Source organism: Mytilus californianus, unplaced genomic scaffold (assembly GCF_021869535.1).
Source record: "Mytilus californianus isolate M0D057914Y unplaced genomic scaffold, xbMytCali1.0.p SCAF_19, whole genome shotgun sequence".
NCBI classification, from domain to species: Eukaryota; Metazoa; Mollusca; class Bivalvia; order Mytilida; family Mytilidae; genus Mytilus; species Mytilus californianus.
The window spans coordinates 8562737-8851094 of NW_026262667.1; the positions used below are offsets into that span (position 1 = coordinate 8562737).

General features: G+C 32.7%; 10 protein-coding genes and 1 long non-coding RNA gene across 11 annotated transcripts in view; 5 read left to right on the top strand and 6 right to left on the bottom strand.

Annotated features, from left to right (window-relative positions):
- The first annotated feature begins 21164 nt into the window (after positions 1 to 21164).
- LOC127727210 (uncharacterized) lies at positions 21165 to 29257 on the top strand. Its single transcript, XM_052234683.1, has 3 exons — positions 21165 to 21264; positions 23887 to 23931; positions 27290 to 29257. The coding sequence occupies exons 2-3, from the start codon at positions 23920 to 23922 to the stop codon at positions 29192 to 29194; spliced, it is 1917 nt and encodes a 638-aa protein (XP_052090643.1). The 5' UTR covers positions 21165 to 21264; positions 23887 to 23919; the 3' UTR covers positions 29195 to 29257.
- A 22302-nt stretch (positions 29258 to 51559) lies between these two features.
- On the bottom strand, positions 51560 to 60787 carry LOC127727220 (G-protein coupled receptor moody-like). The gene is made up of 4 exons (XM_052234694.1): positions 60683 to 60787; positions 55862 to 56016; positions 53552 to 53755; positions 51560 to 52446 (listed from the first exon to the last, which is right to left on the bottom strand). Exons 2-4 carry the CDS (start codon positions 55998 to 56000, stop codon positions 51785 to 51787), a joined length of 1005 nt encoding a protein of 334 aa, XP_052090654.1. The 5' UTR covers positions 56001 to 56016; positions 60683 to 60787; the 3' UTR covers positions 51560 to 51784.
- Positions 60788 to 66709: 5922 nt separating this feature from the next.
- LOC127727209 (uncharacterized) lies at positions 66710 to 83327 on the bottom strand. The gene is made up of 7 exons (XM_052234682.1): positions 83249 to 83327; positions 80899 to 80955; positions 79159 to 79311; positions 77691 to 78727; positions 75479 to 75631; positions 73063 to 73186; positions 66710 to 71841 (listed from the first exon to the last, which is right to left on the bottom strand). Exons 2-7 carry the CDS (start codon positions 80924 to 80926, stop codon positions 69812 to 69814), a joined length of 3525 nt encoding a protein of 1174 aa, XP_052090642.1. The 5' UTR covers positions 80927 to 80955; positions 83249 to 83327; the 3' UTR covers positions 66710 to 69811.
- Positions 83328 to 83425: 98 nt separating this feature from the next.
- Positions 83426 to 97069, top strand: LOC127727223 (coiled-coil-helix-coiled-coil-helix domain-containing protein 7-like). Its single transcript, XM_052234698.1, has 3 exons — positions 83426 to 83637; positions 89002 to 89100; positions 96279 to 97069. The coding sequence occupies exons 1-3, from the start codon at positions 83455 to 83457 to the stop codon at positions 96390 to 96392; spliced, it is 396 nt and encodes a 131-aa protein (XP_052090658.1). The 5' UTR covers positions 83426 to 83454; the 3' UTR covers positions 96393 to 97069.
- Positions 97070 to 97688: 619 nt separating this feature from the next.
- LOC127727215 (multiple epidermal growth factor-like domains protein 10) lies at positions 97689 to 107524 on the bottom strand. The gene is made up of 7 exons (XM_052234689.1): positions 107330 to 107524; positions 106648 to 106887; positions 101671 to 101808; positions 101273 to 101404; positions 100730 to 100994; positions 100236 to 100270; positions 97689 to 99281 (listed from the first exon to the last, which is right to left on the bottom strand). The coding sequence occupies exons 1-7, from the start codon at positions 107508 to 107510 to the stop codon at positions 99019 to 99021; spliced, it is 1254 nt and encodes a 417-aa protein (XP_052090649.1). The 5' UTR covers positions 107511 to 107524; the 3' UTR covers positions 97689 to 99018.
- A 5914-nt stretch (positions 107525 to 113438) lies between these two features.
- Positions 113439 to 124180, top strand: LOC127727222 (S-methyl-5'-thioadenosine phosphorylase-like). Its single transcript, XM_052234697.1, has 9 exons — positions 113439 to 113555; positions 115661 to 115747; positions 118588 to 118646; positions 119338 to 119505; positions 119868 to 119970; positions 120809 to 120961; positions 121452 to 121538; positions 122490 to 122612; positions 123360 to 124180. Exons 1-9 carry the CDS (start codon positions 113538 to 113540, stop codon positions 123399 to 123401), a joined length of 840 nt encoding a protein of 279 aa, XP_052090657.1. The 5' UTR covers positions 113439 to 113537; the 3' UTR covers positions 123402 to 124180.
- A 4060-nt stretch (positions 124181 to 128240) lies between these two features.
- On the bottom strand, positions 128241 to 159326 carry LOC127727208 (nischarin-like). Its single transcript, XM_052234681.1, has 17 exons — positions 159169 to 159326; positions 155966 to 156049; positions 152298 to 152480; positions 151639 to 151687; positions 150831 to 150926; positions 147516 to 147583; positions 146736 to 146831; positions 144127 to 144222; positions 142853 to 142978; positions 141628 to 141823; positions 140571 to 140629; positions 138850 to 138978; positions 138115 to 138225; positions 137493 to 137541; positions 136148 to 136278; positions 133943 to 133977; positions 128241 to 132579 (listed from the first exon to the last, which is right to left on the bottom strand). Exons 1-17 carry the CDS (start codon positions 159241 to 159243, stop codon positions 130110 to 130112), a joined length of 4053 nt encoding a protein of 1350 aa, XP_052090641.1. The 5' UTR covers positions 159244 to 159326; the 3' UTR covers positions 128241 to 130109.
- LOC127727224 (uncharacterized) lies at positions 144315 to 154987 on the top strand. The gene is made up of 2 exons (XR_007993825.1): positions 144315 to 144454; positions 154743 to 154987. It is a non-coding gene; the product is annotated as an uncharacterized LOC127727224 (long non-coding RNA).
- Positions 159327 to 171687: 12361 nt separating the features above from the next.
- On the bottom strand, positions 171688 to 196201 carry LOC127727225 (uncharacterized protein in proB 3'region-like). The gene is made up of 10 exons (XM_052234699.1): positions 195786 to 196201; positions 190284 to 190412; positions 189538 to 189575; positions 187067 to 187203; positions 185971 to 186047; positions 185577 to 185667; positions 175938 to 176058; positions 174053 to 174120; positions 172569 to 172698; positions 171688 to 171980 (listed from the first exon to the last, which is right to left on the bottom strand). The coding sequence occupies exons 1-10, from the start codon at positions 195904 to 195906 to the stop codon at positions 171894 to 171896; spliced, it is 999 nt and encodes a 332-aa protein (XP_052090659.1). The 5' UTR covers positions 195907 to 196201; the 3' UTR covers positions 171688 to 171893.
- Positions 196202 to 214378: 18177 nt separating this feature from the next.
- Positions 214379 to 228656, bottom strand: LOC127727226 (rab GDP dissociation inhibitor beta-like). Its single transcript, XM_052234700.1, has 11 exons — positions 228546 to 228656; positions 226832 to 226939; positions 224928 to 225024; positions 223554 to 223688; positions 222035 to 222233; positions 221627 to 221758; positions 220495 to 220663; positions 218664 to 218766; positions 218224 to 218368; positions 217675 to 217729; positions 214379 to 216750 (listed from the first exon to the last, which is right to left on the bottom strand). Exons 1-11 carry the CDS (start codon positions 228588 to 228590, stop codon positions 216616 to 216618), a joined length of 1323 nt encoding a protein of 440 aa, XP_052090660.1. The 5' UTR covers positions 228591 to 228656; the 3' UTR covers positions 214379 to 216615.
- A 200-nt stretch (positions 228657 to 228856) lies between these two features.
- Positions 228857 to 288358, top strand: part of LOC127727227 (E3 ubiquitin-protein ligase RNF123-like) — a 65489-nt gene continuing 5987 nt past the window's right edge. The window contains exons 1-31 of the mRNA XM_052234701.1: positions 228857 to 228991; positions 229979 to 230054; positions 231578 to 231656; positions 232260 to 232342; positions 233171 to 233277; positions 235610 to 235664; positions 235918 to 236003; positions 237904 to 237990; positions 238680 to 238747; positions 239681 to 239806; positions 240531 to 240648; positions 241059 to 241175; positions 242382 to 242501; positions 246844 to 246936; positions 248905 to 248978; positions 250008 to 250101; positions 252704 to 252797; positions 254999 to 255060; positions 255794 to 255865; positions 256945 to 257071; positions 257414 to 257602; positions 258884 to 258987; positions 262567 to 262653; positions 276238 to 276345; positions 276929 to 277106; positions 277799 to 277873; positions 279346 to 279433; positions 283339 to 283426; positions 284728 to 284818; positions 286623 to 286762; positions 287365 to 287553. Coding sequence (XP_052090661.1) covers positions 229985 to 230054; positions 231578 to 231656; positions 232260 to 232342; positions 233171 to 233277; positions 235610 to 235664; positions 235918 to 236003; positions 237904 to 237990; positions 238680 to 238747; positions 239681 to 239806; positions 240531 to 240648; positions 241059 to 241175; positions 242382 to 242501; positions 246844 to 246936; positions 248905 to 248978; positions 250008 to 250101; positions 252704 to 252797; positions 254999 to 255060; positions 255794 to 255865; positions 256945 to 257071; positions 257414 to 257602; positions 258884 to 258987; positions 262567 to 262653; positions 276238 to 276345; positions 276929 to 277106; positions 277799 to 277873; positions 279346 to 279433; positions 283339 to 283426; positions 284728 to 284818; positions 286623 to 286762; positions 287365 to 287553 — 3069 coding nt within the window. The 5' untranslated portion in view covers positions 228857 to 228991; positions 229979 to 229984. The remainder of the gene's footprint in view (positions 228992 to 229978; positions 230055 to 231577; positions 231657 to 232259; positions 232343 to 233170; positions 233278 to 235609; positions 235665 to 235917; positions 236004 to 237903; positions 237991 to 238679; positions 238748 to 239680; positions 239807 to 240530; positions 240649 to 241058; positions 241176 to 242381; positions 242502 to 246843; positions 246937 to 248904; positions 248979 to 250007; positions 250102 to 252703; positions 252798 to 254998; positions 255061 to 255793; positions 255866 to 256944; positions 257072 to 257413; positions 257603 to 258883; positions 258988 to 262566; positions 262654 to 276237; positions 276346 to 276928; positions 277107 to 277798; positions 277874 to 279345; positions 279434 to 283338; positions 283427 to 284727; positions 284819 to 286622; positions 286763 to 287364; positions 287554 to 288358) is intronic.

Genomic DNA, 288358 nt, shown 5'->3' on the forward strand with positions numbered 1-288358 from the left:
CAACATTCGTTTTCAACATTAAACATTCGATTTCAACATCCAACATTCAAAATTTTTTTTGTCAACATTTTTATTTAATTTTTTTTTTCAACATTCGATTTCATCATTCAACATTCGCTTTCAACATTCGTATTTCAACATTCAACATTCGATTTCAACATTCAACATTCAACATTCGTTATCAACATTCAACATTCGTTTTCAACATTCGTATTTCGATATTCAACATTCGATTTCAACATTCAACATTCGTTTTTCAACATTCACCATTCGTTTTTCAACATTCACTATTCGTTTTTCAGCATTCATCATTCGTTTTTCAACATTCGTATTTCAATTGATGAATTGATTCCATATTACTTATAACAACACCTCGCTTTACATTGTTTTTATTAATTTGAATTGATTACGCTTAGTGACCATGCTCCGTTATGTGATTGAACGTTTTCACAAACACCACTATCAAATAATTTCTAATCCAGCAAAACACTGGATTAGAATTTAAATTTTTTAATTTCTATTTTACTTTCTTACAAGATCGTATGATAATTACTCATTATTTGTCTTTTTTTCTTAAAATGTCCTCTACCCAGTCAGGAAAATGGCCATTGTTATATTATAGTTCGTTTCTGTGTGTGTTGCATTTTAGTGTTGTGTTTCTGTTGTGTCGTTGGTCTCCTCTTATATTTGATGTGTTTCCCTCAGTTTTAGTTTGTTTTTTTCTCAATCGATTTATGAATTTCGAATAGCGGTATACTACTGCTGCCTTTATTTATTTATTTTCAAACCTGTAGTTTATTTTACAAAGGCTCCTTCCAAAGGTTCCTTTTCTTTGTTTAGTCTATTACAAGCCCATACCCTAGTTGTTTCCCCTTCTCTATTTTCAAAGAAAGTATTTTACTTTTTCCAAAATTACCATTTACTGCTATCACCTGTAAAATTTTATAAATCACTACGGTGGGGAGTTCTCTCCATTTTAAAGTTTCTTGATTTTGCTCCTGTTCCTTTTCGTCAAAAGCGTCGTCATTTCTTAAATCATCTTGTAAGAAAGCCATATTATTATTATTATTATTGTCAGTTGTCATTATTTTATTTATTTTAATTCCGGATTCCATATTACTTTTATCAACACCTCCTTTTAAAGTGTTTCTTACATTCTTTAAAAAAGCCATATTATTATTATTATCAATTGACATTCTTTTATTTCAATTTTTGAAATGATTAATTTTTGTTAAAAAAAATACCATTATATTGTATATTTTCTCAGTAACTGGTCATTTACCATTCATGTTAACTTAATTTTGGAGGTGAGGTGCTGAATTTATACTATAAAATTGGAAGTGCGGTAGAATCCCCAATTTAACAGTACTACCAAATGTTGAAAATTAAAAAAAAAAATGAAGAAAAAAAATGAAAAAAAAAATGTTGAACGTTAAATGTTGAAATCGAATGTCGATTGTTGGAAACGAATGTTGAATGTTGAAATCGAATGTTGAACGTTGAAATACGAATGTTGAAAACGAAAGTTGAAAACGAATATTGAAAACGAATGTTGAAAAAACGAATGTTGAATGTTGAAATCGAAAAAAAAAAATAATGGAAAAAAAATTTTGAATGTTGAATGTTGAAAACGAATGTTGAATATTGAAATACGAATGTTAAAAACGAATGTTGAATGTTGAAAAATGAGTGTTGAATGTTGAAATACGAATGTTGAAAACGAATGTTGAAAACGAATGCTGAAAACGAAAGTTGAAAACGAATGTTGAAAAACGAATGTTAAATGTTGAAAACTAATGTTGAATATTGAAATCGAATGTTGAAAACGAATGCCAAAAAGCGAATGTTGAATGTTGAAATCGAATGTTGACAACGAATGTTGAAAAACGAATGTTAAATGTTGAAAACGAATGTTGAATGTTCAAATAGAATGTGAAATATTGAAATACGAATGTTGAAAACGAATGTTGAATGTTGAAATACGAATGTTGAATGTTGAAAAACAAATGTTGAATGTTGAAATGGAATGTTGAATATTGGAATACGAATGCTGAAATCGAATGTTGAATGTTGAAAACGAATGTTGAGAAAAAAGAATTTTGAAAAAAAAAAATGTTTAACAAAAAAACAATTTGAATGTTGAATGTTTAAATCGAATGTTGAATGTTGAAAAAGAATGTTGGGAAAAAAAAAACAAAATTGAATGTTGAATGTTAAAATCGAATGTTGAATGTTAAAATCGAATGTTAAATGTTGAAAAAAAAACAAAAAAAAAGGTTTGACAAAAACAAATTTGAATGTTGAATGTTGAACCAACTTGACATCCGTATCATACTATTCATCAATCCGTTCGTCATGCAGTCAATTCAGGTATATACTGCGATCACTTAAATATTGTTTCATGAAGTTTTACCATTTTTTATACAAGTTTAGGTTCTTCGAAAACAGGCTATTTGTCTATTTAAATGAATTTGCTTTTTTTTTTATGGAATCGTTTATCATGCACTTGTTGGTGCATATATGCAAACACCATGGGCTATAATGTTCTCTGTATCGACAATTTGATATTTATGGAATATATGTGTTACAACTGACCACGAATTTGTCCAACTTGTCGAATCTTCATTCCGTCCTTAACTGTGACATACATAAACGAATGCGACACCTATACCATGGTTCAATTTTTGAAATGATTCATTTTTGTTAAAAAAAAATACCATTATATTGTATATTTTCTCAGTAACTGGTCATTTACCATTCATGTTAAATTAATTTTGGAGGTGAGATGCTGAATATATACTATAAAATTGGAAGTGCGGTAGAATCCACAATTTAACACTACTACCAAATGTTGAAAATTAACAACAAAAAATTAGGAAAAAAAATGAAAAAAAAAATGTTGAACGTTAAATGTTGAAATCGAATGTTGCATGTTGAAAACGAATGTTGAATGATGAAATCGAATGTTGAAAACCAAAATTGAATGTTGAATGTTGAAATTGAATGTTGATTGTTGAAAACAAATGTTGAATGTTGAAATCGAATGTTGAATGTTGAAATACGAATGTTGAAAACGAAAGTTGAAAACGAATATTGAAAACGAATGTTGAAAAACGAATGTTAAATGTTGAAATCGAAAAAAACAAATAATGAAAAAAAAAATTGAATGTTGAATGTTGAAAACGAATGTTGAGTATTGAAATACGAATGTTAAAAACGAATGTTGAATGTTGAAATACGAGTGTTGAATGTTGAAATACGAATGTTGAGAACGAATGTTGAAAACGAATGCTGAAAACGAATGTTGAAAACGGATGTTGGAAAAAAATGTTAAATGTTGAAAACGAATGTTGAATGTTGAAATCGAATGTTGAAAACGAATGTTGAATGTTGAAATCGAATGTTGAAAACGAATGTTGAATGTTGAAATCGAATGTTAAATATTGAAATACGAATGTTGAAAACGAATGTTGAATGCTGAAAACGAATGTTGAATGTAGAAATACGAATGTTGAATGCTGAAAACGAATGTTGAATGTTGAAAACAAATGTTGAATTTTGAAAACGAATGTTGAGAAAAAGGAATTTTGAAAAAAAAATGTTTAACAAAAAAACATTTCGAATGTTGTATGTTGAAATCGAATGTTGAATGTTGAAAAAGAATGTTGAAAAAAAAATTGAATGTTGAAAGTTAAAATCGAATGTTGAATGTTGAAATCGAAAGTTGAATGTTGAAAAAGAATGTTGAAAAAAAAATTGAATGTTGAATGTTGAAATCGAATGTTGAATGTTGAAAAAAAAAATTGAATGTTGAATGTTAAAATCGAATGTTGAATGTTGAACAAAAAAACAAAAAAAGTAATAAAACAAAAAAAAAAGATTTGACAAAAACAAATTTGAATGTTGAATGTTGAACCAACTTGACTACCGTATCATACTATTCATCAATCCGTTCGTCATGCAGTCAATTCTGGTATATACTGCGATCACTTAAATATGGTTTCATGAAGTTTTACCACTTTTTATACAAGTTTAGGTTCTTCGAATACAGGCTATTTGTTTATTTAAATGAATTTGTTTTTTTTATGGAATCGTTTATCATGCACTTGTTGGTGCATATATGCAAACACCATGGGCTATAATGTTCTCTGTATCGACAATTTGATATTTATGGAATATATGTGTTACAACTGACCACGAATTTGTCCAACTTGTCGTATCTTCAATTCCGTCCTTAATTGTGACATACATAAACGAATGCGACACCTATACCATGGTTTGGAAATCATCAAGACTTGCAAATACTCCTCGACAGCAACTAACTGTCAATAACATTACCTTATCTAAAAGTAACTACCTGTGTTGTTTGATCTGTAAGTTTAAAGTGCAAGTTTTCCTCTACCCCTTAGCGGATATCAAATGTTTGTAAAAGTAGCATTTTACCACTGTTATAACCATTATGCATGTTTTCCTTTTTTATTTGATTTTTTTTGATGAATTGCATAGCCACACAAACAATTTTTGCCTTATTTCAAATATGAGTCATTCTCTCTATTCATTGTTGTATCATTTCCATTAAAAAGCATAAATGACAAAAACAAAATAATCAGAAGTGGTGTTATGCTGGAAAACAATTTGTCGGAAGAAATTGATTTAAAATTGTTATACATATTTTTTCAATGACATATGATCAGGGATTATCAGGAACAAGAGACACTTTAGATCAGTGGAAATTTTGAACATATTCTATACGAGTACACACTACTTGACTTTGGGTTTGAACTGTAATATTTTTCTTCTGAAATAATCCCAGAGTACTAAATTTGAATTGATGCTTCATATGCGTGTTTCGAAAATTTATTTCTCCTTAGCGGTGTTAGACATCATAATGAATGAGACGTCTTGTAAAATAGAACTCAATTTACATACTTCAAATTTAAGTTGTTGTATAGAAATGTATCACGGATTGATAATATATAGAATATTAGCACTAAAATGAAGAGGTGTGTCACGCGTGGGTTCAACAAAACGAAATACAAAATAAAGGTGTGTGAATGATATATTTGTATCCAAGCTATCACAAAGTGTTAAGTTATATTCGAAATCGTTAAAACAAGACATTATCATTACAAAATCATGGTATTTTCGGAAAATTTTAAAATCAAAGTTCCTCTTACTAAATGGAAAATAAATTATGGTAAAATTACAATATTTAACGTTTTATCAAATCTGGAATCCATATTAAATAACACCCACAGCATATTCATTTGTGATTTCTGTTATTTAATCGACTGCAATTGAAATGGGCTATTATCAATCAACGTGTTGTTTGCACATGATGTTTACAAATTGCTCTTTATTATGTTCCATCTCCAATAAACTGGTTGCACTCATTATTGATAACGAATGAAAATAACACTTTATAAAGTTGGTGCGAGCTTACATATAAGTAATAATAAATTAGGAATCCACTGATGATTTCTCTGCATAATCATCGTATTTGACAGAGTAAAACAATAGATATATGTGTTCTCTTGATAAAGAATTGAATCTGAGATCATTTTGAAACATAAATTCTGTATGTTCTTTGTATATGTCAAAAGGAGTAGTAACTACTTGTGGAGAACAAAATCTGTTTAGATAGTCTTTTGATAAAAGGCAGTAGTCTTTATTGCAGTTGTTAATAAATATTCCGCATCAACTTCGCAAATAATACATGCTGGTCTCGAAGTATAGATTCTAAGTACTGACGTTGTTTATCATCTTAATTACGTGTTAAAGTGTTCTCTTATTTGTCTACACCTTTACTGCTTAGTTCATTTTTGGTAATATCCTTTTGACGTGGCTCGGTACTTATACATCCCGCCATTATCATGATTGTGTTATTGTGCTATGGTCATTTTTGCTGATGTGCTTTGTCTATATGCGATTTTGACAGTTGTTTTCCATTCGTTTGATGTGTTTTTGCTTTTGAAATTGCTATTTGATAAGGGACTTTCCGTCTTGAATTTTCCTTGGAGTTCGGTATTTTTGTTATTTTACTTTTTGTTACAATTTCTAGTTTAGTTATAAATGCTAAATGGAGATACTTAGATTTAATTAAACTTATTTTATTTCAGCTATAACAAATTTTACCGTCAATAATTGGAGTTCACTTAACTTTATATATAAAGTATATGATAATTATTGTAGTATGATTCCACCTTTAGGAACTTAGAAATTGAAAAGTGGTATTTTACACCCAGCTCTAAACGTTTATATTGGGTTTACAGTGACTCAATTCGGGAATTATCTTTTTAAAGCTTTTTTTTTGCCTAACAGAACTGTTAATATAATGTTGTTGTTCAATCTCTCCGTCTTGTATTTTAATTGATCAATATTAATTCGCTTTACGTTGGATCGCCACAATAAAACATTTGTGTGCTAAGGTGGCGTAAAGAAACCGCTATTCAACTAATTAGTCTATCTAAAAGTAGCTGGAAACAAACATATTGGATCTTTTATCTTTTTGTCTTGATAAATTCTGTACGAATGTAATTTTGTCTTTTGGAGATTTCTATGTTTTCTTTTGTCAGTCTTATTACTATCATTATCATTATTATTCTCGTTTCGTGTTTTTCTTGTAGATGAAGTTGTACTAGGCAGTTTTTGGAAAACGAAAGTCAGATGTATTTAATTTTTGGTATTTTTTTTGTTTTTATCCGGTACTTATAAAAATTAGAAGATGTGGTATGATTGCCAGTGAGACAACTCTCCACAAGAGACCAAATGACACAGATATTAACAACTATAGGTCACCATACGGCCTTCCCTACTTGTTTCCCCTCCTTTATTTTCAAAGAAAGTAATTTACTTTTTCCAAACTTACCATCTACTTTTATCACCTGTAAGATTTTATAAATCACTACGGTGGGGAGTTCTTTCCATTTTAAAGTTTCTTGATTTTGCTCCTGTTCCTTTTCGTCAAAAGCGTTGTCATTTGTTAAATCATCTTGTAAGAAAGCCATATTATTATTGTTGTCAGTTGTCATTATTTTATTTATTTCGATTTTGGATTCCATATTACTTTTATCAACACCTCCTTTTAAAGTGTTTCTAACATTCTTTAAAAAAGCTATATTATTATTATTATCAGTTGTCATTCTTTTATTTCAATTTTTAATATGATTCATTTTTGTTTAAAAAAAATACCATTATATTGTATATTTTCTCAGTAACTGGTCGTTTACCATTCATGTTAAATTTTGGAGGTGAGATAATTTATACTATAAAATTGAAAGTGCGGTAAAATCCCAATTGAACACTGCTAACAAAGGTTAAAAATTAAAAAAAACAAAAAAACAAAAATGAGAAAAAAAATTTTGAATGTTAAATGTTAAAATCGAATGTTGCATGTTGAAAACGAATGTTGAATGATGAAATCGAATGGTGAAAAAAAAATTGAATGTTGAATGTTGAAAACGAATGTTGAATGTTGAAAACGAATGTTGAATGTTGAAAACAAATGTTGAATGTTGAAATCGAATGTAATGTGGAATGTTAAAATACGAATGTTGAAAACGAAAGTTGAAAACGTATTGAAAACAAATGTTGAAAAACGAATATTGAATGTTGAAAACGAATGTTGAATGTTGAAATCGAAAAAAAAATAATGAAAAAAAAATTTTGAATGTTGAATGTTGAATGTTGAAATCGAATGTTGAATGTTGAAAAACGAATTTTGAATGTTGGAATCGAATGTTGAATGTTGAAATACGAATGTTGAAAATAAACTTATTATAGATACCAGGATTAAAATTTTATATTTGCGCCAGACGCGCGTTTCGTCTACGAAAGACTCATCAGTGACTCTCGAATCAAAAAATGTTAAAAAGGCCAAATAAAGTACGAAGTTTAAGAGCATTGAGGACCAAAAATTCCTAAAAGTTTTGCCAAATACAGCTAATGTAATCTATTCCTGATGTAGAAAAGCCTCAGTTTTTCAAAAATTCTAAGTTTTGTAAACAGTTAATTTATAATTATGAACATATCAATGATAACTCAAGTCAACACAGAAGTGCTGACTACTGGGCTGGTGATACCCTCGGGGAATTAAAAAAAGAAAACGAATGTTGAAAACAAATGTTGAAAAACGAATGTTAAATGTTGAAAACGAATGTTGAATGTTGAAAAAACGAATGTTGAAATCGAATGTTGAATATTGAAATACGAATGTTGAAAACGAATGTTGAATGTTGAAAACGAATGTTGAATGTTGAAAAACGAATGTTGAATGTTGAAAAACGAATGTTGAATATTGAAAAACGAATGTTGAATGTTGAAATGGAGTGTTGAATATTGGAATACGAATGCTGAAAACGAATGTTGAAAATGAATGTTTAAAAAAAAAAAAAAGGTTTGACATAAAAATATTTGAATGTTGAATGTTGAAAGTTGAATATTAAACCAACTTGACATCCGTATCATACTATTCATCAATCCATTCGTCATGCAGTCAATTCAAGTATATAAGGCGATCACTTAAATATGGTTTCAGGAAGTTTTACCATTTTTTATACAATTTTAGGTTCTTCGAAAACAGGCTATTTGTCTATTTAAATGAATTTGGTTTTTTTTATGGAATCGTTTATCATGCACTTGTTGGTGCATATATGCATACACCATGGGCTATAATGTTCTCTGTATCGACAATTTGATATTTATGGAATATATGTGTTACAACTGACCACGAATTTGTCCAACTTGTCGTATCTTTTATTCCGTCCTTAATTGTGACATACATAAACGAATGCGACACCTATACCATGGTTTAGAAATCATCAAGACTTGCAAATACTCCTCAACAGGAACTAACTGTCAATAACATTACTTTGTCTAAAAGTAACTATCTGTGTTGTTTTGATCTGTAAATTTAAAGTTCAAGTTCTCCTTTACCCCTTAGCAGATATCAAATGTTTGTAAAAGTTGCATTCCACCACTGTAATAACCATTATGCATGTTTTCTTTTTTTATTTGATTTTTTTATTAATTGCATAGCCACATAAACATTTTTTGCTTAATTTCAAATATGTTACATTTCTCTCTATTCATTGTTGTATCATTTCCATTAAAAAGCATAAATGGCAAAAACAAAATAATCAGAAGTGATGTTATGCTGGAAAACAATTTGTCGGAAGAAATTTGTTTAAAATTGTTGTACATATTTTTTCAATGACATATGATCAGGGTTTATCAGGAATAAGAGACACTTTAGATCAGTGGAAATTTTGTACATATTCTACACGAGTACACACTACTTGACTTTGGGTTTGAATTGTAATATTTTTCTTCTGAAATAATCCCAGAGTACTAAATTTGAATTGATGCTTCATATGCGTGTTTCGAAAATTTATTTCTCCTTAGCGGTGGTAGAAATCATAATGAATGAGCAGTCTTGTAAAATAGAACTCAATTTACATACTTCAAATTTAAGTTGTTGTATAGAATTGTATCACGGATTGATAATAAACAGAATATTAGCACTAAAATGAAGAGGTGTGTCACGCGTGGGTTAAACAAAGCGAAATACAAAATAAAGGTTTGTATCCAAGATATCACAAAGTGTTAAGTTATGTTGCAAAATCGTTAAAACAAGACATTATCATTACAAAATTATGGTATTTTCGGCAAGGTTAAAATCAAAGTTCCTCTTACTTAATTGAAAAAAAATTATGGTAAAATTACAATATTTAACGTTTTATCAAATCTTGAATCCATATTAAAAAACACCCACAACATATTCATTTGTGATTTCTGTTATTTAATCGACAGTCAGATATGATAACGCTGCAATTGAAATGGCATATTATCAATCAACGTGTTGTTTGCACATGATGTTTACAAATTGCTCTTTATTATGTTCCATCTCCAATAAAATGATTGCACTCATTATTGATAACGAATGAAAATAACACTTTATAAAGTTGGTGCGAGCTTACATATAAGTAATAATAAATTAGGAATCCACTGATGATTTCTCTGCATAATCATCGTATTTGACAGAGTAAAACAATAAATATATGTATTCTCTTGATAAAGAATTGAATCGGAGATCATTTTGAAAAATAAATTCTGTATGTCAAAAGCAGTAGTAACTACTTGTGGATAACAAAACTCTTTGAAAGTTTTGACTAAGTTAAGTTTTTATTCGGTCAGTTTATTCTCCGTTGATTCTTTACTTGCTGTCTATACTACACTACAACTCAATTGTATCAATTATAAATTTTCCTATCTGTTTAGATAGTCTTTTGATAAAAAGCAGTAGTCTTTATTGCAGTTGTTAATAATATTCCGCATCAACTTTGCAAATAATACATGATGGTCTTGAAGTATAGATTCTAAGTACTGACGTTGTTTATCATCTTAATTACTTGTTATAGTGTTCTTTAATTTGTCTATACCTTTACTGCTTAGTTCATTTTTGATAATATCCTTTTGACGTGGCTCGGTACTTATACATCCCGCCATTGTCATGATTGTGTTATTATGCTATGGTCATTTTTGCTGATGTGCTGAGTCTATATGCGATTTTGACAGTTGTTTTCCATTCGTTTGATGTGTTTGAGCTTTTGAATTTGCTATTTGATAAGGAACTTTCCGTCTTGAATTTTCCTTGGAGTTCGGTATTTTTGTTATTTTACTTTTTGTTACAATTTCTAGTTTAGTTATAAAATGCTAAATGGAGATACTTAGATTTAATTAAACTTATTTTATTTCAGCTATAACAAATTTTACCGTCAATGATTAGAATTTCCGAAGGGAATCATACACAACGAAAATTGATCTAATTGCTTATTTCAACAATACCCAAAAATGTTAAGGCGACATTATTTTTTCTGTGCACAATCTCGATTTTACTAAATTAGCAACTAAATTGCACTTCAGCTCTTCTTTTTGCTTAACAGAACTATTAATATAATGTTGTCGTTCAATCTCTGCGTCTTGTATTTTAATTAATAAAAATTAATTCATTTAACGTTGGATCGCCACAATAAAACATTTTTTGTGCTAAGGTGGCGTAAAGAAACCGCTATTCAATCAATTAGTCTATCTAAAAGTAGCTGGAAACAAACATATTGGATCTTTCATCTTTTTGTCTTGATAAATTATGTACTAATGTAATTTTGTCGTTTGAAGATTTCTATGTTTTCTGTTGTCAGTCTTATTACTATCATTAGCATTATTATTCTCGTTTCGTGTTTTTCTTGTAGATGAAGTTGTACTAGGCAGTTTTTGGAAAACGAAAGTCAGATGTATTTAATGTTTGGTATTTTTTTTTTATCCGGTACTTATAAAAATTAGAAGATGTGGTATGATTGCCAGTGAGACAACTCTCCACAAGAGACCAAATGACACAGATATTAACAACTATAGGTCACCATACGGCCTTCAAAAATGAGTAAAACCCATACCGCATAGTCAGCTTTAAAAGGCTCCGAAATGACAAGAATTATTAGTAAACCATAGAAGGGGGCAAGGATAAAATACAGTAAAAGAAATAGAAAATTAATATACTGGAATATGTAGACAGCTCTCTCACAAGCAAAAAACCCTAATTTTAAAATATAAGGGCATACACTACAGGCATACACAATGTTCCTTCAGTTTAATAATTATTTTGTCAAAAAGAGAATAACATGAGAAATTCAAAAACACATTCAAAATTTTTATTATAAAATTGAATGAAATAATATCTACTTTATTATTTCAGGGAATATTATGGTAGTTTTAGCCATTAAGAAAAAAAGAAGTTACAGACAGTTTCAAATGTGTTTGTAATGAATTTAGCAGTTTGCGATCTGTTACTTTTGGGATGTGTATTACCTTTTAACATCTACACATATATTTCCGATGGTTGATATATAACATCTACTCTATGCAAATTGGTTGGCTTTTGGGGATATACATTAACTAGTAAGTAGATGAACTCATATTTCAAAAAGACATTGTCACACTGACAAGAATTCAATTTAAAGTGTACTTTTGGAAAACATCTTGCTAATTATATGTTCGCAACACGAACCAACCCAAGAGTTGTGCTGAATTCATGTGCTCTGGTAGTTAGTTCCTGTTCCACTTATACGTCGTGTCAACTATTTAGTAAATGTCAACCTTGTGTTCGAACCTTCTTAGATGTCTATTTATATTTATAGTTGTATGTGCAGGACCGAAGATGACCAAAGAATCCCTTATTGATTATCATTCTTACTTCATTGTGATAAATAAAATCGTATTATTTAAAGAAGTACATTATCTACAATGCATGGTCTAAATTTAAAGGACTTTGCTAACAATTTAATATGTTGAATATTCTTTTGTGGAATTCTTCTACTTAACAATATAAATTTGAACAAGAATCTGTACACAATTGATGCCATTTGGCATAGAAAACTTTTGTTTACGAAATAGGTGCGTCGAATGCAGTAAAGATGTTGTCGATTACATACTTGATAATTTTGAAATATCAACTACTCAGTATTTTCTCTTTGAACAAGAATTATTTTTACAGAAGTAATTTGAATTGATCACGCAAAATGTGAAATAAAAAATTATCGCGAGATTAGTTTGTACAAAATAACAATATAAGTGTATAGGGCACGGTAACCGATTGTTGCGATTTAAATCCCAATGCATTGAAATCACGAAAATAACAACCTGTGAAAATAACAAGTTCATAGTACATATAACCTTGTAACTGTGATTCAGAAGGGATTGAGACTTTTTGGAGTAAGGAAATGGAATTTTTGATTCAATTTGTGAAATTGCAGAGACTCATTGAAGAGACTACTAATACATGCGTTCATTAATAAAGTATTCAGTGTGTCAAAAACAATTTAACATCAAGATAGGTCAATCAAAACAGAGAGAGAGGTGGCTTTATGTTATTTCTAAAGTTTCAGTGCATTATTTATTTCTATCCAATCTATTACTCCAATCTATCATCGTTTATTTCTAATGTATTACGTATGCTATAGTAGCGTCCGAGACTATAACAATTGTCTTCTATATTATCTACAGCTTAAAGATGGTTGTGTAGTTAAGGTTTTAAAAGCTGATACAATTGTAATGTTATCAAATATGTATATTTGTTTCTTGACCCATCACTATAATGGGAAAATATTACGACAACTGCAAATATTTTAACCTATGTTCTATATATATATATATATTCATATAAGTTTTTGTATTGACTTGTATCATTGTTCATCTGACACTTACTTCACATCTTCTGTTATTCGCTTTACATATATTACACAATAAAAACAAGGTAATACCAGCCAAAGGAAATTAACTTGCAGTAACCTGAAGCAAATCAAAAGACATTGAGGAGACACAGTAATCAAAAAGAGTTCAGTGCTAGAACTTTTGTACATTAGAAGACAAATAAAACAGAAACTAATGCGTATGTACATTGGAAGACAAACAAAACAGAAACTAATGCATTGAGTAAACCCTAGATCTGTCAATATGTACATTAATATACGATAGATTACTTTGTCTTATTACAAAACATTAAGACGACATAGAAGCTATGACTATAGCAAATGTAAAGAAAAGTATCAAAACAACAAGAAGGCAATCCAAATGACTTACTTGGAGAAGAAAATACAACAGCATGCTAAAAAGTAAAATAAATATGAAAGGCATCAAAAATTACCACAGCATGTATCACATCAGTATTTGGGATACTGTGAGCTGTAATTACTTCACCAGTTGCATCCCTTGTGTCACTTATAGTGATCTTTTTATACGATCATATACTATGTAATGACGGAAGTAATGACTACGGACAGCGGTATATAGTATTTGTCATCTTTAAAATATATTTCAAAATGGTCAACCAAGTTATGATTTTCATCTGACAACATTCGAAGTAATCGCTTCGTCTTGAACTTGGTTCAGTAATTTGCATGATATTGCAACCATCAAGGAGTACATATATCGGTATTACAATTATAATGATTGTTAGATCTATATTATAATGTTATGGTATATTTTTCCATGTTTTTCTTATTTACCTCTAAAAAAAATATACGTTTCGGGTTTTACGTCTTGTAATTCCGTTATTCCAATTTTGACAAAGGGTAGAAAGCGGTCCACATGGTCCAAAGGAGCATTCAGAGTTATTGGTCGAAGGGAACAACCAAAAAAAAAAATTCACCTGCAACTAAAGATAGGACAACAAAAATTCGGCAAAAACGAGACAGAACGGTTCGTGGTCTAGAAGTGACACTCTCGCTTTGTTACTCGTGTTTAAATCTTTTAATTTGGAGATTTTTATCTATAAACCATCTGCATATGTGATATTTATATCAAATTCTGATCTAATCTGATATTACAAAACATTTGGTAGCTATAAATGATGTTATTAATATTCTGCATGTATTTACCTTACACTTAAGATCTGCAGGGAAACACCAATACAACGATCGAGTTTGTCTTTTTGAAGTGTTTGATGCATTTATGTTTTGTTTCATCAATGTATGTTATTTCTAAAGATCTTTAAGATTCCGCACTATAAAATAAAGTTTAAATGTTTAATCAATAGCGTTTCTGATGCCATAACACATTGAACGCTAAAATCTAACTAATATTACTGGTTGCACTTAGATATTTATTGATGCGCTGTACTATTATTCCATTTAATCTGTAAAATTTAACTGTTATATTTCCTGTAACAAATTCATAACATTTATATATTTTTATTGAACATTAAAAGCAGATCATTTTTCAATTTTGTGGAGATATCACTTTTTTTATTGGACTTTTATAGCCTACGCACATATCCAAACCGGTTCATCTCTTTCAAAGTAATAAGTAATAATCAGCAAAAGTCTATAGTTGCGGTTACATTGCAAATTTCAAAATAATCTTTATTTCCAAGGTTTTATTTCCTGTAAAAATAGTAAATTTGTGCTGATTATCACAGTTGTCCAAGAACTGGCTGATATGAATCTTTGATATAAATTTCATAAAAATCCGACAAGAATTGTAGGCGACAGAGTGCTTTTAATGCAACTTTCCATAGAATTGATATTTCCAAAGGACATAACTCGAGTTAAAATAATTGTGCTGATTTTATACTCTCGTCCGAGACATACCTGATATTAACCTTTGATAATAATTTCATATAAATCCTACAGGAAATGTGGGCTTGAGGGCGCTTACAATAAAATGTTCAATATAATATATATTTCAAAGGGGCATAACTCTATAAAGCTTCAAAATAGGTATATATGACTCCTATTTGAGGAATCTGATTTATAGATCTTGTCTTGCTGTTTACATGCCACAGGAGGTTCTTACACTTACGGAGCACGTGAGATCGCCCCGTTTTTAGGTGGGGTTTGTTTGCTCAGTGTTTAGTTTTTTCTATGTTGTGTTTTTGTAGACTATTGCTGTCTTTTCGTCGTTTTTTTTTTTCATGACGTTGTCAATTTGTTTTCGAGTTTCTATATCCCTTTTGTATCTCTTCTATATCTAATTTTCAGGATAAATGCTTTGATGGAAAATTATGAAATAGTCATGTAAAAGCAATACATCCATTAAGGAGTCAATTATAAAAAGGTATTCCAATTAAGTAGGATTTAGGTCTACGTTATAAAGATGAAAATTTTTAAACATAATTATAACATTCACTTAGTTAGTAAATATAGTGGAGAATAGAAACGCCCGGGGAATGTGTCAAAGAGACAACAACCCGTCCAAAGAGACGAAAACATCCCAAGGCCACCAATGGGTCTTCAACGCAGCGAGAAAATCCCGCACCCAGGGGCTGGCTTCAGCTGGCCCCTAAACAATAATGTATACTACTTCAGCGAAATGGACGCCACACTAAACTCCGAAAGCATACAAATGAATCAAAATTTAAAAAAAAAAACACAAGACTAACATAGATTAGATAAAAAACAATTTGTAAAGAATAAATCATTTCATTCCGTTTAACTACATAGAGGAAGTTATCGTATTACTTATCTAACTGCATATCATATCAAGAAAAGTGCTTTCTAGGTGCAAAGTTTCTTTCATTGTCATTTTACACATTGCGTTTAATTTTATTGACGTCATACAAACATTGCACGCCCATTACACTGACAAAACGTTCTTTGTATTGTATGTAACAGATGTAAGAAGCACATGATATTAATGTTAAAATGCACGTAGCAGAACAAGGCATTCATTAACTTCCGAATGGAAAGTAGAAAAGACAGAGAGAATCGAAAAAAGACGTTACGCATTTTCCATGGAAAGTGTGTGCTTGTGTTGGTTTTGCATGTCATCCATTATGAAATTCATTCATCATTCGTAAATATAACTCAACATGCAGACATTTTATACGTTCGGGTATTTCACATCCAATCTTTTATGGTAATATTCTTTACAAAGCACAAAAATGTCAGTATTCACCTCAAAAGCTAACAAAACCTTTAAACAGACTTATTAAGAAGGGATATAGTTACGATACTGTTGTCAGGTCATCAAAGATTGCATATTTTGGTTTTAATATTGATTCACTTATAGGGTCTTTGCATCGGAATTAACACATTTATTCTAAAACCAGTTGTTGGCATGACACGGGTTATGTTCTTCTCATATATTTTATGACGGTATAATACTAAACCCCTAACAGGAGGGATTGTGCCTGATATTCATATGATGAAGACATAATCTTTCAATCAGTTTAATTGAGGTCTGGAGCTGGCATGTCAGTAACTGGTAGTAGTCTGTTGTTATTTATGTATTATTGTCATTTTGTTTATTTTCTTTTGTTTCCTATTCTGACATCGGACTCGGACTTCTCTTATACTGAGTTTTACCGTGCGAACTGTTGTGCGTTTGTTTTTTTTACATTGGCTAGAGGTATAGGGGGAGGGTTGAGATCTCAAAAAACATGTTTAACCCCGCCCCATTTTTACGCCTGTCCCAAGTCAGGAGCCTCTGGTCTTTGTTAATCTTGTATCATTTTAAATTTTAGTTTCCTGTGTATAATTTGGAGTTTAGTATGACGTCCATTATCACTGAACTAGTATACTTATTTGTTTAGGGGCCAGCTGAAGGACGCCTCCGGGTGGGGGAGTTTCTCGTTGCATTGAAGACCCATTGGTGGCCTTCGGCTGTTGTCTGCTCTATGGTCGGGTTGTTGTCTCTTTGACACATTCCCCATTTCCATTCTCAATTTTATTGCTTTAATGTGATTTTTTAATTAATTTCCCTATTAACAGAAAACTGAATAATATTCTGCTGCCTACAATAGCATGTGTTTTTTGTAAAATATCTTTTATCTTCATCTGAATCCTATCAAACAAACCCTTTGCTGTATTACCTTCGTTAGGAATGCTCAGAGCCGAATATATAAAAGCAAATGATGTGTAAGTACCGAAACAGTTAAGGAGCTAAACTAATCTTTGCATTTATGAAGTTTGAAATTTTCTATCCATGATCGACGTATGCAAATTTTCCTGAGAGAAAAGTTTTTTTTATTTTTTAGGGGGGATCGAGGGGCAGAAAAAGTTTAGGAAACCAAATAAAACTACTAAGGGTCAATTTTGTCTGAGTGAGATGAGTTGCAACCTAATTTTTAATTCTTTTACATTATCTATATAAACTGGGATTTTTAATAAAATGTATAACATGTCATCATACTAGTACAGATGCACTGGCTACCGTCTCGGACATCTGCACCGGTGAATTGACAAAATATTCTAACCTTCAAGGAATCTTTGAAAAAATCTCCGTTGTATATAATTGACAAAAACAAAATCAAATCAAAAAGGAAAAGGAAAAGAAATCGTTTAAGATAATAAGCAAATAAACTGGCCTACACATAACAGAACCATACCTCAAAATTACGCAAAAGGGAATTATAACTTTAATTCCAGTACAATTGCATTATGTATTATGTATTTTATAATATATTTTAAACCTTATAATTTACAGACAAAATGCATCATTCAAACCATGCCAGTACCGAAGCCATTTTATTATGTTACAATGCATGCAGTTTAAATTAAAAAAAAACAAAGTCACATTGAATGAACAACAGACAAGATACTAAAAAAAAAGCTATAACATGTATAACAAAATATAAACCAAAATATTTAGGGAATATAAAAACATCGCCATTCAGTATCGCCGTCAGATATAGGCTTTTGGTTTAAGGCGATTAAATTCAAGGAAGCAATCATGAATCAAATTAATCGATTAATCGAAGCATATACATTAAACATTCAGAAACTTCAAAACAAAATTAGGTTGAAACTAAACAACAGCCAAAATAAATAGTTGTGGAGTACTTCCCGGTCGAAGCAACTTAGTCCAGTCAGGATTTTTCGTGCGTTTGTGTTTCACGTGTAGTTTCTTTTACTATTGGTTCCTTTTTTGTCTTTTTAGCCATGGTTTGTAAGTCTTTCGGGTAATGATCAGTAATGATATTGAACCCCCTTTTTGGTATTCCCCTGTACAGTACATACACCACACTGTGCTTTCTACAATCTCTTATGTACCGTTACAGTGCACCCATCACCATGACTGTGTTCTCTACAAATTTCTTCTCTGTATTTCCAGCATACCATAATTTTCAAGTGGCAGTCCTAATGTTATGACTTTTATCCAAGCGTCCAACTTTGCAGAGATTCTCTAATATTGAAGGCCGTACGGTAACCTATAATTGCTTACATCAACTTCGTGTGAACTCTGGTGGATAGTTATCTCATAAGCAATTATACAACATATCCTTATTTTTATATCAAGTATAATACATGGTCTACTCTTGTTGCAAAGTCTACAAAACATAACCTGCTTCGTGTGACAGTCATTATTAAAAATTAAAATTAATATCTATAAAGTTCTAGCCCTCACCTATACGCTTAAAATTCTACAATCTTTAAACTATTTTCCAATAAATGACGCTTAAGAGGGTCTGGATGGGGCCCTACATTTCTTTATTCTTTAATATTTTAGACCATTTTCCCTTATTCTTTATTTATTTTGCCCATTATTGAGGGTGTGGATGGGGGTTTACAGAATAGATAATAATAGGCAAAAAATATAAAGAATAGAGATAAATGGACAAAAAAATAAAGAATGGAGAATAATGAGGTGGTAAATATAAAGAAAAGAGAAAAATGGCATAAAAAATTAAAGAATACAGAAATGAGGGGCCCCATCCAGACCCTCTTTATTCTATATCCTTTATTATTTAACGCCCCATTATTCACTACTCTTTATTTTAATTGTTTTGCCTATTTTTCTCATTTCTTCTTTCTTTTTGCCCTTCATTCTGCAATGTTTGCCCATTATTCTCTATTATGTAAACCCCGTCCAGATCCTCACTTAAGGATTTATTAACAAGGAGTATTTTGGAAATTGATATTCTGGTCTGGTTATAATTTTACTTCAATAACTTTTCCCAAGACAGAACGGAAATAATTAGTCTGTCCAATAAAATGCAGCAAAATGCAGAAATTAGTCGTGTATACAAGCGAAAATATAATTTCCGCTTGAAAAAGATAAAAATAAAAATCCTCCTGCCCCGCCCCCCGAAAATCAAATACACCCAAAGGTGACAAGTACAACATTGAATATAGCTCTTCAGTACGTCTTCGCTAATCTTAAACATACTCCGTACGTATTTGCGTTTATGAACCCGATTTGCTTTCGATGAATGTTGGACAAAAAGCATACTCCGCATAGGCATTGATGACCCGAGTTGCTTTTGATAAATGTTGGACAAAAAGACACGGACATAAATGTCAGTTTTCATGGCGTAGTAGACCGTAAGGGGCAAGGGGTCAATTCCACTTTTAAGCAAAAAAAAATATTGATTGACAAAAATTGAAAATGAAAGTGGACATTGATCATGAATAACTTTTTGACCATTATGCTATATAGAAACGACTTCTTTTGTGTTGCTTTTTTTTTTGGCACTTTCAGAAGTTTGTCAAGGATTTAATAATGATACACAAATTAAAAAAAAACAATTAAGCTGGCTGTAATGTTAAAATGTGATACATCTTCATTTAACAATGCTAGTTAACAATTTCCTAATCTTTAAAACGAGTTTGTCTTATCGATTGAAAAAGAATTTATGTCAATAGTTTTGTCTCTTATGAATAAAAAGTATACATGCATTAAAATCATTCGTAAACTAATTAAGTCAAGGATTTGTCTTACTATACAAATCCTTGATTAAGTGTAACTTTTTTATCCAGTGATTTTTTGTCCTGTCAATTTTGTTACTTTCTTTCCGTTGTCTGTACCGCTTTGGAAATCAAATTAAACTATAAGTACGGTAACTCCGACCATTTAACAATTAGGAAGTATTATTTTTTTTCTAAAAAAAATTCTGATTCGAAACTTTGAAAAAACAAATGTTTTGTTACCTTTACCTATCCTGTATTTGCCACCTATAGCAGATGAACCACTGGCACTGTTTTCTTTGGTATTGGTTGACACAATATATGTATATTCTTCAAACAGATAAAATCGGTGCACTTATACAATCAATTAAAAAATAAATTAAAAAAAAAACAAAAGGGGGACGGAAAATAAAATTATGATTGAATGTTTTTGCCATTAAAGTTATGTTAAGTTCTTGAGAGAAAAAAACATTCCTCTTTTTCAAAGTTAAATGGTCGTTCCTTACAATACAACATGACGAAATTGCTACTTTTCGAATCAATACCAAATTATACGCATATTATGTTAATGTTGTACATATATATCAGCTGGCCGCAAAAAACTAAAAGGTTCAACTGACCGTATAGGAACTCTTCGTTCATAATTTGTTTTGTGATTTGGTCCAACACATAGTGTTGATTTGTAGTCAGATTTGTTTGGATATTGTACCCGTGTAATAATATAAGCGTGGACTTTTAAATCCTTTTGGATGTGCTCCTCAACAGCAGGAGGAAGTTACAGAAAAGAAGAAGTTTACATTGAGCAGGTGTGAATAACTTTTAATATCTTCCGTGTAATATAAGCCCATCGTCTTTTAAATATGCAATTGCGTTTTATACTGTAAAATACAAAGTGATTTTAGCTAATTTCGACCGTGTAATATAAGCCCATTGTGAATAATCAAACATTTGATGTGCTCCTAACCACAGGAGGAAGTTACAGAAGGAAGAAGAGGAAGCAGGAGAATGGACGTATCATCGCCGCACAGAATGAAATGTTTGGGTTGTTGATTTGTAGGATAGAACAAAGATGTTGATATAATATAGGGTAAAGGACATTTGTGAAGGATAAATATCGAGATAAAAGTCTAAACGTGGTAAAATAAACAGTAAATGGTACAATATGGCGGGAAAATTCAATTTCTTTAAAACTGTCAGGTTGTTTCGGTCCCAAGTAAATTCGGCCCAAGTCGATTATCATAAGGCCATTAATGAAATAATGAAACCATTTCTATACACCTCTTAGTTTTGTGAATATTTTTATTCAAGGTAAGATCAATTTGCACATGAAAGAGTTGTGTAAATTTCGTAGATTGTCAGGAATATTTTTAGGAAACTCACAGGAGTTTTGAGAATGCATAGGTGCTTGAAGACAGGACACTGTGTTGAGCCACCCCATAGTCCCTCCCCTTTGATATCATATATCTATGATTTTTCAATATATACCAGTTATGTGTACCATATGTATACCAATATACCATATTTTTACTCTGAATATGTTTACTATCAACGTACCAATCAACTATGTGGCGCGCTAAACACAGCTAGGTCCTCATAGGCGGGGCCTTTTGTGGGAAAGATTAGGGTGATTATATAGGGAATCACTGAAGCATGACTGGAGCGGGCCCCCCTTAGGTCAGTCAGTGCCCCCCCCCCCCTTATAAAAAGTTCTGGATAATAATAATAATAATAATAAATTCTTTATTTATCTTTTATGATACCTGCCAGACAGACATATACAGCTTGCAATCCTTCTATACAAAAAATATAGTTGACCTATTGCTTATAGTTTAAGAAAAACAGGCCAAAACACAAAAACTTAACACTGAGCAATGAACCGTGAAAATGAGGTCAAGGTCAAATAAAGCCTGCGAGACTGACATGTGCATCATAAAATATTTCCATATACCAAATATAGTTGACCTATTGCGACGGAGGCGGCGGTGTTAACTAACTTCTTAAAAGCTTTATATTTTAGAATGTGGAGCTTGAATGCTTCATACTTTGCATATAGATGCCTTATGTTACAAAGTTTCCGTCTGTCACATGTCCATTGTCCTTGACCTCATTTTCATGGTTCAGTGACTACTTGAAGAAAGTTAAGATTTTGGATCCGCCACTGGTCCTGTCTAAGGCACTTATGCTGTATGGGAGAATGGACCCCTTTTTGTCGAGCCTGCGACGGAGGCGGCGGTGTTAACTAACTTCTTAAAAGCTTTATATTTTAGAATGTGGAGCTTGAATGCTTCATACTTTGCATATAGATGCCTTATGTTACAAAGTTTCCGTCTGTCACATGTCCATTGTCCTTGACCTCATTTTCATGGTTCAGTGACTACTTGAAAAAAGTTAAGATTTTTTGTAATGTTAATTTCTCTCTCATTATGAGTAATAGGATAACTATATTTGGTATGTGCGTACCTTGCAAGGTCCTCATGCCTTTCAGACAGTTTTCATTTGACCTCGACCTCATTTCATGGATCAGTGAACAAGGTTAAGTTTTCGGGGTCAAGTCCATATCTCAGATACTATAAGCAATAGGTCTATTATATTTTGTGTATGGAAGGATTGTAAGGTGTTCATGTCCAACTGGCAGGTGTCATTTGACCTTGACCTTATTTTCATGGTTCAGTGGTTATAGTTAAGTTTTTATGTTTTGGTCTGTTTTTCTTATACTGTACGCAATAGGTCTACTATAATGAGTGTATGGAATGATTGTAAGCTGTACATGTCCAACCGGCAGGTGTCATCTGACCTTGACCTCATTTTCATGGTTCAGTGGTCAAAGTTAAGTTTTTGAGTTTTGGTCTTTTTTTCTAATATTATATGCAATAGGTCAACTATATTTGGTGTATGGAAATATTTTATGATGCACATGTCAGTCTCGCAGGCTTTATTTGACCTTGACCTCATTTTCACGGTTCATTGCTCAGTGTTAAGTTTTTGTGTTTTGGTCTGTTTTTCTTAAACTATAAGCAATAGGTCAACTATATTTTTTGTATAGAAGGATTGCAAGCTGTATATGTCTGTCTGGCAGGTATCATCTGACCTTGACCTCATTTTGTTGGTTCATTGGTCAATGTTAAGTTTTCATGGTTAAGTTTGTTTCTTAGATACTATAAGCAATAGGTCAACTATATTTAATGCATAGGATGATTGTAAGGTGTACATGTCTGCCTGGCATGGTTCATCTGACCTTGACCTCATTTTCATGGTTCATTGGTAAATGTTTAGTTTTCTTGGTTAAGTCTGTTTCTTGAAACTATAAGCAATAGGTCAACTATATTTAGTGTATTGAATGATTGTAAGGTTGATAGTTGTAGTAAAGCTTTATATTTAGGACTATCAACATAATATCAATGGTTAGTAAAGAAGGTGAGACATTTCAGCTTGTGCACTCTTGTTCTAAAAAAAAATGTGTTATTAATTTTTTTTAGTAAATAATCTCTAATATTTTATCTTATGTTCTTGTATTTTATGTGTCCTCCTCTTTTCCATATGAATCATGATATTACAATAAAGGTAGTTAATAAATTTTGACCCTTTATTATTAATTTCCATTAAATTTATGTTAATTTCAGCTGCTCTTTAGATGAAGATCTTTCTATACAGTGTGATGAGCACAGTTTCATATTTTGTGAATATTCAATATACTTTTTATATATTTTAGGATAGCAACATGTTTAGCTGAAAATTTGGTGTGATGGAAGTCAAAGTAAGTATTAATAATAATAATAAAAAGAGGGTAAACACAGTAACTTACATTAACCAATCTTTATGCATCATTTGATATTTTTAACTTGTTTAGCACCAAGTCGGACTGTATACTTGTACTTAAAAAATTACCACTCCGACAAAGCTGTGTTCACTTTCAAATCTGCATTCATGTGTTTACCCATCAATTTGCCACATAAGCATATAAGGCACTTTCACAATTATTATGCTTGTACAATTGTTAAGCAGAAAATTTTTGAAGACACCAAAGAGGAGTAAATTTGATTTCCAAGTGAAATATTGACACATTGTGCTTTTCTAATTCATTTGTGTTTTTCAGTGGCACTAGATCTAGATAAACACTACCAAATAATTTGTCAACCAGAAAATGAGCATGTGACATGCATGTAGGCCAAGAGGATTTTTTTTTTTCATTATTGTCATAATTGTAAAATTAATGTATCAAGTACTTTCAAAGTTTAAAAAATATATATATTCCTAGTACAGATAAGATAAGATAATTTTATAAACCGATCATGGTGCCCAAAATTTGAGCAATACAATCAAATGAATTATTACACAATAAAGCATGTATACCATATTCATGATATTGCGAAATAAATATCTGTGATAAGGTGCAAAAGAATGCAAATCAGCATACTATATATGAAAAGCTATCCTATCTGCAATGTTTTGATCGGGAAATAGTTGACTGTCAAAAGTAAGTTTAAAAACAGTTTATGTAACAAAATGCAATTTATACACACATATTTACAAATATTTATTGATGAAAAAAAAATATTGGACAATCAGAGACATTTTGTTTTCATCTGTATGAAGTTCTCTTTCGATTCAAATCTATAAAATGTTTTGAAAGCAGTTATTTATACACAGCCTTTTTTAAAAAAAAAAGATAAGATAGTTCAAATTATCAGTGGTGGTTTACAATGTGTCAGAAGAACATGGACATTAAAAATTGGTATTTAGTTGCTTTAATTGCCCTGTTAATGGCATAATCTAAAGAATATGATTAAATTTAAATAATAAGTCACTTAATTGTCTTAAAAACTCAAGTGAATTGACTTAAGAGTTTTTTGAAAACTTAAATACATTTAAGAAAAAAATTACATGTCTGACAAACAGACAAACAATGTATGAACATGGACATTTGGTTTTCAGACTAACTTTAGTAAAATCTCAAATACCCTGTAACCAAAAAACATAAAAAATATATTTCAAATTGAATTTTTGTTAATAATATTATTGAAGGGATTTAAAAATGATTTCTAGTAATGGAAAAAGGTTTGCAAATTCAAATTTAAAAATATATATGATTTTTGCTAATTAAAAAAAGTGTTTTGGTTAAAAACTGTAGTAGATAAAGAGAAACTGTAATCAGCAAACATGATCAACAATACAAGATATACAAATAAGTCAAATGGTATGAATCATCAGGCAGCACCTTATAGAAGATGATGTTTAAGCTGATATCTTGAAGACTATAATAGATAGAATTATATTTTGCACAGCAAAAATGAACAGCAACATAAGATGTGAAAAGAAATAAGTCACTATGATTGAAATCCTTACAGGAGTTGTGCCTTAATCACAATTTATATCCCTTTTTAGCTCACCTGGCCCATAGGGCCAAGTGAGCTTTTCTCATCACTTGGCGTCTGGCGTCCTGCCTCCTGCGTCCGTCATCTGTAAACTTTTACAAAAATCTTCTCCTCTGAAACTACTGGGCCAAATTTAACCAAACTTGGCCACAATCATCATTGGGGTATCTAGTTTAAAAAATGTGTCCGGTGACCCGGCCAACCAACCAAGATGGCCGCCATGGCTAAAAATAGAACATAGGGGTAAAATGTAGATTTTGGCTTATATCTCTGAAACCAAAGCATTTAGAGCAAATCTGACTGGGGTAAAATTGTTTACCAGGTCAAAATCTATCTGCCCTGAAATTTTCAGATGAATCGGACAACCCGTTGTTGGGTTGCTGCCCCTGAACTGGTAATTTTAAGGAAATTTTGCCGTTTTTGGTTATTATCTTGAATGTTATTATAGATAGAGATATACTGTAAACGCAATAATGTTCAGCAAAGAAAGATCTACAAATAAGTCAACTTGACCAAAATGGTCAGTTGACCCCTTAAGGAGTTATTGCCCTTTATAGTCAATTTTTAACCATTTTTCGTAAATTTTTGTAATCTTTTACAAAAATCTTCTCCTCTGAAACTACTGAGACAAATTTAACTAATCTTGTCCACAATCATCATTAGGGTATCTAGTTTAAAAAATGTGTCCGATGACCCCGCCTGTGAACCAAGATGGCCGACATGGCTAAAAAATAGTACATAGGGTAAAATGCAGTTTTTGGCTCATATCTCTGAAACCAAAGCATTTAGAGCAAATCTGACGAGGATAAATTGTTCATTAGGTCAAGATCTATCTGCCCTGAAATTTTCAGACCAATCAAGCAACACTTTGTTGGGTTGCTGCCCCTGAATTGGTAATTTTAAGAAAATTTTGCAGCTTTTGGTTATTATCTTGAATATTATTATAGATAGAGATAAACTGTAAACAGCAATAATGTACAATAAGATCTACAAATAAGTCAACATGACCAAAATTGTCAATTGACCCCTTAAGGAATTATTGCCCTTTATAGTCAATTTTTTTCAATTTTCATAAATTTTGTAAATTTTTGTAAATTTTTACAAAATATTTTCCACTGTAACTACTGGGCCAAGTTCATTATAGATAGAGATAATTGTAAGCAGCAAGAATGTTCAGTAAAGTAAGATCTACAAACACATCACCATCACCAAAACACAATTTTGTCATGAATTCATCTGTGTCCTTTGTTTAATATGCACATAGACCAAGGTGAGCGACGCAGGCTCTAGAGCCTCTAGTTATACGCATGTTTACGGGACGTATTATGGTATACCGTTGTCCGTCCTTCGTCAACATGTCGGACAATAACTCAAAAACACTTTAAACAATTTTCATGAAACTTTGGTGAATTGTTTATATCTATTGAAGTAAGCTCCCATTTGATTTTTATAAATTTTAGATTTTACTTTCCAATTATTGGCTTTTATTCATAAAAAATGGGGGATTTTCCAGTTTTCTGACTATAACTTAAAAATGCTTTGAACAATTTTCATGAAACTTTGGTGAATTGTTTATATCTATTAGAATAAGTTCCCTTTTGTTTTTTTTATAAATTTCTGATATGGCATTGAGGAGTTATTGAACTTTATTCGTTGAAAAAGCGATTGATCATCTTTTAACAGTTTTAAAAGTACATGCAAGTGATATTCTTTTATAATTAGTTTTTTTTTATCTTTCAGGAGTTGGACCCCAGTATTTGGGACTTACCCCTTTCTCAGATGATATCACCATACATTGTAAACTTTATGAACATTGCCAAGTATAATGGTGCAAATTATTATTTTGCAAAAACAAGATTTCATGATTACTTTTATGAATTGATAGAAAACAAAATTGGAACATTACATGGTATGGATGAAAACTGTATAGTTGGTGTACAGGGAATTGGATTATCAACTACTTTAATTTATTATGTCCTCACCTGCATCAAAAAAGGTATCAGAAACATTCATTATATTGACTTAAACTTGGTCAAAGGTGAGACACAGATGAATAGGTTGAAAAATTATGCTGAGGAAATGAAGTCTTCAGGTGTGTTAATTCTTGATCATGTGACTTTATTTAACAGAAGTGTTGTAGCCGATGTTGAATCTATGGTACCTATGAGTAGAATAATCTATGTTAAATCAGGGTTCTCAGCAACTAGGAACCAGTTTGATAACTTTATTGGTAAAGAGTGGGAGTTAAATCGTGAAGAGTTTAAAATAATCTGGATGGAATCAATGAGAAAGGCTAAGTACACTTCTAATTCGGATAACCAAGAAATTTTTATCACAGAACTTTATGATACTTGTAAGGACAAATTTATTTTGACACCTCGGTTACTGCATAGAGTACATATATTCTTTGTGATTGATGGCGATCAGTATAGTAAAGAGGGAAGAGATTTGGATTACTTTATGATGAGATACAGATCTAGTTTAGGAAGAGATATTACAGACTTTAAATTGAAACTTTTAGATGTGATGGCATGCGGAACACTGCAAGAAAGGCATCAAGGTAGTGAATTTTCTCTGCATTCAAAAATCCTATTAAATCAGGTTAAAGTGACAGGAGTTATCCTGTTAAACCTAGAGAGTGACAACCCATTCAAGATACCCGTCAATATATTCCATTGTAAATACGGTATAGTAAAAGAAAATGATATTGAAAAGGATCCAAGATTTTTGGAAATGGGTTTCCAGAAGGGAGATAAATATGTAACTGTTACCCTTTCTCCTCCAGAGTTATTGAAGCATTGGGAGAAGTTATTCCCCTTTGATATACAGGCTATTTTTGACAACACAGATACAATGAATGCTGAAAACATATTAGATATTTGCTTTCAGTCAGAAGGAATTAGGAAAGAAATGGAGAATGAACTAGTTCGTTTACAGTATCAGTTGAGGACATTGATTGTTCCTGGTAATATTAGGGATTCAACATCTGAAACACACTGTAAGATATCAGATGTATCAGTTAGATGTGTTTTACCACAGTGTAATTCTGTAAGAATCATTACAAATCTAAGGGAGATAACTTACATAAATCTTACTTCATCTCATCTTGAAAAAATCTCTGCCAAATTAAAATATCGTGGTCATGACAGAAACGTTGAAAAAATTGCCTACTTTTTAAGGGACGAAATTGAAAAGAATATGGAGCGCTGCCTAATTATTCATCCAACAATAGACAACATGAATGGTTTTGATTATATGGTGTACACTTCTACAGATACAGGAAGTCATATTGGAGCGAAAAAAGCAAAGAAAGCTAAACAAGAGAGCACACCAATATTATATTTAGTACAAGTTACAACAGGTGCCCCACATGCAGGTAGATCTGTAGGAGAAGCTCTAAGGATATTTAAGAGTGTGATGAATGGTTTTGTACATCTTCATGTTACATTCATCATTGCAAGGAAAGAGGGTGATACTTACACATTAAATGGAAACACTTGTTTTGAGAATGCTTCAGTTGTAAACTTGACCCATCTAGCCATAGGAGGGATGATAACACAAAGTAAACTGTTAAACAGCATTATTTCCATGGTGAAAAGATCATTAATTGTAGGCTGTGTTGCAAATACATCTCCAGACATATAAGAAAATCAAGTTGAAGTTTTCCTCAATACAGATTTCTTCAATAGAATGACAGCTTACTGTGTACAACTTTCGTCTTTGTAGATTTGCATCTTGTTTAGTTGATTTGCATGGACTTTCAAGATTGGTCAGTTGAGAAATATATCAGTGTAAAGCAAATTATAGAAAAAGAAAGTTTTCATTAAGCATTTATTATAAAATTTAAATAATCGTTGATTTAATATAATTGCATGAGACTAGTCAAAGAAGTATCCAAGAGGAATGAAATAAACTCATTTTTGCTTCAACAGTGTTCGATAGTTTAGTTTACTGATAGCAGTAATTTGAGATTTATACTTAAATTCATGAATAAGTAAACCATGTAAACATTCAAAAAGATTGTTTTGTATGTCTAGAAGTTATAAAAGACTGAGAAAGTCTGACAGGACACAAATATTTAAAATATCACAATCTACCTTTCTTTTAGCTCACCATGACCAAAGGGCAAAATGAGTTGTTCTCATCACTTGGCATCCATCATCTGTCGTCATCATGGAATGAATATCAAGTTGAAGTTTTCCTCAATTCAGTTATTTTTTCTATTGATATTTCAACCATATTTGGCCAATGACCCCCCCCCTTCCCCTTTTCCTAAAAGAGACAACATTGCAAACATGGCTGAAAATAGAACATGGGGTAAAATGCCAGTTTTGTCTATTATCAAACCACTATAGATAGAGAAAATCTGATTGTCAAATATTTTCAGAATGATGAGATCTACCTACTGCCTATTCACATCAAAACTGTCAGATGATTTCTTATAGGAGTTATTGCCCTTAAATGACGAATTTTACCAACTTTTTTTCATTATGGCCTTTTGTCTTAAAAAATGTAATAAAGATAGATAGAAGCTTTCAATGTCGAAAATTATCAGCAAGATAAAATCTACAAAGAGGGTCAACACAGCAAAATGGTCAGTTGATTCATTATTGCCCTTTCATGAGGATTTTTACCATTTTTTTGATTCATTGCTTATTTTCTTGAGAACTATAATAGACAGCTAGAAATTTTAAATAGCAAAAATGAGACAAGCTCTACAAATAAGTCAAACATGGCCGTAACTGTCAGTTAACTTCTTATAGGAGTTTTTGCCCATAAATGATAATTTTGACAATTTTTTTCCATTTTTTTCTTTTATTTTGAAAACTGAAATAGATAAAGGGAAACTTTGAATAGCAAAAATGGTCAGCAAGGCAAGATTTACACAGAGTCAACATGCCCGAAAAGGTTAAACAACTTCTTTTAGCAGTTATTGCCCTTTAATGATTTTCATCGTTTTGTTTTTTTGTTTTTGCCTTGAATCTTGAAAAATGCTCTAGATAGATAACCACTCTTAAAATCAAAATTGAGTAGCAAAATAAGATCAGCAAAAAAAATTTTTAGGCATACATTATTTTCTTTAAAAATGAGGAGATGTGGTATGATTGCCAATGAGACAACTAAAATAAGGGCATATACCACAAGCATGGGTCCCTACAATGTCTGCTATTTTCAGATACTGTTGTGACCCGTCTCTCATAATTTCAAACGTTTCTTATAAATCACACCATGGTTTTAGAATAGGAATGAAGGATCACAGTGGTCCCTTAGAAATTACATATAGGCTATATTCATGTATATTTGGTATTGGGATACCCCGTAACATTCAAAACTTGATTTGTTTCACAATCCATTTGAAAGGCATTAAAGCAATGTTTGTAATATTTAGAAGAGACAGCTGGAACAGTGCTTTATACCTTATGGACTATTTCTGGTAGTTAGACCCTCCATAACAGAAGGAATCACCTTTTATAATTACATATTTTAGAGTATATAGAAAGAAGAAGATGTGGTATGATTGCCAATGAGACAACTCTCCACCAGAGATCAAATGACATAAAAGTTAACAAATATAGGTCACCTTACAGCCTTCAATAGTCTTTTCCTTTGAAAAAATTTGCATTTGAGTGTTTGTCTTGCCACAAAAGTCTCAGAATGCAAAATATAGGGATGCTCATAGCAGAGTAAACTATTTGAATAAAGCTTTTAATTTATAGTATAGAAGGTTGAGATGCTTTCATATCTTGTATAAAGAAAAGTAACTACGTCTCAGTCAGTAATATGTCTATTGTCCTTGTGACCTCATTCTCGTGGGTTTAGCGATTGCAGAACCCTGCGTCTCTCCTGCTGTCAGTGTAAAAGTAATCGACTTAAAAAGTGAGTCCATTTATCAGCAAAATACAGAATTTAAAACTTTTTTTTTTAGATGCTATTTCTTGGTCTTGAAGATTAGCCATGAAGGTTTACAATTTTATGTCTAAGAAATTTAATCCCAGACTGTCAGTTAATGTTAGCTTTAAAAAAGTAAATCCATCTATCAGAAAAATGAAATAAATATATTTTTAAAAGTTTGCTTCAGACATTATCTCTTTATCATAAAAATTTCTGCCAAAGTTTCATAAAATTCTATGAAGGTTTGACAAAGTAATTGATGTGTAACAAAATTTAACCCCAGACTGTATCTACTTGTTAACTGTAGAAAAATATGTCCATCTTTCAGTAAAATATTTTCAAATTTTGCTCTGGATACTGTATTTTGGTCATAAACAAGCTTCTGTCCAAGTTTCATAAAGTTCCATGAAGGTTTAACCGACCAAGTTATTGTCAAAAATACACTTTAGGGAGCTACCATTTGATTTTTATGGGGGGGGGGGGGGGGGGGGAGGATAAACTAATAAAAAAAAAGGGAGGACTGAATAGAGTGAAAAATAAAAAGGCAGGACAGAGATTACAACTAAAAAAAATGCAGGACAAAATTTTTCATCCTAGCCCCCCATAAAAATCAAATGGTAGCTCCCTTAACCACTGACTGAACCTAAATGTTGACGCTGAAGACTCTGACGACGGAATCTAGGATCGCTATGTCTGGCTTTTGCGACTTAAATTTTGCAGGCTCGACAAAAATTTATGGAATGTCAATTTCACAGTTATTGTGAGTAATAGGGTATCTATATTTGGTATATGGGGTCCTAGCAAGGTCTCCAATGTCCATCACACATGGTTTACCTGACCTTCAACTTCATTTCATGGATCAATGATCAAGGTTAGATTTTTTATGATTGTCAGTTTCTCAGATACAATAAGCAGTAGGTCAACTATATTTGGTGTTTTGGATTAGTGTAAGGTGTATATTTTCGTCTGACTTTTTCTCATTTTCATGGTTCATTGGTCAATGTTGAGATTTTGTGGTTTGGTCTGTTTCTCGGATACTAGATGCAATAGGTCAACGAATGACGTACCCTAAGTCGTACAGATAAGAAAGATAAGATATGTTTTATTCCAATTAAAGGGCCCATGGAGAGAAAAGTAATTTGTTACAATGATTTAAATAATTGACACAATAATTTTGATAATCATGTGAGGGGAGTAGTTCTGGATACAGTGTATGGGGTATATTCCAAGGCACTTCAAATAATATTCAAAGCAGTAAAACAAATAACAGTTTAATGAATAGATATTCTTGTCAACACAGCTGAAGCATTTTCAAGAAAAAATCTTACCGTAGACCCTAACCAGCCAACCAGGAAGCTTAGCCATCATGACGCTACAAGACTTGCATATAGCGCATAACCTACTACGCTTCAGACAGGCAACCCGTCTTATTGTAATTCGTTCTTAATGTGCATCGCCTCAGACAGGCAACCCGTCTTTAGGTGATTATAGTTCATTTTCAAATGCATGTGTTATTATTATTTCATTTAAATAAGTTCATTCAAAATGGTAAGCAAAAATAAATAACATTACAAAATTATCGCAAACGTCAAATAAATAATAATATCGTTTCTGTTGAGCTATACCAGGTAAATAGAAATAAGAAGATGTGGTATGAGTGCTAATGAGACAACACTCCATCCAAGTCACAATGTGTAAAAAGTTTAACAATTATAGGTCAAAGTACGGTCTTCAACACGCAGTGGCTCACACCGAACAGCAAGCTCAGTATAAAGGGCCCCAACATGACTAGTGTAAAACAATTCAAACAGGAAAACCAACGGTCTAATCTATATAAAAAACGAGAAACGAAAAACACTTATGAACCACATCAACAAAATTCCACCAATGTAGATCTCACGACGGTACGTTTGACATGTACCATCGGGTTCAGCACTCCAACGTTGTTTTTAAAGTAACACAGCTGTGTGCCACTTGAGATGGATCGGGTTCATCTATGTACTACGTTCTATAAAAGCAAGAAGTGTTCCTAACTTCAAACTATTCGTGCAAACTATTGGTTTCTGCCATGACTAACAAAAGCCTAAAAGTCAGACCATCATAAACTCCCTAAATACAAAATTATCTAGATGGAGATTACAAATCCAAACATATGAGTAAGAACCCAAAAAATAAACCAATTCACATTATAATAACTATCTGACATTCTACACATCTGCCTACAGATACAGCCTAAAACTATTATTAATCACCAATTAAACCAAGTAAGAATATAATTTATGCAAAACAGTTACTCAGACATGCAGCACATCTTTGAACTATTGCCAAAAAGTAGAGGACAATATTTTAATCAAACAACTATAAGCACACACATGAAAATACACAAAAACCCTAAGAAAATACCACAAGGTAATATTTTTCAGTATGCCAGTCCAACTAAATCGTCAGTGATAAACACTTCCGGTTCTGAAAACATTTCAATACTACCGCAAACATCAGATTTTTCAGCATCAACATGTGCTTTAACCACTTTATTAGGACATTTTGCTCGTACATGACCAATTTGATTACAATTGAAACACCTCTTTATTTTACGTTTTCTCCGACACTTCAAGTACTTCTTGACAAATTTAGACAATATCTCAAAACATTTGCAGAACAAGTTAAACTGTTTTCACCAGATTCAGTTTCAACACTATCAAAAATAAAATTGCCAGTTGTAAGACAAACTGTTTCGTAATCAAGTGCCAACAATATTGCATCATCCAAACAATTCGGGTGTACATGTTTCAAAGCGACATGTTTCCCCATTTCACTATCCAATTTTGAAATCAATAAATCAACCAAATACAAATTCAAATTAAAATAACTCTCTGGATATGCCTTGTGTGCCAAAATTTTGAACCGCTGACCAAACTCAAAAAAGTATTTTCACTTTCCTTTTTTGTACAATTTTTCAACTCAATTTTGAAATGTGCTTCCCTTTTCTTGAGGTTAAACCTTTGAACCAACACATTTTTCAAATACTGATAATCTTGCATATGTTTCTTCTCCAGAAAACGTAAAACTGTCTGAGCCTCACCTCTCAAATTAATGATAAGTTGACAAGCCATTTCAAACTCAGTCCACTGATTCCACAATGAAACAGTTTCAAAATGAACAAAATAACCTGTAGCATCAATGCTGACACCATCAAACAAACAAGGTTTTTCTTCAAACCTAAACATAACTGAATATACATTTACAAAATTAACCAACCTATGGAAATAAAATACCCCAGGAACAACTGTATCCGCCTCGCTTGACCAAATGTGAGGGATGTAGTTCTGGATACAGTGTATGGGGTATATTCCAAGGCACTTCAAATAATACTCAAAGTGGTTAAACAAATAACAATTTTATGAATAGATATTAAACAAAAAGACAATTGATACATTTAACTTGTCATCACAGCTGAAGCATTTTCAAGAAAAAATCTTACCTTAGACCCTAACCAGCCAACCAGGTAAGCTTAGCCATCATGACGCCACAAGGCTTGCATATAGCGCATAACGTGCTACGCTTCAGACAGGCTACCCGTCTTATTGTAATTCGTTCTTAATGTGCATCGCACTCAGACAAGGCAACCCGTTTTTAGGTGATTAGTTCATTTTCAAATACATGTATTATTATTATTTCATTTAAATAAGTTCATTCAAAATGGTAAGCAAAAATAAATAAACTTTACAAAATTATCGCATTATTGATTTCTTTTTAATTTTATAACCAAAACCACCTACCAATAGTTACACTGTGGTTTTAGAAAAAAACCACGTTGAGATTAAAAAGTTTTAAAATACCCACTGAGAATTTAAAATTACGCACTTAGATTAAAACATTAAAAACACCACCGGAATAATTCAGTTGCTCTCCACATCCCATACCTCCACCCCTCACGATGATTTTGATTTGGCACTTTCTCAATGAGAAAAAAAATCAGCCGGTAGCTTACTAAGTAATGTTATTGAGATAGGTTAGTGAGCTAATTCGGAATGACTGTGTGACGAGTTTTCATTCGGGTGTTAATGTAGCAGTTGTACAGCAGTGGAATGTTACCTCTTCATAATTCAGATTAGAAAAACACACTGAGAATTAAAAAATTAACATTGAGATTTGAACGCACATTTTACATGCACATTATATAAATAACACATAATTGAGAGGGTGAAAGAGCAGATTGTTACCCCGAGAAAACATTGTCAACTGAGGCGAAGCCAAGGTTGACAATGTCTTTTCGAGGGGTAACAATCTGCTCTATCACCCTCTCAGATATGTGTTATTTAATTTATTATACTGAATGTCATTACTGTCGATTAAATTTCAAATTCAAAGTAATAAACTATGACGTCTTGTACATAACAACCATCCGTATTTAATAAAGCGCACACTTGATCAAGCGTCTCCGTGAAGGTGAATAGAGTATTTGCCATAGGATAGAGTCGTATTTGATAAAGCGCACACTTGATCAAGCGTCTCCGTGAAGGGTAATAGAGTATTTGCCATAGGATAGAGTCGTATTTAATAAAGCGCACACTTGATCAAGCGTCTCCATGAAGGGTAATAGAGTAAATTAACACCCTCGTATTAGCCAATCAAAATATGGCATTTTAACGTGAAGTATAATAAATCTCATTATCATACTAAGGGTATGTTAGAATAACTGTATATACTTTCACTAAAAATTGTGACAGATAAATCTGAAGTTTTGTACCCAGAGTTCACACACAAATACACTGATCCACTTTTAAAGCCAACAAAGTCAATGGGGATTTAATCAAAATGATATTTTCCCAATTTATTCCATTTGATATTTCTATGAATAAATAAGTATAATTATGTTAACTATAGGCCTTCCTCATTGTTAAGACACATTTTGTTTATACTGGCCATTTTTGTCTGATATTTTCTTATAAAAAATTGACGTCATAATTGCTAACAAAAATTATATACCTATATGGAGTTATTTTATTTCAGAACGACAGGTCATTCTTTTGAAGAAACAACCTGGACGATACCAAGTTTCAATGAAATGTGCTGCAAGGCATAAAATAATGACCTGTGTCAGGTCTTTATTTTCCCTGATTAAAATGCAAAATTACAGATAACTAAAACTTAATCCGTGTGTTGTTGCCAATTTGGTTTTATTGTACAATTTTCTATCTTTAACACTTTTAAAAACATTTAGGCAGAAATATTTCTTTCCTCCGTGTACTAGGCTGAAACAAATACCCTTTACTCTATATATTAAATGACAAAATATTCCTATTTTCTACAGGGGAACAGCCACGTTCTTTAAAAGGGGGGCTATAATATTTCATCCTGATTCTCAATTTTTCAAGAAAAAATGTATTGTCAGACAAAAGAGAGAAAACAATTATTCTGAAAAGTTCTTAAAACATTATTGAAAAAATAATCTGCTTTTCCGCGATAAAAATGTCATGAAACAAGAACAAAAAAAAGGCCACCCCTTTTATTAAATTACTTACAAAGTGACTTGTATTTTTCGTACATCTTCACAATTCAGTTGCTTCTTGCTTCATGCAATTACTATACATACCAATTATAATGTAACTGGACAGTGATTTCTAACGTTTATACATATATCTAGATTAATTAGTGAGTTTTATTTCACATTAAAAATAAGCCGTAGGGCGTTGTTTTACCTAACCATTTAAGAAAAGAATATCCCACTTCATAGTGATCGTTAAAATAGGATATAATTCCTGGAAATCTTTGCAGAAAATAAAATTTCTTGGCGGTATATAAGTTAGATAATGCATATTTTAAGGTGTTTCTTGTTGTATAACACACCTCGTGGTGTTAGGATTGCCCAAAGAAAGACCTCCCTACGGTCGGTCTTTCATTTGATCAATCCTGACACCCCTCAGTGTGTTATACAACAAGAAACACCCTAAAATATGCATTATCTGTAACTTAATTACCTGTTATTTTACAACCAACTGTTACTAATTTGGTATCAAATATTCCAGACATTTGCATCTATGGACCTAAAACCGAAGCAACTCAGAAGAACTGAATACATGTGTGAATAGATGTATTGCATAAAAAGTAAAACCTAATAGATATAGGAAGATGTGGTATGAGTGCCAATGAGACAACTCTCCATCCAAGTTACAATTAAGGTCAGTATGACATTAATAATGAAATAATTATGATTAAATCAGTATACAAAAAAAAAACAGTATGTTTCTAAAGATTGCACTTAAGCATCTTATGAAAGCAGGCAACAAAAGGACTTTGCCCATCAGAAAATCACTCAAAGGATCTCGTATTTGTTTTTAAAGGATTGAATAAAGCTTTTGAGAAGGTAGTGAAGGTATAGTGCAGTGCAATATAAGGATTAGCTTCTTAAAAGAGAGGCAAAAGATACCAAAGGGACATTCAAACTCATAAGTCGAAAATAAACCGACAATGCCATGGTTAAAACAGTACACAAAACACAACATAGAAAACTAAAGACTGAGCAACGCGAACCCCACCAAAACTGGGGATGATCTCAGGTGCCCCGGAAGGGTAAGCAGATCCTGCTCCATATGCGGCACCCTTCGTGTTGCTCATGTTAGTACAAACCTAGTTATAAGTCTAATTCGATAGGTCACTTTCGGGGAAAAGCGGACGGGATTGTAGTTACGACATTTGGAACATATCCGCTATCATCTGTGAAACGGATATTCCATAACGGTCAACCAACTCGTGATTGCGTCCGTAAAATTTACGAAGGGATGATTTCAACTTCACCACTTGGAACTCTTGGTTTGATAGCTTCCTTGTGAGTAGCAACCCTCTATCAAGGAAATCATGATAGGAAATACAAGCCCTGAAATATCGTATCAACTGGGAGATAGATACTCCGTATGCAGGCGATGCTGAAATGTTGCTACATAGAAATGGAAAGTTCAAAATTGGGAAGCTGAAATCATCTCTTTTGTCGTAAAGTTTTGTTTTCAACCGACCCTCATTGTCAATTTCTAGATGTAAGTCAAGATATGGGACAGACTTAACTGTATCTGTAGTATCCTTTATCTCAAATTCGATGCGATAGATGCGTTCAACATAGTCACCAAATTTTGAATTATTCAAAGAGTTAATATTCAGTACAAGGCAGTGAGAGGATGATGATTTAACATGTATCACGAAATTGCTTGACATATTGGATAAGCGCAGATTAGAAAGAAAAGAGGTTACAACAACAACAAATCATACTAACAGGCTGTTTATGAGTTCACAGGAATGGTCAATAGTTTTCATACCAGGTTTCTAAACAAGGAATAACATCAACAAGAAGAGGAACTATAAAGCTTCAACTTAAATAGAGCTCAATTACAACAACTGACCAAACAACAATGATGATTAATTAAAAAAAAACAGTAGTTTAATGTAGAAGAAAGGGACAAAAAAGACAAGATGTTAGGACTCCGTTTTAGATTGAACCACTCATGACAACATTTTTACTACGGGAAACCTACTAGAGGAACCAGCTGAGCATTATGCTTCAATGGAAGATCATCGTTACTAGTGGTAAGTAATGTCAGATTAAAATATCACCTGCATTTTTTGGACCACCTCCTTAGACTGAGATACTTTTAAATGGTAGGAAAATACCAAATATATATGACACAGGTTCGACGTATCAGCCATTGAGGATTCATTCTACACCAAACACATCTCTTGAATCTTCACACTTTTGGAAATTTGGATAACATCATGGGGGTAGCTGGAGTATCACAATTACCCTTACATTTGATATATACAAGACATTAACATACCAGGAAACAAAAATGTGTAATACTATTTATACGCGAAAGTAGATATATCCAACATGTTTCAGTCTTGATATGAACTAACATATTGGACACCATATTATTTTATGTAAAGGAAGAATAGAGAGCCAAATGTTTACATGATGCCACCTTAACAACTCTTACGTTTCTGATCTTTTAGATATTTCAATATGACGAAAAAGTCAACTGTAACAAAGAAATTTTATACCCAAAAACAAATTACATCCATCCCCATTCAATCATTTTCTTTGGCGTAAGATTCAGGAAATTGACAAAGAAATACCTCTTAGGACTTTCAACAAAAAAGAAAATATATGGTTAAGCTTTCTCAAATTAAAACTATATATAAACATACCACCAAAGGCAATCATTTGTGAAATCTAATTAGTTAAATAATGAAAAACAGCTGAACCATACTGCTTAGAAAATGATGAAGTTGCTTAAAGAGGTGCCTATAATTAAGAGAAACCTTACAGAGTAACAACTGAACAAATATAAGATAAGATAAGATAAGATAAGATATTTTATTTCCAATTATGGGCCCCAAAGGGCATAAACATTACAACATCAATAATTTTTCATAATACAATACAAACAATGAGAAAAAAAAAAAAAAAAAAAAAAATATAAACAACTGATACTTAGGTAAACAGACATTTTCAACAAAGTAGACTATTATCCAGGCCACAGAAAAAGAGTGAAACACCAGTACTAGATTTAAGTCCTTTCAGTTTCAATCACCGATACCGGTACATAAATTCTACTTTCAATGTTCGACGAAGAAATATCCCACCTTATACAGATTTTGAATATTGGAGTTATTACACCGCTCACAATTGATTCATCAGCAATCGTCATTATTTACAAGAAAATTTACCACATACAAAAATATATGTAGAAGAGGGACGAAAGATACCAGAGGGACAGTCAAACTCATAGATCGAAAACAAACTGACAACGCCATGGCAAAAAATAAAAAGACAAACAGACAAATAATAGTACAGATGACACAACGTAGAAAACTAAAGACTAAGCAACACGAACCCCACCAAAAACTGGGGGTGATCTCAGGTGCTCCGGAAGGGTAAGCAGATTCTGCTCCACATGTGGCACTCATCGTGTTGATTATGTTATTACAAATCCGGTAAATAGTCTAATTCGGTAGGTCACATTCGTGAAAAGGGAAGGGTATTGTAAATACGACATAAGGAACATATCCGATATCATCTGTGAAACGGTTATTCCATAACGGTCAACCAACTCGTGATGGCGTCCGTAAAATGTAGTAAGGGATGACTTCAACTTCACCATTTGGAACTCTTGGTTTAATAGCTTCCTTGTGAGCAGCAATCCTCTATCAAGGAAATCATGATAGGAAATACAAGCCCGGGAATATCGTATCAATTGGGAGATATATACTCCGTATGCAGGCGCTGCTGGAATGTTGCTACATAGAAATAGAAAGTTCACAATTGGGAAGCTGAAATCATCTCTTTTGTCGTAAAGTTTTGTTTTGAACCGACCCTCATTGTGAATTTCTAGATGTAAGTCAAGATATGAGGCAGACTTAACTGTATCTGTAGTATCCTTTATCTCTAGCTCGATGGGATAGATTCGTTCAATATTAGTCACCAAATTTTGTATTATTTAGTGAGAGAACATCATCTATATAGCGGAACGTAAAGTTAAAGGATATTACTAACTTCTTATCTTTCTTCCTAAGAAGTTCCAGTATGAAGTCAGCCTAACAATAATAAAGAAACAAGTCGGCAAGAAGAGGGGCACAATTGGTTCCCATTGGAATTCCGACAGTCTGTTGAAAAACACGTCCTCCAAACGTAACAAATATGTTGTCAATCAAGAAATCAAGCATCTTGATAATGTCAGTTTCAGAAAAAATTTTGTTTGGAATGGGGAATACTTGTGTAAAGTGTAGAAAAGTCAAATGTTTTAATACTATTGCAAGATGAGAGAGTCTTAGATTGTATGTACTCTAAAACATCTTTGGATTTTTTTAGTATCCACATCTGATTCACGCCACCTCTAGAATAGGCAGTTTCACAATAACTTTTGAGCTCGGCTTTGATTGCTGATAAAATAGATGTTAATAATTTAGAAAGAGGTTTCGTGGAGCACTTTGAAGACCCAGCAATATACCGTTGTTTGTAAGGACACTTATGTAGTTTAGGTATCCAATACAGTGATGGAAGATCCAGTTCTTCATCTTTGGTTGAAATTCCAAAGGAACATAGAACAGACTTATGATTATCCAGGATTTCCTCTTTGGTAAGTGTCGTGAGGGTATATGTTGAGTTTCCAAGTGAATTGTCAATACCTAATTCATTTATCAAGCAGTTTATGTAATGATATTTACACTTAAAAACGATGTTATTTGGGGCTTTATCTGCGGGGACAACAACATATTTGTCATAACATCAGTTGTTCGACCTGCTAGTCAAATGCGTTTTGTTAAAATATACTTTTTCACTCATTTGGTCTTTTGGAAAATGTTGTTTGTGCTGTATTTAGACCCCTCTGCCAAGAAATTTGTTTTGCATACACACGTATAAAAATTGCGGTTTTTATCCAACGCAATCATAGGTTTTTAACGTTGTTTTCAATTTTAGACTTGTTTATATTTTTTCGTTTGTGCTTGTATTATATTTGCCTTCGGGTTTATATGATCCGTTCATCCTATTTTGACTCTTTAAAAATTCAAGAGTTTATCCTAAATTGAGGTAAATCATATGGCCTTCCAAATACCGTTTCGATTCATAACATCACTGAAGAGACATTAATTGTCGAAATCCGGATATGGTGTACAAATTTTTGCACCTCATGTTTGCGGTATACCATCTTTCCCGCAAGTTTATTGTTTTCTGTTTGGTAATAAATTAATAATAAGATCTATTTTGTTACGCTTGTGATCCGTTTATTTGGCAATCGCCAATTGCAGTCAGCAGGGTTTAAGAACATCAGTTGTTCGACCTGCGAGTCAAATGCGTTTTGTTAAATATACCTTTTCACTCATTTGGTCTTTTGGAAAATGTTGTTTGTGCTGTATTTAGACCACTCTACCAAGAAATTTGTTTTGCATGCACACGTATAAAAATTGCGGTTTTTATCCAACGCAATCATAGGTTTGAACATTGTTTTCAATTTAGACTTGTTTATATTTTTTCGTTTGGGCTTGTATTATATTTGCCTTCGGGTTTATATGATCCGTTCATCCTATTTTGACTCTTTCAAAATTCAAGAGTTTATCCTAAATTGAGGTAAATTGTATGGCCTTCCAAATACCGTTTCGATTCCTAACATCACTGAAGAGACATTAATTGTCGAAATCCGGATATGGTGTACAAATTTTTGCACCTCATGTTTGCGGTATACCAACTTTCCCGCAAGTTTATTGTTTTCTGTTTGGTTATAAATTAATAATAAGATCTATTTTCTTACGCTTGTGATCCGTTTATTTGGCAATCGCCAATGGCAGTCAGCAGGGTTTAAGAACATTTGTTGTTCGACCTGCTAGTCAAATGCGTTTTGTTAAGATATACTTTTTCACTCATTTGGTCTTTTGGAAAATATTGTTTGTGCTGTATTTAGACCCCTCAACCAAGAAATTTGTTTTGCATGCACACGTATAAAAATTGCGGTTTTTATCCAACGCAATCATAGGTTTGAACGTTGTTTTCAATTTAGACTTGTTTATATTTTTTCGTTTGTGCTTGTATTATATTTGCCTTCGGGTTTATATGATCCGTTCATCCTATTTTGACTCCTCAGAATTCAAGAATCTATCCTAAATTGAGGTAAATTGTATGGCTTTCTAACTACCGTTTCGATTCATAACATCACTGAAGAGACATTAATTGTCGAAATCCGGATATGGTGTATAAAAACCTTTGCACCTTTTGTTTGCGGTATATCATCTTTTCCGCAAGTTTATTGTTTTTTGTTTATTGTTAAATTTATAATTAAGATCCATTTATTACATCGGTGATCCGTTCATTTGGCAATCGCAAATGGCAGTCAGCAGGGTTTAAGAACATTTGTTGTTCGACCTGCTAGTCAAATGCGTTTTGTTAAGATATACTTTTTCACTCATTTGGTATTTTCGAAAATATTGTTTGTGCTGTATTTAGACCCCTCTACCATTGTCTACCAAGAAATTTGTTTTGCATGCACACGTATAAAAATTGCGGTTTTTATCCAACGCAATCATAGGTTTGAACGTTGTTTTCAATTTAGACTTGTTTATATTTTTTCGTTTGTGCTTGTATTATATTTGCCTTCGGGTTTATATGATCCGTTCATCCTATTTTGACTCCTCAAAATTCAAGAGTCTATCCTAAATTGAGGTAAATTGTATGGCTTTCCAAATACCGTTTCGATTCCTAACATCACTGAAGAGACATTAATTGTCGAAATCCGGATATGGTGTACAAAAACCTTTGCACCTTTTGTTTGCGGTATATCATCTTTTCCGCAAGTTTATTGTTTTTTGTTTAGTGTTCAATTTATAATTAAGATCCATTTATTACATCGGTGATCCGTTCATTTGGCAATCGCAAATGGCAGTCAGCAGGGTTTAAGAACATTTGTTGTTCGACCTGTTAGTCGACTGCGTTTTGTTAAAATATGCTTTTTCACTTTTTTGGTCTTTTGGAAAATGTTGTTTGTGCTGTATTTAGACCCCTCTAACAAGAAATTTGTTTTGCATGCACACGTATAAAAATTGCGGTTTTTATCCAACGCAATCATAGGTTTGAACGTTGTTTTCAATTTAGATTTGTTTATATTTTTTCGTTTGTGCTTGTATTATATTTGCCTTCGGGTTTATATGATCCGTTCATCCTATTTTGACTCTTTCAAAATTCAAGAGTTTATCCTAAATTGAGGTAAATTGTATGGCCTTCCAAATACCGTTTCGATTCCTAACATCACTGAAGAGACATTAATTGTCGAAATCCGGATATGGTGTACAAATTTTTGCACCTCATGTTTGCGGTATACCAACTTTCCCGCAAGTTTATTGTTTTCTGTTTGGTTATAAATTAATAATAAGATCTATTTTCTTACGCTTGTGATCCGTTTATTTGGCAATCGCCAATGGCAGTCAGCAGGGTTTAAGAACATTTGTTGTTCGACCTGCTAGTCAAATGCGTTTTGTTAAGATATACTTTTTCACTCATTTGGTCTTTTGGAAAATATTGTTTGTGCTGTATTTAGACCCCTCAACCAAGAAATTTGTTTTGCATGCACACGTATAAAAATTGCGGTTTTTATCCAACGCAATCATAGGTTTGAACGTTGTTTTCAATTTAGACTTGTTTATATTTTTTCGTTTGTGCTTGTATTATATTTGCCTTCGGGTTTATATGATCCGTTCATCCTATTTTGACTCCTCAGAATTCAAGAATCTATCCTAAATTGAGGTAAATTGTATGGCTTTCTAACTACCGTTTCGATTCATAACATCACTGAAGAGACATTAATTGTCGAAATCCGGATATGGTGTATAAAAACCTTTGCACCTTTTGTTTGCGGTATATCATCTTTTCCGCAAGTTTATTGTTTTTTGTTTATTGTTAAATTTATAATTAAGATCCATTTATTACATCGGTGATCCGTTCATTTGGCAATCGCAAATGGCAGTCAGCAGGGTTTAAGAACATTTGTTGTTCGACCTGCTAGTCAAATGCGTTTTGTTAAGATATACTTTTTCACTCATTTGGTATTTTCGAAAATATTGTTTGTGCTGTATTTAGACCCCTCTACCAAGAAATTTGTTTTGCATGCACACGTATAAAAATTGCGGTTTTTATCCAACGCAATCATAGGTTTGAACGTTGTTTTCAATTTAGACTTGTTTATATTTTTTCGTTTGTGCTTGTATTATATTTGCCTTCGGGTTTATATGATCCGTTCATCCTATTTTGACTCCTCAAAATTCAAGAGTCTATCCTAAATTGAGGTAAATTGTATGGCTTTCCAAATACCGTTTCGATTCCTAACATCACTGAAGAGACATTAATTGTCGAAATCCGGATATGGTGTACAAAAACCTTTGCACCTTTTGTTTGCGGTATATCATCTTTTCCGCAAGTTTATTGTTTTTTGTTTAGTGTTCAATTTATAATTAAGATCCATTTATTACATCGGTGATCCGTTCATTTGGCAATCGCAAATGGCAGTCAGCAGGGTTTAAGAACATTTGTTGTTCGACCTGTTAGTCGACTGCGTTTTGTTAAAATATGCTTTTTCACTTTTTTGGTCTTTTGGAAAATGTTGTTTGTGCTGTATTTAGACCCCTCTAACAAGAAATTTGTTTTGCATGCACACGTATAAAAATTGCGGTTTTTATCCAACGCAATCATAGGTTTGAACGTTGTTTTCAATTTAGATTTGTTTATATTTTTTCGTTTGTGCTTGTATTATATTTGCCTTCGGGTTTATATGATCCGTTCATCCTATTTTGACTCTTTCAAAATTCAAGAGTTTATCCTAAATTGAGGTAAATTGTATGGCCTTCCAAATACCGTTTCGATTCCTAACATCACTGAAGAGACATTAATTGTCGAAATCCGGATATGGTGTACAAATTTTTGCACCTCATGTTTGCGGTATACCAACTTTCCCGCAAGTTTATTGTTTTCTGTTTGGTTATAAATTAATAATAAGATCTATTTTCTTACGCTTGTGATCCGTTTATTTGGCAATCGCCAATGGCAGTCAGCAGGGTTTAAGAACATTTGTTGTTCGACCTGCTAGTCAAATGCGTTTTGTTAAGATATACTTTTTCACTCATTTGGTCTTTTGGAAAATATTGTTTGTGCTGTATTTAGACCCCTCAACCAAGAAATTTGTTTTGCATGCACACGTATAAAAATTGCGGTTTTTATCCAACGCAATCATAGGTTTGAACGTTGTTTTCAATTTAGACTTGTTTATATTTTTTCGTTTGTGCTTGTATTATATTTGCCTTCGGGTTTATATGATCCGTTCATCCTATTTTGACTCCTCAGAATTCAAGAATCTATCCTAAATTGAGGTAAATTGTATGGCTTTCTAACTACCGTTTCGATTCATAACATCACTGAAGAGACATTAATTGTCGAAATCCGGATATGGTGTATAAAAACCTTTGCACCTTTTGTTTGCGGTATATCATCTTTTCCGCAAGTTTATTGTTTTTTGTTTATTGTTAAATTTATAATTAAGATCCATTTATTACATCGGTGATCCGTTCATTTGGCAATCGCAAATGGCAGTCAGCAGGGTTTAAGAACATTTGTTGTTCGACCTGCTAGTCAAATGCGTTTTGTTAAGATATACTTTTTCACTCATTTGGTATTTTCGAAAATATTGTTTGTGCTGTATTTAGACCCCTCTACCAAGAAATTTGTTTTGCATGCACACGTATAAAAATTGCGGTTTTTATCCAACGCAATCATAGGTTTGAACGTTGTTTTCAATTTAGACTTGTTTATATTTTTTCGTTTGTGCTTGTATTATATTTGCCTTCGGGTTTATATGATCCGTTCATCCTATTTTGACTCCTCAAAATTCAAGAGTCTATCCTAAATTGAGGTAAATTGTATGGCTTTCCAAATACCGTTTCGATTCCTAACATCACTGAAGAGACATTAATTGTCGAAATCCGGATATGGTGTACAAAAACCTTTGCACCTTTTGTTTGCGGTATATCATCTTTTCCGCAAGTTTATTGTTTTTTGTTTAGTGTTCAATTTATAATTAAGATCCATTTATTACATCGGTGATCCGTTCATTTGGCAATCGCAAATGGCAGTCAGCAGGGTTTAAGAACATGTGTTGTTCGACCTGTTAGTCGACTGCGTTTTGTTAAAATATGCTTTTTCACTTTTTTGGTCTTTTGGAAAATGTTGTTTGTGCTGTATTTAGACCCCTCTAACAAGAAATTTGTTTTGCATGCACACGTATAAAAATTGCGGTTTTTATCCAACGCAATCATAGGTTTGAACGTTGTTTTCAATTTAGATTTGTTTATATTTTTTCGTTTGTGCTTGTATTATATTTGCCTTCGGGTTTATATGATCCGTTCATCCTATTTTGACTCCTCAAAATTCAAGAGTCTATCCTAAATTGAGGTAAATTGTATGGCTTTCCAAATACCGTTTCGATTCCTAACATCACTGAAGAGACATTAATTGTCGAAATCCGGATATGGTGTACAAAAACCTTTGCACCTTTTGTTTGCGGTATATCATCTTTTTCGCAAGTTTATTGTTTTTTGTTTAGTGTTCAATTTATAATTAAGATCCATTTATTCATCGGTGATCCGTTCATTTGGCAATCGCAAATGGCAGTCAGCAGGGTTTAAGAACATTTGTTGTTCGACCTGTTAGTCGACTGCGTTTTGTTAAAATATGCTTTTTCACTTTTTTGGTCTTTTGGAAAATGTTGTTTGTGCTGTATTTAGACCCCTCTAACAAGAAATTTGTTTTGCATGCACACGTATAAAAATTGCGATTTTATATCCAACGCAATCATAGGTTTCAACGTTGTTTTCAATTTAGACTTGTTTATATTTTTTCGTTTGTGCTTGTATTATATTTGCCTTCGGGTTTATATGATCCGTTCATCCTATTTTGACTCCTCAAAATACAAGAGTCTATCCTAAATTGAGGTAAATTGTATGGCTTTCCAAATACCGTTTCGATTCCTAACATTACTGAAGAGACATTAATTGTCGAAATCCGGATATGGTGTACAAAAACCTTTGCACCTTTTGTTTGCGGTATATCATCTTTTCCGCAAGTTTATTGTTTTCTTTTTAGTGTTAAATTTATAATTAAGATCCATTTATTACATCGGTGATCCGTTTATTTGGCAATCGCCAATGGCAGTCAGCAGGGTTTAAAAACATGTGTTGTTCGACCTGTTAGACGAATGCGTTTTGTTAAAATATACTTTTTCACTTTTTTGGTCTTTTGGAAAATGTTGTTTGTGCTGTATTTAGACCCCTCTAACAAGAAATTTGTTTTGCATGCACACGTATAAAAAATGCGGTTTTTATCCAACGCAATCATAGGTTTGAACGTTGTTTTCAATTTAGACTTGTTTATATATATATACATGTATATTTTAAGCATCGTGATAAAAAGGAAAATTCAAACAGATGGGTAACGGAATAAAAATACATCTTACATAATTTAAGTTATTGCCTGTCACTGATGGGATTTCATATTAACGCAACAGAATCAATGCCCCTCCAAGGAAACCAAGCCAAGACCAAGGTATAGATCTACCAAGAAGACAATTGAAGGAATTGGAATCATTATTATGAGATTTAAGGGATGAATCAGTCTAGGTTTACAGAATGTACCAATATTTTAAATGATTCACCAACCACGGAACTGCTCTTATTTTTTACAAGGTGCTGGCGTATAATGCTATATACAGGTAACACAGAAGGGGGCATGCAATATTCTAAGGGTCACTGTCAGTTTCACAGTAGAGTTGGATGTTATAGAACAATAATCGATAGGGACAAACTGCGAACTGTAAATTTGAAACAAACAAACTCATATTTACATGTGCTTCATTAGCTCCTTCTATCCTTGTTTCAAGAGTTTTGAAAATTGTATGAAAGTAATATTTCTGAACCTTAATAAAGTTATGTGCTACATATCAGGTTAACATGAGTCCACAATAACTTTTCTTGGAGCCAATGTTCCCCTGTATTATTATGCTATACATATATACCCACGCCCACCCCAATAAAAAAGAACAACAAACTTGAATGTCTAAAAGCAGATAACAAAACATGATCAGGATAGTAAAATTCAATAGCCTAACAATAAAAAAAAACTTTGTTATCATATATATCAGATGCCTTGGTTTGTTGTTGGTTTTTTTTAATGAAATGGGCCAAAAATAATTTGTATTGAAAAATTGGCACGTGTATCCACTTTGATTACTTGCAGATTTTTCAAAGCAAAGAGTTTTCCATAATAAGTGTGTAATGATCGATCAATTTTAAAGAAGAGAGCTATTCTGACAAGTAAGTATTTTGTTTTACATACTTGTTTAAAACCTGTAATTGTTTTAGGTAAATCATGCCATATGTTTTGGGTTTCTTGACAGATTCTAAATGTATGATCTGATCCTAACGATATTTTGATGATTTCTTCACCATAAATATATATAACTTTCCATACAAAACAATATAACATGATTCCACCAGAGAATCCTGAATCTGGCAAGAATCTACTTTTTATTGTTGACTTTGATTACTGTAGGATTTTACTAAAAAGATTTCTGCTATAAGTAGACAGTTTTTCAAGAAGCAGAAAAACTACGCCGGTACTTACATAATAGACTCCTTATCATGATTCAGTTAACTTAATATGAAAAGAAACAACACAGGAAACACCATCCCATCCAACAGAATCAAATAAAACATAATAAAAGCATGTGCATGGGTAAAATACAGGCTTCAACAGCTAGCTGCTTATACAATGTGTCGAGCTCTTAATTGAAAGTAATGAATAAAGAACTAGGGCTGATATACCCGAAATTCTCAGACTAATGAAAAATATTCCGATATGGCATACAACTACTGAAGAGGTTCTGAACTTGGGACATGGGAATAGTTTAGCAAGCAAAAGTAATTGACAATTACAACAATCTGTAGAGTCATTGTCATTGCAAAGGATATGATGAAATATAAATATTCAAATTAGAATTAATATCATTAACTTTTTACACCGATGATTAAAGTATGATAACATTTTTTTTATAAATTAAATTAAATAAATTTTCATTACTTTTTTCAGAGACGAGAGATCTCAGCCAAGATCTAGACGTTGATTTGAGAACGTAAGGAGACTTCTATTAGAAGCGCATATAATCTGCCATTGATTTGGAATCTTGCTCTATAATTACGTCAGATTGGACATCGATTTGAGGGACCGACATGGATCTGAGTCCTATATATTGCAATTATGAGAGCACAATTTGAATTGTTTAAAAGGTCAGTTGAGTCTCTACGTTGGTATTTTCCATATTTTCTTTCATATATGTTTCTTGTGGCGTGCTTCTTCATTTAATTTCTTTTCTGATTTATAAGAATCCACTCCTCTCTTGGAAGTGATCATGTTTTGATTTAAATTGAATGCTAAAAATGATCATTGACCGGGTAGGTTTGGTGGAAAATTAATAGTAGCATTGGATTGCTATAATCTCTATGTTATTCAATTTTAGAAGTGTTTTATTGTTTAAAATATCCAGCAGCTGTGTCTAGTTGAATTTGCAGATTGAATTGAATTTTCTGAAATTTTCATGGTGTTGGTAGATATTTTTTTTTACAGATTTCAATAATCTGAACAGAACGTAGTTTTTGTGGCAGTCAAGTGTTGCTCTTGTTCATTATTGATTTCTCAGCATTTAACAAGATTTTTGCCTTCCACAGCCAAATGCAAAACCTATTTATTCACCAACATTCATAATTCATATAAATTCACCAAATTACAGAGTAAACATGTACTGATCCAAATGTTTTTGTATGATGCATAATCCCCTGATGTGACTCAATCTAAACTTTACTGTGTAGTGCTTTTCGGACTGTCTTTTTATTGTTTTTCTTTTAAGTCACAGTGTTGCATGTTCTTATTCAATTTATTGGTTTTGATAATTCCCCCATTTCCCTCTTTGTATCCTTTTTAACTCTTTCTTCATTAACTTGGAAATTTGATTGTACATCTTAGCATAGATGTCAGTTTCTAACTTATTGAAAACCCATAACTTGAAAGATGTAAATCTATTGATTTTTAAACAATACATTTGGGGGGAAGGGGTTGTGCTATTTACTTGGTTTATTTTCTTTATTTTAAATTTCATTGCATTAAGTATTCATTATGCTAAATATCTTCCTTAATTCATACACAGACTATAGGATGTGATGTGTTTTAAAATACGCCAAAACTATTCTAAACCATGCAATGTTTCAAGACATGGATGTGACAAAAATTTGTCTTGAGACGTATCTCAAGATGTCTTAAGACGTGTCTTTAAGACACGATGTCTATAAGACGCGTCTTTACGTCCAACTCAAAACTTGTCTTGGCATTTTGTCTCAAGATGTCTCAAGATGTCTTAAGACAAGGAGGTCCATTTGCTATGTGCGACAATTGTCATAAAAAACCGTGAGTAATATCATTCATAAATGTTGTACATTTTTAGCGTTGCTATAACAAAGATGGCAAGTCATGCAGAGTAAGTTTTTGTCTTTTTGTATGTTTTTATTTCGACAACAGACATATCAAACAACTTGTTCGATATATTTTACAGAAGTATTATATATTTACCTTTCGCAATGACTACAAACATGACCGATATTTTGCATTGCTAATTCTAAAGTTTATCTTCAGGGACATATATATTAATTTCATCTCATTTATTCAAAGTATGTCAGACAAGTTTTGTTAGTCTCCAGATAAGAATATTGTATCTTAGATCATATGCGATTAAGTGTCTTTGATTTCAGTTCCGTTTCTGATCGTTTCGTCCAACAACATATTCGGATATAGGCATTTCTGAACTGCAAATTCATCAATCCATATATGAGAGGGTTGATAGCGCTTCCTATGAATAAAGATAACTGACAAAACATGTGAAACTGCTTCGATAAAACTGTATTCCAGTCCACAATGCCGGTGATTGTACATGGAAAATATGAAAGAGCAAACACTATAAAAATCATCAACATCATTCTGGTCATGCGCATTTCTCTTCGCTGGTTATGAATATCAAGCGACGAAAGTTGTCGACTGTTTTGTGTTAAACGATGATGACTTCTTAAAGTGGTATGATATATTCTCACATAGTAATAGACGATAAGTCCGCATGGAATCACCGCTCTGATAATCATTAGAAATATTTTAAAAAGTTGATTTTTGTGATCCAGTAATAAATTACAGGAGACCATCATGGCAACATAACCGAAATTCCCCCAAAGGCCTGTTAGCGCCGGAATTAAACAAATGACTGGTACAAACCAAGCAACTACTAACATGAAAGTGATGTTCCGGTTTGTATACAATGTCATATAGCCACCTGGGTCCAGTACTAGTTTATATCGATTGTATGCTATCATAGTTATCGTTATAATCGTCGTCCCTACGAATAAAAACAAATGTTAGCACAAAAATTGCGATTTTATACTTTTTTCATTTGTATCTCAATTGTCTGTAATTATTACAAATAGTCTAAATCCTAAATCCATTTAATAATGCAGTATCTACTTTAAACAAAGTTGTTTTATTACAGCTTACTCTTAAGTGCGAATCTACGTCATCTAGCACTAAAAAACTAACCAATCAGTCATGTCATTAATGTATTTTTCACTAATTATGATATATGAAACCATTACATTAGATTCTTCCATGATAAATTTTTGCAGAAATGTCTCTTAAGTAAAAATTAACGCCATTGATATAGATTCTGTAGAGGAGGAAATATTCCAATAAGAAAAAAACTTACGATTTTATCAATATATATTTAACCAAAAAAACCTTTGACATCTATACATCTCTTACATAAGGAAAAAAAAACACTTCAGGAAATCCTGTTTTCATAGTCTGATATAACTTACATGTTACATCATTAAATTCTAAATATATTGTTATGTTTATCAAAGAAGTTCAAAAATACATGAAAGATATACATTTGTACGCCAGACTTGCATTTCATCAGCGGCACTTGAATCAGCCAAATCAAAACAAAGTGATGACATAAGCTATATAGAAATCGACATTTATATTTTTAAGAAAATAGACGATTATTTTTTTTATCTTTTTATATAAAGGTAATGAATAGTACTTCAGGAATCTCATATAAACTTTAACCTGGTAGAAATAACTGTTCGTGTACATATATCTAAGAAAAAACATATAGCAAATCCTTACCTCTATTATAGCTGTGTGAGAGTAAATACTTCAGTGAGCTATTTTCATTTTAGTTAATTGCAGTAGTTTGAGAGTATTTTTCCTTTTCTTGTCTGTTTTCATAACTTTATTATTTGTCTCATGTTGTTGTTTTTTGTTTTGCTCTTGTTTTCTTTTGTTTTATTTTGTTTTCGTTTTTCCTTTCTTTCTTTTTTTATTTGTTGATTATTTTGTTGTAATTTTTTGCTTTGTTTTGTTTATTTTTTTGTTGTTTTGGTTTGTTTTGGGTTTTGGTTTGTTGTTTTTTTGTGGGGGGATTTTAGTTTTAGGCAACTCACCTGATAATGTGTATCCTAGAAATCCTATAAATTTGCATAAATACGTCGCTGTAAACCATCCGTCAGCAATATATGTATATATATTAAAGGGTAATACGCATACAACTATGAGCAAATCACACACAGACAGGTTCAACACAAAGATATTTGATACTGTTTGCAGTTTCTTTACTTTCCTAACTGCTAACAAAACCATAACATTTCCTGAAATGTAAGCATTTAAGATCTTGATATTTTGAAAGGACAAACAACGTTTACCTGATGAAGCGTGAAAAGAAGACCTGTAACTGACAACAAATTAAGTAGTTCAATTGTGAATACAGACAATTCATCTACTATCCACCTCCTTTTGCATACCCATATAGTATAGAAATAGCTGGTGCATACTTTTAAATTAAATGTAATACCAGAATGGCGCTTAGTCTGATTCTTCTCTATTTTGTCCTTTTTGACAGGAACAATAGTTATCATGCGTTAAAAAATTGAATCTACTATAATATGACCATTTATTTTGCTTTTAAATTTAAAGTATAATAATTTGTCAAACACGTTAAATTTAGATCCAAATTTATGCGATATTATCTTGCATGTTATTACACCATATCATATTTTAAGATGAAAGAAAACAATAAAGTTTACTATGTCAAATGCTGACGGAGACATTGTTAGGTTATTTAATACACTGAAGAAATCATTTGCAATGTTGATAGTGTCAAAGTCATTGAAAACGTCATCACTAAATGAATTATTCCTTTGCTTTGGGTTTTGTAAGTATAGGGATTTTGTGTCATGGATTTATTCATAATATCCTATTTATTCGTCTTTTAATAAAAAAAAAACTTCAAATTCTTCTGCCCACAATGTCACTGTTTTTCTGAAACCATATGTCTGAATTAATGCTGACACAGCATTTGTGCATATATGCAAATCTTGCCGAGAGCTTTGAAGAAACAAATAAAGAGGTAGTTGTCAGGATAATGCAGATGTTTTCCATTCGTTCCGTTGATTGATATAAAGAAACTCATCATAAAAACCAGGATTAAAATTTTGTAAGCCAGACGTGCGTTTTGTCTACAAAAGACCCATAAGTGAAACTCGAATCAAATATGATAAAAAGGCCAAATAAAATTATAAGTGAGCATTTGATTTTGTTGGGTTTTATGAACTTCCGCTACCTTAGGGTTTTTTTGGGAGTTTTTTTTTTTAATACTTTTTTGTTGAACATCTGGCAATTAAGTCTGTTAAAAAAATCAACTGATGACGGACCGGCCTACTTATCCAAATCCCAGACCAACTTGATACATAAATAGAAATACGACAACCTTCCGTTTTGGTTCAATAAAAATGTTCCGCCTAACACGTATCATCAGAATCGTTGTCACCGCAACATTAAAAAATAATTAGCTATCGAAAACCGACGAAGAATGGATATTTAAAAATGGGACAAAAATGATTTTATTTATAATTGTTTAGTCAAACAGAATAGAGTATGTTAAAAATCTAAATAATTTATCTGGGAAATTGTGACACGGTAAGATCATATGAAATCTTATTCAAGGAAGCGCAAGTTTATTTTAGGAAAGTGAGGCTGGTCATATTCAGGTATAGAACTCGGTCATTTCAAAAGATATAGGACCATTGAAGTACCATATTAAAGGCGAGATAAACAAAAACATTTTCAAAAAGAGTTATCATAACTATTATTACCCCTTGTTTCTATATTACCCAAATATAAATACATCATTTTTTGTCTAAATTAAGCGTTGCCTAAAAAGATACTAAACGTATGTTTAACTTATCATAAAGAGTATGTAAAATGCTACATAATAACATTAACGGTAAGTCTGGTGCACCAGATGCGCATTTTGACGATCAATATCTCTTCAGGGATGATCGAGGACAAAATATTCCAAAATCCAACAGCTAATACAAACGTTGTAGTACTGATAAAACCCAAACAGAAAAATTTAAAGCCAATCCCTGATAATGAAGAAGGCTCTTAATTTAGAATAATTTTCAAATAATATAATCGTGTCTTCGATTTCTTGTATTAAGTCCAGTTAAAAATATAAATCAATTTTGAATATTTTACTATATGCAGAGTCATTGGATCAAGAAAAAAAAGGTCCAGCCATTATTCCGTAATAGGACAAAATGCCGGATTTAGAAATGTAAGGGATTTTTTTTAGTTAGTATCCTGTGCTTCTTTTGTAAAACAAAATTTCTTGGTTGCAGCACAGGTGAAAATGTTGATTTCTAAAACAAGAAGTTACATAAGTTTTCTAAAGAAATATTGCAAAGTTCATATACCTGCACAACCAACTGCGATGAACAGTGTAACAAGACCTACTGCAAGGTATACCCATTGATCTCCACGATTCAACAATATCTTAACTGTTTGTACGCCAACCTTACTTCTATCTGACTCATTGGAAAATGTTTCATTCATCTTATGTAATGTTTATCTGTTATCAATTAAAAAAATAGATACATATAGTATTGTTAGTTTAAGCAATATATTCAGATAAATCAACACATAATGATATATTATACACTTGAAATAAAAATCTAGGATTCAGAAACAAGCAAAATTGCTTTTAAAAATCGGTGTATATTGGACAAAATAACAGGAAGTGCGTATTTGTTTATATATCACCACAACGACAGTTTCGGGAGTCTACTAAATTATGATGGAATAGGTGAGAATTCAATGAATTTAATTCATTCTTAAGCGAGCATGAAGAATTTGACCAAGACGATAACCTACGTAGTAATACATTGGGATCTTACTATTTTGGTGCGAATTTTTTTTTTTTTAAATGGTAGAGATTCACATTTTCTTGTGATCAAGTTAAGTGTCTTCCAATGTGTTGTTGTTGGTGGGAGAAAATATTCAGAATTCAGAATATAAACAGGTCCGTGTGTTGAGTTGTATAATTCTGTTGTCTTGTATAATGGTCATGTCTACTTCACACAGAATCAGGCATTAAGTCTCTTAAATATTCTGGAGTTATATCATTAAAAATTTTGTGAAAAATAATTAATATTTTGTTGCATCGTCTATCAGATAATTTTTCCCACCGAGTTTCCGCATATAAATTATTGATACTGGTAAGTTTAGTACCCCTTGAGACGATACGCCAGCATCAAGCTGGATATTTTCAAGTGTAGTAATAAAATTGTGAAGTATTGGTTGTAATATGAAAAACATCATGACTCATTAAATTCTAACTCAGTTGAATATTATATATTTAAGTAAGCTATTTATGTTGCATTTGATATATGCCACAACCTGCTGGAGTACTTGAGGCCACCATTGTTTTTGGTAGGTTTCGGGCTGCTGAAACTTCAGTTCTATATGTAGTGTTTTTCTGAACTGTTGTTGTCTCTTCGTCTTTTCCTCTTCGCTAAAGTTTTTCTGTTTTTCTTCTCTTATGTATTTTTATTATTCCATTGTAACTCGATCGTCCCTTTGTAACAAGCAACGAATATATTTATTATCATATAGCCGGAGGTATACAGTATTAAGGTTGAACTGTGATACTAGTTGAAATTGTTCGTTGTCCATGATATATGAAAAAGTTGATGTTAGACCAATCTGATATGGATAGATACGTGCGACATCACTTGAAAATGTTTATTTACTCTGCTGTTGTTTTGGTTTAAACCATTAATCTTTTGTTTTAATTACATGTCTAGAACTAGACATTTAACTTTATTTTACCGCTGGAATAACAGTTCAGTTTAAAGGGATAAACATCAGGTTTTTTTCAAGATATATAACGTAACATTTACCGGCCAATCCATCAGAAAACTATTGTACCGTCCCTAGGCCTCCAGTTTGAAGTGAAACGTGTAAAATGTCTTGAATGTACATTGATGTTATGACTCGTTTATCCAATTGTCTTGAGGATGACTTGGTATTTAATCAAATGACAAGAAATAGTTGTTATTTTAAGTTATGACGCGTATAGACTGTCATATGATATGCTATCTAAATAAAGAAAAAATCACTTTTATGACGAGGAGGATTGATTGTCAGTTTATTCAATGCACTTTTCCTAAACATTTTTATTGATGTTTCATTAACTACGTGTATGTTCTTGTTAACTTTCAATCGCATGTTGTCTACGTGTGTTTATATTTTTTAAAGTTTGAAACAGCGTTATTCTCTGGCATGATTTTTTCGGTTGATACTAATGATTTTAACAACATGTGCGATAATTTAACTGTTCGGGAATATATATATATATTTTAATAAAAAAAAAAAAGGGGCATTGATCCATAGAATAAGGTTAGATATGTGAAATATTCGAAGACATCAAAATTGAAAAATAAGATCAATTTTTGAAAAAAAAAAAGAAATAAAAATAAAAATCTCCAGATTTTAAAGTACATAAAACAAATACTTAAAAGATTAGATAATCCATACATTCAATTTAACATATCAAAATCTCATAAAAGATATTAAACCTTTGGAAAATTGGAAGAAATATTTTGTTTTAGAGCACTTGAAAATCTACATTATTTTGTATTTTCAAGATGTTTCGTACACAATATAAGTTCAGATACTTTTAATTGATTATCTTATTAATTGTCAGAATGGAACACAATATAAAAGTGAATTCATTCATGACACAAAAATGAACAACATCCTTAAACACAATTCACAATGCCCAGAGCATCTTAAAGTCACAGTGAGGTTTGAAACGAAGAATTCACTAGAATAAATAAGTCAGATTATTTCGTGTCGCACATTTTTTGTAAAGGATCAATTTGTCAATGTTTTTCAAACTGAACTGTATTGTTCAAATGGATAATTATGTTCCAATTCTAATAAACACTACATCCCTTTATATAAATTTCTTGAAAGTGACATCATCCAATAAGGCTTATAACCGAATTTGTATTAATATCAGCAACACGACGGGTGTCACATGTGGGCAGGATCTGCTTGCCTTTTCCAGAACATCTTCGAACAACCCCGGTTTTTGGTGGGGCTATTGTTGCTCATCTTTGCTTTTTCAACTTTCCAACTGTCAACGTCCCATTTCTGAGCAGCAACATACCCTCTGCTACATCGTATGGTGTTTGCATATCTCAGTTAAAATGCTACAACCATGCATGTTCACGCCATACGGACTTCATTAACATGGATGTGCTTCTTACACAAAAAACTGATGCAACAGAATTATGAGGAAGAACATTGAAATCGACACTAAAAAAGTGTTACTGTCACAATCACGAATTGGTTGACCGATATGATGTTTTGGCGTCTCAACTCACTAGCAACATGGCAACATGTTCACGCGGTCTTAGATCTTTACATATTAGTATCGTCGTCTGATCTGTAACTTTACTGAATGTGTCCTATTCCCCGAGTTTGAATTTGCATGGCGGGTTGTTCATGCATAGCAGGAGAGGCTTATTTTCGGCACGACCGGTCTCGCTCCACTTAGAGGTTATGCGATGCCCTCATTTTCTGAGGTATTACCTTGATTGTTATCTTCCTAATCGATTTACGTGATTTGAACATCAGTAAACTACAATGTACTGTCGACTGGGTTTGTCTTTTAGACGTTTTTCGTTTTTCACATGGCGTTGACAGTTTGTCTTCTATTTATGAATTTGAATATGCCTTTGGTATCTTCCGCCTCTCTTTTATTGCTTCTTGTAGCTATATAATGTGATCTCCTAAGTAAAGGTTTATACCCTTATTTTCACGATATAAAATTGTACCGAACGAATAAAATCGTAACATTATATATATACAGTTTAAAAATTAAAAAAGACCCATTCTGTACGGTACGATTGTGTTTTGTATTTGTTTTCTTGGCTCGATAGTAACACTAAAATGTCAAGCACAAGGGCGTTTAAGGTCAACTTCAACGAACGAATATGAATAAAAAATACGAAATTATAAACTCAATCCATAATGCTGCATGAATAAACGACATAACAAAAGTGCTTAAGAAAAAATAAAATGATGAACTATCAAATACTTATAAATTACATAGTGTGTTTCTGACTTCTGTATTTTCAACAAATTTTCTTGGGTAACTTTAAACTCTTGCATTCAGTTATCAACGTAATAAACATTATCTTTATACAAATCTTGATTTGAACGATAATGTTGTAGACGAATGTAAAGCAGTGGAAATGTTTGATGAATTGTAGATAGAATATAACAACATTATATCTAGAGTAAAACGCTAGTTACGTCTGCTTCTGATTGATGATTGATTGTTAGTTGCTTAACGTCCAGTCAGTGAGTGGCAAATATTTCATGCATGTTCAGGACGAGCTTCTGATTGAATATTTGTTTTTTTTTTCCTGACAGAAGAAGTTATAATATTTAAATTAAACGTCAATGCATGAGAAGGCAACACAACGACATGTCAGACTCAACCAAATTATACAAATAAATGTAATCATTGTGTACAGGCAATCAAACATCGTTCATGAAGACAAAGCAATATATAGCTACTAATGAAGTACCCAATTTCTTGACTACATTCTGTTTCTCTGTTTACCCAAGAATATCTTACGTCATTTGAACGATGGTAGATAGTTGTGTCTTGTTTAAGATTTAATTTATATTTCCAAAATTTTCGTTACTTGGTATGAAAATGTAATATTTTTTGATACTTAGTATTTTAATACAATATTTTGCTTACTTAGTATTACAATGTCATGTTTTTGATACTTAATTAGTATTACAAAGTAATATTTTCGATACTTAGTATTACAATGAAATATTTTGCTAACTTAGTATTACAATGTCATGTTTTTCTTACTTAGTATTACAGTGTAATTTTTATTTGGTTACCATGATTAGTTAGGGTTCTTTTGAAATACAATACAATATTTTGGTTACTTATTATTTCAATATAATATTTTGGTTACTAAATAGTACAATTGACAATAACGGTACCAATGTTACTGCACCATAATGATATATGTTGGATACTGAAATAGTTGTATGAATTGTATAAAACATTGATGAACCGCTAACACAGAAAACACATAAAAGATATAGTATATTATATCAAAATAAGCAAATAACATATCAGGAAAGCAACTTAATTAAATCTTCAAACATCTTTAACTTATTTTAATTAGAACACCTACCTTATGTTCGATTGATATATATATATATTATTAAGAGATCCAGGAATATAATCAGCGATGACACAAGCTTCTTACTACTGAAGCTAAGAACACTACATTTATTGATAGAAATGTAATTTAAAAATATTGCAGTTCAGTAAAGATTGAAATGTTGATTTTTGTGAATATATATCTCTTCTTCCATTAACATGTGTAGAAATGTTTATTTCCTTGGAGAGAAAGAGAACAATATAAAACTGTATCTGTAATTGAAATGTATAATTTATAATGACGTCACGTACAACTTTATAATGTATCGGTATCCATTAACGTTGTTCATGATACTTAGAAGGTTAAAATTTTGACACTGTTGATGTACGACTTTTCAACAGTTTAAATAAGGATTTTCCGAAAACCTATTAGTCTAATGGCTATAAACTCTGTTAAAAATTAAAAATAAAAGATAAAAGGTACGAACAGGTATCAATATAAATGTGTGAGACTTTTCAGGAAAACGAATATCGCATGTCGTCACCAAATAATATGAAAAGAAAGGACTTACTTCCATGTTTCAAACAAAACAAATGTTCATGAATTAAAATAACAGGTGTTTTACTTTATGTCTTGTAGAAAAAATTCAAAGATACCAGGCTTATCATTTTGCACTACAAAAGACTCAGCAGTGACGCTCGAATTAAAAACGTAAAAGGCCTAATCAAGTACGAAGTTGGTGAGCATCGAGGACCCAACATGAGAAAACCCTTTGCATCATAAAAATTAGGAAATAAGAAGAAGTGGTATCATTGTTTTTTTGTTTTTTAATATGTAAAGCCTATTTCAAGGATTTTCGTATGAATCTATCAATAGAGGAATGTTGCTACACAGAAATGTAATGTTTACGATGGGAAATATTAATATCGTCTCTTTTTTTCGTACAGTGTAGTTCTCAACCTAATTTCTTTCTTTCTTTTTTTGCCATGGCGTTGTCAGTTTATTTTCGAATGTCCCTTTGGTATCTTTCGCCTCTCTTCTAGATGTAATTAAGTCAAGCTATGAAGCAGACTGAAATGTCTGACCTGACAAAATGTAACATTATGCTATTAGAGAAAACAATTTTTGGGACAGGGGATTGTGAAGACTGTTAGTGTTTGACATTACAAAGGCAATTGATTATGAAAAAAGTACAAAATTCTTCAACAAAGATCAAAAGCTAGCAAAAGCAAAACATGTCTACGAAAAATACCGAATTCCAAGGCATGTTTAAGAACGGGGAATTCCATAAAAATCCAACGAACCCAAACGCTCAAATGAATCAACCATTTGAACAACTGGATACCAACTGTCATGTTTTTGACTTGGAAAAGACATTTTCCGTACAAAATAGTGTGTTCAGCCTTGTTTTATAGTTAGCTAAACCTCCCACTTGCATGACATATGTTTACTACAAACGCCCTTTAAAGCAAATTTGTGAGTTGCTCCGGAAGTTGAAGAAGTACCTTCTCCAAGAGTAGCATCCGCCTTGCTCCTCATTATAAAACCATCTATGATCAGTCGATGATGTCACAAAAGTTGAACACATTATCGGTTATCTGTAATGCAGATGTTCCCTACTTTTCAATCAAACTATAATGGCGTCTCTTAAAGTCTTATTTAAGGAACCAGGCTATAAGCTAGTACGCCAGATGTACGTTTCGGGGACAAACATCACATCAGTGGGCTCTAATAATAAACTGTTATCACAGAGATATGTCTCGCCTTTTTGTAATTTTGATAATGCAAATGTTGAAATTAAAATAGCAATACTTTAACATGTAAGTTATGCAAATATTCAAAGTCGATGAACCATGACTGAAGGTACATGGCTAAACAATCTCCATGGAATGAGATGTGCCAATGCTAATACAACTGCATACCAAATACCATCGACTTATTATAAGTCGTTCCCTTTAAACACACCTAAACACAAACATTAACTTGTACACTATGTAAAAGTTTCAAAGTCAATGAACCATGATCAGGGGTGGGGCTATATAATCTCCATGGAAACGATACTTGCAAATGCCAATAAATTTGCACACCAAATATCATTGACTTAACATAAGCAGTTCATCTTAAACTGATCTAATCACAAACTAATACATGTAAAGTAAGCAAAAGTTTCAAAGTAAATAAACCATGACTGAGGGGGCGGGACCAAATATTCTCCATGGAAATGAGATGTGCTAAAGTTTATACAACTGAACACCAATTAACATTCGCCTACCACTAATGGTTCCCCTTGAACTGACCTAATCACGAACTAATACATGTTAACTTAACAAAATTTTCAAAGTCTATAGACCATGACTAAAGGGGGGGAGCCAAATAATCTCCATGGAAATGAGATATGCCAATGCTTATACAACTGCATACCAAATATCATTGACCTATCACTAGTGATTCCCCATAAATTGACCTAATCACAAACTAATACATGTAAACTATGAAAAGTTTCAAAGTCAATAGACCTTGACTGAGGGGGCAGGCAAATAATCCCCATGGTAATGAGATGTGCCAATGCTAATACAACTGCATACCAAATATCATTGACCTACCACTAGTGGTTCACCATGAACTAGACCTAATCACAAACTAATACATTGTTGACGTCGCTGTCGATATCGCAGTTGGAAGGCAGTTTAATTTTAGTATTTTAGTGGATTATACTATGTTTTATCTCACCTGGCCCAAAAGGTCGTCGTCGTCTGTTAACTTTTATAAAAATTAGAGTTATTGATTTTTAATAACGAATTTTACTATTCTTTTGCGTTTTTGCCTACTAGTATCTTCAAAACTATATAGTATAGACTTTTAATAGACAAAATGATCAGCAAGACAAGATCAAAAAGTAAATCTAATGGCCGACACATTCTTTTAGAGCCTCTAGTTTATGCATAATTATTTTGGTGAACAATCGTTGAAAGCACAAGAAACATTTATTTGTTTTATATATAACATTGCTTTTATATCATGCATGCATCTGATCGAATTCAAGCTCCTTATTTACTAGGTTTCGCTGTTATTTGTTTTTAGTTGATTATAAAGTTTCTTTTATATCAAATTATTTCGTGAAATGTCACTCAAGGCAATAAAGATATACAACGTTGATTAAAAAAACATCTGCTGTTATATGAGACATATATTTCATCGAGTTCAAGGAATGTTAAATTTGTATCTCTACCGGATTATGCTTTTTTTTTTAACTAGTTTCTTTCTGGTAATTATTTTGTTGAAATATAACTTAGCAAAGTCATGAATCTTTAATAAAAAAAACATCTGCTGTTAAATAAAACTTGCATTGCATTGAATTAAATTGTTATAAAATTTCCTTTATTATATGCATCGCGATTGTGAACACTTTATAATCCAGAAAAGCGCTTCGGACGCATACAATTTATAAAGTGCTGTATTCAATTTTTACAGCACAGGGTCGATACCGCTGGTGTTCGACTATCAGTACCTGAAGGTATCATCGGCTCAGTAGTCAGTACTTAGCTACTGACATGATTTATAATTAACCTGTCTTAAATTGTCCGTTTAGAAATGAATGAATACGTTATTAAGACACTAAGTTAAAATTGACTTTAGATGGATTTGGCTATCATTTTTTTATGTCCCTTTTGGTCATATAGCACTTCAATTGTTTCGGTTCTTATACATCCTTGGCTTTCAAATATTCGGTTTTTAGCGTTACTGAGGAAGGTAGTTCGACAAAAATGATTCAGACGTACACAATTTATAAAGTGTTGTTTTATTTTGTTAGCCCACATGTAGTTAGACTTTACATGTTTGCTGTACCATGTTATGTGCTGGATTATAGCTCATATTTGTATTTTTTCAACTTTTATAACTACCGGTATTTAAGTTTAAATGTCACTAAAAATAACAAAGACATTTATCTTTAAAAATAAAGTAATTTGGTTGTTTACAGTGATTTAACATTTTTATATATATTATTCTCCCTGGAATTCTATTTATATAGGGACACGGTATTAATTCAATGGCGGATTGGGGGGGGGGGGGGGGTGTTCCGGGGGTTGGACCCCCCTTTTTTGACGATCAATGCATTTGAATGGGGACATATAGTTTGAACCCCCCTTTATCCTAGGTTAGGAAACCCCCCCCCCCTTTTATAAATGGCTGGATCCGCCCCTGAATTTAATCATGAGCCTACTTCGTACCAACCTAGTAAATTAGAACTGTCGGTCAATATGCTGATCTAAATGTGCTTGATTACTGTAGTCAACACTTTAGATTCTATGCTGGCAACAATAATTAATATGAAGACTTGTTTGTTATAGTTTGTTCATATATATGTTGTGCTGCTACACCACTGTCCCAGGTTAGGTGCCCTTAAACATGTTTAACCACGCCACAGTTGGTGGAGTGGTCTAGGGCGCTGGACACAGTGCAGTCGGTGTTGCCACGATATCACAGTAGTGGTTCGAATCCCGCTGAGAGAAGAACAAAAATTTGATTACACAAATTTGCAAATCTAACATTGTTGGGCTAAATTTAGACGAGTTGTATATATATTATGGTGTTGGCCTTGTATAACCACTGGCAACCCCGTCTGCACTATGTCCAGCGGGCTAGACCACTCGATTAAGCTATATAGAAATATAGCTTTCGTTAGTAGAGTATTGCCTTTCCTCATTGGCTTTATCTAGGATTGTAACACAGTACATGATGTATAATGGCAAGTAGGATGGTATATCTTTCAGATCAGCTATGTTTTGTCCGTCGTAAGGGATGATAATGTGATTACCATGCCGTCACATCAAATTTTAATTTTGTTACTTTTAAACAACTTAAAGACAGATGTTCTCCATCGGATAATGTGTGGTTATACAGGGCTAACACCATATATTTATATATTGCTATTTGCAATGACAATACCTTTCTAGTACTTACCTATACTGAGCATAAAAAGTTCAGCAACAAATGTTTTTAAATTTTCAATTTTATATTTAAAAAAAAACAATACTACTTAGTACTATACATATATAAATACATCATTGTAACAAAGAAAGTTAACCATAAGGTGCAATTTTATCCTCAAACAAGTTGGAATATATAAAGATTCAAATTTAGCTAATTTATAATTCATTTTTTTGTTCAATTAAACTGTTTGTTGCTAAACATTTTTCCTCAGTATATGATGTATTTGTTGTGCCTTTCCTTTACTGGAATGACTTCAATGCATTCTATAGGTAAAGGAACAACTTTATGTTTTAGTCCACTATAACAATTCCAGATAGTCTAGCTTCCTAATGATATGTTCAGTCTTAAGTTATGCTTTACTAGGTAGATACATAGGAAAATGATATATATGTTGACAAAACACTACTTTCTCTGGAATACATATTGGTACAGATTTCAAAAAAGGACCTTGCTCATTGAAACAGTTATTTCACTCCCAAGTGTAAATTATCAGATGTTTTGTTGACACTGCTGAAATGTCGTGATGTCCAGATGTGTATATATTTTATAGTTTTCTTTGGTGTTTATCCTGATTATATGTACCGACCTCTTTCCTTCTATATCAGTGATGACAAAAACTCCAAGCATTAAAAAAGACATGGGTAAATGTAAAACAATTACTGAACACAAGCATTTACTCCAGTTTTTATTTTTCTTTTCAAGCATGACTAAAGATGATCACATCTAACAAGTTAAGATGAATATTTTCTTTTAAAAAGTCTCAATTATCAAATCTTATACATAATTTAAAGCTGTAAATTTTCACAATAAAATCTGATATTCCTAATTAATACATTGTAATAATATGCACCTTAGAATGCAGACACAGTACTGTCTACATTATCTACAGTTTTTGTACACATAACAATTTTATTCAAGCATTATCAGTATAGGAGTCAAAAGGAAAAAGTTTTTATTTATACAGAACAGCAGGTTATCAATAACAAACATTTCAAACAAAGAACAACCTATATAATACTCATGTATCAAATGCTTTATTTATTATGCCTATTGCCCTTACATTTCTTTTTAATATAAACTTACAAGATGAATTACAAATCTCACAACTGGACTACAGATATCATAAGATGTGACCCTTTTAAAATCCTTTGAATAAGGACCTGGCTGTTAATGTTTCCTAAAACAATGTTTGAATGTATTAAAGCACCCACGCCCCACGTATATATCATACAAAGCAGCCATGTATAACCGTCACCAAATAGTACTGAAAAATCTTTACCAAACTTTCCATCATTTTTTTATATGACGAGAAGAACATTTAAACTATGGCAAGTATACAAATAAATCAAGTAGTAACATTTACATACTTACCCATACAGAATTTGAGGAATTTATGTTCAAGAGCTATATAAATGTACATGGTGGAATATGGCAGTTGAAAATACATGCATAAATCCTGTAAACCTTTGTAAAATAAACCTAAAATAAACTGTCACCTATACAAAATAAAATTTTGCATCAAAATTGTGAAAATAGATTTTGAAATGAAAGAATTGCCATTTTAAATGTTGTTCCATAAACTCTAAAATGGTTAAGAGTCTGGATATATAAATGCCAAAACGAAATCAAGTAAAATCAAATTTATAGATTTATACTAAAAGAAAGGAGACCTGATGTAATGTCAATGAGATAGCAACCTAACAACAAAAATAACCAAAAGATATCTAGATGACAACATACAGTCTCTTACAACAGACAGGTGTCTATACAATATGTTAACCTTTAATAAGTCCCAAGTCTATAAAAGTTGTGTCTTTACAAAATGTTAACCTTTAATTAGTCCGAAGTCTATAAAAGTTGTGAAACAATCAAAAGATATACCATTAAATAATATATAATGCAGTTTTCTTTAACAATTTGTTTTCTATATTAATTCATTTATTTGTTACTGGTAAGATTTTCACCAGACAATGTACAAACGTCTTACAAAATTGTATTATTTTATCACTGGTCATTTTCCCCTTAAAATCTTTACTAGAGGGTTAACTTCTATTTCAATACACAAAATTTACAAGAATTAATACTAATTTACTAGACTTAAACAGACATTTTCAAGTGTCACATTCTTTTATTATTAACAAAAATCAAGTCAATAGAACTTTTTTGAAACCTGGAATTTTTAAGTGTATTTATATGAATTACCACATGGCTCTACTGCTGGATCAAAAAGTTAAACTGAAAAATCATATTTCTGTTTCTAATAAATTCTGAGTCTTTTACATTTGGTAAATAACACAAAAATGTTTTAGGAATGTATTACACCTGAAGCCCTATTTACCTTTAATAAACTGTTGACACAGATATTTGTCTCTCTTATACTTAACTTTGATAGTAAAATGTAAATATTCAAATTAATTTGCAATACTAAAAAGAAAACTATGTAAAACATTCAGAGTCAATGAACTGTGACTGAAGGTTCAAGGCAAAATAATCTCCATGGAAATGAGATGTGACCTGTACAGCTGCATACCAAGCATCCTTGACTAATTATAAGTGTTTCCTCTTAAACTGACCTAATCCCTAACTAATACATTGTCAATGACACATGCTCAAATAAAAAAAAAATGAAATTTTCAGAACAAAATTAAATTTAAACAAAATTCAGCAGTAGTAAGTTGAAACTTTTCTGATTCAAAAAGATAATGTTTATGTAATGCACATGTATTTTCATTGATTTACTGTAAAATAAACACATAAATGATGAGTTGCAATTTGTACATAGCCTTAGAGTATATACTGTTTGACACAAGTGTATAAAAAAGAGGAATATTTGTCTGAAATTAAGGACTGATTTTATAATGTTATGAAATTATATATGATGGATGATTATCCCTTTATGGCACAAATATTTAACTGTTAATATGATTACTGTACATAACACTGTCATGTGATATAAAACAATGGACTGGTATTAAGGCCAACCATCTAATCTAGCTACATGTAGCTAATACCATCTTGGAATATCCATCAAGCCTTTGAAATGACAATAAAAAATTTGATTTGAATGTAGACTTTACAATGTAAATGATGATTTGTTTTAGAATACATGTGAACTGTTTGTGAAGAAACAGTCCTATATCAACCACAACCTTGCAGCTGAGTAAGCGCACAGGGATACAGTCCAATATCAACCTCACCATGCAGCTGAGTGAGCTCACAGGGATACAGTCAGACAACAACCACAACCATGCAGCTGAATGAGCTCACAGGGATAAATAATTATTAGAATTACTTATATATGACATATATTATACCTTACACCAAATACCATACATGTGTTTACCAATTTTCTTACAATGGAGATAATTTGACTTTATCCATAGCTACAAAAAACACCAATTCATTGTATCAAGTCGATATTTCTCAAGTCATTTAACTAACATCAGGAGACTCCACCTTTACAACACTGAGATTAACCCAAGTTTGAACTTAAGAAATTTTGGTTTCAAAAAGTGATATATTTTAAAATAGCTCCTGATAAAAATTAAAAATAGCAATGAAAACTTGCAAGGAAGTTGGTAACTCATGTATGATTTTAGTTAAAATATCTAATATTAATAAAATGAATAAATAATAATCATTTAACAGTAATACCCCATGAACTCTAGGAAAATATTCTTATTCAACATTGATAATGTCGTGACTTTTGTACGTAAAAAAATAAAGGATTATTTTCTGTAGTTAACATGTTTTAAAGTGAAAATTTATTTTAAAAAATTCCTCCAACAAAACAGGTGGTTTTAAGGCACTAACAATTTTAGAAACAAAAAGCTTACTAAAATCGTTTTAAAATATTATAAAATGGAAACTGATGGCCTCATGATGTATTTATCTGTTAAAACATCTGAATACAAACAGAATTTTAGTATAAAAGTTATATTTCATTGACTGACAGTTTCAGAGGAAAAAGAAAATTTCAGTAAAACAATCATGATAATCATAAGTGAAACTGCAAAAGTAAACGACTCTCTCTGATAACTTAAAATATAGGCAAACAAAACATAAACATAAAATTCTCCAACATTATGGAAAATCATAACCTTTAAATCAAGACATTTGAATCTATTACATTATGAATCCTAGACATATATTCATACTGATAATTATTTATGTCTGTGGTTGATAAGTATGTTGTTGTTGCTGTTGTTGCTGTTGCTGTTGAATAATCTGTTGTGACACAGGTATCTGTATACGTTTTTGCATTTCATTTTGATGGCTCATATTAAGTGGAGCATTGCCTGCATAAGCTGACGACTGGATAGGAACCATAGTAGGGGGTCCACCTTCTATCTGAGCTATTACACCACCTTGTGCAGTGGTCGGTAGATTCTCTAAAAATCTTAAAGTCTCCATGTATCCTAATAATGTGGAAAATGTCTGAGACTGTTGTCTATTATCATTTGTCTGCACAACAGTTGGTCGATTGGTCTGGTCACGGTTCACTTGGTATTCAGCTGGTATGACACCATTTGTTCTAATCATATCTAAATTAACATCTTTGTTTATAATTTGTTGTTGGGCAGGTTGCTGTTGGTTTGCCAGGTACATTGTGCCGTGTGTTTGCACCTGATGTTGTCGATACTCATTAGTTTGAGCATTTGGATCCATACCTTGCTGTTGATGACGTATGGCACCCCCACTAACATCTATGTATCTTTGATCCGTTAACTGCATCTGCGATCCAATTGAAGTAACCTGCATACTTTGCATTTGAGCAGGTATATGTTGTTGCTGATGTATATTCTGCATATTTGACATATTAATCACAGACTGAGCATTATTTTCATACAATTGAATAGGAACGGCTAATTCACGGCCGTCAGCTGTTTGCATGGTATGATAAATGCTGTTAATGTTTGGTTGTGATGTGACCAGCACTGTTGGATCTTCCCTCGGAATATTAAGAGCTTGAAACACTGCAGCACTAACTTTTTCATACTCCTTCAATTTTTCTTTCCTTTCTCCTCTAGGTGCTCTAGGAGGTTTGTTAGCATTGTCACCACTATGAGAGGATCTCAAATGACGAGTCAGGTGATCCTTGCGTCCAAATCTTTGTGGACAGTATTGACATAAGAAGTCTTTTTTCTTTGTATGAGTAATCATGTGTCTTCTCACATCTTTCCTTGTATAAAACTTCTTTCCACATTCAGGGCAAGCATGTATTTTTTCTGTACAGTTTTTCACTGAACGGGCACCACTGTGTACTTTCAAATGATACAATAATTCTTCCCTAGTCTCATGCTGCTTGTGACAAATTCCACACTCTGTCGACCTTCCTGCATCGGCATCGTGAAATGCCTTGTGAGTTCTGTAGGAAAAGTTGTAAGAATATTCCTTTCCACACTCTTCACACACCCATCTTTTCTTATTTGGATCATGAGTAATCATGTGATTTTTCAGGTGATCTTTACGATTGAATGACTTGTCACAATAAGGACACTTGTGATGACGGGGACAGGTATGAATCAAACGATGTCTTTCTAATTTAAATTTGGACATAAATCCTTTAGAACATTCAGCTACTTCACAAATAAACGGTTTGACTCCAGTATGGTCAGATACATGTATTACAAACAATGCTTCTTTTGTAAATGTTTCTGTGCAATGGGGACATTGCATTGGTTCACGTCTAGATGCCCTAGGTCCACGAGGAATCCTTCCCTTTTTACGACCACGTCTACGTGGCATAGGTTCAGGATAATCTTCGTCTGCTCCCAATATTTCATCTAACATTTCTGTAGTTGTCTTCTCCTCATCTTCCTCATCGTCCATGACTTGTTCCATGTACGCTTTATCTTCTGGTTCCCCATCTAGAACCTGATCATCAGGTGTCTCCTCAACTTGTAGGGGTGGAGGAATATCCAAGGCTGGTCTTTTATTTTTGGGAGGTCTCCCTCTCCTTCTTGGTGGAAGAGTCTGTGAAGGATCGACAACCTTAGCTTTTAACATTCTAGACTTCTCCAGTCTAGCTCTCCAAGTTTTGGATGGTTTGATATACTTTCTTGGCCTTCCTTTCCTGGGTCTGCCCCTTAATCTACGACTGTCAGGTGGAAGTCCTGGACACAGGTGGGCTTCTAGATCAGCAAAAGCACTGAAACCATCATAGCAAACTGAGCACACCCACTTCGCAGCCACACCTATAATACAAAATTTTATTCTCTTAACAAAGATAACAAATTTTACAACAATACTTATATCTTATACATTTTAAATTACTGGTAGTATACTTGTGATTAACTTAACTGTGGTCTATATCTACAATGTAAATGGAACAAGGAGAGCTTTCCATATATGCAACAATTGGAGTTCATCCATTTTAAAGTATGTCTCTCGAGGTTTAATCTTCATTCTTATTCAAATTCATGTACATGTAAAATTTTGACAAACGCAGTCTTTAAATGATAAAGTTAAGATATACCAGTTAAATGAATTAAAGACCAAAACTTTAAGACATGATTCATATAGTGGAATAACAATAATCAGAGTCTTATCTACGAAGTTCACATGATAATATTGCCAAGTGTTTTTTTTTAATTTACTAAGGAAGTATAAATATTCATGATTTTTTTCTGTGGGTCTTTTAATTTTGTTCGCATATAACTATATATCCAAGTTAGGTTGCAATGCCAAATTTAGTCTTTGATTTAACATCTGGCAACCACTTTTCTACACAAATGTAAGTCTATTTCCAGTCACTTTTTGTCATTGACCTTTGATGTGGTGACCTCAAAATCAATAGGAAATTTCATCTCATTATATGTGACCACATGTCCAAGTAAACTTAAAATCCCATCTGTAGAAATTGATTTTGCACCCAGAAACCACTTGTCATTTCAGTCTTATTTTTTAGTTACTATGACATTGACATTGAAAAGTGTCCACAAAATCAATATGTATCTTCCACTCATTATATGTGACCATATATCCAAGTAAGACTGCAATCCCATTTGTAGTATTTGATTAATGGTTGTAATCTGATATAAAGTATTGGATTTAGGGTCCTGAAACAAAATCAACTGGCAAACTGATGAACAGTAATTCTCTATGGTTGTCATTTGTTGCTGTAAATCATATTTGTTTTGTACATAAAGCAGACTGTTTTCTCGTTTGAATTGTTTTACATTGGTCATTTCGGGGCCTTTTATAGCGGACTATGCCGTATAGGTTTTGTACATTCTTGAAGGCTCTATGGTGACCAAAAGTTGTTAACTTCTGTGTCATTTGGTCTCTGGTGGAGAGTTGTCTCATTGGCAATCATACCACATCTTCTTATTTTCATATAGACTTAAGGACTGGTGGACGGATCAAAAACTATATACCCAGCACTACTAACTACGAAGAGATTACTATTGACTCACCTGTTGCTTCTTGATCAGGTGTCTCTGTAATGATAGGTTCTGGATCAGGCAGAAGTGGTTTGTCCATCATCTCAGCATACTCAGCAGAATACCAAACTTTTATCTCAGTGTTAGAAGGAATTGGCTGTGTCAAAGAAGAATTAAATATTCATTACTTAAAATACTGAAATGTAATTTCACCTATCTTTTCTATCCAAGAGAAATATTCCCAAAGGTTCAACTATAAATCTTATTACTTGTGTCCTGGAACATCATAACATATAGTTTTTTTTTAAATTTCAATTTGTTAAACACCTGTGTATGGAAAAGACACTTGAATAAAATGAATTTTAAATCTGTGAATGGCCATAGTTCTGTTTAAATTGTTAAATATAGATTCTAGCACTGCACAGGGTTTCTGCTGGCAGTCGCCATTTTTGCATTTTTCAGAAAAAATTAAATTGTGGCAATTAAAAATCATGATTGGCGAAATAATTTCATGAAAGAAATATAATGTTCGACTTCGTCCATCTTCTTAATTTTGTTTCAGGTTTCTCTGACTTTTTCCCTAATCAGACAATTCTCAGATTTCACCTCGAACTTGAATCGATTTTGTCAGAAAATCAATAATCAGCTGATTGCATTTGATAGCAATCAGAAACAATGGCCTTGTTAATAAAGGTGTTAATTTTATTGTTTAATGAAAATGTGTGATATATTGGCGTCACATGTCACCTGAAGGAGTGTTTTTACAACTTTGATAACAATGACCATTTTGAGGTGGGTACTTCACCATTGTTTTAGCGGCGCACCTGTTTTACATCTCAACTTTTACTTTTTACGATGGTTCGGAAGTGAAAATAACTGTTTTAAAGAAAGTGTTCAAAAGTAACACAAATCTCTAATTTTATTTGTTGTCCTTTAACTAGACAGGAAGTACCCAATAAACTGATTGAAGATAAATCTCGAAGTCAAATTTTACAGTATCTTTTTTAAGTTCAAGAAAATTTTGTCCTGATTGAGTGTTCATTTATTACAATGTGGGATATATAAAAGATTTGTAGAATTACAATAAATGAGACAACTGTACAATGCTGCAATCTGCATTTTTGGTTAGAAATAAGGAAAACAATTTCGAATTAAAAAAATACTGTGTTTGTCAATGTGAGTTGGCGAAAAAAATATTGTTTTGGCGAAAGAGCTGGTGAAAAAAGAAATTGACCCAGGGGAAACCCTGCTCTGCATCAATATGGGAGAGTTGCTGGAGTTTTTTGGTGTGCACAAAGTTTTTACACAGAGTTTGGAGCAAGGATCCGGAATTTTTTTCACACAATTTCGGTCATTTTGAGATGACTTATAAGTTGGTGCCCTTTTTCAAATTGTCGATATCACATTAGAATCATAGCATCAATGAACTTATATGACTGTTTCATCGCATTTACTTCGTGAATTTTCTTACCATTTTTCTAAACACGTTCAAGAACAGTTTAGGGAAGGCAACAGTTTAAAATTGAAATGATTTTAATGACTCAAAATAGTTAATTTCTCAGACATTGCTAACGTTTCTTTCGATTTTGAAGACGAAATTAAAACCGGAAGTTTTGCGACAATACTCAAGTATGAGTAATTCGGGATTCATTTCCGGGATTCGTTTTGTTTATCAAATTGACAGGAAATCACCAGCTTTTTAATTTTATGACCTTTGAAAGTGTTTGTATACAACAGAATGATAAAAGTTGCACTCGATTATTTAGCATGAACTTATTTTGCATTTTACTATTAAGTGTCAAATCTGCTGAAGACAATTTCACACATGCGTATTTCATAGTAAATAAAGCACATGTGTTACTTGTGAAAAATTACTTTTTTCTCCGTAAATTAAATTAAGGTTCAATTGTAAATCAGAATTATTGATTGTCTTTGCTGAAAAGTAATTAAGTAATGAATACTTAAAGGAATTTTAATTTCTTTATGATATTAGTTCAGAGCTTGTGATCAATGTCAGGTGTGAATTAAAAACACAGGTAAAAAGTGATTAGCGATCATTAGCCAATATTTCCCGGAGGCATTTATATAGTTATTAGGAGGGCCCTCAGGATTATCGAACTATACTAGAGTGGCAGTTTTATTACAGGAAAGGGATTATAAAACAAAAACAAGTGCAAAATGGAGATTAAGAAACCCGATCTCAATGAAATGACCGAAATTATTTCTGTAAAAAAATTAAATTTGTCCTAAATTCCAATTTTTCGATTCGGACAAATAGCTTTCAGTTCAGGTCATGACTGGCAAATATGACCGTTTCCGGACCTTTGGTTTGGAGTATGAGAATCAGAACTCTCCGTGTGTAGTGTAAGCTCACAAGGTCCATCAGGGCCAGGTGAACTAAAAAATATTTCAGTATATGATTTCAGTAACAAATATTGCATGTACCAACCTTTATAGATACAAAGAAAATATGCTGGTCTTGTTGATAGACAACAACATTTTGTTCGGCTGTATTTCTGGCCGGTCTAACAAACATCATCCAGTTACATTTATCTTCATCAGAGATATCAATATTATCAACATAGTCGTCATCCTTAAATATCTGCAAGGAAAAAGAGATACCAATATTATCAACATAGTCGTCATCCTTAAAAATATCTGTAAGGAAAAAGAGATATCAATATTATCAACATAGTTGTCATCCTTAAAAATATCTGTAAGGAAAAAGAGATATCAATATTATCAACATAGTCATCATCCTTAAATATCTGCAATTCAAAGATATCAATATTATCAACATAGTAATCTCCCTTAAATATCTGCAATTAAAAAAATAAACTGTTAACACAGAGATATGTCTCGCCTTTTTGTAATTTTGATAATGCAAATGTTGAAATTAAAATAGCAATACTTTAACATGTACATTGTAAGTTATCCAAATATTCAAAGTCAATGAACCTTGACTGAAGGTACATGGCTAAACAATCTCCATGAAAATGAGATGTGCCAATGCTAATAAAACTGCATACCAAATACCATTGACTTATCATAAGTCATTCCCTTTAAACAAACCTAAACACAAACATTAACTTATAAGCTATGTCATTGTATGTAAAAGTTTCAAAGTCAATGAACCATGATGAGGGGGTGGGGCTATATAATCTCCATGGAAACGAGAATTGCAAATGCCAATAAATTTGCATACTAAATATCATTGACTTTTAACATTAGCGGTTCATCTTAAACTGATCTAATCACAAACTTATACATAAACTAAGCAAAAGTTTCAAAGTCAATAGACCATGACTGAGGGGCGGGCCTAATATTCTCCATGGAAATGAGATGTGCTAATTATTATACAACTGCATACCAATTAACATTGGCCTACCACTAATGGCTCCCCTTGAACTGACCTAATCACAAACTAATACATGTAAACTAAGCAAACCTTTCAAAGTCATTAGTCCATGACTGAGGGGGTGGGGCCAAATAATCTCCATGGATATGAGATGTGCCAATGCTAATACAACTGAATACCTAATATCATTGACCAACCACTAATGGTTCACCATAAACTAGACCTAATCACAAACTAATACATTGTTGACGCTGCCGCCAGAAACAGCATACCTATGTCTCGCTTTTTGACTCCGTCAAGGAGAGACAAAAATGGTTTTAATTTAAACTGTGAAATTGAATTGATATCAACAGCATTTACAAAACCTTTATCCTTATAAAATACCTGCATGAAATAAATTATACTTGTTAATGAAATTAACACTTTATAAAACATGTGCATCTGAATCAGGAACGCTCAAACTCGAACATTTGAAAGCCAAAGATATGAAAATATGCTGCAACCATGAGCTATATGACCAAAAAGAATTCATGTGTTTGGATGGTGAAACTTGTTGTTTCAAACAAACCATCACTACAATTTAGGCTGTAATTGATCATGAGTGATTGTCGTTTGCTGCTGTTTAACATATTATTTTTTTTGTTTATTGTTTTGTACATAAATCAGGCTGTTAGTTTTCTTGTTTGAAATATTTTACATAAATTTGTCATTTCGAGCCTTTTATACATGTAGTGTGTGTGGTATGGGTTTTGCTCATTCTTGAAGGCTGTATGGTGACCTATAGTTGCTTACTTCTACACCATTTGGTCTCTGGTGGAGAGTTGTCTCATTGGCAATCATACAACATCATCTTATTTTAAATGCAATCCTGAACCAAGTCACCTCTGAGTTTAATGTTATAAATGTTTGTTGTTTGTTGCTATTTACCTTTGCTACTCATTGACTATGAAGAACATATTACTGATGATGAAAAACAATTCATTTATATTGGACATATTTTAAGGCATGGCCATCTTAAAAGATCAAAAGATTGAAGTTTTGTGTCATGATTTTGAAATATTTTAAACTATTGCAATCATTTACCGTATATACATGTATTGTAGTTATTTTTTTTATCTTTTAAGTCTGTTATAACAATATTATATGGTTGTGTACATAAATTTGTAGAAGCAAACACAATTTCAATATAAAACTAAAAACAAAAGAGAATGTAAGCACCATTGTTTCAACAACTTGAACCCAGTTGACAAAATGAATATGCATAAATATTAATGTACACAAAATGTAAGTTTTAAAAGCAAACCTTAATCTCGTAGGTATAATCTAGTTCTTTTTCTTCTGTTTCCTTTTCCTTTCCCCCTGTCTGTTCTGTAACTTCTGTGGCATGAGGTTCATCAGTGGTGTTTTGCGGCCGCTGGTCTGATTCACTGGTAAGTTCTGTAGGCAAAGGTTCAGTTGAGGCAAGAACAGCATTTTGCTGTAATGACTCAGTAGTATTATGCTGCATGTGTTCAGTTGAAGGCAAAGTAGTATTTTCCAGTGAAGAAAGAGACATACTACTTGGTGGTAAGGGTTGTTGATCAGAAGTCATGTTCTGAAGTTCCTGTGTGGCTACAGCTATTTGATGCTCTAAAAGCTGTGTTTCTGTTAATCCTTCACTAACATAACTATCTGCTGGTGTTATACCAGCCTCAATTGAAGCTTGCAGAGTTAGGTCTTGTGACAATTGTGGTTGTTCAAACTGACTGACAGCTGTATCCCCAGACAATGTTGTCACTATATCTAATGCCTGCTGTGGAGTATAGCCACCAGATAAATGTTGTAGCCCTGCATCACCGTAAGGACCAGCATGTAAACAGTTCTGGATGTTCATTATCTGTGTAGCCTTGTCAATGTTCGGGTGTTGTAATGTAAAAGTATTGTTGTTCTGTTGTGTATATTGCTGAGATACTAACTGTTGTTGCATATTAGCAGTATCAAACCCATCAATGTTCTGTAACAGTAAATGTCCTTCGTCATTGTGTGGGATCATTTCAGAACTGTTAATATGTTGTTGTTGTTGCTGGGTTTCAATGCTTAATTGTCTTTGAATGTCAGCTTCTTGTTGCTGAGAATTTTGAGGAATATTTTGTGAAATTTGGTTAGTTATTTCAGGCTCAATAAGTTGAACACTAGGTGTTCTTTCCTCAGTGGTTTCCTTAGAAATTGGTGATTTTTCATCTCTACTAACATCTGTTGTGTCTTTCTTTGGAGTATATTTTTCTGTTGATTTAACTTGTCCATATAGAGGTCCAAACTGTGATCTGCATTGTATTATTCTTTTAGCAAAGATACCATAAGCTGAAAAACAAAAGTATTGAAATGCAAAATAAATCAAAACTAATGTTCAGAGTGTTGATCAATATGTATCAATGCAGTCAGATCTATGTATGAACTGGTCTATTTACCAGATATTCTCTGTATTTGTAACACAAACCACAAACAATTTACAGAACTAATTATCAAACAGTGACCTGTAGTTGCTAGCATCTACATTGTTTGGTCTCTGGTAGACAGATCTTGTCTCACTGGCAATCCTACCACAACATTTATATAATTAATTTTTATAAAGATGACAAATGTATTTATTTCCAGTTGGTTCCTAGTTACTGCACACCTACAGTGAAATCATTCAATATTAGACAAAATCTTAACTTAATATTGTTAATAATTTAACAGTTAACATACTTTTTGGTGTATCTTTTCATACACAATTACAATGATATACTCACATGTTTTACCATCATCTGTCTTCACCTGCTTAATTACAAGACCAGCTGGGCATGTTAGTCGTGCTCTTGAGGGTATTGCATTATCAAAAACTTGTGTAAAACCACCATGTTTCTTGCATATTCCTGGTACACTCTTGCCACAGTCATGGCACCCTATTCAAAAAGGAAATTAGTATAAAAACCTTCTCTTTACCTTGTCTCATTGTTACTGCATTAATCCTTAAACATGGAACTTTAAAAGGATAGAGAAGTTTAGTCAGATTAATCATATACTAACATTCAAGACTAAAACAGTTCTTAAACTATAGATGATACATTGTTTTAATGTTTGGTAACCATACTTATTTTTTAATTACGAAAAATTTAAACAATTTTTTTGTCATGCTGTACATAGAATAGCTGAATAAACATGATAAAGGTATCAGTAGATTAAACAATACCCAGTTTCTTACAATTAATTTTTTTTAAATAAAATGTATATGGATTGTTTTTTTATATGTGATGATTTTATGTTTCAGGTCACATTATAGCAATACATTGCTTACAATTACAATTTTCATTGTTCCTCTCATTTCTAAATCATTTTGCTGAAATTTGCCTGTTGCATTCCATTCAAGGTCTAAAGCATACATAATACAGTCAAGGCATTCAAAAGATTTTGAGGCATGTATTTAAAGTAATAACCTACTTATGGGAAGATTGTATCATGATAAAATAAAAGTGACGCTACCCAAATTTGAACTTGATCTGAGTTTTGTGGTAATAAGCATTGTGTGTAAGTCTCATAACATTAGGTTGAGGCTAACTTAAGTAGAGAACAGAAACTAAAAATTCAGCAATTTTTCTATTTGTAAACACACATAACTCTAGAACGGTTGTGTATAAGTTTTATAACATTTGGTTGAGACAAACTAAAGTAAGGGAACGGAAACAAAAAAATTCAGCAATTTTTATGTTTATAAAGAGACATAACTCAAGAATGGTAAAAGTGTTGCCACCAAATGTCGTACTTAATCTGTATTATGTAGTAATAAGCATTGTGTATAAGTTTCATAACATTTGGTTGAGGCAAACTAAAGTTAGAAAAAGGAAACAAAAATTTTGTACTTGATCTTAGTTTTGTGGTAATGAATATTGTGTATAGGTTTCATAATGTTTGGTTGGGGCAAACTTAAGTTACAGAATGGAAACTAAAAATTTGGCAAACTTTCATTTTATAAAGGGGCATAACTCAATAATGGTTAAAGTGACACTACCCAAATTCAACGTGATCTGTGTTTTATCAGTGGAAGTCAAAATTAAACATTGCATTGTATAAAGCATTGATTGTAGTTGATTCAACTATAATCATGGACAAAGGAAGATAAATCCAATTTTAAAAATTACTTGATATTTAGAAGAAAATAAAAATTTTGCAATTTTTCCATTTCTAAAGGGGCATAACTCTAGAACGGTTAAAGTGACGCCACCAAAATTCAAACTTGATCTGTGTTTTGTGGTAATAAGCATTGTGTATAAGTTTCACAACATTTGGTTGAGGCAAACTAAAATAAGAGAACGGAAACAAAAAATTCAGCAATTTTTCCATTTGAAAAGGGGCATAACTCTAGAACGGTAAAAGTGACGCTACGGCGGGGGCATAAAAATATATGGTAAATTTGTGGTTAGGCTGTTTTAAATATATCCTACTTTCTCCCTATACAGATACATGTGGTGCTCCAGATTTTATTTTTTACTTACACAACTCGTCTTGCTTGTGGGATGACATGACTGCTTAGCCAATCCTACTGGTACACACTAAAATGCAAAAACAACATGACATGTACATAACGAAAGCCAGCACAATGTGCTTGTTTATATACATGTGTATGCATGTACAACTACAATGTGATATATATTTAACTATCAAACTAATTAAAATGATTTTTATGTACTGTAAGCAGTAAAACTGATCACGTTATTGTCAATTTAAATAAATAAAGCAATAAAATTCACTTCTGCAACTACATTTGTACTGCATGTTTATTCTTACTTCTCTTGATATGATCAATGATTATCAACAATTGAATGCTAATTCTCCAGATAACACCATACATTTTGTATGTATAAAACAGTAAAATTTTCTTAATGACATATCTAAACTTAACCAAGGAGCTTGTATGTTCATGCAGCATTTTTGCATAAAACTGCTAGAACATGCAGAATGCAATACGATTATTTCTGGCAAAGGAGCAAAAAATTGAATATTTTACTCATTCAAGGGCAACAACTCTTATAAAGAGTTGAATGACCATTTTTGCCATTTTGATTTCGATTTGATTATTTTTGCTCTATTAGTTTTCACTTTATCTTTTATCTAAGAATTATAAAACAAAAATCATTAAAACTTGGTAAAAATCGTATTTAAGGGCAATTACTCCTACTTATGGAATGGTCCATCAGTTTTTGTTAAAATAGGCAGTAGGTAGCTCTTGAGATTCTGAAAATTTCTGCCCTGTCATTGTTTTACTTTATCGATACATGTCTATATAAAGGTTTAAAAGATAGTAAACAATACTTGTTTTTTACCCTAATGTTCTTTTTTTACACTTTTTTGTCATATTGGTTAGCAGCACATGGTGCATTGGCCGTATCAAAATGAGATTGTTACTATTAAACTACCGAAATGAAAAACTGAATTTCCTTGACGTACTAGAATTAATTCTTTTTTTTAAGTCTATTAAGTAAAACCTTGCACAGACATAAAGCCTTTATTACAATGTGACTGTTTGTTAAATATCAAAACTGTTCATTTTCATCTGAATGCAATGTCAATATTAGAAATTCATCACAAAAACCAACAGATTGATTCTTGGTGTTTAATGCCACTTTAATCACATTTAGATATATCATGGCGGTCAGTTTTTATTGTAAAATAACAAACAATATATATTGGTCTCCATTTTCCAGGCAGCTGAACTTCTACTAGTTTTTATCCACAGAAATCAATTTAGTGTATACAAAAAATTAAGTTGATTTCATAAAATGCTCAAAATGAGATTTTTGTAGTTTTCAGTAAAAATTTGAGATAGAAAATACCAACAATCCTTTGATCTGTTACTTTGTCAATTGCAATTTTTAGTTAAGATACACATTTCTTCAGCTCACTTCAGCTAAGAAATACTTATCTTCAGAAGTCTACTCTATAAAATTTGAAAGTCTGAATCGATTGAATGAAAAATAGTGAATGAAAAATTTACGAGTGTTTTAACATAAATTCTTTTATTCTTTATATGATTTATCAGGTTTATATCATAGGAAAATTTATTTGGAATTTGTTTAAAGTGAAAAATTGACAAGCTGTGTTCAATAAATTGAAACAAAGTACTGTAAATTAATGAGTGTAAATACTAAAGTGTTTGTACATTTGTACATGATGTATGGCGGTTCAAATTCGTGAAAAATAAATTAAATATTCCCTACATGTATTCCAGTACCCCATTTCTACCCTCTTTAAATTTTTTAAAACCATTCAATTTTCATTTTCATAATTTTGAACAAATGCATACATGCATTATATATGCATTATAAATCCTAAAAGATTTTTTTTTCTTTTTGTAAATATGCTTTCTCTCTCATGGTCAGTGGCATTCATTGGTTGTATGTAATCTTGAGCAATCATTGAAACTTTTATTGGAAAGTTATCCATTTACATTTAATGTGTGTTCCCTTTAAATAATCATGATTATTAGGGGCCATAAGACCACACAGCATAATGATTCATATGTTCTAATGATCAATATGCTGACAAAGCTCAATTTCATGACAGAAAATTTCATAACAGCTGCAGACTGAAATATACAAAACACGACAAACGATAAACCAATGATTATGGTAAATAATTTGTTGTTTATTTAAAGTATTTTATTCATAATAATTTGGAAACCTTGAATCCACTCTCGAGCAACACAGTCGGTGGAGGTACCAGGGAGGGGTCAACCATTCAGAGGCATTTTCGGGTGTACGGATTATTTGTTTCATTATTATCAGTTTCTTCAAAGCTGTTAAGCTTCAAGGAACCAAAGTACAGACTTTTTAATATGATTCTTACCCTTATTAACCAAAGCTTTGACGTTCTATTTTAGTTTTGTAGACAAAGAAGGGTTTTGTCCCAATGATGGCCATTATCGCATTGCATTATGGGATCGCCAACACAAAATTACGTCAGTATTCCAAAATGGCAGCGCCCATGTAGAATGTAAACAAACAACCGACTGAAGGACATTTACATAAGAAATATTAAAGATAACTAAAAATATGCCAGAAATGTCCACAGATGATTTTGACCAAAGACATAAGAGTGCGAACGAGATAGTTGAAGAACGACGAAGAAAAACAATTGAAGATAAGAGGAAGAGGGTGAATGAGATTGTAGAAGAAAATAGAAAGAGAGTGGCCAAGGAAAAATTGGAAGCCGTACTAAGACATCCATGCAATCGTGTAAGACAACTTACTAATTGCCCTTTCTAAACTAATTGTCCAATCACATTGATTACAAAGGCCTTGACATTCTGTTGTCAAATTTTGAGTCTGGGACACCCCCCCCCCCCCCCGAATTCTAGTCACTTCGACACCTGGTTAAATCAGCACCTGGTCAATTCGGGACCTAATGTATTAAGTACACAGGAAATATAAAAAAAAACAATTAAAATTACAATGATTAAATTTGTTTTTATCCTCATATGTGGATGCTTCTTTGTTTTATCTCAGTTATTTTAAATATAAAACATCAAAAACTACCTGAAAATGGTTAAAATAACAAGCAGGTTATTCCATAATTTTTTTAAATGATACCCAATCAAACTTAGTTAATTAAATACTGAGAAAACTTCAAACAGCACACTTCTGCTTCTGCTTCTGCCTGATAATGGCCACAATCAACGAGCTGATTATTATGCCATGACTTAGGTGTGCATACAGACCCCCTCCCCCCAATTTGATAATTTAGTTCAGCTTTGTCAGTGAGGCTTTAAAGGCCTCGACTGACGATGCTGATGCTACCCCAGGAGGGAGAGCGTTCCAATCCCTGATATTTCTCGGGAAAAATGAGTATTTCCTGTATTCATTTCTGGATGCTGGAATTTGGAAACTTTTGTCGTGCATGTTCCTCGACAGTCGTGTTGGTTGCATAAGACGACCTTCCTTAATTACAGCCACTTTGTGGTTTTGTTATTTTATAGAGCATAGTTAGTCTAGCGTCTTTTCGCCTTTTTTCCAGAGATGGCCATTCCAGGTGCTCAATCATTTTGCTGACACTTGAGTGGTTATGGTGTTTCAGTAAACAACTGATTATTTTTTATTGTGTATTCTAACAGCTTAATTGCATGCGCTGATTTTTGAATCGGGGTCCGTTTTGTCATGTGAATTTCTCACTTATTATGAGTAATATGATAACTATATTTGGTATATGGGTTCCTTGCAACGTCTACATGTCCGTCAGACAGAGTTCACCTGACCTCAACCTCATTTAATGGATCAGTGATCAAGGTTTAAATTTCGTGTTTAGGTCTATTTCTCAAATACTATAAGCAGAAGGTCAGCTATATTTGGTGTATGGAATGATTGTAATGGGCACATGTCAGTCTGGCAGGTATCATCTGAACTTGACCTCATTTTCATGGTCCATTGGTCAATGTTAAGTTTTGTGTTTTTGTCTGTTTTTCAAGTACTATAAGCAATAGGTCAAATATATTTGGTGTATGGAAAGATTGTAAGGTGTACATGTCTGTCTGGAAGGTATAATCTGACCTTGACCTAATTTTTATGGTTCATAATCATTGGTCAATGTTAAGTTTTTGTGTATTTGTCTGTTTTCCAAGTACTATAAGCAATAGGTCAGCTATATTTGGTGTATGGATAAGTTGGTATGGAATAATTGTAAGGTGCACATGTCTGTCTGGCAGATATCATCTGACCTTGACCTCACATTTATGGTTCATTGGTCAATGTTAAGTTTTTGTGTTTTTGTCTGTTTTTCAAGTACTATAAGCAATAGGTCAACTATATTTAGTGTATGGAATGATTGTAAGGTGTACAAGTCTGTCTGGAAGGTATCATCTGACCTTGATCTAATTTTTATGGTTCATTGGTCAATATTAAGTTTTTGTGTTTTTGTCTGTTTTCCAAGTACTATAAGCAATAGGTCAGCTATATTTGGTGTATGGAATAATTGTAAGGTGCACATGTCTGTCTGTCTTGACCTCACATTTATGGTTCATTGGTCAATGTTAAGTATTTGTGTTTTGGTCTGTTTTTATACGACCGCAAAAAAATTTTGAGGTCGTATATTGGTATGACGTTGGCATCATGATCGTCGTCCGAAGACACATTGGTTTTCGCACTCTAACTTTAGTTTAAGTTAATGGATCTCTATGAAATTTTACCATAAGGTTCAATACCACAAAAGGAAGGTTGGGAATGATTTTGGGGGTTATGGTACCAACAGTTAAGGAATAAGGGGCCAAAAATAAGCATTTTTGTAACTTCCAGACAAAACTTGTGAGTTAGTGTATGGATCTCTCTGACATTGTACAAAAAGGTTCCATATCTCAAAGGGAATGCTGGGATTGATTTTGGGGGAAATTGCCTCAAAATTTTAGGAATTAGGGGCCAAAAAAGGGGCAAAAAACAAGCATTTTTATATGGACAAATTCTTTAGTACAAAACATAATTTAAAGCAGTGTAAGGGAGATAAATCAAATACATCATTTGAATTACCTCCCTTACACTGCTTTTAAATTATGTATAAAGTAATGGTTAATGAACAATTAAGACAATTTAAAACAGTGTAAGGGAGGTAATCCACATACAACGTTTTGATTACTTCCCTTACACTGCTTTTAAATTATGTTTAAAGAAATGCATATTTATAAAGGAAGACCAGTAAAAATATCTGCAAATGTTGCATCTTTTTTTTTTTACAAAAAAATCCATATGAAATATTTGACACCATATTTTAAATTCTATTATAAAATAGACTAAGTTAGCACTATGGTAAATTTAAATGGGTAATTATGGTTGCAAATTCCATTGGAAATTTGAATTGAGATTATGACCATATCTTGAGGGAAAGATTTTTTGGGGGAAAAGGGGGGGGGGGGGGTAAAAAGAAATTGTGGGGGTCAATTTTTTCTCATTTCAGATTTAAAAAGAATTATTCTTCAAATATTATTTTTTTTTTCAAATTTCAAATATTGAAAAATTTCAAGAAGTAATCTTTAATTGCACAGTATGGCGCATTAGATTTGTAAAATCTTTGACCACATTTATTTATTTGTTATGCCATATCTGAACTTGTATTTAGATTTTTAATTTTGGGTCCAGTTTTCATATTGGTCTACATTAAGGTCTAAAGGGTCCAAAATTAAACTTAGTTCGATTTTAACAAAATTGAATATATGGGGTTCTTTGATATGCTGAATCTAAACATGTATTTAGATTTTTGATTTCGGGCCCAGTTTTCAAGTTGGTCCAAATTGGGGATCAAAATTAAACTTTGTTTGATTTCAACAAAAATTGAATATATGGGGTTCTTTGATATGCTGAATCTTACCATGTATTTAGATTTTTTATTTGTGGGCCCTGCTATCAAATTGGTTCATATTGAGGTCACAAGGGTCCAAAATTAAACTTTGTTTTATTTCATCAAAAATTGAGATATTGGGGTTCTTTGATATGCCAAATCTAACCTGTATTTAGATTTTTAATTTTGGGTCCAGTTTTCAAATTGGTCTACATTAAGGTCCAAAGGGTCCAAAATTAAACTTAGTTTGATTTTAACAAAAATTGAATTCTTGGGGTTCTTTGATATGCTGAATCTAAACATGTGTTTAGATTTTTGATTATGGGCCCAGTTTTCAAGTTGGTCCAAGTTGGGGTCCAAAATTAAACTTTGTTTGATTTCAACAAAAAATGAATATATGGGGTTCTTTGATATGCTGAATCTAACCATGTATTTTGATTTTTGGGCCCCGTTATCAAATTGGTCCACATTGAGGTCAAAAGGGTCCAAAATTAAACTTTGTTTGATTTCATCAAAAATTGAATCTTTGGATTCTTTGATATGCTGAATCTAACCATGTATTTAGATTTTGGATATTGGACCATAATAGGTAAATTAAAAAATTTTAAGTTCTTAGACCACATTCATTCTGTGTCAGAAACCTATGCTGTGTCAAATATTTAATCACAATCCAAATTCAGAGCTGTATCAAACTTGAATGTTGTGTCCATACTTGCCCCAACTGTTCAGGGTTCGACCTCTGCGGTCGTATCAAGCTGCGCCCAGCGGAGCATTTTATTTTTTATATGAAATCATTTTTAATATGTACATGATGTAGTAGGCGACTGGAATTAAAATTATTGAAAAAAGTTTAATATATATATTTTATAATGGATGGAAAATGCATATTTCCCAGAAAGTCTTCACAATTTATTCAAGAAAGTGTTGAACTTTTCAATTATAGGCAACTTCCAGTTTATAATTGAAAGTCTCCTTGCTAAAATGGGACAAACATTGAAAAGATCGGAGGTAATATTTTGTCACTAGATTTCCCACTGTATACTAGTATAATAGTCCCAGGTAATACTTCTACATTCGAGCAATGTTTGATCAATAACCATTATTAAATGGATTTTGCTTTTATGTATTTATGGTATTATTCTTTTAAATAAGATGTAAATTTATGGGGAAAAAAACTAAAAATATTATTGAAATGAATTAGTCCTATGCTGTTTGGCTTCATTTATAGTTTAGCAATTAATTAGAATAAAAAGTATATGTGTGGTTTGGTTTCCTAACTGTCCATTTTTTTTCCCTTTCTTATAAAAATAAAAAGTTAAAAATAGCATCCTTGACTTCTCTTGGATTTATTTATTGTTGTTTTTTTTACAAACTTGTAAGTAAATCCAAACAGACTTATTTTAAATTCAGCAAAGTTATTTTTTTGTTTTTTTTAATATTCGTTCATTATTTCTGTCAGACCACTGGACAATTGAAATAAAATGTGAACTTTTGTCATGAAAAAGGTTCCTTAGAATTATAGAACTGTATAATGCCTTATTATGATCGTTTTTTTCTTCCCCAACATCTTCGAATTCCTTAGTTGGGTCTTCACTTCTCCAGTCTGTTTGGTTGCCAGGGATAAATCACATCTCCCTAAAATTCTGAAGTGTGGTCACCTCTGATCAACCAACATTGAGGTAACATGTACATTTTCTAAAATCATTACTAATCATACACAAAGATAAGTGAATATCATCCTTTCTATAAAAAAAATAAGAAATAAAAAAAAATAATTAAAGCTCTACCTACCTACCCTATTTTTTATTTGAATGAAACCAGAACCACACATACTTTTTTATTTGGCCTTATGTGTAATAAATTTTATCTCCATGACTGTTTAAATGACTACAATTCACATGAAGCTTTGGTGGTTTAATTTTGAAAGTAACATCTTTGTAAAGTAAACTAGTAAGCTAAGAAAAAGTTAAAATAGTGAATAGGTTTTTAGGCAAAAAGGATGAAAACCATATGGAAAAAAAATCTCCCTCTGTTTGCTCATGAATTCCAATATTCTCCACTTTAAATGGTTGAATTTTTCATCTAAAAATTAACTATTTTGAGTGAAGAAGTAATGTACCTGAACTCATCCACAACAGAAGGAGAGTCTAGATATCAAAATCACTTTCAGGAAAATTTAAAGACAAATTATTGAACTTTTATATTGATTTAAATTTCTATCTGCCTCAAGCTAAAATATCAAATTAAATGTGAATATCCTTAATTTGTTTTTTGCATTATAGGAGAAAGAAATGTCATATCAATGTTTAGAAGATAATGGCTATGATAGAAGTAGATGTGAAATGTATTTTGAAAATTACAGAAACTGTTCCAAGTTTTGGGCAAGTATTTAATCAAATTAGTTTTGTGTAAGTTACCTAACAGTTACATGTATGCAAAATTTAGATATGACTATAAATATTTGGCTTATTCAGTCTTACATACAGTTGCTTTTCTTTATCAGGCGTCACCAAAATCTAACATGTTATATCATGAGAGATTTCTTAAGAATGATTGCACTGCATTACTAATGTAAAATAAGGAGATGTGGTATGATTACAAATGAGACAACTGAGTCCAAATGATGTGGATTTAAGCAACTATAGGTCATCATACAGCCTTCAACAATGGGCAAAAGCCATACTGTAAAGTCAACTATAAAAGGCCCCAACATTTATTTGAACCATCATTAGGATGGCAAGATTCATTGATCTTAGAACACTATATATCATCAGTTATATTAAATGAACCAACTCAACAAATGAGGGTTGTGTATTGATATGCTTTTGTTGAAATGAAATCCATTGAAACAATGAGTTGAAGCAAATTAAGTTTTGTGTTGCTTCTCTATCAGCGTTAACACTACACTGTTCCCAGCCAAGATGATTTCCATAACTGTGAGTAGAGGTTGTTGCCACATAGATCTACCATTGTTCCCAGCCAAGATGATTTCCATTACTGCGAGCAGGTTTTTTTCCCACTTTTCCCACTGTTCTCAGCAAATATTATTTCCGTTAATGTAAGCTGAGCAGTGGTTGTTTTCCCTTTGCAACTGTTCCCAGCCAAGATTATCTCCATTGTTGACAACTTGTGAGAAGGGGTTGTTTCCTAATCTGCCACTGTTCAGAGCGAAGATGATTTCCGTTACTGTGGGTACAGTAGAGGTTATTCCACATCTGCCACTGTTCCAAGCCAGGATGATTTCCGTTACTGTGAGTAGAGGTTGTTTTCACATCTGCCACTGTTCCCAGCCAAAATGATTTCCGCTACTGTGAGAAGAGGTTGTTTTCACATCTGCCACTGTTCAGAGCCAAAATGATTTCCGTTTATACTGTGAGTAGAGGTTGTTTTCACATCTGCCACTGTTCCCCGCCAAGATGATTTCCGTTTTTGTGAGGAGAGATTGTTTCCACATTTGCCACTGCTCCAAGCCAAGATGATTTCCGTGACTGTAAGCAGTGGTTTTTATTTCCACTTCTCCGACCGTTCCCAGCGAAGATAATTTCCATTATTGTGAGAAAAAGAGAGATGAAAGATACCAAAGGGAATTCAAACTCATTGTCGAAAATAAACTGACAACGCCATGGCAAAGTAAAATAGACCAAAAGACAAACAACAGTATACAATACACAGCATAGAAAACTATTAAAGACTGGTCAACACAAACCACACTAAAAACCGGGGTGATCTCAGGTGTAAGCAGATCCTGCTCCACATGTAGCACCGTCGTGTAGCTCATGTAAGTACAAACCCGTGATAAGTCTTATTCAGTAGGTCATATTTGAGGAAAAGGAGGACGTGATTGTGGTTACGACGATGTTCCTGATGAAGGTAAATCTTCGTCCATAAAATTTTCGTAGGGATGATTTCGACTTCACCACTTGGAAGTCTTGGTTTAAAAGCTTCCTCGTGAGCAGCAACACTCTACCAAGGAATCATGATAGAAAACGCAAACCCTGGAATATCGTATCAACTGGGAGATATATACTCCATATGCAGGCGCTGTTGGAATGTTGCTACATAGAAATGGAAAGTTCACAATTGGGAAGCTGATATCATCTCTCTTGTTGTAAAGTTTTGTTCTCAACAGACCCTCATTGTCAATTTCTAGATGTAAGTCAAGATATGAGGCAGACTTAACTGTATCTGTTGTATCCTTTATTTCAAGTTGATGGGATAGATAGGTTCAATAGTCTCCAAACTTTATAAATTATTTAGTAAGAGGGCATCATCTTTTTAGCGGAAAGTGAAGTTAAAGGATAATGCTAGCTCTTTTTCATTCTTCATAAGAAGGTCCTGTATGAAGTTAGTCTCATATGAATAAAGGAACAAGTCGACAAGAAGAGGAACACACTTGGTTCCCTTGGGAATGCCGATTGTTTGTTGAAAAACACGTCCTCCAAACGTAACAAATATGTTGTGAATCAAGGAATCAGGCATGTTGATAATGTCACTAGACAATTTCAGAGAATTTTTTGTTTGGACTCAGAAGTACGATTTTTTCTTCCCTAGGACAAGATATTTGTATCTACGTTGGCCATTCTTTTTTATAAAAAATTTGTCTTTTAGTTTGAAATGGGGAATACTTGTGTAAAGTGTAGAAAAGTTAAATTTTTTAATACTATTGCCAGATGAAAGAGTTTTAGATTGTATGTTCTCTAACAGATCTTTGGATTTTTTTAGTATCCACATCTAATTCACGCCGCCTCTAGAGTATGTAATTTCACTATAACTTTAAGGCCCGGCTTTGATTGCTGATAAAATTTGTTAATAATTTAGAAACAGGTTTCGTGGAGCACTTGAATTGATTGATTGATTGGTCTTTAACGCCACTTTCAGTACCTTTGTGCTATTTCTTGGCGGTCAGTTTTATTGGTGGAGGAAGCCAGACTGCCCGGAGAAAACCATTGACCTTCGGTAGGACAAATGACAATCCTAGTCAATTAAGATTGGCGTCGAGCGCACCTACCGCGTGCGGGATTCGAACTCACAACCTCAGTGTGGACAGGCTAGTGATACAGTAGTTTGACTACTTAGACCACTCGGCCACCGAGGTCCCTGGAGCACTTGTAAGACCAAGCAATATAACGTTGTTTGTAAGGCTACTTATATAATTTAGGTATCCAATACAGCGAATGAAGATCAAGTTCTTTATCCTTGGTTGAAATTCCAAAGGAACATATAAAAGACCTATGATTATCCAGGATTTCCTCCTTAGTAAGTGTCGTTGGCTTATATGTTGAGGTTCCAAATAAATTGTCAATACCTATTTCATTCATCAAGCAGTCTATGTAATGTGATTCACACACAAAAACGATGTTGTTTGGGGCTTTATCTGCGGGACAACAACACATTTGTCATGGAAGTAGGGTAGGCCAGGTTCTTTGCAACATTTGGGTCTTTAAAGATTGATGTAGCATATGTATTCATAGACCCATTCAGTTTTTTTAATTTTGATTTGTATGAACGACCTCACAGCCATAATCCATTCGGAAAGAGTATCTACGTCTTCTCGCGTTTAATCCATTGCCTGGCATAATCCTCGGCTGAATCTATCTGTATTTCAAAGTTGTGTTTCCGATTGATGGATTTAGGCTCACGATATTTCGAGCCTTTGTATAGCACATTTTGCAGAGAAGTGTTATTGACAATGTTTATGTCACCAATAATAACGTGGTCAGTCGGATTATGTATGAAAGGGGAACTAGCGCAGGTGCAATCAAGAGGTTTAGACTTGAAGTCGTCAATATTGAGATCCTGCAACACGTGTTTGTAATTGGAAATTTTAGTTGCAATTGGTTTGGTATAGGTTTAAGAAATGATAGGTACAGGCTGATTTTTAAAATAGGGAGGTATTTTCGAGTGAACTTATTTATGACGAAGGATATTGCCCAAGTTAATGGCATCAAGACCTTTGTTGGCAAAGGAAATTTTAGAAAGGATCTTTTCTCCTCTTCATCTTTTCCAAATGTCTGTGACTAGCAATACCCGAGATGATAGCTGTAAGTTTGTATTGGTTTGAATTGGGGTTTGTAACAGTTGTTTTTTTAAGCAAAAGTTGTACAGAAAATAACGTTTTGAAAGGGGTAGTGAATAAAACTTGGGGCGAATATGATGAATAACCAACGACTTTTGTATAAAACTATAAATGGCAGAACATCATTTATAGAGACATCATGGAGAGAAGTTGATGTATAATGACGATGACCATGACTGCTTATATGTCGAGGAGTAGAGTTTAAAATGTTCATCACATTCACCGAGCTACAGACAGGACTAGATAGAATAGATAGGAAGCTATTAAACCTAGAGTTCCAAGGAAGAAGAGGTTAATTGTTTCCACATCTCCTACTGTTCCCAGCCAAGATGATTTCCATTACTGTGAGTCGAAGGTGTTTCAAAATCTCCCACTGTTTAAAGCCTAGACGATTTCAATTACTGTCAGCATTGGTTGTTTCCACATCTCCCACTGTTCCTAGTAAAAGTGATTTTCATTTCTATGACCATAGGTTGTTTCCACTTTTGCCACTGTTCCTAACCAAGATGATTTCCATTACCTATACCAATGTTTTTTTGTCACATCTCCCAATGTGTTTAGATAATATGATATCCATGGCGGTGAGTAGAGGTTATTTCCACATCTCCCAACGTTCCCTGTCAAGATGATTCTCATTACTGTAATGGGAGTTGTTTCGCCATCTCCACCTGTTCCCGTCCAAGATTATTTCCATTGCTGTGACCAGAGGTTGTTTCCACATCTCCCCCTCTTCCTAGCAAAGGCGAATTCAATTATTATGAGCAGTGGTTGTTTCCACACCTCCCACTGTTTCCAGCCAAGGTCATTTCTGTGGTTGTTTCCAAATTTTCCACTGTTCCCAGCCAAGATGATATCAATTGCTGTGACGAGAGGTTGTTTCCACATCTCCCACTGTTCAAAGTCAATGTGATGATTATTACTGTGAGCAGTTGTTGTTCCCTCATCTCCCTACTGTGTCAAGCCGAGATTATTTACATTGTTGTGAACAGAAGTTGTATTCACATCTCCCACTGATCCGATCCAAAGTGATTTCCATTACTGTGAGTAGACGTTGTTTCCACTTCCCCTACTGTTCATAGCCAAGATGATTTCCCATTGCTGTGAGTTGATAGAAGTTAACAACTATAGGTCACCATACGGCCTTCAACAATGAGCAAAACCAATACCGCATAGTAAGCTATAAAAGGCCCCGAAATGACAAATGTAAAACATTTCGAACGAGAAAACTAACGGCCTGATTTATGTACAAAACAAGGAAAGAAAAACAAATATGATATACAGCAACAAACGACAACCTAGCCAAGGTTGTTTCCCAACCTCCCACTGTTCCGAGTCAAGATGATATCCATTACTGTGAGTAGAGGTTGTTCCCACTTCTCCCACTGTTTCCAGCCAAGTTGATATCCATTACTGTGAATAGAGGTTGTTCCCACTTCTCCCACTGTTTCCAGCCAAGATGATATCCATTACTGTGAGCATTGGTTATTCCCACTTCCTCCACTGTACCAAGCCAAGATGATTTTCATTACTGTGAGTAGTAGTTGTTTCCACTTCACCCACTGTTACTTACCAAGATGATATCCATCACTGTGAGCAGTGTTTGTTTCCACTTCTCCACTGTTCCCAGTCAAGATGATATCCATTACTGTGAGTAGAGGTTGTGTCCACTTCTCCCATTGTTCCAATCCGAGATGATAACCATTTAATACTGTGAGTAGAGGTTGTGTCCACTTCTCCCATTGTTCCAATCCGAGATGATATCCATTACTGTGAGCAGTGGTTGTTTCCACATCTCCCGCTAGCCAAGATGATATCCATTGCTGTGAGTAGAGGTTGTTTCCACATCTCCCACTGTTCCAAGCCAAGATGATTTCATTACTGTGACCAGAGTGTGTTTCCACATCTCCCACGGTTCATAGCAACGGTGGTTATGCTACTGTGAATAGAGGTCGTTGCACAACTGCCACTATTCCCAGGCACGGGGATTTCCATTTGATTATTATATCTTGAACCACTGACAGGATTTCAATCACTTTTTCAATGATAGTACATTGACAATCTGATTAAAATTCTGATTTATATACTCATTTGAGATGTATGAGGATAACGAAAGCAGAGATATATATTTTAATTAGATTGATACATTGACTTTTGATATACACAGTGTACTTGATATTTTATATTTTTGGAAAGATTGGAACTATTGAACTAAAATATACTCTACAACTTTTAATCTTTAGTGTTACATAATCATGATAACTGTTTTCAAATTCAATAAGCAATTATTAAGAGGAGAAAAATAGTATACCTATGTTTCAACTTACAAAATGCCCCCAAAACAACCTTTTTATATAAATTGTTGGAGACAATATAGATCTTAGTTTTATCTGTTGGTCCCATGTCCTACAAGGATAATTCATAAACTTTATTAGAAGAAGAAGAATCTTTATTTGGTGAGTTCTGTTTCTAAAGATAAAACGTTAAAGGTGAAACATGTAACAGGGAAGATTATTTGGTTAAGATATGAAATTGCAATTTAAACGAAATTGTTGTGCAAATTAAGGGACCCTCTATCCTTGATTCACATTTAGCTCATTTTATTTACTGAAAAGGTGCTTATCCTTCTAAAGACCTGCAGTTAATACAATTTTCAGCAATAGTGTTATATTAATGTTCTTTTTTGTCCACACCATACCTAAATATAATTTGAAATTATTCAAACTACTCTTCCAATCTTTCCATGAGTGATTTCCATCACTTTGATTTTTTATGGTTTCCCGTAGGAAACATACAAGTTCCCATGAAACTTTAGCTGCGACTCTTTTAATTATTGGCTGGATGTCAGTGATACTATTAGAGATTTTTGTACAGAAGTACATACTGCACCTATTATATTTTTGTCTCGCCTCAAAGAAGTCATGACTGGGAGAATTAGGCGTTTGAGGAGTCAATAGTGTTGAAGTTTGTCATTAAATCAGTTTTAAAGGGAAACAACAATGGTACAAATGTTGGTCAATGATATTTGGTATGCAGTTGTACATGTATAAAGCATAGGCAAATAATATTTCCTTAGAGTTTATGTGGCCTTGTTCCCCAGTCATGCTCTATTGGCTTTGTAATTTTTGCTTAGTTTACATGTTAATATGTGATAAGGTAAGTTTAATTACCGCTAATTGTTAGTCCATGATAAATGATGGGCAGTTGTATTAACATGAGCACTACTCATATCAATGGAGATTATATGCCCTTCACCCCATCAGTCATTGACTGTTTGACTTTTGCATAGTTTAAATAGTTTGTAATGAGGTCATTTAAGATGAACCACTTATGGTAAGTATTTGGGGTCTCAAGTAATAAAAGAAAATGAATTTGTATTTTTGGTTTATGAATTGGAGTTGCCGGGACAGTTTATTAGATTTTATATTATGATCAATGTAAATGACATTTTAAAATCACGATTGATAGTTTTATTTATTTTTACAGAATCGTGTAAGCTGGGAAAGATTGTTCAGAGGCATTAAACCTTCAATTCCTCCTCCTGAAGAAAGAGATGCTATTAGAGAAGAATTTGCAAAAAGAAAGGGCTATAATTACTGAATCTATTTATTTTGTGTATCTGAGGAAGCTACCATCTGGGAAAAAATGTCTACAGTGTGACCGTTTCCAATTGTTTTGATAAAGGCACATAGAGTTTGTCTGAATGAGTTCAAATGAATGTTACTGAAATTGGAGACGCTTGTATTTTAAACTCATCAATCGAATTAATACAAAGGCCACAAATTATATTTTTTTACATTTCATTGACATGCTTCATGACAGTCTTTATAGATGAAATATTAGTTTCTAGATATTGAATTATATATTTCTTCATAACATGTTGATGTTGTTTTTGTCATCATTATGAAATGAGGATTATTTTCCACTTTTTATCCAACCTGAAAATTTTAACGATTATGTCCATATTTGTAAATGACTTTTTTCCTTTTTCTTATACACTGCTATTTTTTAAAATTTAGCTTTAATACCTTCAGCCAAATATTTTTTTTTAATCATCTTTTTTTAAATTGTGTATTACAGTTTATCATAATTTTTTCTATCAGTTATAAAGTTAATCTCTTTGTGTTGATAGGGTGAGCCAAGATGTACATATTAGGAGTTATAAAAGAAAATCTTGCCGTTATTTATGAATAATGTACTTGATTTGTATGTATTTATAAGTCTTAAAAATGTTTGTTTATATGTAATGAATAAATGAGAAACAAGATTGTTATAAATTGTGTTGACAAGTTGTAGTCATTTCTTTTCCTGTGACTTGTATTGAGTTGAATAGGAATAAAGAGGGTAGCACCTTTGACATGTATGATTCATTCTTCATGTAATTTAAAGTTGTGTTCTATATCCAAGCACAGTTTTCTGATACTGAGTGACATACAATCAAATAATTTGGTATTATGGACTTTCTCTAGACAATAGAGGAATTAAGCAGCCTTCTAGGAAATGAAGATCAAGCTTACTTACTGCCCTGGACGACATTGGCCACAGGTCAAGCTAACAATCAGTTAATGCTTATTATACTATACGCAATAGGTCAACTATATTTGATGTATGGAATGATTGTAATGTGTGCATGTCTGTCTGGCAATGGTCATCTGACCTTTATCTCATTTTCAATATCGGTTAACAATACCACCAGCTTGTTGAACATTCACAAATACTCTTAGCAATAGGTCAACATATTTTGTGTATGGTAAGATTGGTAGGTTTGCATGTCTGTCAGACAGTGTTCACCTGAGCTTGACCTCATTTTCATGGTTCTTTTTGCATCGTTTACTTTTCATTGTTAGGTCCGGTTCTCAGACACTATATGCAGCAGATCAACTATATTTTATGCATGGAATACCTGTAATATAATTGTTATAACCAACTCCCCTTGAAATTATACTTCTAGAATACGACTAGCACTTATAACCAATTCCCCTTGAAAATAATACTTCTAAAATACGACTAGCACTTATAACCAATTCCCCTTGAAAATAGTACTTCTAGAATACGACTAGCACTTATAACCAATTCCCCTTAAAAATAATACTTCTATAGAATACGACTATATATAGATATAGGAAGATGTGGTATGAGTGCCAATGAGACAACTCTCCATCCAAGTTACAATTTATAAAAGTAAACCATTATAGGTCAAGGTAAGGCCTTCAACACGGAGCATTGGCTCACACCGAACAGCAAGCTATAAAGGGCCCCAAAAAATTACTAGTGTAAAACCATTCAAACGGAAAAACCAACGGTCTAATCTATATAAAAATGAGAAACGAGAAACAGGTATGAACTACATAAACAGACGACAACTACTGTAATCAGATACCTGACTTGGGACAGGTGCAAACATTTGCAGCGGGATTAAACGTTTTAATGGTACCAAACATTCTCCCTTTTCTGAAACAATAGTATAACATCACAACATAGAAAAACACACTATAAAATATCAATTGGAAGGCTTAACTCAATCAAAAAACGTAAATTAACACACAATGAACGAATAAATTTGACCTGTGACACCTGAATGCAAATACACAGTTAATAAAAAATTACAAGGGATAAATAATTAAAGTCAAAAGTAAATAAACAGGTTTAAACAAAGTTAAAGTATGATATCACTGTGAAATGTCAAACAATTTTTAGAAAATCATCACTTTTGAAGAAACCTGTGTCATATTATACACAGGTAAATAAAAATAATGTTGTTGTTAAGTATACTTCTTCTTCTGTTTGTATAAAATCTTCCGTGTAGGAATACCAAAGAAATTTCTTTAATATCAATAAAACTAACCTAACACTATATAATACTTCTAGAATACGACTAGCACTTATAACCAATTCCCTTTGAAAATAAACTTCTATAGAATACGACTAGCACTTATAACCAATTCCCCTTGAATATAATACTTCTAGAATACGACTAGCACTTATAACCAATTCCCCTTGAAAATAATACCTCTAGATACATATTTAGTTGCTTGCATTTACATAATATTTTCTTTCAAAAACATTTTAGAAATTTAAAACCATTCAAATTGACAGTATAATTCAACTTAATATGATTTTTTTTATTTTATAATTAAGTAGCGCAACTTTTGGATTTCTATCTTACTTTAATATACTTTCTTTAATGTCTCAATGCAAACACTTTTCTTTATATTTGATTGGCATTTTACTTTGAGATTGAGTAATAAATTGCTTCTTCGTCATCTAACCCCTCATAAATATTCATGTCAGTCTTTGATTCCCTTTTGTTAAGTTCATTATAACTGGTGTTGACTGGATCTAGGTAATAGTCTTTATTAGGTGGGACAGAGTAATCATTTACTGCTTTTCTTGATGGTAGTTGCTTTTGTTTATTCTTTGCCTTAGGATCATCGGTACTACTGCTTTGTTTCTTGCTCTTCAACACTGCCAGAACCTTTTTCTTTGGCCCTACATAATATGAATGTTATTATATATAAGAATCTGACTTATTTGAATACTTATCATTCACTCAGTGGCTAAATCATCTAAAGATGTAGTTATAAAATATATCTGGGCACTAATCCTGTAAAAAGTGACGAAAGGCCTTATATATTCGTGTAAAAATAAGGATGCAAGCTAAATGTATCAATTATTTAACAAAAAATCTCGACACATGTTTATGGTTGGTCGGGATTTTTTTTTTAACAAACAGACAACAGAATAGATTAGACACCTCTACTTCAGTACTTGGTACTGCGTTGGTATAAGGAAATTGATGTGTTCAAATTTTGGTGGAAAATCCCTTATCCCAACTCACGACATTAGATTATCTTTATTTTCCTCGTATTTAAAGCAAATATCCTACAAACTGGAAAGTTTACTCATAACGAACTGGTAATATATATTTATATTACTTTTACAGTACTGTATACTATAGCAGTTTTTGATGTAGATCTCTCTTTTTGTAATATCAGAAATATATATGGTAATAAGCCAAAATGATATATAAAATTCTTTTAACCAGTAGTCGTTCCTTGTTTTACCTAGAAAACTTAAAAGAAGTATACCATCATTTTTAGTTTTCTAATCGTTCTGAACATACATGAAATATTTGCCACTGGGCGTTAGGCAACCACCAATTAACCAATCAATCATTTTGACTTGGCATGCCAAGCAGTCGCATTTTTTACCACGTTACCCAGCTGGTTGATATTTACAGACCTCTTTATACACAGTCAGTTAAAAATAGTAAACATTTCGAAATATAAAATGTGAGGCAAGTAGAGCATTTTGAAGTTTAAAAATGATAAAATGGAGGTCTCCTAAATTACATACAAATTTGATATATATATATACATGTATATATAATATATGTGTGAGGATTTGGTAAGAAAAGGTTCAAACTGTCATTGTAAGCCATACCTTTAATTCCTGGTAGTTTCTTAAATAACTTCAGTCTGGAAAATGAAAATAAACATCATGAAACGTATGTATGGCACGACGAGTGTTTTAATTGATACAGATGTTTGGTGCTATCCATTTTCATAATAAACTGTTGTGTACAAGTCCCTAGCTGTATAACGTTGAGAACTTTGATTTATTCCAGTGAAATTTGAGTCGGTGTGTTTAGTGTTACAAATACCAAAAGGTAACAGGGATGTGCTAGAAAGTGAATAAAAAAATCCTTTTAAAAAGTACAAATCAAAGTAGGGATAAAAGGAAAATTTGATGAGATTAGCTCCATGTTTAACACATGTATAAAGATATGAAACGGGTTGACAAACTTTGTTTTTTTTCCACGAAAAAAATAAATTGTTTTAACGCCTACACTCCATCTACTGAGGTACACATTTGTCATTTGTCGATCTTTAAAAACACTTTTGAAAAGACGAAACTTCTTTTACATGCATGCTTACCTGCATGCTAATTTGACCACTGTCCCAAGAAGTACAGCATTGATAATGACAGCCACAGCTGTAACAGCATAAAATGTAGATGAGTTGACCATTCCATCTGGAGCCCCATTGCCAGACTGTTGTAAGGCTATTCGGCTACAAGTAGGTGGTTCCCAACCCTCTAGACACATACTATCTGGACAACTCCCATTCTGACTGTCACAAGCACCATGATCACAAAAACATCGGGTTTTGCAATTTTCTCCGTAAAACTCAGCTCCGCATTCTGTAAGATAAATACTATACGTTACATTATTTGGGGGTAGTTATCGAAAGATCTCTTTTAAATTATTTTCTTTTATAGAAATTTCTTCACAATCGGTAATAAAAAATGTAATACAATTTTCTTTGAAAATGATCGAACAACCTAGAGGGCATAAAATCAATCTAATTACAATTAAATCTTTTAATTGCTCCCGTTCTGATATGTCGCGCAGGATTTCATTTTAATTGGATTGAATGGCATAAAATGAATTTGACAGAAATAACATATATTGTGCTTACGTGATGTGCAATCAGTGCCCTGCCAACCAGCTTTACAACCTTCCAGACATGCTCCAAAAAAATCACAGGTTTGAGAGGCACAGTTTTCTGGGCACAACTCTGCTATACATGCTGTGATATCGGTCTCACAGTCTAAAGGAGAAAACAAATAGTAGACTCATTCAATAGGTTTTGGTATTGTAACTACACAAAGTGTGATATATGATGTATATGTAGATGATATGTCAGTATGGTGACCTATCATGACATACTGATCGAGGATAAGGAGTTGATGTACTTATTGCTATGTCTCATAAAAGATTTAGAAAATTAACTATATGTCACTGGTCTTTATTGAATGATGACATATGTAATAAAGCAAATTCAAAATGATAGCTATCAAAAGTAAAGCATATTACCTTGTTCACATTTAGGTCCAAAGTAACCATCTACGCACCCATATCTACAATCTCCAGTTACCGGATCACACTGACCATCTACACAATCTATTGGACATTCACTAGTACATTCAGTTCCGTAAAAACCTACTTGACAACCTAAAGAGAAATATACAAGATGTTTTAGTAAGTTTAGTGTTACCAGTCACATGTCTTAGACATTTCCGTTTTACTCTGTGTGTTGTATTAAGTTTCTAATTAACTCCCTTCTCCGGTGCGTGATTTACTGCTTTTGTGGTTCTTTTATTATTGTGAATGAATCTTATGTATAGGGTAGCACCAAAAGTTCCTTCTATCTATACCTAAAAAGTGGTTTAAATATCCTGGTAGTCGTATTTAATGTATAACAGAGTGAAACCGATGACATCAGGTTTCCTGGCCTGGGATAGGCGCATAAAAATGTGCGGGTTGAACATGGTTGTGAGCGCTCAACCCTCACATAAACTTGAACATTAGTGTAACTCCGGCCCTGCCATGCAAAGGTCGAAGTAGATATGACTAACGTCACGGGTGTCATTCGGTTTATCAAGAAAAATTATCGTGAAAGAATACCTAACGGTGGACAAGTATTGAGATTGGATCATGAAAGCTCTGATTTAGGATCGTTAAGGAAATCTTATCGAGAAGATATATGCAAGGTCAATTACTAATCTAATTTAATGAATTATACGGACAAATTTACAAAAAAATAAAACTGTCTGTCAAAATGGTTCATCAGTATGATAAGTATCTGATGAAAATCAAGGTTTAAAAGTACACCGTTTTTACAAAACTACAAAAGGCAGATTGCTCCTCGACATTTCAATGACATTAAATATGTAAACAAACAAGTTTTTTTTTCATAATTCGAATGACTAAACAACTTTTCTTTGTAAAATGTCATTCCTTTTTAATGATTCAATTGGTTCTTAAAGTTATTTTGTGTTAGCATAATCAGAAATTTTGCAAAGAATGAAATATTTACAAAAATTGATTTTTCGGATCGTGAAAGATCGCGTACCGCTTTCTGAAGATCGTGAAAAGGATCGTGAAAGATCGCGTACCGCTTTCTGAAGATCGTGAAAAGGATCGTAAAAGATCTGATGCTACGAAAACGTTCAAATCATTATTTAATTATAGGATAATTTATAATTTAAATTGGTTTAGCAAATACTGGATTTGCATGACTCATTCCGGTTCTCTTTTGTTGGTGAATAGGGACATAATCGTTCAATGCCATTGGAACTGATTATCTTATAATACCATACCGACTATGTGCCTTATAGCAATATCAATCTATCTTTCCGTTCTTCATAAGTTTTTGATTTCTTACACAAATTTAAGATTGATAATAGAACTTAATCGGCTAAATTACAGTTCAAGCTGGGTATCATGCACAATCGAGGTACGTTGATTGGTAATTTCCCTAATAAATTGGGTACAATGACGTATAGCTATTGTAAACAGATTGATCAAACAATCAAGTAAAAATAACGTTATCTTGGTACCTTTTTATTTAATGTCACCGAAGCCATGAAATATACAAATAAATTAGCCAATATTGTCATACTATGTAAGCACGATTGACATTACATATAACTGAAAGTAACAACCCTTACAAAAAAAAAAAAAAACAAAAAAGGAATGCGTACACATGCATATATTTCCAGGGTGGATGCATTAAGCATTACAGATACATATATACTTTTACTTTTCGACAATTTACGCTCCTAAAGATCCTTTCATCTTGTAAATCTACTTATCTAGACACGTTTTTTTAGTTATTTTAATAACTTCTAAGGAAAAGTGTTGAAATAAAAAAAAAAGTGAAAAAAAAATGAAAGCATTAATGTTCGTTCTTATTATTACACGCTTCAACTAGTTGCAAGTATATCAATTGGTAAAAGAAATATTGTTTTCTGATTATTAAGTCTGACTTGGCGCGGGATGTTTGCGCTTTTTGGTAGCACATTTGCGCTTTTTCAATAGGACATTTGCGCTTTATCAACATAACATAAAAAAACATTTAATATAAATAATAAAAAACATTCATATATTTATATACAGCTAAAAGCATCAAACTTTCCTCATCATGCTTGTGTCAGATGAAAACGACAACCCTCCAAGAGGGTGGATGGGAGTAAATTCCGTATAACAACCATGACTCTTTCTAAATATCAACAGATACAGCAGGTGGTTTAAAAATAAAAATTTCGGTCTTCATAAATTGAAACAATCTTAGATAAACTATGATGGTACAGTTCCTCGGACTATTCATGCAACAGAATAGTTTCCAATTTTAAATCCACTAATTAGAAATTAATTGAAGAATTTCGGTCAAAATTTAAATGTTCCATCCATAAAAGTTTCGTTTTCTCTATCATTTACCCAGAAACGTATACTATATTTTTTATAATATGTCTGGTTTAACCGAATATTTTTTTCTGATTTTGTCGTTTATTCGGAAGAACTTTCAAAGACTATGTGAACATCTTTCCATGACTTTGGTAAATTTTCTGAAGATTACAAGTAAACTATTATAGGTAAAAAGCACAAATGTCTTGTCAATTTTGTACAGGTGTATCAAAGTTTAAAGCACAAATGTCCATAGTGTTTGAAGCGCAAATGTCTTTTAGTGCTACAGGTAAAAAAGCGCAAACGTCCTGCGTCCGTCTGGTCACGCCTTGTCTTTCACGATCAAGATAATGCGTTGCCCGATCTTTCACGATCAATTTTAATGAAAAATCAACAAAATTTAATGTTTTTAAAAACAAAATGAGCGGTTTCAAGTAAAAAAAACTTTTATTTTACTGTACTATCTGACACACCAAAGATTCAGTTTCTAATATATCATTATATATTGGAATGTGACCGTTATAGGTACAAAACGTGTATTTTTAATGAATCCCATACATAGACTTGTGTTGCGTCTTTTGTGTTTTATCATAAAGGACTGCATATTTTCATTATCTTATTGCACAATATTATTGAGAAAGTTGAATAATTTTGACAGACATATTTTTTTTCGGATTTGTTCCGCCTTTTGAAAATACAGCCGATTTTTCACAGATTTTGAAGTAGAATATACAATTAATTACATTCACGATCCGATACCAGATCTTACTCGATCCGATCGCAAAGCTTGAGAATGACCACCGTTAGGTATTCTTTCACGACCATTTTTCTCGATATACCGAATGACAGCCGTGAACGTAAGAAATTTAACTGTATGATTTTAAAACCTTTATACTTTTTTAATAGAGGGGAGAGTAATACTTAAGGAAGATTTTTTTTCACCCACATGTTTGTTCGAATAATCATTTCGATGTTATATTATAAGATCTTATAAGTCTTATGTCATGGCAACAAAGAAGTTTATATGTTTAAACCCGTTTCGTGACGTCCTATTCAATTTCATAAAATTCTCCTTTCTTATGCAAGATGTATGCCAACAAGAAGTTAAAATCTGCAAAATTATAAATATCTTGGAGTTTTCCGATATTTTCACAATAAAAAACATTTGAATGCTCAAGTGTATATACACCTCGACTTCAGTAATATGAAGCTCGTCATAACGAATGGGTTAATACAATCTAATTAAAATATAGAACGCTGATTTCGTTATACTCCATATGAGTAGAACGAAATCATAGTTCTATATTTCAATTAGATTGGAGTTATTATGGATTTGTATTTCAGGTTTTGTGAATTCGTCATTACTAATTTTGAGGTGTGTATACATGTATATTATGAATTTTAGAATTTGCCATTAGAGATTTCATTAATCATTACTTATTCGAAAATCTGTAAATACAAATTAAACCAGAAGCTCTCAAGAGCCTGAATCGCTCACCTTTAATTTTTTGCTTAAATCTTTCATCAATGATTATTTTTGCTTTTCAATATATATTGATGAGTGGCTTAAAAATGCCATTTAAATGTTCTTTGTATCTGGGTATCTATATTTTCTTCAAAAGCAAAAAGTGCATTTTATCCCTATGTTCCATTTTAGCCATAGTGGCTATGTTTCTTGACGTACAAGGAAATAAAATACAAAATTTATACAAGATACCCTGAAACTCATTCAGCCCAAGTTTGGCTGAAATTGATTAAGCAGTTTCAAAGGAGAAGATTTTTTAAAGTAAGCAAATTAGATGATTGAATTGTGAAAAAAATGTCTTTAAAGGGAAATAAACCTTAAAGGGTCAATTGACAATTTTTGTCATATAAAAACTTATTTGTTGATCTTACTTTGCTGAAGATTTTTGCTGTTTACAGTTTATCTTTATATATAATAATATTCAAGATAATAACCAAAAACTAAAATTTCCTTAAAATTACCAATTTAGTTGCAGCAACCCAACAATGGATTGTTAGATTCATCTGAAAATTTCAGGGCTGATAGAACTTGACCAAATGAACTTTTTTACCCCATTTCAGATTTGCTCTAAATGCTTTAGTTTTTGAGATATAAGCCAAAAACTGCATTTTACCCCTATGTTCTATTTTTAGCCATGGCGGCCATGTTTTTTGACGAAACAGAAAATAAAACACAACCTTTATTCTAGATGCCCTAAGGATCATTCAGCTTAAGTTTGGTTGAAAGTGGTTCAGTAGTTTCAGAGGAAAAGATCTTTGAAATAGTTTATACCGGACGGACGACGGACGACAAGTGATGGCAAAAGCTCACATTTCCTTTTAGGAAAGGTGAGCTAAAAAAGGACTACCTCGAACACGATAATCTTGTTAGTATTCCAAATGTATAGTATTTATCCAAGAGAATTTCAAACTAAATCCAAACTTCTGTCAAAAGTAAAGAAAATATTTTGCACATAGTATTTGAACTTTCGATGGAGACTTTTTATACTTTTTGTGGTTAATTTGTTCCATTTTCTTCTTTTTTACCCTTTTCCCCGATAGCATTTTTAATCTACGATTATTCATTGTCATTATACATACCATAAACTTCAACTTCACACAGTTCTAGAAGCGCATGATTGGAGACACAGAGAGCTGTAGAGAAATTAGCTTCCGGTGGTCTCTGTATAATGACGGTGATAATTCTCCCTACAGCTTTACATTGAATTTCTTGGTATAACTCTGGATAGTTGTCTCCTTCGTGGTGATAACATCTCTCGCCAGATGGTACTGTTGTACCATTGGAAACATAAACTGAAAATCCGGCGAATCGCTTCTTCTCTTTAAATATCAACAATAAAAATAATTGTGGCGTTAACGTTATTGGGACATCAATCCAACAACACAACAAATAAAAGCGATATCAAAAGAGTGCGGTGTTCAACAATAGACAGGTGTCTAAGAATATTGCAAGCTCTATAATCCACCCATTCTACTTAAAGTGTGTGACAATCTTATTTCCGGCACCTATTCTCCACGAAAATTGTTATTCCTGATATATATTCCCCTGAAAATGGTATTCCCGATATATGTTACCCATGAACGAAAATATTGCTCCCGATATATCTTTCCCACGAAAATTTTGTTCTTTTTATCTATTCTCTATGAAATGTTATTCCCGGCATCTATTCCCCATGCAAATGTTACTAATATCTGTTCTCCATGAAATTGATCTTGACCCTCCAAGTCTATTCCCCATGTGAATGTAATTACATGTACTTACGAACATAAGGTGTTTCAGTTTCCTTGTAAAATATGTGTAGACTGTTTATAGTAGATACTTGTCTAAGTCTAACTTGCCACCACGCTTCAGCAACTTGTGTAGTGGTTTGAATACATTCCATTTGATCAGTATCACCGTCTACAACAAGTTCAGGATTATATTCTAATTCAGGTTCACTCATATCTGTTGGTCTTCTAATTGCTAAATTTTCTGTAAATATATTTCTTAATAGATGTATGGAATCGATTTACCATTTATATACTTTGATCAGACATGCTGATCAAATTCTGAACGTAGTGGCAATGATTTATAACTCTCATATAATATGGCTAACAAAGAACACAAGAAGAAACGCCAATCAATAAGGAAACAGTATTCTGACTCTGAGCTACTAAAACACGTGCTTTTCAAGAAGGTAGCAAATACCATTTTGATTTTTTGCTTTTACTAATCATTTGTTACCCTGACCTCCGACACTTGACAGGAGCCTACCAGTAAATGGTGGTACAACAGCACTGACAGAGACAATAATATGTTGTTGACGAGACCCATAAATGCACAAATGTATTTAGTAATTGTCTGTTAGAAATAATGATTTAAAGAAACGAGTATATTAATTGAGTTTTTTAATTGTTGATTTAAACTCTATTAATAGTCATAGATAATTGTAATTCATTTGTTGTTTATTCTTATATCAAACTGTTTTAACATATTGACGGGGAGAGGGAACATTCATTTCTTTGTTAGTAAAAGATTAGTAATTACATGTAGATATAAGAAGATGTGGTATGAGTGCCAATATTATGAGACAATTCTCCATCCAAGTCACAATTTGTAAAAGTAAACCATTATAGGTCAAAGTACGGCCTTCAACACGGAGCCTTGGCTCACACCGAACAGCAAGCTATAAAGGACCCCAAAAATGATTAGTGTAAAACCATTCAAACAGGAAAACCAACTTTTTAATCTATATGAGAAACGAGAAACACTTATGAACCACATCAACAAACGACAACCACTGAACATCAGGATCCTGACTTAGGACAGGTGCAAACAAATGCAGCGGGTTTAAACGTTGTAATAGGCGCCAATCTTCACCCTAACCTGAAACAATAGTGTAACATCACAATATAGAAAGACACACTATGGAATATCAATTGAAATGGCTTTGGAATGTATGATATATGTAGTAGCATCCCCGTCTGTGCTTCATTTTTGAAACGTCACTATAATGAGCGAATAACACTGAATTTTAAAAGAACAAGATGAAGAGCTACGACTACACGTATAAAATATAAGGATTTTGAGTAAGACATCGTTTCCCGCAAGTACAAATGTTACAGTAAGTTGTCTTACCTGACCCATGAATTTCGTTTCCAAAGAGTAAAATCCCAGTCAAAAATATATACAAATTCATTGTCGTATTTTGTAGTTTGAAATAATCAAATCCTGCAACAAACATACAGTTTTAAGAGGATTATCTTAATGTTTATTTCGTCATTTGTATGTCACTTATTAGTCAACTTCTTATATCCTGAAAGAACATCTATATTTGAACAATTACGGATTATTTTGATTGACTAATAACAGATACAAAACAATGAATAACGGTTTTGGTAGCTTTACATTTGATTGAATTTGTAAATTTGGGACCTAGTTTAATAGATGTCAAATAATGTGTATGTAGAAGTAATTTTGATCTTTATATTTGATAAAATTAAAAAATTTAAACCAAGAAAATTATTCCAATTTGTCCGGTTCTTAAGATCTAATCACAGAAATAAATAAGAATATATCACACATTTTTATAGTTAATTTTGGATTAAACTCAACTCTGATTTCGTCTGGGAGTACCTTTCGTCAAATAGCCAGTGTTTCGGTACGGAGATGACTTAACATTTAGACTGTCAATTTTCAGTTTATAAATTTGATATTATGTAATCGCACAGATACCTCAGGCAGATTTGACCTTCGATTTTTTGCTGAACTGTTTAGTCCCCATCAGATATGTGGCTTCCTGAATTTTTTGTTGGTCTTGAGTGTACCTTATGAAGATTCACCAATAAATACACGTCGTGTGAAATCGTCTACATTTTACAGACATAACAGCCTCTAAGAATGTCGTCTTCATTTTCTTCCATTCACAAGTCCTCTTTTGAATACTGTGCTCAAACTGACCATGGATCAACCTATCTAGTATACCATTTAAAATGTTATTCCTCCCTATTTTGATAACATAGAACCACCTATTATTTCGTATACACACAAAAATAAGCAGTAGATGTGGTTTATTTTTTAGTTACACGTCAGTTACATCAGACGTCAATACAGAAAATAATGCTTCTTCAACTTGAGACTGTGAATCATCGAATTTTAGATATGATCACAAGGGCCATGTTATTAAGGGGGATCTCAACATCGATAAAAACCCTTCTTAAAAAGGACCGAAATATATATCGTCCTCAAACTTGAATAGATTGGAAACAGTGTCGTCAGGTCATTATAGGGATCTTTTATCCAATTGTAAAAATTTGTGTAAACAGGAAAGATCTGATAAAAGATCTCTTGATTCTTATTTAAATAAATGTATGCATATTGTGGATATTCGAATAACACATTTTGAAAATAATTTAGAAATAAATAAAAGGGTACATAATACGTTGATTTCTAGAATAAGAGGTTTGTTTTCGTACCGGTCGTCAAAGCAGCTAATAATGTGGTGGTGGTTTGATGTAAATACTACAAGGAAGTTCTTAAGAATGCAATTATAAATTCTTCTACATTCAGGTCAGTTTGTTCCACAGAAAGTCAAATAGTAAAAAATCATACTATTACCACATCTCAGCTTAAGTCCTCTTCGGAACATTTGGAGGACCTTACTATGTATTGGTTACCTAAACTACACAAAAACCCGTAAACTATCGTTTCATCTCGGCCTCTAGTAAGAGTTCTACAACTCATGTTTCACTGCTTTTAACTAGTTTCTTAACTACTATCAAAGAAGTTATCATTAACTTTTGTAATAAAGCATATGCAAATAGTGGAATTAGCTCTTCTTATTTTTGGAGTGTAAAAAAATCTTTCGGTGTTTTAGATAAATTACGTGCTTTTGATGGTCCTTTTCATTCGGTAGACAGTGACTTTTTAACTCTTTACACTACACTTCCACACAATCTTATCAAACAAAAGTTATCCTATTTAACTAAATGGTCGTTTGAAAAATCTGATTGCATATGTATCTGCTGCAACTTCAATACAGCCTTCTTCTGCAACCAAAAAGTAAATATGCTAGATATACTTACTGGAAGTGTGATGATTAAATCTGTACATTTTCTCCTTGACATCATTTATGTACATTTCAACGATTAAGTTTATTGACAAGTTGTATGTATTCCTATGGGCACCAATTGCGACCCTTTAATAGCAGACTTATTTCGGTACTGTTATGAATCACAATTTATAACCAAACTCAGTAAAGACCCGTCTAAATTGCATTTAATTGATAAATTTTTTCGTCCACTATTGTTAATTTTTCTTTTTTGGAAGGTGATGTTCCTTTGGCAGCATCTTACGCTGCTTATATAGCCCAACTCGTTCGCTATGACCGTGTCTGTAGTGACGTTTTCGAGTTAGATAATGTAATCTGTGTATTACCGGCAAATAATTAAGTCAAAGGTTTCGTTACCACAAATTACTACAGACCTTTACTAAATCATTTCATAGATACAAAAATTTAGAATGGAAGTTTGGCTGTACCTGTAGAAAATGCATTCCAAATGGATAGCATATCCTTATTTGTATGGTTATGTTGTTTACCAAGCCCGTAAATTTAGATACGATCCGGGTAAACTTATTGATCTTTTAAATAAACTTATTGTGAAGGGTTACCAATTCATCCTTGTTATTAGATCTTTGAATGCTGTATTTATCGATATAAATATTGATTTTGTTATCAGTAAATTAAAACCATACTCAATATCATTGTTATACACATGTGCACATTCACGGTACTACACTCTGTCGATACCTGTACATTTCGGCATTATACCAGGTCATGTTTTTGACTGTTAATAACGTCTTTACACTAAATCCATTGGATGTTGGATATGTACTGATTGATATTTTAGTCTTAGATACATGTTTTGTTTTATTAGTTATTATTGGCATTGAATTAACTTTCATCTCAGATGTGTACTCTGTGTCTTTTGGGTTCTTGTTATTTTTTGTATCGATCTGATGAGTTAAGTCCTTTTCAACTGATTTTTATAGTTTGTTCTTATGTTATACTGTTACATCACTATCCCAGGTTAGTGGGAGGATTGGCCCGCCCGCAAACGTGTTTAACCCCGCCACATATTGTATGCGCCTGTCCAAAGTCAGGATCCTGGAATCAGTGGTTGTCATATGTTGCTGTTTATTGTTTTGTACATAAATCAGGCGGTTAATAGTAGTTTTCTCATTTGAGTTGTTTTACTTTTGTAATTTCGGGGTCTTTTGTAGCTTGCTAAAAGGTATGGGGTTTGCTCATTGTTGAAGGCCGTGTGGTGACCTATAGTTGCTATAACGTTCTACGTCATTTGGTCTCTGGTCGAGAGTTGTCTCATTCGCAATCATACCTCATCTTCTTTTCTTTTTTTAATATATGGGTACAATTTAAAACAGTCTTGAATTGAAAGGATATGGATGTCTTCAGACCAGTGCTTTCTAAGGCTCCAAAATGTGAGAGGTTGATCCAGATACCAATCACAAAAAGAAGATACCAAGGAGACATGCAAAACTCATTAGTCGAAGACAACTCCCTGGAACAAACATTTAAGACGGCGAAAAGACGAACAAGTACACAGAACACAACTGAGAAAACTAAAGACTGGGCAACACGAACCCAATAAAAACTGGGGATTATCTCAGGTGCTCCGGGAGGGTAAGCAGGTCCTGCTTTACTAGTGGCACCCGTCATGTTGTCACTAAGACTTTATACATAGCTTCCTCTCTCTGCTAATGATGGCGACTAAAAAGCATTGGTGTTTAGCTGTTATTCACTATTATAAACGAGTTTGACATCTTGGACATATCAGAATGTATATGTATTTTCTGGTATACATGCTCTACTGTAACAGAGGGAGATGACACCAAAAAAGGCAAACAAAAACCACAAGTCAGATAACACCCATGGCAAAACGAAAAAAGACGAAGCGACAAACAAAGACAATCTAGATCCCACAAAAGTCCGGGAGTGAACACATGTTCGGAAGGGGAATCAGTTTTCTGTTACTGCATATAAAACCATCTGACACTAATATTAGAGACATTCTTTCTGGTATTATGGTTATTACAACAATATTAAATTGTTTATACTTCACATCTCCTTTTATTCAATTTGATGAATATTGATTTCTTGTCATAAATCCAAATTGTACTTTTAGGGGGAGGGGGACTTAGAAGAAATTCTAATCTTACTTTATTTTGCTGCATAACTGGGACTTACTTTCTTGTTTGAACTGACCCTGGATTATTTTACATACTTCAAATCGAAGGTTGACGAGCCAGATTTGGCTGAGATGATCAGTCTATATCGGAGTATCTTCTAGCTGTTAAGGTTATATAACAAACTCACTATAACATGTAACAGTCTGCTTTATTTTATGTTCACTAAGCTGTTAGGTTAACCATGAAATTATTTGACCTTAGTTAAGGGATGGGATCCAAGGGAGTGTTTATAAAGGGCAAAATTCAGCCAAATGTGCCTGAAAATCTCTTTGGTATATTCTGTTTCATTTGTGTATTTCATTTGTATCCTGCTTTGGGGGGGGGGGGGGATAGGAGGGGGATAGGAGTGGTCCTGATCCCGAAATCCTGGGCTTAAAAACCTGCCGGGAATCCCGAGGTCCCGAATTTAAAAAAAATTAAATCCCGACATCCCGAAATTCGAAAAAAAGAATTCCCGGATCCCGAAAGGATCAATCCCGAAATCCCGAGCTTAAAAACACCCGATCCGAGAGTCCCGGTAAAGGTTCTACCCCCTCTCATGTCTTCCATAGGGGGACAGACTATTTCTGGAAAAAGCATTCTGCACACTTCGGTAGATCGGATAGCGGAATCTGCCGAAGTTTGCCGATTATTTAAAGTTGCCACAACAAACTGAAAGTAGAAATATCCTGTGGTGTTTATCTTTAAATAGCACTTCAATACACCCAATTACACGTGGAAGATGGGGTCAAAAGTAAAGGTAAGAAAATAAGACTATGTTGGTGGACAAATTTTTTTAATATTATTTTGGCTTATGCAGAACTGAATGCAGGTTTAAAGTTAGAATGAATTGTCAGAAAACACTTTTTAAAAGGTTTATCTTTATTAAAATGGCCGACAAGACCTAGATTATATAATATTGAAGTACATTTTATGTTTTAGAAAATTAAAAAGTTGACTGGCTTTTGTTGTGGTTATTTTTGTGGTTATGAATATGATTGAAAGGGGAAGACATCTTAAAATTCCAAGAGAAGAAAGCCTGTAATAATGGAGAAATTGAAGATGAACATTTAATGTAGAATGAAGAATGTAATAGATTTACCTCAAAACGAGTAATATTAGAAAATAAAATAAATGATATATTTAAAATACAACGTAACATTAACAATGTTGAAAAATATCTCTAATGGTAAACAATAGCTCAGCATTATTACTTAGACTGTCTTCATCTTTCATATCAGAGTGTCTAAATAAAGTCATTAAAGAAAAAGTGGATTAATATGATATATTAATATGTAACTTTTCATTCTATCATGTCAATTAATATAATATTGCAATAGGTCTTAACCATTAATTGTTAATGAGTTTGTGCCAATAAAATATTTGTATTTGTATTTTAACACTTATGTAGCAATGAAATAAATATGTCAAACAAAACCAAGAAAAGTTGTTAATTAACGAGGGTGGTAAAGGGTTATTTTCGTGTAACGTGATCACCGTTTTTTATTTCACGTTCAACGTGTTTTTACTTTTTTATTCAACGTTCAGTCGTGCAAGACAGGTGCCTCGTTCAACGTGTTCTGCTTATTTAATTTTACGTGCATCGTGATTTTCAAATGCTTATTTTGCGTGCTCGGTATTTTTCTAATAAAATTCAAACACTTGGCAGGGATCGTCATGAAATACTTTTCAAGTTAAAAGCCGTAAACCATTTACATCATCAATGTGTATACTAAATCGGGAATAACAAGTAAAACATAGAGTTTATATATACAAGAAGACAGTGACTCAGTCACAAAAGGTTCACAACAGTCTTTATTTTTCGTGCAACGTTCATGACAGAAATTATTTCACGTTCAACGTGAAATTATGTCTTATTTCACGTTTTTTCCGTGCAAGCACCCCGTCTTTACCACCCTCATGAACATGTACCTAGGTAATTTTATTACAATTTGAGGCAGACAAGAAGCCTGAAAATGCCCAGTGTTTACATTTGACTCCTGAAACATACATATGACATCAGCTTGTTTAGTTGTCAATGACGATAACATCATTTCGCAGAATTTCCATTTTATGAAATTTTACACTGAAAAATTAACTAAATTGGACTGATTTGTTTATTTTGCATTAGAATAGAGATAACCGTATTGTATTCAAAGCTTGGCCAATGTAAAACGTGGGTTTTACTGTCCAAATTTGGTATACCTGGTCGTATAAATATTTGAGATAGGTGGAACAGCCTATTTTGTGTATTAAAGCGCTTGCACTAAAAGTAGATATACTGTAATTATACTTGTTGGAGATATGTAGGTTTTCATATTAGAATATTAATTATATACCAGTATTTTGAAGTAATTAGAAAATTTAACTCCCATTAAAGCTACTAGTCCAAGTAATCTTTCAGAGGAATTGTTATCATTTTTGACACACTATGGTACTTAAAGCAAAATATTTTCATGATTTGTATCAAATCTTTGAAATAATGTCAGGAGAAGGACAAATTTCCATATGAAATTGTGTCCATATACAGACAATGTTTCATAGATAGATAGTATGAAATTTTGTCTTGTTCAAGGGAGGTTATCTAAGGTTACATATAGTGTATATTACTTACCAAAACACATTACTTGTAATGCAAGACTTTTTGCTGATGATTGTTCATTACAGAGAAATGTAAAAAATAGTTCAGATATTGTATTTTAGCATTTTAAGAGAGGGTCAAATATATTTGCATGCATGTGAATTTTGTAATGAGGTCGCATCCCATTCAAAAGAAGGTCAATATGACATACATTTCATGTCTGCGTGTCTCTTGTGTTTGTATAGATTACAATTGATATTTATATGTAGAGCATATGATTACAGATAGGCATCATTGGAGGATCTGGGCTATCTAAACCAGATATATTAAAAGGGGGACAGGAAAAGGAAGTCATCACACCTTTTGGGAAGGTAAGATGTTTGGCCTTTATGATTATCTTCTTACATTGCAGTACAAATTTATAAGTAACACAATGTTCATTATCACAAAAATTGATTTGGGCCTCAATGGCTGAGTGGTCTAAGTAGTTCTCAGTGGTTGAGTAGTCTAAGTAGTCCTCAGTGGCTAAGTAGTTCTCAGTGGCCAAGTGATCTAATAGTTCTCAGTGACCGAGTGGTCTAAGTAGTTCTCAGTGGCTGAGTGCAGTGAGTGGTCTAATTAGTTCTCAGTGGCTGAGTGGTCTATGTAGTTCTCAGTGGCCGAGTGGTCTATGTAGTTCTCAGTGGCCTAGTGGTCTAAGTAGTTCTCAGTGGCTGAGTGCAGTGAGTGGTCTAAGTAGTTCTCAGTGGCTGAGTGGTCTATGTAGTTCTCAGTTGTTGAGTGGTCTAAGTAGTTCTCAGTGGCTGAGTGCTCTAAGTAGTCCTCAGTGCCTGAGTGGTCTTAGTAGTTCTCAGTGGCTGAGTGGTCTAAGTAGTTCTCAGTGGCTGAGTGGTCTAAGTAGTTCTCAGTGGTTGAGTGGTCTAAGTAGTCCTCAGTGGCTGAGTGGTCTAAGTAGTCCTCAGTGGCTGAGTGGTCTAAGTAGTGCTCAGTGACTGAGTGGTCTATGTAGTTCTCAGTGGCTGAGTGGTCTAAGTAGTTCTCAGTGGCTGAGTGGTCTAAGTAGTTCTCAGTGGCTGAGTGGTCTAAATAGTCCTCAGTGGCTGAGTGGTCTAAGTAGTTCTCAGTGGCTGAGTGGTCTAAGTAGTTCTCAGTGGCTGAGTGGTCTAAGTAGTTTTCAGTGGCTGAGTGTTCTAAGTAGTTCTCAGTGGCTGAGTGGTCTAAGTAGTTCTCAGTGGCTGATTGGTCTAAGTAGTTCTCAGTGGCTGAGTGGTCTAAGAAGTTCCCAGTGGCTGAGTGGTTTAAGTAGTTCTCAGTGGCTGAGTGGTCTAAGTAGTTCTCAGTGGCTGAGTGGTCTAAGTAGTTCTCAGTGGCTGAGTGGTCTAAGTAGTCCTCAGTGGCTGGGTGGTCTAAGTAGTTCTCAGTGGCTGAGTGGACTAAGTAGTTCTCAGTGGCCGAGTGGTCTAAGTAGTTCTCAGTGGTTGAGTGGTCTAAGTAGTCCTCAGTGGCTGAGTGGTCTAAGTAGTCCTCAGTGGCTGAGTGGTCTAAGTGGTTCTCAGTGGCTGAGTGTTCTAAGTAGTTCTCAGTGGCTGAGTGGTCTAAGTAGTTCTCAGTGGTTGAGTTGTCTAAGTAGTTCTCAGTGGCTGAGTGTTCTATGTAGTTCTCAGTGGCTGAGTGGTCTAAGTAGGTCTCAGTGACTGAGTGGTCTAAGTAGTCTTTAGTGGCTGAGTGGTCTAAGTAGTTCTCAGTGGCTGAGTGGTCTAAGTAGTTCCCAGTGGCTGAGTGGTTTAAGTAGTTCTCAGTGGCTGTCTTCAGTAGCTGAGTGGTCTAAGTAGTTCTCAGTGGCTGAGTGGTCTAAGTAGTTTTCAGTGGCTGAGTGGTCTAAGTAGTTCTCAGTGGCTGAGTGGTCTAAGTAGTTCTCAGTGACTGAGTGGTCTAAGTAGTTCTCAGTGGCTGAGTGTTCTATGTAGTTCTCAGTGGTTGAGTTGTCTAAGTAGTTCTCAGTGGCTGAGTGTTCTATGTAGTTCTCAGTGGGTGAGTGGTCTAAGTAGGTCTCAGTGGCTGATTTGTCTAAGTAGTCTTTAGTGGCTGGGTGGTCTAAGTAGTTCTCAGTGGTTGAGTGGTCTAAGTAGTCCTCAGTGGCTGAGTGGTCTAAGTAGTTTTCAGTGGCCGAGTGATCTATGTAGTTCTCAGTGGCTGAGTGGTCTAAGTAGTTCTCAGTGGCCGAGTGGTCTAAGTAGTTCTCAGTGGTTGAGTGGTCTAAGTAGTCCTCAGTGGCTGAGTGGTCTAAGTAGTCCTCAGTGGCTGAGTGGTCTAAGTAGTCCTCAGTGGCTGAGTGGTCTATGTAGTTCTCAGTGGCTGAGTGGTCTAAGTAGTTCTCAGTGGTTGAGTTGTCTAAGTAGTTCTCAGTGGCTGAGTGGTCTAAGTAGTTCTCAGTGGCTGAGTGGTCTAAGTAGTTCTCAGTGGCTGAGTGGTCTAAGTAGTTCTCAGTGGTTGAGTGGTCTAAGTTGTTTATCTACGATGATCACTAAAGTATTAATATCAAAGCTGAGATTTTGAGTTTGAACCCTGCTTGTGGCAGGCATGTTAGACTCTGATCTTAGTTGATTCAGAATAGGATTGCCAGTTTTCCAGCAGAAATTCAGTGGTTCTTTCCAGCTTCCTCCTTCAACAAGAACTTGCTGACACGATATAGCTAAGAGTGCTGAAAGTGGCATTAAAATACAAACAATCACTCAACTAAAATTGATTTGGGTCCCAATCAAAAGTACAAGATGGCCACCATAATGTCCATTGTACAAGGTTTTGAAAAGTCACTTGTGGTAAAAAAAAATGTACATGCCAATTTTTTCTATTTTTCAGCCAATCATCACTGTTTTATTGCTGTTGATTATGAATTGTACATTTGAATATGCTATCATAATAATTATAACACAAATGAGCAAAGTTTGGCTTTATTTGATGCTTAAAATGCAATTTTATAATAGAAGAGAAAGGATATGGGGTGTCCATCCATGACACAAAATCAGGATATGGGGTGTCCATCCATGACACAAAATCATTATATGCACAGCAAAAAATACAAAAAGCAAAGGAACAGTGCTTTTATTGCTGTTCTTCATCTTTATAGTCTTTTTTGTACCTGTTGATTTTCAAAAGAATAATCATCACCCATTGATATGTTATAAAAAGATTTTTTTATGTATTTGTTTAGCCATCTGATGCTTTAATATGTGGTGAGATAGAGGGAGTACCTTGTGTTTTATTATCCAGGTAAGTATAATTTGTTAAAACAATGTCAGTTACCTGGGAGAGCAAGAGTGGAAGACTACTTTTACACATAGGTCCTTGCTAACTACAAAAATAGGTTAAACTTTTTAGCATACTTGCCATAAAATTGAGCAAAACCCATACTGTTTAGTAAGCTTTTAAAGGCACTTAGATGTCAAAATGTGAAGCAATTCAAAATAGAAAACAAATGGCACGATGTAAACTTATAACATATAATAAGAGACAATTATGCCAGACATCAACCAATGACAACCACTGGACTACAGGCACCTGGCTTGGGATAGGATCATAAAAAAATGTGCAGGGTTCAAACATGTTTGTCAGTGCTACTTCCAGTCACTGTAATAGAAAGCTTTATTTGAACTAATATATAGATCATGTTTACCCAGACTAAAATATGAAATAGTACACCTCTAAAATATTCTGTATAAAGACCTGATAAACAGTATAAGAAATCATGAATTTTTGAAAATTTAATGCCAAAAGTATTGATGGGATGCAGGAATGTAAGTTTTCAGTAATAGCTGGATAGCAATATATATTTATTTATGTAAATTATGTACAATAACATCAATATTAGAACTTAAAAAGACAATATTCAAAGATCTCACTACATAGTTTAATTGATAATCTTGATTGTTATCATGAAATTGTTGTTTTTTTATTATTACAGACATGGCAGAGGACACACAATTATGCCCACTAATGTAAATTTCCGGGCCAATATATGGGCTATGAAAGAGATGGGCTGTACTCATTTGTTGGTAACCACAGCATGTGGATCATTACAAGAAGGCATACATCCTGGGGATGTTGTAGTTATTGATCAATTCATTGATAGGTATAAAGTACATTAACAAAATTCATTTCTCAGTTTAAATAAAGATTAGCAAATGTTTCATTAAGTTAGCATTACCATTCATAGTATATTAAATCACACCTTGAGGTTTGTAAAAGAAGATGGTATGATAAGGTCATGATTTTACTTTAAATTCAAACATTTTAATTTTCAAAATCAAGACAATCAAATCTGTCAGAATAACAGTAATAAAATAGTATTTTGTCTTACCAATTTGCTTTTGGATTTTATAAACTTCTTGCATTTATGAAATAAGTGCTAAACAACAGTTGATATTGTTTCATTTTGTGGTCTAACAATTTGTAGCATTTTAAATTTCATATCTTAATAATTATATTGTTTAGAACACAGAAAAGAATCCAAACATTTTTTGATGGAGCTCCCCTCTCACCTTTAGGTATTTGTCACATGTCCATGGCAGATCCTTTCTGTTCTAGGACAAGTAAGGTAAGAAAAAATAGTTGTAAACGAAATAAATATATATTGTTCTAGTAAGTGTTTGTATAACTAATTTTATCTTTATTTATAACATCGTCAGTAAACTTTTTTCGGACTCAACAAGACTTAACAATTTTGTAAGGTTTACGTTATCACCTTGTTTTTACGCTCCAATATAAACATTTTCAAAATCCTCTCCTCTGAAACCACCAGGAGTCTTCATAATTCTGTTGCACATAAAAATCATGGGGTTTTGGCAATATGGTAGTCATAGAAAAAATTTCTTTTACATTCTTTTACATTATACATTCCTTACATATTTTTTTCCTTGGCTGGAAAATATTTGAAATTAGCTTGCCAGTGCCTTTTCATTTTCCAGTTGAACTGTTTATGTTATGTGGATCTGGCCCATTGAAAAACACAAATGATTGAAAAAGTGCAGTGTCAATTATTCGATCACTTGGAAAGTTATGACAGCTTATTTGTCTTTGGTATCTAAATTATCTGTTAATCTTTGTGGCAGTGCTTCTTATAAGCATTGTGAAAATGCCTTATGTACCTGATTGTTGGTTACCATTGGATACTACATTATAATGGAAATTATCAAAGGAATCGCACTTTGTCTTTTTGTTCCCTAAAAAAATTCTGATATAATTCATCCAAAAAATTACATTTATTTTTTTGATTTTCTCTATATTTCTTAAAGAGCACTTTCATTCTTTATAATAAATAATTTCATTTTTATGGTTCATCTTATTCTTTGTAAACAAGTATTGTAACCATGGTAGCAAACCTTTCTGATTGTTCTCAACTATTCCTTTCTTTAATTCTTTTATATCCATTACAGATGTTGTATGAAAGTGGGAAGAATTTAGGTTTATCTATTAGAGAAACTGGTACCATGTTAACCATTGAAGGTCCCAGATTTTCATCTAGAGCTGAAAGTAAATTATGGAATTCCTGGGGAGCGCATTGTATTAACATGACAACAGTACCTGAGGTAAGCATGTGTGAAAGTATTTTATAAAAAAAAAAGTTGAGTTGTTTATATCCATAATACCAATTTTGGAAAAGTTAAAAAAAATACTGATGATGAAATTAAATTAAATTTTTGATAATAAAAATTGAAGTTATTTACTGTTCCAAGATGACTGTATAATGATCAAGACACTGGATGCTTTAGTTATGTATAATAATGAATGCATTGAGAATGTGGATATTTTCATAGGTTGCTATTTTTCACGATTACAATGCATACACTTTTTGCATGAGGGGTAAAATGTGTGTATCAGTTGGTAAGTGGATCCTTTAAATTTTAATTTCTTGATTTGTAAATACCATTGGTGAAAGGGATATTAACATGTATTTTATTTGACAGCGAAATGGGCAAATTCAGCCCAGCACTAAAATTTTCAGACTCACATTATGTAACTTACATCTGGCAATACATTTTCTAAGTTCAGTAATCTGTAGTACCTTTGATATTTTAGGTAATACTTGCAAAAGAAGTTGGCCTTTGCTATGCTTCCATGGCATTGGTTACAGACTATGACAGTTGGAGGGAAGGAGAAGAAGGGGTAAGGACATCAACATAACAATAACAATAATTAAGCAGTCAACACTAAACCCATCCCTCCAGCAAACTTGAAGGATATAGACAGAAAAAATGAATTGGATGTTCCCCTTTAAATTTCATATCAAATAAAGATATTTTGGTAGCAGTGACTTCATTTTAACCAATATTTGTGAGGCATGTTTCTTGTGAAATCTCAATTTAAAGGGATTTTCTAAAATGTTCATGCCCTGCCTAAGATAGTAAGAGTTATTATTTCAGGTCTGTGCATGCATCCATCTGTAAGTTTGATATCAGGTATTAAAGATTTGGTTTCAGGTTGCTTACCATGAAGTTTTCATATCAACTTAAAACTTTGCACACATGTTCATTAATGTTGTGAACTTTTTAAAATATCTGAAAATAGTGTTTTGATTCAGATTTTTTTTTCATTGAGTTCACTAAACATGAAAATGTGATGGTGCGAGCTGGGAACAGTGTTTTTGGACACATCTTCATGTTCTTGCTATTTCTTCATGCATTCTGTACATTTATACTTCTACTTAACCAATCAACTATATGTTAGGAATTTAAAAGTAGATACTGTAAATTCAGAATTAATGCATGCATTTTTTATTAAAAATCCTTGACAACAGGCAAAAATGTGAAATCTAAATAATTGGATTGCAAAAATTTTAAGAAGGAAAATCATTACGGAAAATATGAATGTCAGTTGTTATTACATATACTGACACATTTGCCCATTAATAAAAACATTACTATAATTGCTGAAATTACAGTATGTAATTATGATATATATTCAGATGGAGCTGCACACCAAATTTAATAGAAGTCTGAAGGGTGCCATTTATGTACCTTTCATCTGAACTCGATATGAATGTGTAGATAGAAATGTATGATATACACTGGCTGCTAATATATACATTGACTTTTTTCATTTATTTTACAATTTTAGGTCAATGTAGAAAATGTTATGAAGATATTTAAACAGAATTCCTCAAATGCACTGAAAATTTTACTTGATGTAATACCAAAGATAGCAAAAGAAGACTGGACCAAAACATTGGAGGACTGTAAGGTAGGCTTATATGTTAAGGAATATACAAAAGGCAACAAGGTTATTGATTGGGTAACATCACATAGCTATAAAACTCACCATTCAGGTCACACCAAATCTGTTTTAGTTGTAATGATTTCCATATGTTTTATGTAAGAAAACTCAAAACAAGACTTCACATTGCTGCATGAAGTACAATTGAAATAAAACTAATCAAACATGTTAAAAACTTCCAACTTTATGTCTATAATTAAACATGTTCAAAGCTTCCAACTTTATGTCTATAATTCACTCTTCACACGTGATTGGTTCACTAGTAAAACATGTGGTTGAAAACACTGAAGAGGCAATAAAAAACCATAAGTAGAAGATTGAGCAACACAGGGGAGTGGGGGTCATTCCTTCTTTCCAAATGACACCCTTGGTGTTACTCCTTTTAAAATACTCAAATGTGTTATCTCATCATAGAATAGCAGATTGGTGAACGTCTCTTGTCTTACCCTAAATATGACCAAATCTAAATACCATAAGTATATATACATTCTCTCACCCTAAAATTTGACCACATGTTCAACATACTACACATTTTCTAAAGGAAATGTATGCAGACTTTGGCAAAACCGAGAATTCAAATATCAACAAAAATACTAGTTTTCCTCAATCCATGAAAATTGATACCCACAACAATACATGAATCCACAGTAGTTGTAAACCACATAAAATCATCTATGGAAACTGTAAATACAATAAGTCCTTTTTTTCTTCCAGAATGCTGTGACGATGAACACCTTGCTGCCACATAGTTATTAACATGATTTGGATATTTACGCAATATTTTACTTTTCTATTGTTAACCTGGAGCTACATTGCTTAAGATACATGAACATTTGTATTACAATCTTATTGAAATTAACTGGCAGCGATCAAGCATAAAAAATGAGCGAGTGCAGAAATTTAATTTAAAGTCGATTAATTTGTACTTGTATTACAGTAATCATTGGTAGCAAAACAATCAGTTGTAACAAGCCTTTTTAGTTTATAAATAGATGAAGTTAATAACAACAGATGTTATTATTTCCCTGAATCAATGTGTTCAGCATATATTGCATTTATGTACTTTTAACAATCATTATGTCAATTCGTTATGTCATAAATGTTAAATATTCAGATTCCTTTTTAAAAACATTTATTTAAATTTGTGTTTGTGTTGAGGAAAATTCTTCTGTAAATTCAATATATGTTAAATTAGAAATATCCCGGAATGCAACTTCTACTGGCATAAACAGTGAGACATATATAATGCCAAGGCATTGATACTTATATTTAGGAATTTTTAATATTTAGATAGTTTAAAAAAAAAGGTCACTTTGTAATATAAAATAAGGAGATGTGGTATATTTGTCAATTAGACAACTATCCATAAAGACCAAATGACAAAGATGTAAACAATTACAGGTCAATTTCAATCCAGATATGTAATACAAATGTGGTATATTTAATAATAAAAAATCATGCATTTTGTTTATGATTATATTCACATGTGCTGCTGTATTTATCTATCGGTTTTCAATAAAATTTTAATCAGGGTACTGGTAGTTGATTTTAATAATAACCACTTCCTATACTTAGATAATCCTTTCTATGCTTAAATAATCCTTCCTATGCTTAGATAATCCTTCCTATACTTAGATAATCCTTTCTATGCTTAAATAATCCTTCCTATGCTTAGATAATCCTTCCTATACTTAGATAATCCTTTCTATGCTTAAATAATCCTTCCTATGCTTAGATAATCCTTCCTATGCTTAAATAATCCTTCCTATGCTTGAATAATCCTTCCTATGCTTAAATAATCAAATATTGTTTTTAAATAAAGAATAAGGTAATATGTTATGATAATGAGGTCACCTTGTGGTCATCATTCAAACACACACTATATAGTAAGCTATGTCAAGCCCTTGAATTATCTAAAAGTGAAACTATTCAAATGAAACTAGTAATTTAAATTACATAAAACTCCAAAACTTGTGGCAGACAGCAAACAATGACAACCATTGGAAATCAGGTTCCTGGCTTGGGACAGGCACACAAAGAATGTTGCAAGGTTGAACCTTTTTATGAGTGCTTTACACTTCCACAGACCTGGTGGGACAGTGGTGTAACAGTTCAATTTTAGAACTTTTAAAAGTCAATTGAAAAGGATTGACTTATTAGATCTAATCACAAAGCAACTAAATAAATGACAAAAGACACAAACTACTGACCCAAGACAACTCACAGTTACTGAAACCTAGTTCAATCCCATTGTCAACTGAATAATAGAACACTTTTTCCCCAGACTAAACTATCAATCAGCACACCTCCAATGGATTTAGTGTAGATATACTCATAATCTGTATTTATGGTAGATATTTAGTAAAGGTTTTAAGTAATATGTGGTAATGTAATCTTGACTTTATAATTCACCTGATAAACACACATTATGTTCATTGAAATATGACATGTTACTACAGACACTGGAAGAGGGATCATTTAGGGAATAATAGATATTGCAAGAAGCAGCCAAAAGAACATCATTGTTAAAAAAAACTGACGAAAGGGAATGTGAAGTTGATTCTTTTGTTCTTCATTTAGTATGAAGTTTTCCTTGTAACACAGAAATATCCAAATAAAAAAAAGCACAATTTGTGTTGTTCATGTTAGATTGATTTAAAGTCCGTTTCCTGGTTTAAAAAAGTCTGTAATATAATTTGAGCATTCAAAATTATTAAAGCAAGGATTGATTGATTGATTTGTGTTTAGTGCCACTTTCCACTTTATTGTGCTATTTTGTTGGAGGAAGCCGGAGTGCATGGAGAGAACCACCAACCTTTGATAGGAAAATTGACAATCCCAGTCAATTAAGATTGGAGTCTAGCTAACCTGCCACAACCAGGATTCGAACTCACAATCTCAGTGTTGACAGGCTAGTGATTAAAGTAGTTCAACTACTAAGACCACTTGGACACCAGGGCCCCCATTAAAGCAAGATTCACTGAGATAACGGTAAGTGTAACCAGACTGTCAAGTGAGCTATTCTCATCACTCGGCATCCATCGTCTGTTCACTTGCACAAAAATAGTCTCCTCTTAAAATACTGGATCAATTTGGACCAATTTTCTGTCACAATCATCATTTGGGTATCAAGTTTAAAAAGGGTGACTGATGATCCTGCTTGCCAACCAACATGGCAGACATGGCTAAAAATAGAACATAGGGTAAAATGCAAGTTTTGATGATTATCTTGAAACGGCTATAGAAAGAGAAAATCTGACGGATGTAGAAATGTTCAGAATAATGAGATCTTCCTACTGTGCATTAACACCAAATATGTCGAACAACTCCTTATAAGAGTAATTCCCCTTAAAGGATTTTTTTTTCATTATTATAGATAAATACAATGTTTGCATTTTTTGTCAAAACTATAAATAGAAAACAGAAATAAATGGGGAATGTGTCCAAGGGACACCGATGAGGCCCCCGCTTGCATATAATGTTATAAAGGGATATAACTCAAGACCTGTGAAAGTGACGCTACCCAAATTTGTACTTGATCTGAGTTTTGTGGTAATAAGCATTGTGTATACATTCCATAACATTTGGTTGAGGCAAACTAAAGTAAGAGAACGGAAACGAAAAATTCAGCAATTTTTCCATTTGTAGAGGGACATAACTCTAGAACAGCAAAAGTGACGCCACCAAAATTCAAACTTGATCTGTGTTTTGTGGTTATAAGCATTGTTTATAAGTTTCATAACATTTGGTTGAGGCAAACTAAAGTTAGAGAACGGAAACCAATTTTGGGACGTACAGACAAGGGTAAAACTTAATGCCCCCTCCGCTACGGCAGGGCATAAAAATGTAAACAGTAGAAAAGATCCCAGATATATATGAACGTGGCCGAAAATCTTTGACTCCTGACCTAAAAACTGGATGCCTAATAGGGGATCAAAACTTTTTGATTTGATATAAGAATAAGAAGTTGTGGTATGAAAGTCCAAATGAGGTGGATTATAAGCAAATATAGGTCACCGTAAAGCCTTCGAAAAATGAGAGAAACCCATAACGTATAGTCAGCTATAAAAGGCCTCGACATGACAAAATGTGAAACATTTCAAATGAGAAAACTATTAGCCTGATTTATGCAATGAAAAATGTGACAGACAGCAACCAAATAAAACCACTAAATTGCAGGCTCTTGTCTTGGAACAAGCACTTGAAGAAAGTGACAGGATAAAACATGTTTTTTTTAGAGATAAATCCTCCCCCTAACCTGGCACAGTGGTGAAAGAACAAACCTTAAAAATAAGTTGGAAATAGTTTGACTCATGGAAGACAGAAAGGCCATCAACAAAAAACAATTAAAATAAAAACATAAGACACAAAGTACCAATCTAAGAGTACTCACAGTTTTGAAAGCTAGTTCAGAGCCAATTACAACTAATAAATGATTCATGACTGTATGTACTATCAACTACAAAAACTTTTTTGTTGGCGTCTTTGTCAAATTTACTATCAACTACAACAACTTTTTCGTTGCAGTCTTTGTTAGATTTGTTTGTATGTTTGTTTGAATTTTTTAGTCGGTATTGTTGTATGTCTGTGATTTATGTTTACCAAATTATTGTCACATTAGCCTATTATGTCTTTGGGTTGCTCACCCAATTTTGTCGATAAAACGGAAGTATAAACAGTCACACAAGTGGGAAAATTTGCTAGCTATAAAACCAGGTTTAGCCCATCATTTTCTTAGGAAAAAAGTCAGGAATATGACAGTTGTTTTTCACTTTTTCCATTGGTTGATAACATTTGATTTTGTCAGTTTTTATGGACTTCCCCCTTTTGAATTTACCTTGGAGTTTGGTATTTTTGTTGTACTTTTTTATAGTATGCTCACATGAAGCTTGGGAAGATCTGATTCTGAGGTGCTTGAATTTGATTCTGACACAGTATAAGCGTGCTCACATGAAGCTTGACACCTAATTTCCTTATTTTGATACCAATTCGTAGTTTGTGAGAAAAATGTGACAAAAATTTCATGGGACAGACATTAAGCAGTATTCCCCTTCCATAGGGTGTTATTTGTGGTGATTTATTTACATTTGATTAATTGAGATCCACTTAAAGCTTACTTTACTTTACCATTCTTTGGCTATTGTTGAAAGCCATATTGAGACTTAAAGATGTGTAGATACCATTTATCTTTGGTAATGTTGGTGTGTTTTGTTTATTTATTTATGCATTACTTTTCTTGTTTGAATTGTTTTACATAAATTTCAGGGCCTTTTATAGCTTACTATGTGGTATGGGTTTTGCTCATTGTTGAAGGCCGTACAGTGACCTATAGTTGAAAACTTCTAAGTCATTTAGTCTCTGATAGAGAGTTGTCTCATTGGCAATCATACCACTTCTTTTGATTTTTATATTATTTGAAAACTTGTGAAAAATTCAGGCAGTTTCTAAATTAAAGTATGGTTTCATTGAATGGCTTTAACTATGTGACCATATGAATGACATCTAGAAGTAAGTTTTTACTGGTTTGCTGTTTCGCTGATTTGTTCTGTAAAATTGTTCCATTTGACTAAATTCCTGTAAAAGTAAAATTCAGAGTATCAATTTCAGTATTTTATTTAGGCCCCTGTTAAAATATCTACAGAAGGCAGTGTATAAATACATATTTAAGTAAACATTAATACATTTATATTGGTCTGGCAACATTGTGTGACATAACATTGTATAAAACAGTCATTCTGTTGGGATCATTTATAATTGTAAAGATAAACAGAACTCTTTTTTTTTAAATTTATACATAATTCATTTTTAATTTTAATTACACAGAATGCATAAAAAATTGAAAATAACATTTTATAAGAAGCATAAATTCACCAAAATTCAAACTTGATCTGTGTTTTGTGGTAATAAGCATTGTGTATAAGTTTCATAACATTTGGTTGAGGCAAACTTAAGTTAGAGAATGAAAACGAAAAAATCAGCAATTTTTCCATTTGTAAAGGGGCATAACTCTAGAACGGTTAACGTGACACCACCAAAATTCAAACTTGATCTGTGTTTTGTGGTAATAAGCATTGTGTATAAGTTTCATAACATTTGGTTGAGGCAAACTAAAGTTAGAGAACAGAAACAAATAAATGGGGAATGTGTCCATGGGACACAGATGATGCCCCCGCTTGCATACAACATTATAAAGGGACATAACTCAAGAACGGTAAAAGTGATGCTACCTTAATTGAAACTAGTCTGTGTATTGTGGTAATAAACATTGTGTATAAGTTTCATAACATTTGATTGAGGCAAACTTAAGTTAGAGAACGGAAACTAATTTCGGGACGTACGGACAAGGGTAAAACTTAATGCCCCCTCCGCTACTGCGGGGGCATAAATATTCAGCAATTTTTCCATTTGTAAAGGGGCATAACTCTAGAACGGTTAAAGTGACGCCAGCAAAATTCAAACTTGATCTGTTTTTTATGGTAATAAGCATTTTGTATAAGTTTCATAACATTTGGTTGAAGCAAACTAAAGTTAGAGAACGGAAACCAACTTTGGGACGTACGGACGTACGTACAGACAGACAAGGGTAAAACTTAATGCCCCCTCCGCTACGGTGGGGGCATAAAAAGATGTGTTATAAATCATGCCAGTACCAAAAATTAAAATGTTTCATGCTGTAAATTTTAAGAGTTTGATTTGAGAACATATTGTGTTGAAAACCTTAATGCAGTTGCAAAGGAAAGTATGTCTTGATTCTCCCCCAACTATTTTTGTTAAGTGTAGTACAGTTTAAACATTTATCTTTTACAAGATGATAAAACAGTTATCAAAATATTCAGTTTTTGTGTTTGCTAAAAACATTTTGTTATTTCAATGCTTGTTAATCTAGACAATATTTTTTCATTTGAAGTAAGTTTTTTTTTCAGGTTCCTTCCTTGCTTCAGCTCACAAGCAAATAAAAATAAGAAAATATGCATGATATAGCAGGACTTGATAAAAACACATCTTTACAATTGTTTGTCAAATCCATAAAAAAATGTTAAAATAAAAAAAACGCAAAAAAAATAAAAATATTCTTGTAATGAAGTCTCATGTTTGAATCTTGATTATTATTTGTTGAGTAGAAAGAACCATTTATGTATTGCAAGTCTTTAAAAATACTTTAAAATTATTGCAATCAGTCTTTTCATACCCGTGTCTAACTATCACTCCTCATGTTTATCTCTAATTTCAAAAGCAATATAACTAATTCAGTAAGATCATGTTACATCCTCAGGACCCCAATTTTAATGTCAACTGAAGCACCTTAGAAACTTTTTAAAGGAGTTATTTCCCTTTCTGTATATCACACAAGAAGTCAGTGTAACTTACACAAACTTTAAGCTGTAAAAGCTAATATTTCTTAAAGACAAAATGGCTGAGGAATTGAACATTTAATAATTATTAGAAATTAATCTGTGTCTAATTCTACAATAAATGTACTTCCAATTCATTGCCATGTTGTATATCTCTCCACTGGTTTCTAAGTAACAAAATAAATTTGTCCATTTCCTTTTCACTCTGAATGAACAACATTATTTCAATTTCTGGTGGAGATTGTCTCCCCTTGGAATCACTGTCTAAACTAAAGTGATCAGCATCCACCACAATATCATCTGGTTCATCAGAGAAGATGAGTGTCGCTATCTTACTGTCTTCTTTGAACAATAATATTCTCTTCAGAAAATCTACTTTCCTGCATTCAGTCAAGACATATCTTGGCGTGTTGGGAATTCCCCTTACAAAGTCTGGCAATGGATAACTTACAACATCTTCATTTATAATACACAAGTACTGATTGGTTAGAACGATGGACTTTGCAAATAAGTCAATCCCATCTGATTCAGATGACCTTATATAGCCCTGTAAGTACATCAAAATGTCTGCCTTTCTCTTAGCATTAAGAGGCAATCGTAAATGTTCAGTAATGACATACAGTAGATCTGTGATGACATCCTCTCCTGGATAAACAAACTGTACACGACTCGGGTGAGTGTATTCCATGCCTTCAATAGTCGTCTTTGTACGTTTATCAAATGCTCTATAAAAATCTTGTTCTAAGTCACTTGAACTCTTCTCTAACATTGGTGAGGACTGGAAAATGGAAAGCATTGCATTGAGGTAGTGCAATACCTTTTGTGTGACCATAGAATCACGAGTAACAATTGTGTAAACAGAATTCTGATCTTTTCCAGTGATACGAACGCATTGATCAAATAAGCCAATGTTGACCTGTTTGAGGTCACGGTAATTAAAGACATGATATGATCTGATGATTGTCCCTCTACTCTGCGAGCTATGAATTATCCCTGAACTGTGATGTTTGTCAAGATGTTTAACCTGGAATCCAATTACAGAGTCTGATTTATTACGGGAGTGAGTCATCCAGGACGGACGTTCAACCACTGGAGACTTGACAAGCTGTTCAGAAATAAAGTACATGGATCTTGTGCTAAACATGATCAGAGTAACAATTTCATGTTTAATATCTTGGTAGGGTACAACTGTACCCCACATGACATGATGTAATTGCTCCTGTTCTGAACCAATCAGAGAAATATCTGAATGAAAGTAATGCACCAAGTCATTACCAGAGGCTTTAGCTAACATTTCCAGCTTGGATGTTAATGGTTTTATCAAACTGTAGCATTGGAGTGACTCTTGTAAGTGTGATCCTAACTCAGGAGTTAGATAAGGAACATCAAATAATTTATTTGACAGTCCCGAAAGCCCTAATTGTTCGGAGTGGACATTTGTACCCGCCACAGTAAATGACCTATCTTTACATGTCACATTACTGGCTGGACAATTTCTGATATTTATATCTCCGTCATCTTCAGAAGAAATATCCTGACTGTCAGAGGATTCATTACCTCCTTCTGGTTCCTCCCTAATTGTAGGTGACATCTGGTGAGCATGTTCAGACCTAAGATTAGTTAATCTGTCAAGAAATGCATCTCTGGATTTCACTGAGAAAAAAGACACATGAAAGCCTACAGGGCCAATCAGTTCATGAAATATCATTGAAAATCCATATTTTTCAAATTTGATTTCATTTTGATGTGGCAGTGTTTTATGAGAGTGTTTCTCTTTGAATGTTATGTTGATTGTGATATCACTAATTTTGGTGCCAATGGAATGATTCTGAAGGAATGTGAAGTTAGGAGATTTAATGTCCTCTAATACTGTGATGTATGAAGGCTTTGGCCAGAACAGACAATCTAAATCAATTAAATATACACTGTTTTCTGATAAAAGTAACATGGCCATTTGTTCTATACCAGCTATGGTTACACACATGGCAAATGCTAGTCGTCCAGTACTTAGACCTTGTTCATCCTCCAGCTTAAAGATATGCTTAGCAAGGTCTCCATACTGAGAATGTTTGGTGATAGGTGATACTCCAGCCGAAGCTTGATCCTGCTTTAAGGAATTTTCTACTCCATCAGCGAATGATTTTCCAGCATCTGCATCAGTAACAACTAATGCAAATGTTCCGCTTGAGGAAACAAATGACTCTTCCAATCGAATAAATGAGTAGCATGCACCAATCAGAACCTCATGTATATTTGACAATGGCATAATGTAAAATGTCTCCATGTCTGGAATGTTCATAGATGTAGATTTTCCCTTTTTCAGTCGTAAAATAAAGATTCTTCTTTCAGTTAACACCACACAGCTTGGTTCTATCACCTGTTGGTTTGAATACTGAACAACCATGCACCATAAAATGTCAATGATCTTTTCTGCTACAGGTTCACAGTCGGTTAATGTTCCAAACAACCTTTTCTGCATCCAGTTAGAAAATTCTTTGTGGTACATTGTGGGTAATTTACTACAGTTAACTGCTGAGCTGTCCTTGGATGATTTCACCATTTTTTCTGTCATTTTATGTCCTCTAAAATAAAATAAAATTTTTCATAAAATAAACAATTTTGAATGAAATATAAATAATAACAAAATTGGTTCTTATAGGTTTTCCTCGTTGTTGCCGTACTGTGACCTATAGTTGCTTAAATTCTAGTCTTTCAGACATTGGTAAATGTCTGTCAGACAATCAATAGCTTTCTCCTTCAATTGAAAAAAAAATTGGACCATTAAACTAGCAAATTATCTAACTGCAGTGCAATATTTTCCAGGTTATTGTTATATCTTAGATAAAAGTTAGCTTTAATCATTTCTCTTCATAAATTAATCGAATTATTAACTGTTGGATTATATTATTTAAAACCTTTTTGAAGTTACGTTGACAATGCAATACAATTTCAATTTGATTTTTCCATGTCAGGATTTTACTTCGACAAAATAAGCAAAGCAAGCAAGCAATTGTCTTTATCTAAAAACAATTTTAAAAAGGGCAAATGGAAGAATATGACTTAGGATTTATATTACTGTGTATTCATTATTATTTATTATATATCAATTTTCATGGATTTCATAGGCATGGGTAAACCATGTATTCAAATGTTCAATGAAGTACAAATTTTCTATTATAGGCTATTTTTGTTGTTAGGGATGAGGGATGTATAAATACCCTGCCACGTCCGGACTGTGTTTTTGTTTGATGAGTTTTCAACTGATTTTTTATAGTTTGTTCTTATGTTGTGCTGTTACACCACTGTCCCAGGTTAGGGGAGAGTTGAGCGCTCAAAAACATGTTCAACCCAGCAACATTCTTTATGTGCCTGTCCTAAGTCAAGAGTCTGTAGTCTAGTGGTTGTTGTTGGTTCGTGTCTGGCATACTTGTATTCGTAAATCGTTTTGTTATAAATTAGGCTGTTAGTTTTCTCAATTGAATTGTTTCATATTTTTCATGTCGGGCCTTTTATAGCCCACCATAGGGAATGGGTTTTTCTCATTGTAGAGATAGTTGTCTCATTGGCAATCATACTACATCTCCTTATTTTTATATTGTATACAGACCTAGGTAAAACCACGAAATTACTTTTTTCTCAATCCAGGAAAATTGGTACAACCAAAATAAATGATTCCACAGTTGCTTTTTAGCAGTGAAATTTGTAATGTTAACACAAATACAGGAGCAGGCAATAACTTTTCCATTCATTTTAATATGTATTTGATGAAGTTAAGGCTTTTTATCTGTGGGATGCAACAAATTGTAATTTTTTAAAACAAATTTGCCATTGTTGTAATATGGGGAGGATGGGAGTACTTTTTTATAAATTAGAATTTAACTGTCCACACATATACCGCTGGACGCTAAGCAGCCATCCATAATCATCATCCACACTTATACTTACACCATGGTTTGTTCTTCCAGATGATCCTGTTTGTGCTGAAAATAACAAAATCATTTATTATTCCATGTGTGTATGTGTATTCAATGCAGGAGAAATGTTTCTACTATAAAGTATCACTTTATCTGAATCATATATAAAGGGTATTCATGGTTTGTGTGCCTTCATATTTTTATTTTTGACAGTTTGCTCTGAATACAATATCAAGTAGAAATTTGGGATTTTTTATAGGTGCTTAGGAAAATACCAATAAACACACCATCTATGGTCTTTCAACTCTTTCTCTGCTACATCTCACCGCAGAGAAATCACCATCAATCACATTTTAGCGCACAACTCCTCCTAGATTTCAAAATAAACATATTCCAATATGTATGTTTTATAAATTTGATGATTGATTGATTGCATGATTGATGGGTGTTAAATTCCTAGTGGCAATTCAGGACAAAAACATGTATATGTCATAAAATTACATTTTGCTATGTCTTAAGACTGATATGAGTTTAATTCTTAGCATGACAGCTTACAAAGATATAGCCCACAGGAGGACATAAATCTTCCAATACATAGAGTCCTACTTTAAGTTAACCAGTCTTTTTTTGTAACTGTAAGTACTGTAAATTGGTGATTTGTGTCCTGTATCATTCTATTAATGGGGGGTTGTTCTTTGTGCTTAGTACAAATCAGATAAGTCAAGACCTTTTCAAATGATTTTTACTGTTTGTTGTAATGTTGTACTGTTCCATGTAAGGGGATGGTTGAGGGCTCACAAACATATTAAATCCTGCCACATACTTTATGTATCCATCCCATTCAGAAGCATTTGGTTTAGTAGTTTTCATTGGTTGCTGTCATTATAAATGTTTTTCATTTAATGGTATTAGCTAAATCAGGCCGTTGATTTTCTCTTTTGACTTGTACAACTTCCTTCACCCAAGGCATGAAAGCTAGGATGATATTTCTCAAGTGGATTTTAAAAATATAAATTTCCTAAGGGCTTGCAAGCAAACATTTTCAAAACAAACTATACAAGAATGTTTTTAGGGTTTTGCAGAACACTGTGTCTTGCCTAAGATTCTACTGTCAGTGTAAAAGTGTAATTCTGACTGCCAAAAACAAAAAACAAAGTCTATTTACCAGTAAAATACAGAAAAACATAAAAAAAAAGATTTCTTCAGATACTATTTATACTTGACCATGAAGAAACTTCTGTCTAAGTATTGTAACATTCCACAAAGGTAGCCAGATGGCTATGTCTCACATCTGCAAATTTCTTGCAGGCTCAACAAAAATAAAATTGTTCCTCAATCCACAAAATTGGTGACCATAAAAATAAACGGTTGACACAGAAAATGTCACAATTTTTTGTAATTTGGTAGTATAATGAAAATACTGAATCCAAATGGTAATATTTTAACACGTAAACTATGCAAAACATTCAAAGTCAATGAACCATGACTTAGGGTGCAGGACCAATGGAACCTTGGTGGAAATTAAACATGCCAATGCTTATTAAACTGCATACCAAATACCATGACTTATCACCAAATACCATGACTTATCACCAAATACCACTGACTTACCATAAGTGGTTCCCTTGATACTAACCTAAGTTAATAGACCATGACTGAGGGGGCAGGGCCAAATTATCTCCATGGAAATGAGATGTGCCAATGTTAATACAACTGCATACCAAATACCATGACTTATCATAAGTGGTTCCCTTGATACTAACCTAAACACAAACTTTAACTTGTAAACAATTTAAAAGTTTCAAAGTCAATGAACCCTGATAGTGAGTGGGGCCAAATAATCTCAATGGAAAAGAAGACTTGCAAATGCTAATATTATCATTGACTTAACATTAGTGGTTCGTCTTAAATTGATCTAATCACAAACTTTAACATGCAAACTATGCAAATATTCAAGCCAATAGACCATGACTGAGGGGCGGTGCCAAATAATCTCCATGGAAATGAGATGTGCCAATGTTAATACAACTGCATACAAAATATTATTGACATACCACTAGTGGTTCCCCTCAAACTGACCTAATCACAAACTAATACATTGTTGATGATGCAGACGTCGGAAATAGCATACCCAATCTCTCGCTTTTATACTCTTTCAAGGCAAGACAATAAATGAATCTGCAGTGGTATCAAGAATTCCGCAAACAAAATAAATCACCACTGTAATAGAACTTACCTCTGATGTTAGTGAAGACATGCTTGAAGTGCTTGATGTTCTGTTCTGGCCAGATGATTTAGTGTTGGATGATTCTTGGTTAATACTTGATGATGAAAGACTAGTGGGACGAACTGTACTCCAACCTAATTCTAGAAATTCAACATATACATAAATATTTACTGCTGGTTTATATGACTGTTGCATTCCTTTTTGGTTATTTCAACTTATTAAACAACAAGGGGGGGGGGGGGGGGGAGAAATGGTACTATAAATTCTTAAGTTTTTATACATGTAATTGCAAAGTGTGACAGAGTAGGTTTTGCAAAATTAAAAACTCACATTTTAAATTTAATAATAATAATCATAATAATTTGTAATAATATTTGTATACAATATTTCCTCAAATTCTAATAATCTCACATCTTAGTGAATTGTTCAACAATAAATGCACACAGAAATTTCTTAACCTACAACACTCATCAGAAATATCAAAAGTCAATAATATATACACATCATGTGAGAATATGCAAATAAATGGATAAAAGACTCAAATGCCTGAATGTTTCTTAAACAACAGAAACATTCAAATATATGGAGATATAAAATGGGAATAAATCTCTAATCAACTACAAAATGAGTGGTGTACAATTCAATAGGTATACAAACTTTCTGTGAAGTTTCAAGGATCTATAGGTCACTTTTCCCTGACCGACCACTTACCCAACATCCTGACATCATTAGACTATATATACTTCCCATTTGATGTGTCAATCGTTCTGATATGCAATATGGGAAATTTAAATTTCAACTTTACTTTAAGAGTTTAAACTGTCTAAACTTCTCTTATATAAAGAACATTTTACAACACTAAGACTTTTGGCTTTTGAAATTTGAAGAGAATATCTTACATTGTACATGATAATTTATTATTATTTACGGCAAAATCCATTGTGATTTTATTTGATTTTATTTGTTATCAAACAATGACAATAAAGTTGGTGAATACAGGACTGGTAATAGTGTACTTGGGATGAGAAGATGGTGAAAGTTGGTGATAACAGCAGAAAGCAGGCATATGCTAATTAAGTATCTTGCAACTGTCAGTTTAATTTAAAATATAGCAATATTATTTAGATGAAACTACTTATGTGAATTTCACCACGCTATCAACTGATGCTTAATCTAAATCATTCAACTTGGATAAAAAAATAATCTATTACATTGTACATCTATAACTGTCAAAAAGAACTTCCTTATTCCCTAAATAGTTCCACACTTTTTACTACAATATTCTGTGTAAACACAGTGATTGGTAGATGACTGTAAACAAGGTGTAAAGGAAGGAAGATACATACTTCATTACCTGAAGTTTGACTGCTCTCAGATTCTCTTCTCAAACTTGTATAGGATGTCTGAAATACACAATAAACATAATTGAGGTAGTTCGGGTTAGGTGGGCGGGTTGAGTTTAAACCCACCACATTCTTTTAATGTGCCCTTCTTACGTCAGGAGCCTGTAATTCAGTAGTTGTAGTTTGTTGCTGTCTGGCAAATGTTTTTCATTTGTATTAGCATAAATTAGGTCATTGGATTTCTTTTTTAACTCTTTCTCGTTTTTTCAAGGCTATATCTTTTTATAGCTTATAATAAAGTTTGGGTTTTTCTCATTGTTGAAGGACAAACAGTGACTTATAGTTGCTTACATCCTTGTCCTTTGAATGAACCTTTGATCCTTTATTATGAAATATTTTATCAATATACCAATTTATTCTTTCTTCAATAAAACATTATCAGTGTATCCTATCAAATTTTAATGGATTCCGTCTTTGCCTATGAATTTACATTTTACATATTTTATCTATGTACCCATCATGCAGCATTCTGATAAATTCTATCAGGTATAAGAGATATCAGTTATATTTCTTTAAAAACATACAACAATCTGATCTATTTTTTCTACCATGACAATAAATAAATAAACATACAGTTTTTTCTTTCTCCATCTTTTCTTTCTTTTCTTTAGATTTCTGTATTGCTTGAACAACTCTGACGGTATCTAGTTCCTTCTCTGTCGGTTTATCTTGATCCAGTGTAGCCTGAAAGTAAGTTATGTTTTAAATGATTTTTAATGTAAATTATGTTTATTCTCCCCTTAATATGTAGATTTTAGTATGAACATAGCCTTATTCAGAAAAGTGATTCTTATATTTATACAGATTTACACACTTATAATGACAAAGAAAGGATATAGTGTATAAATTTATAATACAAAATCACTACAGGTAAATGTTTAAGTAGTTGAGCCAAGAGCGCAAGCAATGCCTTGCCTTTGCATGAAATTGTTGCCTGAATAAAATGGAATATTTAGAAGGTATCGTACAAGAAGTTAGAAAATGGCTCTGTAGAAAAATTTAATAAGGATATCCCAGTGTATGGATATTGCCTTAAATATGACTGTTAAAAAGACCTATAACTTTGGAAAGCAGTTACAGATACAAAAGTGAGACAGCAGAAAGGACAGACTTCCCCCATCACTATATACTGTCTGCTTTATAAAACAGGGGGTATAATAAATACTAATAAAGCTTATAGAGGGTAAGTAAGTCAAGTACTGATATGATAATGAAAAGTTGCATTCTCGTAATATTTGCAACTGCTCTGGTCAATAAGGGATTAATAGGTCAATCAATAAAAAAATCCTAATCAAGTCTCATACTTACTTCAACAACCCTGTCACCAAACATAGCTAAGACCTTAGTTCTGTAGTCTAGTACCCCAGTAACCGGGTTCCCCGTCAAATACAGACATTCTAAGCATGGCAGTCCACAAACATATTTAACTTCTGGTATCTGAAAAAAAAAATGAATATGAAAGCTTCACTTACAAATTTTATCAAAATAAATTCAGTTTCAATATTTTCTTTTCAAGTGGACTTTTCAAGTGGACTTGGAAAAAGGGTGAAGGTTTGGTACCATTAAAACGTTTAAACCCGCTGCATTTGTTTGCACCTGTCCTAAGTCAGGAATCTGATGTTCAGTAGTTGTCGTTTGTTGATGTGGTTCATAAGTGTTTCTCGTTTCTCGTTTTTTATATAGATTAGACCGTTGGTTTTCCCGTTTGAATGGTTTTACACCAGTAATTTTTTGGGGCCCTTTATAGCTTACTGTTCGGTGTGAGCCAAGGCTCCGTGTTGAAGACTGTACTGTGACCTATAATGGTTTACTTTTATAAATTTTGACTTGGATGGAGAGTTGTCTCATTGGCACTCATACCACATCTTCTTATATCTATTTAGACTGTATCTTACACAAACTTAAAAGCAGTCCAGTTACACTGTATTAAACTTGTAGGCAACAGGTTAATAAGTATATTAGAACAAGCATTCTGAGAGTATTGCATGGCAATACATAGTCCCCTACCGGGTAAAAATTCATTATACTGGAACAAAATGCTAACTTGTTCTATAACTTGTCATGGTGTAAACAAAATGTAAATATAATGTCAATATCTTCAAGCATGACTAAAAACAGTGTTGAAAACTGATTATATGAGTGAATTTTTCAAGTCCAAGGACCATAACACTGCACAAAATTATTATACAGAAACAAAAATTTGAACTTGATCTGTAACTTGTCATGATAAAACTATATACCAATTATCAATCAATATCTTATAAGCATGATGAAAAAAACATTAGATGTGATTAATAGTTCTCTAGAATTAGATATGATGTAATACAGTGTATATCTATTTCAAATTATAATCAGATATAATTAATAGTTCCAAATATTTTTTCTTTCATTTGTCACAAACTAATATAGATTTGTAACTTATCTATAAAATGTCAACAACTTTTATCTACACCATGTAATGTATTGAAATATATACATAAATAAAAATAGATTATTATCTAATTAAAGGATTTCTCTTCATAATTTTTTTTGATATATATAGCATTCAGAAAATTAGTTTATACTAAATAACAAACAAACCTGTCAAAAAATTCTTCAAATAATTTAACAAAGAATGTCTTTTAAAAAATGAGTTATCTCCCTTTGTACAGAAATATGGTTTAACATAGTACTCTAACATTAGATATGGTCCAGAGTTATGGTCCATAACTCTGAACTAAATCATCAGACTGGAACAAAATTCGAACTTGATCTATAACTTGTCATGATAAAACTATATACCAAATATCAAATCAATATCTTCAAGAACGAAGAAAAAAAGTGTGGAAAACTGATTTGCCGGACTGACGGATGGACAGACAGACGGACAGATGGATGGAGTGCAAACATAAAGTCCCCTTTGACTTCGTGGGTAGGGGACTAATAAAAGTTGGTCTGGTAAATGGGTAATAGGTGCAAGGTTTAGGTAAACATCTATTTAATATCAAATATTCAAATCATTATATCAACAAACAATATGAAAAACTAACCTGTGAGATGTTGTTATCCATAACATCTAAATTCTCCAATGAAAATAGCTTTGACAAACCTATAACAGAATACATGTATCAGAAAATTAACAACACTTTCTGTACCTTTGTTATCTGTCCTATCAAAGAACTTAAAAAGTCATTAAATACCTAAAATGTTATGTTCCCTCTAAAAAAATCTATATTTTCTGTGCAATGATTAATGACTTTTTTCTCCATCAAATTAAAATGTGTTATCATGGACAAATGTTACTTATATTAAGAAGCAAATGAAACCTTTCCACAGAATCAGTTGGAGTTTACCTGGACATTTAAATTCTGCAAAGTTAATTGTCCTATCAAAATGAACACAACAGCTATTGTTCTCTGTTCCACATGTGTTTTCATTACTAGGAGTTATTTTTTATACAGCCAATTAATCAAAGAATAATAGGTTTTTCAAAGAGAAATTTTAAATTCCTGTCCAATGAACTCCGCAAACAACAATAGTTATTGTGTTTATTCAATAGGACAGTTCACTTTGCAAAAATTAAATGGCCAGGTGAACTCCAAGAGATTCTGGGGAAAAGGTTTCATTTCCTTCACAATAACATTATCTATCTACAGTACAAGTCTTTTGAATCAGTATCCATATAGACAGTTAAAAAAGTTTTTCTGTTGATATGCTGAATGGTTTGTGTGTATAATTAGTGCACATAATTCAACTTTGCTTATTTGTAAAAAGAACCATGAATTCTTTATCAAATAAGACAAATACAGAAACCAACTGGTTCTACAGGTTCCCTCAAGCTTTCATTGCCCATTCCATTGTTTTACACTAATGACAGTCCTGCAATAGGTTGTAAACAAGTCTTAATATGGATTCATTATTATTTGTGGGTAACCCATTTTCATTGATTTCGGGGTATAGGGAAACCAAAAAGTTCAAGCTTCAACAAAAAATTGGTACCCACAAAAATAAATGAACCCACAGAATATTGATAAGGGTCTTACTTTAAATGCAAACTTTAATGAAAACATTGCACTCACTTAAACCATAAAATAAGGTTCCACCTACCACTGAGACTACTGAGTTTATTGCCAGCTAGATTGAGTTTCTTTAGATTTCCTAGTTTGGTATGTAGTGAGTCAAGATGACTGATGTTATTGTATGACAGATTAAGTATGGTCAGCTGACTTAACCAATTCAGATGTTCTATTGATTCTAGTTTGTTGTAACTCAAGTCAAGTACTTCTACTCTTGGTAATAATTGCTGTAAATATAGAACAAAAAGTGGCTTGTTAAGTGTTTTATTATATACTTACTAATAAATACACGGTAATGTTATGTGTAATACAATCAATGGCAATTATTCTGTGATGATATCAATATTTGTTGCAGTTCACACGCTTTATAGAACCTTAACAGAAAATGTCAGTTTTAAAGTATATAATGAAGTGCATATGATATGGCTTTTCAATATCGCACACCATGTTAACCCTCAACCAATTTAATTCATCTAGCAGAGCTCTACGGGTTATATTGGTGTCTCTGGTTGATATAGGTGTGATATTGAAAATGCCATATATCATTTCATTTTTATAACACAGAGTTGTGACGACTTACCACACTATCATCTATGTGTAATATAGAGTTGTGACTTACCACACAATCATCTATGTGTAACATAGAGTTCTGATTTACAATCCTATCATCTATGTGTGATATAGAGATGTGACTTACCACAGTATAATTTATGTGTAATATAGAGATGTGACTTACCACACTATCATCTATGTGTGATATAGAATTGTGACTTACCACACTATCATCTATGTGTAATATAGAGATGTGACTTACCACAGTATAATCTATGTGTAATATAGAGTTGTGACTTACCACAGTATAATTTATGTGTAATATAGAGTTGTGACTTACCACAGTATAATCTATGTGTAATATAGAGTTGTGACTTACCACAGTATAATTTATGTGTAATATAGAGTAGTGACTTACCACACTATCATCTATGTGTGATATAGAATTGTGACTTACCACACTATCATCATCTGGTGATATAGAGTTGTGACTTACCACACTATCATCATCTGGTGATATAGAGTTGTGACTTACCACACTATCATCTACTGGTGATATAGAGTTGTGACTTACCACACTATCATCTATGTGTAATATAGAGTAGTGACTTACCACACTATCATCTATGTGTAATATAGAGTTGTGACTTACCACACTATCATCTATGTGTAATATCTATGTGTAATATAGAGTTGTGACTTACCACACTATCATCTATGTGTAATATAGAATTGTGACTAAAATCAACTTCTATCAAATTCTCCCAATGTGATACAACCATAGTACCATCCTCGGCTTTCCAATGGGGAATATCTTGTAACATTATATCCTTTAATCAACAAAACAGTGAATTACTTTACATAAAGGTCATACAATGTTAGTAGTCTACTAAATTCTACTTTACTAAATTCTGTCATAGATACAAAGATTTGGTTTGAAAGTTTAGCTGTACCTGAAAAAATCTTATTACAAATGGGATAGCAAATCATAATATTAACTGTGATGTTGTTTAACAAGCCTGTAATTTTTGGGGCCCTTTATAGCTTGCTGTTCGGTGTGAGCCAATGCTCCGTGTTGAAGGCCGTACCTTGACCTATAATGGTTTACTTTTATAAATTGTTACTTGGATGGAGAGTTGTCTCATTGGCACTCATACCACATCTTCCTATATCTGTAAATTTAGATACGATGTTGGTAAACTTATCTATCCTTTAAATAAACTTGTTTTAAAAGGTTACCAATACAACACTTTAATTAGATCTTTGAAGACTGTTTTTATAATAATAGTAAATATTGATTTGTTTTATCATAAATTAAAACCCCAACTAAATATTAGTTTTATACACATATATATATGTACATTCAAGGTCCCACAATCTGTTTATACCTGTATTTTGGCATTGCACATAGTCATGTTTTTCTCAGACTGTTAATGACATCTTTACACTAAATCTATTGGATGTTGGATGTGATTGATATTTTAGTCTTAGATATATGATTTTTTCTGTGAGTACTCTCAGATCTGTACTTTAAGTTTTAAGTCTCTTTTGTGGGTTTTTTTTGTACTTTTTATTGATCTGTGAGTTAAGCCTTTTTCAACCGATTTTTATAGTTTGTTCTTATTTTGTACTGTTAGATCACTGTCCCAAGTTAGGGGAGGGTTTGGCGCCAGCAAACATGTTTAACCATGCCACATTCTGTATGTGCCTGTCCCAATTCAGTGCTTGTCGTTTGTTGTTTATTGTTTTGTACATTAATCAGGCACTTAGTTTTCTGGTAAGAATTGATTTACATTTGTCATTTTGGGGCCTTTTATAGCTTACTATGCCGTATGGGTTTTGCTCATTGTTGAAGGCCGTATGGTGACCTATGGTTTGTACCTTCTACGTCATTAGGTCTTAGGTGGAGAGTTGTCATACCACATCTTCTTATTCTTACAAGTGACATGCATGAGTTCTCTTGTATTAAAAGACTTACCCTTATGGAATTTAAAGAATAATGTATAAACAAATGTTCTATCGACTGTTTATTTGTCTCTAAACCAGATATCAAGAATGGATCACTATGCTCTATCTGAAAATTATCAATTGAAAACATGCTTATTGTTCTTAAGGTAAGTATAAAACATACTGTGATAGTTTATTTTTCTAATATATATTCCTTATTATAAACTACCACTGTAATGATCTTTTAATCTCCATTAATATGGTCATTTCAGTATCATCAATCTTACTCATCATTGCTTATTTATGAAAATAGTTTTCAATAAATTGCTTGTCGAGCGCAGCTGGATACGACCGCAGTGGTCCAACTCTGAACAGTTGGGGCAAAATTGGACGCAATATTCGCGCTTGATACAGGTCTGAATTTGGATTGTAATTAAATATTTGACACATAAAAGGTTTCTGACACAGAATAACTGTAGTCAAAGAACTTGGAATTGGTTATATGATTTGAATTTATATTCAATTTTTTGCTTTTGTGCAATACACTTTGCTGTTGCGAATTGACCCCCCATCCCCCCACAAAAAAAAATAAAAAATTTACCCCCCCTTTTTTTTTTGCTTTTGTGCAATACACTGTGCTGTTGTGTATTACTCCTCCCCCCCCCCCCCCCCCCCCCCCTCCCCCCCTTTTTTTTTGCAAAAAAAATAATATTTGAAGAATTTTTCTTTTTAATTTCTGAAATCTGAAATGAGAAAAAATTGACCCACCACAATTTCTTTTTACCCCCCCCCCCCCCCCCACATTTTCCCCCCAAAAAAATTCTTTCCCTCAAGATATGGTCATAATCTCAATTCAAATTTCCAATGGAGTTTGCAACCATAATTACCCATTTAAATTTACCATAGTCCTAACTTAATCTATTTTTAAATAGAAATTAAAATATGGTGTCAAATCTTTCATATGGATTTTTTTGTAAAAAAAAAAAAAGATGCAACATTTGCAGATATTTTTACTGGTCTTCCTTTATAAATATGCATTTCTTTAAACATAATTTAAAAGCAGTGTAAGGGAGGTAATCAAAACGTTGTATTTGGATTACCTCCCTTACACTGCTTTTAAATTGTCTTAATTGTTCATTAACCATTACTTTCTACATAACTTAAAAGCAGTGTAAGGGAGGTAATTCAAATGATGTATTTGAATTACCTCCCTTACATGGCTTTAAATTATTTTTTGTACTAAAGTTTTCGTCCATTAACCAGGACACCCTTGTTTTTCCCCCTTTTTTGCCCCTTATTCCTAAACGGTTTGAGCCATAACCCCCCAAAGCAAATCATAACCATCCCTTTGTGGTATGGAAACTAGTGGTATAATTTCAGAGAGATTCATACACTGTTCCACAAGTTATTGTCTGGAAACTAGAAAAATGCTTATTTTTGGCCCCTTTTTGGCCCCTAATTCCTTAACTATTGGTACCATAACCCCCAAAATCAATCCCAATCTTCCTTTTGTGGTATTGAACCTTATGGTAAAATTTCATGGAGATCCATTCACTTAAACTAAAGTAATTGTGCGAAAACCAATGTGTCCCTGGACGACAATGACGACGCCATTGCATACCAATATACGACCGCAAAATATAAAAACATAACATCATTTTAACTGAACTCCAAACAGAAAGAAAATAACATTCTAGCTATCGCATGGTATAATATTTATGTCAATGTATTATGCTGCTAATTAAATCATTATCACAAAACTGTAATATTTGTAAGTGCTTTAATGTGTGATGAGATTTCCATTTTGTTATATAATTACATATATATATATATATATATTAGGTTGATTTTCTAGGCACTTTATATATATATATATATATATATATATATATTAAATTTAAAGTTAAGATCCATTTATTACATCTTGTGATCCGTTTATTTGGCAATCGCCAATGGCAGTCAGCAGGATTTAAGAACATTTGTTGTTCGACCTGTTAGTCAAATGCGTTTTGTTAAAATATACTTTTTCACTTTTTTGGTCTTTTGGAAAATGTTGTTTGTGCTGTATTTAGACCCCTCTAACAAGAAATTTGTTTTGCATGCACACGTATAAAAATTGCGGTTTTTATCCAACGCAATCATAGGTTTGAACGTTGTTTTCAATTTAGACTTGTATATATATATATATATATATAAGAAAAATAATATAAGATAATGACGGTTTCAATTCATCACTTTTACTAGCGCTTTCACTGCTTTCACAGATCTTCACATCACTTTTACTAGCGCTTTCACTGCTTTCACAGATCTTCAGGTATTACCTGAAGATCTGTGAAAGCAGTGAAAGCGCTAGTAAAAGTGATGAATTGAAACCGTCATTATCTTATATTATTTTTCTTATATGTTACCAGCATACGGATTCTATTTGACTTTTCTTTATATATATATATATAAGTATCCTGGATTTTGATTGATTGAGAGCTAGTGTGTTTTTCATGCATTTTCTTAAGACAATCTATTTGTCCTGTAGGTACACAAAATTCCTGTGACTATTGCATTGAATAAATAAATAAAAAAAAAACATCATCATAAATCATCATCATAAATCATCTCATCATAAATCATCATCATAAATCATACTTCTAAACATTCCAATGACTTGTACAAAGTCAAATCAAACTTTAGCTTTGCCATGAGTATATTACTGGTTCCTACTTTGTGTTGTTGACCTTTGACCTTAAAATATATATAAACAATATCAATAAGAATAAGAATATCTATTGAATCCTATTAAAGGGCCAGTTTCCGAGCATATACATATATATATATATAATATTAATTATACAGTTATTTTTAAGATATATTACGTTAAAAATAAATGAATAAATAACTATACTCCATACCAGATATCAATATGATAAACCGTTTAAAGTTATTGCAAAAATTTCCAAACATAATTCCCTTAAAAAATTTAAATCAGAATGAAATTTCACCCTTTGATAATGATTTTCTCATTCATTCAACTTTTAATGAACAAAATAATTGGGTCATGTATCTTGCCTAATCAAAAAGATATTGTTTTGTCAGTCCATTATAGTTTTCAAGATATTAAGCAAAAATTAAAAAGGCGTTAAAATTGTTATTTCAAGGGCAACAACTCCTTTAAGGAGTTGATTGACAATCTCATTCATATTAAATTGTTTACAAAATTAATTGTTGCAAATTGTTTTCCATATTTCTTATAATTTTCATGAAAAATACACCCCTAATTTACTGAAATAAATTAAACTCTAAAATCTGTACATCTTTTCAAGCACAAAGAAGATCCAAAATATCATATGAAGAGTGAATTCCATGTAGTACTTCAGAACATTATAAATATTGCACAGTTACAGTCACTATACATACTACTATACTAACATGTAAACATTTAACTCTGGTTATAAAATCCAAAATATGTCCTATGTCTTTCTTTGTATCTCCACTATCTGTAAAACATATGTTGGTAATAAAATATCCATTTTTCCTATCACAAATCTCTAATTTTCTATCACAAATATTCATGTTTTCTATCACAAATATCCATGTTTTCTAACATTTTCTGTGGTTCAATACAAATACAGCTGATGGTCTATACAGTAAAGTTAGTGAAATCATAAAGATAATTCATAAACCTGTAAATGATCAATGGCCAGGCCTCAAAAGAAAAATTAATTCACATTGAATATTAATTCAAAACATCAATTCACATGTATATTTAAAAAAAAAATACATACTTTTTAAAAAGAAATCTAAATGCCAAGCTAATCATTTTAATCTAAATTAATATTTTTTTTTAGCTTGCAGTGTTTTAAAGTATTAAAAGAACTGTATCTGGTATTAAGAAAGATGTCTTTTAATTCAATGAAGTTAGCTACATTAATTCTGTGACATTAGTAATAGTACACCAGTGAGTTGTCAATATCAGACATACAGGTAGTCGTTATCTGTATATGCAAATCCCTAAATAGAACTGTCACAATTATTTGCCTGAAAAATCTTCAATAATTTTCCTTTAATATAACTAGAGCCTCTAAAGTGCCTGTGTCGCTCACCTTGGTCTATGTGCATATTCAACAAAGGACACTCTCCAACATTATAGACGAGAATAGAATTCATGACAAAAATCTGTTTTGTTGATTTTGTATTGCTGATCATTTAACCTGTTTAGTTTCTATCTTCTTTAATTTTTGCTCAAAACACAATAGAGGATTAAAAATTAAGCACAATCACTTCTATAAAGAGTGACAGTTTACTAACTATATGAGCAAAATTTAATTGTTAGTAGATCTATACTTGATGCTCATTTTTGTGATTCAAAGTGTATATTTATCTATTATAATTTTTATCATATAAGGCAAAATGCAAAAAAAAAATGGTGAAAATTGTCATTAATGGGCAATAACTCTAATAAGGAATCATAGGACGATTTTCTCTATATTGTCTTAACTGTAGTCCATGACTTGCTGATCATTTTTGCTTGTTTAAGTTTGTATCTATCTATTATAATTTTTAAGATATAAGGCAAAAACGCAAAAAATCGTAAAATTGTCATCAAAGGGCAATAACTCTAATAAGGCGTCGACTGACGATTTCGAAAATGCAGACTTATTTGTAGAAATTGTCTTGCTGGTCATTTTTGTAATTTCAAGTTTCTCTCTATCTATTATAGTTTTCAAGATAATAGGCAAAAATTTAAAAAAAAGGTAAAGTTTGTCATTTAAGGGCAATAACTCATCAAAGAAATCGTCTGACAGTTTTGAAGTATATGGACAATTGGTAGAGCTCAACATTCTGAACATTTCTGCCATTGTCAGATTTTCTCTATACAAGTTTTCAAAATATTAGACAAACTTGCATTTTACCCCTATGTTCTATTTTTAGCCATGGTGGCCATGTTGGTTGGCAGGCAGGGTCATCGGACACATTTTTTAAACTAGATACCCTAGTAATGATTTTGGCCAAGTCTGGTTTAACTTTGCCCAGTAGTTTCAGAGGAGAAAATTTTTGTAAAAGATTACAAAAATTTACGAAAAATTGTGAAAAATTGACTTAAAAGGGCAATAACTCCTTAAGGGTCAATTGACAATTTTGTAGATCTTACTTTGCAGAACATTTTTGCTGTTACAGTTTATCTCAATCTATAATAATATTGAAGATAATAACCAAAAACTGCAAAATTTTCTTAAAATTACCAATTCAGGGGCAGCAACCCAACAATGGGTTGTGTGATTTGTCTGAAAATACAGGGCAGATAGATCTTGACCTGATGAACAATTTTACCCCCATGTCAGATTTGCACTTAATGCTTTGGTTTCAGAGATATAAGCCAAAACCTACATTTTACCCCCATGTTCTATTTTTAGCCATGGTGGCCATCTTGGGTGGCGGGTGGGATCATCGGACACATTTTTTAAACTATATACCTTAATGATGATAGTGGCCAAGTTTGGTTAAATTTGGCCCAGTAGTTTCAGAGAAGAAGATTTTTGTAAAAGTTAACAGACGACGACTGACAACGACGACGGACGCCAAGTGATGAGAAAAGCTCACTTGGCTCTTTGGGCCAGGTGAGCTAAAAAATAGTAACTTTATATCATGGCTGAAGGAAGGTGAATTGTGTTTGTTTTTGGGAGGAAGGATTTCTGAGTGAAAAACACCAATTGAATCTTTCTATGGATTTTATAGTACATGTATAAACAAAATGACCAATTGAAGAATTTTTCAGTTTTTAACTGACATTTGTTGTACCACAATCCTATATAATTCTTCAGTTTCAATCTTGGCAATGGCAGCGTTCTATGCAATTAGTTTGAGATCATTAACTATACTGACGACTATGTTATATTTTTGTAACAGTAATTTATTTAATGGTTCAGTTGCTAACTCCAATACAATTTCTAATGTATATAGTCTAGGGAAGATTAACAGCCAAGGTGGATCTGATTTACCCTGAAGAGAATAGGTTTGTGATATGACCATGTGCTCCACATGATTTCAATAGCTCACAGTAATTTTTCAAGTAAAAAGAAACTTTTTTAATTTGCTCACACTAAAAACACTCTAAATTCTATTATTTGGTAGTTTGGACAGAATAAAACACAAAATAAAAAGAATCAGATTAAATGCAAGTAATAGTTAAATAAGTGCAAAAGCAGTGTTTTCACAAACAACTAGCACTACAAAAACATACCTTGAACTAAAATATAAAAAAGATATATTAAACTACTTATTTTTTTCTGTGCCCTTGTTTTATAATTATGTACTATGATCCTATCAACAGTAAATTTATTCTTTCAAAACTTTTATCATAAAATTTGGTTAATACTAATGCTATGATTTTTATCAAAAAGATCTGTTTTGAAATTACCTGTATTAATTTATTAGTCTGCATAAATGGTCTTGTTTCAAATAAAATTAAAGTGATATTACTGTGAATTCATTATTATTCGTTGGATACCAATTTATTTAATTAATTAATTTGTGGATTTCGTGGGTATAAATTAACCACGAAATTAAATGTCCAATGAAGTACAAACTTTCTATAGGTCTGTATGGAGAATTTAGCTAAACCATGAAATCAAATATTCATGAAAATATAATTTTTCCTCAATGCACGAAAATTGGTACCCACGAAAAATAAATAAATCCACAGTATTTGACAACAGTTTAACTGTATGAACTGTATATATTTACCACATGTAGGCTCTGGTAACTTGAGTCTTTCTGTCAAACAATGTAACTGTAATGGTGTAACTGAATAAACCTCCTTCAACTGGAGAAGTACATCACCTGAAGAACAAAATATAACTTAGGATGGAATAACAAAATATAACTTAGGATGGAATAACAAAATATAACTTAGGATGGAATAACAAAATATAACTTAGGATGGAATAACAAAATATAACTTAGGATGGAATAACAAAATATAACTTAAAATTGAATAACAAAATATTACATAGGATTAAATCACAAAATATAACTTAAAATTGAATAATAAAATATAACTTAAGTTTAAAGAACAAAATATTACATAGGATTAAATCACAAAATAAAACTTACAACTGAATAACAAAATATAACTTAGGATGTACATGTACTAACAAAAAAATAACTTATGATGTAATAACAAAATATAACTTTAAAAGATGGAATAACAAAATATAAATTAGGATGATAACAAAAATTAACTTCGAATTTAATAACAAAATACATGTGCATAGGACACCATGCCCCACTCGCACTATCCTATGTTCATGTTGAGTGAACCATGAAATAGGGTCCAAAATCGTAATTTGTCATATAATTTAAAAAGATAACCCCAAATTAACTTGTGCATTAAATTTCAAGATGTGGTATGACTGCCAAAGAGACAAACTATCCACTAAAGATCAAATGACAAAGGATGTAACCATTTTGCTCAATTCTCAAAAGTTTATTCTTAAGTTCAATGGTCTCTTGTTTAACATTAACATTTCTTTACATAAAGGTAAGATCTTACCTTTGTTGTACAGATCTTCTGCCATAGTCTGTGTAATGCCATGAATTTCCTGCTCAGTACAGAAAAGATGTTTCACATGATTTAACTTGCTAGTAAAATCCAAATTAACTAAATATTCACATTCAAAACATAAATTTTATATACTGTAATAGATTAATTCTGAATCTTTAGACAATTCTTATCAGATATTTCATTACAACTAATTATTTCATAAACAGAGGTCCTTTGACTCAATTTTGAAAGGGAACCATATATATCATTTCAAATTGGCCTTTAAATGGCCACCAATTTCTATTTTTAAAATAAAAGCTGCTTAATAACAGAAAAATTATCAATATTTGTCTCCCTCTTTTATTTTATTTTCTAAGCTGCATATGTCATTTTGGTTCATCAGTCAGAATATCAGATTTATTTCTAAAAAAATATTGTCACCTAATTTTGTATCAACTATCCCAATCATTTTAAGTGAGAAAGTTTTGGAACAAGTTAATGGATAAAGAATTATGAGTGATGGTAAAAGATCCATACATATTATTCATTGGAATAAACATTTATGCTAGTATGCCTGGCTTGACATTAATGTGTTTGTAAAGAAAGAAAACACTTACATACTTATGAAACTTACATAGTTATGAAACTTACATACTTATGAAACTTACATAGTTATGAAACTCCAAAAAGGCAGCCAAGGGTGGTGCAATTTTGTTTGTCATGTAAAATAATACTGTCTGTAGGTAGATCTCTAACTCAGTTTGTCTCTTCTTGATAAAACTCTCATTCTGGTTTCCAAACAACTTTTTGGGTGGAAGCAGAGTCTTATCTATTTTGCATTGTGAAACAAGCTGAAACAGTTAAAACTTTATATATACACATACACATGTTACACTCTTTCATATAAATACATATATATATATTTGAAAAATAAATAAATGGGGAATGTGTCCATGCATATCATATAAAGTTATAAAGGGACATAACTGAAGAACTGTAAAAGTGACGCTACCCAAATTTGTACTTGATCTGAGTTTTGTGGTAATAAGTATTGTGTATAAGTCAAACTTGATCTGTATTTTGTGGTACATTTTTTTGTAATAAGCATTGTGTATAAGTTTCATAACATATGGTTGAGGCTAACTTAGGTTAGAGAACGGAAACGAAAAAATTCAGCGATTTTTCCATTTGTAAACGGGCATAACTCTAGAACGGTAAAAGTGACACCACCAAAATTCAAACTTGATCTGTATATTGTGGTAGTAAGCATTGTGTTACTGTGTATAAGTTTCATAACTATTGGTTAAGGCAAACTAAAGTAAGAGAACGGAAACGAAAAATTCAGCAATTTTTCCATTTGAAAAGGGGCATAACTCTAGAACGGTTAAAGACGCCACCAAAATTCAAACTTGATCCGTGTTTTGTGGTAATAAGCATTGTGTATAAGTTTCATAAAATTTGATTGAGGCAAACTTAAGTTAGAGAACGGAAACCAACTTTGGGACGTACGGACGGACGGACGTACATACAAGGGTAAAACTTAATGCCCCCTCCGCTACGGCGGGGGCATAAAAACGAAAAAAAAACAAAGAATTACATGGAAACAATTGGCATGTAATTTGAAAAGTTTATTTATTGAAAATGCAGAGGGGTGTATTTTTTTGCTTTCTATGGCAGAAGGGAAGGGGTAAGGGCAACAAGGATGGGCCACCCTTCTACTTTGGGCAAGCAGGGACACTGCTGACTGTATAGGGCACTCAAGAGTAGGCAGATAAATGCACTATATAGGCAGGTGCCCTTTATAAAGATGCTGTTGATGATCATTTGTTTTAGTTATTGTAAATGCTTACATTTTTTCGTACATTCATCCTGCTATATACTGCAATGAATTCATGTGTTTGTATGTTTAATAAATATTTAATACAAGATACATAAATTATTTTTTGTATTGTCACTTATCATCCCAACATCAACATTGTTGAAAAATATTGAATAATACGATATTGGTGTGAGTTTGAAGGGACAATTTATTTGGTGTATATCAACCCTCTTCCTATACAAATATATCCATATTGGAGTGAGGTTCATGAACATTCATTTACAAATCAAATGTGATATACATAGTACATGGCACAAAATGTCTTCTGTTCCCACAAGAAGTCACTGATTTGGGTATGTTTGACAGTAGTTATCCGTCAATCAGCAGTGTCATCTGTATGTCCATTGTACAATTACTGTGGATTCATTTATTTTCGTGGGTACCAATTTTTGTGGATTGAGGAAAACTAGCATTTTCGTGGATATTTGAAATCGTGTTTTTGCAAAAGTCTGCTTATACTCCTATGGAAAATTTGCAGTTCGTTGAACATGGAAATTGTGGTCCCCGGGTAACCAAGAAATCCACGAAAATTGGTATCCAACGAATAATAATGAATCCACAGTATGTGGTTCATTTTTCAGTGTAAACCTTTTGATCTGTTGATATTCAAGTTCTGTTAACGACCATACTTTATTTTGATCAGAGTTTCAATCTGGACTATTGAAGTTAGCAGTTACAGCTGACTGACTGTCTAACCCCGCAAAAAGTTAACACTTTACAATTCATCAGAGCTGCTCGTTTTCAACAGGTTTTCAGTTCATTGTGCCACTTAAAATGGTGCCCTCTGCCCATGTTAGGCAGTGCCTGCTATAATATGAAGGACAATTATATAGGAAAATATGTTGGTCGAGGGAGGGGGGGTTCAGGACTGACAGTTATAAGCAGGTGCTTGTTTTATGGAGCTACCTATTAGACCAAGTTTGACTGTATATAAAAATTTCCAAAAGAGACTATCAGCATGAATGTAATCAACTATAGGTCAATGTACAGCCTTCAACAATGAGCAAAACACATATTGTATAGTAAATATATGTTACTCAGTCTTTAGTTTTCTATGTTGTGTTTTGTAGACTCTTTTTTGGAATTTTTTTTTGCCACAGCTTGTTGACAGTGTCAATTTATCTTCAAGAGCTTGAATATCCCTTTGGTTTCTTCCCCCTTTTTTTAGCCATGCAAATTCACAGAAAATTAAAATAAATTGCTTCACTGAGCGCAGCTGGATAGGACCGCAGAGGTCCAACCCTGAACAGTTGGGGCAAAAATGGACACAATATTCGCGCTTGATACAGGTCTGAATTTGGATTGTAATTCAATATTTGACACATAATAGGTTTCTGACACAGAATAACTGTAGTCAAAGAACTTAGAATTGGTTATATGATTTGAATTTATATTCAATTTTTTGCTTTTGTGCAATACACTATGCTGTTGCGAATTGACCTCCCCCCTCCCCTTTTAAAAAAAAAAAAAAAATTTGAAGGATTTTCTTTTTGATTTCTGAAATCTTGAGGAGAAAAAATTGCCCCCCCCCCCCCCCACCACAATTTTTTTTACCCCCCCCCCCCCCCCCTCCCCCAATTTTTTTTTAACCTCCCCCCACCCCCTTTTTCCATAATAAAATTCTTTCCCTCAGTCAAGGTCATAATATCAATTCAAATTTCCAATGGAGTTTGCAACCATAATAACCCATTAAAATACATCATAAAAGTCTTAAAATAGAAAATGACACACATAATCATAGCTAAAATTAATTAACAATAATCAGTATTTTCAAAATTATTAAAAATGAATTGACAGCTAATCAAGACAATACAAAAATTCTTTATACATAATTCAAAAGCAGTGTAAGGGAGGTAATTCAAAATTGTGTTTGAATTACCTCCCTTACACTGTAATTTGTACTTAAGTAATTGTCCATTAACCAGGACACCCTTGTTTTTTCTCATTTTTTTGCCTCTTATTCCTAAACAGTTTGAGCCATAACCCCCAAAGCTAATCCTAACCATCCCTTTGTGGTATTGAAACTTGTGGTATAATTTCAGAGAGATCCATACACTGTCATTGTTCCACAAGTTATTGTCATGAAACTAGAAAAATGCTTATTTGGGCCCCTTTTTGGCCCTTAATTCCTAAACTGTTGGGACCATAACCCCCAAAATCAATCCCAACCTTCCTTTTGTGGTTATAAACCTTATGTTTAAATTTCATAGATTTATATTTACTAATACTAAAGTTATTGTCCAGAAACCAAATGTCTTTTGAAGACGACGACGACGACATACCAATATACGACCTCTAAATTTTTTGCGGTCGTATAAAAATGTTTTACTTTTTATTTCATCTTCAAAATCAAAGCTTTCAGAACATTTACCTATGATGCCATTTAATTAATGCATGTCATAAGGCAAGTATATCAACTTTGGAATTATTAAATTTCACTATAAAGTGTATCCAAACCTTTTCATGGAGTTCATAGAAATCACTGTATCTGTGCTTGACTGTCCATGTATAGGTACCAACCGTAACCTCTATCAAATACTCCTGAAATAAACACAAACTATCATGATTTAAAGAAGATGTCTTATAATAAACATGATAAACACAAATTTGAAGATTAAAGGTGATCAAATGAATGCAAACTATCATGATAAGAGGTGATGAAATGAATGCAAACTATCTAGATGAAAGGTGATCAAATGAAAACATATTTGTTTAGGGGCCAGCTGAAGGACGCCTCCGGGTGCGGGAGTTTCTCGCTGCATTGAAGACCCATTGGTGGCCTTCGGCTGTTGTCTGCTCTATAGTCGGGTTGTTGTCTCTTTGACACATTCCCCATTTCCATTCTCAATTTTATAAACTATCATGATCATAGGTAATCAAATCAACACAAACTACAATATATCATGATTAAAGGTGATCAAACGAACACTAACTATTATGATTAAAGGTGATCAAATGAACACTAAGTATTAACGATTAAAGGTGATCAAACAAGCACAAACTTTCATGATTAAAGGTGATCAAATGAGCACAAACTATTATGATAAAAGGTGATCAGATGAACACCAACTATCATGATAAGAGGTGATGAAATGAATGCAAACTATCTAGATCAAAGGTGATCAAATGAACACCAACTATCATGATTAAAGGTGATCAAATGAACACCAACTATCATGATTAAAGGTGATCAAATGAACACCAACTATCATGATTAAATGTGATCAAATGATTACAAACTATCATGATAAAAGGTGATCAAATGAACACAAACTATCATGATTAAAGGTGATCAAATGAACACCAACTATCATGATTAAAGGTGATCAAATGAACACCAACTATCATGATTAAATGTGATCAAATGATTACAAACTATCATGATAAAAGGTGATCAAATGAACACAAACTATCATGATTAAAGGTGATCAAATGAACAACAACTATCATGATTAAAGGTGATCAAATGAGCACAAACTTTCATGATTAAAGGTGATCAAATGAACACCAACTATCATGATTAAAGGTGATCAAATGAACACAAACTATCATGATTAAAGGTGATCAAATGAACACAAACTATCATGATTAAAGGTGATCAAATGAACACCAACTATCATGATTAAAGGTGATCAAATGAACACCAACTATCATGATTAAATGTGATCAAATGATTACAAACTATCATGATAAAAGGTGATCAAATGAACACCAACTATCATGATAAAAGGTGATCAAATGAACACTTACTATCATGATAAAAGGTGATCAAATGAATCCATTTGTAAAGGGGCATAACTCTAGAACGGTAAAAGTGACACCACCAAAATTCAAACTTGATCTGTGTTTTGTGGTAATACACACATGTATCTACAAAATTTCCTTTAAAATTACCAATTTAGTGGCTGCAACCCAACAATGGGTTATTCGGTCGTCTGAAAATTTCAGGGCTGATAGATCTTGACTTTTGAACATTTTTACTCCTGTCAGATTTGCTCTAAATGCTTTAGTTTTTGAGATATAAGCCAAAAACTGCATTTGACCCCTATGTTCTATTTTTAGCCATGGCGGCCATGTTTGTTGATGGATCAAAACTTCGGATACATTTTATAAACTAGATACCATAAGGAACATTCAGTTAAAGTTTGAAGGTTTTTGGCCCAGTAGTTTCAGAGGAGAAGATTCTTGAAATAGTTTATGACGACGGACGCCAAGTAATGGCATAAGCTCACATGGCCCTTTGGGCCAGGTGAGCTAAAAAGGAGATGTGGGATAATCAACACAAACTATCATTATCAAAGGTGATCAAACCACTCAAACTACTGTAACTTCAGAAATGTTTGCAATGTTTTTATTACTGCGAAAATTGCACAGAGATAGGAGTTGCAAAAATAAAAACTAGCATTTTCGATTTATGGATAATGTAAATCATGCATTCTAGAAATTTGGGTCTGTCAGATTTTAAGGAGTTTAGTTTGTAGATTTATTTTATACTCTCCGAAAGTGAAAGATCTCAGGAAATCTGGGAAACCATTTAAAAAAAGAAGTAGGTCGTTGTCTTCTCAGATGTAACTGTAACTTATTTTATCATTACTTTTGGATACAACACATGCAACAGGAAATAAACAGAAGAACCAACGAAACCGTAACACAAATTAGAGAATTATTTTTTCACTGTTTTTTTTCCAGCCTATTACTGTTAGCTTATTCTTATCAGATCAAACTTTTACTTTTTAACAGCCAACACTGCGCAAAAGTATTTCCGAGGCATAATGGTCTAAGAAGACAGCTTTATAACCTGACCTAGACCTTGAAATACATGTATTTTGCACCATCAAGCACACAAAAGGTAAGAATCTTTATATATGCAAATATTTCTAGCCATCAATGATTATTTCATGGCTAAATTGGGTTTCAAAGTCCAGCCGAAAGAAATGGTTATGGCGTCATGACATTGTAGGAGTGTCACTGCCAAAAAATATAAAAATTCTTTCTAGTCATCATAGTAAGAAATACCGACTCTGGGCATTGGAAATTTCAGTACATTAGAAGGGTAATTTTCACCCTCCTACACACACATCTCTAGTACCTAGACTAGAGTTTAAACTAGAATGGGTATTTTGGGGGCCTTGGTAGGTCAAAGTTGACCCTGGCTTTAACCTGGAGATCAATCTGTAGATATCTCTTTGGTTTGTCTGTTTCCATCGATAAGCCTGGTGGTTCTTTCCAAGTACTTCGGCTTCCTCCACCATTATAACAGAGTGTCCTAACACTCCCTTTGTGTTGGGATGGGGATTGTCCATGTGGTGGGTTGTATATAAGTTAGTGACACATCTCCATTAATCCTTATAGGGTGTGTACACGGATTCCACTGTACCTTCGCAGCTCTCAAGAAGTGCTTTGCATATCTGAGTAATTTATGTAAATACATACATAGTTATTTGAAGTAGAGGGAAACAGACATATTTGTTGTGGCCTAAGTGGATATGTTATTTCTAAATGAGTGTGTGAAATTTCTGCAGAACATATCAAATGCAGGCAAATTTTTCATATTGTCTTAAGAGCTACGGTTCCGCAGCTTATTGGAAGCGAGCTGTCTAAAATTAAAAGCCAAAAGGGGGAAGGGTTAAATTACTTGAAGAAAGCGCTTATGCTGTTACCGTGTGCTTATCAATAATTTCGGATGATATTATTCTTATAGCTGCAGTGTCTAAATCTCTCCCGAACTGTGCCATTTCTTTAATCGAAATTAAATAGGCAGTATTCGAAGAGTCAAAAGTTGGAAGTCTCAACACCAAAATTCCAACTTCCTGTTGACATTTTCTTAAAAGTAGTCTGAAAACCAAAACACATTTGTAACACCCAATAGACTTGGAGGGACCTCAAATCAGATACGTGTTAACATTCTGAGAACTAAACGAATTAAAGAGATTTGGAGCAGACATGTGACAAAGTTGTCAAGTCACAAATGGAGATTTAAAAGTTATACTTTTCTGAGTTACATCCCCTTAATACGCAAAGTTAAAACAAAATGAAACCAAGCAAATATATTCTACTTTAATTTGTAAAAAATATGAATGATAATAACACAAAATAACGTAGTTTTGTTCATTTGAATGAAAATTCTTATTAGTAAGTTACATTCCTGCATCGAAATTTGCTGACCTAATTAAAGTTATAGACCTATTGTGTTCTGCTATTTTACAATCAAAGATGACGACAAACACCCATACCGAGAAAAAAGACTAAATCTCTTTAGGGATTTATAAACTGTCAACATATCGTTCAAAATACAAACCACGATTAAGTCCTGAAAAAACAAAAGCAAAAGTGTATGTCCTTAAAAAATTTGTAGTGCTAAGTTTTTCTTATGAGAATGAATAATTAAATGCTATATATTTTATTGTAGATGCTGTCTTTTTTAATGTAATTTCAGAAATGTTTTATTGTCACTACGAGTTTTATTGTATACGAGGTATTAACTCGAATAATTCAGTCTTTCCCCGTAATCGACCTCTCCTACTAGCGAGGTTTATGTTAGTACTTACACAGTAGTAATCGTAGATCAGCGGAATATGGGAACAGTATATCTGGCGGAATATAACTATGATAATGATGGTAAATTGAGGTAAAATATTTAAAGAAATAAATTTTAATATTTCATATAAAACTAAGTGAATCTTCCATGTAATTGTAGAAAATAACTAATTCTTGTATAAAAGTTTTCGTATAAAAAGATATAATTAGAGTGTCTATAATGTTATGTAACTTTTAGATATAAGTATCTGATGTGAAATTCTTGCTATTTGATTAAACTTAACACTTAGAGTATAAATAAAGTTTGACAGCTTAAACTCTTAGAAGTATTTCCTTTTGCAAATATGTCTAATTCTTTTCTTTTGTTCACCTAGAATTCTATCTCACCAATTTATCGGATTTCCACGAATGGTCGTAAAAACATTATCATTGTTATATTGATGTTTTGGGAGGCGACTTTCCTGGTATGGAACTTGCGCCCTACTTAACACTTATTGTGAGTATGAAAAAAAAATGTCTTAGTGTTTCGTATTGTTTCACTACACGTGAGTTCTGAAGTTGTGAGGTTTTTTTTTTAAGTCTTTAATGTGTTGTGAAGTTGTACTTTTGTAAGATTCTACAGATTTTTGAAACATTTTTTTTGTCATTGCTTGATGAATATAATCTAATTACATAGATAATTGCTTTGATTTGTGTGGTAATAGTAGCCAATAAATAAAAATAAATGTATATATGAATCTGAATGTCCATCGCTGGGGATGGAGATTATAGATATTGCTTCCTGATAGCCCGGTGTCAATTATTTAATGAAAAAAAATAGCCAAAAATATGTATGCATCAAATAAATAAAACATAAATAAATAAATAAATAAAAAAAAAACCATCGCATACTTCTTTCACCTACTTTGGGATTAGCAAAAAATAATGTATCTGAAATTCCAATAGATACCAAGAGACCAGTTTGAGTTATGGTCCCCTTGTTCAGCGAGGATTGTCGTGGTCTGCCCGACTGCCCTCACTGACCATGAGACCACCGAATAATCAATCTGGTAAGTAGATTTTTAACTGTAACCCTTTATTGACACCGTGACTTCGGGAACTACTATTACCGTATGTTTTGGACCCAGAGATTGGTGTCCTGATGCCAATGAGGCATATTGTGTTCAACTTATGTTATACAATGAAGGATATGTGCTACCAGCAGTACACTTTTCGTTTATTTTGCAGACTTTTCTTTTTCCTTTTTAAAATAAGTTTAACAAACATTTTATTCATTAACAAGTTTGATTTTTGTTGGTTTTTTTTTTTTTTTGGGGGGGGGGGGGGGGGGGGGGCAGATCTCAATGAGTTCTTCCTATGTAGGTATACCCCGTTTATTTTATTATTTTATACCGTGGCAAAATATAAAAACAAGTTTCTGCACAAGTGTCAATAAAGTAACACTTTTAGAGTATCAGTCTATTCGTATCTTTTACGTATGTATGAATCGGTAAAAAATTATATCCTGTAAGGATTTTTTTTAGTTGAAAGTTTTGTATTTGTAATTTTTTCAAACTGGCTAATAAAGTAGATCTTTGTGCGTTATATTGTTTGCAGTGTAGTAAAAAAAATGCTTTACGGTTTCTTCAACATTACATGAATCACACAATTTAGTGTTAGATGAGCATATTTTATGCAGATGTAAAAACAATGTATTAAGTGATTTAAAATAGTAACCTCAAATTATGTAAAAATGTAAATTAGATAAGAGAGATCTAACCAATAGAAACTGTTCTCATAAAATTGATTATTCTAAATGGATTTTGATTGGTAAATAAAACGAGTCCAATCAGTACGTGTTCTTAGGGTTTAAAATAGGAAACCCTAAGGGACCAAACATTACTCTTATGGTTGGACTCGAAATAAACATATATAGACATCTTTGTTTTATTCACCATGCAGGTTCGTTAACTTATAATTTTTGTTTAATGAAAGATATAACGTAACCTTATTAATCTTTTAATGTAAAACTTTTATAACAGAAAACTTTCTTTACTAAAGTTACCATAAATATCATGATAAACTATTCAATTAATTAATAAAGTAATTTGATAATTGTTAATTTAAGTTCATTTTAAGAATCAAACTCTTTTAATTCATATTAATGTATTTTATAAGATTACTCTTATGGTTGGACTCGAAATAAACATATATAGACATCTTTGTTTTATTCACCAGGAGGCCTAGAAAGAACGCGAACGACAGTCCCCCAATCTGTCGTAATTAAAAGTAGTACACAGCAACAATGTAAAAACCCTATCGCACAATACTCGCTTTAAGCGGGAGAGGGGAGGCAACGGCCTTAGTCTGCCCTTCCCCTCTTTCCCGCATAACAGAACGACTGAATTATTCGGGTTAACGAGGTATCAGTTTTTAGCTCACTACTGAACGTCAAAATTTCTTATTAAGGCATCTTTCGAAATTCTTTATTGTTCTTCTAATAAAATTTGATTAGATAAAAGTTATATACATTGTGGGTTAATAGTTCGGTTTTAAGCTTCTTGCTGTGACGTGGAATTGTATCTTCCATGTGCGAGACAACGGTAATTGTACATCTGTCTTTGTTTGGAATAATAGTTTTGCCATATGTGAATTCATTTTAATTTTTTTTTTGTAAATCGTATTAGATTGTATTTGTCTCTTTAAATATTTCTTTGTTTTAAGAAATACTACTTCTTTGTCTTTGTAGCTTTTTTTTTTAGCATGACCTATGATACTATCGAATAGTGTGGAAGTATATTGGCACGCAAGATCCGTGGTTTTTGTTGGTAATCTGTACACATCGACATAAAAAAACACAATATACATACTGCCCAAACCTTAATTCAACATATATACAAAAATTTGAACTTCCTCATACCAAAATGTAGATTATATCACTGATCTGAGTTTGTGGTCAAACCACGTTCCTGGAAAGTCGTGCATTTGCTCCATAGCTGTAAATTGACAATTATATGATTTGATTTCTGCGTTTTCTTGTACCGATATTTAAAGTAAATGTAATAGGGAAGCCCTATTATATTTGTCATTTATATACTTTGATTTTGCGTTCTCTTATATCAATATTGATAGTAAACAAAAATAGGGAAGCCCTATTTTTCATATATCGCTATTAATTATTAACTAGTCTTGTGCTATAGCCTATACAAAATATATAGTAGTTATAACAACCAAATAAATATATATATATGTCGGTGAGGAAGATTATAAAAGAAAGAAAAACGATATATCAAAGGGTTAGGGGAGCACATCTGGGAAGAGACACTATCTTGTTCACAGATAGTAAAGGTGTAGGCTTAAAAGACTACATCCCTGACTCTATTGGACAAACATTTAAAGTTTTATACAAGAGAGGAGGATCTGTAGATAGTGCAAGCCATATATAAGCACTCATAGACATCATTAAAGACTTGGATCACCCTATAATCCTTATATGGTTAGGTACATGTGAAATAACGCAAAAATTACACAAAACCATACAGTGCAGAAAGTTTTCGTACCAAAATATTGAAGAAACCCTAACTCAATACAGAGACCTCAAAGAACAAATTTTATTAACAAAACCATCAGCCACAGTGCTATTCATAAAGTGCCCCTACTATTCAATAACTAGAGCAAACAAACCAAAAGAAATAATAAACCCAAACCTGACCAGTAAAAAGAAGTTATATCCATCACTCCTGGTAAAAAAATCTATCAAAGGACACAGAAAAGTACAATTAGCCACAAACATCGACAAAGAAGTCAGTGAACTAATCGACTACTTCAACGATCATTTAAAACTGATAATTCGGCTATATACAACTCCGAGAATTTCACAAGATTTCATCCTATCCAACAAAACCAAAAAAGACGCCAAAGTAAAATATAGGAAAAATTACAACCTCACATCAGACAGGGTACATCCAATAAGAGCCGTTGAAATTCATCGAACTAGCACTAGCTGTCCGAACAAGGATGCTGATCAAAAATACTAGAAAAGTCAATATATAGCAAGCAGAGTAGTTAAATAAGGAAGCCTTGTATAACATACTGATCCAAAACTAAGAATCTATACACTAAAATTAAGGAAGCCTTAATTCTAGATGAAAAGATAAAAAAACAACAAGTATAGAACAAAAAAAACAAAAAAATAACAGGGGGTCAAAACGATAAATTAGATAGAGAAACTCTATCTATTATAAAAATATTAAGTAAATTAAATAGGTCGGATAGGGAAGCCCTATTCGACCTATCGAATAGAAGAGAGAGTAGAGAAGATTATATAACTAGACGATCAATTCCTAAGGGAAGCACTAATTAAAAACATATAACAGATAAAAAAAAAGGGATAAATAAGCCAAGAAAGATATAGATAGAGAAGCTCATAAAATCAACTTTAAAAATTTATATTATCATCTAGTAAGAGCAACTTTTTCTTTTGGGGAAGCCCTAAATAGAACTACTCGTGAATACAAAACTGTTAATTTTTCATTTTTAGGGAAGCTCTAATATCTGAAATAAACAAATGTATAATTTTCCAATTTAATGATTGGGAAGCCCTATCTTAAAATTAATAAAACAAATAAGCGATTAGAAATGGCAACAAGAAGAAATAGATCAACCTCAAATGCAATAAGTGATAAAAAAAGGGGAATGTAAAATATGTCAAAAGATCTATAAAAAATGAAGACGCTAAACTCCTTTAATGTCAAAGATGTAAAGACCATTTTTGCACCAAATGCTTAAATAAAACAAAAGCAGAATACGACATACTAAGCAATTCAGACACAATGTGGTTCTGCGCCCCATGTAGACAGATAGTAGAGGAACACATAGTTACTGACCTGAAAATTGAAGAGAGATGCCGAGAGATCATGGACAACTATGAGCAAAGAATTAGTAATATAGAAAGCGCCATAGAAAAAAAATGCAACAAAGAAGAGGTAAGGGAAATAGTAAACCAGGAAATAACAAAACATAAATGTGATGAGGAAAGAGTAAGATAAATAGCTAAAGAAGAAATCTTGAATGGAGGGGCAGTAGCTAATAATGTAAACGAGGATATTGAAGGGAGAGTGCCTCCAAAACAGGGAACAGTAACCACAGTACTAGAGGAAATAAACGAAAGGAAAACAAGGGAGAATAATCTAATCATATTTGGTATAACAGAAAATGAGTCTGAGGTTAAACAAAAAAGAATAGATCATGATGTAGATAATATAGTCCAAATTTTTAAAGATGCCAAAATAACATTGGATATTGAAAACATCAGGAAAACACAGACACTAGGGAAATATGATAAAAAAAACTAGCAGACCTCTATTAGTCCATTTGAAGAGTATAGACTCGAAATTAACTTTATTTAAAAATATGCACTATATTAGAACATATCCTAAATACCAAAAAGTAAATGTAAGCAATGACCTTACCAAAAGTGAAAGAGAAGAAGAAAAGAGACTGTGGGCTGAGGCAAAGAAACAACTAGAGAGCAATTCGGGGGACTTCCTGTTCAAAGTGCGTGGACCGCCATGCGTGAGGAAGGTAGTCAAAATAAGAAAATAAGAAGAGGGACAAATAATGTAAATAAAAATGTACAAAAGAGGGGAAAGGTTTTTAACGGCACTAATGTAAATAATTTTGCAGTTCTACCCAAATTGAACTGTTTTTATACTAATGCAGATCAGCTATTCAACAAAATGTCGGAATTGATCGTCCGAACAAGAGATAACAAACCAAACATAATAGATATAACAGAAGTAAAACAAAAAACTAACAGATTTAAACCATCAACAGCGGAATACTCATTACCAGAAGTAGGAAATTACAAAATATTTGAGAAAAACATAAAATCAGATGAAGGAAGAGGCCTTATAATGTATGTAGACTCCAACCTAGATGCTACAGAAATTATGATGAAGACCGAGTTTCAAGAAAATATATTTATCAAAGTAAAGCTTGATCAAAATGATAAACTTTTAGTAGGTCTGATATATAGAACCCCATCCAACAGTTCCAAGGAATACAACGATAAACTAGTAAACTTAATGTCAGAGGCAACAGATATGGGATACTCCCACATACTCATTATGGGAGATTTTAATTATCCTGAAATCAATTGGGAAACATGGAACACAAAAGGGGTAAGTCCAAATAGCATTGAAAATAAATTTCCGGAAGCACTACAAGACAATTTTCTGTATCAACACACTAAAAACCAACACGATGGAGAGGAGCTGATACCCCTCATACCCTAGATTTTGAAATTACAAAGGATTGGAAAAACGCCCTAGTGAGTGCAATCTTCAAAAAAGGGAATAAATCACAAGCAAAAAATTATAGACCAGTTAGTCTCACATCAGTGATTTACAAAATAATGGAGAAAATTATAAGAGAACACATAATTAGCTATATGAAAGAAAATAGATTATTTTCAAATAAACAATACGGTTTTATTTCTGGGAGATCGACAACACTACAACTATAAGGGGGTAATAGATAAATGGACAGAAGCTATAGACAATGGCCATGAGGTTGATTGCATATACACAGATTTCATGAAAGTCTTTGATAAAGTACCACACAGGCGACTCGTAAAGAAAATTGAGAAATTTGGGATAATAAATCCAATCCTAGACTGGATAACTAATTTTCTGTCTGATAGAAAACAACGAGTTTCAGTGAATGGGAAAACATCAGAGTGGAAAGATGTAACATCTGGAATACCCCAAGGCTCAGTACTAGGCCCCCTGTTATTTGTTCTATACATAAACGACTTGCCTGACTGCGTCACATCTGATGCCTACTTATTTGTGGACGACACCAAAATTTTCAAAATTATTGAAAACAAATCAGACCAAGTTATACTTCAAAACGACTTAAAAAATTTTGAGCAATGAAGTGATACATGGCTATTGAAATTCCACCCAAAAAAATGTAAATATATAAATATAAGCAGAGGGGTAAGAGATGACAGCACAACTTATAATCTATTAGGTCATGATATTATCAAATGCAAAGAAGAGAAGGATATTGGAGTAGTTATAGATGAAGATTTAACCTTTGAAAAACACATAATCGGAAAAGTTAACAAAGCTAATTCAATCTTTGCGGCAATCAGAAGAACATTTAAAAATTTAAATGCAAAGATCTTCATACCACTATATAAAACATTAGTGAGAACACACTTAGACTATGCTAGTTCAGTATGGGCACCTTTCAAAAAGAAATTCATTGACAAAATTGAAAATGTACAAAAAAGGGCAACACGCCAGATACCTGGATTCAACAAATTAAGTTACCCGGAAAGACTGAAAAAAACTTGAGCTGCTAACATTGTCATATAGAAGGGTCCGAGGGGACATGATTGAGACATATAAGATACTTAACGGAAAATATGATCCAGAAACTAGTACATTTCTCAAATTAATTTCAAACACCGAAAATAGGCATAGCACAAGAGTTAATAGCAACAAAATTATTCACCAAAGATTTAAAACAAGTCTGAGGAAAAACAGCTTTGCAGTAAGAATTGCCAAATTATGGAACAAGTTACCAGATAAAGTAACAAAAGCGCCATCTATAAATGCATTTAAAAATAGATTAGATAATTACTGGGAATACGAAGAAATCAATTATTCTGATTATCGAGCTGAAATAACCGGAAGCAGCAACAGAAATAATAGAGACAACAATTCAATATATGAGTCTGGTGAAGAGGAACCTTGAGGATCCTGTACCGGAAAACATCATTAAGTATCATTAAGTAAGTAAGTAGTAGCCATATTAAAATTCCGCCGAAGTACCATCATTGAAAATAGAACTACTCGATTTAACCATAGGATCGTGTATTATGGACTTGGAAGATGGCAAATGCTGTACAATATATTGATAAATAAAATCACAATTGATCAATTCTTAGTCAAACTCAGTAAAGAAAAGTCAAAATTTTGTTTTATTTTTAAACTTAATAACATTAATCGTTATCTTGATGATATTCTAATTATACTGCTGAAATTTACCCAATGGAACTTCCTTTAACTCAATCTAATATAAAGAACAATCGTTGTCTAGTTTTAGATTTGGATATATAAATCAAAATACAAATTAACGACATGGGACTAATTTATGACTTAAAAGATGATTTTTCGTTTCCTATTGTTAATTTTCCTTTTTTAAACGGCGATGTTCCTTTGACCCCTGTTACGTTGTAGAGACTTTTTCTGTCATCACGGTTTTTCTCCCGTACTTGCGCTGTTCGATTGCCGAGGTGTCATAGTTAAGGTCACTACTGCATACGGTAAAGCTGTCGGCAAATTATAGTTCGGGAAGACAATAATCCAATAGCAGTACATTAATGACGATATGGATAGAAAAAAGGATTTTCTTTTAAAAGAAAGTCTATGTAAAACTTAGCCACTGAAGTATATAAAACATATTCAACTTTTTGGTTAGATTTGAAGTATCACATGACTTTTAAGGCAGGCATTTCGTTATCATAAATTACTTAAACTTTTACTAAATTCACCCATAGATACAAAGATTAGGTTTTGAAGTATGACTGTACATGATTTTTTTTGATTTTTTTTTTTTATCAAAAACTGGATTTTACTTCCTAATTATTACGGTTATGTTGTTTATAAAGCACGCAAAATTAAATACGATCCATATGAACTTGATCCTTATATATCTTTATTTCTCAATAAACCATTTACATTGGAATGGTACAGAGAACACATAATATTAATAACAAATCAACAAATCAACATGTGTGAGAGAGATGTCAGCCCGGATCACACAACCCTTTACTAACAATTTTAATAAATTTCCAGAGTTTCGAAAGTATTGATTTTCTTTTGCAGGTCATAAGATTACTAAATTAAGTGTATTTGGACGTTTTGAACATTTTTCTTGAATAAATAAATTTCGGATGTTGGCAAATTTCCTGCATGACATAATGTAATGAAATTCGTCACCAATTTCATTCAAGTCGCATAATGTGCATATTCTTTTTTCACATTGGATATTTTGCCATCTTCTTGTTCAATAGGTAGCTTATGATTTGTTGTCCTAAACTTGCAGAGTTCTACTATTTCGTTGGTTTCTAAAATATCAAAATAACTTTCGAATTCGATATTTTGTTTAAATAGCCGGTAACAAATTGATTTTGACGAGTTTTCCATTTCACTATGCCAATTTTGTTCATATTGATCTTTCATACTTTGAACAACTGTGTTTACCAACCATCCCTTGTTAATAAAAGTTTGTGTGTTCCATACATATGCCAATCCACAATCATTGAGTATACTCATTATACTCGGTAACCATGGAGACCCTATATTATTTACAGTATTCAATTGATAAATCAGTTTGTATTTGTATGTTATAGAGGACAGTTTCGAACTTTTACCCTCAATTAATTTTGTCCAAAATGACACAATTTTTGTTTTTATATGTATTTCGAGAGGAAACCTTCCAAGTTCGCCATATACCATAAAAGATGGTGTTGACGATTTAAGTTGTAAAAGCATCTTACAAAACTTTAAGTAAACCCTTTCAATGATATCGTTTTACTTGTTTCCCATATTTCGCAACCATACAAAAGAGCGGGCACGACCATTTTATCAAGTAGGTCTAACTGTATTTTAATAGACAAATTGTGTAAAAAAAACCTCATACATGGCTTTTAGGCCTTTACGAGAGGCTTCTTCTTTTGCTTTTTTAAAGTTTCCATTACGGTTAAGTAAAACTCCCAGATAGTTAAAATCTTTAACCGTCTCTATAATATTTCCCCTATATCGAAATTCTATTCCTCTTGGAATTCTTCCTCTCGAAAATATTACTATTTTTGTTTTGTCTACATTTATCTTTAGTTTCCTTTAAATCAAATTATTCTTAAAGGAATCATATTGACACCTATTTTAAAGGAATCATATCAACACCGAAGAAAGATGTTTCAATATAGTTTTTTTTTTATTGACTTTGATTTTTTTTTATGAATTAAACAGAACTAATTATGGATTGCTTTACATTTATGAAAACTTACGGTCCTACATCATGTCGATAGTGTGCACTTATGTTTTGACATTGCACAATGTCATGCTTTTCTCAGACTGTTTACGACGTCTTTACCATAAATCAATTGGATGTGTTCTTAATAGATACTTTGGTCTTGGGCAAGATGATTTATTCCGCAGTTATTGTTGGCTTTTAACTTTCTTTCAGCAACTGCGATTATTCTCAGATCGGCACTTTGTGTCTTTTATATTCATGTTGGTTGTATCTTGGCATTTCGTGTCGATATGATTAGTCAAGTCATTTCTAAATAATTTTTACATGTTGTTCTTACATTTTTCTGTTTCACCATTATCCCAGGGTTGAGGAGTGGGTGGGGGGGGGTGTTAACATTCTGTATGTCGTTGGTTGTTATCTGTTATTGTTTATTGTTTTGTCATAAAACAGGCCGTTGTTTTTCCGTTTGAATTTGGGTATTGTTTGCCATGTCGGGTCCTTAAATAACTGACTGATTGTTTGGAATAATAGTTCTGCCATATGTGAATTCATTTTCATTTTTTTTGTAAATCGTACACCTGATTGACTGTATCAGGTATGGGTTTTGCTCATTGTTGAAGGCCTAATATGACCTAACATAACATAACATGCGTTAACAACAACAACATTGAAATCTCGCGTTTTTCATCTTTAATGTCCCAATCTAATTAAAATATAGTTCTCTGATTTCATACGAATGAAATCAGAGAACTTTATTTTAATTAGATTGTTACTGTCCATTTCTAGAATAAGATGTAGACGTTTTTTTTCTGTGGTATCATTAATTTTTAAGTCCAATGTATATAACCGATCATTAAAATAAGAGTACACAGTGAATGGACATGAAATTAAATGAATTATTGTCAGGTGGTTTTGTTTTGTCTTTGAAAAAGTTTGTATGATTTTTTCCGTATGAGAATGTTGGCTAGTTGTTATCATTTAGTAATGATTGTTTGTAAATACGCGTGTGTTTAGATTTTAGCAACAGGTGCAATCCGTTGTTACATACTATGATATCCTTCTTTTAATTGTAATACGAATTGTTTGCTGGACCAACAACACATGCAAAACTGCCCAGAAACACTGAACATAATGCAGTAGCTGGGATATGGTGTATTCCTTTATGACAAAACTACTTCATGAGAGTAGCTACTTTCAAGGAAGCTATTACACCAGGTTTCCTAATGTGTCACAAATGACTATGGATAAGTTCAATGTATCGTAGCCACAATCATGTCCTCTTTTCCTCGATAGTGAAATCACCGAATTTTGACTTATCACCGATGTTTTACTTAACATGAACAACACGACGGGTGCCGCCAGTGGAGCAGGAGTTGCTTACTCTTTCAGAGCAGCTGAGATCACCACCGGGTTTTGGTGGGGTGTGTGTTGCTCAGTCATGTTTGCTTGTAGTGTTTGTAGACTGTTGTGTTTCTTTTTTTTCAACTCCTTTTTTCTACAAACCCCAAAGCAAAGGAACAGTACTTTTAAAGTTTTTCTTCACCACAAAACCACAATTAGACCTCCAATAAGGAACACAAGCTAATTGTATGTTCAGGATAGACTGTCACATGTTCAAGCAGAATATTTTATTAGATGTCGTTACACATGTTTCAATTTTTAACTCCTATAATATTAGCTTTATTTTCATTGCATATATTGAAAACTAATGCAAACTTAAAGTATGTTTTGTAAAAAGTAAATTCATTTTTTCGAAATCACAGTTATATTGCAATCGTCTAGATTATATTTCCCTGTCGTTTAAACACATGATGTAGAATCAGTAACCTCCATTCCAGTCCACTAAACTACCAAGTGTTTCATTGTTGACAAATTTATTGTAATTTTCAACAAAGGTCTGGACGACCTACAAAATAGTAATACCAGATTTACTTAAGCATCATTTTTTTCATAATGCTTATAGCAAGCCAGAATCTTGTCTAAGGTTTTTTTTTCCATTTAGGTCCTTGTATTAGTTATCTTTTGTACTGAAATGACATGATATAGGAATACAAATATATCTATAATACAAACTCTTTAGCCATTAAGTAGACAGCAAAGCGTTGTTTTGTGATACGAACTTGTACTGGTCTGTTGATACCAAATAGTGCAATATGCTACCCAAGTTTCTGTATTAACTTTCAGTAGAATGTGCATCGTATATTTGTAACTTGTTACCGAGTATTTTTACAAAAAAATATAAATCGAGTGTTGCAAATCTACCTAAGGTTGTCTTTGCCAGGGTGTAGAAAGATGCTATTGTTTATAATGAATTTAACAATTTATGAGAAGTAAATCAAAAGTATGTTATGGTGTTTCTTTATATGTCAGGACAATATAAATCGTCTGTCAATACTAACATGATTAAACAGTTAAATATAAGCGGTTATTTTATATATATATATATATATATATGAAATATTAATAGAGAAGAATTTATAATTGTAGTACTCACTAGTTGAGTCTGGCAAGGTCCTGATATATGTGGTGTAATGATCACGTTACGGAATGACCACAAAGGACTGTCTACAGATAAGGGTTCGGTGTTAAAAACGTCTAAAATAGCACCACCAATCCATTCATTCCTACAACATAACATACATATATCATTTAAGCTTACCTTCATTTGGAATTATTATGTTATTAGTTAATCTTCTATATGGTTAGTTAAGTTAGTAAAAAACTTTAAATGTCCTGATGATTATCAACTCTCTAATATCTCCAAAACTTTATTGTCCTCAGTAGCCAGGTCCCTTACTTTTTCGCTCACCTGTTCCAAAGGGCCAGTATGAGCTTTCTCCATCATTTGGCGTCCGTCGTCTGTCGTCGTCCGTTAACTTTCACAAAAATCTTCTCCTCTGACAATACTAGGCCAAATTTAACAAAACTTAGCCACAATCATCATTGGGGTATTTAGTTTAACAAATGTGTCCGATGCCAGCATAGCCGACATGGCTAAAAAAAGGAACATAGGGGTGAAATGCAAGTTTTGTCTTTTATTTTGAAAACCACGAATAAAAGAGAAAATCTGACAGAGACAGAAATGTTTGGCATTTTGAGCTCTACCTATTGTTCTTTCAGTCAAAACGGTTAGAAGATATCTTATAGGAGTTATTGCCCTTGAATGATGAATTCACCATTTTTTGTTCTTTCATTTTTGGTTATTATCTTGAAAATTATAATAGATAAAGAGAAACTTTAATAGCAAAAATGATCAACAATAAAATTGAGAATGGAAATGGGGAATGTGTCAAAGAGACAACCCGACCAAAGAGCAGAAAACAGCCGAGGGCTACCAATGGGTCTTCAATACAGCGAGAATATCCCGCACCCGGAGGCGGCCTTCAGCTGGCCCCTAACCAAAAATGTGTACCAGTTCAATGAAAACTCCAAAACATATAAATGAACTAAAATTAAAAAACATACAAGACTAACAAAGGCCAGAGGCTCCTGACTTGGGACAGGCGCAAAAATGCGGCGGGGTTAAACATGTTTTGTGAGATCTCAACCCTCCCCCTATACCTGTAGCCAATGTAGAATAAACAAACACACAGCAATACGCACAGTAAAAGATCTACAAGATCTACAATTAAGTCAGCATTGCTGAAATCGTCAGACGATTTCTTATTAGAGTTATTGCCCTTTAATGACGATTTTTTTTTTTGATACGCTCTTTTGTGTTTTGGGCAAAATGTAAACAGAAAAATTATCAGTAATGAAAAAAAAAGATATTTTTGTCATGAATTCTATTCTAATCTTCAATGTTGGATAGTGTCTATTATTAAAATGTACATAGACCTAGATGAGCGACACAGGCTCTTTAGAGCCTGTAGTTAAATTTAAATAATTTCATTTATGCATTGTTCCGTACTAAAATGTATAAGAAAAGATATTTTTCTCTACCATTTAAAAAAGGTCAATACGTTTGTAAGTAATTACCTTAAAGCAGTGACCAAACTATCTTCATTAATAACAGTTCCTCTTCCGACATTTATAAATACTGACTTCTGCAAAGCACCAAGTGGGAAACATTAAAAACAATCTCAACAGCAACAAATTAAAGACAGATGAAACTGATGCAGTGGTACCTCTGTTGCTTTCAATGTTGAACTGAATGATCAATCAACATAAAATGTGGCTTGTTATATAAAACCGATCAAATCAAATGTATGTGTTTCAAAATACGACTCTACATGTCAATTACATCAAATTGTTTAGTTTTAATTACAGACATACTGTCTTATATATGACGTACTTTCATCCAATAATAATTTTTTTTCAGTGAGTATGTTTATTTCACATACACCTGTAAACTTTAAGTTAACGTTAGTACAGATACAAGATCTGCATCATATCGAGATTATATCTAGATACTGATGTGATAGGCAACTTAAAATACACGTTTTCATTTGTCCTATTAGAAACATTCAAATTTTTAGTAGTAACATTACATATTCCCCTGCATAGTACATTTGTAGTATCATACCATGTCATGTCGGGCTTTTTATAGCTTACTGTGCGGTATGGGTTTCACTCAATGTTGAAGACCGTATGATGACCTATATTTGCTTACTTTTTTTTTAACTTTTACGTCATTTGGTCTCTGTGAGAGAGTTGTTTCATTGTCATCATACCACATCTTCTTATTTTTATACCTGCCTATTACGTATGTGAATGACAGTTTAAAGATATGCAAGAGTTCATCAGTGAATACACGCTAAAAAAAGGAATGAACTGTAACATTGACAGCAGACTTGGTTTTCTTTATTATGAAAGGCGCGTTCAGGTTTTTTTACCTGCCCCATTCTATGCCAATTTCCAATCTATCAAGGACCATAACTCCTGAACGGCAAAAATGGAACTCGCCAATATCAAACTTGCACCATTTTGTCATCAGTAAGAGCATATTAAAATTTGAAGAGCATTGTTGAACGGTTCAGAAGTAATTGCACAGAAATGGCATAAAGTGCCATTTTTCAATCTATCAACAACAATAACTTTTGGACAGCAGAAGTAAAAATCATCAATATCAAACTTGACCTTCATTTTTTCATCAGTACCAAAATATCAAAATTGTAAAAGCATTGGTCGAGTGGTTCATAAGTAATTGCACAGAAACGACATAAAGTGCCATTTTCCAATTGATCAAGGCCCATAACTCTAGAATGGTAAAAGTGGAAATCGTCAATATTGAACATGACCTCCATTTTGTTATAAGTAACACCATGTTGAAATTTGAAAAACCATTGGAAAAAGGGTTCATATGTAAAGTGCCATTTTCCAATATATCAAGTACCATAACTCCTGAATGATAAAAGTGAAAGTTATCAATACCGACCCTGACCTCTATTTTGTCATTAGAATCAACATATTAAAAGTTGAAAAGCATTAGTTGAACGGTTCATAAGTTATTGAATGGAAACTGTTGGCAGCCGCCAGCCTGCCGTACTTCGCTAACTTTATGGACAATCAAGTTAAAAAACGTAACAATGACCACTGAACTATGAAAATGAGGTCAGGATAAAATCAATTCTGTATAACGGATACTCTAAATGATTCTATACACCAAATATTATTTACCTTGTGACCGAGAAACTGATTCAACCTGGAAATATTGATCATTTGTGCATATTACCTTTATATTTCCATAAACATTGGTTGGAATTCGTAACAAAAATAATGAAAGTACAGGGGCATAAGAGCCTTTGTATTGCCCCCTTCTAGTTTTAAGCAATTTTTTATATTGAAAATGACACTGACTAACTTCTAGACTATAAGACAATATAATGTGTTTTGCCACGGAAGTAGAATCAAAGTTGTTAACCTTTTTCATACAATGCTTGAGAATATCTCCAGACAGAAGATCTTTGGTATCAGGAGTGGTTGGCAGTACACTACATATATAGTCACAGTTCTGTAATATTTCTGGGAGGTCCTTGGTGGTCCTGAACAAAATGTAAATTTTCAGATTTAACAAGCGATTTTAATTACTATATATATAATAAAATATTAATTTTCGCGAACCATTTAGGTCACAGAAATTCCAAAAAATGGCATCAGTAAGGAGAGTTGTACAAATGATGTGAATACACAGAACCCGGATCCAAATTATCTTTTACTAAAAGTATTCATCATTTTCTGTTTTGTATGTACTAACAACATTTCATTTTTCTACAATTTCGATTAAAATATTATAAAACCTGCAGTTCAATAGGTCACATGCCCCAAATAAACATTCCCCGATTGGTCGAACTACTGTGGCCTCGGTGTAAAGCAACGCAAGCCTCGATGTAAAGATCACGCTTCCAAAAATAGAGGTATGTCCCAACTTAACATTCCCCGATTGGTTGAATTGCTGCTCGATGTAAAGCAACGGAAGCCTTGATGCAATGAAGAAAAGGGGTTGACAGGATAAACGTAATCGTTATAAATTTTAACTTCATGGTTCTTATGCAAGCAAATTTAATAAACAATGATTTTATACATTGTGTTATTGTTTTCACCTTACATAGGGCTTTATTTCTGATCTTATTTCTGTGTACACAATTCTGAATCTACATATTTCACCTATATCAATATTAGGTAATCCGTTTGGACGATTCCATATACTATTATGTTTTAGGTTTTTTTTAGCTTCAGTGTCGAGTTGGTGTATAGTATTGAGGGCTATCTGCGAGAAATAAATCCTTTTTTCTGATAGATTAACTAAATTCAAAACCAATATAAAAAATAGTTAACACATATATTTTATTTAACTGAGTAAATTGATCGGAATGTGAATGATACATAAACCTAAAATTCGTTTTGGTCTATCCCAGTGATGACATTTGCGCGGGAATTTAGTCCATTGACATCGTAATATAATTTACTTTGGATTATAATTATCTTTAGATGTAATGTTACAGGATTTAATGTGAAATTATTTGTCTCTTCTTTTATAGTACACGAGTTTGACGTCAGGTTTGTACACATGAAGTCTCTAGTCTAAAATAAAATGCTTCGCTGGGCGCAGCTTGATACGACCGCAGAGGTCGAACCCTGAACAGTTGGGGCAAGTATGGACACAACATTCAAGCTTGATACAGCTCTGAATTTGGATTGTGATTAAATATTTGACACAGCATAGGTTTCTGACACAGAAAGAATGTGGTCTAAGAACTTCAATTTTTTTAATTTACCTATTATGGTCCAATGCCCAAAATCAAAATACATGGTTAGATTCAGCATATCAAAGAACCCCATATATTCAATTTTTGTTGAAATCAAACAAAGTTTAATTTTGGACCCCAACTTGGACAAACTTGAAAACTGGTCCCATAATCAAAAATCTAAACACATGTTTAGATTCAGCATATCAAAGTACCCCAAGAATTCAATTTTTGTTAAAATCAAACTAAGTTTAATTTTGGACCCTTTGGACCTTAATGTAGACCAATTTAAAAAACGGGACCCAAAATTAAAAATCTAAAAACACGGTTAGATTTGGCATATCAAAGAACCCCAATAATTCAATTTTTGATGAAATCAAACAAAGTTTAATTTTGGACCCTTTTGACCTCAATATGAACCAATTTGATAGCGGGCCCACAAAATAAAAAATCTAAATACATGGTAAGATTCAGCATAGCAAAGAACCCCATATATTCAATTTTTGTTGAAATCAAACAAAGTTTAATTTTGGACCCCAATTTGGACCAACTTGAAAACTGGGCCAAAAATCTAAAATCTAAATACATGTTTAGATTCAGCATATCAAAGAACCCCATATATTCAATTTTTGTTGAAATCAAACAAAGTTTAATTTTGGACCCCAACTTGGACCAACTTGAAAACTGGTCCCATAATCAAAAATCTAAACACATGTTTAGATTCAGCATATCAAAGAACCCCAAAAATTCAATTTTTGTTAAAATCAAACTAAGTTTAATTTTGGACCCTTTGGACCTTAATGTAGACCAATTTAAAAAACAGGACCCAAAATTAAAAATCTAAATACACGGTTAGATTTGGCATATCAAAGAACCCCAATAATTAAATTTTTGATGAAATCAAACAAAGTTTAATTTTGGACCCTTTTGACCTCAATATGAACCAATTTGATAGCGGGCCCACAAAATAAAAAATCTAAATACATGGTAAGATTCAGCATAGCAAAGAACCCCATATATTCAATTTTTGTTGAAATCAAACAAAGTTTAATTTTGGACCCCAATTTGGACCAACTTGAAAACTGGGCCAAAAATCTAAAATCTAAATACATGTTTAGATTCAGCATATCAAAGAACCCCATATATTCAATTTTTGTTGAAATCAAACAAAGTTTAATTTTGGACCCCAACTTGGACCAACTTGAAAACTGGTTCCATAATAGAAAATCTAAACACATGTTTAGATTCAGCATATCAAAGAACCCCAAAAATTCAATTTTTGTTAAAATCAAACTAAGTTTAATTTTGGACCCTTTGGACCTTAATGTAGACCAATTTAAAAAACGGGACCCAAAATTAAAAATCTAAATACACGGTTAGATTTGGCATATCAAAGAACCCCAATAATTAAATTTTTGATGAAATCAAACAAAGTTTAATTTTGGACCCTTTTGACCTCAATATGAACCAATTTGATAGCGGGCCCACAAATAAAAAATCTAAATACATGGTAAGATTCAGCATATCAAAGAACCCCATATATTCAATTTTTGTTGAAATCAAACAAAGTTTAATTTTGGACCCCAATTTGGACCAACTTGAAAACTGGGCCAAAAATCTAAAATCTAAATACATGTTTAGATTCAGCATATCAAAGAACCCCATATATTCAATTTTTGTTGAAATCAAACAAAGTTTAATTTTGGACCCCAACTTGGACAAACTTGAAAACTGGGCCCATAATTAAAAATCTAAACACATGTTTAGATTCAGCATATCAAAGAACCCCAAGAATTCAATTTTTGTTAAAATCAAACTAAGTTTAATTTTGGACCCTTTGGACCTTAATGTAGACCAATTTAAAAACGGGACCCAAAATTAAAAATCTAAATACACGGTTAGATTTGGCATATCAAAGAACCCCAATAATTCAATTTTTGATGAAATCAAACAAAGTTTAATTTTGGACCCTTTTGACCTCAATATGAACCAATTTGATAGCGGGTCCACAAATAAAAAATCTAAATACTTGGTTAGATTCAGCATATTAAAGAACCCCAAGAATTCAAGAATAAAACCCCATTGAAATTGATCAAGAAATAAGCAATTTATACGAAGTATCTTCTTTTGCACAATACTGTGCAATTGAATATTTCTTGCTATTGTGCAATACTGTACAATTGACAATTTCTTGCTATTGCGCAATATTGTGCTATTGGATATTTCTTGCTATTGCGCAATACTGTGCAATTGAAGATTTCTTGCTATTGCGCAATACTGTGCAATTGAAGATTTCTTGCAATTGTGCAATACTGTGCAATTGAAAATTTCTTGCTATTGCACAATACTTATTATATAATAATTTACACATCCTGTTTGGTGTGTATCTCCTACCATATCATTATTATTTGCTTTTAAATATTAATCAGAAATAACCAACTTAAAATGGAAAATTTTAAAAGAAAAAAAAAAAGGAAAAAAAGAAAAAAAAAGAAAAAAAATAAAATCCCCCCCCCCCCCCAAATTTTTTGAACCCCCTTATGATTCATCACCCCCAAACTCAATCCAAGCCTTCCCTTTGTGGTATGGTACCTTGCAGTACAATTTCAGAGAGATCCATACACTTGAACACAAGTTATTGTCTGGAAACTAGAAAAATGCTTATTTTTGGCCCCTTTTTGGCCCCCTATTCCTAAACGTTTCGGGCAATAACCCACAAACTCAATTCCAGCTTTCCCTTTGTGATATGGAACCTTGTAGTACAATTTCAGAAATATCCAAACACTTACACACAAGTTATTGTCATGAAACTAGAAAAATGCTTGTTTTTTGCCCCTTTTTTGGCCCCTAATTCCTAAAATTTTGAGGCAATTACCCCCAAAATCAATTACAGCCTTCCCTTTGTGATATGGAACCTTGTGGTACAATGTCAGAGAGATCCATACACTTACACACAAGTTATTGTCTGGAAGTTACAAAAATGCTTATTTTTGGCCCCTTTTTGGCCCCTAAATCCTTAACTGTTGGTACCATAACCCCCAAAATCAATCCCAACCTTCCTTTCGTGGTATTGAACCTTATGGTAAAATTTCATGGAGATCCATTCACTTAAACTAAAGTTAGAGTGCGAAAACCAATGTGTCTTCGGACGACGCCGGACGACGCCAGACGACGACGACGACGACGACGACGACGACGACGCCAACGTCATACCAATATACGACCAAAAAATTTTCAATTTTTGCGGTCGTATAAAAAGCCAGTGACAGAACGATAAACAGATAAGCAACTGTCTAGCCTCTAGGGCCAAGTAAGGGAGGTGAAAAAGCCAGTATTACGCAGAACGATAAACAGTTACATAGACGGATCCAGGGGGTGGGGAAAATTTGGTTGATTTTATAGGGAGCAGGGGCGGATCCAGCCATTTTATAAAAGGGGGGTTCCCAACTCGGGACAAAAGGGGGAGGGGTGTGTTCCAACTATGTGTCCCCATTCAAATGCATTGATCGTCCAAAAAAAGGGGGGGTTCCAACCCTCGGAACCGTCCCCCCGGATCCGCCACTGGGGAAGCATGACGGGAGTGGGCAACCCTTAGGTCAGTCAGCGGCCACCCCCCTTTTATGAAAAGTTGTGGATCCGCCACTGAGATTTATATAAGCAGGTTTTCTTTGTGTAGATACCTTAAAATATCACCAACTGTGACTGAGTACACAATTTGATTCATTTTAGCTCATTAGCTGGGCTCACTCGCTAAAAAGGTTCATTGCGGGCCTGCTCACTGGCTTACATTTTACGATATTCATGACTCGTGTAGAAAAGCCGATAATCTATACATGTGTGTGAGGAGTAGTTATCAAGCTTGCTTTCGTTTGTAAAAACTGTCTTAGTCCAAGTTAGGGAGGTGAAAAAGCCAGTAATAGAACGATAAACAGATGATCAGGTTTTCTTCATATAGATCCCTTAAAATATCCCCCACTGAGGACACAATTTGAATCATTTTAGCTCATTAGCTGCGCTCACTCGCCATAATAGGTTCATTGCGGCTTACTGGCTAATATGTGTAGAAAAGCTGATAACCTATACATACATGTACATGTATATGGTCATATCATATGTTTTCGTACGTCATATGAATTTGTACTATGCATGCCTTTTCAATGGAAATTGTGACGACAGTATGCATTCTTAATAGCACGAAAAACGATGAGAAGAGGATACATATGTCAACCAAAATTTTTCAGCAACATCAAAATATGTGAGGACACCCTATCAAGATCTATTAAGCTTGCGTTCATGTTGCATTAAAACTGTTTTAGGAAGGTGAAAAATACCAACAATATAACAATAAATAGATAATCGATATTGTAAAATATCAATGTGTTGAAAAGCCAATGATCTACATATATACTTAAATATGTCAACCATAAAATAAAACTGATTTAATTTACACCACAACTGTTGAAAAAACCTTTATGTTTATATAACTTATCTCATTCTAGTCCATTCAACTGACAGAATCAGTGTACATTTCATGAACTCTTTAATAACAATAACAATAATCATCATGGACTATTCTTTATAGCAATATCTGTTAGGGGACGACCATTTGATATTCTGGGGGGGGGGGGGGGGCAGGAGGATTTTGAAAATAAATAACTCAGCCTTGATAATCACAAAAATAAATGGTTTGTTCTGTGGTAGTTTGAAAATAAATTACCTGACTTGCAATGTATTGAAAATAAATAACTCAGCAGGTCTAATCGAAAGTATGAGATGGCACCAGATTCTTTCTTAAATTCATTTTTTTCCCAAAAAAAAAAATCGGGGAAACACTTCCCATATCTTTTAATAATAAAAGTATAAATATTATTTAAATATACTTGAAATGTCAGAAAATTGGTTTCATTTAACTTGAGGTTAATTGTCTCAGGAACACTTACCTCACTTTTATTAAATCAGGGCCGTAACTACATTGAGACAAATGCCTCATGTAGGAAATTTCAAAACCAAACGCTTGTCTCCATATCAAATTGTGTTCATTGTGAGTGCCTTGCAAGAAGCAAGTTCTGTTCTCCCTCAGACGTAGCCCCTGATTTTTCGGGATCAATGTTTTTTATTTATTTGTCTTTTGTTCATTGATTGCCCTTCTGTATTCTGTCAGTGTTGCATTCATTTTGTAATTTAGTAATTTTATTATTAACTTGATCATGAGTTTAAAAAAACACAGCAGCCACAGACTTAACTATGTGAATTACATTTTTGCTTTATCATGCATATTTGTCTTTTGATGTTGTCCCTAGAAACTTAAGTCTTACACTGAATCTATAACGTGATATTTTGCTTTGAGACCAAAATATTGTCATAAAATTATTACAACAGAACTTGCATTTTCAGTTTAAGAAAGGGTCTGGGGAACACCCAGAAGGCATGATTTTGCATCATTTGTTCTATAGCTTCTTGGGCCTTCAGCGGTTCAAAAACCCTTCAAAAAAAATTTTGCCTCGCTCCGCTCGGCGAAACATGTTTGCCAATACTTTTAAAAGAGCCTTAGTTGCAACCAAACTTTAATACTGTGTATGTATGCAATACATGTATATGCATTGGGGAATATAGAAGATTCATTTCTGCAGAGGATAATAATTAATTCTGATTAAATGGTACATAATGACGACTACACATGAATTATTTATAATAAACAAATAATTTAAAAATTGTATGTTTTCGAATATTAAAAATATAGTTGTGAAAATAAATAATCAGTCCCTTGCTTTAATGAAAATGAAAAAATCTTGCTTCAATAGTGCAGAAAATAGATAATCTGTCCTCTTAGTTTACAAAAATAAATAACCGATCCAAAACAAATCCTCCTGCCCCCCCCCCCCCCCCCCCCCCCCCCAGAATATCAAATGGTCGTCCCCTTAGCCATTTAGGGGTCTTTTGCATTCAAAGTTTAGTTTTTAGTGGGTTTATTTTGCGAAAAAGAACTCAATTTCCAGATCAAAGTTAACATTTTCTATATATTTTGCTGTGTCAAAATGACCTAATGAATATAAAGGACAGTACCCATATAGACCCAAAAATGGTATATCACATTCTACACATGACATTTTAGCAGGAAAGACTGCCATTGGAGTATATAACTTTTAACCTGTGTATGTATAATTAAAATATGATAATAAAATTCATATGTTTTTCAGGACTTCTGATCGAACCATGTACATGTAGTATGGCATGTTTGGGAGATATGGTTTTGGTGGATAGGATGTTCATGAAGGACCTGTAGTACAAAGTATATCACTGGATTGAGCTCTTTGTCTAAGTGTATTATTAAAGTGCTTTGCTTTGAGCTCAGTTCATTGTTATGCAATTCATTCTTTGTGAAATAAAGATTTGACAGACAACTCTCATGTACAAGGATTTGTCAGGGTAGTATCCATTCTATGTACAATGTAAGTAATACGGAGATAAAAGCATTTTATTATGATTTGAACCAAACATTTTTTGTCCTTTAACCAAATTTTTAAAAAAGAACAAATTTACCCTACAATGCTACACTCGCTACTAGCAATATGATGCTAGGTTGTTTTAATACATCTGTACTGCCTAATAACTGATGACTCGGTCCTGAGTGTAAATGGTCATTCAGTATGTTAAAAAAAAAAAAAAAAAAAATTTATAAGGCCTATCTGGCCTAATTGATTTCTAAAACTATATTTGATTGTACATTTGTTGTACATGTTCAACATTTTTCATTCATTTGTTTATTTCTTAATTTGTGTGAATTAACATTGTTACAGTAAATGTTAATTACTACACTTTCATACCACAACAAATACTGTATTGGTATCACTTATATTTGTATCCATATAACAAAAAAAATTGAAAAGAGAATAATTTTGCAATATTTTTTTCATATTGAATACTATAACTTTTTTGATATTTAGACATATTAAGTAGATATTCATAATACCCACTTGACATGCTTGAAATTCTATCAGATTACTTTTGGAGCAGTTACGAGTCTTTGAAGCATGCTCACAAAGGTTTTTTTTGTTGATATCGTTTTCATATTGGTCAAAACTTTTTTTTGCTTCGGCCAGCTTTGGAGGAGATGTTATCAAAGAATTGATAAAAAACAACACAGAAGTTTACTTTCTAGCTCATCTAGCCCCAAGTATCATGTCAGGCATTTTCATTACTAAAAACCAATAAATGTCTTCTAATCTGAGAAACTATTTCGACATTTTAACAAAATATTTTACTAATGATACTGACAATCCACCACAAAGTAATATAAATAGAACCATACAAATAGTGAGCAAATACATATAAAAAAGATGTGGTATGATTGCCAATGAGACAATTCTCCACAACAGACCAAAATGACACAGAAATTAACAACTACGGGTCACCGTACAGCCTTCAACAATGAGCAAAGCCCATAATGCATAGTCATTTATGTTATTTATGTACTCTAAATAAACGAAAAACAAATATTATGTAACACATAGACAAACGACAACCACTGAATTACAGCCTCCTGATATCATGTTCTCAGATATCATCTCCCATTTAAAAAAAAATCACATGAAAAAATGAACCTATTATGTGTTGCTCTCCTAACTACAAAATTTATCCAAAATCAAAGATGTGGAAAATATTCTATCATTATCATTTGGTCATTAATGCAATTAGTGTCTCTTCCATGCCCTCTTGAACATAAAATCTAAATATTAAATAAACAACACTCCTCATGCTCAGGTTGGTTGTCATCGTGCAACACAGTTAATAACAACATATAGGAAAAACATAGAACTCCTTTTGTCATATAAAACACTGTCAAACATCCAAACATACTATCCACATTCATCTGTGTCCACACTTGTACCGTATATAAAATATATAATTCATGTCAACTAAGTAAAATAGTTTGATACCTAAAAAAACTCATTCGTCATGTTCATTTGTAACTCAACAAACACAAGTATAAATCAATATACCGCAGAGCCGAATTTAGTCGGCCCCACCTCCTAATGGAGCTACATATATGGTTAATGCATAGACTTTTTACAAGTCTCACTCCTAACTTTGCCTTGGCATCCCCTCAAAATCCTAGATTTCCAACTGTACTGAGACTCAATTTAAAATTAATAATGATGAAATGCACAGGTTAAAGTTACAAAATCACCCCAGATATTTTCTTTCACAGTAGAAGCAACACAGACATATAATACAATTGTATTATATATTATATGTCTCTGGGTGCAATAAGTCAGAAATTATTTTCATTAGCATAGTATAAGTATAAAACGTACTTGTAAACATCTAAAGGTAGATCTGGATTGTTTCTGGCTTCCCTGGTCATTCCCCAGACTTCCATTCCAACGGCTTTACAGAATGTTCCAACTTTATCAATATTAAGAAAAGACGTCAAGTCATTAAAAAATTTAAAAAACATTGAAATATCTATACTGTAAACGTTGTAAAGACGTGATTTTCACATAACTGTTCATAAGACAACACAATATATGCGTCAAAAATGTATGTTATATATTTCATAAACTCTACATTTGGAATAAAGACGAGAACAAATTTAAACCTTCCAACAAGTATATCGTCTATATAGTCACAACGTGTTATGGACTGAATTAAGTGCACCAAATCTAAGTTGAGTACAACACTTAAAGTGCATGACAAAGGAGTACTTACTTCTGGTCCCGATTTGTCCTGCACCAAGAATACCGAGTCTTAGGTTTGAGAGTAGTCTTGGATTCTTATATTCCTCCCTATACAGATATAAATAAATACCATATTTTTGTTTCGTATCTTGATAAGATGTCAATGATATACACAAGTTTTTGTTTTAATATATCTAAACTTTACTTTAAGTTATAAATGTAAAACATCCAGTTTTTGTCTAAACATTAAAAATTTAAATTTCATTAAATTTAATACAAGTATCTAATAGTCGGATAAATGACACGTGTCAAGCTGAAATCTTCAAACGTTCAACACTTAAATAAATAAATCCGATGACCGAAAGAACTAAACGTTACTTTACACCTTTTAGGTATGAACAGACCGGGAAGAATCAACCGGTCTAAAAGTATGGCGAATTATTGTCAGGTAACATTTTGGAATTGAAAGATGCAGATGGTTACATGATCATCCATGCATACTTTATTAAAATGTGATGCCGTAATGATCAACCATATATAGAATATTACTCCAGATTTTATTTCAAATTTATAAAATCAGCACCGTGAGAGACACGATTTTATGATGAATTAGATTTTTGCAAAAAAAAAAAGATTGTACATGCATTAATTAACGGGCTTTTTGGGTGATGTTCGAAAGCTTGAAAAACAAATAGTATAACTGCATTTATACTTCAGACTCTTTGATTCAACCGGTTCCGCTCGTTTTGGCAACCTAGTTAGGTGATACGATTAACCGGGCTTAGCCCGAACGAATGAAGCAGACATAAAAGGTTTAAATTGGATCCGATCCTAGACAAAACTATCACTAAAACATATGTACAGGCTGCCAACTCCATTATGTGTATGGCAAGAGGAAATGTTTCCTTTATATCAACAATGGAATTCGTTAAAAAAAACAATTCATTCACCAGAAACAATCTGATTAAATATACATCTCTGATTTCGGTCATCAGACAAGTATGTGAGTTACGATATAATGTTAATCAGATTGAGATAGAAACATAAGAACAGGCAAATAATCGATGTTTTGATTTCTAATAGTATTTCGAACAATAACGACAAATTGAACAATAATCATAACTTACGGTTTCCAATCTTTGTTTTTCTGATCTTCGTACATGCCAAAAATATTTTTCTCTTTAGCTAAGATATATCCAAGAACATATTCAGCCATCAAATCTGTGAACGCTGTCCCTCCTTGACTTAAGAAAACCCGAGGAGGCTAAAACAAAGAAACACATCTATGGAAACCACAAAATGATCCATAATATATCGGGACTTTAAAATATAGAGGAGTACGGCAGATATATGATCCTCATATATTGATAAGAGAACCTCAATAAAAATAAAGAGCATATAAACTCTACTACAAAACCAGACTTTGACATGTAACAAGTTAACACCATTCAAATTGGTAAAACTACACTGTAGGGCGTATGTACTCCAATAAAAATAGATGTAGAAATCCGTATAATATGTCTAAACAATCACATACGAATCACGCAAACTTTAAAGCTCTGCAGTGATAATTTTCGGTTCTATATAGTGTCAGGAACTGCATCCCGAAAAGTAATTAGGACGAAGTCTTCAATGAGAAATAATTCAGGTTTTACTTTGAATGATTAATTTTCTACTCTAAGTGTAATGTTGACTTAACTAGAGGCTCTAAAGAGCCTGTGTCGCTCACCTTGGTCTATGTGAATATTCCACAAAGGACACTCTACAAAATTGTAGACGAGAATAGAATTCATGACAAAAATCTGTTTTGTTGATCTTGTATTGCTGAACATTTAGTCTGTTTATTTTCTCTCTATTTTCTTTAATTTTTGCTCAAAACACAAAAGAGGGTAAAAAATCCTCATTTAGGGCAATCACTCCTATAAACAGTGACAGTCTACTAACTATATCGGCAAAATTTGACTTGTTAGAAGATCTTGACTTGCTGATCATTGTTGTGATTTAAAGTGTCTATTTATCTTTTATAATTGTTCATCATATATGGCAAAACGCAAAACAAATGGCGAAAGTCGTCTTTAAAGGGCAATAACTCCAATAAGGAGTCGTCAGAGGCTTTCTTCCTTATTTTTTAATTGTAGATCTTGTCTTACTGTTCATTTTTGCTTATTTAAGTTTCTATCTATCTATTATAATTTTAAGATATATGACAAAAACGCAAAAAATTGGCAAAAATCGTCACCAAAGGACAGTAACTCTAATAAGGAGTCGATTGATGATTTCAACCATGTGGACCTATTTGTAGAACTTGTCTTGTTGATCATTTTTGCAATTTAAAGTAGGCAAAAATGAAAAAAAAAATGATAAAATTTGTCATTTAAGGGAAATAACTCCTATAAGAAGTCGTATAACAGTTTTGACGTTTATGAACAATTGGTAGTGCTCAACGTTATTATTAATTTTGCTTCAGTCAGATTTTCTCTTTTTATAACGGTTTTCAAAATAATAGACAAAACTTGCATTTTACCCCTATGTTCTATTTTTAGCCATGTCGGCCATCTTGGTTGGTAGGCGGGGTCATCGGACATATATTTTAAACTAGATACCCAAATGATGATTGTAGACAAGTTTGGTTAAATTTAGCTCAGTAGTTTCAGAAGAGAAGATTTTTGTAAAAGTTATCGGACGACGACGGACAATGGACGACGACGATGGACGACAAGTGATGAGAAAAGCTCACTTGGCCCAGACTGTATCTACTTGTTAACTGTTAAAAAAACTAGTCCATTTATCAGTAAAATACGAAAAAATAAATGTTTTCAAAATTTTGCTCTAGATACAGTATTTTGGTCATAAACAATCTTTCATCCAGATTTCATAAATTTCCATGGAGGTTTGACAAAGTTATTGATGACTGAAAAACTTTAACCTCAGACTGAGCCTGAGTGTTAACTGTAAAAAAAACTAACTCCATTCATCAGTCAAGTACGGAAAAATGAAAATAAATATTTTCAAAATTTCTCTGTCGATACTGTCTTTTGGACATAAACAAGCTTCGGTCCAAATTTCATAAAATCCATGGAGTTTTGACAAAGTTATTGGTGTCTAAAAAAATCTTTAACCTCAGACTAAATCTGAATGTAAATAAAAAAAAACTAAGTCCATTTATCAGTAAAATACGGAAAAATAAATTTCGCACTGGACACTTACTGTCTTTTGGTCATAAAAAAGTTGCTGTCCAAATTTCATAAAATTCTATGAAGGTTTGACAAAGTTATTGATGACTGAAAAACTTAAACCTCAGACTAAACTGAATGTTAACTGCAAAAAACAAACCAAGTCCATTTATTAGTAAAATACGGAAAAATAAAAATAAATATTTTCAAAATTTTGCTTTGGATATTGTATTTTGGTCATAAACAAGCTTCTGTCCAAATTTCAAAAAAATTCATGTAGGTTTGACAAAGTTATTGATGTCTAAAAAAAACTTTTACCATAGACTGAACCTAAATGTTGACGCCGCCGACGCCGACGACGGAATCTAGGATCGCTATGTCTCGCTTTCGCGAAATAAATTTCGCAGGCTCGACAATAAACGTACCTTTTCGATGTCTATATGACGCATTATCGTTTCTACTCCTGCAAAAAAAAAACAAAAAAACATGTAGAAAACAATCAGTGATAGTTTTCATCTTAAGCTTTCAGCTTTCTTCCATGCTTTCATCGGATAAGTTCACTGCTACAGAAAGCTTTATGCAATACGTTTGTTAAACTGGAAATTCCAACGCAATTTATTATATATAATTTTCTCCGTCCTGAAAGAGCTCAGTGGATATTCATCTGTTCCGGTCTTGCATTGAAAAATGCACAGTCGGCCATTTATACCTATAATTGCACTTGTCCCAGGCAACAACTGCATGAAAACTCAACTTAATATTTCAATGCCAGTGTTTTGAAGGCCAAACAAGAACAAACTAGTACCCACTTTATAAGCTGTTTGGTTGATGCCCTTTTTTCAATTTGTCTAGCGCTGTCATGATGAGAATGATTGAAGATCTGGTTCTCTCTTTTGCATTGTAAACAGAACAAGTTTTTTTTGCGACAATCTTTGCAGTGATTATTATTTTGCAAGGATAAATAACACGTGACAATCAATTCTGCAATTCTTCCGGCAATACAATATCATAGGATTATAAAATCCATATATTAATGTATTTACATAGCTACACGATTCAATCTTAATGTTACAGTCTGGTATTGGCATTCTGAGAAGCTGCTAGAATTATTTCTTAAAATTGAAGATCTGTATACCCATATGTACATACCACATAACAATTTGATATCTACCTGCCCAGGTACTGTGTGCCCATTTAAGCTTTTCTGCTTTATAGATGTATTTAGAGATAAATGGTAAATCTGCAAATAATACTTCAGCTGAATGCAGAACTTTCGTCTCGTCTTGATGTGAAATTTCTCCTAAGAAAAAAATAATGGAAGGATAAATCGAGACCAAAAGTAAAAGCCATTTGCAAAAAAGTATAACAAAAATACCGAACTCCAAGGTAAATTCAAAAAGGTGAAGTCCATAAAAACTGACAATATCAAACGCTATCAACCAAATGAACAAGTAGAAAACAAGTGCAACAAGGAGTGTTTATAGCTCACCTTGCATTTATGAATACACATTGGTCCTTGCAGAATATAAATGCACTATGTTTGTTTCTCAAATGAAATGTCACATTATCCATGGGCGGATTTAAGGAGGGCGGGGTGCACGGGGCCCCCTTATGGAGCTTTATTTATGGTTAATACAGACTTTTTACCGGTTCTACTACAAATTTTGTCAAGTTAAGGGGCCCGCGCCCCCTCCCCCCCCTTTTTCAAAAACCTGGATCCGCATCTGTTATCGGATACAGTCAAGTCCGGTCAATGAGGACGTTAAATCTGGTGACTCGCTCGTGCAGGGAGAATAACACACTCGCTGTACGTTAGATAACTCTTGCAACAATTATATGCTTTGAAAACTAGAGAAAGGGATCACAGCCCTATCTGATTGATTGATTGTTATTTGCTTAACGTCCAGTGCACCCCTATCTGTTTACTTTGTATCCTCTAATACACTATTTATAAAGTCAAGTTTGTCAGTTTGCCATCGACCATCCCTTTGGTATCTTCTGCCTCTCTGTTTCAAGAAAAACATTTGCTTACCGGAAAAATTAAATTGTTTTGGTATAGACAAGGATTTGTACAGCAAGTCTTACAATACAAATCATTGGAATTATGCGTACACATGATCGGACATGTTAACAAGAGTGCACACGCTGAAATATCTCGCCTGTTTTAATGACCATTGATTTTATGTTGATAGTCCTAAATATAAAGTTTACTACAAGTATCACATAAACTTAACATGATCCGATCAAATGAGGTCAAGGTCAGATAAACCAAGCCGGAAATACATGTACACCTTACAATCACTCCATACACCAAATATTGCTTATAGTATACATGTACAAGAAACAGACCAAACCATGACAACTTTATATTAACCAATGAACTATGAAAACGAGGTCAAGGTCAGATGAAACCTGCCACCTAACAATCATTCCATGCATCAAATATAGTTGACCTATTGCTTATAGTACCTACGAAACAAACTTAATCAGGCAAACTTAGATATTATATATACCCTGCCATGTCCTGTCTGTGCTTTCGTTTGATGTTTTCTTTGTATCGATCTGATGAGCTTAGCCTTTTTTCAGCTGATTTTTATAGTTTGTTCTTATGTTGTGTTGTTACACCACTGTCCCAGGTTAGGAGGGTTGAGCACTCACAAACATGTTTAACCCCCGCCACATTCTTTATGTGCCTGTCCCAAGTCTGGAGCCTGTAGTTCAGCGGTTGTCGTTGGTTCATGTCGGTCATATTTGTTTTTCGTAAATTGTTTTGTAATAAATAAGGCCGTTAGTTTTCTCAATTGAATTGTTTCATATTTTTCATGTCGGGTCCTTTTATAGCCGACTATACGGTATGGGGTTTTCTCATTGTTGAAAGCCGGTTGTCTATAATTGCTTACGTCCACTTCATTTTCACTTTGGTAGATAGTTGTCTCATTGGCAATCATACCACATCTCCTTATTTTTATATCGACATTGATTAATGAACCATGAAAATGAGGTCAAGGTCAGATAAACCCTGCCTGACAGACATTTACACATAACAATCATTCCATACATCATGCAAATACAGTTGACCTATTGCTTTTAGTATCTACGAAACAAACTAAACCAGGAAAACTTAACATTGACCAATGAACCATGAAAATGAGGTCAAGGTCAGATGATATCTGCCAGACAGACACATACACCATACAATCATTCCATACACCAAATATAGTTGACCCATTGCTTAAAGTTTAAAAAAGACAGACCAAAACTCATAAATTTAACATTGAGCAATGAACCTTGAAAATGAGGTCAAGTTAAAATAAAACCTTCCAGACTGACATGTACTCGTAAAATATTTCCATACACCAAATATAGTTGACCTATTGCAGTATTAGAAAAACAGATCAAAACACTAAAACTTAACTTTTACCACTGAACCATGACAATGAGGTCAAGGTCAGATGGCACCTGTCAGCTGGACATGTACATCTTACAATCATTTCATACACCAAATATAGCAGACCTATTCTTATAGTATCTGAGAAATGGACTTGACCACGAAAACTTTACCTTGTTATTGATCCATGACATGAGGTCGAGGTCAAGTGACAGACACGGGGACCTTGTAAGGTACGCACATACTAAATAGTTATCATATTACTTATACTAAGAGAGAAATTAACATTGCAAAAAATCTTAACTTTTTTTCAAGTAGTCACTGAACCATGAAAATGAGGTCAAGGAAAATGGACATATGACAGACGGAAACTTCATAACATAAGGTTTCTATATACAAAGTATGAAGCACACAGGTCGTCTACCTTCTGAAATATTTCTAGGTAGAAATGAGTGGTTAGCGCTAATGGCAGCTCCCACAACGTAAGTGATATTTTTGCTATTTCTGTGACTTTATAGTGTTTCTTCCCACATTTTGTCTCTATAGTAAATAGTGTTATATTCCATCAGTGACTATTTTATTTAAACAATTCAGCAAGAAATAACATTATTAGAGACCGTATACATTTTGTCAACATACTTTTATTGTGATCAATCAGCCATGAACTCATTACAACCTGTTAGTCTATTTTTATCTACGGCTCAAGTATTCAACCATCCGTGGATTACATGTAAAAATATTTCACAATACAGTACGTGCGTTGTGAAATCTACCCAAAAGACGAGACGAGGGACAAAAGCCGGAAGAAATATTTTCCGATCGATCCGCACTGTTGTGACATCAAACAGGGTTTCGTGTGCTTATCATTCCTTCAGAGGAACTATTTCCCATAACAATTCGATACATATAACACCACAATGTTCATCTATCTTCACTGTTAATAGTATCGATACACAGCCTATCAAGACTCTCATTCGATTTAGACCTGACGAGGACACTCATGAAACATTCGCCCGTGTTACATCATATCTTCGAAAGATTCCGCGAATAGCTATTAGTCAAACCATTGATAGAATTTCTCTCAGTTCGCTAAATGCAAGATCCGTAAAGAACAAATCGACTTCGATCTGTGATTTTATGCTTTCAAGTGATGCAGATATACTGGCACTGACTGAAACCTGGCTAGGAACTTCAATTGACAAACCTGTAATCTCCGAATTACTGCAAATGGATACAGTATTCACCAAATTTCGAGAAAAGGAAAGACAGGTGGTGGTGTAGCCGTCATCCACAAATCAAATCTTGAAGTGAAGCGGTCCAAACACGCACAGACCTTTTCACATTTTGAATTGCTAAAATACGTGTTCATCACGATATTGCCTATATATAAACTGGATAATAACTGTTGTGCCGTTTTGCTCATGCTCGATCTATCGGTCGCTTTTGATACCATTGACCATCAGATTCTTTTTTTTTAATCGTTTTGAATATTCCTTTGGCGTTACCGGAGATGCTTTGCTATGGTTACAATCGTATCTTATGAACAGAACCCAACGTGTTGCTATAGGATCAGTACAATCTGACGATATCAAACTCGATTTTGGTGTACCGCAGGGCTCGGTCTTAGGGCCGGAACTGTATTGTATTTTCGCAAAACCATTAGGTGAAATTTGCAGGCGCCACGGAATGTCATACCATTCGTACGCAGACGATACTCAGGTTTATCGAAAATTAATCATAAGACCGCAAGGCGACTGGTGCGATCTGTCCAAACGCCTAGAAAAATGTTTGTCTGATATTGGTGATTGGATGAGTGCCAACATGCTGAAACTTAATGAAGACAAAACAGAATTAATAATCTTTGTACCCAAACATCAATTGAAGCATCTTTCCGATTTCCGTCTGACATTTGAGGGAACTTTGTTAAGCGACGTTTCTTGTGTGAAAAATCTGGGAATGTACTTTGATAAAACCATCAGTATGGAACATCAAGCCAGTGCGATCACTAAGGTTTGTTTTTACTAAATTCGGAACATTGGTCGAATTCGATCTTTAATTTCGGTTGAAGCCTGTAAAACACTAGTGTGCTCCCTAGTTACCCAATAGATCCCTCAGGTCGAAAAACAGTATGCTCTTACATCCTCCAAATGACGTCCGAACGAAAAGCTACGGCGAGAGGCGTTTTGACAAGGCCGCGCCTACACTCTGGAACAGTTTACCATCGTCGGAGTGTAAATTCTTTAGATGTTTTTAAAAAGAAACTCAAGACTCACTTATTTCGAACTGCTTTTAAGGATTTCTTGTAGATTTTATATATATACTTTTAATTGACTGCATTAATTTTAGACTGTTTTGTATATTTTAGGGGACATGCATTTTTCATTTTTTATTTCTTTTTATTTCTTATTTCTAAATCTTTATATGCTTGTTTGATTCGTATTAGTTAGCTTTGTAATTTATGTTTTATGTATTTTTGTATTTTATTTTATTTTAAATGTGAAGCGCTTAGAGTAATTGTTGTTATTATATAATGATGCGCTCTATAAATATTGTATTTATTATTATTGTAATTAATATTAAGCTTCAAAGTAGTTAGTTAACGACACCGTCGCCGCCGACGACGCCGCCGCTAGATCACTTTCCCTATGTCTCGCTTTCTACGACAGAAGTCGCAGGCTCGACAAAAACTGCAAATATTGTTATTTTCATTTCGGATGTTATGGTTAAAATATAACTACGGTAAGCCGATGGTACTAGTAGTCCAATAATTATGACGTCCTGAAAGGCTATATTACGTAGGAAGTCGTCAAAGCAAAAAATTTAAATAGTCTTTCAAAACGTCATAATTATTTGGACTGTGACAATCTTTGAATTAGATCTTTTAATCATCGAATGTTGAGTCATTGACAAAAAAAAATATCAGTATAAATGCTACACCAGGATTTCAAATGTAATAGGAAAAATTAAAAACATTCCGAGAATCATACATATTTCAGGGGAATATCCAGTTGAATTAAACAGTCGATGGTAGTCTAAAAAAAAGCAAAAACATATCTTCATTTATGTAGATTTTAAAATAATATTCTTTTATATAATTTGGTAATGAGGACTAAATAATCATGAATGTGCATTTAATGCACGCAAAAATTGTTCTTTACTTTCTTTCAAGGATAGTTGTGTGACCAGTATGACAATACTTTGAAAATATTTGCTACCGGAACAAACAATACGGATTTTTTACACCGATGTCCTTAAAAACTTTGTATCGCCATTTATCAAACAAACCTGGTTGTACTGGAGTAATACTAGTGATATTGGCTGCAGGCAAACATTTCCTTGCAACGACAGCTAGCTCGTTTAAAGAACTTATAACAAAAACAACAGGTGCTCGTACACTTCCAGCCATAACGGTGATGGATTAAGTTTTACACAGATAAAATACACTTATCTTAAAGCGGTCAGAGAACACAGGTAAAAAAAAATATATGTATATGGACTGAATACACTCAGTATATTTATATATGTATGTTTTTAAAAATATCGTCTCGAAGCTATGTAAGAAAAGGGTTGCGTTTTTTTTTACCAGATCCAGAAATTTGAGTGAAGGATCGGTATATAAAGACACATATATAGTAACTGTATCATAAATAAGCAAGTCTGCAGCAAAACGTTTACCATTTTTGGAAATGAGTGTTTGTTGCAAATTAATTTAAATCGTGCGAGTTTTCTGTCGCTGAAAATTGAAGGATCTGCACAAATTACAATATATATATATATATATATTATTAATATCAACTTGACTTGTTTAAATAGATATAAGAAGATGTGGTATGAGTGCCAATGAGACAACTCTCCATCCAAGTAAAAATTTATGAAAGTAAACCATTATAGGTCACAGTACGGTCTTCAACAAGGAGCCTTGGCTCACACCGAACAGTAAGCTATAAAGGGCCCCAAAAAATTACTAGTGTAAAACCATTCAAACGGGAAAACCAACGGTCTAATCTATATAAAAAACGAGAAACGAGAAACACTTATGAACCACATCAACAAACATGTATTATGTTTCTTGTCACTTGTGTATACAATGTACTATGTTTGCATTTTAACCCGCCAGGGTTTTATGTTTTGCAATAAAGTTATACTTTATATAGTATATCAAAGTCATGATTATGTGTGTCTACACATCACTTTATTCAATTAATACACCAAATTTTAAAAAGCTAGGTCACATGCATACACATGATACAGTAGTTCAAGTACATTATCTGTTGCAAATTTTATCCAAGTATTACTAAATATCTTTTAAAATATAATGTTTTTGTATTTGGTGAAGTGCTTAAACATGATTGAATGTATATAAAAATATAAAAGTTTATGTTTAAAATGCATTTTGTGCATAAAGCTACGTTGGTATCATTACAATGTTTAACCTGATTTTTTATAAAAACATAAAATGTAACAAGTTACAAAATCCAAACAGATCAGGTAGTTTTTTTGTCAGACAGTACTTGTTACAGGAATAATTTATACATACAAAATTACACATTTAAATATCCCATACAGATCAAAGGGCCCCTTATCTCTCAGATAAAGCATTTTACAAACCTGCTGAAGGTTTGGTGTAAACAAAAAGGTTTCAAGGCAGTCTTAAAATAAAGTTTGTCGATGTTTGCATGAAGCTAGCTGAAACCTTTCTATAAACGTTGCAGCTTTTTGTTGCAAACCTGCTGCAAGTTTGCAGAATCAATTATGATCGCGAAGAACTTTAATAAAACAAAATATCTGGAATATTTGCAGATAGATTGCAATAAATCTTTGACCATTCAATATGTTCGCAATACCATGGCAAGAATTATACAATAATGACTGAACATGCCTACTGGTAACTTCCTGGAAGCGTTTTTTTTAAATTTGGTGCTAGATCATGTTGATGGTTTGCTGATGGTGAAATGATGAAGTTGAAATCATCCCTTCGTAAATTTTACGGACGCCATCACGAGTTGGTTGACCGTTATGGAATAACCGTTTCACAGATGATATCGGATATGTTCCTTATGTCGTAACTATACAATACCCTTCCCTTTTCACGAATGTGACCTACCGAATGATACTATTTACCGGATTTGTAATAACATAAGCAACACGACGGGTGCCACATGTGGAGCAGGATCTGCTTACCCTTCCGGAGCACCTGAGATCACCCCCAGTTTTTGGTGGGGTTCGTGTTGCTTAGTCTCTAGTTTTCTATGTTGTGTCATCTGTACTATTATTTGTCTGTTTGTCTTTTTATTTTTGGCCATGGCGTTGTCAGTTTGTTTTCGATCTATGAGTTTGACTGTCCCTCTGGTATCTTTCGTCCCTCCTTTGCTGCAGATCTAAAGCAAACATTTCAGTTCTGTTAGGGATTTTATTGATTGTATAATTTTTTAACCTAATCATAAATATAGAACTGTCAGCATTACTATATGTGTAATGCATGTCAAAGAAGAGAGGCGTAAGATACCAATGGGACATTCAAACTCATAAGTCGAAAATAACTCACAAAATCATGGGAAAAAAAGACCAAAAGACCAAAAGACAAACAACAGTATACAAAACACAACACAGAAAACTAAAGACTGAGCAACACGAACCCCATAAAAACCAGTGAAAATATCATGATATATTTAAACATCCATGTTCCGTATTACTGATTATTTGCGTTTTCATTATAAATTTAAATAACCTTCTGCTGTTAATTTTTTTTCTCAAATTGTTTACACTATGTTTTATCATTTCTGTAAAAAGTACCTTTCTAGGTTTGGTTTATTTTTGGACAATTACAAATAAAATGTATTTCACCTCCGATTTTTCCTGAGTAACATACCTGACAAATTCTCATATTCCTTTTTAATTTAACAAATTTACCCTCATTTTAATTTTTTTCATAATATGATTTTTTCACGGAGACTGGCGCACTTATTGTAAATATACAGAAATTAAAGCGATGCCTAAAGATTTGAGAATTTAAATATTTTTCTCTGTTAAATGAAATAAAACTATATCAATTTATTGTGTTCGAAGCGCTTTTCTGGATTTACCTTTTTGGGGAACGCTCAATCCTAACCAAATGAAAGCCAATGAAGCGTAAATACACTGAAACGTTAAGAGCTACTAGTTTATGACCAAAAAGGATAGAAACAGAATAGCTAAATTCATCTAAGTTGTTTTTAAAATTTAAATAGGTACTGAGGATTCTGTATTCTCTGTGTCGTGCGTCTCTTATTTCATACCAGTTCTTTATAAAAGCTTTTTCAATAAAGATTGTACTGACAAATTTTCTATTCTATGCCAATTTGAAAGTAGTACTGGTAAATGAGAAATCATAATTGGTAGTCTACCCAATTCTTACCAAAATGTCATATTGGTCGTCTACCCAATTCTTACCAAACTGTCATATTGGTAGTCTACCCAATTCTTACCAAACTGTCATATTGGTAGTCTACCCAATTCTTACCAAAATGTCATATTGGTAGTCTACCCAATTCTTACCAAACTGTCATATTGGTAGTCTACCCAATTCTTACCAAAATGTCATATTGGTAGTCTACCCAATTCTTACCAAACTGTCATATTGGTAGTCTACCCAATTCTTACCAAACTGTCATATTGGTAGTCTACCCAATTCTTACCAAACTGTCAGATTGGTAGTCTACCCAATTCTTACCAAACTGTCATATTGGTACGTCTTCTATTACACCTAACCAAAGTGCAGAAATCCAAACATCAAACAACGGAGTTTGTTGCATTTGATGTTTTTGATGAAATCTTCACCAGAAACGTGCATCTAAAAAGTTATGAAAGTCAAACAAAACTCATAAATGACATAAGAAATTAATAATTAAACTCCTAGGAGCCAGACTGGTAAAATTAACCTTTTATTGCTAAAGAAGATATATTCTGACAAATTAATTAGTTTCCGATTACTAAATTACTCTACAGATTCAAAACAATGTCTCTATGCTTGCATTCTGATCAATATTTAGAGGTGATCCTTTGTCAATCCCCCTAAAGTTATTAATATTTACGCATTCCAGTTTCTTAAATTAATCAGAATCATTATCTAAGATTACCTCTGGCGGTCATATTTTTCATCCGATTGGACCAAATGGGGGTCATCAGAAGAGTAGGTGCCTTTCACATATCATTCCTCCCATGTGGTTTAAAATATGCAAAGTACATTCAGAAAATTCAGATGAAAATGATATCTTACACCGATATCAATGGAAACTATGTCCCACCAAGCCCGCTAGTTTGCTATCCGATCAATATTAAATAATAGTTTATAGAAGGTCATCTAATCATCAAATCCCAAAAGTTTCAAAACATTTCGCCTGTAGTTTAAGGGATTTTAAAAGTTGCCAATCAGATGAAGATTGTCTAAAGCGGCATTTTTTTTTATCTGATCGACACCAAATGGGGATATTTTGTAGAAGACCTAGTATACATGTGAGAATTCCTGCGACGTTTGAACAAGATGAAAATGTGAAATGTGTTTATGGACTATAAGAAAATTTAATGGCACTTTTTCAAATGACTTAGCTAATTCGCCATTTGAAACAAGAGTGCACACGCTGAAATGTCTCGCCTTCTTTACTAACCATTGATTTTATGTTGATAGTCCTAAATACAAAGCTTTACTACAAGTAACACATACACTTAACATGATCCAAGAAAATGAGGTCAAGGTCAGATAAACCAAACGAGAAATACATGTACACCTTACAATCATTCAATAAACCAAACATAGTTGACCTATTGCTTATTGTTTCTAAGAAACAGTCTTAAACAAGAAAACTTAACATTGACCAATGAACCATGAAAATGAGGTCAAGGTCAGATGATACCTGCCAGACTGACATATACGCCTTACAATCCTTCCATTCATCAAATATAGTTGATCTATTGCTTATAGTTGACGAAAACAGACCAAAACACAAAAACTTAACACTGAGAAATGAACCGTGAAAATGAGGTCAAGGTCAAATAAAACCTGTGAGACTGATATGTACTTCATAAAATATTTCCATACGCCATTTATAGTTGACCTATTGCTTATAGTATTAGAAAAAAAGACCAAAATTTCAAAACTTAACTTTGACCACTGAACCATGAAAATGAGGTCAAGGTCAGATGACACCTACCAGTTGGACATGTACACCTTACAATCATTCCATATACCAAATATAGTAGACCTACTGCTTATAGTATCTGATATATGGACTTGACCACGAAAATTTAACATTGTTCACTGATCCATGAAATGAGGTCGAGGTCAAATGAAAATTGTCTGACGGGCATGAGGACCTTGCAAGGTACGCACATACTAAATATAGTTATCCTATTACTCATAATAAGATAGAAATTAACATTTCAAAAAATGTTGACTTTTATTTCAAGTAGTCACTGAACCATGAAAATGAGGTCAAGGACAATGGACATATGACAGACCGAAACTTCGTAACATAAGGCATCTATATACAAAGTATGAAGCATCCAGGTCTTCTAGCTTCTAAAATATAAAGCTTTTAAGAAGTTAGCTAACGCCGCCGCCGCCGCCGGATCACTACCCCTATGTCGAGCTTTCTGCTACAAAAGTCGCAGACTCGACAAAAAATAACAGGAAAAATCATAAAGCATGTATTTGGATGTCGAATGCTATGTTAAATAAAGTTTTAGATACACATGCACTTATTGTTACTAAGAGTAAGAAGAGATCGACAACTTATTTTTTTCATGAACGAAATTATATACCAGTACACCAGGCAAATGAAGAAAAATACCATTAACTTGGAATGTGGTCTGAGTTTAAATTTTACCAAAACAGAACCAAACACATTATTGATGAATCGAAGAGGAATTTGTATACGACCACAAAATTTTTGGGGTAATTTTGCGATCGTATAATGTTATGATTATGTCAGCGTTGTCGTCGTCGTCCCAAGACATTTGGTTTCCAGGCAATAACTTAGAGAGTATAAATGTATGGATCGCTATGAAATTGTACCACAAGGTTCCATACCCTAAAAAGAAGGATGGGATTGATTTTGGGGGTTATAACCCAAACCGTTTAGGAATTAGGGCAAAAAAACTAGGATTTTCTGGTTTCCGGACAATAACTTGAGTATAAGTATATGGATCTCAATGCAATTCAAGTGTATCACAAGGTTCCTTGCCATAAAAGGAAGGTTGGGATTAATTTTGGGGGTTATGGCCCTAACCGTTTAGGAAAAGGGGCCAAAAACAATACTTTTCTGATACTTTGTATAAAATGCTTATTTCTTGACCAATTTCAATGGGGTTTAATTCAAAGTCTTGAATTCTTGGGGTTCTTTAAAACGCTGAATCTAACCTTGTATTAAGATTTTTGATTTTGGGCCCCGTTTTTAAATTGATCCACATTGAGGTCCAAAGGGTCCAAAATTAAACTTTGTTTGATTTCAGCAAAAATTGAATTCTTGGGGTTCTTTGATATGCTGAATCTTACTGGCAGTGCGTATTTAGATGTTGGATTATGGGCCCGGTTTTCAAATTGGTCCACATTAAGGTTCAAATTGTCCAAAATTGAACTTATTTTGATTTTAACAAAAATTTAATTCAAAGGGTTCTTTGATATGCTGATTCTAAACATGTATTTAGAATTTTGATTTTGGGCCCAGTTTTCAAGTTGGTCCAAAATATAACTTTGTATTACTTTAACAAAAAATGAAGATTTAGGGTTCTTTGATATATGTATATGATATATGTTGAATCTAACCATACATTTAGATTTTGAGCCACGTTTTCAAATTGGTCCAAAGGGTCCAAAATTTAAACTTTGTTTAATTTCATCAAAAATTGAAATCTTGGGAGTTCTTTGATATGCTGAATATAACCGTGTATTTAGATTTTGGATATTGGACCATAATAGGTAAATGTCCAACTTCAATTTTTTAAGTTCATAAACCACATTCATTCTGTGTCAGAAACATATGCTATGTCAAATACTTAATCACAATCAAAATTCAGAGATGTATTGCACAATTAATAGAAATTGTTAGCAGATTCATAGTTAAAAATAGATATAGCATCAAATTCTGATGTTAGAAATTATGTATAAATATAGTTTGAAATTTACTGTTTATTATTAGACATTTTGAAAAATAATAAGGTAAGTTTTATAGATTTTTTAATTACATTGTCTTAAGGATGAATTATAATTTAGAAATTGTTTTTTTCATTTTTTTTTTGTAAATTTTTGAAGTTCTAGGTTTGTTTGTTATTCTGTAAAAAATAATTTTCAGAATGCTATATAAATATATATATATATGTATTTATGAAGCGAACCCCTTTAAAAACTTAGCTAAAATTGTCCATTAATAAATAAATAAATAAAATTCTTGGTGTACTCAGATATGCTGAATCTAACTGTGCATTAAGATTTTGGATATTGGACCACAACAGGTAAAAGTCCAATTTCAAATTTTTCAGTTCTTTGACCACATACACGCTGTGTCAAATATTTAATCACAATCTAAATCCAGAGCTGTAAAGCTTGAATGTAGTGTCCTCACTTGCCCCAACTGTTCAGGGTTTTACCTCTGCGGTTGTATCAAGGTGCGCCCCAGCGGAGTAATTTATTATTTAAATATGGTAAAAATTTTAAATCATCAAAATTTGTGAGAGTATATGCTCTATCTAAACTCATTTCAGCAAGAAAATCCAAATAAACTTCTTGAAGAAGATATATTTATGCTGAAATATTCAATGTTATTTGTCAAATTTGACATAAGTTTTTGCTTCAAGTGTTGAGAACAGAGCACTGATAGATCTGTGAGCAATATGCATGATTACGGATAATTAGCCCAGTTTTTGCAAGACATAGTCTGTTATGAGAAAGGTAAATTCTCAATACCGCCAGTCACAATAAGCAAAAGTAATTAGTTGATAATAATGTCAAATATTTTCACCCAAAAATTAGTATACAGTTGTTCTATTATATAATGAACATAGTGCTGTTTACGTTAATACCTTTTTTAACTCATGGACGATAAGTTGTATAAATAACTGTGTAACACTCTTAAAATACAGTATTGATGTTGCTGGTTATATTTTGTTGGCATTTGTCGAGTCGGGTATGTCTTATGAAAATAGAATAGAAAGTGTGTTGACTTCGGACGTATTAACAGTATTAAGATTAGGAATCGCAAACCCTTTCCAAAAAATATGAAAATAATAATAATATGCAAAATTTTATTGCATTATCTTAGACATGACAGATAAATTGCAAATCATACAGTAGTATGGTAGACTTTTTATACGACCGCAAATTTTTTGCGGTCGTATATTGGTATGACGTTGGCGACGACGTCGTATTTGTAGTCGTCGTCGTCGTCGTCGTCGTCCGAAGACATTTGGTTTTCGCACTATAACTTAGTATAAGTTAATAGAAATCTATGAAATTTAAACACAAGGTTTATGACCACAAAAGGAAGGTTGGGATTGATTTTGGGAGTTTTTATCCCAACAGTTTAAGAATTAGGGGCCAAAAAAGGGCCCAATTAGCATTTTTCTTGGTTTTCGCACAATAACTCTAGTATTAGTAAATAGAAATCTATGAAATTTTAACACAATGTTTATGACCACAAAAGGAAGGTTGGGATTGATTTTGGGAGTTTTGGTCCCAACAGTTTAGGAATTAGGGGCCAAAAGGGTCCAAAATTAAATTTTGTTTGATTTCATCAAAAATTGAACTATTGGGGTTCTTTGATATGCTGAATCCAAACATGTACTTAGTTTTTTTATTATGGGCCGAGTTTTCAAGTTGGTCCAAAGCAGGGTCTAAAATTAAACTTTATTTGATTTCAACAAAAATTGAATATATGGGGTTCTTCGATATGCTGAATCTAACCATGTATTTAGATTTTTGATATTTGGGCCCGGTTATCAAATTGGTCCACATTGAGGTTTAAAGGGTCCAAAATTGAACTTTATTTGATTTCATCAAAAAATGAATTCTTGGGGTTCTTTGATATGCTGAATATAACCATGTATTTAGATTTTGGATATTGGAATACCACAAAGGGATGGTAAGAATTGTCTTCGGGAGTTATGGCTCAAACCGTTAAGGAATAAAGGTGCAAAAAAGGGGGGGAAAGGGTTTCCAGTTTAATGGACAATTACTTAAGTACAAAACATAAATTAAAGGCAGTGTAAGGTTGGTAATTGAAAATCATTTGAATATCTCACCTAAAATGCTTGTAAATTATGTATATTGGAAATTTGCCAAAAACTTTATTATTAATAAATTCCATTGGAAATTTGCCAATAACTTTAGTTTAATGAACTTCATTGGAAATTTGCCAATATAAAATGTTGCTGATGAAGCTTTTTTGTTTATCTCACCTAAACTGCTTTTAAATTATGTATATTGGAAATTTGCCAAAAACTTTATTATTAATAAATTCCATTGGAAAGTTGCCAATAACTTTAGTTTAATGAACTTCATTGGAAATTTGCCAATATAAAATGTTGCTGATGAAGCTTTTTTGTTTATCTCACCTAAACTGCTTTTAAATTATGTATATTGGAAATTTGCCAAAAACTTTATTATTAATAAATTCCATTGGAAATTTGCCAATAACTTTAGTTTAATAAACTTCATTGGAAATTTGCCAATAAAAATGTTGCTGATGAAGCTTTTTTGTTTAAATTCTTGGGGTTCTTTGATATGCTGAATCTAAACATGTACTTAGTTTTTATACGACCCAAAAAAAATTTGCGGTCGTATATTGGTATGACGTTGGCGTCGTCGTCGTCGTCGTCCGAAGACACATTGGTTTTCGCACTCTAACTTTAGTTTAAGTTAATGGATCTCTCTGAAATTTTACCATAAGGTCCAATACCACAAAAGGAAGGTGGGGATTATGGTACCAACAGTTAAGGAATTAGGGGCCAACAAGGGGCCAAAAATAAGCATTTTCGTAACTTCCAGACATAACTTGTGTGTTAGTGTATGGATCTCTCTGACATTGTACCACAAGGTTCCATATCACAAAGGGAATGCTGGGGTTGATTTTGGGGGTAATTGCCTCCAAATTTTAGGAATTAGGGGCAAAAAAGAAGCATTTTTCTAGTTTCATGACAATAACTTGTGTGTAAGTGAAGGATCTCACTGACATTGTACCACAAGGTTCCATATCACAAAGGGAATGCTGGGGTTGATTTTGGGGGTAATTGCCTCCAAATTTTAGGAATTAGGGGCCAAAAACAAGCATTTTTCTAGTTTCATGACAATAACTTGTGTGCAAGTGTATGGATCTTTATGAAATTGTACTACAAGGTTCCATATCACAAAGGGAAAGCTGGAATTGAGTTTGGGGGTAATTGCCCAAATCGTTTAGGAATAAGGGGCCAAAAATAAGCATTTTTCTAGTTTCCAGACTATAACTTGTGTTAAAGTGTATGGATTTCTCTGAAATTGTACTGCAAGGTACCATACCACAAAGGGAAGGCTGGGATTGATTTTGGGGGTAATTGCCTCAAAATTTTAGGAATAAGGGGCCATAAAGGGGCAAAAATACCAGCATTTTTCTAGTTTCAGGACAATAACTTGTGTGTAAGTGTATGGATCTCTCTGACATTGTACCACAAGGTTCCATATCACAAAGGGAAAGCTGGGTTTGAGTTTGGGGGTAATTGCCCTAAACGTTTAGGAATTTGGGGCCAAAAAGGGCCCAAAAAACAAGCATTTTTCTAGTTTCCAGACAATAACTTGTGTTCAAGTGTATGGATCTCTCTGAAATTGTACTGCAAGGTACCATACCACAAAGGGAAGGCTGGGATTGAGTTTAAGGGTGATGAATCATAAGGGGGTTAAAAAAAATTCGGTGGGGGTGGGGGTATTTTATTTTCTTTAAAATTGGTTATTTCTGATTTATATATAAAAGCACATAATAATGATATGGTTTGAATAGGTAAATTAAAAAATTTTAAGTTCTTAGACCACATTCATTCTGTGTCAGAAACCTATGCTGTGTCAAATATTTAATTACAATCCAAATTCAGTGCTGTATCAAGCTTGAATGTTGTGTCCATACTTGCCCCAACTGTTCAGGGTTCGACCTCTGCGGTCGTATCAAGCTGCTCCCCAGCGGAGCATTTTATTAGATATTCAGTTAGCTCCTCTTCAATCAAGCCCCACCAGCAAATCTGTTAAGAAACAGTCATCTGTCATATCATAACGTAGTTTAAGAATATAGGGAATACTGTGAATAGAAGACAGATATGCACCTATATATATGTAGTTTTTTCCTCATAAATTTACTTGTACTGGCAACTGGCAAAATGATTCGACACTTGTTGTAAAATTTTGGAAATATTGTGTAATGGATAAAGATATTAGAAAGTTCAATATCCAATATACACAATGGCATTATGGCAATGCTTACGTTTTTTACGCCAGACACACATTTTTTGTACAGAAGACCCAGCAATGACACTCGAACCAAATAAAGTACGAAGTTGAAGAGCACTGAGGACCTATAATTCTAAAAGGTTTTGCCAAATATAGCTAAGGTAAATAATCTATTCCTGGGATCGAAAAACCTTAGTACATGTATTTCGAAAAATTCAGTTTTGTAAACAGTTAATTTATAATTATAACCATTAAGTCATTTTCCTGATAAGATAAGACACTTTTCTTGTACGAGATTCATTTTTGGTTCCATACAGTGAAAACTAAGATGACGAGAAACATGTGCTGTGCCCTCGGTAATCTGTATCATTAGTTTTGACTACCACTATGTGCAAGAAAAATGTTAAAAAAAGGCCAAATCAAGTACGAAGTTAAAGAGCAGCAAGGACCCAAATTTCTCACGAAGCACTGCTGATGGACTGTTACTCATCCCAGGTCACCAGCGAGTTAGTAGCTTGTGGCTTAGAATTGACGATTTCATTAGACATTTTGTCCGTAATTTTCAGTAGGGGGTTTGGCAGTTGTGTCTAGTCCCTTTTTGTCGAGCCTTCGAGTTTTGTCGAAAAGCGAGACATAGCGATCCTACATTCCGTCAGCGTCGTCGTCATCGGCGGCGGCGTCCACAAATATTCACTCTGTGGTTAAATTTTTTGAAATTTTAATGACTTTCTTAATCTATCCTGGATTTCTACCAAACTTGGACAGAAGCTTGTTTATGATCATAAGATAGTATCCAGAAGTAAATTTTGAAGAAAAAAAATCCTGTTTTTCCGTATTTTACTTATAAATGGACTTAGTTTTTCTGCCAGTTAACATTACATTCACTCTGTGGTTAAAGTTTTTAAAATTTTAATAACTTTCTTAAACTATCCAGGAATTTTACCAAACTTGGACAGAAGCTTGTTTATGATCAAAAGCTAGTATCTAGAAGGAAATTTTGTAAAAATTTATTTCCTGTTTTTCCGTATATTACTTATAAATGGACTTAGTTTTTCTTCCAGTTAACATTACATACAGTCTGCAGTTAAAGTTTTTAAAACATTTATTAGATTCATGAACCATCCTGGATTTTTACCAAACTTGGACAGAAGCTTCTTACAATCAAAAGATAGTATCTAGAGGAAAAGTTTTAATAATTTTTTCCCCATTTTTGTTGACATAGCGATCCTACATTCCGTAGTCGTCTGAATTAAGGGATAAATCATCAAACAATGTAAAAATTATCTTCTTTATCATTTGTTCATTCAATCTCTTTTATAAATCTATAGATTTGATTCCATACTGTATTCATTTTTACAAGCATAACTTTTTTCATACATTTCAAACGTTTTATTTCATTAACTGTAAATCTATTATGTGCATTCCCCTATCACACTGAAAACATAGATAACAGCAAAAGTAGGCGAGACACTGGGTTCCGCGGAACCCTTACGAATTTTTTTTTTTTTTTTTTTTTGACTTGAAATACATTTATTGAAAATCACCTGAATATAATTTACCTTGTATAACCCAGGGAAGTATACACAAGGGGCCCTGTGTCTACAATGGTCCATCGTCCAGGGATAAACGGTGGACTCTATTACAAAAAAAAAAAAATCTTTTCTAACTTTTTTGCATATAAGTTATACATTCATATTCATTACACAGACAGAGTTTGCCTAAAAAGGATTTATAACATTCTACATTAGATATCATAAAATACATCAAAAGACACACTATACAATCTACACATTATCTTTACTTATAATTGACATTTAAAATTGTACTTTTAACACCTGGATTACATTGTAATGTGTCGGTCAGTGATTTTATAGGTCACATGCTCGACATTGTAAATTCGTGTGTATTATATATTTCTGTTGTTGGATGTACAATGTTCTAAAATGGAAAAGAAAGTAAGTACAAAATTGATAAGTTACTTATGAATGTATAAGATTTACTATTAGTTTTATTTCAGCTGCAAAATTTTCTTTTTTCGAAGATAATGATATATCTATAGATTCAATTAAACTGCCCAGTTCCCGTTTTGCATATAATATCAATTGACTGGAAGTAAAACTTTTAGACTGATATTTGATTATATTCCTACATTTCCAAATAATCCATTTAACTGTATTCATAATCGTATTGATTATGACATTATACTTTTTGTTGTATTTGTACATTCCTAGTATGATAAGTTCTTCTCTTATTGGAATATACTCTGTGTTATTCAGTACATTATACTTTTTAAACGCATCAAAAATATGTTCCCAAACCACCATTATAATGTTACAGCTGTGAAAAAGATGTGTGAGGGTTTCGTTTTCTGTTTTACAAAAATGACATTTACCATTGTTTGATTTGCCGATTCTAAATAGTTTTTGTTCCGTATAGATAATGTTATGAACAATTTTCCAGCTAATTTGATTTGCTTTCCTAGAGGACATACTTTCATTTAAATTTAGCCATATCTTTTTCCAAGGTAATTCCGAATTATACTGAATATTCCATTTTATGTGACAGTTTGGAACTATATCTAAATTTAACGAATATTGGATTAATTTCAAAGATATTTCACTTGGGATTACCACTTTGTTCTGTTTATTGTAAAATTCAAAAGTATTTTTAATATAATAACCCTTTTTTTGTTGTTCGGGATGAACGTGGACGTTTTTTAGTCTGTCCTTGAACGATTTTGGAAAAGCTAATTTCAGTCTTGTCCATTCCGAAATCCAGTTTCTTTTATCTTTAAGGATATTGTATATAAAGTTGTCGCTTTTGATATTTTTCGTTTTTTCATCCCAAATATCTTTTATGGTATGAATTCCACTTTTTCCGAAGTTAGCGAAGAAAATAGGTTTTTTGTTGTATTGAATGTTTATGTTTCCAAATAATTGTTGGTTAAGGATATCGTTTTTATTTATTGGGCTTTGCATACTTAAAACTTTAGACCACGTTTTAATTAAATCAAGATAGTATTTTGGAAAACTTTCAATTTGTAATCCTCGTAAATCCGAACATTTTGCTAAAAAATTATCACAATTATATTTGATATCAAACTTCTGTAACCACCATTTGGCTATCGTGTTCCAGTTATCTGTTTTTGATCTTAAAATCTTTTGCATACTTTTGATTTGTTTGGATTTAATGAACGAGTCTATATTGGTCATACCCATCCCCCCTTCCTCTACTGGTAAGCAACACACGTCCCTTTTTATTAAATTTACTTTTCCCTCCCATATAAAATTCCACATGATATTGTTTATTTCTTTTTTATATTTTTCGGGTATACCTCGCATTTCCATTTCGAACCCTATTTTAGATATAACCAATGATTTTAATATTAAGACCCTGCCCTTGAATGTTAGGTCACGAGATTTCCAAACCTCAAGACACGCATTAATTTTCTTTATTTTTTCTAACCATATAGCTTCTATATTAACACTGTATCCATGCGTGACTCCCAATGCTTTAATTGGTTCACTTGACCACCTAATTTTTTTATATTTTGGTGTTTTATTTTTCCATCGACCCAAATATACCCCTACAGTCTTTTCATAATTTATCTTAGCTCCCGATGCTTTCTCGTATATTTCTAAAACCTTAAATGTTTCCTCGATTGATTCCTCTGTTTTATTAAAAAATTGTGTATCGTCTGCAAACATATTTATCTTAACCTCTTTGTTTTCATTTTCTGTGTTGGGGTGGGGTAAATTAATTCCTTGAATTTTTGGATTAGCCCTAATTGTGGCTGCCATCGGCTCTGCTTGTAAAATGTATAGCATCGGCGATATTGGACAGCCCTGGCGGATTGATCTAGAAATCGGGACATATCTTGATTGAAACCCGTTAGTCATTAAACAAGTTTTCGCATTTTTTAGTAACATTTTTACCCATTCCCGAAAAGTTTCCCCAAATTGAAATTTTTCCAAACATGCATCTAACCATTCCCATTCTGCATAATCAAAAGCTTTTGTTTGGTCAAGAAAAAGGATGGCTCCTTCCTCGTTTTCCATATCTATAAAATCGAAAATATCTTGCAGCATTCTATTAGAATCAAAAATATTCCTGCCCTTAACAAACCCTTTTTGATCTGTTTCTATAATTGATGGTAGAACTATTTTCAAACGTTCAGCCAGAATTTTTGAGCAAATTTTATAGTCTACATTTAATAATGTAATTGGTCGCCAGTTCTTAATATCCTCCCTCTCTCCACTTTTATATAATAAGGTTATCATTCCAAGTCTCTGCGATTCGGAAAGCGTTTTATCAAAAAAAGTTTCTTTTAATATTTGCGTAAGCTCATTCTGTATCAAAAACCAATACTCTTGATAAAATTCTGCAGTTATGCCATCTTCCCCTGGTGATTTATCCTTTTTCATTAATTTAATTGCTTTGAAAATTTCATCTTTCGTAATTTCACTATCACATAAACGTTTTTCTGCTTCAGATAGAGTTTTATTTACATTATGTAGTAATTTTTCCCCAGCCTCTCTATTACAACCCCCCGAGGTAAAAAGTTTCTCATAATATTTTAATTGTTCGCCTAAGATTTCATTGATATTATTTTTGTATGTGCCATTTTCGGCTTTTATTTTTGACCATAGTTTTTCTTTTCCTCGTTTTTGTTCTAATCTGAAAAAATAGTTTGTGGATTTTTCACCTTTTTCATACCAATTTATTTTTGATCTTATGCGGGCAGCTTCTGCTTTTTGTTCGTAATATTTATGTATATCATTTTTTAGTTGTTCAACCTCATTTAGATCTTGTTGCGTTCCATCATTTTCTAGTAGATTTTCTAATTTATGTTCCCACTTTTTAACCTCATTTTCATTTAACAGAAGCTTTTTTGAAATAGTTATTGTAATGTCCTTTATTTTAGTTTTTGTTAAGTCCCAGAACTCCTTTTTATCTTTAAATTTATTTATGTTATGTTTCCAAGATTTCCAGAATGTTTCAAATGTATTTTTGAATAGGTCGGTTTTAATTACACTATTGTTCATTTTCCAATAACCCGGGCCTCTTTCTGGTTCGATGATGTTCATAGTAATTGTCACGCCGTCATGATCACTGAAAGGGAAATATACAATTTTTGCATTGTTTAATCTACAATCAATATTCTCACTAGTGAATATATAATCTATTCTCGAGTATGATTGACCCCTTGAAAACGTGTATTGTTTTTTATTTGGATATCTGAGACGCCAAATGTCCGTCAATTCATTTTTTTCAATAAAGTTTTTTAGTTCATGATTGCCTACATCTTCACGCTTGGGCATATGTTTTCTATCTAATTTCCTATTTAGACAACAGTTAAAATCTCCCATAACATAATTCAAAACATCATTTTCAATATTTATAATTAACTTATTAAAGAAATTTTTTCTTTCTATGCCATTATTAGGGGCGTAGACATTAAAAATTCGAACAATTTCGTTTGAGGCTAGTTTGAATTCAACTATTAATTTCCTTCCTTCTGCATCTCTATATTTTTCAGTAACGTTAATATCTAAATTTGGTTTCACTATAATTGCTACCCCTTTAGAAACGGAAGTCCCGTTACACCAAAAACTTAACCCTCCCCATTCTTTTTTCCATTCATTTTCTACGATTTTTGTACAATGAGTTTCCTGCAAACATATAAAATCAAAATTCTTTTTCTGACACCATTGAAACAATGCATTCCGTTTTGACTTATCTCCCATACCGTTTGCGTTTAATGAAACTAAACGAATAGACATAATTTATGGGAAAAAATAAATATGTATATTATAAACTTCTAACTTGTATATTTAGTTTACTGCACAGTACAATGATTTCATTTGTGTTATACAACATAATAAAAGTCTGACAGATTTTCAATATATTCACAAATTATTTTGCATGCACATTAATAGTGCATTTTTTTTTAGAGTTATCTCCCATAACATATATTTTATATATAGATACTTATTACTTGCTTAATTATTTCACCAACACATACACATATGTGTATCAATAACATAATATAGTTCAATAATTTTTTTAAATATTTACAATACATGCAAGTTTTTGCATACACAATAAGCTTGATAAGAGCAATGATTTTTTTTTTTAAATTTTCCATAATATGATAAAAATTAATATTGATATATACATTTTTTTACACCAAGTTCTTCATTAGCTCGTTTAAAAAATTGTGCTGGAATAATCTATTTTGTAACAGTTTCTTCCAAAGAAGAGTTTTGTCTTTTTGGTAGTTGTTTCTCGGCTGATCCTGGTGTAGAAGCTGAACTTCGAGTTCTCTTTTTACAACTGGGTGTTTCGTACTCGCCTAATCTGTCTATGCTCATAAAGTTCTTGATATGAGAAACCAGTTGTTTTGCCCCTTCTAGATTAACATGTACCCCGGATGGGTCATTTTTGTCAAACATTGTTTTAACGGGGGTGCAACCCATGCCTGGTCGACAGAAATCATCCCAAAGATCGACGAAAGATAGTCTTTGATCTTTTGAGCATACCTTTTCCATATACAAATTTACAGAATGAGATGTCAGATTACATTTTGTAAAATTTGGTCCTTTGCCCTTTCTTGGCAGTATACTGAATATGCTTATATCAGCATTGGGAAACTCTGCTTTTACTTTATTTAAAGCATTTGTCATATTAATACAAATTATTTCTTTATCTGTATTGTTTTTTGTGACGTCGTTTGTACCCAAACCAAAGATAACCTTCGACACATAATGTTTATCAACACTTTTGTCCAGTGTGACTAAAAGTTTGTCAATGTCTTCTGCCGTACTACCAGAAACAGATGCATTATGTATTCTGCTGTCAGATATCTTGAGACGGCAACAGTTTGAAGCACCTAAAATGATTACGAATTTTTAAGTCTCTCACACGTTTTAGAAGATGCTAATTGAAGAATCTAGAAATTGGATTGGCAGAATTATTCCTGCACAAGGGCATATTTTTTAATATTTGTAAGTAAATTACAATGCTGCATGAACATTTATTTTTATGTTTCATGCACCAATATTCTCATCATGTGGGTCAGGATATTAAATTTCAGTTTTCTTTGAGAAGAGCGTTTTTTAGCCAATAGCAATACCAGGTCATTAACTTTCAATTTTATCAAGTCCTCTTGCCTCCTGGGTATTGGATATACCAGGTGGAGGCTATTCCAGAAACATGTGCAATTTTTGAACTTGTCCAAAATATGGCTTAGGTAAACCTTTTACATAAATTCATATAGTAAATGTAGGTGTAAATGAGTTTTGTTCTAGGTGTTATAATAAAACTATATATTAGATAGCCATCAGTTGTTTGTGTGTTTTGCATCACTTATATACTTAATTTGTAATTCACTAATACTACACCAACTTTATGGAATATACAATAAAAAAACACTATGTAATAGCATGTTTATGATTTTTTAATAATTTCTGACATATTTAATGTGATTAAGCATAATTTCTTACAAATAATAGCATTTTCAAATTTATTCATTACAAACCTAAACAAAAAATGATCTTATTTTTTCTTTTACTTCAGGATTTAATAGGCTATAGAGCTAATCTCATAACAGGACCTAATTAAGCATACATTATACTGTAAATCCTTATTTCTTATTTCCTTATAATAAACGGTAACTGAGCAAGCTTAGACATTTTTTAAATATGATTTATTTGAAACCTTCACCTTCTTTGTCTCACTTTTCAAACGCATTCAATTTTGAGTTTGTTTATTTTTATTTTTTTTAGCGGGGGTGTTATCACATATGTACTGCATTTTTTTTTTACATTTTTAAATAAAAGACTAAAACAGGCCTAAATTCTAAGGCCACATTTAACACCTTTTCCAAACTGCCTATTAAATACAAAAGCTGTTCACCTTAGTTTTAATTATTTCCTTAAAACAATACTGATGACCACAATATCCAATACATTACTACATGTACATATTCTCTGCCATCCTTAATTGTAATGATTAAACTGACTTCACCAGAAAACATAAAAGTCAATTATAAAACAACGTTCGAATTTGGAGGAATGTCAGGTCTACAGACTCTATTGTTTTTGGTGCATGTTGACTAGTTGAGGAATAAAAACAAAAAGGATAACTGTCAATGTCAGTAATATAGAAAAAATTGAATGAAATAAATGGTTAAATAATTTTCTGTACGTAAGACAATCAATATATTTTTTTGTGACTTATTACTGGATTCAGAAGTTGGCATTAAGTGGTAAAGCATGTTATGATATTATTTATATTAATAAGTATTGTAGATAGAATTTAGTGCTTCATCAAAAATGTGTTCATAAACAGTAAAAACAAATAGCACATTAATAAATAATAACAAATACATATTTGGTCCATTGGTAAAAATGTAAGAAATAGAACCTTTTAAATTATCATAAAAGTATTGATGTAATGTTGGATGCCTGTATAACATCTTGAGAGGTTCTTTTGTGTTATACATGTACCCTTGTTTTAGCACTGACAGAATGTAAACTACCTTCACTAATAAACAGATTAAATGCCATTGCAATGGAATTAGTTACTAAAAAGGAAAAAAAAATGGAAAGCATGATCCAATGACAAATTATAAAAAGAAATGAAAATGCTTAATCCTTATCATGTTAATGCCTGGGAGGTAACATTTAATGTTTAGTTTTCCATTTCGCTCGAATCTAAAAGGCTTATTTGACATAAAGTATTAACACATTATAATAATATTATAATGTTGAAGTCACATATATGCTAATCAGATAGAACTCAGCAATTAGTTTCCATGGTTTTTAAATTAGAATGCTTAATTGAAAATCAAAAATATTTTAAAAGCTTTCTTACAACAGAGTATAGGGCCTGTAGAAATGTTTTATAACCAACTTTTATTGCACTTTACGCATGTGAAAGTTATAAGCATACAATTAACACAGATGCACTACATGATAGTAACTTTGTGACAGTATATTTATCCTCAATGAAATAACCCTGTTCCAATATCACTTGTATCATGTAACTTTGCATTGTAATTCCATAAATTCCCATTTGATCATTATTCAGCATTAAATATTTCAGGTGATAAAATGATATTCAAATGTACTACTCAACAGACATTCTTATGTGACAAAGTTGTCTCATGCAATGTACACAATATGAAAATGATATTTGTACATATAAACTTTGTTAGAACAAGTCAATGGACAAAGAGACATAAAAATAATTTATTAATAAATCAGAGCATATGTACACTGATCAATTTGAACACTTTTAGTAAAAGATTGTAAATTTTAAGAAATTTTATGCATGGAATGAAAATTAATATTAGTTTTCAAATTGTTCAAAATGTTTTATACTCTGTACAGTTGTTCAGTTCACAAACAATTGCTGAATTATAAAACAAACAAATTAAGGGAAAGACAAAAGTACAATTTTCTTTCCCCAATATTCTCAAAATAACATATCTTTTAACAAGAAGCAAACAAATACTGATATTTCATTGGTTTCAGCCAGTGCACCAAATAAAAAAAGATGCAAATAAATAGACAAATATATTTTTATACCAAATGCATCATAACTTTGCAATGAATTGCTTCCCTTTATCACAACATATTGAGTTAAAATTTGAAGTCTATTATGTTGTTTATGTTACATTTCGTGATCTGTATTTTGAACTTTGTCATAGTCAAACTTTCCTCCATATGCTCGTTCAAACACTTGAATTACATCTGCACAAGTTGTCTCAAAATGTGATGTTGCATCATAGGACTTGGTAATAAAAACCTACAATAAAGAAATCTTGATATAGGTTAACTTTCAAATAAAATTCTACAAATTGAAATTTTCTCTGGTTTATTTACCTAAGTAAAATGAAAGCAAAATCACTTTTAGTATATGCCAATAATGGTCAAACTCAGATATATTGTCCCCTACCGACGAAGTCAAAGGGGACTTTAGGTTTGCACTTCGTCCCTCTGTCTGTCCATCCGTCAAATCAGTTTTCCACACATTTTTTCTTCCTGCTTGAAGATATTGATTTGATATTTGGTGTTTTGTTTTATCATAAGTTACAGATCAAGTTCAAATTTTGTTCCGGTCTGACGATTTTGTGCAGAGTTATGGTCCTTGAACTTAGAAAATTCACTCAAATAATCAGTTTTCCACACTTTTTTTTGTCATGCTTGAAGATATTGATTTGATGATTGGTAGATAGTTTTATCATGACAAGTTACAGATCAAGTTCGAATTTTGGTCCTGTTTAATGATTTTGTGCAGAGTTATGGTCCTTGGACTTAGAAAATTTAATCAAATAATCAGTTTTCCTCCCTTTTTTTCGTCATGCTTGAAGATATTGACTTGATATTTGTTATATAGTTTACACCATGACAAGCTATAGATCAAGTTAACATTTTGTTGCAGTACAATGAATTTTTAACCGGTAGGGGACTATGTATTGTCAGGCAATACTCACAGAATGCTTGTTAAAACTCAGACAGGCAATTTGGTGCCAATTTGGTTACATTTAATTTTTTTAGTAGTTAATTGCAAAGCTTAAAACTGTGTCTGATCTTGTTTGAAATAAATTTTAACTATCAAAGCAAAAAAAATGTATTAATTTCTGAGTTTTTACAGTAAATGTAATGATATTTTCTAAAAGTTTTACTCATAACATGAACTATTTTCAAAAATCAGAAAATAAAATATTACTTTAGACGTTGATCCATCATCTGTTGGTTCTTTTAATTCACTCACAGACACAAATCTGAAATAATATATATGTATATGTATAAGAACAGTTAAATAGATATTTACAGAATGGGCACGCTAAAAAACCTTGGAACATATAATTATTCAGTGTTGGTACATGTATTTATTCATGACTTGGAGTTAATTTTTTCTGTACAGCCAAATTAATCAATGAAAGACTGATTTTTAATGCAGAAATTTTAAGATCTCATTGAAATAACTCCACAGTTAATAGCTATGGTATTAATTCAATGGGACAGTTCTATTTGCAAAAATTTAAATAGCCTGGAAAATACCAACTGATTCACTGGAAATGTTTTTTTGATTTCCTTCCCAATAAAGTAATTATTGAGTTTTGGAATAAATCTTTTTTTACAATAATAAATGTTCTTTGACTTTGCACTTCTGTAATATCTCAAATTAAAGCTGCAAGAAAAATGTATTTCACAATTAGGCATTGATGGATATTTCAAAAACATTTTTCTGCCAGAAACTTAATTACCTACTCACTTTTGTTCTATAGGTGAAATAAGGTCTAATGCTACCCTTATTTCTTCCTCTGGATTGCTTGTTTCTACAGTGGTACTGACTATGGCTAAGTAATGTCCCTTTGCAGCGACAAAATGTGTAGCTGATATCATACTTATATATATATCTGTAAGAAAACATCACATACAGGGTCAAAAGCTTGTGTAGCAATGTTTAGTTAATTTGAGCAATGCAGTTTACATTCATGAAAATAAAAACAAGAAATGTGTAAAGGATATATCTATTACATGCACAAACTTATCAAACTTTCGTTTTGCAATTAAACTATTATATAATATAAAAAGTTCTTACATTTTGTACAATTAAAATTCTTTAAATCAGCACTCAATTTCGATTCCAGTCATCTATCATAACATATTTATGAAAAGCCATATTAAATTTTCTAGAAAGAATAAGATTACCATGCGTTCTGTTCACTTGGTTCTGTGGAATTATAATTTGTGTTGATAATGAATCTTTTGTATCTTTAATGGGATGATCCAGGATGCAAATGGCTCTAATTACCTAAAATATTCCACAAAAATTAGTTACATAAAAATGACTGTCAAACTTCTTTCATAATTTAGCAATATTTAAGAAATAGTTCATAGTAGCTGGAATTTATATTGATTTTACCACGGGTTGACACTTTATGTTTCATTTAAATGGTAAATCTTTAGTTAAAAAATTTGAAATGATTTCTTGAGTAATTTCCACTGATTTCTATCATTAGTTCATTAAATTTCTGTATCTTTTTATTCTTTTTAGTAAAAACTTGAAAAAATATCTATCTGGCTGTAAAAGTTATGAGGAGGGCAACATTTTCTTCTTTCATTGAACTGGTCCCTCTTATAATTGACATTGTTAGGTAAAACTGTGAGCTACTGCTCACTGATGATACTCCCGCCGAAATATTTCGGTAAACAGGAAGTTGCTGAGTGATGAATCTGAAAACGCATCACACGATGTAACTTACTTATATAAACCCTGAAACCAAATTTCAGAAATCCTTGTCAAGTAGTTCCTGAGAAAAATGTGACGAAAATTTTCAACTTGGCTATCATGTGTAAAATAATACAAGTGTTCGGTAAACAGGAAGTTGTTGAGTGATGAATCTGAAAACGCATCACACGGTGTAACCTACTTATATTAACCCTGAAACCAAATTTCAGAAATCCTTGTCAAGTAGTTCCTGAGAAAAATGTGACGAAAATTTTCAACCTGGCTATCATGTGTAAAATAATACAAGTGTTCGGTAAACAGGGAGTTGTTGAGTGATGAGTCTGAAAACGCATCACACGGTGTAACCTACTTATATAAACCCTGAAACCAAATTTCAGAAATCCTGGTCAAGTAGTTCCTGAGAAAAATGCGATGAAAATATTCATGGGACGGGCGGACTGACGGATGGACTGACGGAAGGACAGACAGAGGTAAAACAGTATACCCCCACTTTTTTAAAGCAGGGGTATAATAAAAATCTCAGACAAATCACCAGATGGGTCAATTCCCTAATGCGCCTCAAAATGAGGAACTCAAAAGTTGTGTGTAAACAAAAAATCTCTGTGTAGTGATATTGGACATGTTTCTATTTTTAACAAGTGACTGAGCCTAACCATTTGTGTTGATTTAGAAAGTAGAGGAACATAGAATAAATGTGTAAAAACTATGAAGCTATTAAATGTGTTCAAAGTTTTAAATTTTCAAAGAACATATTGTGTTAAAAAAGGGATTTTTTACCACGAGGAGCCGCATCACGAAAGGATTTTCGGGGTAAGCTAATTTACAGAAAAAGTAATCTCACTTCGTACCCTGAAAATTTAAGCACATATGTGAAAATATCTCAGCTTCGAAACGAGCCATTATACATATCAAAGTTTATGATATGGGCTGAGCTACAGGAAAAAATGTTACCATTACCGCCTATGGAAAAATAAATTAAGGATATTGACCCAGATGATCAGGTGATCAAAATTGTACAAGCAGGAAATTAGACATTTGAAAAATCTGTAGTACTTTGGTGGGTCCAATAGCACAGGGGTAAAATGTAATAGCCCTGAATTACACTGCACTTCAACATTAGTTTTTGGAATAAATTAATAATATCAACAATTTGAATTACACAGTTTAACATGTTTAAGGGATACAAGTTTCTTCTATTATGTTCTTGAGTTACGCATTATCTCTCAACACCTCAACCTTCACTAAAAAGGATATATATAGCATAGTACATTATATTAACACCATACAAACCTTTCCTACAGTTTTACATTTGTCTGTAGCATATGACGGATCACATACAACCATTTTACATTTAGCCACTTCTCCCTGGGCTTTCACACCCACTACCTTTCCATCCTCATACACTATTTCAGCATCTGGTCGATCTAACATGTATGTCCCACCATAAATAGCACTTAATCTGAAAATATTATTAAACCATTTATATCCAATTTACTAATTAAAATTTGTTTAAAATTGATTTGAATAGCTTTCCTAAACTTTTTAATTTTGGCCTTGTTGATCACTGAAAAGACATTTTTTGTCGAAATGAGCATTTGGTGCAGTTAACTTGGTATTTAGATTATTTTAAGTTCATTCTTGACGGACGGTTCCTATTTATAACAATTCCATATGAATATTGTATTGCTTTTCACAGTAAATATTTGATATCAAGGATAATTTCAGTAATGCAGAAAATTCAACATACTGACAATGTAATAAAATGGATGGAAAGTTTTAAAGAATTGTAGGTTTATATTGAACTATTGTATCTTTACCAAACAGAAGAATCATAGGAGGAAATCAAATTTGCACAATCCAGTTGATTTGTGAAATCTTAGATCTATATAAGTGAATGCTTGATTTGAATAGTTTTGTAAAATATATCAGGACAAATATGTAAAGATTTTCATGTTCTTTCAGAGAGAAAAAAAAAAGCCTAGGTTTAAACAGGGTAAAATTCTCACTTCTTTTATGCTTTTAAAGGTACTACCATGAACACTAATTTACTAATAACCCAAAAAGGACTGCCACAATAAAACTTGTGTTATGATTAATTAATCTTTTTACCATATTTAAGTTTAATATATCTACAAAGACAAAATGAAACGGAAAGAAGAATTTGAAACGAACAATATATGTAAGGATGACTATGATCAAGTTAAGTTTCAATTGTCCCAGTGGTTTAAGAGAAGAACATTTTTTGTAAAAGTTTAAACAGACAGATGATGACAATTAAGACAAATGTAAAGTGCTGGCTCTAGATCTCAACAATCCTTTGAACCAGGTGATCTAAAAATCCTATAAACAACAGAACCTGCAGAATAAATAATTAATTTCTGCAATTTTCACAATAAATAAGCTATAATTAATGTAAACATACCTTGCAAATCCCTGTGGTAATTCTCCCAAACCATACAATGGATATAGATAAGGAGACTTCAAATATCTGGCTAGTGATTCATAATATAACTTCACTCGGTTAATTAAATCTAAACATGGCTCATTTTTGTACCTGGAAGTTGACAATGTTATGTTAAAACAAGAGTAGTAAGATTACAATTATATTAAACATAGTTGTGCAAAAGGCAACAAACTGGTAAATCTAAAGTAGGTTTTAGGAAAGTATTACAAATTTATCAAACTTAAGTTCAGCATAAGACTACAATATCGACCAAAACACAGTTTATTCTCTTAAGAAAAAAACAATTGAGAATCTCTATTTGTTTTTAGTTAAATTTTACATTAAAAGTAGTTTTATATATGAAATCTAACTTTCCCAGACACTTACGCCTCATTTAGATGAAGAGCTAAAGCATGACCAGTTACATCGGCTGTATTGTTGTCTAGACCAAACTTTTCATATAACTTTGAAGCTGTGGTTTGTTTTGGGTCTACACCCTGCCATGTTTTGGGGTTTTCTAAGTCAAATTCAGTTACAAATATCAGAAACTTTCGAAATCTTCTCTTCTCAAAAAGTCCCATAAGTGCTGAAATAGAACAAAAAATGTAGTTTAAATGGAAGGAAATATTGATTTGTGTAAAACATTTTTACAGGAAAATCAATATTGATTTAATTTGGTACAATTACATTTAATCTTATGGTTAAAAATCTTTCTTCAATATTTTCATATCATTTCTTGTACTTATATGTACTGTACATATTCAGGTTAATGTAGTATACTTGATATTATAATATATTCTAAATTTTATAAATATTATAACCATCATTAAATGATGTGAATAAACATTTTGATAACGGTAGCACTTTTTCTGTTTAATGTTGTTGGTGTTTTTTCAATTTGTGGTTTCAAATTTTAAGCATATATACGTATATAAAATCAATAGAAAAATAAAAAGAAGAATGTGTCTATAAATGACCCCGCTTAAGCTTTGTAATTTTCCAAGTTAAAAAGGGGCATAACTTTAGAACAATAAATGAGTCACAACCAAAATTTGAACTCTGTCTGCAAGCTGTGGTTCTTAGTATTGTGTATGAGTTTCATAAAATTTGCATAAGGCAAACCGAAGTTAGTGCGGAAACGAAAATGGGATGGATGGTCAAGGGCAACACTTTATGCCCCTGTTGCCTACGGCGGGGGCATGAAAACAGTATTTCAGTCATTATTAAATGCTGATGTTTTGTTGAGCCACAAGATTATGATAATTATAAGATTTCTTGGATAGTTCTGTGGATTCCTACAGAGGCCAAGGCCACATCATGTGTAATCCTGTCTATTGTTTTACATCTCACCCCCTTTTTTATCAATTTTGTATTTACATTGTGTCATAGATCAAATTTATTCGTTCAGTGTATGTTTACTTGTTTTTGTTAATATGTCTTTTGATTGAATTAAGTTATTTCAATTGATATTTTATAGTGTGTCTTTCTATGTTATGGTGTTACACTATTGTTTCAGGTTAGGGTGAAGGTTGGCGCCTGTTAAAACGTTTAAACCCGCTGCATTTGTTTGCACCTATCCTAAGTCAGGAACCTGTTGTTCAGTGGTTGTCGTTTGTTGATGTGGTTCAAAAGTGTTTCTCGTTTTTTATATAGATAAGACAGTTGGTTTTCCTGTTTGAATGGTTTTACACTAGTCATTTTTGGGGCCCTTTATAGCTTGCTGTTTGGTGTGAGCCAAGGCTCGGTGTTATAATGGTTTACTTTTACAAATTGTGACTTGGATGAAGAGTTGCCTCATTGGCACTCATACCACATCTTCTTAAATCTATTTTAAGGAACAACTACATTATACAATGGCATTAAAAGGTTGCTAAACATTCCTTTAACTTTACTAACAAATACCTACATGTAGTCAATGCTTCCTTCTCATCAGCTGGGACCTTGTACACTTTACCACCTTTAAACACATAGCTTCCTTCTACACATTTGAACTCTAAATATCTGGTCACACCAGTACCTACCAACAGCTTAACCAATTGTCCTACAAAATATGCACACTATTTATTCTAATATAAACCCTTCAACTGATAGACAGCTTTAACATTTGAAAGAAAATAACATTACTTTTCCAATAAATCAGTTAACATCAACAAAATCTTGTTAAGCAGTTGAGGGTTGACAGTTATGTTTTCTTGTTTAAAAGTTAGTTGAATATGTTATTTACCCAGACATCTAATGTAGGCCGTGATTATTGAGACAGAAGTATTGGTTCTACCACTGCACCAACAGTGAAAAGATATTTCCACACTCAAGACAGCTTATTAATTTAACTGTCAAGAGATTTAAAATGTCATATTGATCTCTTATGATTTTCACAAGATATAAAAGCAAACATTAACATATTTTTCTATGATCTCCTAACATTGTATTCTTTCTGTTAGCAGTCATCAGGTATGGTCAGCGGTCTTTTTTTTTTTTTTTTGAAATTTTCAACAGCAACAGCAACAGGGCAAGGAATTTTGACCAATGATGAACTGAGAACATTTCCAATACAGGTTGATTATAAAACGGTACTGTGTAAATCAGCTTAGTTTTTTTTTGTATTTTCAACATCAGAATGTTCAACTGCAACCTGTTAAATGCATTACTAAGAAGGGGATAAAAGCATATCATTAAATAAGTACAATTATTTTTTAAATTGTATATTAAAACCTGTACACCATGTACACTGCCTCATTTATTGATGGAAAATCATCTTGAAAAACACCTTTTAGACAGATTGTTCATCTTGGCTAACATCATCCATTGTGCAGATTTCTATATTTTTGTTATGAATAGTTCCACATTGTTGTTAGTTGTTTTTAGTACTTAGTACTGATATGAGGAGTCAAGCCCTTTTCACGTGATTTTTATAGTTTGTTCTAAAGTTGTACTGTTACATCCCTGTCCCAAGTAAGGTGGAGAGTTGCCAAAAAATGTTTAACCTACCTGCACTCTTAGATCTTGAAAAACTAAATTCTTTAAATGCCTGTCGCAGGAGGCTGTTGTTGGTTGACATCTGCAAGAATTATTGTTCTTATTTTTTTTTTTATGTAATTACATGTAGCTTAAATCAGGCCATTGTTTTTTCTTTTGATATTTATCACATTCTCTTTTCCCAGCTCGTATGGTGACCAACAGTTGTTTACATCGTTGTCCTTTGATGTTTGGTAGATAGTTGTCTCATTGACAATCATACCACATCTCATTTTTTTATATAAATCAATAAACAGATACATACCATTAGCCATCAGAAATTTTGGAATTAAATCTATATTCCAATCTCTTCCTCTTCCTAGTTTTTCTGCTGGTGTGCCCATTCCAAACTTTTTGTAAATCTACATGTGTAAAGAAAAGACATGTTTACATTTATTTACATTTCATTGACATATGTAGCTTTTGTTCAATTATTTAATTACTTGTAATCTTAAAAATTATGTTACAATATTAGTTGTTAGCTATCAAAGTAGAACAAACCTATTAGGTTTTGGGTGATTGGCAAATTAAATGGCAATGAATACATTTTTATGGAAAGGCTATTTTGTATGTCATGGACTTGTGTACATTGGAATATAACTGGCACCCTAAGGGAGTGGATCGAAGAGTTTAGAGAATATACAACAGGAGTGGTAAATAAAATTGTGGAGGAAATTTTCAGTAAGCTTGTCACAACAGGAACTTCCTGCAACTACCTACCATTACAATCAAAATACCATAATCATGTAATATCATTGACAAGCCAACACAGATTTATCATGACTTGCCATTGTGACAAGAGTTGGAAAAAACTAAATTGCCATGATCAGCACTCACCATACTTGGCAAAAGGTTGCCACCCTATAATTTCCCCTTAAAAAACATTTAGGAAAAATTTGTGTCGCCTTAGATTTTTGATTAAAATTACTTGATGTCACCTTGTGAAAATTGTAATTAAAAAAATAATCTAGATTCAAATGCACACGATTCTGATATTCAACAAAATTAATACATTTATGTAATATCATTAAACTATGTTTAAAATGATCCCTATTTATAACACATTTATTGCTGTTAAAATACAATATTGTAGTGTATCATTGTTTATAACCTGTTGGCCAGGTTTTCATGGATCCTTCTTCTGAACACCATGACCTAGTTTCTCCAACTTAAAAATTCAGGTTTATTTCATTGCCATAATTCAAGGTTAACTGTCAGGTAATTAACTTACACCTTGCAAATGGGACACACAAGTGACACAAAAGATGTCAAAATTATGTAAAACAAGCATTCTGTGAGTATTGCATGGCAATACATAGTCCCCTACCGGTTACAAATTCATTGTAATGGAACGAAATACTAACTTGATCTATAACTTGTCATGGTGTAAACTACTTAAAAATATCAAGTCAAAATCTTCAAGCATGACGAAAAAAACTGTTGAAAACTGATTATTTAAGTGAACTTTCTATGTCCAAAGACCATAACTCTGCACAAATTATCAGACTGGAACAAAATTCCAACTTGATCTGTAACTTGTCATGATAAAACTATATACTAATTATCAAATCAATATCTTCAAGAATGACAAACAAACCTACCACTAAATTCTTCAAACAATTTACCAAAGAAAAAGAAAAAAATCCAAAATGTCATTTTGTTTTTAAAAAAATGAGTTATTTCCCTTTGAACAGAAATCTACTAATTAATAAGTATTTCATCAAAAATTTAATTCTAGGGAAAGGGCTTTAACTGAACAAAGAGAAAAGCTAAAATCGTGAAAATTAAACTTGACCTGTACCTTGTCATGATAAATCAATAAACCAAATATCAAATCAATATCTTCAAGCACGAAGAAAAAAAGTCTGGAAAACTGATTTGCCGGACTGACAGATGGACAGACAGAAGGAGTGCAAACCTAAAGTCCCCTTCGACTTCGTCGGTAGGGGACTAATAACTAATTACTGATGGAAATTCAATCATTTGATCACCACAAAAAAATAGTATGAGTGCTTATTAGATTTAAGGTTATAAGGACAGAATGGTGTGGCTAAGGACATCAAGAGCACAGCGCCCTTCTAAATTGGGCTAATGAGACCACTGCAGTAACAAGGTTAGAGACTTAATTATATTGAGTAAACTGTTCCCACAGACTACATGAATACTTACATCTTCCAGTGGTGTGATTGATGCACTTTCACCTCCATAATAAGAATTCCTATCAATGTGAAGAACTTTCTTTCCCATAACTGACATCATACCACTTATAATACATTCCTAAAAAAATAAAGAAGTACTTCAAATCATGTGGCAAGAATCTAAATAAAACAAAAAAATATCTTATTCTAATATCATTAATTTTCACCTGTTCATGCTGTTTTGCATTGTTATGTTTTATCTACATTATTTGTCATGTATGTTACCCTTGGACTAAGCAATGTCATATTTATTATATGTGCTTTTGAAAAAATATTTGATTTGATATTCTAGAGAGCATGTCTGTAACATATATACCCAAGTGCATCAGAATGAATATATCACTTGGACCCAGTAAAATATTGAAGCAGTTGCCCAAGCATAAATTGTAGATGAAAATTTATTTCTTTTTGAAAGAATTTTTTTAAGGCAAAAAAATAAGTTATCGTTACAGAAGCTACAGCCCATTCAGAATAACAGTATGGTTACAATTGGTGTTCATGTGGCACAATGTAAAATTTACTCAAAAACTGTCATGCAAATGTTAGGTTTGGTAAAATGTAAAATTTATACTGAATCAATCCATGACTTCTCTTTTACAAGGTTCATATGAGCATGCGTATGAATATATATGTGTATTAATAGCTTGTCTTTAAATTTTAAACAATGATGCACAATTTGTCCTTCATTTAATCAGTGTAACAAGATACAAAATACATTAGTAAAGGATTTGACAACTTGTTTGCAGTTCTACCACACAGTTTCACTGTTGTTTCTCACCCTTTTTATAGCATATTAATGCGACAAATTTAAACTTTGGTAGGTTCAATGTAAGTGAATCAGAAAACCAAAGATATATTATCAACAGGTTGAAAAAACTCAACAAATTTCATTCATGAATAGCTATTTTTTTGGGGGGAAAAACCATGTATGCTCAAGAAATTATGAGCTTTTCCACGAAAAATAAAAGTGTCAATAAAAGTACCATTTTACATTGTATAAAACAATTTTCTTCAATTAAATTCATGTTCTTTTTTTGTTGTTGATAACTTGATTTATTTTTTCTTACAATCATGACAATGTCCACTTGATCTTAACAAGATCAACGTCTGTGTCAACTTAAATAAGAAGTGTCAGCTGTTTATTGAATAACTCTATATTAAAGTATATCATAAAGATGCTGACTCTTATACATGGAATGTATTGATTATTTGAGTTGTGTGTGACAATGTAGATCAAGGGGGTGTGGCTTTAAATAAAAAAAAAAAAAATGAAGAGACACTCAAAATTTATGTTAATATCAAGCATTAACTGACATATTAGCAGGCTTTTGAAATTTCATACATAAATCAGAGTAAAAGGCTTCTGATTACTGAAGCTTACAAAAATCAATAACACCAAATGTATGTCGCCTTGTCGGCAGATCAGCCTCCGCAACTGTATTAAGGGTAGTTAATCATTTAAACGGATTGAATCATTTTTGCCATAAAATTAATCTATTGTCATATCTAATAGACCGTCTCGCAAATTATACATTTGATTTTGTGTATTGTAACCAAAACACATGATAATTTAGTGATGACATCACACAAGACTGATGGTAGACTTGTGTTCTAATAACGACATTTATTATAGGACATTATGTCTTTTTACGTGTCTTATCTGTTTGCTTAGCACATTTTTATACCTTTAGTCCTGTTCCTAGAACAATAACATCATATTCTTCATCCATTGCGAATATTCTTCGTGAGGTTTCAATCTGCTGATAAAATACACACACCGGCGAAAATGGCCTCCCACGCGTAGTAATATCAAAATCATTATAATATTTGGTATCTTTTTAATTTTTCGCCGTTGAATGCGATAGATTCACATACAAATTTATACTTTATTCTTATTCTTAATTTGGTTTGTTCTTAGCAAGTCGGATATTTATGCTGAAATAAATTAAAAAAATAGTACTTTAGGTGTGACCATTTCCGGTTACATAAAGTTGAGTTGTTAGGCACTTCCTGGTTCAAATCACTGGTCAAGTGTACCAAAACAAAACATAAATAGGGTGATCTGTGCAAGAATATTTAAAATGAATAGACGATTGACATCTTGATATTCATTTAGCCACATCTAATAGTTGTATGTTGGCAAATGATTTTCCATTATTTTGTAATTTTGCGTCGTAAAATTGTGATATATTCAACTTTCAAGTCCAAACAAAATATCTGTTACAGATTAGCAGACGACGTGATATATTATATTTAAATAAGGCCTACATTTGATATTATGCATGTGAAGTGTACTTTCGAAGGATTCTCTTTTGAATAAATTTGCACCAATATTGTAAATTGAACACCTGTTGATGCCTTTTCCCCCTTTACAGATACATGTATTTCACTTGATTCAGATAACCCAAACACTAACATTTCACATGTATATGTGACAATTAGAGGACAACATACAGTCTTCAAAAGAAAAGAATAGTATTTTATTGCTTATCACAGCGCCCAAAGCTGAGCTGAATAATTACATTAAATTTATATACAATGATCAAAATGATTCTTTAAAACAATTTGGGAAAAAAATACTGTCTTTTCAATATGTCATTAATCAGAGATCAATGTTAATTAAATGTTTGTGGTTAAGACCATATCTCAAATACTAATAGCAATAGGTCTACAATACATTTTGTATTTGGGGTATGGATTGTTTGAAAGGTATACATGACATGTATATGTCCGTCTGGCAGGTTTCATCTCACCTTGACCTCATTTTCATGGCATATCATGGTTTATTGGTCAACATTAAGTTTTTCGTGGTAAGGTCTGTTTTTCAGATACTATAAGCAATAGGTAACTATAGTTAGTGTATGAAATGATTGTGAGGTGTTGATTTTTGTCTGGCAGCGTTTGGATGGTTAGTGTTTGAAATGATTGTATTTAAAGGTGTACAAATGTACATGTCAATCTAGCAAATTGCACCTGACAATGTTAAGCTTATATGATAGCTGTTTTAAAACCATAATCTTTCACAATAAAATGTAATCATTATCAGTAAACAGCATGTGCACAAGTTTATTTGTGCATGATTATCTAGTTGTCTGATTTTAATACCTTTCATTAACAGGTTAAAATGGCTGAAGCAGCATACAAGGGAGGGATTTATGTCAGATCAGAACAAGATCAGGATACTGGTTCAGAAGGTAGTTTAAGAAGTCAAACAAAATAATGGTCACTGTTTAAATTTTGTGTGTAATTTGAATTATAAAAGATATGTTCTGATTTATTTGAATTCTATAGATAAGGGTAACATTTTTTGTTTGTATATTTTTTATGAGTGACACAATAATGAATACTATTCTATAGTCTGAATATATTGTTTAATTATTCTTTGTCATTTTTTCTCCATTTATTATGAAAAACTTCCTTAAAGTTATAGTTTTTTTTTTGATTTTCAGCTATCTGGTGATTTTACTTTTAACAATTTTTCTCTTAATACAATACATAAAGTAAGTTATTTACTGAATAAAAAAGTACATGTATTAAAATAATAGTTAGTGTCTTTGATTAACAATATTATGAGTGAATGATTGTGAAATTGAGTATTACAGAAATTAATGTGTAGTATCAGGTCAGGTAAATGCCTCACATATGAACTTTATAAAACAACAATTGGCTCATTGCCTTCACCCTTAAAAATCAGTATATTGTATTGGTATTACTATTTTCACTATCAAAAATTACTTTGAATGCAATTTAAGAACAAATAATTAGTTAAAAAAAAAGTCAGTTTTCAAAGTTTTATAAACTGTTCATTCAAAACCAATTTTAATTCTGTAAAGAATGAGAAACTGAAGAAATTACATTACCCTCGTTTACTTTGTAACATTGCTTAATCTTTAGTTTTCTGTGCAGTGTTTTGTGGACTTGTTTGTCTTGTTGTTGTTTTTTGGTAAAGATTGCATGAAATGCAATCAAAACCCTATGGTACTGACTAAATATCTAAATCTTCCAAGGTTTATCACTACTTTTGAGATACACAAAATATAGTGCATTGCTCATAACATTCTAAACATCTTATCCATGAATATTTTCAGAAATTTATTAATGAAATATATGCTCAGATATTCAAGTTACAAAATGATGTTATACTTGTCAAGAAAAATTACATTGTGCAAGGTGCAGGGATCTAATATCTGTTCTAAAAATATCAATGATGTCATTGTTAAAGTTATCTTTAAAATTGAAATTATCTTCCTTTGTTCATAATTGTAGTTGAATCAACTACAACCAATGCTTTATACAATGCAATGTTTACTTTTACTTCCCACTGATAAATTATAGCAATCTTTATCCTTCAGTGCTTACAAGCGCTTTGATTCATATTATTATTTGTTTTTCTTTGGCTCATTGTTTTAGCTATCCTGCTGGTAATTTCTTACTCTTTTTATTTAATTTTGACATAATAATTATATAATTGTGTAAAGTTATGAATTTAAACACTATAAAACTGATTAAAACAGGACAGTAGTTTTAAATTCAAGGTAGTTTTGTGTTGACTAATATATATATGTAGAAAGGAAATAGATGAAATTCATTTCAATTTTATATATATAAAGCAGTTATTATACAGCCTTAAAATGCATATGCAATCTATATAAGGTTACAATTTTGCAATTTACTTTTACAAATTAGCATTGTTACATTATTACATTTTTTATTATAGACCCTTACCTGCGAGAAATTCTTGATGTTGTATTTCATCATAAAGAAGAAGGGGCTACAGCTGCTGTGTATGAAACAAGGTAAAAAATGTGGCAATGATTTTTAAATGACCATAAAAAATTTGTCTTTATACTTACTATTATGGAATAGGGATATTAACATTCTTCCATTAACACTTGGTTAAATCTAATGACTTTGTTTTAATGAACCATTTCTCATTAAATTCAATAAACAAATTGTAATGTGGCACAAAAATATGCACATATATATTGATTTGAGGGATTCTCCTGTCCACAACCAAATATGGAAAACAGAAGCTGGAAAAGATGCGAAGAAAATATTTTTCACAATATTTTATGTTCCTTTTATATTTATCATCTATTTGAAATGAGTATTTTATTTATCAATTCTTAATAAGAATTAATTTTACAGCATTTGAAAGTAAACCTAAGAGACCAACATCCAAAATTTTAACTTTTGATTTTTTTTGTGTCTGATTTTGTTGTACTGTTTCTTTAAATTTAAAGCTTATACCAACAATTTGTTAGTTTCAGTATAGGTCCCATTTGTTGAATAGGACAAAAGCACAAATTTACACTTTGTGAAAAGATTGCCAATTAAAGTTTTTTTAATGTGATATATTGTCTATAATTATTTGTTTGTAATGACATTAATACTTTCAGCAAGCCAACAGGTTTAATGAATTTACAGTATTTCCTTGGCAATGTTCTTGAAAATCCTAAATCTGACAGCAGAGTAAAGAAAGGTAAGAAAAATCTATAGAAAATATAGTATGGATTTTTCAATATCAACCTGAGGCTAAAATATAAGCTCATGAGATTAAATTGGAGGAGGGTTGATAGGGTGTGTGATATTGAAAAGCCATATTATATATATACTTTATAAAAAAAGATGTTTTAGTGTGACATGCCATGATGTACCATAATACAGATTTTTGGGTTAAATGAAGCCATGACTGATATGGACATCATCACTGATGGCTGATACAGGATGATTGCCTTTGACTGTATTACAAATAAATAAAAAAGATCAGGAGATGTAGTATGATTGTCAATGAGACAACTATCTAACAGAGTTCAAATGAAGCGGTGACCTATAGTTGTTAATTTCTATGTCATTTGGTCTCTTTTGGAAAGTTGTCTCATTGGCAATATTACCACATCTCCTTATTTTCATATTAATGACTATAAAAGGATTAGGTCATTGTATAGCCTTCAACAATGAGCAAAACCTATACTGTATAATCAGCTATAAAAGGTCCCAACAGAACAAAATGTGAAACAATTCAAAAGAAAAAGTCAACGTGCGGTTATGACAAACAATAAATAGATACATACATGTATGACAGACAGACAGCAACCCAAAACTTACTATTTTAAAAGTATAAATTTAAAAAAAATAGAAATGAGATAGATGTACATGAAAATTGATGGGTTTACAATATCCTTACCTGCAAATATGAAATTTTGGTATTTATTCCTTCTGTCTCTATGATTTTGAGTAATCAACAAAAGTATGTATAAGTCTTAAGTTCTATTTTGCTTTGTGCTAAAACCATAATTGATTTTTGAAGGAAATAAAGAAAACACATCTGGAAGAATTGGTCCTTCAGAAGTTGTGTTTGACTTCAGATCCAATGGAGGAAGTGGGATAGTAGCTGTTGAATCACACAGACTCGAAGTTAGTTTCATAAGTATCTGTTTGCTTGCTCACAGGCAAAATATTTCGATTGTTTGATTTATGTCCAAAGACAAATATTAACTGCATCTTCAGGACAAAAAGATGAGGGTGATAAATGTGCACTGCTACTGGAAAATAGGTTGGGACAAATTCATCAGCAAAAGATTGGTAATAAATAAATGTAAAGTTATTTTAATAGGGCAGATGTAATATTTCAAAATATAAAGTGCATGTATAAATTATGATAATTCCTTTAAATTGTTAAAATCTGAACCACAAATATACACATTGTTTAATGGATAACAGTTGTGTTAATTGACATCAGCTTTGTCAAAAGTTAACACATCCTCATTAGGTGCATTTATTGTACAACTTTTGTGGTTGTATTGATCTAGATAATGAATTATTTTACACTTTTGTATCTATTTGTTGCTTTTGTATTACATTGTAGTTCAACAACTAAATAAGGTAACAAATTTGACAATATGAAAGAGCATGGGATAAGTATCTAGTCACAATACTTGGTCTTTTCTACAATACAGCTTGAGTCCAAAATTTCAGTCATCACCAAATTTGGTCTTGTCTGAATTTAAGCATTGCTTGATTTCTGTCTCATTGATATTTTCTTCAAATTGAAACTACACTTAGACATTATGAATGTATGAACCCTTTTAAGTTTTAAAGTTAGTAGCATAGATCTTGATTATATAAGAATAAGGAAATATAGTCCGCTATAAAAGGCTCACCATGAAAAATATGAAACAATTCAATTGAGAAAACTAATGGCCTAATTCATAACAAAACAATTTCGAATATCAAATATGACAGACATAAACCAACGACAACCACTGAACTACAGGCACCTGTTTTGGGACAGGCACATATAGCATGTGGCAGGGTAAAACTAGTTTGCTGTCCTAAACCCTCCCCCTAACCTAGGACAGTGGTGTTACAGTAAAACATTAGAACAAACTATAAAAATCAGTGGAAAAGGGCTTAACTTATCAGATCGATACAAAGCAGAAAACATCTAATGAAAACACAGACAGGATGTGGCAGGGTATTTATGCATTCCACAACAAATAAGACACTAATTAAAGAATAATTCAGTATAAAGGAAACAATGTAGGCATAGTAGAACTCAAGATTAATTAATTGCAGCAGTTTTATCATGTATATTCCAACATAATCTTTTTTTTTTTTTTTTTTTATGGTAAATATGCTGAATAAATACAATCTGAAATACTTAAACTGATTACATCATTTCAGAAAAAAATAGTTCAATTTGGTTTTTGTCTCGCCTTGACGGAGTCAAAAAGCGAGACATAGGTATGCTGTTTCCGGTGGCGGCGACGCCGGCGGCGTCAACAATGTATTAGTTTGTGATTAGGTCTAGTTCATGGTGAACCACTTGTGGTAGGTCAATAATATTTGGTATGCAGTTGTATTAGCATTGGCACATCTCATTACCATGGAGATTATTTGGCCCTGCCCCCTCAGTCAAGGTCTATTGACTTTGAAACTTTGCTTAGTTTACATGTATTAGTTTGTGATTAGGTCAGTTTATGGGGAACCACTAGTGGTAGGTCAATGATATTTGGTATGCAGTTGTATTAACATTGGCACATCTCATTACCATGGAGATTATTTAGCCCTGCCCCCTCATTCATGGTCTATTGACTTTGAAACTTTTGCTTAGTTTTAATGTATTAGTTTGTGGTTAGGTCAGTTTAAGGGTAACTGTTAGTGGTAGGTCAATGATAATTGGTATGCAGTTGTATAAGCATTAGCACATCTCATTTCCATGGAGAATATTTGGTCCTTACTCATAAGTCATGGTCGACTTTGAAACTTTTGCTTAGTTTACATGTATTGGTTTGTGATTAGGTCAGTTCGAGATGAACCACTAATGTTAAGTCAATGATATTCGGTATGCAAATGTATTGGCATTTGCAAGTTTCATTTCCATGGAGATTATATATAACCCCACCCCCTAATTATGGTTCATTGACTTTGAAACTTTTACATAGTTTACAAGTTAATGTTTGTGTTTAGGTTTGTTTAAAGGGAACGACTTATGAAAAGTCAATGGTATTTAGTTTGCAGTTGTATTAGCATTGGCACATCTCATTTCCATGGAGATTGTTTAGCCCTGTACCTTCAGTCATGGTTCATTGACTTTGAATATTTGCATAACTTACATGTTAAAGTATTGCTATTTTAATTTCAACATTTGCATTATCAAAATAACAAATAGGCGAGACATATCTCTGTGTTAACAGTTTATTTAATAAAACATTTATTATGATATAAAACTACATTCCTGTTTCAGGTCACAAGTTGTAGCAATTTTAGTACCATTCGAGCCAACTGCTGTGTCTTCAAGGGTAGGTAATTCATTACTTTCTATTGAGGCAATTAGATATATGAGAGTTCTTGAATTTGTCAACTGGATAGAAGAAGTCCAGAACCTGCTTATTGAATGGCAATGTTGGGCAGATTGCAGGCGATTGATCACAGAAAAGTGGGTACCTAATTTGTGTAATCAATTCCTCCAATAGTCGCTGAAACTTCACATAAAGATTCCTTAACAGACATTAAAGAATGACAATTACTGTCAAAGTTATCATTTTTTTTCAGGTAAATGGGTCTATGAAGTGATGTTAGGATCAGAAGGAATGATGCAGATTGGATGGTGCACAATTAATTGTAAATTTTTTCATGAGGTAAAGATACATTTTCTATATACGGGTACTTAGTATTTTGCTTTAAAATAAACGTTTTTGTTAGAAAATATGTTGGCTATCACATAATTTGTTTTTTCATCGAATATAACTTAAAAGTCAGTTGGTGTTTGATTAAAAAAAAAAAGAAAAATGGAAGACAATATTAGATAATTCAAATCATTGTAATGTTTATTTTGTATAGTAAATATGAAAAATGCAAAATAATGCATAAGATTAGGAAAGAACCACAGTTTATTGACAACAACAATCTAAGTCATTATACATTTTATCTACAATGTTATTGTACAACCTAATGTATCCAGCAAAGTCTTTGGCGATTTATGTTTTACGAATAGAAACTGATTGTCCAAACACTTTGAAAGCGCTATCGTAAATAATAAGAGTTATCTCCCTTACAACATTATGTATGTCGACATCTGAAGTAATTTCATTCACAACTGACAATAGTATTTCTCTATGAAGTTGTAACATTTGTGCATACTCATCATTTTTATTAGTTTCCCATTTAATGAAATTGTGTGTTGTAGTATTTGTTATCTTTGGACATATAGTGGAAAAGTTAAGTTAAAAAAAATAAAGGCATATGATCTGAAAACTCATTCATTTCTAGAACTTCAAAGTCACTTATAATACCATAATTGCTCGGAGACACAAGAAGATAATTGTTGACACTTGTGCCTTTACTATTACAAAACATGAATTTACCATTCGTATCGCCACCGCGTCTGCCGTTAGCTACAGTGAATCCCGTGTTATAGCACACCTGTAATTATTTTACATCCAAAAGCATTTATAACTTTATCCATTGAGCAGACTTTTAGACCTAGTTCCTACTTGAAATTCATTAACTAATGTCTCAAGATTCAGATTTTTGAGAATGATTTTGAAACTTGACCTTGTTTATTATAATAATAATAATAATAATAATAATAAATTCTTTATTTAAAGAGGGTAAACTCAGTTAGTTACAATAAACTAATCTTCCCTGAGGCCCTCACATACAAATTACAATACAATCAAAAACAGATATTTACACAAAGTTAATTTACAGTCAATTAGTTCAATGTAATATTACTAACATGATAAGATATAAGGCTGTTCAAGATGTACATGTAGTCAAAAAATCAAATACAAATAAAAATAAAAGAATATACAAATACATTGTAGAAAATATAATCTTATCAGGACTGTGTTAAGTACTTCTTGATACTTTGTTTAAAAGTATAAGTGTTTTGAGCTTTACGCATTTTGTGTGGTAGTCCATTCCATAACACTGATCCAGAATAAACAAAAGATTTCTTAAATAGCTCAGCTTTTGGCTTAGGAACTATCAGATTACCTTGAGTGACGCCTCTCAGGGAGTAAGGATTTTTATCTGATTTCAGTTTAAACTTTTGAACTAGGTACATTGGTGCTTCCATATGCATACATTTATATAGAAGTAAATATTTGTGGTATTTTATTCTATTGTCAACTGTCATCCACCCAAGTTTTTTAAATAAGGGGGCTGAGGGGGATAAAGGATCTGCATCTAGAATTAATCTTGCTGCCCTTTTTTGGAGTTTTAAAATTCTTGCTATTGACAGAATACAACAATTACTTTTGCATATTTTCCCTTGTTAAGTCAAGATATCAAATGAAATTGATGTCCTCTAATTTATGTCAAAACAGGTTTAAGTAATATAACTTTAGGATGAATAAATGATTAACAAGCAGCAGGTCTTATGTCAACCATGTTCAGTATGTTAAATATAAATAGGAAACCTGATTTTTCCTGCCCAACATCCTGAGTTAGATTTAAATGTAATAGCTGACAAGTTAACAGTTGGCAGGAAGATATGTCGCTCCACATTAACAAATTTGATTGTCATTTACACAGGAAGGTGTGGGAGACACGGTTGATTCATATGCTTTTGATGGGAACCGTGTCAGAAAATGGAATAAAACAACACAAAGATATGGAGAGGTATCAATAATGTATTTATTGTCTATTCCTGAATTGAAGATCAAGATTGTTGTCAACATACATGTATATGCTGATTTAACATGTTTACTTGTTAAGTTTTTGAGTAAATCTGAAATTATGTGAAAAGGCAAACTGAAAAAATAATATTATTCCAAAGTCTGTTAATGATTTTAGATGTGTTTTGCTCAACTTTAACTTTTGCCAACTTTTGCTTGGTTTATCTTATTATCCATCAATAAAAAGTATTGAACAAATTACTTTGAGGAATCACTGGACCAATTTACACCAAACATAGTCTCATTCATTCTTATATTATATGCAAATTAAAAACCCATACCAGAATTCTTTTCATATGTCTTCAGAATTTTCAGAATTTTTTTTGGCTTTTTATTTCACATTGGAATCAAAGTATCATAATATTATTCATGCAAGGACATACATATTTAAGATGTGAAATCTTTGAATAATTTAAATCTTTACTCAGTTAGTTTTAAAATGAATTAAATGAGTGTCAAATTCATCAATACTTTTACAATAACCCTTTTCTGCTGTTACTCAAAATTAAGTTTATATCTCTTACATTTATTTGTCACAGCTAGAAATAGTACACTGACTCTGACTATGTTCTAGAGGACATATAGATTGTGTTACTGTACAATATTTATAATGTACTCTTTATACTTTGTCAGGCATGGACCACAGGGGATATAATTAGTTGTGCTATCGATTGTGATGAAGGAACAGTTACCTTTTATAGGCAAGTATGACACCTTTGATAGGCAGGTATGACACGTTATATATGTAAGTATTCCTCTATTTAAAGGCAAGTATGACACGTTATATATGTAAGTATTCCTCTATTTAAAGGCAGGTATGACACGTTATATATGTAAGTATTCCTCTATTTAAAGGCAAGTATGACACTTTATATATGTAAGTATTCCTCTATTTAAAGGCAGGTATGACACGTTATATATGTAAGTATTCCTCTATTTAAAGGCAAGTATGACACGTTATATATGTAAGTATTCCTCTATTTAAAGGCAGGTATGACACGTTATATATGTAAGTATTCCTCTATTTAAAGGCAGGTATGACACGTTATATATGTAAGTATTCCTATATTTAAAGGCAAGTATGACACTTTATATATGTAAGTATTCCTCTATTTAAAGGCAGGTATGACACGTTATATATGTAAGTATTCCTCTATTTAAAGGCAGGTATGACACGTTATATATGTAAGTATTCCTATATTTAAAGGCAGGTATGACACGTTATATATGTAAGTATTCCTCTATTTAAAGGCAAGTATGACACTTTATATAGGCAAGTATGACACCCTTTATAGGCAAGATAGACAGTGTTATAGGCAAGTTAGTTCATGTTATTCACATGCATATAACTTAAACCTTTAAAGAACCAATGCTATGTGTCTGAATACAATTGTAAAAAGATCCATTTGAGAATTTGTTTAACAGAATTTTTAATTAACAAAGGAGTCAAACATTTTAAAGCAATAAAAATAGCACTAATTTACCTTGGCGTTCAGAAGAAAAATATTTGTTAAATCTGGATGATATAGCCTTATTAAACACCTGTATAAAGTAAACCACTGCTTGTATGCCCTTTACAATTACATACAGATCAGAAATGCCATAAAGATTCTAATATCTTTCCTATTTTTTAGGAATGGTAAAAATATGGGAAAAGCTTTTACGAATATAAATCTTGGACCAGGATATGCGTATTTCCCTGCAGTTAGTTTGGCAGCATCAGAAAATCTTAGAGCCAATTTTGGAGCAACACCTCTCAGATATCCAGATTAAATTTTTGGGGTACAAAGTGAGATTAGTATTTGTCTTGCCTGTGACGAAAATTGCGGAAAGCAAGACTTAAGGATTGCTTTTCTGGCTGCGACAACGGCGTCAACAATTGTTAAGTTTACTGATTAAGTTAGTTTGAAAGGAACTACTTGTGATAGATCAATGATATTTTGTATGAAGTTGCATTACTATCAGTACATATTAGTTTGACGACTTTTTTGAGGCCCTGATCCCTAGGCAATGGTCTAGTGACTTTGAATTAATTAGCAATTTTCAAAGATAAATTTTCTGCTTAAGTTAGATTGATAGGAACTACTTGTGATAGATCAATGATATTTTGTATGGAGTTGCATTACTATCAGTACATATCAGTGTGACGACTATTTTGAGGCCCTCTTTTTTTAAGTACTTTTTTATGAGAGGTTTCTTATTGATGTTAGTGAAAAAGAGAGAATTTTATGAAGTTCCTAACAATTTCATAATCTATAATCATGCCATACTGTTTCCTTTTATGAAATTAAGGGAAATCAATAATTTGAATGCAGGTTAACAGTTCATAGGCCTTTATTATATACCAGTAATCAATTTATATACATGTATTAGGGTGGATTATTGAATGATCAAAATATAGTTAAGCTGAAAGTGTTTCATATTTTTGATTTAAAAAAAAAATTAATTGAGTAGACAATCATGATTGACCTTAACTTGCCTTACATACCCAGTGGAGGGTTATAGACCCTTACAGGACCCACCTACTGATGATATAGCTAAAGCTTGGTATCTGTTGGACTACATGGAAAATCTCCTTCCTTATGTAAATTCAGGTGATCAGGTTAGTATATATAAACATATGATTATTGAAATAGTGACTAGTTTTAAAAAATAAACCTTTATCGTCATTAGAGGAAAAATACATTATTTTTTTATATTTTCAAATTAAATTTTAGAGCCATTATGTAAATTGTTTCAGCAAAAATGATTGTATGCCCTGCTTAAGATAGTTTGTAAAACAAAATCTTTGTCAGTGATGACTAACTTTAAAAGCAGAAATTATGTTAGTTTAGTATATTTTAGTAGGTTTTATATGAATCTGAATCTGATGATCACTATTAGTGATGTCCATCATTGTAAATGTTCTTGAATATAAGCACAATTTTCAATATATTAGCAGTACTTCTGATTGTTTGCAAATTTTTCAGGAACTAAATTTAATTGACCAAATAATATCATATATTTTGATAGTTTCCAGAAGACACTTTGTTGAAAGCAGATGATACATCACTTGGACATCACCCAAGTAAATCTTGTACAACTTTATTAGTTGCAGCTCATTTGTTTGACCAGCTAGCCCCATTACTTGTAAGTATTCTATTTTTGTGATCTGAACTGAATAACTTTAATGATTTATTTAGATGGCAATAAATTGTATATTCTGTAAATTACATCCATTAAATAGAAGCAAAAGAATTATTAACAATAAATTTACATGAGTAGTTAATTGAAAATCAATTGATAATTAGAAAGATGTAACATGTCATTTTACCCTCGTCCAAATGATTGATTGATTGATTGATAGTTGGTGTGCAACACAACTATCAGCACTATTGGCTATATTGTAGCTGTAACTTTTTATCTGTGGAAGAAGCCCGGAGAGAACCATTAACCTTCTGCAGGAATACTGACAATCTTAGTCAATTAAGACTGGAGTCAAAAGCACCTGCCATGTTGTGGGTTTGGACTCACAACCTCAGTGTTGACATGCTAGTGATACAATATATAAACTAATCCACCACTCAGCCACTAAGACCCCTCCCCTGCTCCAAAGAGGGATATATTGGTTAAGGTCTGTCCATCCATCCATCATTGTTTCTGTCTGTCCATCCTATAATATTTAGGTCATATTTTTCTTATTAACTACAAATTAGAACTTCTTGAAAGTTTCATGAGTGCGTGGTATAATGTGTGATTCATTTAAGATTCATCTCTCATTAACTTCCTGTTACAGAATACTTGTGTATTCTTAAAAACATAATGGCAATGTATGAAATTTTCGATGCATTTCAAGCATGCTATAGTTTTTTACATCTGTCACACACCAACTAGAACTTATAGTTTGGATATCATTAGTGAGCAATAACACACAGTTCAGCTGTTTCAATTTAAATCTACCAGTAGTAAGTTCATTAAACATACCTTCTTCACACCAAAAAAGTTCAGCAATTAAACATAAAAAATCAATGGAGAAAATAAAAGAACATAAGACAAAACTCAGTTGAATGAACTTTTCTAGCTGACATAATAACAAAATAAAAGTTTAGTAAAAATGTCGTTTCATTGTTAGTTTGTAATAGATAGAGGAGTATCACTCAAAGACAGTATGCATCAAGAAACTTATCTCAGACACTGAAAGAGAGAGAGATCAGACACTGATACATGTATATTATGATTGAATGAGTTCTGATTTTTAACGTTTAATGTTTGTATGTATATCAGATAACATAAGATGTAGAATCAGGACGTCTTTGAGCGCCATCATTTTAATTTCAAAGTTTCTTTTTTTTCCAGAAAAATGCATATATAGTAGAACAATGTCTGATAAAGTTTTTATTGAGAATCAACAGCCATGTAAAAGAGGAACAGTCACTAATATGTAACATGTTTGATCTAATGTGGTCATTAATGCAGGTTTGTAACAGTATTGTTTTATATAGAGGAACAGTCACTAATATGTAACATGTTTGATCTAATGTGGTCATTAATGCAGGTTTGTATCAGTATTGTTTTATATAGAGGAACAGTCACTAATATGTAACATGTTTGATCTAATGTGGTCATTAATGCAGGTTTGTAACAGTATTGTTTTATATAGAGGAACAGTCACTAATATGTAACATGTTTGATCTAATGTGGTCATTAATGCAGGTTTGTAACAGTATTGTTTTATATAGAGGAACAGTCACTAATATGTAATATGTTTGATCTAATGTGGTCATTAATGCAGGTTTGTAACAGTATTGATTTATATAGAGGAACAGTCACTAATATGTAATATGTTTGATCTCATGTGGTCATTAATGCAGGTTTGTAACAGTATTGTTTTATATAGAGGAACAGTCACTTATATGTAATATGTTTGATCTAATGTGGTCATTAATGCAGGTTTGTAACAGTATTGTTTTATATAGAGGAACAGTCACTAATATGTAACATGTTTGATCTAATGTGGTCATTAATGCAGGTTTGTAACAGTATTGATTTATATAGAGGAACAGTCACTAATATGTAATATGTTTGATCTGATGTGGTCATTAATGCAGGTTTGTATCAGTATTGTTTTATATAGAGGAAGAGTCACTAATATGTTAACATGTTTGATCTAATGTGGTCATTAATGCAGGTTTGTATCAGTATTGTTTTATATAGAGGAACAGTCACTAATATGTTAACATGTTTGATCTAATGTGGTCATTAATGCAGGTTTGTAACAGTATTGATTTATATAGAGGAACAGTCACTAATATGTAACATGTTTGATCTAATGTGGTCATTAATGCAGGTTTGTCTCAGTATTGTTTTATAGAGAGGAACAGTCACTAATATATAATATGTTTGCTCTAATGTGGTCATTAATGCAGGTTTGCAACAGTATTGTTTTATATAGAGGAACAGTCACTAATATGAAACATGTTTGATCTAATGTGGTCATTAATGCAGGTTTGTCTCAGTATTGTTTTATATAGAGGAACAGTCACTAATATGTAACATGTTTGATCTAATGTGGTCATTAATGCAGGTTTGTAACAGTATTGTTTTATATAGAGGAACAGTCACTAATATGTAACATGTTTGATCTAATGTGGTCATTAATGCAGGTTTGTGTCAGTATTGTTTTATATAGAGGAACAGTCACTAATATGTAACATGTTTGATCTAATGTGGTCATTAATGCAGGTTTGTTTCAGTATTGTTTTATAGAGAGGAACAGTCACTAATATGTAATATGTTTGATCTAATGTGGTCATTAATGCAGGTTTGTAACAGTATTGTTTTATATAGAGGAACAGTCACTAATATGTAACATGTTTGATCTAATGTGGTCATTAATGCAGGTTTGTAACAGTATTGTTTTGTATAGAGGAACAGTCACTAATATGTAATATGTTTGATCTAATGTGGTCATTAATGCAGGTTTGTAACAGTATTGTTTTGTATAGAGAAACAGTCACTAATATGTAACATGTTTGATCTAATGTGGTCATTAATGCAGGTTTGTAACAGTATTGATTTATATAGAGGAACAGTCACTAATATGTAATATGTTTGATCTAATGTGGTCATTAATGCAGGTTTGTAACAGTATTGTTTTGTATAGAGAAACAGTCACTAATATGTAACTTGTTTGATCTAATGTGGTCATTAATGCAGGTTTGTAACAGTATTGATTTATATAGAGGAACAGTCACTAATATGTTAACATGTTTGATCTAATGTGGTCATTAATGCAGGTTTGTATCAGTATTGTTTTATATAGAGGAACAGTCACTAATATGTAACATGTTTGATCTAATGTGGTCATTAATGCAGGTTTGTAACAGTATTGATTTATATAGAGGAACAGTCACTAATATGTAACATGTTTGATCTAATGTGGTCATTAATGCAGGTTTGTTTCAGTATTGTTTTATATAGAGGAACAGTCACTAATATGTAACATGTTTGATCTAATGTGGTCATTAATGCAGGTTTGTTTCAGTATTGTTTTATATAGAGGAACAGTCACTAATATGTAATATGTTTGATCTAATGTGGTCATTAATGCAGGTTTGTATCAGTATTGTTTTTATATAAATCCTCATAAACAACAAAACAACAATTAAGTTCCTCAATTTAAAATATTCTGGTGATCTACAACCTAAAGTAATTGATATATTTTGTATTTGGAATAATAAGATGATGAGAAAAGGATACCTTGATAAAATGATGTAATACATGTATTTCTGATTACTGTGAATTTATTTGAATTCAAAGAAATCAATTTTTAGGGATAGAGAAAACAAGAAATTTTGTGGGATACATTAATCTGTGGGTCTTTGTTTGAAATATAAATAAAATTTTAAAGATATGCAAATTCATATATCCCTGTTTGAATAAAAAAAATAAAAAATCATTTTAAATATTTACATAAAGAAATTGAATATTTAATTACAATATGACATTTATTACATGAAGAAGGCTTTGTACTTAGTTAATTCATGTAGAATCTTTAAAAAATGAATATTCATGTGGATGTCTCAAGCCTGGAACCTCTTCTGTGCTTGTCTTTTGTCATGAATGTATCAATGTTTGTTTTGTTATTGGAGAATACATACAATAAATGGCAGATCTTTGATATATTTTGTTTAATGTATAGCTTGACATAGTGTACATACACTAGACTGTATGTTGACCTCTAGATGTCTTCTGGTTATTTGAGTCTTCTGGTTATTTGAGTCATCTGGTTATTTGAGTCTTCTGGTTATTTGAGTCTTCAAGTTATTTGAGTCTTCTGGTTATTTGAGTCTTCTGGTTATTTTATTTGAGTCGTCTGGTTATTTGAGTCGTCTGGTTATTTGAGTCTTCTGGTTATTTGAGTCGTCTTGTTATTTGAGTTGTCTTGTTATTTGAGTCTTCTGGTTATTTGATTCATAGGGTTATTTGAGTCGTCTGGTTATTTGAGTCTTCTGGTTATTTTATTTGAGTCGTCTGGTTATTTGAGTTGTCTGGTTATTTGAGTCTTCTGGTTATTTGAGTCGTCTGGTTATTTGAGTCGTCTGGTTATTTGAGTCGTCTGGTTATTTGAGTCTTCTGGTTATTTGAGTCGTCTGGTTATTTGAGTTGTCTGGTTATTTGAGTCTTCTGGTTATTTGAGTCTTCTGGTTATTTTATTTGAGTCGTCTGGTTATTTGAGTTGTCTGGTTATTTGAGTCATCTGGTTATTTGAGTCGTCTGGTTATTTGATTCATAGGGTTATTTGAGTCTTTTGGTTATTTGAGTCGTCTGGTTATTTGAGTCTTCTGGTTATTTTATTTGAGTTGTCTGGTTATTTGAGTCGTCTGGTTATTTGAGTCTTCTGGTTATTTGAGTTGTCTGGTTATTTGAGTCTTCTGGTTATTTGAGTCGTCTGGTTATTTGAGGCTCGCCTGGTTATTTGAGTCGTCTGGTTATTTGAGTCTTCTGGTTATTTGAGTCTTCTGGTTATTTGAGTCTTCTGGTTATTTTATTTGAGTCGTCTGGTTATTTGAGTCGTCTGGTTATTTGAGTTGTCTGGTTATTTGAGTCTTCTGGTTATTTGAGTGGTCTGGTTATTTGAGTTGTCTGGTTATTTGAGTCTTATGGTTATTTGAGTCGTCTGGTGATTTGAGTTGTCTGGTGATTTGAGTCGTCTGGTTATTTGAGTCATCTGGTTATGTGAGTCGTCTGGTTATTTGAGTCATCTGGTTATGTGAGTCGTCTGGTTATTTGAGTCATCTAGTTATTTGAGTCGTCTGGTTATTTGAGTCATCTGGTTATTTGAGTCGTCTGGTTATTTGAGTCGTCTGGTTATTTGAGTCGTCTGGTTATTTGAGTCTTCTGGTTATTTGAGTTGTCTGGGTATTTGAGTCTTCTGGTTATTTGAGTCATCTAGTTATTTGAGTCGTCTGGTTATTTGAGTCATCTGGTTATTTGAGTCTTCTGGTTATTTGAGTCATCTGGTTATTTGAGTCGTCTGGTTATTTGAGTCGTCTGGTTATTTGAGTCTTCTGGTTATTTGAGTCGTCTGGTTATTTGAGTCGTCTGGTTATTTGAAGCATCTGGTTATATCTAAATTTTATCATTTGTTTAAACTAATATTTCTAATCTTTTTTTCATAAATGAAATACACCAATTTTAGTTTGATACATTTGTATTTACCTTGATATGATAGTCTTTCAACATAACATAGTATTAATCAAATAAGCAGATGACTTCAATTTTGTTTTATTGTTTAATTGCAATTATTTTATTACAGGATTTTGAAATAAAGGGATGTATGGAAAGTCTTTCAGTTTCACTTCTTTCCCTGTATAGATTTTCTCCAGCTTTACCAGACTTCAAATATCATGTAAGTTTTAGGCCAAACATCGATCTGTTAAAATAAAGCATACTCATATATCTGTAATCATTTGAATGATAATAAATCTTTTATCAGTTGATATGGCATTCATTTTAAAAAAATCAAATATTCTTGGTAAATTAAGTAAAGAGAAAACAGTTGAAAACCTAAAATTGAAAGTAATATGATACTGTTCAGAAATCACATTGAGATGGTGAAACATACTTAAGTCTAGGGAAAGAATTATTTTATGTTTGTTTAATTGGTAAGGGAAAATTGGAAAGGCACTGACACCATATTATGCAAAAATTGGAATGTTTCTTTTTAGTGAAATAGGTATTGATATATACACAGTAACAAAGGTTATTAGCTATGTTGCACCAAGTGCAAAATCAGCTTACAGTATTGTAATGTCAGGAAGTTAGGCAGTAGGCGGTGAGGAAAATGTGTACCTATTTTGAGTACTATATTCCTACAGTTTACAACTCAGATCCTTGAAACTTCACAGAAAGGTTGCATACATACTTGCCAACCTCTGACAATGAGAAATCATGTCATAACATGACATGACATGTCAAAAAGCGTGTGAAACGCGTGACGTAGATGCGGACTTTTTAATATGAACAATGTTCATATAATTTCACATTATATGCAAATTTGTTAATATAAAAAACAATATTCATCTGTAAACTTTTATTGTATTCAACAGTGGTCTGTTTTGCTGCTTTTAAAGCAACACCACTAGGCACATAGCCAAACACCTGCTGGTTTGGTTACATTTACTTGATAACAAGGCACACAATATATCATTGTCGAGTTCTGATCAGAATTCAGTGTAAATTTCTTTATAATTGAAAATGATCTCTCACAGTCAGAATTGATATTTGGCTTAACTAAAATAGCTTCATGAAGCTTTGAAAGAGTGTCATAATGTTTTTTTGCCATCTAAAATGTCATCTATGATCTCTGCAATTGCTCCCAACAAACTATACAATATATGTTGCTATTGTCTGGTCAAAACTGGGTAGTTCATCAGAAGACAGCTAATACTATGAGAACTGATCCAACAGTTCCGTGATATTTCCATCCCCTATGGCCTGTGGAAATCTGTTGGCTACATTTGAAACTGAAAAAGAAAAATATTTTATAGTTGTTAAATGCTTAATTAAATAGCTATGTATTTTAGTTCTCCTCTCATATGTATTGTTATGATTGCAACATAGAGTGCACAATGCGTTACTCGTCCCTCGATGATTTAAACTCGAACTCCCAAATATAATTTATAAATCTTGAATCTTGGTACGTACACATCGTTTTCGCTTAGAAATCGGCTCTTTAGACGACGGTTAAGGTCCTGAAAGCTACCTCTTTCTGTGGAAATTTCCCCTAAGTGAATTTGAAAGAAAGAAAGTCCCAAAATCGTAAAAACTAATCACAAACTACTTACCTTAAGAGCTTTTGCTATTCGTCCATATATAGAAAAATAAACAATGGCCACCAAACAATTACTTCGAAATTTCGGTATTTATCGTGTTATAATGAAAAAACCCGAGAATCGCGATATCACTAACAACAAAAAAATCAAAACAACGAAAAAGCGTGTAATTGCGTGTAAAGTGGTGAAAAGCGTGTACACACCATGTGATAAAATCCTCGCGTGTAAACCGTCGAAAAAGCGTGTATTACACGCGAATATCATGTCAGTTGGCAACTATGGTTGCATATGTATTAAAGGTGTGCACCTGCTAATTGATAATTGTTTGAGGAATTTTTCCTATTTTTCAAGATTTGGGAACTACTGGTAGTCATTTTTCAGTAAAATTTACAAAAGACGGTACTAATTGTGTGTAATCAACTTTTTTGACAGTTTTCAACCAAGATCCCAGAAACATATTGAGGTTGTGCACCTGAAACGTTTTAAAAATGGTTAAATTACTACAGTAATGGTTTCATAATAGTTTTGTCATTTTTTTTCAGAAAGATTATTTAAACTTGCTGTTATCTATTCTTCATCATCAACAAACAAGAAGATATTTATTAAGTAATGTATTGTATCCTTTTTTGTTATGACACAGTAATAATATTCTAGCAAAGAATTGGTATTCTCTTCTGCATTATATTATCATACATCTAGTGTTTGGGGGCTACATGTGTATATTGCATTGACCTTGTCTCTCTCTCTGAGTCTGTTCATCCAACAAATAATTCTTTTGCTCAGGTACTTATGAACAGAATGACTTTATTTTTGCCTGGCAGCTGAACAGTGATTAGTTGTAATATGTGAGCACTTTTCAGATCTGTCAGACTCCTTCTTAAAGGCTTCTTTCTGTTTGCAGATACATTTTTTATTATTTGAATTTTTCTTATTGTTTAATGAACTTAAATTTTTTTGTCACACTATTCGCAAGTACTACTGTACAGAATAACTTCATTTGATCTTATTTGGTCAACAGCTAGACAGTTATGAGTTGTAACATGTGAGTTTTTTTATCTGTCAGAAGCCTTCCTCCTGTTTGTCTATACTTTGAATTACTAGTGGAGTTATGCTTTGCACGACAACGCTTGCTTTCTTGGTTTGATCCAAGCTATGTAGAAATGGTCTAAGTTCAAAGTTTATCCAAATAATCTTGTCTACTCTCATTATAAATAAGAAATTGAAATAACAAAGAAAGAAAAACAAATATTAAAATGCAAAAATTTCAAATTTTCAACAAAGATTACAGTTCAACTTTCTTTTTATTTAGTCAGAGACATGGCTAGAGATGCCAGGTGAGCATTACAGGATAATTTGGAATTTACAGTTTAGACGGTTCTTAAGTGCAAAATATACTCAAAATTATAATGTAACTAGAAAAATTACCTTGTTAAAAATCATGATGTTGACACATCTGAGAAATGTTTTCACCAATATAATTTACTGGCTTTCTAGGAATAGATACGCTTTAATAGAAATAACTGATATCTTTTTACACTTACATTATTGTGGAGGAAGAGCGCTTTACTACTGCTTCTTTTATTATTTCTTCTAAAATTTAGGAAGCCACTTGAAATTGAATTAAAGTTTCCTTAACACAAGTAAGATTTGATAAAATCAAATTTGCCATGTTTATGCATATTAAATCGCCAGATGATAAACAGTTGTCAGAGTTTGTACCAGTCATATGGTTTGAATTGGTAAGTAACAGGCAACCAGATTGATAAACAGTTGTCAGAGTTTGTACCAGTCATATGGTTTGAATTGGTAAGTAACAGGCAACCAGATGATAAACATTTGGTAGAGTTTGTACCAGTCATATGGTTTGAATTGGTAAGTAACAGGCAACCAGATTGATAAACATTTGGTAGAGTTTGTACCAGTCATATGGTTTGAATTGGTAAGTAACAGGCAACCAGATGATAAATATTTGGTAGAGTTTGTACCAGTAATATGGTTTGAATTGATAAGTAACAGGCAAGCAGATGATAAATATTTGGTAGAGTTTGTACCAGTCATGTTGTAATGATTAGAGGATAGGCTGTAGGTTTGTACAAACAACTTTTTCGGCTTCTCAGTGAACAACCACACCATTTTTGTTGATTTTTAAATGGTGTTCTTCTTTGGAATGGAGATGGATGATTGAGTGATTCTTTTTATTTTTTTCTGATTTTACAAGTAAAAAGGAAGTAAAAAAATGCTTACACTGGAAAAATAGTACAGAAATTTATTTACTGATGTTCGTTCCAAAAATCAATAAAGCAGAGGTGTAGTATATAAAATGAGACATTTTACGGATAAAAAACATATGCTCAATGTAAATAGACTATTTTCATATTACCGACTTTTGACTCCGGATTATATAATTTGTCGACTGGTTACCTTGGACATCATGGTACCAAGTCAGGTAAGAGCAAGCTAAAGAAGTAAAACCAAGCTTTCAATTGGTACAATTTTGGGGGAAAATTACCTGGTTAATATTTTTTTTTCACTACAAAATCATCGGAAAACAGTAAACTTTCCCCTCAAATTACACCGATTATATGTTTGATTTTACTTATTTTGGTTGCTCTTACTTGACCAAGTACCATGATGTCCAAGGTAACCAGGTGACAAATTATATAATCCGAAGTCAAAAGTCGGTAATATGAAAATAGACTATTAGAACTTACATTTTATGGATGAAAAAGTTGGTGACAAAAAAACATATTTAATCGATGTAAAATAGATATCCAATTAAATTTTTCTCTTGTATGGTGCTATTTTAATGAAATGAATTATCTGCAATATTTACGTTTTATGCATGTTTTATGTTGGTTTACCACATGTAATACATCTCCATAAAAAACACATACTTTTTCATCCATGATATGAACTTTTAAAAGGTACACAAAATACATAGAATAAAAATCAGTACAGGAAAACCTCATAACTCTTAGAGTATGGTATAATGTCAACTCTTAGAATATGGTATAATATCAACTCTTAGAATATGGTATAATGTCAACTCTTAGAATATGGTATAATATCAACTCTTAGAATATGGTATAATGTCAACTCTTAGAATATGGTATAATATCAACTCTTAGAATATGGTATAATGTCAACTCTTAGAATATGGTATAATATCAACTCTTAGAATATCTCTTAGAATATGGTGTAATATCAACTCTTAGAATATCTCTTAGAATATGGTATAATATCAACTCTTAGAATATGGTATAATGTCAACTCTTAGAATATGGTATAATATCAACTCTTAGAATATGGTATAATGTCAACTCTTATGTCAACTCTTAGAATATGGTATAATGTCAACTCTTAGAATATGGTATAATGTCAACTCTTAGAATATCTCTTAGAATATGGTATAATATCAACTCTTAGAATATGGTATAATGTCAACTCTTAGAGTATGGTATAATGTCAATTAGAATATGGTATAATGTCAACTCTTAGAATATGGTATAATGTCAACTTTTAGAATATGGTATAATGTCAACTCTTAGAGTATGGTTATGGTATAATATCAACTCTTAGAATATGGTATAATGTCAACTCTTAGAGTATGGTATAATGTCAACTCTTAGAATATGGTATAATGTCAACTCTTAGAGTATGGTATAATATCAACTCTTAGAATATGGTATTATGTCAACTCTTAGAATATGGTATAATGTCAACTCTTAGAGTATGGTATAATGTCAACTCTCAGAGTATGGTATAATATCAACTCTTAGAATATGGTATAATATCAACTCTTAGAATATGGTATAATATCAACTCTTAGAGATGGTATAATATCAACTCTTAGAATATGGTATAATATCAACTCTTAGAGTATGGTATAATATCAACTCTTAGAGTATGGTATAATATCAACTCTTAGAATATGGTATAATATCAACTCTTAGAGTATGGTATAATATCAACTCTTAGAATATGGTATAATATCAACTCTTAGAATATGGTATAATATCATAACTCTTAGAATATGGTATAATATCAAAGAGAATATGGTATAATATCAAAACGAAAATGATAATAATCAATATTAATATATGCATGAACAGAAAAAATCGAAACAAACACTAAACAGAGTTGGCATTAAATTATTTGAAATTGTTTGTTGTGGTTTGTGTAGCTCAATCTTAAGTTTTGTGTGTAAAGTTTTGTTATTGTTGTTTGTCTTTTTGTTCTTATTTTTGGTAATGGTGTTGTGTGTTTTTATTGGACTGATGATTTACAATTGCCCCCAAGGTATCTTCTCTCTATCATTTATTTCTATGTTGTTATATTTAGGAAAAAGATGTAGATAAAAGTATAAAGGAAGAGAATGACATGAATAAACAGAAATACTTGATGTCATGTGACCAGCTACAGAATGCTGTTCAAGGTCAGAAACATTTCAGAACACATTTTTTTGTCCAAGCTTCTTTTTTAAAAAGTAAATTGACCATGTCACAGATTTTTATAATATTTTGTATATAACTTGGAAATGTTGATCACTAACTGAAAATTAAAAAAAGTTTTATAAATTACAGTAACTCTTATTTGCTGATATATGATGGAATGTTTTCCCATAAATAGACGTACATTTCTACAGAAATAAAACTGGTTTTATATTTCCTTCATTAAGTATAAGTTTATAAGTCCTCATTCCTAATAAAGGAGGAACCGTCTCAGTGGTCTTGTGATAGCATGTTTGCCTCGAATGTGGGAGGTAGTGGGTTCGAACCCTGGCTCGGTCAAACCAAAGACTTTAAAATCGGTATTTGCTGCTTCTCCGCTAAGCATATGGCATTAAGGAGTAAAAGCAAAGACTGGTCGGCTCGTAGTCAGAATTATGTGTCTGGGTAAGGTGACATGTCTTCCTGCAGACTGTTACCTTGTGAACTAGCACGTTTAAAATCCAGCTCAGTGTGTCGATCTTGTACAATGCAGGGTTAATATTCATATTACATTAACATGTTCTCGTCCTGAATATGCATATTAATTTGCCGCTGGACGTTAAGCAGCCATCCATCATCACCATCTTCCTAATAAAAGACAGTTTTTTGGCAGATTAATTTCTTTTTGAATGATGTAAAGTAATCAAAGGGTCATAGAATTAGTTTTTTTTGTGTATTCATCACTCAAAGTGGAATTATTGGGGAAAAAATACCCCCAAAAAATCAAAAATAATGTAAAGGTTGGAAGCTGTGAAAGTGTAAAATGTTTATGTTCACTACTAACACAGTTAAAGTCTGTTAAACACATCAAAAACAAAATTGGTGATCATACATGTATGACGATTTCTAATCAATTAAATGAAAAATTATCAGACAACAACATTTAATTTTCATTAGATATTTACAGATTAGTGTTAGATAATGAATTTGAGACAGTTTTATGAATATTTTACCCAGATTTTTTGTGCAATCTATACAAATTTGCACCTCTAAAAAAATAAAAGAGATAAATTGGTAGCCTTTTTATTTTATTTTATGCAAAATTTTATCATTGTTCACATCATTCTTCTGTAATTCAGTCTTGAATTTACAGTGGAAGCAGGTCTTTCATTAATAATACCAGATAATTTTGCCTTTTTAAACTATGTATTATAACCACTGAAAATAAGGAATGTTTTATAAGGTATTCATAGGATTCATAAAAAGTTCCACCTAAAAACTGGTAAGAACCACCATAGTCCACAGAAAAGATAATGACATCCTTTGCATTAAGGATGTCTACAGGTTTCTAGTTATATAATGGTTATAATTTATCAAACTTCATTAGAAATACTTCAGTCTTATATTTAAAAAATATACTTACACTCGAAATGTGTGGTCTATGTTGCAATCATCTTGTGTGTCAGGCCATTCATCTGTCCCTTAGTCCAACAAATATTTTTGCACATTTTTCTCACAAACTACTTAATAGAATGACTTCATAGTTGGTCAGCAGCTTGACATGAGATATAAAGTGTGAGCACTTTTCAGAACTGTTAAATACCTACTTCCTGTTTGAAGATATTTTGAATTTTTTCAATATGTTGAATGAACTTCAAAATTTTCCTTCACATTTTTCTCCAGTGCTACTGAACAGAATGATTTCATATTTGGTCAGGAGCTCAAAAATGAGTTGTAATTTGTGTGCACTTTTGGGATCTGTCAAAAACATACTTCTGTTTTCCAATACTTTGAATTACAAATGGAATATGCTTAGCAAGACAATGCATGCATTCTTGTTAAAATTTGCATTTTCCTTTCAAGAGAAAAATCGGCATCCCTATTGTGAAGCTTAAACGAATACCAAAAAAGTGATAGTATTATTTCGAGCTTTACAGTTTTGAAATAAAACAAAGCATTACTCTGTGAGAAATGACACTCTTTGCATGTCTTTTCATATTTTAAGATTTTTAGCTTATTTTAAGCAAATCTATTTTAGCTAATTTTATGCAAATCTCTCTATATATAGTTATGCAAAATTGTTTAAGAGGATTGTTTTTATAAAAGACAAAGAATTTAATTTTCAAATGAATTAATTTAAATAGTTTAATTGTAGCATAGGAAATTTTTTAACTAGATATTTGTAAATTTTGACCTTTCTGTTCAGATGTTGAGAAGATTCAGGTCGAGGTATTGAAAAAGTTGATGATCCACACAGATGTGGTAGAGGTAAGTAAGGTTAAAGGTCAATCTTAATATAGTCAATAGATATAAGAAGATGTGGTATGAGTGCCAATGAGACAACTCTCCATCCAAGTCAAAATTTATAAAAGTAAACCATTATAGGTCAAAGTACGGTCTTCAACACGGAGCCTTGGCTCACACCGAACAGCAAGCTATAAAGGGCCCCAAAAATTGATCCTTAATTTATTTACAGACTTTCTACTTGCCAATGATTTCTACTTGTTATCCTCTGTGTAAGTACTGATATTCATATTTGCTTAGGAAAAACTGTTTCCCTTCAGGAAGTCATGAGTTCACTTCCAGTTTTTAGTGGTATTCCTGTTGTTTAGTCTGTAGTTTTCCATGTTTTTTATTGACTTCAGCATTTACGTTTTTTGCCATGGTGTTGTCAGTTTTTCTTTGACCTATTTTGAATGTCCCCTTCGTATCTTCCGCCTCTTTTTTCTGCTATTAATACAGACCTTTTTTCATTCTTAAACAACTGTTTATGAATTGGTATGCCAACACATACAACAGAACAATGCCTAATTTAGACTAGCACAATTTGTAAACATGACTGTGGTGAAAATGCTTGAGGTTATTCAGAGTTCAGAGATTTTTTACAATAGAAAACCCATTTTCCTTCTTTAAATGCAAAATCTTGTCCAATTATTCATGTTTTTCAAATCATTTTAGATATACTATACATTTAATAAAAATAAGGATTATCTAATTGTAGCAAAAAACCACAAGAATTATATTTATGGAAAAGTGCAGGAAGTTTTTCAAAGAAAACAGTGGACTAGGAAGGGTAAATATTGAACCATAGTAATATTTACTACACAATGAATAGGTATTGTAATGAATAGTTTTTTATACATCTAGGGCTAAAATCTTACATGATAGTTTACTTTATTACTTGATTTGAAGATCTGCTTTTTAACTAGGATCGTTCTTCATATATGAATAAGATGTGATATGATTGCCAATGAGACAACTATCCACACCAGAGTCCAACCCACCTGGATTTAAGTTATTAAAGGTCACCGCCTTCAACAATGAGCAAAACCCATACAGTATAGTCAGTCAATAAAGGCCCAGATGTAACAAAATGTGGAACAATTCAAACGATGAAATCAACAGCCTGATTTATGACAAAACAATAAATGAATACAGACATGACAGACAGTAACCATTGACAACCATTGAATTACAGGCTCCTGAGTTAGTACAGACACATACATAATGTAGTGGGGTTAAACATGTTTGTGAGCAATCAACCCTCCCCTAACCTGGGACAGTGGTGTAACAGCACAACAGAAGAACAAAATGTAGAACATCAGTTAGAAATGACTAGACTTAATAGATAAGCATAGGCACAAACAACAGTAGAACATCAGTTAGAAATGGCTAGACTTAATAGATAAGCATAGGCACAAACAACAATTAACATAAGGCGAAAGACAAAAAGTACCTATTTAAGAGTAAGTTCACTTACTGAAAGATAGTTCCAAGCCAATTAAAACTAACCACACTAATGAATAAGTTATGCTCTCAGAGACTTCAGTGTCAACCAGTACACATCCAACAAATTTAGTGTAAAAAAGTCATAAACATGGCAAAATATATGTCCTTAACATTGATAGGATGTAGGATCATAAGTTTTCATAAATGAAAAGCAATACATGTTTTGTTATGTTTTAATTTATCAAAAACAAAAGGTTAATGTAACCATACAAATCACATTACTATGGTGTTAAAGTGATATCCTTTGAAAATAAGTATTCAACTGATCAATAACTTTATATGGATCTTAGACCAAATAAAAATATATGTTTATTCAAAGGATTTATATATATATATACATTATTTGACTTACTTGTATATCAGATCCAGCATGGGAGTTTATGTCCAAGTTCAGTCATACTATGTATGTTCCATAGACTCATACAGGCAGTGAGATTTTGCTGGGATAAATTTCAAGAAGAAGATCCTTGCAGATTTGTTAAAACTTCAGGTATTTTATCAGCATGGAACATGACTTATTAAAATAAATATGATGTTTAAAGTCTTCCAAAAAGAAAAGTCAAAACTACTTGTCACATTGTCAAGAGTAGCTGTGCTATGTATTCACCTTTTTTTTTTTATCAGTAACAGAGTAAGTTTCTTCAGTAAAAAGTTTGAAATAGTTTTTCTTCCATAGAATTACTTGTTAAAATCTTAACAGTTACCCTGTCTTTTGGCTAAGCTTTGAAAACATATTTGCCTCAAGGAATGCAAGCTTTACATTTTCTACTCTAAAATTTAAGATAATTATGATTAAATTTAGAAGTCAGATTTTTAAGTTTGTTTATTTCAGATGCTTATATACCAATTCACCAGTTTTGGTCAGAAACCATTGATTACTTTGAGTTTCAGCGATGTGGTGGTTTGATTTCTCATGTAAACAGAATGTTAGGGAGTGAAGTGAATAAAGCACAAGGTCTTTCTGCTGCTGGTTCAGAACAAACATTGTCTCTAATGTCCTCTGCTGTCTCCAAACGATCAGGTATGTGTTAGTGAGGGAAGTAAATAAAGCACAAGGTCTTTCTGCTGCTGGTTCAGAACAAACATTGTCTCAAATGTCCTCTGCTGTCGCCGAACGATCAGGTAGGTTGAAGTGAAGTAAATATATCACCAGGTCTTTCTTCAGCTGTTTCAAAACAAAAATTGTCTCAAATGTCCTCTGCTGTCTCCAAACAATCAGGTAGGTTGAAGTTAAGTAAATAAAGAACCAGGTCTTTTTTCAGCTGTTTCAGAACAAAAATTGTCTCTAATGTCCTCTGCTGTCTCCAAACAAGCGGGTAGGTTGAAGTTAGTTAAATAAAGCACCAGGTCTTTCTGCAGCTGTTTCAGAACAAAAATTGTCTCTAATGTCCTCTGCTGTCTCCAAACAATCAGGTAGGTTGAACATCGGTTTAAGACATTATATTCCAACCATTCTGTCAGTAGGCAAATAAAATAGGACCCTGGAATTTTAATTGGAATAGGAATGTCAGGCTAGTGATGCACACCCAAGTGAGCTGCTAGTGAGGTTTCATGACAATCCTATTTGTACCATTGACATTGAACTGTAAACTGGCATTGTTTTTATACAATGCAGGTTTTTTGGGTAAAGATTGCATGAAATGCAATCAAAAACCTTATGGTACTGACTTGATATCTATACCTTCCAAGGTTTATCACTACCTTTGATAGTTCAAACAAAATAGTGCAGTGAAAGTAATCATTATTTAGATCCTTTCTAGTCAATATCATGCAATTTATTGATAATATGTTATTCTTTGATATTTAAGTTACAATATGATGTGTATTTGAATTACCATACTTGTCAAGAAAACATTTTTTTATTAAAATTACATAAGTAATGCATGGTGTATGAATCTGTTATGAATATAGGTTCAACTACAAATGCACAATCATAAACAAAGGAAGATAAATCCAACTCAAATTTTTAACTTTCCTAGCAAAATACAATTCAATGTTTTATTTAAAAATTTACACAAAATTGCAAAAATGAAAGCAATCTTTACACTTCAGTGCTCACAAGCACTTTGATTGTTACTTGTATTTTAAAAGAATAAACATGAATACTTTAACTCTTTAGTAAAGTTAAAATAGTATATGAAATAAAGTATACAAAACAATTTCCCTGAGTTTTTCAAGTCCTTCCTTTAAAAATAATTTGATGTGGGTCATATAGAATTATGTAGCATTTACATGTTAACATTTTGTTTTCAACTTCATAAGATATTGGAAAATATATATGTAGAATTGAAATTTATTGTAGATGATTACCCTGCTTTAGAGATGCCAAGTGGTAACAGTTTAATGGAGTTATTAGATGGCTTAGTTATGATGTATCACATAGCAGCACACAAACAGTTAGGAAAGGTAATTACAGACATATAGTTTGATGGAGTTATTAGATGGCTTAGTTATGATGTATCACATAACAGCACACAAACAGTTAGGAAAGGTAATTACAGACACATAGTTTGATGGAGATATTAGATGGCTTAGTTATGATGTATCACATAAAGTGGGGTGCCCAGTCAACAAATTTGATCGATTTGGGTTAACGGAATAACACACGGCTATATTTTATATCATTGGAAAGAGGAGAACAAGCCTCGTCGAAATATTGATGTCGTCGTTGTCTGCAGTGGTCACGATTTTCTTAAATTTGGGTCAAAGGTCAAATCTAAAATTTCAAGGAAAACGTAGAGTCATGTTTAGACAGCTGGCCACCCCTACATATTTGCGTTTATAGCAAAATAAATTCGAATAATTCAAAGGATTATAACTATAGTTTCTATATTTAGGACTAATTTGATAATTTTATTGCCAAATATGGTTCGAGATTGACATTTGTACTTATAGGGTGCACATTTACAATTTTCATTCAGCTGTTAAATAACAATGACCTTGACCTTTTAAAAGTTCCAAAATCGGAATTTTTACATAAGATTTGATACAAGTGATCTTTCGAGATGTTTTTTAGATATTAACATTTATAAGTTGCCCTCCCAAAATGTAATTTTTTATGTCTTTTGATAGAAGGTGTTTGTCATGATTTTCTGGGTAAATATCCAATTTTCTTTTGGTAAACGTGGAAGCACATCAAATAGTAATTAGTTCCAAAACTGATGAATATTAATGCAGAATTGATTGAATTAGCAGGTCTGAGTATATATTTGCTTTACAGAAAAGAAAAAAAATGCAAACGGTGAAAAACGGGGAGGGTTTATGTTTAAGTTATGAAAACAAAATGAGAATTAGAAACAGCAGGCTAATCACTCCATCTTACACACTTATATCAAGTGTAATGTACATGACTTATCGAACATAAATTGGCCTACAACTGACATGAAGTTAAAGATTATCTACAAAAAGAAAGTTTTGTACAGCATCGATGTATTTTACAAACACTTGTAAACAACATCAATCTAATTAAATTATAGATCTTTGATTTCGTTATCCTCATTTGAGCTTATATATAAGAGCACACGAGTTAATAAAGATCAGAATTTTAATAAGAGCGAAACAACATAGAAAAATTGCCGAAGCTATTAGTAGCTATTACGTTTCATTGTCTACTGTTAAGTTGAAAGCCCACCGACTAGGTTTAGGTAAGAGAGCTTATTTCAGTTGTTCTTTTTTAAATCGCATTCGACGCAAGTAGCAGAATGCGAGGCATACAGAATACAATCTGATGGTGATGGCGGCAACACCGTAAACTATTTGTATAGCTTTATATTTCAGAGGGCAGAGGAACTGGATGATTCATACTTTGTATATAGATCCATTGTGTCACGAAGTTTCTTTCATATAATCATTATCCTTGACCTCATATTCATGGTTAAGTGACTGCTAAAAAACTGTATAGCTTTTTTCGTCATGTGAATGTCTCAATTATCATGAGTTCTAGGATAACTATATTTGGTTACTAATATATGGTATCCTTGCAAGGTCTACATGACCGTCAGACATGATTCACCTGACCTCGACATAATTTCACGGATCAGTGAATAAGGTTAAGTTTCAGTGGTCAAGTCCGTACAGTCTCAGATAGTAGTGGGTTAAATATATTTGGTGTATGGAATGGTAACAAGGTGTAAATGATTTTGTGGCAGAGTTCATCTGACCTTACCGCATTTACATGGAATATTGATAGTGTTAATTTTATGTAATACTTGTTGTATAATATAAAAATTAAGAGATGTGGAAGCAAGCAATTAAAGGCAACCTTACGGCCTTCGACAATGTGAAAAACTAATACCTTATGGTCGGCTATAAAAAGGTCAGTTATGAAAAAAATGAAAGAATTCATTTGAAAAAAAACTAACGACCTGATTTATAATAAAAGCTAGTTTTTACGGTAATGATGTTTATGATCATACATTTCTCAGACTATTGATGACGTCCTTTTATTAGTTTTCAGTAAGGGAACACCAATTTGATTTCGAAAACAGGGAGGGAATGAGGATTTTGAAAATGAATTACTTGGCCTGGTATGAACTGAAATAATTGACTTTGCACAAGACAGGATGAGAATGAACACTCTTCAACATGAAATGCAAGACAGTTGAGGATATGAATGTTTACAAAAGTAAAATATTCTACCCTAACGGAGAGTACTATTATATCGGTACTTTGTGTTTTTTTTGTTCATGTTAGTTGTTTTTGTGCTTCATGCCGATTTGATAAGTCAAGCCATTTCAAACTGTTTTTCAGCAGATTTTTCTTACGCTGTGTTGTTATACCATTATCCAGGTCAGGTGAGGGTTGAAGGATCACAAACATGTTTAACCCCCTCCAAATTCTGTATATGTCTGTCCAAAATCAGGAGCCTGCAATTAAGTGGTTGTCGTTGTTTGCTGTCTGTTGTATCTGTTTTTTTGTTGTTGCACGAACGGTGGTATATTTTTCTTGTCGTTCCCACCGAGAGGGATTTAGGTCGAAAACATCATACAGGGTGTGAAACAAAACTGACCGATTTGATTCTTATACTACAATTATAACAAAATATTTATTTAATAAAAAGTTTAAAGTTTTGAAAATCAGACACAAAACAGATTTCTCCGAACAAAGTGACAATCTACAAAGTTAGCTAGCTATTCACAACAAATAAATCAACCATGCAACAAGCAAAAAAGACAGATGTTTTGGGTGACCTCTGTCCTTGTTAATGACCTAATAGTGTAAGCAACAAAATGATTAATGGCACGAGATAATCCATGTTTAATCAATACCAAAATGTTGACTTAATTTGTGTTTTTAATTGCTAATTTCTTCAAAACGTTTTTATTTCACGCATGCAATTTGGCACACACATGCACTGTGTCTTATTGCTTAAATCAGAGTAAAAAATATTGTGATGATACACGTAATAATTTTGCTTTCGATGAAAATAGGGTAAATTTCGAGTAAAATTTTACTCTTACTAAAATGCTGAAATACTTATATCAAAATCATTTAAATACTTTCCGATTTCGTTATACGATATATTTAATATATAAACTATATTATAGGTACTGTTTTAACTACCAAAAAAGAATGCAATAATTTTATTTGTCATGTTAAAGATTCCCCGTACAATACAGTATCTGGTGGTACCCTGTAAAAACACGAAATTTAGAAAATCGTGACCACGGGAACTTACGACGACAATCATGATTGCAAAATATAATGATTTTCCTATAATGTGCCAAAAAATCAGCTGTGTGTTATCCGTTAACTTAAACTCGTTAACTAGAGGACTTTTTGGACATTGGGCACCCTACTAATAGCAGCACACAGTTATGAAAGGTAATTACAGACATATTGTCTGTGTTTTTGTTTGTTATATCCTACTCAAGGGTATTTCAAATTAATTTTTGTAGAGGATGGGGCATCCATGTTTTATTGACTCCACATCTAGTTCTTATATGATTTTACCAGATATAAAGAATTACATACATATAATTTCAGAGATGTAACCTGAGAGACAATATGAAAGAGTTTGTAGAATCATTACAAGACACACAAGAGAAAATCAACAGGTGTCCTCCTGATGAGGTATACAGTTATGTAACTTTATCTTTTTATATAGCTTTATATATTTATGTAACTTTATCTTTTTATATAGCTGTATATATTTATGTAACTTTATCTTTTTGTATAGCTGTATATATTTTTTATTGTATTAAGAAATCATCTGTTGTTGGTTTTCTCTTCACAATCTATATGTCAGCATAAGTATGTGTTTTAATACACCTGACCATTTTTGGAAAATAAAGGTTTTGTCTTTGGACTGTGCAATTCAATATTGTGTGGTTTATTTTGGTGTATTAGACCCTCCCTCTAGTTCAGAAAACCAAATGCATAAATCTAAAAGACACAAGAACAGGCTTAATTTCAATTTTTAATATTTACATTTCATCTGTAAAAAGAAGACACAACTGTGCAAGGTCATTCACCTATTCTATGGGTTGTGGAATGGACATCACCTATTCTATGGGTTGTGGAATGGACATCACCTATTCTATGGGTTGTGGAATGGACAACCACCTATTCTATGGGTTGTGGAATGGACAACCATTCACCTATTCTATGGGTTGTGGAATGGACATCACCTAGTCTGTGGGTTTTGGAATGGACATCACCTATTCTATGTGTTATGGAATGGACAACCATTCACATATTCTATGGGTTGTGAAATGGACAACCATTCACATATTCTATGGGTTGTGGAATGAACAATGTTCCAGGCCATTCACCTATTCTATGGGTTGTGGAATGGACAATGTTCCAGGTCATTCACCTATTCTATGGATGTGGAATGGACATCACCTATTCTATGGGTTATTGAATGGACAACCATTCACCTATTCTATGGGTTGTGGAATGGACAACCGTTCACCTATTCTATCGGTTGTGGAATGGACAACCATTCACCTATTCTATGGGTTGTGGAATAGACAATGTTCCAGGTCATTCACCTATTCTATGGGTTGTGGAATGGACAATGTTCCAGGCCATTCACCTATTCTATGGGTTGTGGAATGGACAATGTTCCAGGCCATTCACCTATTCTATGGGTTGTGGAATAGACAACCATTCACCTATTCTATGGGTTGTAAAATAGACAACCATTCACCTACTCTATGGGTTGTTGAATGGACATCACCTATTCTATGGGTTGTGGAATGGACATCACCTATTCTATGTGTTATGGAATGGACAACCATTCACATATTCTATGGGTTGTGAAATGGACAACCATTCACCTATTCTATGGGTTGTGGAATGAACAATGTTCCAGGCCATTCACCTATTCTATGGGTTGTGGAATGGACAATGTTCCAGGTCATTCACCTATTCTATGGATGTGGAATGGACATCACCTATTCTATGGGTTATTGAATGGACAACCATTCACCTATTCTATGGGTTGTGGAATGGACAACCATTCACCTATTCTATCGGTTGTGGAATGGACAACCATTCACCTATTCTGTGGGTTGTGGAATGGACAATGTTCCAGGTCATTCACCTATTCTATGGGTTGTGGAATGGACAATGTTCCAGGCCATTCACCTATTCTATGGGTTGTGGAATGGACAATGTTCCAGGCCATTCACCTATTCTATGGGTTGTGGAATAGACAACCATTCACCTATTCTATGGGTTGTGGAATAGACAACCATTCACCTACTCTATGGGTTGTGGAATGGACATCACCTATTCTATGGGTTATGGAATGGACATCACCTATTCTATGGGTTGTGGAATGGACATCATCTATTCTATGGGTTGTGGAATGGACATCACCTATTCTATGGGTTGTGGAATGGACAACCGTTCACCTATTATGTGGTTGTTGAATGGACAATGTTCCAGGTCATTCACCTATTCTATGGGTTGTGGAATGGACAGTGTTCCAGGTCATTCACATATTCTATGGGTTGTGGAATGGACATCACCTATTCTTGGGTTGTGGAATGGACATCACCTTTTCTATGGGTTGTGGAATGGACAACCATTCACATATTCTATGGGTTGTGGAATAGACACCACCTATTCTATGGGTTGTGGAATGGACAACAATTCCCCTATTCTATGGGTTGTGGAATGGACATCACCTATTCTATAAGTTGTGAAATGGACATCACCTATTCTATGGGTTGTGGAATGGACATCACCTATTTTATGGGTTGTGGAATAGACATCACCTATTCTATGGGTTGTGGAATGGACATCACCTATTTTATGGGTTGTGGAATGGACATCACCTATTCTGTGGGTTGTGGAATGGACATCACCTTTTCTATGGGTTGTGGAATGGACAACCATTCACCTCTTCTATGGGTTGTGGAATGGACAATGTTCCAGGCCTTTCACCTATTCTATGAGTTGTGGAATGGACATCACCTATTCTATGGGTTGTGGAATGGACAACCATTCACCTACTGTAAATTCAGAAATTATTGCGATGTTTTTATTATTGCGAAAATGCGACAGGGTTATAAACGCAATAATTTAAACTTGCATTTTGAAATTTTGTATATGAATTAAACAGGATTTTTCTCAAAATCACAAAAATTAAAATCGTATTTTAATCAAAATTGACAAAATCCCAATAATAAATGCACACAATAATTTCTGAATTTACAGTATTCTATGGGATGTGGAATGGACATCACCTATTCTATGGGTTGTGGAATGGACATCATCTATTTTGTGGGTTGTGGAATGGACATCACCTTTTCTATGGGTTATGGAATGGACAACCATTCCCCTATTCTATTGGTTGTGGAATTGACATCACCTATTCTATGGGTTGTGGAATGGACAACCATTCACCTATTCTATGGGTTTTGGAATGGAAGTCACCTATTCTATGGGTTGTGGAATGGACAACAATTCACTTATTCTATGGGTTGAGGAATGGACAACCACTCATCAATTCTATGGGATGTGGAATGGACATCACCTATTCTATGGGTTGTGAAATGGACAACCATTCACCTATTCTATGGGTTGTGGAATGAACAACTATTCACCTATTCTATGGGTTGTGGAATGGACAATCATTCACCTATTCTATGGGTTGTGGAATGGACATCACCTATTCTGTGGGTTTTGGAATGGACAACCATTCACCTATTCTATGGGTTGTGGAATGGACAACCATTCACCTATTCTATGGGTTGTGGAATGGACAACCATTCACCTGGTCTATGGGTTTTGGAATGGACATCACCTATGCTATGGGTTATGGAATGGACAACCATTCACCTATTCTATGGGTTGTGGAATGGACAAGCATTCACCTATTCTATTGGTTGTGGAATGGACATCACCTATTCTGTGGGTTGTGGAATGGACGACCATTCACCTTTTCTATGGGTTGTGGAATGGACAACCATTCACCTATTCTATGGGTTGTGGAATGAACATCACCTAGTTTGTGGGTTTTGGAATGGACATCACCTATTCTATGGGTTATGGAATGGAAAACCATTCACCTATTCTATGGGTTATGGAATGGACAACCATTCACTTACTCTATGGGTTGGGGAATGGACAACCATTCACCTTTTCTATGGGTTGGGGAATGGACAACCATTCACCTATTCTATGGGTTGTGGAATGGACAACCATTCACCTATTCTATGGGTTATGGAATGGACAACCATTCACCTATTCTATGGGTTGTGGAATGGACAACCATTCACCTATTCTATGGGTTGTGGAATGGACAACCATTCACCTTTTCTATGGGTTGTGGAATGGACAACCATTCACCTATTCTATGGGTTGTGGAATGGACAACCATTCACCTATTCTATGGGTTGTGGAATGGACAACCATTCACCTATTCTATGGGTTATGGAATGGACAACCATTCACCTATTCTATGGGTTGTGGAATGGACAACCATTCACCTTTTCTATGGGTTGTGGAATGGACAACCATTCACCTTTTTTATGGGATATGGAATGGACAACCATTCACCTATTCTATGGGTTGTGGAATGGACAACCATTCACCTATTCTATGGGTTGTGGAATGGACAACTATTCACCTATTCTATGGGTTGTGGAATGGACAACCATTCACCTATTCTATGGGTTGTGAAATGGACAATGTTCCAGGCCATTCACCTATTCTATGGGTTGTGGAATGGACAACCATTCACCGTTTCTATGGGTTATGGAATGGACAACCATTCACCTATTCTATGGGTTGTGGAATGGACAACCATTCACCTATTCTATGGGTTATGGAATGGACAACCATTCACCTATTCTATGGGTTGTGGAATGGACAACCATTCACCTTTTCTATGGGTTATGGAATGGACAACCATTCACCTTTTCTATGGGTTGTGGAATGGACAACCATTCACCTTTTCTATGGGTTATGGAATGGACAACCATTCACCTATTCTATGGGTTGTGGAATGGACAACCATTCACCTATTCTATGAGTTGTGAAATGGACAATGTTCCAGGCCATTCACCTATTCTATGGGTTGTGGAATGGACAACCATTCACCTTTTCTATGGGTTATGGAATGGACAACCATTCACCTATTCTATGGGTTGTGGAATGGACAACCATTCACCTATTCTATGGGTTATGGAATGGACAACCATTCACCTATTCTATGGGTTGTGGAATGGACAACCATTCACCTTTTCTATGGGTTATGGAATGGACAACCATTCACCTTTTCTATGGGTTGTGGAATGGACAACCATTCACCTTTTCTATGGGTTATGGAATGGACAACCATTCACCTATTCTATGGGTTGTGAAATGGACAACCATTCACCTATTCTATGGGTTGTGGAATGAACAATGTTCCAGGCCATTCACCTATTCTATGGGTTGTGGAATGGACAATGTTCCAGGTCATTCACCTATTCTATGGATGTGGAATGGACATCACCTATTCTATGGGTTATTGAATGGACAACCATTCACCTATTCTATGGGTTGTGGAATGGACAACCATTCACCTATTCTATCGGTTGTGGAATGGACAACCATTCACCTATTCTATGGGTTGTGGAATGGACAATGTTCCAGGTCATTCACCTATTCTATGGGTTGTGGAATGGACAATGTTCCAGGCCATTCACCTATTCTATGGGTTGTGGAATGGACAATGTTCCAGGCCATTCACCTATTTTATGGGTTGTGGAATAGACAACCATTCACCTATTCTATGGGTTGTGGAATAGACAACCATTCACCTACTCTATGGGTTGTGGAATGGACATCACCTATTCTATGGGTTGTGGAATGGACAACTGTTCACCTATTATGTGGTTGTTGAATGGACAATGTTCCAGGTCATTCACCTATTCTATGGGTTGTGGAATGGACAGTGTTCCAGGTCATTCACATATTCTATGGGTTGTGGAATGGACATCACCTATTCTTGGGTTGTGGAATGGACATCACCTTTTCTATGGGTTGTGGAATGGACAACCATTCACCTATTCTATGGGTTGTGGAATAGACACCACCTATTCTATGGGTTGTGGAATGGACAACAATTCCCCTATTCTATGGGTTGTGGAATGGACATCACCTGTTCTATAAGTTGTGAAATGGACATCACCTATTCTATGGGTTGTGGAATGGACATCACCTATTTTATGGGTTGTGGAATAGACATCACCTATTCTATGGGTTGTGGAATGGACATCACCTATTCTGTGGGTTGTGGAATGGACATCACCTTTTCTATGGGTTGTGGAATGGACAACCATTCACCTCTTCTATGGGTTGTGGAATGGACAATGTTCCAGGCCTTTCACCTATTCTATGAGTTGTGGAATGGACATCACCTATTCTATGGGTTGTGGAATGGACAACCATTCACCTACTGTAAATTCAGAAATTATTGCGATGTTTTTATTATTGCGAAAATGCGACAGGGTTATAAACGCAATAATTTAAACTTGCATTTTGAAATTTTGTATATGAATTAAACAGGATTTTTCTCAAAATCACAAAAATTAAAATCGTATTTTAATCAAAATTGACAAAATCCCAATAATAAATGCACACAATAATTTCTGAATTTACAGTATTCTATGGGATGTGGAATGGACATCACCTATTCTATGGGTTGTGGAATGGACATCATCTATTTTGTGGGTTGTGGAATGGACATCACCTTTTCTATGGGTTATGGAATGGACAACCATTCACCTATTCTATTGGTTGTGGAATTGACATCACCTATTCTATGGGTTGTGGAATGGACAACCATTCACCTATTCTATGGGTTTTGGAATGGAAGTCACCTATTCTATGGGTTGTGGAATGGACAACAATTCACTTATTCTATGGGTTGAGGAATGGACAACCACTCATCAATTCTATGGGATGTGGAATGGACATCACCTATTCTATGGGTTGTGAAATGGACAACCATTCACCTATTCTATGGGTTGTGGAATGAACAACTATTCACCTATTCTATGGGTTGTGGAATGGACAATCATTCACCTATTCTATGGGTTGTGGAATGGACATCACCTATTCTGTGGGTTTTGGAATGGACAACCATTCACCTATTCTATGGGTTGTGGAATGGACAACCATTCACCTATTCTATGGGTTGTGGAATGGACAACCATTCACCTGGTCTATGGGTTTTGGAATGGACATCACCTATGCTATGGGTTATGGAATGGACAACCATTCACCTATTCTATGGGTTGTGGAATGGACAAGCATTCACCTATTCTATTGGTTGTGGAATGGACATCACCTATTCTGTGGGTTGTGGAATGGACGACCATTCACATATTCTATGGGTTGTGGAATGGACAACCATTCACCTATTCTATGGGTTGTGGAATGAACATCACCTAGTTTGTGGGTTTTGGAATGGACATCACCTATTCTATGGGTTATGGAATGGAAAACCATTCACCTATTCTATGGGTTATGGAATGGACAACCATTCACTTACTCTATGGGTTGGGGAATGGACAACCATTCACCTTTTCTATGGGTTGGGGAATGGACAACCATTCACCTATTCTATGGGTTGTGGAATGGACAACCATTCACCTATTCTATGGGTTATGGAATGGACAACCATTCACCTATTCTATGGGTTGTGGAATGGACAACCATTCACCTATTCTATGGGTTGTGGAATGGACAACCATTCACCTTTTCTATGGGTTGTGGAATGGACAACCATTCACCTATTCTATGGGTTGTGGAATGGACAACCATTCACCTATTCTATGGGTTGTGGAATGGACAACCATTCACCTATTCTATGGGTTATGGAATGGACAACCATTCACCTATTCTATGGGTTGTGGAATGGACAACCATTCACCTATTCTATGGGTTGTGGAATGGACAACCATTCACCTTTTCTATGGGTTGTGGAATGGACAACCATTCACCTTTTTTATGGGTTATGGAATGGACAACCATTCACCTATTCTATGGGTTGTGGAATGGACAACCATTCACCTATTCTATGGGTTGTGGAATGGACAACTATTCACCTATTCTATGGGTTGTGGAATGGACAACCATTCACCTATTCTATGGGTTGTGAAATGGACAATGTTCCAGGCCATTCATCTATTCTATGGGTTGTGGAATGGACAACCATTCACCTTTTCTATGGGTTATGGAATGGACAACCATTCACCTATTCTATGGGTTGTGGAATGGACAACCATTCACCTATTCTATGGGTTATGGAATGGACAACCATTCACCTATTCTATGGGTTGTGGAATGGACAACCATTCACCTTTTCTATGGGTTATGGAATGGACAACCATTCACCTTTTCTATGGGTTGTGGAATGGACAACCATTCACCTTTTCTATGGGTTATGGAATGGACAACCATTCACCTATTCTATGGGTTGTGGAATGGACAACCATTCACCTATTCTATGAGTTGTGAAATGGACAATGTTCCAGGCCATTCACCTATTCTATGGGTTGTGGAATGGACAACCATTCACCTTTTCTATGGGTTATGGAATGGACAACCATTCACCTATTCTATGGGTTGTGGAATGGACAACCATTCACCTATTCTATGGGTTATGGAATGGACAACCATTCACCTATTCTATGGGTTGTGGAATGGACAACCATTCACCTTTTCTATGGGTTATGGAATGGACAACCATTCACCTTTTCTATGGGTTGTGGAATGGACAACCATTCACCTTTTCTATGGGTTATGGAATGGACAACCATTCACCTATTCTATGGGTTGTGAAATGGACAACCATTCACCTATTCTATGGGTTGTGGAATGAACAATGTTCCAGGCCATTCACCTATTCTATGGGTTGTGGAATGGACAATGTTCCAGGTCATTCACCTATTCTATGGATGTGGAATGGACATCACCTATTCTATGGGTTATTGAATGGACAACCATTCACCTATTCTATGGGTTGTGGAATGGACAACCATTCACCTATTCTATCGGTTGTGGAATGGACAACCATTCACATATTCTATGGGTTGTGGAATGGACAATGTTCCAGGTCATTCACCTATTCTATGGGTTGTGGAATGGACAATGTTCCAGGCCATTCACCTATTCTATGGGTTGTGGAATGGACAATGTTCCAGGCCATTCACCTATTTTATGGGTTGTGGAATAGACAACCATTCACCTATTCTATGGGTTGTGGAATAGACAACCATTCACCTACTCTATGGGTTGTGGAATGGACATCACCTATTCTATGGGTTGTGGAATGGACATCACCTATTCTATGGGTTGTGGAATGGACATCATCTATTCTATGGGTTGTGGAATGGACATCACCTATTCTATGGGTTGTGGAATGGACAACCGTTCACCTATTATGTGGTTGTTGAATGGACAATGTTCCAGGTCATTCACCTATTCTATGGGTTGTGGAATGGACAGTGTTCCAGGTCATTCACATATTCTATGGGTTGTGGAATGGACATCACCTATTCTTGGGTTGTGGAATGGACATCACCTTTTCTATGGGTTGTGGAATGGACAACCAGTCACCTATTCTTTGGGTTGTGGAATAGACACCACCTATTCTATGGGTTGTGGAATGGACAACAATTCCCCTATTCTATGGGTTGTGGAATGGACATCACCTATTCTATAGGTTGTGGAATGGACATCACCTATTCTATGGGTTGTGGAATGGACATCACCTATTTTATGGGTTGTGGAATGGACATCACCTATTCTATGGGTTGTGGAATGGACATCACCTATTTTATGGGTTGTGGAATGGACATCACCTATTCTGTGGGTTGTTGAATGGACATCACCTTTTCTATGGGTTGTGGAATGGACAACCATTCACCTCTTCTATGGGTTGTGGAATGGACAATGTTCCAGGCCTTTCACCTATTCTATGAGTTGTGGAATGGACATCACCTATTCTATGGGTTGTGGAATGGACAACCATTCACCTACTGTAAATTCAGAAATTATTGCGATGTTTTTATTATTGCGAAAATGCGACAGGGTTATAAACGCAATAATTTAAACTTGCATTTTGAAATTTTGTATATGAATTAAACAGGATTTTTCTCAAAATCACAAAAATTAAAATCGTATTTTAATCAAAAATGACAAAATCGCAATAATAAATGCACACAATAATTTCTGAATTTACAGTATTCTATGGGATGTGGAATGGACATCACCTATTCTATGGGTTGTGGAATGGACATCATCTATTTTGTGGGTTGTGGAATGGACATCACCTTTTCTATGGGTTATGGAATGGACAACCATTCACCTATTCTATTGGTTGTGGAATGGACATCACCTATTCTATGGGTTGTGGAATGGACAACCATTCACCTGTTCTATGGGTTTTGGAATGGAAGTCACCTATTCTATGGGTTGTGGAATGGACAACAATTCACTTATTCTATGGGTTGTGGAATGGACAACCATTCATCAATTCTATGGGATGTGGAATGGACATCACCTATTCTATGGGTTGTGAAATGGACAACCATTCACCTATTCTATGGGTTGTGGAATGAACAACTATTCACCTATTCTATGGGTTGTGGAATGGACAATCATTCACCTATTCTATGGGTTGTGGAATGGACATCACCTATTCTGTGGGTTTTGGAATGGACAACCATTCACCTATTCTATGGGTTGTGGAATGGACAACCATTCACCTATTCTATGGGTTGTGGAATGGACAACCATTCACCTAGTCTATGGGTTTTGGAATGGACATCACCTATGCTATGGGTTATGGAATGGACAACCATTCACCTATTCTATGGGTTGTGGAATGGACAAGCATTCACCTATTCTATTGGTTGTGGAATGGACATCACCTATTCTGTGGGTTGTGGAATGGACAACCATTCACATATTCTATGGGTTGTGGAATGGACAACCATTCACCTATTCTATGGGTTGTGGAATGAACATCACCTAGTTTGTGGGTTTTGGAATGGACATCACCTATTCTATGGGTTATGAAATGGAAAACCATTCACCTATTCTATGGGTTATGGAATGGACAACCATTCACCTATTCTATGGGTTGGGGAATGGACAACCATTCACCTATTCTATGGGTTGTGGAATGGACAACCATTCACCTATTCTATGGGTTGTGGAATGGACAACCATTCACCTATTCTATGGGTTGTGGAATGGACAACCATTCACCTATTCTATGGGTTGTGGAATGGACAACCATTCACCTTTTCTATGGGTTGTGGAATGGACAACCATTCACCTATTCTATGGGTTGTGGAATGGACAACCATTCACCTATTCTATGGGTTGTGGAATGGACAACCATTCACCTATTCTATGGGTTATGGAATGGACAACCATTCACCTATTCTATGGGTTGTGGAATGGACAACCATTCACCTATTCTATGGGTTGTGGAATGGACAACCATTCACCTTTTCTATGGGTTGTGGAATGGACAACCATTCACCTTTTTTATGGGTTATGGAATGGACAACCATTCACCTATTCTATGGGTTGTGGAATGGACAACCATTCACCTATTCTATGGGTTGTGGAATGGACAACCATTCACCTATTCTATGGGTTGTGAAATGGACAATGTTCCAGGCCATTCACCTATTCTATGGGTTGTGGAATGGACAACCATTCACCTTTTCTATGGGTTATGGAATGGACAACCATTCACCTATTCTATGGGTTATGGAATTGACAACCATTCACCTATTCTATGGGTTGTGGAATGGACAACCATTCACCTTTTCTATCGGTTATGGAATGGACAACCATTCACCTTTTCTATGGGTTGTGGAATGGACAACCATTCACCTTTTCTATGGGTTATGGAATGGACAACCAATCACCTATTCTATGGGTTGTGGAATGGACAACCATTCACCTATTCTATGGGTTGTGAAATGGACAATGTTCCAGGCCATTCACCTATTGTATGGGTTGTGGAATGGACAACCATTCACCTTTTCTATGGGTTATGGAATGGACAACCATTCACCTATTCTATGGGTTGTGGAATGGACAACCATTCACCTATTCTATGGGTTATGGAATGGACAACCATTCACCTATTCTATGGGTTGTGGAATGGACAACCATTCACCTTTTCTATGGGTTATGGAATGGACAACCATTCACCTTTTCTATGGGTTGTGGAATGGACAACCATTCACCTTTTCTATCGGTTATGGAATGGACAACCATTCACCTTTTCTATGGGTTGTGGAATGGACAACCATTCACCTTTTCTATGGGTTATGGAATGGACAACCATTCACCTATTCTGTGGGTTGTGGAATGGACAACCATTCACCTATTCTATGGGTTGTGAAATGAACAATGTTCCAGGCCATTCACCTATTCTATGGGTTGTGGAATGGACAACCATTCACCTTTTCTATGGGTTATGGAATGGACAACCATTCACCTATTCTATGGGTTGTGGAATGGACAACCATTCACCTTTTCTATGGGTTGGGGAATGGACAACCATTCACCTATTCTATGGGTTGTGGAATGGACAACCATTCACCTATTCTATGGGTTGTGGAATGGACAACCATTCACCTATTCTATGGGTTGTGGAATGGACAACCATTCACCTTTTCTATGGGTTGTGGAATGGACAACCATTCACCTATTCTATGGGTTGTGGAATGGACAACCATTCACCTATTCTATGGGTTGTGGAATGGACAACCATTCACCTATTCTATGGGTTATGGAATGGACAACCATTCACCTATTCTATGGGTTGTGGAATGGACAACCATTCACCTATTCTATGGGTTGTGGAATGGACAACCATTCACCTTTTCTATGGGTTGTGGAATGGACAACCATTCACCTTTTTTATGGGTTATGGAATGGACAACCATTCACCTATTCTATGGGTTGTGGAATGGACAACCATTCACCTATTCTATGGGTTGTGGAATGGACAACCATTCACCTATTCTATGGGTTGTGAAATGGACAATGTTCCAGGCCATTCACCTATTCTATGGGTTGTGGAATGGACAACCATTCACCTTTTCTATGGGTTATGGAATGGACAACCATTCACCTATTCTATGGGTTATGGAATGGACAACCATTCACCTATTCTATGGGTTGTGGAATGGACAACCATTCACCTTTTCTATCGGTTATGGAATGGACAACCATTCACCTTTTCTATGGGTTGTTGAATGGACAACCATTCACCTTTTCTATGGGTTATGGAATGGACAACCATTCACCTATTCTATGGGTTGTGGAATGGACAACCATTCACCTATTCTATGGGTTGTGAAATGGACAATGTTCCAGGCCATTCACCTATTCTATGGGTTGTGGAATGGACAACCATTCACCTTTTCTATGGGTTATGGAATGGACAACCTTTCACCTATTCTATGGGTTGTGGAATGGACAACCATTCACCTATTCTATGGGTTATGGAATGGACAACCATTCACCTATTCTATGGGTTGTGGAATGGACAACCATTCACCTTTTCTATGGGTTATGGAATGGACAACCATTCACCTTTTCTATGGGTTGTGGAATGGACAACCATTCACCTATTCTATGGGTTGTGGAATGGACAATGTTCCAGGCCATTCACCTTTTCTATGGGTTGTGGAATGGACATCACCTTTTCTATGGGTTGTGGAATGGACATCACCTTTTCTATGGGTTGTGGAATGGACAATTTATTTTTAATTAAATCCACATAAGAATAAGTATTTTTATGCCCCATTTATAGGCATTATTTTTTTGGGTCTGTGCGTCCATTCATTTGTTCCTGCTTCAGGTTAAAGTTTTTGGTTAGAGTTTTTAGTTAAAGTTTTTGGTCAAGGTAGTTTTTGATGAAGTTGAAGTCCAATCAACTTGAAACTTAATACACATGTTCCCTATGGTATGATCTTTCTAATAATTAATGCCAAATTAGAGTTTTGATCCCAATTTAATGGTCCACTGAACATAGAAAATGATAGTGCGAGTGGGGCATCCGTGTACTATGGACAGATTCTTATTTTAGGTATTTCTGCAAAGTGTTTTATGTTGAGAAAATTAATGAAACTTTTGTTTACAGATTTGTATATTGTTATTGTTGACTTGTAGGATGCTGGAATTAGAGAAGAATTAAACAGAGCTTATAAAGTCTTTCACAATAAGATAGAAGAACAATCAAGAAAAATGGCCTGGGTTACAGCAGTTACATATTCTAAGGTAAATTATCTAATATTTGGGGCTATATAACATTAACCCTGTCTGTCCATTTGTCCAACAAATATTTCCCTCACGCTCTTCTCAAGTACTGCAGAAGAGTATAACTTCAGATTTAGTCAAAAGCTTATCGGTGATAAGTTTCAATGCGTGAACACTTTTTGGGTCTGTCAGATACCTACTCCCTGTTTTCCTATACTTTGAATAACAAGTAGTGGTATGCTTAGCACAGCAACACATGTTGAAAAATAGTTTTCTTTTTGTTAAATTATTTCTCAAAAGAAAGGTTTATTTTCTGCTTCAAAGCATTGCCTTTTATGAAAAATCACCAATTAAGAATGGTTCGTATTGAATAATTTTACATTCACATCAACATTTGAAGAAGCATTTTAGAATTATTGTTGCAAGATAGAAATCACTCATCAATAAAATCATTATTTAGCAATTAACATCATAATCAGCATAAATATTAATATTTTGAAACTCCCTCATTTGTTTTGGTGCTTTTCCCAAAATAATGACCACTAGTATATTAAATTTTACTATTTCTTTGACCTTATTTGTAAAATTTAACAATTTTTTTCAGACAAAGCGTAGTGATATAGAATGGTTATTGAAGGTGGTACTACAGACAATAAAGAGAGCAGCTGGCTATAAACTATTGTTCCAATATGTACCAGAATACTACATACTGACAGCTATCAATGCCTTTAACGCCTTGTTTAACTTCTTCCATCCAACTGTGCCTTTTGAATCTCTTGATAGTAAGAAGATATTAACTATTGTAAAAAAACTTATTTTAGAAGATTAATTTTTTGCTTAAAGCTTTTTTTTTGCTGACCTCATGACTGTTTTGTTGTTGTTGATAGATTCATACAGAGATAATACACGTTTGACAAATTTGCCTTATTTTTCTATTCACTAGAGTTCCAAAAATTAGTTGGTTTACAGAATACATATCTTATACATTGATGTATATAAAATTTAGGACATAATTAAGGTCTTATATAGGGAACAGTAATATGCCACAAATTTCATTTTGGAAAATTTAAACTGTTTGATTTTATATGACGACATTATGTTTTATTTGATTAGAACATAAATAGAATTTTATATAGCTCCACTGAGGGATCTGTTTACTTCAAGTTTAGGTTATAGTGCTTCATTTTTGTATTTTTGTATTTTGGTTAATATTAATGGAAGTAGATAAATATTTGGTATGCAATTTTAAGTTTGAATACATAACACAAGATCAATCTGACAGTTTTATTTCTATAACATATGCATGTATCTTTAAAAAAGATAGTCAAGATCTTGCACTTGTAGTGAGGTGAGTATTTGGTCCATGTTGTAGGACCTCACTTTGTAGTGATTTATTGTCATCAATTGATTCACCATAACTTTTCATTTCTATTATGTATATACTATCTAAATTAACATTTCTTTTCTTCTACAGATTACAACGAAACCCTCCATAACTATGCTTTATTTATAACAAGACATTTTTCTGATCATCGAATATTAAATCCAGGTAAGATTTATTTACCATAGAAATACAGACCAACACTGTAAGGCAAATCATAAAAGGTCTCCTGCATGTGAAATTTCTTATCGTGTTTGAAGTTAGAGATTAAGACAGATGAAATACGCATTTCAAAAATTGAAATATTTATAGTATTTGAACGAATTTCAGCCAAACTTCTATTTTGCAAGGATTGCAGTTGTACACCATAGAAGATTTTATCAGGAGTCACACAATATATTGTCAATTGATTCCAGTATTTTTATGCCCCCGCCGTAGCGGTGGGGGCATTAAGTTTTACCCTTGTCTGTCTGTACGTACTTACGTCCGTCCGTATGTGGTGGCGTCACTCTAACCGTTCTAGAGTTATGCCCCTTTATAAATGGAAAAATTGCAAAATTTTTAGTTTCCGTTCTCTAACATAAGTTTGCCTCAACCAAATGTTATGAAACTTATACACAATGCTTATTACCACAAAACACAGATCAAGTTTGAATTTTGGTGGCGTCACTTTAATTGTTCTAGAGTTATGCCCCTTTATAAATGGAAAAATTGCAAAATTTTTAGTTTCCGTTCTCTAACTTAAGTTTGCCTCAACCAAATGTTATGAAACTTATACACAATGCTTATTACCACAAAACACAGATCAAGTTTGAATTTTGGTGGCGTCACTTTAACTGTTCTAGAGTTATGCCCCTTTATAAAAGGAAAAATTGCAAAATTTTTATTTTCTTCTTAATATCAAGTTATTTTTAAAATTGGAGTTATCTTCCTTTGTCCATGATTATATTTGAATCAACTACAATCAATGCTTTATACAATGCAATGTTTAATTTTGACCTCCACTGATAAAACACAGATCTAGTTGAATTTGGGTAGTGTCACTTTAACCATTATTGAGTTATGCCCCTTTATAAATGGAAAGATTGCAAAATTTTTAGTTTCCATTCTGTAACTTAAGTTTGCCCCAACCAAACATTATGAAACCTATACACAATATTCATTACCACAAAACAAAGATCAAGTACAAATTTTTTGTTTCCTTTTTCTAACTTTAGTTTGCCTCAACCAAATGTTATGAAACTTATACACAATGCATATTACTACATAATACAGATTAAGTACGAAATAAGGTGCCGACACTTTTACCATTCTTGAGTTATGTCCCTTTATAAACATAAAAATTGCTGAATTTTTTAGTTTGTCTCAACCAAATGTTATAAAACATATACACAACTGTTCTAGAGTCATGCGTGTTTACAAATAGAAAAATTGCTATGAAATGTTATGAAACTTAAACACAATGCTTATTACCACAAAACTCAGATCAAGTTCAAATTTGGGTTGCGTCACTTTTACCGTTCTTCAGTTATGTCCCTTTATAACTATATGATATGCAAGCGGGGGCATCATCTGTGTCCACATGTGGACACTATCCACATTTATTTATTCCTTGTATAAACCAGCTTTGTATTTTATAGATGTGAGAGAAGAAGTGGTACAAGCCTTAGCATGCTTTATATGTTATCCGGAGTCTCTCAAAGTTCTAGAAAGCCTTCCAGAAGAAAAGTAAGTTTCAAGTATTGTACATTTTGAAACTGATCACCTTGACCAGATTAAAAACAACATGAACAACAATACTTCATTTTAAGAGCGTTATACACAATTAGTTACACAACTAATGGTCTGAGGCTTTCAAATATAAACCTTTTTGTAAAACAAAAAGTGTATACATGTACAAGTCTTACAATTTGTACATAAATGAAAAGTAAAACATTTATAAAATTAAAAACCAATTGTTCAGAGAACAATTGAAGGTCTTTCCACCCATAAAGATCTATTTTGATATAAAAATATTAAAATTCGGTTTAAAATGTCATTTCCAGCGTCAAATGATAGCTTATTGTACGCTGATTCCAAAAATATATGGTTTCTATACATTTTGTTTTAAATAAGGGAGATGATTTGTTACTTCCGGTTTGAAAAATGTTACTTCCGGTATAATTTGAATGTTTACTTGACACTGATTCCAAAAATATATGGTTCTAAATACTTTTATATTAAATAAGTAGAAAAAATAGCTACTTCCAGTTTACACAAGGTCACTTCCGGTTGGATTTTTCAAGGTCAAATGGCTTGCAACCTAATGCAAAAAGTCCCATGGCTTTATCATGTATACATATGAGGTAAAAGCAAAGGTCAAAATCTAGAACGTCAAATTTACCTATGACCTTGAGCTCAATTTCAAAGTCATAAACCAAGGACCTCAAATCAAAAGACCCTAGGTCTTAGTTATATATGGTTAATGAATTATATCACCATACGCGTATTTTTAAATACAAGAGGGGAGAAAACTCTAATTTAATGTTAGCGCACCCTTTAAACCAAAATGTATGTGTTACGACATGTCGCAACTAACAATTTAGTAATGATATGTTGTCGATAACTTATACTGTTTTTGAAAAGAAGTGAAAATAAGCCAAAATCAAAATTTAGAATATGACCTTGACCTTTGACCTTGACCAAATTTTCTTTTTTTTGGACCAAGGACCTTAAATCAAAAGACCCTAGGTCTCTATCACATATGGTTTACCAGATAGAAATGCATATCACTTATATCAAATACATAAGGGGAAATAACTCTCATATGGAGTCTCCGGAACGCTTCGGTGAAAACCAAACTCAACATCCTGAAGATATAGCGAGCAATTTGGTAAAATAAATTTGTCGTAATCTTTTACGGTTGCGAAGGAGTAGCGGCCACAAGAAAAACAGTGTTTGGGGAGATAACTCTTACAACGTAAAGTATTCGGTTAAGCGGTTGTCAGTTTCAAAAGCGTATAAACTGTTCGATATCATATACCAAATATCTAAGCGACATCTTATGAAACAACAATACTACGCAAGAAAAAAATTAGGCGGAAGAAAAAAAATAAAATAATAATAATAATAATAATCAGAACAAAAGCAATAGGTCTTTCCACGGAAAAGTGGAAAGACCTAAATATATAGTACAACTGCATTAAATGTTACACAAAATATATTTAACATTGTTGTCAACTGATTTATTTTAATAAGTGATCAGTTATTTTGTATTTGAAATTATTAACATTTGGATCATTTCTTAAGGTAGCTTACTTGTGGGGGTTTTTAACGATCTTGACTAGCTATAAAGCCCTCGCTTGGTCGGCCCTGGCTTGCACCTTTTTGGGCATTTAAATAATTTTTACCATAAGGTAGCTGGGGTGTCTTCCTCCATCTTGGATTTTGAAATAGCAAATAACAATCGGTCTATTTCTTTAATGAAATTTGTAAATTTAGAGAGTAGTATGTAATTCATGTGTAAGACTTTTTGTGTAACTATAGAAAATTATTTGTTTTATCATATTTACGGCTGTATTTTACAATAAACAGAATATTTTTCTTTGATTCATTTTTAGCTCACCTGGCCCAAAGGGCCAAGTGAGCTTTTCTCATCACTTGTCGTCCGTCGTCTTCGTCGTCGTTGTCGTCTCCGTCGTCGTTAACTTTTACAAAAATCTTCTCCTCTGAAACTACTGGGCCAAATTAAACCAAACTTGGCCACAATCATCATTGGGGTATCTAGTTTAAAAAATGTGTCCGTTGACCCCGCCAACCAACCAAGATGGCCGCCATGGCTAAAAATAGAACATAGGGGTAAAATGTAGATTTTGGCTTATATCTCTGAAACCAAAGCATTTAGAGCAAATCTGACATGGGGTAAAATTGTTTATCAGGTCAAGATCTATCTGCCCTGAAATTTTCAGATGAATCGGACAACCCGTTGTTGGGTTCTGCCCCTGAATTGGTAATTTTAAGGAAATTTTGCCGTTTTTGGTTATTATCTTGAATATTATTGTAGATAGAGATAAACTGTAAACAGCAATAATGAACAGCAAAGTAAGATCTACAAATAAGTCAAAATGACCAAAATTGTCAATTGACCCCTTAAGAAGTTATTGCCCTTTATAGTCATTTTTTTACAATTTTCATAAATTTTGTAAATTTTTATAAATTTTTACAAAATATTTTCCACTGTAACTACTGGGCCAAGTTCATTATAGATAGAGATAATAGTAAGGAGCAAGAATGTTCAGTAAAGTAAGATCTACAAACTCATCACCATCACCAAAACACAATTTTGTCATGAATCCATCTGTGTACTTGTTTAATATGCACATAGACCAAGGTGAGCGACACAAGCTCTTTAGAGCCTCTAGTTTTTTAATTTTGCCACATAAGGGGAGATAACTCAGATAAAGTAACTTTTATAATAGAATGTGTTGTGAATTTACCTAACCTATTTTATTATGTAGCAAGAAAACAAGTCCAGTGACCCCATTTTTTTCTTTTTTCTTATCTGAAAGCATATTATTAGAGCTATCTTCTCATATTTTATCTTACAATTCTATTGCGTAGTTTTCTTTTTATCACACAAAGTTGTGTTTTCCATGCATAATCTATATAAAATCTGACAATTTTGCAAAACCTGTAGCGTGAAAAAAAGCCCGGTGACCCATACTTTTTTATTACATTTTTGAAAAAACCATGATATAAACTACATTTTGACAAATTATTAAAAAATTCTATGGATATTAATGAAGACCCCTATCCACCTTAAAGATGTAGGCAAATTGTTCTAGAAGGATTGTTCAGAATACATAAAGGAATTTTGAAACAATTTTTTTATTGGCTAAGGTAGTATAAGGCTTTCTTGAACACCTTTTCTCAGAGGGTGTGGATTTCTATCTGAAATAAAACAAAAATTGCTAGTAAGATATGATGGGCCATCCTTTTTTATCCATTAATTCAGTTTCAGCTTTAAAGTTTTGCTTGGATAAGCAAATACACTGTTGTACTAAAAAAAATGTATGCAATTCAATTCTGTTTTGGCAAAAGTTAGAGTTGTTTTTACCACATTTCCCCTTAATCTGTAAAATGTTGAGGTCCAGACTTTCTTTTCAACAAACTTTAGGTCCTACTTTTGTGTATTGGTTAAATGTTAAGTGTTCTGTTTGTATGTCCTGCCTTCAATATCAGGATGCATTGTGTTTTCTGCTTCGTTCGACATGTATATCCTGCCTGTCTTTCCCTCCCATATCAGATTAAATTTTTTGGTTTAAATAGTTTGCCAGAAAGTTGAGGACATATGTTCGTTATATTAAGATTTGTTTAAATTATGTGCCAGATTAAGGTTTTACCCCCAATATCCAGGTTCACTAATCATAATAATGTGATACTGTGAAAACAGTACTCATCTATGAACATGGAAATACAAAACAAAAATGTATGATAATGCCAGCAGTCAATTGTGACCTATGAACACATATTCTTGATTTTTTTTCTGCCTTGAAGTAGTACAGGTGACGCATGAGAATCACAATGTACCATCTTTTATCATGAAGTTGAACATTATCCTCAGACTTACCTCTTATCCTCAATATATATTTCAGAACCAAAGAAATGATAGAGGCATTAATTACTCCACATGAGAACAGATCTCTGTCACAGACAAATTGGATTCTAGTAAGAATATGGAAGGTCAGTTTATTTATGTGATTAAAGTACCATCTGCTTGATCAGTGAAGAAAAAAACATATTATTTTTTGCCACTAAAATCAATCCATGCTATCCCATAGTAGTAACTCACATATCTTTTCAATTGAAATTTCAAGGACAATTTAATTGATATTTTTTTAATCTGTATACACATTTCTAACAATCAATAATATTCAAACCTTAAAATCTTTGAAGTTTGAAAAATGAGTTTACATAGAAAATGTAATGTGACTGTTCAAAATGCTTACTGACATTTTGTTTTGCAGACATTATATGGTCTCATACTGCAGGTTTAGATTCATCTAAATATGATATATTTGTTATGTTGTAGGGATGTGGATTTAGGTTCAGATTCATCTAAATATGATATATTTGTTATGTTGTAGGGATGTGGGTTTAGGTTCAGATTCATCTAAATATGATATATTTGTTATGTTGTAGGGTTGTGGATTTAGGTTCAGATTCATCTAAATATGATATATTTGTTATGTTGTAGGGTTGTGGATTAAGGTTCAGATTCATCTAAATATGATATATTTGTTATGTTGTAGGGTTGTGGATTTAGGTTCAGATTCATCTAAATATGATATATTTGTTATGTTGTAGGGATGTGGGTTTAGATTCATCTAAATATGATATATTTGTTATGTTGTAGGGATGTGGGTTTAGATTCATCTAAATATGATATATTTGTTATGTTGTAGGGTTGTGGATTAAGGTTCAGATTCATCTAAATATGATATATTTGTTATGTTGTAGGGATGTGGGTTTAGGTTTAGATTCATCTAAATATGATATATTTGTTATGTTGTAGGGTTGTGGATTTAGGTTCAGATTCATCTAAATATGATATATTTGTTATGTTGTAGGGATGTGGGTTTAGATTCATCTAAATGTGATATATTTGTTATGTTGTAGGGATGTGGGTTTAGATTCATCTAAATATGATATATTTGTTATGTTGTAGGGATGTGGATTAAGGTTCAAATTCATCTAAATATGATATATTTGTTATGTTGTAGGAATATGGATTTAGGTTCAGATTTCTATTGATATTATATTTGTTATGTTTTAGGGATGTGGATTTAGGTTCAGATTCATCTAAATATGATATATTTGTTATGTTGTAGGGATGTGGATTTAGATTTAGATTCAGATTTCTATTTATATTGTATTTGTTATGTTGTAGCAATGTGGGTTTCTATTTACATTATATTTGTTATTTTGTAGGGATGTGGAGTTAGGTTCAGATTTCTATTTACATTATATTTGTTATGTTGTAGGGATGTGGATTTAGGTTCAGATTTACACATTTACCTCACTTAGTGCCGTCTAAAGTTCAAACAGCTCAGTTTGGATTTGCCAGTCTACAAAGTAAGTAGCATATATTTGTTATATCATTTCTTCTGACAAAATACACTTTATAATTTGGTGGATACCAGTTTGTTACAATATTGCTTATTAGAGATTTACGGTAAGTCTCGGTTCCGACTGTTGACTCCGACTCTAACGGCAAAAATTACAGGGGTCGTCTCAAAAGTTAATTTAGCGGCGCACTTGATTTATAAGAAATCCATTAACGGAGCATACTATCGTTCTAGCGACAATAAGAATCAAAATTAAATCCAGATTTTTCGTAACAGCACATTTCAATCCGATTTTTCGTCAAGCTTAAACACATGTATATGAAGCAAGATACGTTATTTTGAATGAGTTTTTTCCTTTATCTATAATGCCATAGTTACATATAAATGTTTATAAACTTATCTTTGATATAAAATGAATTCTGTCATCTCAATCTTTCCATCAAAAAGCTTTACACATTTAGTTCATAAGTATTTTCTAATAATGCTTAGATAAAATAATTGTGGCACAGATATTAATATGTTTCCTTTCAAATTGTCTAAATTACAAAAAAGACTTTTTACCAGAAAATTTTAACACAGTCTTTCATGTTGACGATTTATGCCGATAACACGTGGAACTAATGTTAAATTTTAGTTTAATGAAAAAGGGTGCACTCGATTGTCATTTCCCAATCTCTGAAAACTAAAAAAAAAAAAAAAACAAATTAAGCTCACATAAACAATATTTTAGGTAGACATTTTGTAACTCCTAAAGTACAAAGCAAACTGGCAATTTAATATTTCAGTTAGCTCAATTCGATTTTCAAATATAAATTTACCAAAATAAAATAAGAATGGAACTAGTGTGCCATCCCCCTTTCAGATTTCAGAACAAACAAATGTAGCTGACCCCCTAATTTAAATTCTGGATTCACAAAAAAAGAGGGGGGGTGTTGAGAGAGTTTCCAGAATTTCGTTCCAAACGACATGTACATGTATGCTAACCTATTCGAAAGTTAATTTCTATAATTATGTTGTAGATAACAATGGTTCCTGTTAGAAAACAAATATTTCTTGAGATTTTTACAGTTTTAAATCTCAATCCTCCTGATTCAACGAAGTTTGTACAACAATTAATTCAGATCATTCTTTCAATTATTCGGCCTTCCTTAGGACCCTTTAATGCATATATATTTCATCCAAATCGACATCCTGTAATTATGCCGTTTACTCGACAGCAAATCTACAGAAAACCTGATCACAGAAACACAAGAGTTGAAAATTTAATAGAATCATTGTGGAATATAGAATTCTTGAAATGATGGGTTCTTTGTGGAGACACCCAAGAAAAAATTAGAACAAATTGTGGAGACTTGTGCATAATTCGTAAACAGAAGACAAACCTTATTTGATTAAATAAATCTTTTTGTAAAATCTTGTTAAACTATTATTTGCTAATTTTACATTGAAAAGCTGATTATTAAGTATCTTTTATTAATTTGAGACGTCCCCCTTCATTTTACCTGTCAGAGTCGGTGACAACAGTCTGTACCAAGACTTTCCGTAAATGTCTAGTAGTCAACATATATAAGTAGGGCAAAAATATTACAGTTTATTCATATTATTACAAGTGAGACAAGCTGGGCATAGTATACACGCATCTCTTTTACAACTTTTGTATTGGCATTGTACATTCCATAGACCATCAGTTAAATGATATACCAATGGCATAATATGATTTTTAATCAATTGACAAACCTTAGTTGAAAATTTTTTTTAAATGCAGGCACTTGTTAAATTTTCACAGCAATGATTATTTATTTTGGTTACAGAACCACTGCCATCCTATGTGTTCCAAGATTTGATAAGAAAATTGTTACTTCAAGATGGTGAAAGGGCCACAAAATTTCTAGATATGATACTGAACCAACTGAACTGGTCATTCTCAGAGTTCATAGGTCTGATGCAGGAAGTAAGTCAATATTGAAATAAAGAAATTAAAGGAATGATCACAGGTACAACCACTAGATATCAAAGGTCAAAGGTACAACCACTAAATATCAAAGGTCAAAGGTCTAAGGTACAACCACTTGATATAAAAGATAAACACCACAACCAAAAAAACACAAAACAATAAAAGAAAATGACAGTCCAATATTTTGACCTAAAGGGTCTTTGTCAAGAATTATTGAAAAAAGGAATAAAATATCCAGATCACATAAGGATTGAGTGACAAAGTTGTTTATATTTTGTAACAACTTTGCAACATTTATTTTGTTACATATTAATATATCAAGACATTAAACAATAACATATGATAAAACAATCCATATTTCTATCTTTTTTTCATTTTAAGGGGGAAACAGGAACAGTTATACAGTTCATAACCCCCCCCCCCCCCAAAAAAAAAAAAAACAAAAAAAACAAAGACATATATATGAATTTACAAATTAATTTGATTTTATCTATAAGAGTGTAGCTATAATAATATTAAAGATCTTAATATCCTTTATTACGCAAGTTATTTTTTGACCTTTGTTTGAACATAATACAAAATGAACATTCTTTTTTCAGATTCAACAAAAAGTGACATCTCCAGAGTTAGTTATACTGGAAAGTAGACAGCTAAAAATTTGTGCCACCTGTTTTGAAATTGCTGTATGTTTGATGAGAATTATAGAAATGATTGTCACCAAAGTGCCTGAAGTTTTCTTAGACCCTGCCTTATCATCATCAGAACTTCTCCTGAAAAGACTAATACAAGTATGTATCAATAGTCTTATACTATTAGTTACTATGAAGTGTTGTATGTATTGATTACATTCATGTGATTTGAGGAATTATTGGGTTTATGATTCCAGACTGTACACAAGGCAAACAAATGGTTAAGTATGTGAGCTATTTAAAGTTGTTCAGAATCTTTTTTACTTACAAATAAACCATCACTTTTTTTGGCATTATCATCTCTTTAATAGTTATGTGATAGGGTCTGGAGTGCTGCTTTTCTTTGTTATAATTAGTACAGACATAAAAAGAGAAATCAAAATTGAAAAAACACAAATTTTAGGGAAGAATTAGTCAAAAAAAGAATTCTCTAATCACACCCTGTTTATTTTATTGAAATATTTTTTAAAATCCTTAAAAAATAGTCAGTCTTTGTGTCAACTGAAAGCATTCAGCAGTTGCTAGCGACAAAAAGGTTGGTTTGTTGTCTTTCACCCTTGTTGTTATGAAAACATGAACTTTTCAGCTTATATAATTTGGAGATGACAAATAACAAACTTCTTCCATGGAAAACTCACACATTCACACTTTTCTAATAAAAAATACCAAACTCCAAGGTAAATTGAAAAAAAGGGAGGTTCATAAAACCTGATCAAATCTTACTTTAGACTACATCAACCAAAGGAACGAATGGAAAACAACTGTCATATTGCTGACTTGGTACAGACAAAGGACTATTACAATTACAATTTGTATTAAGTTGCCCAAAAGAATATATCAAGTTATTTTTTCCATTTAGAAAATTTCTTTTCATGTAAAATGTATATAACTTTGTCAGCCATTA

Bases quoted from the DNA above. Each gene is read 5' to 3' on its own strand.
- LOC127727220 (XM_052234694.1), bottom strand. From the start codon at position 56,000: ATGAATGAAACATTTTCCAATGAGTCAGATAGAAGTAAGGTTGGCGTA. The intron at 53,756-55,861 runs GTATATGAACTT...CTTACATTTCAG, and splicing joins CATCGCAGTTGGTTGTGCAG to GAAATGTTATGGTTTTGTTA. The intron at 52,447-53,551 runs GTGAGTTGCCTA...TTTTATTCGTAG, and splicing joins TCTAGGATACACATTATCAG to GGACGACGATTATAACGATA.
- LOC127727209 (XM_052234682.1), bottom strand. From the start codon at position 80,926: ATGTCATCCCACAAGCAAGACGAGTTGT. The intron at 79,312-80,898 runs GTAAGTAAAAAA...CTTTTTGAATAG, and splicing joins CCACAAGCAAGACGAGTTGT to GGTGCCATGACTGTGGCAAG. The intron at 78,728-79,158 runs GTGAGTATATCA...TTTGTTTTTCAG, and splicing joins GACAGATGATGGTAAAACAT to CTTATGGTATCTTTGCTAAA.
- LOC127727223 (XM_052234698.1), top strand. From the start codon at position 83,455: ATGCCAGAAATGTCCACAGATGATTTTGACCAAAGACATAAGAGTGCG. The intron at 83,638-89,001 runs GTAAGACAACTT...TTTGCATTATAG, and splicing joins TAAGACATCCATGCAATCGT to GAGAAAGAAATGTCATATCA. The intron at 89,101-96,278 runs GCAAGTATTTAA...TTATTTTTACAG, and splicing joins GAAACTGTTCCAAGTTTTGG to AATCGTGTAAGCTGGGAAAG.
- LOC127727215 (XM_052234689.1), bottom strand. From the start codon at position 107,510: ATGAGTGAACCTGAATTAGAATATAATCCTGAACTTGTTGTAGACGGT. The intron at 100,995-101,272 runs GTAAGCACAATA...TTTATCTTACAG, and splicing joins GGGCACTGATTGCACATCAC to AATGCGGAGCTGAGTTTTAC. The intron at 100,271-100,729 runs GTAAGCATGCAT...TTCATTTTCCAG, and splicing joins GTGGTCAAATTAGCATGCAG to ACTGAAGTTATTTAAGAAAC.
- LOC127727222 (XM_052234697.1), top strand. The intron at 120,962-121,451 runs GTAAGCATGTGT...TTGATATTTTAG, and splicing joins ACATGACAACAGTACCTGAG to GTAATACTTGCAAAAGAAGT. The intron at 121,539-122,489 runs GTAAGGACATCA...TTACAATTTTAG, and splicing joins GGAGGGAAGGAGAAGAAGGG to GTCAATGTAGAAAATGTTAT.
- LOC127727208 (XM_052234681.1), bottom strand. From the start codon at position 159,243: ATGGCACAGTTCGGGAGAGATTTAGACACTGCAGCTATAAGAATAATA. The intron at 142,979-144,126 runs GTAAGTCTTTTA...TGTTGATTAAAG, and splicing joins ATTCTTTAAATTCCATAAGG to GATATAATGTTACAAGATAT. The intron at 137,542-138,114 runs GTATGTTTATTT...TGTGTATTTCAG, and splicing joins AGATGGAGAAAGAAAAAACT to ACATCCTATACAAGTTTGAG.
- LOC127727225 (XM_052234699.1), bottom strand. From the start codon at position 195,906: ATGGCTGGAAGTGTACGAGCACCTGTTGTTTTTGTTATAAGTTCTTTA. The intron at 189,576-190,283 runs GTAGATATCAAA...TTTTTTTTGCAG, and splicing joins GGCACACAGTACCTGGGCAG to GAGTAGAAACGATAATGCGT. The intron at 185,668-185,970 runs GTAAGTACTCCT...ATATTGATAAAG, and splicing joins AGGACAAATCGGGACCAGAA to TTGGAACATTCTGTAAAGCC.
- LOC127727226 (XM_052234700.1), bottom strand. From the start codon at position 228,590: ATGGATGAAGAATATGATGTTATTGTTCTAGGAACAGGACTAAAG. The intron at 222,234-223,553 runs GTAGGTATTTGT...GTTCTATTTCAG, and splicing joins GAAGGAAGCATTGACTACAT to CACTTATGGGACTTTTTGAG. The intron at 221,759-222,034 runs GTAAGTGTCTGG...GTCAACTTCCAG, and splicing joins GCTCTTCATCTAAATGAGGC to GTACAAAAATGAGCCATGTT.